The following is a 279922-nucleotide window of genomic DNA, read 5'->3' as shown; positions in this document are numbered from 1 at the left end:
CACTAGATACATCAAGCCCATGAAGAAGGGAAGGAGAAGACAACAAAAAGGTTTATTTTATCTAGCATACAGACATAACCCACCAGAGGTAGGTCGCAAAACTATATTTTTTTCCTCCATATTTTTAAACCTTAATTTTGCACAGTTATTTTAATCAAATGCATTTAGACAAGTATCATATTTCTGCATACTTGTACTAGGGAAACTTTAATGGCTAATATTTATTCTTTACTGCATGGAAGTGCTTGTGCATGGATTATTTCATTAAATCTTCATATCATCTCTGGCAGATAGGTGCTGTTATTATCCCCATTTCACAGAGGAGAAGAGTAACTTGAAAACTTAGAGTAACTACAAAAATTCGTCCTAGTTTGCAATTCCAAATAAACAGAGCCTTTAACCATCTGTTCATGCTACATCAATGTCAGTTATATAAGAGGGAAATAAAGGATCCATAGAACCCTCTGTGAGCACAGAGAATATTTTCATCATGATGTTTGAAATTCCATCCAATTTTTAAGATGAAAAAAGCCCTTGAAATTATTAGGCTTATTATATCTTAGTAACAGAGTGCTTGTATGTTTAATCTTTAACTCTGCAAGTGTGCAAAGAGAAACCAATCTAATAGCATTCATTTTCTGTGATCTAACAACTGGATTTGGTTCTGGTCAATTAAAATGGTCTGCCCAGGACTCTTACCAGGATGGTGACTGATGTCAAGAAAGAGTCCTTATTGAGACCTACTGGCTGCTTTATAAAGAAAACTCACAAGGATCCCATTCCTTAGTGCTGTTTGGACTAGGGGGACACAGTGCCATTGACAACAAGCAGGGTGTTAGAAAAAAAACAAAAAGAAAGGCATGTATTGTTCAATAGAGATCAGCTGCTGAAGAGACACTTATCAGAACCCCTTTGTTCCCAAGACTGGGAGGATCTGCCACAGACTCACCAAACAAGGACAACCACAAGCAGCAATCGCCCAGATGAAAATCACATCAGAAACTACCCAGGAGCCCAAGAGCCCAGGGAAGTAACCCAAGAGCCAAGTAGGAGTGCAGAAAGGACGACTGTCTGAACAGCTCTCCAACCTTGCATGATGCCAGACTCCTGGGACAACAGGGGCTGAAGTTTCGGGCTGCCAAAAGACACAGAACTGTTGCCATTTAATGAGGCCTGAAAAAAAGGACCGCATGGCTGTATTTTTATTGTTTAATGGGTTTTAGCTTGGGTCTGGGCTAAGTGGGCTCCTGTGTTTCTCAGTGACCCAGCCACCCGATGCACTGCATACCCATGGGGACCCTTCCCATCCCAGCAAGTGTGAGAACAAATTTGGTTAATTCTCCTCCAGAGAGATCTTGGCAATCACACAGCAGGTTGTGCCTCCCACACAAAAGCATTTCCTTGTATTCCAGTGACCTTTGCTTCGACCCCTTGCTTCTACCTCTGCTTGCCTTCCTCATACACTGTGTTACATATGACATTGCTTTGTGGGCTTAAGAGACATTCCTTACTATTTGACTAAGGTATGTCACAAAACTGACAGGGACAGTCCTCAAAGAGGCTGAAGGGGTATCCAGCTCCCTGCCAATTCACTTCATCAGTGCATAAAGGAGAACTTCTAACTGGGTGTCTTGGCTTTGAAGCTTATTTAATTTCTCTCTTTTCCCTTTTATAAGAACACAAATTAAACAGAAGGCTAATTTTGCTAGTTTCAAAAGGCAACATTCAATGGTAAATTACCTAAATAAAATGACTTACCTATTCATAGGGACAACTATAGAACTATAGAAAGCATAAAAGCAGTCTGAAAAATACATATGGCATTGTAAGTTAGAAGTTCAACTAAATATTTAGTTTACATTCTCCATTTAAAATTCTGAAAACCAGGGCACCTGGGTGGCTCAGTAGATTGAGCATCCGACTTCAGCTAGGTCATAATCTTGTGGTTTGTGGGTTCAAGCCCCATGTCAGGCTCTATGCTGACAGCTCAGAGCTTGGAGCCTGCTTCAGATTCTGTGTCTCCCCTCTCTCTGTCCCTCCCATGCTCATACTCTGTCTCTCTCTGTCTCTCAATTATAAATAAATGTTAAAAAAAAAAAGTTTTAAATAAATAAATAAATAAAATTCTGAAACCTACCAGGGATAACTAATGTTAGAATTTTAGGTTCTTAATTTGTGTGGTAAGACCAAAGTCCAGAAAATGATGCTTTGTATATTTAACAATCTTGGGCCCCCAAATTTGGAGGTTCTTATAAAGACAGCTCTTTTGTAATGGTTTAGGATTCCATGTGGTTGTGATATTTCCAGAATGAAGGAATAAGTCAATCCTGATGAAATTTTGAAAGATGCCACCATGTCTAAATGTTTCAAAGCCAACACTTCAACTGCTAAATCATTCCCTCTGTTTTAAAGGAGTGATTATTTGATTGGCAATGGGGGTGGAGAGAAAGCCTTCACCAGTAACGCATATGGGCACATCATCTCCATGATTATGTATGAAAGAAGATGAGATCTGGGGAAAACCTCCTGATTCATTCAGACACACAAATCATCCAAAGGAGGGGGTTCCCCTGTTTTCTCTTGAACTCTAGTAGGAAATTTCCCATGCCATAATTGTATTTGTTATAGTGCAATGATCAAAGTCAATAAATTCCTCCATCCATCCCTATTCAGGGAAACCATATGGCATTACTAGGAGAGTCACATGTAAGGCCGGTTTGTCATATACATGATTGAATACCCATGGGGAAAAGGAACACTGGGGAGAGCAAAAGCACTTAAAGACTAAAACCATGAACTCCAAGAGACATGCAGATATGTACTCTACTTCTTAAGATCTAAATTGGCAGGTCTATAAAGAAAACATACTGCAATATGATCATGAAAGAAAGAGGACAGATTCCTGAAAATCTAGGTGATTTCATTCAGCAGCTGTGCGCATAGAGCCATTGAGGTCTTCATCAGAAGTTACTGGTTCTAGGAGGCAGGTACGTCCATTCTGAAGTCTATTGATTACCATACAGTCTCATTATCCAGTGTTCATGGTTATAAGGAGACTGTTTCCATTTAGAGGTAGCATTTTCTTCCCTTTCAGACTGGGTGAGGACTATTAGAAAATTTGGTAATTCCTAGAACTGGTGTGGATACCAAGAAATAGCTACTGTTGGAGTAAGATTTTGGAAATGCCATCTCACTAATATAAAAAAAAATTAATTTGCATTAAAAATAAAATAAAATAAGAATAAAATTTTAATTTGCCTAAATAATGGCCCCACAATTACATGACTAGGAATTTATCTTCCAGAATAGGCACAAGACACAAAAACATATGCCCATGAATATCCATTGTAGCCTTTTTTATTCTAGCATGTCATGAAAGAATTCTGAATATCTAACAGTAGAGAAAGAGTTAAATGAATTTATAGTAATCCATTCAATAGAAGAGTAAGAAGAAAGAAGGTAAGTCTATTTCTGTGTCCAAGATTTTTTTTAAGTCATAGAATATGAGTCCTCATGGAAAGAAAGAGAGAAAGAAAGAAAGAAAGAAAGAAAGAAAGAAAGAAAGAAAGAAAAAGAGAGAAAGAAAGGAAGGAAGGAAGAGAGAGAGGAAAGGAAAAGGAAAAGGAAAACGAAAAGAAAAGAGGGGCACCTGGGTGGTTCAGTTGGTTAAGCGTCTGACTTCAGCTCAGGTCATGATCTCGGGGTTCGTGGGTTCGAGCCCCACACTGGGCTCTGTGCTGACAGCTCAGAGCCTGGAGCCTGCTTCAGATTCTGTGTTTCCCTCTCTCTCTGCCTCTCCCCCACTTGCACTCTCTCTTTCAAAAATAAATAAACATTAAAAAACTTTTTTTAAAGAAAAGAAAAAGGAAGGAAGGAAGGAAGAGGAAGAGGAAGGAAGAAAAGAAAAGAAAGGGAAGGGAAAAGAAAGGAAAGCAAAGCAAAAGGAACTGTTTAGTAATATGCCCCAAGAAGTGGGAATTTCAAGAAAGAACTTTTACTTTTTTATTTTATATCTTTTTATTGTATTTGATATTTTTATTCTTTTAAATAAGCATGTAAACATATAATTTTTTATTTTATTTTTTTTTAATTTTTTTTTAACGTTTATTTATTTTTGAGACAGAGAGAGACAGAGCATGAACAGGGGAGGGGCAGAGAGAGAGGAAGACACAGAGGCTGAAACAGGCTCCAGGCTCTGAGCTGTCAGCACAGAGCCTGGCGCGGGGCTCGAACCCACGGACCATGAGATCATGACCTGAGCCGAAGTCGGACGCTTAACCGACCAAGCCACCCAGGCGCCCCCATATAATTTTTTTAAACTAACTTAGAAAACATCATCTGTAGCTCAAATTTTTCTTTGAAAATGAAACTAATGAAACTTTATTGAGGTACAATTTATATATAATAAAGTGAACAATTCAGAGTGATGGCAAATGTATACAGTCTTGCAACCACCATCATAATCGTGATACAGAATATTTCTATCAGTCCTAAAATTTGCTCCTACCACTTTTCTGCTAATTCCATAAACCTATCCCTAGGTCCTGGAAACCACTAATCTGCTTTCTATCACTAGTTTTGTTTTTTCTCATATTTCATATAACATGCTCATATAACAAAATCATATAAAATGTTGCATCTGGCTTTTTTTTTTACTTAGCCTGATGCTTTTAAGATTCATCTATACTGTTATATGTATAAGTAGTCTGTTTCTTTTTTACTGCTGAGTAATATTTCATTGTGTGGATACACCACAATTTGTAAATCCATTCACCAACTGATAGACACGTGGGTTCATTTTTATTGTTGACTATTACAAATAAAGTTATTTCGAGTATTCAAGTACAAGCCTTTTTGAGGACATGTATTTTCATTTTTGCTTGATAAGTACCCAGGAGTGGAATTACTGTGAAATATGTTGTTTCACTGATTTTCCTCTATCTACCTCTTTTTTTCTTTCATTTGTTTCTGCTTTAGTCTTTATTAGTTCCTTCCTGCACTTACTTTGTGTTTTAATTTTCTCATCTTTTTTTAATTTCTTAAGGTGGAAGCTTAGATTATGGATTTGATAACCTTCTCCCAACTGTAATGGAAATTAATGCTTTACTTCCTACCTAGACATGTCTCTGGAGACAAGGGAAACAAAAGCAAAAGTAAACTACTGGGACCTCATCAAGACAAAAAGCTTCTGCACAGTGAAAGAAATAATCAATAAAACTAAAAGGCAAATGACAGAATGGGAGAAGGTATTTGTAAATGACATATCAGATAAAGAGTTACTATCCAAAATCTATAAAGAATTTATCAAAGGGGTGCCTGGGTGGCTCAGTCGGTTAAGCATCCAACTTCAGCTCAGGTCATGATCTCACGGTCCGTGAGTTCAAGCCCCACATCGGGCTCTGTGCTGACAGCTCAGCTCGGAGCCTGGAGTCTGGAGCCTGCTTCGGATTCTGTGTCTCCCTCTCTCTGCTCCTCCCCTGCTCACACTCTGTCTCTGTCTCTCTCTCTCTCTCTCAAAAAATAAACATTAAAAAAAAGAATTTATCAAACTCAACACCCCAAAAACAAATAATCCAATTAAGAAATAGGCAGAAGACATAGACACTTTTCCAAAGAAGATATCCAGATGGCTAACAGACACATGAAAGGATGCTCAACATCACTCATCATCAGGGAATGCAAATCAAAACCACAAAGAGATACTGCTTCACACCTGTCAGAATGGCCAAAATGAACAACAGTTCATTTTGTAAACAACAGTATGTCAGCAAGGATGTAGATAAAGGAGAACACTTTTACACTGTTGGTGGGAATGCAAACTGGTATAGCCACTCTGGAAAACAATATAAGTTTCCTCCAAAAGTTAAAAATAGAACTACCCTACAAACCAGCAATACACTACTGGGTATTTATTCAAAGGATAAAGTGCTGATTCGAAGGGGCACATGCACCCCCATGTTTATAGCAGCACTGTCAACAATAGCCAAAGTATGGAAAGAGTCCAAATGTCCATCGACTGATGAATGGGTAAAGAAGATGTGGTACACATATATACAATGGAATATTACTCAGTGATCAAAAAGAATGAAATCTTGCCATTTGCAACAATGTGGATAGAACTAGAGTGTATTATGCTACATGAAATAAGTCAATCAGAGAAAGACAAATATATGATTCCACTTATACGTGGAATTTAAGAAACAAAACAGATAAACATAGGAGAAAGGAAGGAAAAAGAAAATAAGATAAAAATAGAGAGGGAGGCAAACCATAGGAGACTCTTAAAACATAGAAAACAAACTGAGGGTGCAGGAGGAGAGGTGGGTGGGGGATGGGTTAAATGGATGATGGGCATTAAAGAGAGCACTTGTTGGGATGAGCGCTGAGTATTATATGTAAGTGATGAATCATTCACTTCTACTCCTGAAATCAATACTACAATATACATCAACTAACATGAATTTTAATTTTAAAAAAAGAATTAGAAATTAATGTTTCAAGTTTCCATTTAAGCACTGCTTTCACTGCATCCCACATGTTTTGGTATACTGTATTCATTCGTGTTCAGTTGAAAATAATTTCTAGTTTTCTTTGTAATTTTTTCCTTGGCCCCTGTTTTTCTTTTTTTAATTGTGGTGGTTAATTTCCAAATTTGAAGATTCCTCAAATAGATATCCTTCTTATATTGATTTCTAATTTAAAGACATTGTGATTAGAGAACACACTTTACATAATTTCAATGTTTTTTTAATTTATTGATATTTGGTTTATGGCCCAAAATATAGTCTACCTTGGTAAATATTCCACATGCACTTGAAAGGAATATTTATTCTGTTATTGTTGAGTGAACTGTTCCATAAATGTCAGGTCAATTTGGCTGATAATGTGTTTAATCTTCCTTTCCTCACTAATTTTTCTATCTATTCTATCAACAAAAAGAACTGCTAAAATCTGCAACTAAAATTGTGAGTTTCTCTCATTCTCCTTTAATTTCTATCATATTCACTTCATATATTTTCAAGTTCTTGTATTACATGAATTAATATTTGGGCTTGTTAAGTACTCTTAATGGATTTACCTCTTTATGCAATGTCCCTATTAATCCCTGGTATATTACTTATTCTGAAATTTACTTTGATATTAATATAGCAACCCCAACTTTATTTTGATGAGTGTCTTCATAGAATATCTTTTTTTTCCTTTTACTTTTATATCATTTGTGTCTTTATATTTAAAGTAAGTTAGATGGCATATAGCTGAGTCTTACTTTTTTAATCCAAGATGAGAACATTTGACTTTTAATCGGAATATTTAGACCTACACTGTACAATATGATAGGCACTAGCCACATGTGACTATTGAGCACTTGAAATATGGTTACTATAAATTGAGATGTGATTTAAGTATAAAATACAAGATTTTGAAGACAGTCTTATCTGAAAACAAAATGGAAAATATCTTAATAATATTTACATGATTATTTATTGAAATGATAATGTTTTAGTTGTTTTCAGCTAACTAACTTATTAAAATTAATTTCACATGTTTTTATTCTTTATGTGATCAATAGAACAATTTAAAATATTTATATGGGTCATATTATAGCATTGTCAGTGAATGCATTTGGGTTTAAATCTACTACATGAATTTTTTTAAGACTATTTTTTAGGTTCACAGCAAATATAAGGGTAAAGTTCAGAGGTTTCCCATATATTCCCTGCCTCCATACACTCATGTATAGCCTCTTCCATTATCAGTATTACTCACGAAAGTGGTACATTTATTCCAGCTGATGAACTTACACTGACACATCAAAATCACCCAAAGACTATAGTTTACCTTATGTTTCATTCTTGGCATTATACATTCTATAGATTTGGACAATAATATAATAACATGTGTCCATCATTATGTATCATAAAGAGTATTTTCACTGCCCTAAAAACCCTCTGTGCTCTGCCTATTCATCACTATTCAACACTACCGCCTGGGAACCACCAATCTTTTTACTGTCTCCATAGTTTTGTTTTTTCCAAAATGTCAAATAGTTGGAATCATATAGTACGTAACCTTTTCAAATTTGTTTTTTTCACTTTGTAATATGCATTTAAGGCTCCTCCATGTCTGTTTATGGCTTGATAGCTCTTCTTTTTAAAGCTGAATAATATACTGTTGTCTGGATGTACCACAGTTTATCCATTTAACCACTGAAGAATACTTTGGTTGCTTCCAAGTTTGGGCAAATATGAATAAAGCCGCTATAAACATCATGTGCAGATTTTTGTGCAGACATACTTTTTCAACTCCTTTGGGTAATTATGAAGAGTGTGATTGCTAGATCATAAGACTATATTTAGTTTGTAAGAGTATGTTTAGTTTTCCAAGAAACCATCAAACTATCTTCCAAAGTGGAGGTACTATTTTCCATTACCATTAGCAACAAATGAGAAGTTCCTGTCGTTACATATCTTTTCCAACATTTGCCGTTTTCAGTGTCATTTTGGTCATTCTAATAGGTGTGTAGTAGCATCTCTTTGTTTTAATTTGCATTTCTCTGATGAAATAAGTTGTGGAACATGTTTTCATATGCTGATTTGCCACCTGTATATCTTCTTTGGTGAGGTGTCTAGGCCATGTGTCTTTTGAGAATATTTTTTCCCAGCCTGTGACTTTTCTCATTTTCTTGACATTGTCACAGAGCAGAAGATTTTAATTTTAATGAAGTCCAACTTATCAGTTATTCCTTTTGTGGATCATGCTTTTGATGTTATATTTAAAAAGGTTTTCTAGATTTTCAATGTTATCTAAGTTTTCTTCTATGTTATATTCTAGGAGTTTTGTAGTTTCTTGTTTTACACATAGGTCTACAATCCATTTTGAGTTCATTTTTGTGAAGGATATAGATTCATTTTTGTACATGTAGATGTCCAATTTTTCCAACACCATTTGCTGCAAAGACTATCTTTGCTCCATTGTATTTCTTTTGCTCCTTTGTTGAAAATCAGTTGACTATATTTATGTGAATCTATCTCTGGGTTCTCTAACCTGAGGCTTTGAGCTATTTGTCTATTCTTTTGCCAATACCTCACTGTCTTGATTACTCTGGTTTTATAGTAAGTCTTGAAGTTGGACAGCATCAGTCCTCCATTGTTCTTTTTCATCAATAGTTTTGGCTATTTTGGGTCTTTTCCTTCTCTGGATAAATTTTAGATTTGTCAATATCCATAGAATAACTTTCTAAGATTTTGATTGGGATTCAATTGAATCTATAGATCAGATTAGGAAGATCTCATATCTTGGCAATATTGAGTCTTCCTATCCATAAGCATGGAATATCTCTCCATTTATTTAGTTTTTCTTTGATTCATTCATTAGTTTTATAGTTTTCCTGATATAGATTTTTTTACATATTTTGTTATTATTTGTAACATATTTGTTACTATTATTTATACCTAAATTTCATTTTGGTGGGTGTTAATGTAAATGCTATTGTGATTTTAATTTCAAAGTTCATTTGTTCATTGCTGGTATTTAGGAAAGTAATTAACTTCTGTATTCTGCAACCTTATTGTAATTGCTTATAGTTTTGAGAGTGTTTTTGTCTATTCTTTTGGATTTTCTACATAGATGACATATAATCTGTGAACAAAGTTTTATTTTTTTCTTTTCCAATTTGTATACATTTTGTTTCTTTTTCTTTCTTTATTGCATTAGGCAGGATACCCAGTACAATATTGAAAGACGTGGTGAAAGGAGATATACTTGCCTTGTACCTGATCTTAGTGAAAAAGCTTCTAGTTTCTCACCACTAAGTATGATGTCAATTGTAGGGGTGCCTGGGTGGCTCAGCCAATTGAGCATCTGACTCTTGATTTTGGCTCAGATCATTGTCTTACGGTTCGTGAGTTTGAGCCCCACATTGGGTTCTGTGCTGACAGCCGGAAGCCTGCTTGGAATTCTCTCTCTCTCTCTCTCTCTCTCTCTCTCTCTCTCTCTCTCTCTTTCTGCCCCTCTCCTGCCTATGCTCTCTCTCTCAAAATAAATCAATAAAACTTAAAAAAAATTAAGTATGATGCCAACTGTAGATTTTTTGCATATATTCTTTATAAAGCTGAGAAAGTTTTCTAGTCCTAGTTTACAAAGAATTTTTATCATGAACGGGCTATTATATTAATATTTCTTTTCTTTTTTGTCCCATCTGTTTTTTATTCTTTTTTTTTCTTTGTCTTTAACTGCTTCCTTTTGGGTTCCCTAAAATTATTTTACTTCATTTTATCTCCACTATTGGCTTAATAACTACACCTCTTTGTTTTACTTTTTTAGTAAAAGTTTAGTAAACTTTTTTAATTTTTCAAACTCCTCTAGAGTTTGGAGTATATATCTTTAATTTATTACAATCGACCTTCAAATAATACTAATTGCTTCTTGCATATTATAAGAACCTTACCACATTATACTTCTGTTTACTTCTTGTTCATTGTACTTTTGTTATACATTTTACTTCTATATGTTACAAATTTCATAATACACTGATATTTTTGCTTTAAACATATCATTATCTTTTTTTAATGTTCATATCCTTTTTTCAGTATAGTTCTACTTCCAGAAATGTATCATAAAGATTTAATAAACATGCATTCAAAGGAGATTCAATGGAACAGTATTTATTAAAGTGAAAATATGACAACTTAAATGATCTATAGGAAGGGAATTATTAAATTACTGTATTTCCCTACAATTGGATATTAGAGAGCTCTTAATTTATATGTTTAAAGACATTTAAGGACACAAAAATGCTCACACCTCCTTTAAGTAAAAAGAAAGCAAAAATCTGAAGATTTTTCTGTCATTGAAACTGTTTATACTTGAACAAGACAGATAGGCACAGAGAGAGAGAAAAGTAGGGAGAGAGAAATACAGAGATAGAATGATGCAAGAATACCATAAAATGCCTATCTATAAGTGGTTAGGTAATTCTATTTGTTTTTTATAATCAATTTTTACTATTTAACTGAAGAAATATTGTTTTTCATTGAAGATGCAAATTATAGGGTATCCAAAAACGCTACTGAATTTTAAATACATTGTGTGTGTGTGTGTTTTCTGTGCAAAGTTTACTTTCTAAATTGTTGTTTGCAGGTTTTTTTTAGTCCTTATAAGCTCTGAGATGGATATTTGCATATCTATCCCAGGAGTCATAAAAGTTCATTACTTTTAAAGATTTTTAAATTTTTTTATGTTTTTACTTTATTTTTGAGAGAGAGACAGAGTGCAAGCAGAAGAGGGACAGAGGGAGAGGAGACACAGAATCCAAAGCAGGCTCTAGGCTCTGAGCTGTCAGCACAGAGCCTGCCATGGGGCTCCAACTCACGGACCCTGAGATCATGACCTGAGCTGAAGTTGGACACTTAACCAACTGAGTCACCCAGGCGCCCCATAAAAATATTTAAATAAAATTAAAATTGTCCTTTTTTTACTTGCATAATGATCATTTCCAGAGCTCTTCATTTTTGTGTGTATGTAGACCTAGATTTCTATATGGTATCATTTTCCTTCTGCCTGAAGAACTTCCTTCAATATTTCTTGTAGTGTATATCTGCTGTTAATTAAATCTTTCAGCTTTCATATGTCTGAAGAAGCCTTTTATTTTACCTTTGTCTTCAAATGATCTTTCCACTGGAGAAAGAATTCTAAGTCGTTTTTTTTTTTTCCTTTCAAAAAAAATTAAGGATATTGCTTCATTGTCTCCTGGTTTGCATTATTTCCAATGGCAAATCATTATCACCCTTATCTTTGTTCTTCTGTATTTAAGAGGTCTTTTTCCCACTGTCTACTTCTAATAATTTCTCTTTATTCTTAGTTTTGAGTAATTTGGTATTATACTCTTTCTTGGTGTGTTTTTCTTCATATTTCTTCTGCTTGCAATTCACTTAACTTCTTGGATCTATGGACTTATAGTTCTCATCAAATTTAGAAATTTTTCAATGATTATTATTTTAAATATTCCTCTACTATCTCTTTTTCTGGGAAGTCCGATTGTACCTATGTTAAATGACTTGATATTGTCTCACACTATGTCCCACGGGTGACTAATGCTTTGTTCACGTTTTAATAGCCATTTTTCTTTCTGTATTTTATTTTGGATAGAATCTATTGCTATGTCTTTGAATTCACTATTCTTTTCTTCTGCAGTGTCTAACATGGTATTGATTATTTTCACTATGCTTTTCATTTCAGATTTTATATTTTTCAACTCTAGAAATTCCACTTCATCTTTTTTAATTGTCTGTTTCCTCTCCTCACTGTGTTCATATTGTTCTTTATCTTTTTAAATGTATATGAGTATATTTATAATTGCTGTTTTACCAGCCTTACCAGCTAAATCTAACTCCTGGGTCATTCCTGAATTTGTCTTTAGTGATTGAATTCTCCTTATAAGACATATTTTTCTGTCACTTTGAAAGTTTGATATGATAGACCTAGTAAATATTATGTTTTTATTTTTTTAATTTTTTTCAATATATGAAATTTATTGTCAAATTGGTTTCCATAGAACACCCAGTGCTCATCCCAAAAGGTGCCCTCCTCAATACCCATCACCCACCCTCCCCTCCCTCCCACCCCCCATCAACCCTCAGTTTGTTCTCAGTTTTTAAGCAGTAGGATTTTGTTATATTCTTTTAATTTTGTGCAGTTTTTTTTAGGACACAGTTTAATTGCTGGTACTCAGTTTGATTTTATCAATGTTTGCTTTAAAAATGTTGGGTGAGTCCGGAGCTATTTAGCTTCTAGCTAATTTTGTCCTTTCCAGGGACCCTATCTAATGTCCCCTGTATTAGGTCTTTCTATTCTGGCTAGTGGGAACCCAAACTACTCCCAGCCTCTCTAAGCTGTAGGGAATGTTCTACCTACTCCCTTATAATACTTGTTTCCCCAGCCTGGAATCACTTTCTTATATGCATGCTTAGTAAAGCATACAGTCAAGGACTTGAGAGAAACCTTCTATTAATTTCTGGAATTCTTTCTCACTCGGTAGCTTCTTCCTTTAGGGTATGTTTCTCTGAAAATTCTAGCTACTTTGGCTTCCCTGGACTGAAAACTCTGTCCTCTTACTTTGGTAAATCATCTAGGCTCTATAAGGGTTCCCTTCAGTGGGTTGCAGCCTGGAAACTCTCCCAAACAGTAAACTGTGAAAATCATACAGTTCTTTTCATCGTTCCCCTTCTCTCAAGAATTACTCCCTTGAGCTGCCCATTGACCATGTCTGAAAACCATTGCTTCATATATTTTCTCTGATTTTGTAGCTATTGAAGGTAGAATGTATAACCAGTTTCTCACTCTAGGATAGTCTATACAAAAATTTGTAACTTAGAAATAATAAGAATACAAAATACAGATAACATCAAAATTATCTGAATACATTTTATTTTTTATGAGAGTTCAAAATCTTAGGTTACCTTCTAGTCATCTTTCTAAGAATCAGTTATATATTACAGATCTGAAGAATGACATTAAAGATATGTAAGGCTCTGAGAGAAACTACTACATCTGTCCTTCACCTCACATCTCACCATTCCTGGATGAAGCCAATATGCACAGACAAATGCTGCGACTCTACTTTCACAATTCTTTGAAGTGCTGGCTATTTTATGCTTGCCTGTCAGATCCAGATTTTGTGCTTCTCTGCTTCTCTCTGCCTTCTGGTTAGGTCTAACCAATAGAAGGCCCTGGCAAGAGATCCAAGAGTGGGAGGAGACAGTGATTCCATCTGCACACATCCTTTTGCAGCCAAGGTTTTTGCAATAGCTGCATTCATCTAGGTATGGCCAGAGCTCCTAGAAGCAATCCCTCTCCCGTGGCTACAAAAGCAACCAGATTCCAATAACACCGCTCCCTCTCCTTGGTTCTCAGGATGAAAATGACTTAGCTTTCTGCCACTGCTAGTTCCTGAATGTATTACCATTCCTGTTTTCATTTTCGTCTTGCCTGTTCACATCTCTATAAATGGTTCTTTTATTAAACTCTCTTTGGCTAATCCTTTAGTGGGTCATTCATTTCCTGCTGGGGTCTCCACAACGTCAGGACATACTATTAATTCTCCACCTCTGAAATCGTAAGTTCTACATTCCAGTCTCTGACTACAACTTCCTATCCTTTCAGTTGTCTACTCCCATGACTTTTAATCTGCTCTTCCTCCAGTCTCATGCCTTATCCTTCCCTCTTCTGCTTCTCCCAATTTTTAAGCCTCTTTCTGTTTTTGTTGTTTTTTTTTTCTTTTTTTTGGGGGGAGGGGGTTGTTGCTTTTTTTTTCTGGCCTCCAATCAAGCCTACATTCAATAGTCCTCCATGTCAATGACTATGATGACATCTCTTTTAATGGTTCTCCCCATTTCTAAGAGTCTGACTCCAGCTTGGTGGTCACGTTTTTTAAAATACTCTGGGTATTTGTTTGCCTATAAAATCAAGAGTTGGATAACACAGTCTTGAAATAGGATAATCATTTCCCATCTGGGTTGGTTTTGAGCATGAAAGGGAGAGGTATTAATTAGTATATCAGGACAGCAAGGTAGTCACAGAGAAACTGGATGTGTGACCATCAACCTACATAGCCTCTTCCAGCTCTAGAATGCTATGCTTATGTTATACACATTAAAATCAGAAAATAGATCTCAGTTTTTTCTAAAGTCATGAACATGCTTATGATACATCTGCTTAGTGAACACAAAAAAAATTCAGAAAAATTTAAGGATAAGAAATCAAAGGTATAGAAGTAATGGCTGTGAAGTGTGAAGGCAGTGCAAGAAAAAGAGATCCACAATCTTTCCAAATCTTGGGCTCAACTGACAGTTGCCCTCAAGGAAAGTCCCTGCTTTTTCTAACAAGCAAACAGGAATCAAATCCACAGAATAATCTACCCATTTGGGCATAAATGGAGAATCTAATGCCCTCTTGCCTTCTTGTCTCTTCTCTTCCAATTTCAGGTTTCATTTTCAAACTCCACAGAAGCTGATGCTCTGCCTTGTGTGCTGCCTCCTATCCCACAACAAAAAGACTCCTCAGACTGAATAGGCATGGTCTCCATGGTAGCTGGGGGTCATAAACTCCTGAGCTGTGGGTCTTGGCACAATTCCATGCATTATCTGCATCCTGGTGCAAATCAGTCCCTTTATCTAATTAGTAGCCTTACAAATAGCCACCTGCCCCAGAGCTTAACCATTAAAGATGCAATATTGGCTGAATAGCTTGAGACAAGGGGCGAAGATAACAGAAAACTGAAAGCTGATCTTAGTGAGGCCCTGTCTCTCCTGGCTACAGACACCTGCAAGCTCTGGCCCACCCACATAGCAGGAGTTCAAAGAAGGCTGAGAACAAATCTCTTCTGTCTTCTTTTCACTGCTCACCTTGAGTGTCTTCTGATCCACTTGCCTCCCAGAAGCTGGGCTTGGTGACCTCTGCCTACAGGACCAGCATGACCGCTTCCGCTCAGGTGCCCAGCTGTTCCCTCTCTCAAGAGCTTCCTACCTGAAACATCTCATCCTGTCTCTTTTCTCTAGAACTTGACCAACTGCTCTAGCCTGCTGTAGTCTACATCCTGATGCTGATATTTCAGAACTATCTCCTGATTGACTTGAAAGATCGGACCCTTTCTAACCTGTTCAAATGTTAAACTTTCTTGTGCTAATGAGACCATACTCCGGACTCATATTATCTGGATGTTTGCCAGATTCGTCTTTTTCTTCTGGTAAAAAAATTCTAAGGACAAAAAACAAAATTCTTTTTATTCAACATTCAGGAAATAGAAGCAAGTATCTTCTTACAGTCAGTCTACAGATAATGATGAATCTAAACTTTTAAAAAGTTGAAACAAATGCATTCTGAAAGTGTACATTGTGGCAAATCTGACTTTTGTACCCTGGGTTGAATTTCAGAACTGATATAAAGTGCTGGGGATAGATGTGTGTAGGATGCCAAAGGAATCTAGCTACAGTTTCACAGTTGATGGTATGGGGCCACTTTTGAGTGTTTCTGTCCACTATGAAAACAAAAGAGGACTCTAATGCAGTACATCAACCATGAGCTTCTGGAATTAAAACAGACTGAAAAATCCCCCAATATTCTCCTTTATTCTGGGGAATATTTGTTCCATATGGGCCGAGCAAATACATGTCTCGTAATTTTATTATCATGTAATGATTTCAAAATTTCTTGCTTTTTATTATTATACTATGTGTTTATGAGAGTATTCATCCAATAGAAACTTTTTAAAGTAGGAAATTATTATCCTTACCATGCTGGCAATGGTCACGTAGGAAAACTACAGAAAAAAAAAAACCCGAGAGGTGGAAATGCTTACTAAGTCTTTTCATCTATCCTTTTGTTAGTGCAAGCTGTGATTTCTTTTGTTTTTCTATCAGAATAGTCATTCCAGTTTGAAACAATATCAAGCAACGAGGTTTCTCATACTTCCTTAGGCACGTTATTCCAAAGGCTAGCAGATCTGACTGATACAGGCTTCTTAATATTCAGCTATAGTCTACTTTCTTGGAGTTTTCCTTATTCTTATTTTGTTAATTTATATTTTTAAATAAAATATCTTCAGGGTCTTTAAACGAAGTCAGTGTTTTAAATCTCTGCAAGCAAAAATGAAGCCAGTCCTACATTCCCTCCCTGCCCACTGTGACTCCCCAGGCCATTTCAGGAACAACCAGATTAAATAGTTGTGCCCTGAACCAAAGCCTTAAGGCCATTATTTAGGTTTCCTTTGAAAAAGAAACTACAAACTCAAAAATAAGAACTATCTTTGTGAAAATTCCCACTTTTCTTCTCCAGTCCTCTTAAGTTAGGTTTGCCAACCAATCACCCCTGTATTCAACACAGCTTGAAATATTTCTTTGTGCATTTATCTCTTTGGCCACTTCTAGTAATTCATATCTGGTGTCAATTGTAAATTTAATTAAACAACAGCATTTGGAAATTAAGGAGGTGATGTCTTCTTGGTACATAATTGCCTGTTCAATGTCTAATTTCTCTCCAGATGTTGAACTTCAGGGATAGCTCATTCCTTAATCATCACTCTGTCCCTGTGAATGGATGCTTATAAGGAGTAAAAAGTATGCAACGACCTCATTATTATTTAGAAACTACAAAGAAGAGTAAAATTAAAGTAAAAGTAAAAGCTAAAATTCTGTGGCTTTTGGGAATTACAAACAAGCATTTATAGTTCCAATAGTCTATTAATAATATAAACCATAGTATCCTCAATGAATGAGATAAAATAGTATTTGGATTTCAAAAAGCAATGGAAAAGATATGTTTGCTGAACCGATGACTCAAAAAAATTAAAGAAAATAAAAATTTCTCAAACAACCATTACATTGAAAGGATATCCAATTCAAAACTCGTTGGGTTACTCAAAGGAAGGTGTGTTCACCTAAAATGTGAAACACATGAGATAATCTGCAATTTCTCACTTATGTGCTCTTTGGGAGGTAGCTTTTGACTTAAAGATAACTTTCCCAGCTTGAAAATTTTATCATTATGATTAATAAATACAGAATAATTTGTTTTTCTCTCCAGACTGTCTTGTCCTCCTTTGCAAATCCCATAGAGGACACAGTAGAGAAGTCAGGAATGCAAAGAGGTCTGTGGTTTGGAAATGGCCCAAGACAAACTGAATTTTCCTAAATATACATTAAGCTGTCAGCAAAGTGCACCATGACCCACAGCTTGAACAGAGAAAACCCCATAGCCCTCCAAAGTCATGGTTCTGTGAGTTGTATTAGGGAAAGGGCAGGGATTATTCACGTGACTAAAATGTCCATCCAAGTCCCAGTAAAACTTCCTCATGAGTGAAAACTGGAATTACTTTCCTTTCTCCATCCCAGACTGAGCAGTATTCCCCTGAGCAGCTCAGATTTAAGATCTCTTGCTGGACTTACACATGTCCACATTTGCTCTGAGACTTGCAATATAGGGTCCTGCCCTCATCCTAAAGGAAGGTCCCAGGAAACTGACATTTAAAATCTGGGAATGCAAGATGGTTGGGACCTGAAGGTAAGCAACTGATCCCAATTCTTCCTGAAACATCACCTTACAGAGACATCCTAGCTGATGGTGTGCGTAGGATCCCTGTCAGAAGTATAGGGACAGGAGAGAAGGGAGAATGGTGACATTCTCATACCTGCTCAAGATTATCCCATCTCTCCTTATTGTTAGGTGACTAACTGGGAAAACAGAAGGTAGGCAAGAACCATGTACCCTCACATGTTTATTGAGTTCTTACAGAGTAAGTCTCTGATGACTATACTGATTCATGTGTATATACCCAAGGAACATGAAACTTAAGACAACATTATTGACACAGAAAATAAAGAACAGATAAGAGCACAGAGTTAAAGAACTTTAATCACCAAGGTTTGTGTTTGCTTAACTAGCTACATGAACATGAGCAACTTAATTAACTTCTCTAAGAACAATTTCCCCATCTTCTAAATGAAGCAGATGAGGCCAAAAGTTCCTACGATTACTTCTAGCTTTACAATTATATGATTCTACGTCCCTAGTAATGAATGTCTATAAATGCTATATGTAAGCCAAGCAGAAAACATATGCTGTAGGATACTCAATAATAGTAAAGAGGGAATCATAAGGAATGTGTGTCATTGAGAGTTTGTTGCTCTTTTCCAGTCATCCTGGAAGAGTTTACAAAAGAATAGAGTATTTTAATGTGCAAAAATGTCTGCTTAGTTAAAAGATTCAAGCTTCCTAAACATGAGATGTAGTCGAGGAAATGAAACTTAAGGATGGAGTAGAAGCATTAATTAAAGCTTACCTAGACAGGTACAAAAATAGAAGTAGCAGGAGGTAGGGAAAATGGACAGAAGTCATAAGAAGCAGAGAGCTACAGAGTTTTAAAGTAGAATGTGAGGATCTAGACATATTTGAGAAGATATGTCATGGTCAAAATGAAGGACAGAAAAGATTATTCAAACCCACCATGATGGATATATAGAGAAGGCCCTTGGTGGTAGCCATATGCAATGATGACGAACAGGGCAGTAAAAATATCTGCCATTTACTGAGCACTTACTAAGTATTAGAACTCTTTGCTAGACAATGTATAAATATCTCGTGTAGTTTCTAGAACTCTCTCCAAAGGATAATTGTAATATTCACCTTATAAATAAGCAAACAAAGGCTCAGGAAAAGTGACTTCCCCAAGGGCAACCCCAGGTCTACCTGCACTGTTTTCAATAATCATTACTGTTTGCCCATGAACAGGAAAGCCCCTCTAAGGACTTTGGGCAAATCTAGGGTTTTGGGAAATCAAAATTATTAAAAAGGAAAAGTACTCAGAAGTAACCATTGATACATCAGATGGAACAATTTCTCCTTGAGCAAAGGGACTGTGTCTGCTTTATCTAGTTGTTCTCTGCACTTAGCCCAGGGCCTGGCACCCTGTGGTAGACACAGAGATGTGTCATTCAGATGCCCCTTCAAGGAAAGACTTGCTGGTCAGTCACTGGGACTGCAGTCATCCTCCAGCTGTTGGCTCCCTTTAGGTTGGCCTCAGCTGTAGACAGTGAATTGCCTCACTTGAAATCATGACCTTTTATGGAAGCTTGCATCTAGTAACCAAGCAACCAAGAGGAGTGATGTTGGAGGATAAAGGCCCGAAGCCAATCTGGGACAATTCTGATGGGCAGTTTTGACTCCAGAGCCTCATGCCAAATGGACAAATTTAGTCACTCTTGCTTTGCAATGTGACTTCTCCCTTGGTTCAATTTTGCTTCCACCTGCTTCTTTTCACAGAGGTTGATCCCTAATAAATATCTTGTACTCCAATCCCATCTCAGCAGCTGCTTCCAGAGAGAACATAACCTGGAACACACCCATTATGTGCTCAATAAATGTCTGACAACTGAATGGATAAATAAAGTGGTATGAGTTAAGGAGCATTTTTAAAGATTTCTCCCCCTTCCTCCACACGAAATGGTCCCATTATCTGGGGTAACTGAGATTCTACAATTAGAAATTATTCCTTTGTCTTAGTGTTTCTGCTCTTGTAAATACTCGTGAGGTAAATAGCATGTTAAACTTATTGTATACTTAGATCATAATGTAAAGAAAGTCCTGAAAGCCCATTCTGAGGTTCTGAGGAAGAAAGGGAGAAAAAGCATGAGAGTATTGATCAAAAATCACTGATGCAAGTGTCCATCAATGAATGGATGGATAAATATATAAATATATATTATATATTACAAATATTTATATTTATATAAATATAAATATATATATTACATCTTCTTTATCCATACACACACATATACATACAATGAATAGTACTCAGCCATGAAAAATATGAGATCTTGCCATTTGCAACAACATGGGTAGACCTAGAGGGTATCAGGCTAAGTAATAAGTCAGACTGAGAAAGACAAACACCATATGATTTCATTTACATGTGGAAACTAAAAAACAAATCAAAGGAATAAACAAACAAAAAACAGAAACAGACCCATAATTATAGAGAACAAACTGATAGTTGCCGGAGGGGAGGGGGATAGGAGATGGGCAAAAATGGGTGAAGGGGAGTGGGAGACACAGGCTTCCAATGATGGAATGAATAAGTCATAGGGATACAAGGGTATATAGTCTATGGTACTGTAATAGTGTTGTATGGTGACAGATTGTAGTTACACTTGTGGTGAGCATAGCAAAAGGTATATACTTGTGGAATCACTACGCTGTGCACCTAAAACTAATGTAACATTGTGTGTCAACTATACTTTAATTAAAAAAAAAAAAAGAGCATCCTGAACTAAGTGCCTAGATGTAATCCTCATTCTACCCCTTCTTAGCTGTGTGTCTTTGAACAAATTACTTAGCCTTTCTGTGCCTCGGTTTTTGTACCTACATAATGGGAATAAAAATGTAACCACCTCAAAGGGTTGTGAGAATTAATGAGTTAAAATGCAATAATATTTTGACTAGGAAATGAGATGAAGTAGATAACTCAACAACTATTAACTACTTCTAGTACTAAGTTCAAAGTTTGCTATTGAGTAGGTCTACCCATACCTAGAAATTAAATAGTAAGTTGGAAAAAATGAAGAGGATAACAAAAAAGTGAAAAAGATAGGATTATACAAGTATGACTAATAATACAGTCATATTTATGTAATATTTTTCTATCACATTCATGTCAAAACCAGCCAGGGACATGGGTTTCTATTATCTCCTGCATGCATTTTCATCACTTGAATTACCACACTGCTTCATAACTACCTGTCCCTGTGTTTATTACGTACTTACTTCATCATTATAAGATACTCAAAGGTAAGCTATTCCATCTTATTCATCCTTATATCCCTTTTGTACCCACCCATTCATTTATTTCTTCATTCATTAGACAAAAATTATGTGCATATCATCAGTGATTATTATGTGCATATCACAGCAATAATAAAATAATATGCAGCATATTGATTACAACAAATTACCCAGTGCGGAGCTCAGACTAACTTTTCAGTAAATAATTGTTGAATTAATGCAATTATGCAAAAGAAAAAAAAGAACCAAAAGGCAAATAAAAGACATTTTCATTGTTCTTTCTGCTCATTTCAAAATGGAAGAGCTGTATGGGACACAAATGGCTGGGATACGGGATACTTATTGTGTCTTCTGCAGCCATTCAGAGGCTGAGCAACGTGAAGCCACCACAGAAGAGCAAGGGAACCACGGAGGTCATGTAAAGTCGAATGTTGTTTTCTTATTCCTGCTACCTTGGTGCTGCTTGCATGTGAATTTTCACTCTCAGATGTTTTTCATCCCGTTAGTAATAGAAAGATACCAGCATACTAGCAAAAGAGAAGCTTAAGCTTTTCTGTGAGTCTCTATTAATTGTTATTATAATTGTCACTATCATCATCATGGCTACAACAGGCAAACATTATCTCCCCATCTTAAGTCACCATTGTGCCATTGTCACTGCTATCATTCTCTAGGCGTACTTCTCCTTTGTATATTATTGTTTGGAGCATTTCTCCAAGACAAAATGAAAGTGGCACATCCACTTCCATATGCAACGATTTGCCAGTTCAACCTCTCCGTGGTCAACTGAAGGAAAATATCCTCTATGATTGAATAGCTGAATAACATGAAGTTGCTTCAAGATACTTTCAATCTCTTATAAATATCATGATCAATACAGGCATCTCACTTCTCCCTTAAAGTCTGTCCTCTAAGTGTGGCCTTAAAATCTGAAGACAGTGCATGTGTTTCTATTCAAAAAATTTCTACAGATTTTACATCAGATTGTCTTATCCAAAGTAGTTTTCTTACATTTCTTACAAGGTAGATAAAGTTGGAAGAAGGGAAAATCACTGTGAAGACTTTGTGGACCCCAATAACTGCTTTTTTCTCCCTGTTGGGATGGTGGCTGATCATGCTTCTTGTCATCTTGTTCATCCTTAAAATCCTGTCCAACTTCCTGAGTCCATTCTCTACCATGACCGTACTACCACTCCCCTCCAATTTCCTATCCACCCAATATTCCTTTTCACCAATGCACATTTTTATTCACCCTCTGACACTGGGTTTTTAAAGGAGAAAAAAACCATTTATTTTTAACTCTGTACTCCAATTTAAAATCTCTTCACTCTTCTGGGGCGCCTGGGTGTCTCAGTCCGTTGAGCGTCCAACTTCGGCTCAGGTCATGATCTCGCAGTTTGTGAGTTCGAGCCCCACATCAGGCTCTGTGCTGATAGCTCAGAGCCTGGAGCCTGCTTTGGATTCTGTGTCTCCCTCTCTCTGCTCCTTCCCTGCTCATGCTCTGTCTCTCTCTGTCTCTCAAAAATGAATAAATGTTAAAAAAAAAAAATTACAAAATCGCTTCACTCTTCTTGTTCTCACCCACTCGCCACATCTCCAACTCACCTCTGACCTCCACACCTCCCCAGCTATTTCATCACTGACTTGGCCTGAATCAGAGGAATGATTCATGGAATCATAAAATTCAGGGTGGAAGAGACCTTAAAGGTCAGCTAATTCAACCACCCAACTAAGTGGAAAAACCAGCTCTCATCTTCATTCTTTCTTCCCTAACTTTCCAAACTCAATTGCAAACAGAACAGTGCTTCTAGTTGTTACAGAACTTCCTGCTTTGTATATCTTTGTAATCAAGGTAAAACCCCTTCTCTCTGGGATTGGTTAGGAAGAGTCCTGTCAATAGTAGAAAATGGATTACAGATGAGGAAACCTGCAATCTTCTGAATATTGAGTTGGCCACTCTTTCAAAAAGTGTTCAAAGGTGCGCATATTTATTTCACTTACTCCATTTATCCCATGAGATAACTGAATATAATTCCCAGGAGATATAAGTAGAGAATTCACCAAAAAATATATATATATAAATGGCCCACAAACGTATTAAAATATAATCAACCTAATTCTTAGTAAGTAAATGTCAATTAAAATTATAATGAGATAATATTTCTCATCTATCATATGGCAAAAATATAAAACAGGCATTCTCATACACTGCTAGTGAGTATGTACAAAACCTTTATGGACAGGGATGTGTGATATCTAACAAATATACATATGTGTCTGCCTTTTGAACAAGCAATGCTACATGTAGGAACCCTGAAAATATACCTCCAAAAATATATCTGTACAATATTATTTAATTATGCATTGCTGTATTATTTATAATTTTTAAATACTGGAAGTAACCTGTATGCACACTTACAGGAGAGCAGTATAAACTCTGGTGCACCCACACAATGGAGTACTATGCAAGAATAAGATCTATGAACCAATCTGGAGTGCTCTCCAAGATGTATTGTTAAAGTAAATATATCTATATGTATATATAGTAAGTTATTTTTGTGTAAGAGAGAAATTTAGAAAATATACAAGTAGTACTCATTTGTGCATAAAGAAACACAAGCAGGATAAAATAGAAAACCAGTTAAGACTGGTGAAAAGAATAAAACAAATGTGGGAAATCATACCACTTTTTATATAATCCTGACCTGTAGAACCATGTGAATGCTTCATATACTCAAGAAATCAAGGATGAAGGGAAAAAAATTAATATGGAATATAAACGGAAACAAACAAATGAACCAAATTGGAGGCAGGAGGGAGATCAAACTCAAGTATCATTAAGTGGAATAGTTGGACTATATCTCTTCAAGCTAAAGTCAAAAAGCGTTAATGATTACTGTTCAATCAGAGGAGGTTTTTTCCTCAGACATAGAAATTAGCAATTCTGAAACAACTTTTTTTTTTAAATGTTTATTTATTTGTTTTGAGAGAGAGAGTCTGGGGGGCGGGGGCGGGCAAAGAGACAGGGAGAGAGAGAGAATCCCAAGCAGGCTCCATGCAGTGAGCATGAAGCCCAACACAGGGCTCAAACCCATGAGCCATGAGATCATGACCTGAGCTGAAACCAAGAGTTGGATGCTTAACTGACTTAGCCACCCAGGCACCCCTGAAACTACTTTCTGTATATTCCAGAATTAAGCAAATGAGTAGATATACAATGTCAATGGGAGTCAGTTTTCTCACTGACAAAGAAGAATTACAAATATGGGTAGGAGAAAGGTCTGAATGATCCCTGTGGCTTTCCCGGCTCTGTTGGTTGACAAGGACTGGAAGCAATAATACCCATTTTCCACTAACAAAACGAAACCGGTTTGGGACAGGGAACATACAACTTGAGCCTAGAATAACTTTTTATGGCAGAAAACAAGAATGATGGGGATATATCAAAACGACAAAGAAACCTTCTTGAAGGACTTCTCACTAATCAAATCTTGGAAATTTGGGCATCAAAATGATAATAAAAGTAACTTATAACCCATTGAATAAAATAAGAATCAAGAGTCCATATAGAAATACATACATACATATGAAGAGTAAACTCTTCTTTATTGTACAAAAGCAACTGGTAAATATGGAAGAAATGGTGAACATGAAAAGACACTGTTTAGCAACTGTCATTGAAATAATTGCTTTAGACAAGGGGCACCTGGGTGGCTCAGTTGGTTAAGCATCCGACTGACTCTTGGTTTCAGCTCAGGTCATGATCTCACAGTTTTTGAGTTTGAGCCCCACATCGGACTCTGTGCTGACAGTGTAGAGCCTGCTTGGGATCATCCCTCTCCCTCTCTCTCTCCTACCCTTCCCTGCTCTCTCTCTTTCAAAATAAATAAACTTTAATTTTTTTTTAAAAGAAATAATTGCTTTAGGGAAGAACCATTAATGAATGGTAAACTAGTACGTACCAATTTGAAGAGTAACCAGATGTCTATATAGTCTCAAAGTTCCTTCTCCCATAAGATATGTATTAATTACATTGAAAGAAAATAGTAACTTTTTAGTGCAGAATGATGCACTAAGGACACAGCATCTCTCCTAAGAAATTCCTGCTAAGAAATGTGTAATGTGAATGTAATCATGAGGAAGCATCAGACAAATTCAAATTGAGAAACATTCTATAATATAGCTGGCTACAAATATCAGTGTCATTTGGGGCACCTGGGTGACTCAGTCAGTTAAGCATCTGACTTTGGTTCAGGTCATGATCTCACAATTCGTGAGCTCAAGCCCTGCATCACACTCTGTACTGTCAGCTCAGAGCCTGAAGCCTGCTTCAGATTCTGTCTCTCCTTCCCTCTCTCCCCCAACCTCACTTGTGCTCTTTCTCAGTCTCTCAAAAATAATATATAAATAAACGTTAAAAATTAAAATAAGTAAATTAATTAATTAATTAAAAAAATATATATATATATATCAGTGTCACAAAATATTAAGCAAGATTGACAAACTATTTCAGGCTAAAGGAGACTAAACAATGCAATGTGAGATCTGGCAGTGTTTTTTGTTGCTGTTGTGTTTGGTTGATTGGTTAGTTGATTGGTTGGTTGGTTGGTCGGTTTCTATAAAGAGAACTACTTGGATAATTTGAAAAATCTATCTGTATATTAAATAATAACTTGTATCAATGTGAGTTTCCAGATTTTTTATGATTATATTTGTTATGTAAAAGAATGTCCTTGATTTTAGGGTGTACACTTGAAATATTTAGGGGTAAGAAGCTTCATATCTGCAACTTTCAATTTTATCTTTTTGAGAATCTTTTAGGTGAAGAGTATCTTTTAAAATCTTCTTGCAACTTTTCTGTAAGTCTGAAAGTATGTTAAAATAAAAACATATAAGAAAAAAACTATTATCCTCATGTGGTTGATCTCCCTATTACTTATTTGGGCATTTATCATATGCTCTTTCCTCTACTTCATTTTGTTTTCCCCTCTATAGGATCTTCCGCCCACTCATCCTGGTGACAAAATTGAAAGTCTGGATGGAGTGGGCAGCCTTAGATTCTCCTAACTCTCAGATGTAAAAAGCATACATATTCCCATTTTTGCTTAATAGCTACCAAATCCATCCTTCACACACAGTGGTAGTTGTTATAAGTACATATGCTGCTCTCATTATGTCATCTACCAGAGGTGGCTACAAGAATATGATGTGAGCCATTTGGACCAATTCCAATCCTCTTCTATAAATCTGTTCTAAAGCAAGAATACTCAGACACCTATAGAGTAGGTCCAAAGAAGACTAGGGGAGACTAAAATAGATACATTTGTATTTTTTTAAGTATCTATACACTTGAAGAAGAGTTTGTGTGTCTTATACTTAAGTTGTGCAAATGTGTGTGGCTCATTCATTCACTCCGTCATTCAGAAGGCCTTATGGAAAAGCTAGTACTTGCCAAGTTTTATGGTACATTGCATAGATTCTAAAGGAGCTATTTCTAAAGGAAATCTATTTCTATAGATTCTAAAGGAAACATTTATCTCTCTCTCTCTCTCTATGAATAGTACTTTCAGGAAAGAACAATGTGACAAGTGCTGTAACTGAATTATACACTATGTATCATGGATACAAAGGACAGCACAACTAACCTCAAAATAGTTGATATAAAATCACAAAAGCAAAAGTCAAAAAGCCATAAAAGACACCTGTGACATCTAACCGCCTTTGCCAGACCAACATCCTAAATCTTGTCTGTGGTATTCCTGACCAGTGAGTGCGAAAAGGGCCATAGTACCATCCCTATGCATTGGAACTGATGCAGTGGCAGGGGCATGGAAAAGGTGGGGCACTGGGACAGGGATAGAGTTGACCAGAGCATCAGATCCCCTAGCCTTCTGTCTCTACACATCCAGAGTGCCTCTACCTCATATCTTTAAAATATAGACTTGCCGAAAAATATTTCACTTGATAAAAAAGATATTGGTGCTGAAAAAAAAATCCAACAGAACATGAATTTTAGCACACAATTTCTCATATTGATTGTGTGGATGAGCGTGTGTTTCCAACTGGAATGTAATACTCTCAATACCTGCCATCTAAGTACACAGAAAGATTGTTCAAAGAGGCTGTGCTAACGGTAGTTGGTTTAAAGGACACTTATTGCTGCAACATAAGAGTGAAAATTAGATACGACTTAAACATCCAGCGAATGGTTAGATAAATGTTACGTGAGCCATATTATGAAAGGATTTTTTACTGAGGTAGATCTATGTGTGCTCATATAGAAGTCTGTTCCAGATATATTGTCAAGTATACATATAATTTTATTACCATTGCAATGCTAACAAAGTATGAATCTCGATTTACAAACTTAGATAGGCAAGAAATGTAACTTTAAAAGTTTATAGTTTAGAGGGAGAGAGAGAGAGAGCACAAGCAGGGAAGGGGCAGAGAGAGAGGGAGACACAGAATCTGTAGCAGGCTCCAGGCTCTGAGCCATCAGTGCAGAGCCTCACGCGGGGCTCAAACTCACCAACCACGAGATCATGACCTGAGCTGAAGTTGGATGCTTAACCAACTGAGCCACCCAAGCACCCCAAGAAATGTAATTCTTAAAAAAATAATGAACTTATTTTCTGTTTTAACCTTACTTTTATGTAGTAATAGAAAATTAATTTCTGATACTGCATTTGAGTCCCAGGAAGGCTTATTTGGGCCAAGCTGTGAGTGAAAAGACATCTCATCACTGGATTTGCCCTCTATCAGTACTTGGGATGCTAGGATCTACTCTTACCCTGTCTGGCCACCCATCTTAGGATCATGCCAATCATTTCTGTGTCTTCCCCTTCCCAAGTCTGGCTCTCCCAGCTACTTCCATACCCTTCCCAAGAGTCATTCCATTCATGCTAGGCTGTAGGAAATTCTGAGAGACTGTGTAAAGTCCAGTGGGTCCTCCAGCACTGCTTGTATGTGTGTGTTGGAGATTATCTAAAGCCACAGGGAAATGGTGGAAAATTCACCGTTACCTTTGCCAGAAAGAGTGATTTATGCCTTTGTTCTTTCCCTAAGCTCCCAATGTGGCTTCATACTCTATCTTGCATGGGCTTTCATTGATGAATCTTTGCTAAACTCCTTAGGCTTAACTTATTGCCCTCAAAAATATTGGGCAGTTACACTGCCTGTCTGCCTCCTCATTACTATAGTAATCGGTTATGTACTCTTATTTGGAGTAAACATGATGAGTATCTCTCCACACTCAACTCCATTCCTACAATCACAGGTAACTATGCTGAAAATCAATAGCAAAAGAAATACTAAGAGACCATCCCCACATCAAGAGACATTCCTATTAGGGAAGTAAACCAAATGTTCTTCCTTGCAGCCAAAGAACTTTACACCAAAATCTGAATTGTACATACACCAACACCAAGCATTTATTAAAAGTTTTTAGTATAATACTTTGGGCCATAATTATTTTGACTATCTGCTTATGATCACCTGATACTGAAATGTAAATAAATGTAAGATGAACTCCTCTTAGATTAAGTTCCATTAATATTATAAGTGTTTTCTAATATTAGTTATTAATGGACAGAATAAATAAAATATTGCATTACCATTAAAAAAATCCAAGGGGTCTAGACACCCCACTGACATCTCTTTTGCTCCTGGGGCCTGGCCACCATCCCTAGCTGAGAGTGTACCTAGAAAGCAGGAACAACCTCTATACCTGCATAAGCATGCTTATGTCCTGTCTCTTCACTGCCAAGTTCACCTGAGCTGGAGAGGCAGGACAGATGACCTTCTTTCTCAGGAACCCACAAGGAAGGCTGTCTCATACAGTTATGTAGTTTGAACACTGGACAAAGATGCTTGGGTGTGAATAGGGCTGAAATCTAGAAAGACAAAACCCTTGGCGTGGGGCCAAGGCTGTTGGAAGAAGGAGGGGCTCTTGTCTTTGTACAAAGGTGTTGTCAGCTGTCTAAGCCACTGCCCCCAGGAAGGATCTGCTCAACAAGGCACCTTATTGTATTTCATTCACCAAAATGTGGCCTTTTTCTAATTTTTCGGAGAGAAGCAGCATAAGTTGCCAGAGGTCCTTTCTTCCTCTCTGAATCTCTCTCTTCTCCCAAGAATTGAAATTCCTTTATCTAGTCTTGGAAGCCTTAAGGCTTCTTCCGACTTATCATATATTTTTCCAAATCTCTTTTTATTCCCTGTGTCTTTCTATTCCCTTAAGGGCTAGAAACTAAAAAATTAGAGACTCAAAAGTTGTTGACTTCCTTTTTTTAATGTATTTTGTTGGGTCATCTTTTCCCTGAGGTGTCAAACACAGAATGCGTGCCAGCTGACAGAATGGGTGAAAGGCCAGGACCACCAGGAAATAAAGTGGAAAGAAAACCCCTCAGTTAATATTTCAAAATGCCATCTGCCATTGTGTGTGCATAGACTAGTTGTGGAAGGCTACACACAGGTCTAAATTGTTAGCAGTAATTCCTCTTGGAAGTGAAATTTGGAGATGAGACTTGTATTTTTCACTGTATACATGTCTGCATTGGAAGTGTTTTTTATGGAAGCTTATGTGACTTTTGCACTTTTTTGAAAGATAAGCTTTTTTAAAACTGGAGGAAAAGTGCTTCTGTGTACTTTTAGTGATGGTGTTCAGAATGACAATTTGTTCTTGCTTCTCGTGAGTGTTTTGCAGTACATCTACCTCCCTATGTCAGAGCTAAAATATTTTTAAGTTCTTGCATGCTGGTTATAATTCTCACATTATTTCAAGTTGCAGAAATGGCAATAGTAACTGACAGAAATAATATGGACTGAAATGTACATAATTTGCATCATTTAATATAATTTACTTCCCAGGTAGAACCACAAAGAGTCCCACACTGGACTGCTGATTTCTCCTTTCCTTTTGCAGATGAGGAAGGGCCAATACTTAACAGATAACAAGAGTAAGTCCCAAAGGGTGGCCCAAAGGAATAGAGCTGAGAGAGCTGGAACCAAACAAAGCTCCAGTTCTCTAGACTCCAGTCCAGTGTTACTTCTATTATAGAACATGTTTTCTCAGTTTGTACTACTTGTCTCCTTCCGTGAAATATAGAGAATGGTGGGGAAAGGTGGATTTACATGAATGAGGTTTAAGCTTCAAGTGCCTGCTTTGCATGGGCCCTTTCTAAGGTCCTAGGAGGGCCGTAGCATTGAGTTCACACGGGCACGTGGTTTTTGTAAAATGTGAAAAGTAATTTTTTTTTTTTAACAGCAATTGGTTAAGGCTCCTGTCTCTTTCCTCTCCAGGCTCCCTTCATACGAGGTGGCACTGGGGAGCCTTGTAGCTTTTGAGGATATGAGTTAAGGAGCAGTTGATTAAGTTGGGGATACACACAACTTCAGCATATTGTCACTTATATGGTTCACAGCTACTTCCATGAAAGCTTTTGCCAGCTGTCCCAATGTAGGGATAGATTCTATGAATACCCTCACTGCCCACTGTGTCAACTCTCCTGGTCTTCTGACACAAAGGTACAGGGCCAGAGGCTGATTCTTACATAGCTCGGCTCTGAAAGTAGGTGTGGTGGAGGTTGAAGTTATGGAGCCAGAAGCTAATCTGTAGAAAATTCTTCCAACATCAAGAACATAAAATTTTAACAGAGGGTTTGGTTCCCATCAAGATCTAATCAAAACAGATGCCTTCTCCTCTCAGGACTATATTTGAGAATGCGCTATATATACAATTATAAAAGCTCCATATTTTTCATAGTTTATGGTAGTTGTGTGAAACAAAATATTTCAGAATTGCTAGGTTTGAAGGGAAGAAAGCTGTAACTATACTTAAAATAGAGCAGGTCTGTAACAGTTCAACAGCATGACAAGAGGTATTCACAATTGACAACAGATGACAGCAGTTTACATGTCATTACTAATAATGATGGTGCTAACATTTTGTAAACAATAAATATTTTTTGAAATATTCAGTCAACACTAGAACAAATTATCTTTCTGTTCTCCCTACAGAACATAAAATTGGTATTTAGTAAGAAAGCATCCAGAAAATTGCTCTTTCTATGGGGTGCCTGAGTGGCTCAGTGGGTTAAGCATCTGACTACAGCTCAGGTCATGATCTCACAGCTTGTCAGTTCAAGCCCTGTGTCTGCTCTGAGCCAGGAGCCTGCTTCTGATTCTGTCTCTTTCTCTTTCTGCCCCTCCCTGACTTGTGCTCTGTCTCTCTCTTTCTCTCTCTCTCTCAAAAATAAATAAACATTAAAAAAAATAAAATCGTTCTTCCTGGACTTTTTTTTAGTTTTATTTATTTAAGTAATCTCTACACCCAGTGTGAGGCTCAAATTCACTTTGATCAAGAGTCAGATGCTCTTCTGACCGAGCCAGCCAGGTGCCCCAATTCTTTCTGGACATTTTGTTTGGTATTTGTAACTCTGTGAGGTTCTATAAATGTATAATTTGTGTGATCTTTTCGTACCTAATTTCATATTCTTTTTTTGGAAGAGAGCCCCTCAAATTATGTATGCTTCAGGAAGCCCTGAAACTCAGATTCACCACTAATGGTGAGTGTAGTTTTAGATTTTCTTCTGATGCTTGCCTCTAGCAGCTTCATTAATCCCTGCGTTTTGCTGACTTCCCATCACACTTCTACTTCTTCTCTCCCTCATCTCTGAAGGTAACATAAGCCTTTCCAAGAATGAATTGTTCTTTGTTTCAATTTCCATAGCAGTCGGTATTTAATCTCTGTCATCATATATATCAGAATCTGCTCTGGATTAATTTATTCATGAAATATAATTTGAGGACCAATTATATGCTGTGTTCTGTGCTGGGTCTCATTACCTCCCTTAGACCAGGCCCTTGCCTAAGCCCCTGTATTTTAGAAGGCCCTCCAGCTACTCCCCTCCAAATGGGCTAATCCAGAACCCTGATCTCCTTTCTATATCACATTTGGGGTACCTGGGACTCCAAAATCCCTAGCTTAAATCCACACAGTCTGCTTCTGTGTGGGCTTCCCCCACTGGTCCTTCCCCCCAAAGGACTGACTTACCTCTGGGGTGCTCACTCCAAGGGCCAAGGAGAAACTGCTATTGCAGTGGGGGAAGAGAATGCACAGAGCTCAGGTATAAAGCTGGCGTGTCCACAGGAGCTGTAATGGGAAAAGAAAGGAGCAAGCTAGTAACCCCATTTGTATTCATGTCCTGGACCTTACAAATGTCAGTTGTGGACCTGCTAAGACCGTAGTTGAGCATCTGTATCTTGTTTTCTATCCCAGTGATTCCTAAACTTTCTCTGTCTCTATAAATTATTTTCAGGGCATAACTAGGACAAAAGAAACGCCTAACAGTTCCACTTATTAAGTAATTAGGTCCAAACAACTTACTAGTAATAATTCACATGGTGTCTGACTGATGTCATATTGTTTCCCGCAAAAATGTAAAGTATCCGGTGAATACACTGTGAATTCCTCACAGACACCTAGGGGACCTCAATGCACAGTTTGAGAATCGTGGTTATATCCACTAGACTATGAGCTTCTTTGGAGAAGTTATATCTGACTCATCATGGCAAACTGTATCTTCCAAAGATGACCACTCCTCAGTCCCACATGCTTTTCTCGAAACTTACCACTCCCTCAATGAGATACAAAGTCTAACTCCCTTTCCCCAGAATTTGGAGGGGCTAGCAATTCATGTGTAATTAACAGAATGCAGCAGCAATGACACTGCGTGACTTGAAGTGCTGGGTCACAAAAGGGGATTAGCTTCTACCTTGTTGGCCAGAACATTTGCTCTGAAGTCATCATGCTGCAAGGAAGCCCAAACCAGCTCAGAGAGACCCATGGATAGACCCTGAAGATACTTGAAGGAAGATAAATAAGTCCTCAGCTGCTCCAGCCACCTGCTCTTCCAGCTCTAACCACTACCTTAGTGCAACCACATGAGATATCCAATGCCATAACTGCCCATCTGAGGCCTTCCTGAATTCCTGTGTCACAGAATCTATGGTCATGATAAAATGACTGCTGTTATTTTCAACCATCAGTTTTGGGTGACTCCTTTGGCAGCAAGGGTAACTAGAAAACTTTTTTTTTTCTTTTTTGCCTTAACAACATAATATTTTGAGTACTTTGGAGGTGCAGTAAATGCTTATCAAATTAAATATAAAGTGAAACATCTCAAAATATTGACTAATCTAAATTTCAATGATGATTTAAAAAAAACAAATTATAGATGTATATGTGGAAAAATATGGGAACTTAGGGTAAATGTACACTGATGCCGGAGAAAACTCCATAGTTTCAGGGTTTGAGTTTTTTTTAGAGTTTTCAAAAATCCTTTAGATGACTCCGTTTCCTTACCTTTTGTTTTTATCCCCCCAAAGGGCAGGGAAAGAATTCTAAACACTCATTTGCAAACTCACTATATCATGAGGTCACCATAGGGGTTGTATATACTGAATTTCCCATTCTAGTTAATTGAGGATTTTAATTAGTCAATTCAGACTAAGCAAGGTACTACTGTAATTGGTGGACCCCAAAGGCAGCCATCTGCTCCCTTTGTGAATATTAATACTATGTCATGTAGGGTCTAGTAAGGAGAAGAATTTGTCCAGTAGGAATTTTCTTAACATTAGCAAAAGGTGAATGCCTCGGAAATTAAATGGAAGAGCTAGGAGAGCAAACAGATTAAAATAAGAAAAAGGAAAAGAAAAAGCCTAGGGAGAAAGGAAACAGTCTAATTATTTGCTCTGTTAAGAGAATCAACTGAGTTTAACCTGAGACATCTGTTTGTGCCTGGTGTTGTTTTTCATTGGAGTGGAGGGAGGTAATTAAAATGCCATGTAGCTGCTTGCCTTGTATGCATTTCTAAGCATAATTCAAACTCTTATGAATCTGCCCTCTCAAAGAAATAGCTGATTATAGAAACAGAACAAAACCTCTTTGATCCCTCTAGTGATACAACTAGGTCATGAGAAGCAGAATTCCAAATATACTCTGTTTTGGATGACTCTTCATGGAAAGTCTGACTTTGGGAGGTTTTGAAATGCACAATGACAGAAACCAAGGCAGAATATAAAGCAAAGGACTTGCTGGCATGAAAAAACACCAACTCTGCAAAGGTTACCTAAATGAATTTTTTGTTAACATGACTATTTTTTTCTAACTTCCTTCAAAATAGGGTTTTTCTAATGAACAGTACCTAAAAGGTATCTGGTGATACTGATAGGTATCAGGGGTGTATAAAGATAGATGAATTGATGGTGCCATGCAAAAAATCCTACAATATCTTGGGTATGCAAGAATAAAAATGTGTACAATACTTAGGAGTTTCTCATAAACTTCAGTCTTATTTTGCTAGTGGCTTTGTTATCTAAAATACATAAGTGTATCTTTGTATTCTAGTCAGAGGAAAACTTTTGTGCCTTTGAAATTAATTGTGCCTCTCTCTAAAAGTAAAAAACTTGGGGTGCCTGGGTGGCCCAGTTGGTTAAGAGTCCAACTTCGGCTCAGGTCCTGATCTCATGGTTTCTGAGTTCAAGCTCGGCTCTGGGCTGACACCTCAGATCCTGGAGCCTGCTTGGGATTCTGTGTCTCCCTCTCTTCTCTTCTCCTCCCCCACTTGTGTTGTGTCTCTTTCTCTCTCTCAAAAATAAACATTAAAAAAAACTTTATGCAAAAAAATCAAATATTTTGCAGAGAATCTAATAATTAAATTTTTTTCCCAGTAAAAGAATATGATCAGGATAAGGCTATATGTCCATTAAAGTTTTCCTCCCCTTTCAAAGAACAGGCAATCATGTACAAACTGGTTTAAAAAACAAAAGCGACATGATGGCTCTTAAAACAGTAAACTCAATGCTAGGACCGGCTTCATGTATAGCTCAGTCAGGGACATGGCTCTTTTTTTCTACAGTTTCCTTGGTTTTGCCCTTCTCCATAATGTCACCTTCAGACTTCCTTCAGGATTCCAAAACAAGTCTTCCAGGAAGGAGGGTTTCACACCTTCTCACTCACATCTCAATATGCTCCCTGATTGAACTTCCCAAGCATCAATCCCAGTTGCCTGGGGACTATGTATATACATACATAAGCCTAGACAAGCAGACGGGAACGTTCTGATTGGTTGGTCTATCCCAATTCAGTGTGGACCCCTGGATGGGAGTCTGCTCAATCTCGCCTCAGCTAATGGCTACTACACACGGATGAGGCGTGGCTCTTCAAAGGAAAATTTGAGTATTGCAATTTAGGAGAGCAAGTAGGAGTAGGTACTGGGAAGATAAATAACGTTCACTCCAGGTAGTTCCTATTAAGTATCACAGTAGCTCCTCTGTTTTCTGGACAAGTAGAACTATGGGCAAGTATAAGATTTTTGTCAGAGAGAATAATCCTTCTATTTTAAACTACATTTTTTTAAATGTAGAAACAATGAGTTTATCAGAAACAAAGAATCAAGTTAGCAAAGATTTCAACCAAGGAAAACAGTTTATGGCAATATATCAGATTCTTTTAGCAAATATTAATGGAGCACTTATGAGTATCAGGTGCTGTGCTAGATTCTGGATACCAAGGCCTCTTTATTATTTTTCTACACTAATTTTACATTGCAAAAAAATGACCTATCCAGCAAACAACAAAACTTTAGTTTGGTTTTCCATCTTAAAAATTAATCAGAGACACATAAATTATAAGAAATCCTAAGAGGTAAAAAAATGACATAAATTTTAAGAAATCCTAAAAGGTAAAAAATGAAACTTTGAAGATAGCTGAAGCACTGTAACTTTGAGAATGAATTGACATTTTTATTAGTCTACTCAGTATCATTGTGACATAAATAGATATCGTTTCTGTTGCCTAAAAAGCATTGTTAAACATTTAAATAAATAATAAGTATGTAATTTCTCTTGGGTTTTAGAAAAAATGCCTTTTTTTCAAAAAAAAATATTCATGACTATTATTGTGAATCACGGTGATGCAAGGGCCCTCCAATTAGGAACAAAGATCATAAAATAAAACAAAAACAAAACAAAATAAAAAGTGTAGACACTAACATAGACATATAAATCATATAAGTCCTATACACTATTGCTATTAACTTTAAAGCTCATTTCTCCACTAAATCATTCTCTACCAGTAAGACACTCTGATGAGGATCTCCCAGATTTCTTATTTACCATTTAATTCCCTACAGAGTCAGACTGAGCCATCCTAACTCAGTTTGACCTCAACCTGAAGTTGCTTCTTCATCATATGACCTCAGAGTGCCACTGCGTATGCAGTATGCAGAATTAACCATAAGAATTAACATCTTTAGTATTCAAGGAGCTCACACCACTCACAGATTTCTAACAAAGAACAGCCTGTATTTTATACACTAGTTGAAAACCTAGCAGAAGTGTATACAGTCCTAGCCAAGCACACAGCTGACCTTGTAACAGCGATGACTGTATGCTGAGCACCCACTTCCCACTTTTCATATTTCCATCCTGCCCCCACACAGACAATCTCTATTCAGGTGATCATTTTTACTAAATACTTCACCTCCCACAAAGCAATAGTATATAAGATTTATATAATTAGTGTTTGTAAGGCACAGTCAGAGCCTTGTCTGAAAGATGGCTTTGAAGAGGAAAGTATCGTTGATACTATGATGTCCTGGATGTCTTATCCTTATCAAGACTGCTTCTGTGAGGAAGAGCTACAGAAATGATAGATGGGACCACTTTTATTCAGCACTGTTACAGGTGGCAAAACACTGCTGCAGGACTCAGGCAAGAATATGTCCCTTTCACTACAAATGCAGGTATGATACTTTATAGACCAGGGATAATGTTAATTCCATCCTGCTAACAGTATGCTTTGTACTGGTAAAGTTCAAGGAGCTTTGCAAGCACCATAATTTAGTGAGGGTGAGATAAAAGCTACATATAGGAAAATTGAGGCATTTTGAAAAATTAACGCATTATCTTTATTCAGCCATTAACCAAGAAGGGTTGACATTCAGTGCTACGAATGCTTTTCCCCATACAGACTATTTTTGTTATTTAGGGAAGGAAGGAAAAGGAAATTGACCTTCATTGAGAATATACAATGGACTATACATAGTGAGAAGGTTTCATGTTATTTATCTTACTTGATCTTTAAAACAACTCAATGATGTATATTTTACAGTTGAGGAAACTAAGTCTTAGAAGAAAAATTAATATGGCTGAGATAACACAGGTTACTAAGTGACAGGACTGAGAACTTAAGCCTAATTCCAAAGCCATTGCTCTTTCCATTACACATACACAGTGGGAGAATAAACACCACCAATCTAATATAGTTGAGCCTTGAACAACAAAGGGGTTAGGGGTGTCACTAATGGAGAATTTACGTATAACTTTTGACTCCCCCAAAACATAACCACTAATAGCTTAATGTTGACCAGAGGCCTTACCAATAACAGTCAATTAACATAAATTTTGTATATGTATACTTTGTTATACCATTGGAATTTGAAAAAAATAGCAAATCATTTGAGTTCACATAATCCTTTTCCTAAAATACATATTCCTACTAAGAGGGCTAAGAGACATCTAACATTCACAGCTTAGAGACAATTCACACTGTTTTCCCATACCTCTATGAGATCGATTATAATAAGGAACTGTCCATTCTTATTAGGAGAATGAAAATGGAAGTAACTAATTTTTTTTAAGTTTTTATTTATTTGAGAGAGAGAGAGAGAGAGAGAGGAGCAGAAGGAGGGAGAGAGTGAGAGAATCCCAAGCAGGTTCCACAGTCAGTTCAGAGCCCGATGTGGGACTCAAACTCATGAACTGTGAGATCAGGACCAGAACTGAAATCAAGAGTCAGATTGTTTAACTGACTGAACCATCCAGGAGCCTCTGGAAGTAACTAATTTTAAAGCATGGGACAGCTTGAGGGAAGGAAATGTTCAAGGATCAAGGTACAATGGTGGGCTTGGGACTTTATGAAGGCACTCAGGACTAGCAACTTGGGGAGATAGGATTCATGGGATGGAAGGTAGAAAGGCACTTGAGAGGATGTTAAGAAGACATTAGAGGATATGGAGGAAATATCTGACAAAATGATTCTAAAGTTCTTCCAGAAGTACAAGTGTTTTTTTTTTCTAAGTAATCTCCACCCGCCATGCGCTTGAATTTGCAAACCCGAGATGATGAGTTGCACCCTCTACCAACTATATAAATAGAAAGGATGAATGGATATACAAAATGTGGTATTACATATAATGGACTACTACTCAGCCATAAGACAGAATGAAATCATAACACATGCTATAACGTGGATGAAAACATGCTAAATGAAATAAGCAGATATAAAAGTACAAATATTATGTTCCACTTCTGTAAAATATCTAGAAAAGGCAAATTCATTGAGAGAGAAAGTAGATTAGAAGTTACCAGGGGCTTCGGGAAGGGGATTATAGGAAGCTATTATTTAATGGGCATGGAGTTTCTGTTTGAGGTGATGAAAAGTTTTAGAAATAGTGGTGATGGTTGCACAATGTCATAAATATAATTAATGCCACTGAATTGTACATGTGAAAACAGTTATAATGGAAGATTTTGTTTTATATTATACATGTTATGCCACAAATAAAAAAAATAGTTAAAAAAAAGGAAGAAAGAATAAGTCATGAAACAAAGAAAAAAAATGAAGAATGAAATTATCCCTTGTCTATTTATTAAAATACATTGTTTTAAATTATAATTCAATTAAAACAGTGAGATCCTGGCACAGGAACAGAGAAACAAGTCAATGGTATCAAATAGGAACTCTATAAGCAGACCCGATTATACACATGGATTTGGTAGGCAATTAAGAAGGAATTTAAGTCACTGAAAAGGTAATGTCTGAGCATCGACGGTTTATTCTGAGACAACTAATAACTCATTTAAAGGATGAACTCCCTCCTGGGGCAGGAATTCTGCCTGCATTGTGCTCCAGTGATTTCCCAAGCAAAAGCATGACACCTGGTACATTACAGGCATGCAGTTAATGTTTGTTGAATGAACTAAATGTAAAAAAATATACCAAAATAAATTCTAGGTTGAATAAAGATTGTTTCTTAATGGGAAAAAATATTAAATATTGATATAAAGTTGAAAAAGTAAAAATCTCTATGCATAAACATCAAAGGTTCATAAATAGGATTTAAAAGAAAATGACAAACTGAAAATATATGAGACAAACATTAAGTGCTTTGGTTTATAATTAGCACCTTTAATAATAAAAAGACAACTACCTCAAAAGAAAAACTGAGTATATTAACAGTCACAAAAAAATTATAAATAGCCAATAAGATTATGAAAAAAATTCTAATATCATTAATAATAAAAAACTAAAAATGATAGATAGTATTTCACCTATCAGGTTGGCAACTATTGAACTATCTAGTGTTGGTGATGATTCAGAAAACTGAGTATTCTTACACGTTGCTGGCAGAGAAATAAATTGGTCCAACTGTTATTAATGGTAATTTGGCAGGAAATATCAAGTGTTTACAAGGTGAATACTGTTTGGTCACCTGAAGCTAGAAATTTAGACCAAAATAATTAAAATGCATACACTTTTTATCTATAAAGTTTTTTTAAATTTCAGCATTGTTCATAATAGAAAAAAATTGTAAACCCATTTAATTGCCCAATAAGAAACAGTTAAGTAAGTTTATGATACATCCATACCAAAACTACTACATTAGGAAAAAAAAAATGATGCTATAGACTATTTAATGAAATGCAGGAAATGTTCACTGTTCTGAGGTTTAAAAAGCAATTTACCAAATAATACTAGGCAAAATCATTTCATATTTTGTAAAGATGAAAAAAGTGGAAGAATAATCATCCTAATCACTAATGGTGATTGTTGACTAAGTTAAATGGCAATTTAAATGTTACTGCTAACTCAGCTTACTAATTTTTTTGCAGTAATCATGTATTGCTACTGTAATATATAAAAAAAAAAAACATGGTTTCAATTTCAATAAAGATACAAAAGGAACAGGAAAGTAGGTCTCCTGTTCTCAGGACCCACAATTAGTTAATTAGCTATAATATCTGTTTCCTGTCATGTGTTCAGCATGTCACTAAGCACTTGATACCCATTATTTTATTTGTTCCTTACCCTTTTATTTAGGTGTCATTAACACCTGAGATCTCAGGTTCAAAAAAAGGAGCGCGCTCAAAGCCATGTAGTTAGTGACAGAGTTGGGAAAGACCTTCCTGCTGTCTGAAGCCAAGTTTATATTCTTAACCACAAATTTTCCTGTTGTGAAGTAGGTAGGCTTTTTGAAGGTAGACCCTCAAAACAAACAAACAAACAAACAAAACACACACACACCCCCCAAACCAAACCAAAAAACAAAAACAAAAAAACCTACCATGTATTACATAGTTGCTATGAGATTTGGCCCAAACAATACATTTATAAATGGTCTTTGGGAAACAAATTTTTCTCAAACTGCATTGCCTCTACCTGTTTGCACTGTCTGTGCCAGATGCATCCTTTTTGGAGGCAATATCCAGTGGGTAGAGCACTGGCCCAGTTTTGGATTTCCTGCGTCAAACCTGACTCTACCACTTAATACTCATAAAACCTTGGGCAGTTATTTAACCTCACTGGGTTTGATTTCTCACCAGTAAAATAAAGATAATGATTGTCCTACCTCAAGGAGTTCTGGTAAGGATTTAATAAATGAATCCACGTAGTGCTTTGTTAGCTAACTGGCACAAAGCAAGCCCTTGATAAATGGCAGCTATTCCAACCATTAATGTATTTTCTGGATAGGAAGTCCACCCCCGCCCCCCCAAATCGCATGTTACACTGCTGTTGAATTACTTAAAGAGCTCACTAGATGATTGATCAATGGATTGGAGATGGATGTAAAGTAATATCTGATGGCAAATCTCAGCACAGCAAGTTTTGCGCTCTGATTCAATAAGAGCCCCACCTTGTTAACCTTTATTCACTAAAAGGAGCTTTGTTTTATTCTTACCTGTAATACAGCGACTAAAAGAAAATCACTATTTTAAGGCTGTCTTGCATTTCCTTCTTAAACATTATTGTTGTTTACTGATTGAATATTCAATATTTAGATGCAAGTTTCTTTTATTTTGACAAGGCCTTTCAGGGAAGAATGTAACAATACAAGTCTAAAAACAGTTAAAGGACACCTCAATTGTAATATCCTTAAATATTTATGGTAGCTTGTAGAAAAGTAACTGTATCCTATTTTTCTCTTTCAGAAGGAAAGTAGCAGGAAGGAATCAGGGCTCAATCTTTCACTGCAAGTATTTAATCTGTATAAATCTGAGTTAGCTAGCAGTGTTCATGTGCCATAGGTTACTCTGAAGTCAATGAAGCTGAAAGTCTCACGTTTAGAAAATTCTCTTAATCCTTAAGAGTATAACCCTATGCTTATTTTAATAATGACATGGCAGATTTTAAAACAAATCTGTAAATATTGATGTGTAAGTCACGGCATAATTCCGTAAATTCTCCACAAAATAGACAGTGAATATGTTCTTTCATCTAAATTGGGTCATTTTAAATAAACCCAAGTAACCTATAGAAAAACTATGAGTTTCCTGAAGGCCAAGTTAACAGTCGTGGCAATGCTCATCCGTGGCATAAAGACTTATGCAGAGAAACAATGAATATCAAAAATTCCACTTAGAAGGACAAATTTTCCTGGAATTTTTCTTCTACTACAATGTTTTTGATTCAAATTAGTGATGACAACTAAAACAAGGAAGAAACTTGATTGGATCAATCTAATGAATTACAGATCTGAACATGTCATTTCTCTTAACCTCCAGTAACTCTCAAATGACTTCAAGACACCCAGCTTGGCAGGCAAGCTTTTCCATGGTTTGGATACAACCTAATTCATTTCCCCAACACAACTCTCTCCCTTCTACCCACCTTTCCTCCATATCCTACACTCCAGCTAAGGATCACCTCTTTTCCTAAGATTCACCTGCTTCTTCAGCTTCCGTGTATCTTTGCAAATGCTGATCCCTCCCCAAGAAAGTGTATTTAAGATTGTAGCTATTCCAGACATCCTTCAAAACTTTGCTCAAATGCCACTTTTTCTCTTATTCCCATGACTGTACCAAGGGATAGATAAGGGATTAGACAATCCTCCTCATAATGTTTGACAGCAATACAAAGACATCCCAATAAACATAATCTCTAAATGAAAATCGTGCTTATTATATAAGTGGAAATTGAAGACAAATATCCTTGGGTCACCCCCACCCTTCCAACATCATTGCTTCCCTCTAATTCTATCCCAAAATTTTGGAACTACCACTCATGAAATCTCCCTTTAAAAACGAATTTTCATTGGGGTGCCTGTGTGACTCAGCTGGTTAAGTTTTCAACCCTGGATTTTGGCTCAGATCATGATCTCATGATCTCACAGTTCTGAAATTGAGCCTGAGTGGGGCTAACATCAGGGAACCTACTTGGTATATTCTTTCTCTCCCCTCCTCTCTCTCTCTGCCCCTCTCCTGCTCATGTGAGTGCTCTCTCTCTCGCCTTCTCTCTCAAAATAAATAAATAAATAAATAAATAAATAAACAAACAAACAAACAAACAAACTGTAAAAAAAGAAAAAAGGAAAAGAAAAATGAATTTTTTGCTTTATGTCCATAGCATGCAGTTTTTCTTTTACTTTGGCCTTAAATAAATCCCATCTTGTGTAACAGTTCTTTGTGTTTAGACTCCTATATTATTTCTCCTGCTATTTCCTGAGAGTGGAAATTAAGTCTTATTCACCAGGTATTACCCACACTGCTTAACAGGGAGTACTGCTCAAAGTAGGTATTCAGTACATCAGTGGCCTGGAAATGAGAACGAATTTAAGACAGGCACAGTCTGAAAAATCAGGCAGGATTAATGAGTGAGTCTTATTACTTTCAAGTATACGAACTAACAATTCTGTCAGTGATCTCTGTTCACAATCTCTTTGGTTTCATTTTTAGATGATTCCCCCGCCCCCACAGTTCTGTTTACTTAGCCCCCACTCTGATGTTCCCAACATATTAGTTCTCAAACTACATTTTTGAATGAGAACAGTATTTCACTGCAAAAATCAAAGTATGGACATTCTTTTCCCAATTCATACAAACACATTAAATCATCGTTGGATTTTTTTCAATTTTAAATTTTGTTCACACCTTTGTTATCACAACTAGAATCATGCAAACAAATATAGTCAGTTTATCAATATTTCATGGGTTCACACAAGCAGAGCATGATTTCTCAGGTGTTTCACCTGAACACCAGAAAAAAATCACTCTCCCAACCTTTTAATATAACAATCTTATTCCCCTTGCACCAAGAGCTTCAAAATACAAAAGTCTGCTTTTCTAAGAGACTTAGAATATACACAAAAAAATACACAATAGAATAGACAAAAGACAAGGTATTTCAGTATCTAAAATAAAATAAACTTGAATACAATGATTGCAATTTTCAGAAATAAAGAAAATAAACTTACAAAATTTGTAAATTGGTTTACAAATGGTGGTTTAATTATACAATGCTGCACTTTCCTGACTTGAATATCTGCTCTATGCCAGATATTACCATAGCCTTTTATTTACTAACAATCAAGTCATGTCCATTTAAAAACTTTTAATTACTTTGTGCTCTTTATATCAATCTGCATATAGACACTCCTATCTACTTGTAGATAGGTATACGTGTTAAGTACCCATAAACAACGTTTGTATGGGTCTTCTATTTCCTATTCATATTTTGACCTGTTTTCAGACATTATGAATGTTCCTGTTGAGACCATTCTAGCAAAATCTTGATAGCGAGCGCTGACAAGTAAATCCTACAACGCTGTGAGTTTTGATTCATGCATGATTCAATGAAGCCCTCGAATTCTCAGATCAAAAGTGCTATGGAAACACCTTTCTTACATATTCAAGATGCACCTTTCTTACATAGTCAAGGCACAGTACACAGCCTCTCTGCATGCTGCAGCTGAGCATGATTGCTCTCTACCAAGCACCGTGACATTTTGTTTCCAAACAGGTTGTGTTGCACCAATGAATGCTAAAGTCCTAAAAGAACTGTTATTTTCTTTAAAGTATTCACTTCCTAGAAATGGAATGAGCTATTACTTGAAACCAAAATCTATCTCTAAAAACTATATCTCCAATTCTTACATTACTACATTGAATTATTTTGAAAGCTAAAGGCAGAAATTTTTTTTTAAACCTCTGTGCTTTGCCTTTCAACCAATAGATACCCAGAATTACTTAAATTCTGGGTAACCAGAATCTGCTAAAACCAATACAGCCCTGTCTTGGGGGGGAAAAAACTTGTTATTTTTCTATGTTTCTCATAAAGTATGCACTTCAATAGGTTTGCAAAGCATGAAGGTCCAAAAATAACCTGTTATTTTTTTTCCACAGAAAATCTAAAATTAGCAAGTTCTTATTTCCAACCTAGGAGAGTTCTCCTCTCCATAAAGTCATCTATCAATTTTTAAATAAGCAGATAAGGGCATAAATATGCACACATCTAATAAAATGTTCTAATAAAAATGTTAAGAAAATATAGGTGTTCATTTGCATTCTAGTGGGAAATAATTTTACTCATATTTTTCCACAGAAATTGATATTTCAGAAACATGTAGAGTTTCTTTCTTTCACTTTCATCAAATAATGCCAACCAACCAGATCCACGAATCTTTGATATATTTTTTTTTCTAAAACTGAAAGCAGAAACTTTACTGTGGAGAATCCAGATTTTTGAAACTCTTTGAGGCAAGGTCCTATTAATGGCAATTATTTACTCTTGAGAGCTTAGTAGATGGCTTATTGGGCTATTAGTAGATAAACTATTGTCTTCATTTTTTGCATAATATGAATGTTATTGTTCATTTTATAATTAATATAATACTTGGAAGAGAATTTTAGACAAAGTATAATTGTTTTAAATAAAATTTCTTAAGTCTGTGAACACAGCAATCATGTAGTTCTTTTAGAATTCAGCTGCTGGATAAAGTTTTTCTTTGTTGAAAAACAGATGTGCTTCCTCTTTTCTGGTTACAAGAATTAGAAAACACTATGTTTCTCTTTCTGACTTGGCTGCCAGGAAGCTCTGGGCTAAACTAAGGTCCCATTAACAGTAAATGCTTTCCTGGTGTTTAAATTCATGGTTGTTTATTTCTAGTTACTTATGCCAATGTATTTAAATTCTATATATATGGAAAGAAGTAGGGAGTTCGTTGGTTTCAAAAAGGATTTCATTTCAAACCATTTATTGTACACCCAGTACGTGTCAGGCCATACTCTAGAGGATGGGCATGCAGTTAGTTAAAAGGTTTCTTCCATGAGAGAAGTGAATATATCCTTACTAACTCTATCCTTAAAGAGGAAAAAAATATCTCGCAGTCAAACCAACTTCAAGAAAACAGAAATTTAAAAGAATTTCCTTGAAAGAAAAGCCTGCCCAACATCAATTTAGCCCTCACAAAGAAGAAGTTGATAAGAGTGGGTGAAGTTATCTTTTGACTGTTGCTTACAGGGATATGGAAAACTAGTTACCTAATTATACAACCTTCTCCTCAAGGGTCTAGCAATAAAACCAGCCTCTATTCCTGGGCATGTTCTAAGAACTAATAACACCATTCCTGAAATAAAAGCTTTTAAATAAATTACCTGTTAATAACAAATCAATTTAAACATTCTAACTTCTAAGAAAGGGGGCTTTGGGTATAAGATTTCCTACCTCAGAGTTTTTGATGTAACAAATAAGTAAGTAGCACCACTTGGGACAAGCCAAGAAATATGATGTACTTTATGTGGCTAGGCAAAAATAATTGTTAGCTAGTAAAGCATTTCCCTTTTATCAATGACTTCAAGGTTGGTGGGCCTAAATTGGCACTTGCTTTCAGCTTTGTTTTACTTTAGTGCCTTCCTAACATGTGTTCTGTCTTACATGACCCTCGGTTGGCCTGCCTTCTGCCAGCCTGATGTTGAGAAAGGTATTAAAATTTACAAGGATCTTGCCCTTGGCCTCCACTCTCAGGGGGCAGCTTTTTCACACACTTTAAAGCATTGCCAGCTCACAATAGCCCTGTAGTCAGGGAGGGCAACCCAACAAAGCTGCCCACAGATGCACGTGCTGGTCACCTGCCCCAGCAATTGCAAATAGACTACCACTTCTCAGCAACCTGTTTATCTTCCCCTTGCAAGAGAAAGCTGTGTAAATAATTATAATACATATTTCAGATAGGGCAAAAAATTAGACTGCTCAATTTGAACTCTGTGCACTTAGGTTTCTCAGACTAACATAAAAGTCTTTACATAACAGAACTGCCTGCAATCTCACTGAGAACTAAATTAAACATTTTTTTAAATGGTGCCATGCCTTGGTGACTTAAGAGAAGCCAAACATTGGAATGGCAGATACTTTTTAAGCAATTGTAAGGAGCACCTCAAAGGATTCAAAGAAGTCACAAATAGCAAAACATGTGACAAGTGATTTTGAAACATTAGAGTGCTCTAATGAACAAAAAAGCAGACCAAGAAGATTTTTTTTTAATTCCCAGGTTCCTTTCCAAAATACTGCCAGGAGAATTTCAGAATTACAGCAAAGCAATCACTTCATTAATTTGTGCAAGAAAACTCAAATTTTGTGGGACAAGATAAAACTAGGTCAATACCACCGAACTTATTAATACAAGTACAAAAATTGTAATTTAAACAGCTGTAAAATTAAATGGGTGGGAGAAGAACTGGGGAAGGGGATCAGGGCCATTGAGTCTGAGGTTTCCAGATCTTGGCTTTCGATGTCTCTCTCATGTCTTTAAGTGAGCTAAATCACATAAGCACAAAACATGAGCTAGATGACCAATTTCGGGAAGACCGCAGATTCTCCCCTCCTCCATTCCCTTTAGGTCCGTCGCTCTGGGCTTTCTCTCCTAATGGCATTTCGTTTCTAGGAAAGTCCTTCATATCTTTGGGTCTCATTATCTCATTGTACAAATCTCTGAAAAGGAAAGAACCGCGGTTTGCTCTGCAATCGGACATCTTTTCTTCTGCCCCGGCTCTTAGTAAGCCTTCAACCAACTTTCGCTGAAAAGCATGTAGCGGAGGGGCGTTGAGGCTTGAAATCCCGCCGCTCTCTCATTCTCTTTTCTTTCTCTCCGCACTGGCCACCCCTCCAGCCCCCGACAATCCACAAACGTTCCTAAGCAAACTGGGGCGTTTTAAAGAGTTTCCTCCTTCTGTTTCCTCCTCTGACCTGAGAGTCACTTTCAGTGGAAGACAGATCAGGCAAGACGCCTAACCAGGAGATAGTCAAATAGGATACTTGAGGGAAATAAAAGACCTGATTGAAAAATCCCATGCTTCCTAATTACTATGAAGTATTTTGCATATAAGTGAGCATATAATGCTTATGACAGTGTTAAAAACACCGAGGTCTTTTGTCTTAAGCATTCTTGTTTATTTAAAAGACTTATACAGCGCTTACCATGTGCCCGCGGTTTTCCAAAAGGTTTTAATATGACTCTCTTTGTAAAAAAAAATAATAATAATAATCGACATTAAATCCGCGTGTGCTTTCCCGTGCTGTATTTTTCTTTATAACACGTTAGAACAGTTAAGTCTTCAAAGGCAAATATGGAAAAACTATATATAAGTAGTTGCTACTTTATTGCAAGCCAACCATTTTCCACTTTGCAATTTTTCACAATTATAGTAATCAAATGCACTAATATAGTGAGAATGAACTCTATTTTTTTTCAGTGACAATCTCAGGTTTTGCCTCTGGCGTTTAGAAGCGCGGGATTACTTGCTCTCGTGGCAAACGTTAATTGCACCTGTAGGCATTTGTTTTTAGAAAGACGTGCAGCCCTCTCTGAAAGTTGTGAAGGTTGAGTTCGCGCCAGGCCTGCTGCTAGCGCGTTCACCTGTGGCCTGAGCGGACAGGTCATTGGCACATCCTCCTTGGATGCGGGGCGGACAACACGCGCGTCGGGCTCAGCCCCGCAGGCCTGCGGGGATCTGGAGCTGAGTGGCGTAGGGGAGGTCCGAGAGCCCGAGGGATGCGGGCCGGCTCAGCTGCGTTCGGCGTGCCCAGCTACTCAGCCACTGCAGACCAGCACAGGCCCAGAGACCCGCGCGGATTGGGCTCCCGCCCTGAGGCCGACGGCCGAATTGAGCGGGGGGGAGTCATCGCCCCCCACCCCCGCGTCCCGGGCGTCCTGAGCTGACCTGGTCCAGCCCACCAGGGCCCGCTCGGCCCCCGCCGACTGTGTGCTTTGCCTGGGGTTAAGTTTCAGAAGTCAGGATGAAACGTTTTGGATTTCTGTTCACACGGTTATTGCAGGCACCGCGGTGGGGACCGCACAAAAGAAACGAGGGCGTGTGGGGAAGGGGTTTTGTGTTTTAATGAGGGCTTAACACGCTGGCTGCACGTCCTTCCCGCTCTCCCCCGCCCAACCCCCGCCCGGGCCCAGTCTTTTCCCGTCTCATCCTTTCCTCTCCTCCTCCCCGCCCCGCGCCGGTCTTGTGTGGGGACAGAATGGAGTGTCAAAGGGACGCCCTAATCAGATCCCTAGAAAATCAGGAATCCGTCCGTGGCGGAGGGTTGTGATGAATGACAGACGCCCCTTTCTCAGAGCCTTTTCTCCACTAAGCACGGAGCTGTCCCGGAGCAAGGAGCCTCCGGCTCGCCCGCGACCAACCCGCCGCCCGCCTCCCGGTACCGCGGCGCCGGGGCGGGCGAGCCGACGCCGCCTCTCGCTCTGGGTCTGCCCAGCTCCTAACCCTCGCCGAGGCACGTCGGCGTAGCCTCTCCAAGCCCCGCAACACAGGGGAAGAGCCGCTTAAAAACATGTTTTCCAAACACTTCTGTCGTTTTTACAACCCACGTTGTCTAATGCACTGAACACAGGACACGAATTCGTCCTTTAGAAAACAAACTGATTTTCCAAGCGCGGTTTTTTCACGTTCGGGATTCTAATGAACTCTGCCGCTGCGACGGCACACACCAAGGGGAGCGGAGAACTGCCATCATCCGGATAATCCAAGCCCGAAAACCTCGAAGTTGAAAAACTACTAAAAGTGTGTCCTGAAATACCTGCACCATTGCTCTAGTCTTTCCCGCCGCCGGAGGAGACACAACTCCGGCTCACGGTCTACTCAGCGGAGTCTACTACCCAAGGCCCCGGTGGCCAAATGGAAATAACTGATTTAGAGCAAAGCGAACGTCACATGGTAGCCGACCTCAGACCCTCCGACAGCCAGCGGTTAAGTACCTGGTCGGGGAAACTCACGTCCTTATCTGTCCACAGCCCAGAGGCCGCGGAAGCAGCCTCGGGAGTTGCCAGGGAGAAAAGCAACTTTCATTTAAGGTTTTCTAAAACCCCAGAGGGCAAATGTGACCGTCAGGGTCAGCCAGTCAGCAGTTTTGGTCCAGACGAGGGACGGCCGAGTGGGGCGGTTCGGTTAAGCCACGGCGCCTCCCAACGTCACTACACGCTCGCTCACACTCAGCCACGCGCTTGGAGTTATTCTTTAAACACAAGACAGAAACTTCACCGTCAGACTGTGGGGGGGCGGGGGTGAGGAGGAGGGCCGAAACCCGAGGTCCGGAGCCCGCCCTTCAGCGGCCTTCTCTCGCCGCGCTCGCGCCCACGTCCGCGTGCTGCCCTAGCGGGAGATATCAACCTCACGCTCAGGCTCGCCGCTGCCTCTCCCGCCCGCGCGCAGCTCCCGGACCCCAGGTGCGCGGCCGCGTTCCCACGCCTCTGCAGAAGCCTCCGCCGCGAGCATTGGCGAGCGCGGCCCCGCCCCTCCGCCCCAACCAATCGCGGGCCACGCCGACCCCGAGGAGGCGGAACGCGGCGGGGCGACCGGGGCCTGCGCGCCGGAGGCGGGCGAGGTGGCCCCGCCCGCGCGGAGGGGCGTGGCCGGCGCCGGTTCTTGCGGCCGAGCTCGGCTGCGGCGTGGGAAAGAGCCGCGAGGAGCCGACCGCGCCGCCGCGGGAGCCGCGCCTGCCCGGGCCCAGAGAGGGAGGGAGGAAGGGAGGAGGCAGGCAAGGAGGGCGCTGCGCCCCGCTCGGCGTCGGTGGCTCGGGCTGGGCTGTGCCCAGCGCCGTCTTCGCCGCGATGAAGCGCCCTTGCGAGGAAACGACCTCCGAGAGCGACATGGACGAGACCATCGACGTGGGGAGCGAGAACAATTACTCGGGGTGAGCGCGGGCTCGACGGGAACTGCCCGGAGCCCGAGGCGTCGGGGAGCTTTGTGCGCGAGCGGCTCCTTGGAAATCCCAAGGCTCCTCTCCGCGGCGTCCTAACATAGCGGGGAAAGTTTTGCCCGGGAAATTTTGAGCGGTGGGCGCTCACGGAGCGTGCGTTGGGGTGGGGCGGGGATGTCGGCTTTCACACCAGGGGTGGGGCGGAGAGGAAAGGGGACGCGACTGAAAGACTGCGCAGGAGTTGGCGAGGGAGCGTCCCAGGCTGTCAGCGTTAGGCAAACGGACCGGCTGGCGACGGGCGACGCCCCCGCCTCTGAAACTGTGGGAGCACTTTAAGGATGGGCCAGGTGAAAAGCAAAACAGATTGAATTTTTTTTTTTTTAATTTTTCAAGAGCCTAAAATGATGACTTGCCTTTTGGAGACATTAAAGTAGTTTGCGATGTTAAGGCTAAGGAGGTTAAGCTTTCCGTTGGCCGTGTGTGAGTGGGTTTACGGGAGAGTGAGTGACGGATCGTTTCGGGCGTAGATCATCTCTTCGACTGCTTGCTGTTAAGTCTGGAAAAGATCGGAGTCGTGATCACAGAAGCCAGACCTCCACTTTCCAGTGACAGAGGGAGATTACCGAGGCATTTTAGTGCCAAGGCGGGTCAAATGATAATTGCTTCTAATTGGCATCCCCACAAGCTCCTTAATTATTTATCTGCAGCTGTCACTCAAAGAGCAAAATTCTTCCTACCTTTGGAATACTGGTTTTCTTTCCACATCGTTATTCTCGTAAGCACAAGCCAAAGCGTGAAATCAGCAACAGCAAAGATATTTACAGGAAGCGTTTGCAAAGTATCTTTTAATTATTTTTAAAGCGTGTGTCGTCTTAAAAAAATGAGATCTGAAAAACAGAAGAAGCCTTGTGAAAGATGAAACCAGTTGAGATGGGGTGGGACTGAGGGAGACAGTTAATTCAGAAATAAGATCCAGAAGTGAGAAGGTGAGGTAATAAGAACCTGGTGTGTGCAACATTTCTAAAGTGAAAGAGCAAATAACAGGAACCTGGAGAATTCGAGAACATAAAGAAGCATAGTATCCACGAATTATGAAGAGAAACATGTACAAACTAGAAAGCATCATAAAAGTTATAAGTGATAATTGATTGAACTTTCAGTATAAAATACCTTTTCATTAGTAAACTCAAGATTGATTGCAGCCCCTATAGAAATTTAAGCTCAGCTTGAAGACGGGGGGATACTCACCTACAGTTTCGTTTTCAAACTAAAACATTTACCTAGTAGTTGATGTAATTTTAATTTCCCTGTCAGTGCCGTATTTAATTTGGAGCATTCTTTTGGAAGATTGGAATACAAAACATTACATTTTTTTTTCTGTTGTGAGATATGTCTAATTGAAGTTTTGAGATAGTAAGATGACTTCTGTTTATTTTGAAGATTGCATCTAGGGACAACAGTTTGACATGTGATGACCTTATATCTGTTTGATAGTGGTGCTAAACATGGCTTTTATTTTAAAATTGCTTTGCTTTGTTTAGTGGGTCTGACGAGGAGGGTGCAGGAAGGATGCTATTAGAGATTAGCTGATTTTCAAGAAACATTCTTGAATGGCACCAGGAAGTACTAATTTCTAACTTCTCATTCTGTCTGCCTGTAATTTTTTCACTGCAAGACTTAAAAGTTGAGGGATGTTTTTGCCAATGGATTTGGTGTCTGGATTACTTGTTAAAAAAAAAAGGCATGGAAAGAGATATAAGGGCTGAAAACAAAGTATGTGAAGAGAAAAGTAAGAATTAAGAATAAAATAATATAGACCTGAGCTGTGCAGTCACTCAATATTTAATGGGTGCTATGAAGTACCCAGAAGAAAAACCATTGTTATGTTAATGCAGCACCTGATGTACTGTTCCTGTTTCACAGGCAAAGTACTAGCTCTGTGATTAGATCGAATTCCCCAACAACAACGTCTCAGATTATGGCAAGAAAGAAAAGGAGAGGGGTATGTGATTTTTTTTTCTTTTTAGTTCATGTGATTCAGACTAATGTATAACAGTGGTGTTCTTCCATTAAGAGTAATTTTATCATTTGTGTATTCATAAATTTTTGTTGTTGTTTTGCTTTCTTTGGGATAGATAATAGAGAAAAGGCGTCGAGATCGGATAAATAACAGTTTATCGGAGTTGAGACGACTGGTGCCAACTGCTTTTGAGAAACAAGTAAGCAACCCTCACCCCTGACCACCCCACCAAAAGACTCAGAAAATCTGATTCTCTCATCTGGGAATGTGGGTTCTTGTTAAAGCTCATTAAAATAATGGTGTATGTGCCCTGATCTGGCACAGAGCAGCTATTTCAATAAAATGCTTTGTTGTGGCAAAACTATTAAAAACATAATCCATCATGAAGTTGAAAAACATTTCCATTCTTCAGCTTATTTTCCCTTAAGGGTAACAGTGTTCATGCTTTCTCTGTTCTTTCTATGAAGACCAGTAGTGGTTTTGTTCCAAACCCAGCTGTATGTCGTACTCTTTAAATACACACACACACACACACACACACACACATATATATATCACAAAATTTCACTTTTTTGTAAACTGCTAAAAAAAAAGAAGCGCTTTTTATTTTAAAAATAATAAAAGTCCAGGAAGTAACATTTCTAGCTCTAGTTCCTGAATGGTAATACTAATAAAATTTATTTACCAAATCACTTGGTTTCATTTTTAATCCCTAGATTAATAGAGTGGTGTTCTATTTGGGGCATCTCTTTGGAAGTTTGATAAAAATAAAACTAGCCAACAATTCCCTCTTTCAGAATTCAAGTATTCCTTTACTAAAAAAAAAAAATTTTTTTTTTTTTTTGGCATACTTAGAAAAGGAGGAAGCCAAATGTTTAAATCTTCCTTTGTTTTCTTGGAAAAGTTTTATATCTCTTGCCACAATGGCTAATGGCACAGATTTCTAAGAGCATCTTTCAAAGAATATGGCATCATACACTGTTGAAAATACTTTCAATTTAATTCAAATAGCATATAAGACAGCAGTTGTTTGTTTATGTCATTTTGTTGTTTACTTCATGAACTACAAACATTATACAGCAAGCCCTACAAAAGCCCTTGGCAATTATCCAGAAACTGCAATTTTGTTATTACTTTCACTGAAACTCCTGTACATCTTGATGGGAAAAGTGAATATTGACAAAAGTGCAAGATGTAACAGGCTCTTGATTATACATTTGTGAGAGAAAAAAAAAGATACCTATATGCTGAAACCGACTTTGGTAAGCTAAATGTAACGTGGAAATTGTAGTTTTGATTAGTAACATTTTCAATGACAATAGGCTGAAAATGAAAACATCAGTAATCACTGTTTTCACTTTGGGTACTGAAATGTCTGCAGTTATTTGGTGAGTATTTTTCCCATCAGTTTGTTAGATTTTTTTTTCTTAAATGTCGACTTAAACCTTAAAAGCTAACCTCAGTTGTTTGGCAGTTAGTTACCATAAACACAGGCTTTCCCATTTGCCAGGCTTGGCTACCAACCCTGGCGAGCTGGCCCTGTTACGGTGTGATTAGAAGAGTGTTCTTTCTAGCGGTTTCAATGACTCTGGCACTCTCACCATGTACAGGGTGCTGATAATTTTCACAAAAAAGTAGAGCATAGGAACTTGAAGAAAACTTCAGTTTCCTTTTGAGAAAGACACATTGATTTAATTATTTAGTTTTTCCAGGAAATTAGAAGCTACCCAGAGTCCTCTGAGGCAGTTCAAGGTGGCACATTTATATTTTGGTTGTTTTCTAGAGGTTGCCTTATTTTGAAAAGTAGAACGTATAAATATATTCCCAAGGCATTTTATTAAGAACTGTTCTAAAGGGTTCAAATAATCTTTAAGCATTTCTGATGCTTACTAGGTAGGAGTAAATTATGCTTTCTTGTTTATGAACTTGGAATTCACAGTGACACCTGCTGGTAATTTTTGGAAAAAAAAAAAACCAAAAAACCTTAAGTCTTCCCTTTTTTGATTTTGGTTCTCCTTACCAGGGGTGTATCTTAAAGGCTTACTAGGACTTTTTATTTTTGAAAAATCTAATTTTCTAAGATCCTATTTCCTTAACCTTCAGAGTTGGATTCAGCTGATCTAGACTGTTGAATGTCCCCCAATATAGGGTAGAGATTGGATACAGGATTTGACATTTTTGCAGTGTAATAGTTTTAGTGGAGTGATCTTTGGAGTATAGTTTAATCATATGATTAAAAAATTATTTGTTATGCCTTTTAGTCTTTAAATGATAAATTGGCAAATATCTGTCATTAGGTATGACATAATAATTATTGTTTGCATGTAAAGCTTGCAAAGAATTCAGATTTTTCTATGAAAAAAATTAAATTTAGACTTTTCTAGTGAGAAGAAAAATTGAAAATCCAGTGTAAAATGTTCCAAGTCAGTTTCCATAGGACTTATAAGACTTCATGATTTGTTTATGCAGGGATCTGCAAAGTTAGAGAAAGCCGAAATACTGCAAATGACAGTAGATCATTTAAAGATGCTTCAGGCAACTGGGGGTAAAGGTAAGTAGGTGACTTCATTTTTACCCCCTTTCCGTCTTTCTCTTTTCATTCCCCTCCCCTAAGATTATAGGAAAGTCATAGTTGAACAGTTCTTTAACAAGCTGAGATAGGAGGTCCCAGATTAAAGCTGTAGAAATCAATGCTAATGGCAGGATTGAACTCGTGGGAAAGAACTTCTGGAACAAAAGAAGCACTTGACCCTGGGCTTGTGTTTGCTTTCATAATACTGTGGGAGTAAAGCTTCATTCACAGCAGCCTGGTCAGAGATTTGTTTGGGATCTCAGAAGCACATGCTGGAATCTGTACAGAAAGACAAAACAAACACACAAACATCCAAACATAAACAGGAGGTTAAAGGCAATCTTTTTCTCTTCTTCTTTCCCTTCCCCCAGACTCCATTAGATCAAGACTGGGACTCAATACAGTACAACTATTTCAAAGGAATTGACTTAAGAATTATTTTCATTGTTTTCAGATTTTGGTTGGTCTTGGGTTTGGACCAGACAGAACATTTGAAGTGTAGGTAGTAATTCTCTGGACTGGAAACTACTAATGGAGCAGTCATTCCTGCAGAGAGCAAACAGGAATAGGTGCCCCTGGCCCAGTGCCCTGGAGAGATATCTTCTGTACTAGAATCATCCAGAGGTCGGGGATGGACCCTCATGTTATATTGAAAATAGACGAGATCCTGAAAGCTGTAATAATTTATTCACATTTTATTATCCTTCTTCTCACATGTTACTGAGACTTGATTTTGCCCTTTTGTATTGTTTTTAGCCTTCAAGCAAGCCTTTGCTATTCACCTTAACCAAGAGTGTTTTTGTTACTCAGTACATTTGACAACTGGGTTGGGAGAGGGTACCACCAGGGGCTAAGTGCTTCCCTCCATCCTGGAGGCTTCTCTGCTCAACATTAGCTTTTTATCACATAGTATCACAGTTTGCCCTAGATCAGAGCAGAGGCAAAGCATTGGAGGGAAGTAGCTATTTACCAATTGGTATAGAAGTACTTCAGTACTTAACTCCAGTATAGCCATACTGCTAAAGCCCTTTATTTATTTATTTTTTAATTTTTTTAAATATTTATTTATTTTTGAGAGAGAGACAGAATGTGAGTAGGTTACGGACAGAGAGAGAGGGAGACACAGAAGCAGAAGCAGGCTCCAGGCTCTGAGCTGTCAGCACAGAGCCTGATGCGGGGCTCGAACTCACAAGCTGTGAGATCATGACCTGAGCCGAAGTCAGATGCTCAACCGACTGAGCCACCCAGGTGCCCCTGAAGCCCTTTAGAACATCAGCCCTGGGGGTGCCTGGATGACTCAGTTGGTTAAGTGTCCAACTCTTGGTTTTGGCTTGGGTCCTGATCTCACAGTACATGGGTTCAAGCCCCACATTGGGCTCCTTACTGATGGTGTGGAAGCTGCCTGGGATTCTCTCTCTCCCTCTCTTTCTGCCCCTCCCCTGTTTGTTCGTTCGTTCTCTCTCTCTCTCTCTCTCTCAAAATAAGTAAACTTAAAAAACAAAACATCAGCACTGGCCTTCACAATTTTTTAGGTGGGAAGTAAACACTTTAAAGAGAAGCCCACCTTCTCTAGAAACCATCCTGAATGGGTATACAATTGTGATTTCTAATCATTAAAATGTAACCCTCAGAATAGGATGTAAAAGTTCTTACATAATAGAGGAGAACTGGATGAAATCGTAGAAGCCAGTGATCCAGCCCAACTTGGCTGCTGCTTGACCTTTAACCCAAGGCAGAAGTGCTCTGCAGTACTGTGAGGCCTACACTAGCACTCTGATCTCTAAAGCACCTCCAGCCCCATGATTTTGTCTCTGCACCTGCTACCTCAGATGTAGAAGACTGGTTGAGTTAGTGATGGTGTAGGAACAGCTTTTTGATTGCTCTGCCTCCCTTGGTGTTGTTCACCATAAGGCCAAGAATTCTTATCAGGGTTTCAAATATTTGGCATGAGCTATACTTCTAAAGAGTAATATTATTCTTATGCCTTATTATAAAAACTAAGTTCCATTCTTGGTTGCTATTCTTGGCTACCTGAACAGTCCTAAAATTCATCCCAGAATAGTTTATGAACAGACATTTCCAAGCAAGCTCCACACAAGTCGCCTGACTGCCAAGTCATTAGAGAGGTCATCCCATAGGAGAAAATGTGGGCCTTAAACAGGAGGGGCGGGCAATGTGATCTCACATCATCAAAGACTCACAACTGCTGTAGGGGCCTCCCAGTGGTGAAGGGCATAGACTCTGCAGTTGGGTTGCCTGGTTTCAAATCCTTGATCTGCCATATATTAGCTCTGTGACCCTAGGTAAACTACTCACCCTCGCTGAGCCCGTTTTCTCATCTGCAAAATGACAGCCATAGTGTGTACCTCACAAGGTTGTTGTGAGTTTATTCACTTAAAGCCGCATAATAGTGATGGCATGAAAGAAGTGGTGTGGAATGGCCCCGTGTGCTTTTATTATTGGCCCAATATCTATTCCCAGGAGACAGCTGTTGGTCGCCATTTCCCTCTGCATTCAGCAACATAATAGGAATTACACAATTGATACTCCTTAATATGCAACAGAGAACTCAGCCACGTATAACAACATACAGCTGGCAAACCACAACTTTCGATCACCTTGTACCCACTCATGAAAATTCTTGGAAGCTCCTGGGGCTCCAATTATGTTGTTCCATTCTTTATAGTCTATCTTGGTATTGAGGTAGCTTCTAGAGAGAATTTAGAGAGGAACCTAAATTTCTAGATCCCTCTGCATTTCTGGACTGTGACTTCTGTTGATTTCCTCCCTCCTTACCTCATGAAAATTAGAAGCCTGCAATGCCCTGCAATGAACCCTGAGGGTCCTCATGTGAAATCTGTCCACGGAGGCGTCGTCTTCAGGAAGAGCTTTCCCTCTTAATCCCAGGGACTTTGTTGCTAACTAAGCTGAAGTTCTGGGATGCTAACTATTTTTGTTGCTGATCTCCCACATTTCATGATATTCTCTTATATCTGCTTTGTGCTGTTATTTTTACTGTTTTCATGGTGTATTTTTTGCCTCAGATGTGTTTTTGGGACTTCCAAATTAATGTTGATATTCTAACTTTATTTAGGACTGTGAATATTGTGAATACTATTTTCCAAATGCTTTGATTACAGAATAAGATGGTTTAATTTTTAGTGGATGATAAAGGAAACAGGTAATACTTTGATCTACAGAAACATGAAAAAGATAATATAAATGCCTTTGACGAAAATAACTTTGTGGTATTTCTCATTTAGATATACCCATATCCCAAAACTGAGTAAATTTTTAATTTGAAAATAGCTAAAAAAAAAAAAAAGTTACAAATGAGAAAGAATCTGAAAAAAGATGCATCTGTACATGTTAGAGGTCACCCATTCAAAGTGGTGACATTTCCCCAATTGTCTGATTATTATTCTATCCTAAATTGGCACTATTAATAAAAATACTTTATTATTTTCTGTCCAGTGTATTATCAGTGGATAAAAAGGGATTCTTCTAAATGTGACCCAGCTCCAGCCATTTTTACAGTAGTGACCTTTGATGTGGGCTGTGCATGCATACACACTGAAAAATTAATGCACATCTTTTTCCTGGGTAGATGCCAGGAAAATGTAAGCTAACCGCTGAAGGAAATATATATTTAAATTTAAGAAAAGCAAAGAGGTATAGTAATCTCATATCAGTAAAGCAGCCTGATATTGCATGATAGAAAAGTAAGATCTTCAAATTAGTAACCAAGATTTTTAAAAAGTCATTTTGTTTTCATCAAATCTTTTGTTACAAACTAATGACAAGATGTTTTCACTTTGAAAAAAAAAAAAAACACTGAGTCAAAAAGCATTGTTGAGTTTATTAAGAGATTCTAGCATATTTTTAAAGAAGGTCTTCAAGCTGCTAAAATACATTTCATATCTCTGTGACAAATGCCAAGAGTGAGGATGTTTCAGATAAACCCTTTAATCTCCACCTCATGTGACAGAGACAAAGAGACTGAAACTCGGTACTTCCGTGCAAAAGTTTACGAGGGAATTTCACTATCCCACCATACAAAAGGAGAGACATCCCCTCCTGGTTTTTTATGGAAGTGTTTGAAACACGGATGTTCTTAATTTTTTTCCCCACCGTAGTATTTGGTTGCAAGAACAACTGTAGTATATAGCATTGCCAGCCTTGTCACACATGTGAATTGCAAAGTGTACTTTCTTCTGCAGAAGTTACAACCATAAGTAACTGGCAACATTTTCAGAAAGGGTCGTCATCCCGCTTGAATCTTCTGCAGCGCCGAGAGGAGCACAGTTGGTGTTTACTCACAGTAATTGTGCCCTTTTCTCTCACTCCCTGCCCTGGCCCCCACTTCACTCAAACCCCCTTCTAGGCTACTTTGACGCACATGCTCTTGCCATGGACTTCATGAGCATTGGATTCCGGGAGTGCTTAACGGAGGTGGCCAGGTATCTGAGCTCCGTGGAGGGCCTGGACTCCTCGGATCCCCTGCGGGTGCGACTGGTCTCTCATCTCAGCACGTGCGCCTCGCAGCGGGAGGCTGCGGCCATGACGTCCTCACTGGCCCACCACCATCACCCCCTGCACCCGCACCACTGGGCGGCGGCCTTCCACCATCTCCCCGCTGCCCTGCTCCAACCCAACGGACTCCACGCCTCCGAGTCAACGCCTTGTCGCCTCTCCACGGCTTCAGAAGTGCCTCCTGCCCACGGCTCCGCCCTGCTCACGGCCACATTTGCCCACGCCGATTCTGCCCTTCGGATGCCGTCAACAGGCAGCGTTGCCCCCTGCGTGCCACCTCTGTCCACCTCTCTCTTGTCCCTCTCGGCCACTGTCCACGCGGCCGCTGCAGCAGCCACCGCAGCGGCGCACAGCTTCCCTCTGTCCTTCGCAGGGGCCTTCCCCATGCTCCCCCCGAACGCAGCTGCAGCAGTGGCAGCCGCCACCGCCATCAGCCCGCCCCTAACGGTGTCAGCCACCTCCAGCCCTCAGCAGACAAGCGGCGGAACAAACAGTAAACCTTACCGACCCTGGGGGACAGAAGTGGGAGCTTTTTAAGTTTGCATTGAACTTTTTGCAATAGTAACTGAATGTCCTTCATTTCAGAGTCAGCTTAAACCTCTGCACCCTGAAAGTAGCCATACAGATGTCTACAGATCCACAAAGGAACAATAAAGCTATTTGAGACACAAACCTCACAAGTGGAAATGTGGTATTATCTTTTCTCTCCTGTTTTGTTTAAGGCAGCTTGGTAACTGACATCAGCAACTTTTGAAAACTTCACACTTGTTTTCATTTAGAAGTTTCCTGGGAAATATATGGACTGTACCATCCAGGAGTGCATCAGTATGTCTGAATTGGGGAAGAAAAAAAAAAAAGCCCTGACTGGATTCTCTTGAAACTAGATGGAAAAAAAATATTTGTGTTTCATAAGTGCCTGAGCTAGTAAAGTTTTCTTGTGAACAGATTAACATTGCACAAGTAAAGAAGATCATAGAGGTTAGGTTAAGACAGGAAAGGGACAGAAGTCTTGTATTAGGCTGCAGACATTTTAATAAAATGCCAGCGAAGAGTACTCTGTTGAAACCAAGAGGCTTTTGTTGGCCAAAAGGATTGCTGAAAATAATTTTCGAGTTGAAAGACCTAGTTTTATCTTAGTTTTCTTTCTTTGTACAGACTTGCCTGCCAAATGGTGACATTTAGCAATGCATTGGTATAAGCAATTATTCCATCAGTGCTCAGATTAACAGCCATTTCTGCCCTGCCTGCAAGCCCCCAGGCACTTTTTTTTCCATGGCTCAAAATTTGGTGCTTCTTTATGTAAAACCATACATAGAGTGCACCTAGAAGCACTTGCCTACCATGTGCCCCCCAGAAGCTATTTGATTCATGGCAACTTGAAAACTCTCCAGTGTGTAAAAGTTTAGGTTAATTTATTGTTTCATTTGGACTGTTTTTACGTATTTATCCTCTTCATTTTGTCCTGATAATGTGTAATACCTATTCTTGTCGCCCTTTGGGAAAAGCTGCATTTCTGGAGGTGACGAGACAGGGAGAGAACATTGGGAAGAGAAAAGCCACGATTTTTAAATGCTCTTTGTCAAGCTCATGATTGCATTTGATCCCAAATCAAGATGAATGTATGCAGTGGGATGTACATAAATTATTTTTTGTTCATGCCTAGACTAGTGCTGCATAACGGTGTTTTTTTTTTTTATTTTTAAGGACAAAATAATCTCTTAATACATTGAAATTGAGCACGTGAGATTTTATGTTTGAAAGGTAAAGACACAGCATGTATTATTACGCACTTCATTTCTCTGCTGTGTGGAGAAAGCAATAAACATGAGAATGTTAAACATTATACAAAATTATACTTTTAAATATTTGTTTTAAAATTATTGTACCTAGTCTTTTTTGCATTACTTTGTAACCTTTTTCTATGCAAAAGTCTAAATATCACTAATTAAATGAAGTCCTTTTTTTGACTATTTCTATGTGGATGAGTTGCTTTGCAGAATGGAAAGTTGACATGAATTTCAAGCAAGGCCTTCCTTCACTAACAATTTAAGCCGTGGCTTTTCTTTTTCTCTTTCAGAGTCATTTAATATAATTCACAGCTTGCCTGAAAATAGTGTTTATCTGAGCTTGTATATCAATTCAGCATAGGCGGGTTTGACATTATTTGGAGACAGGAAGTGATCAGTTTCCTCTGCCTTTTATTCTTAACCGTGGTTCTTAGAAAAGTGCAAATACAAAAGCTCCAAATAATAGTACATTGAACCTGGGATAATAAGCTAGAATGTGTCATACATCTTGTAACTCAAAAACATTTGTAGAGGGTTTTTAAAACATCACCTGTATATGTGATAAGCATATACATGCTTCCTGATGAGAAATCCTCTGTACCTACCTCAATGAAACTTTCTTTTGATGCTATACAAATTGTGCACATATCCCTCCTTCTTCAATAAAGCCTAGAAGAGATTATTTTAGTTCCTGAAGCTATTGGGCCAAACGTAAGAAAAGAATTTTTTAAAAAAGAATGTTTTTATTCATGTCAGTTATGCTATTAAGGGGAAAAGTGTGAGGTTTCTTACATTATTTTAGTTTTGAAAAATTAAGTATATAGTTTTTCTAATTTCTGTCTGTGGGTAAAATATGAGCAAAACCAGATCACTTTGTTCCTCCTGTCTATAAGTTCTGTGATCATTGCATCTTCTATTAGCTCTGATGGAGTTAAGTAACAAATAAGGAAATGGATTTAGTAGTATTTGAAGTTTGCTTTTGAGTCATGATTTGTGGACAATAGGCATAGAAGTAATTCTTATTTTAAGATCTAGCAGCTGATTCTGTGCCTTTTGTAATGTCAGCATTCAAAGGATTTCTTTTCCTTTTTTGGAATGTAAACCATTTTAGAGATCAGGAATTTTTATTTTTAATTTGGATTAAATAGTTTAAGATAAATCCACTTTCTTCCTCCTTTCCTCCCTTTCTCGTCCTTTTTGGTTTTTCCTTACCTTTTTTTCCTTCCCTGTTACATATGGGCTGTTATTTTTCCAATTAATTGATTAAAATATTTGCAAAACAACTTGCAACATAGTTGCTAAGGGGTGTCATAGTTCCTAAAGGTGATTGTTGTCTATAATTTTGGTCATTTGAAGTTAATTGGTCCTTGATAAATGTTTCACATCATTAGCTATTGACATCACATTTTGCTGTGTTAAAAAACAAAATTCAACTAAGTACATTTAAAGATCAAATTGGCTTTATTTAACCACTCATGAAATGGGCAGAATCCCATCTAGCAAATAGAAAGGAGCTCCAAGAAGGTGTACAAAATGAAAGGCTTTTATAGGCAGAAGGGGGCTGCAAAAGGAAGTTTCTAACAAAGAGTGAATTGTTTCAGGCAAGGTCACCTTCCTTTGGGGAAAGGGTGGGGGTCTGTCATGCAGATGGCCTCACTGGTACTGACTGGTTAATTCCAGATTGACTGGTTAAAGGTCACTGCAGTTTGGTTAGATATTAAGTCTTGGTTGCCTATGTGGGTCTCGCACAAGTGACTCCATTTTGAGCCTGATGTTTCTTTTTAACAACTATGTCCCATCTCTGATACAATGTTCTGTGAAAGTGGTGTTCTGCCTTTAAGTGTGGTAGCTTTCATGTTTGCTCACAAAACAGAAAAAAAAAAAATAATAATTTCTATGGCCCAGGAGGAAAATAACTTTTAAAGTTTGATTTGTTAGTGGCTTTTAATTATGTAAAAGTTAATCCCAAAATTAATTCAAGGGATTTTTCATAGGATAAAAGGAAAATGGTGACATTATTAGAAATTTGGTTTTCCCCAAATGTTAAAAGCTGTATGTATGCCCAATGTCAGAAAACGATTAAAGAAAACAATTTAAGTGATACAAACTTTAACACTTCATGAGGCAGTCTCCTTTTGGAGAAGTGCAAAATGGGGCAAAAGGAAGATTTTATAGGATAAAGAATAAAGAACAGGGAAGAGAAAAATGGAAAATATCTGATTGGCAGGGTTACATAATCAACCTTGTTTAGGGTGAGAAGGCCCAGAGTTGGCTTGGCATTGGGGGATTGACTATCTGGATATACCACATCTCTAGTCAAGTGGAACATTTATAGGGACTCAAAAGTTATCTGAAGGCCCATCTGCTCATGTAGCACTTGGGTAGGAGTAGCTCCATTTTGGGCCTAGAAATATAGTTCAACAGTAATTAAAACACACTTTTGTATTTCCCATCAGTGAGCCAGAAGGTATTTATTGAATAACTACTGTGTACCAAGCACTGTCTGTACATGTTAAGTTTCGAATGACATGTGGTAGCACATGCTAATGTGATTCTATAGCCTGACAATTATAGGTGTGACTGTCACTCTAGCTATTCACAAGGACCCTCAAAATAAGGAAGTGCCATGAGAGTGAGACAAGAGGTTTCTGAGAACTAGTTGGAGAGGATTTTTGGTCTCGTTGGGATATTGTACTATTACAAACATGATAATTCATCATAATTTGAATAAATCTGAGGGACTTTTAAAGTAATGTTCAAACATTATGACAGGCAGGGATACTCACCACTATACTAACGAGGAGGACGTTTTGTTCAAACATTAAAAAAGGCCAAATGTTAACTAGATTGATGGCTCTAATGACCCACATGTACATATGATATGTATCATAAATCTTAAGTCTTTTGGGTTATCTTCTTTTTATAATCAACTTGTTCCTTTTCCAATCATTACATCATTAGGTCACATCACAAAGCAATTTCCATAAGTAAGACCATCAATTGCAAGAGACAGTGTTGGTTTAAGATCAGGTTTTTTTTGTTTTGTTTTGTTTTGTTTTCTTAAGTTTACTTATTTTGAGAGCGAAAAAGTAGGAGTGGGACAGAGGCAGAGAGAGAGGGAGGGAGAGAATCCTAAGCAGGCTCTGTGCTAAAACTGAGATCAGGGCTCAATCTCACTAACCATGAGATCATGGCCTGAGCCAAAATGAAGAGTCAGATGCTTACCCAACCAAGGCACCCCTAAGATCGGTTTTTAAGGAAAAGAATCACCACAACAGAACTTTATCCATTGATCATAAGACCTCCCAATTTCTAGAGTGTTAAAAAAAAAAAGGTACATCTTGGATTTGAGGCAATACTACAGTATAATAGTGTACTTAAGTACAAGTTTAAAAATCCATGGCTAGAGATGTACAGAGATTAAAATGTGGCTAGTTTACTTTAAAAATACCCCTGAGTGCCTGAGTGACTCAGTCAGTTGAGCATCCAACTCTTGATTTCGGCTCAGGTCATTATCCAAGGGTCATGGAATTGAGCCCCAAGTCTGGCTCCAAGCTGAGCATGAAGCCTGCTTAAGATTCTCTCTCTCCCTCTGTGCCTCCTCCCTGCTCACACTCTCTCTCTAGAATTAGAACAAAACAAACTGCATCAGGATAGGGTCCTAGTCAAATTAAGAATCTGGATTAACTTTGTAAGCTTTATGATCTAAAGATAGATGTATTTTTAGCTTTTCATGTTTTTATTGCCCAGTGGGACTATTCCCAGTTCTGGTTTTACTGAAGAATGGAGTTTGACTTCCCCTTGTAATTCTTTTAAGATCTAAGCAATAACTGAGGTTGTGAATATTTCAGCAACTAAAACAAAATGCTACAGCAAATATGACATCATAAACTGTGACTATAGCTCATATTCTTTGGAAGGATAAGTCTTTGAACTCAGATGGGAGAATTTAAAAAGAAAAAAAGCCCCTTAGCTTGCATATACAATCTTGTATGAGGGACCAAAGGCATATGAGAAATGGCTCTCTAGGTACCAGGTGGTACTTTCTCCCTCTCTTTTGAAAGGAACAGACAGGAATGGAGTTGGTCAGGGAATTGGGTCCTCTGCTGTAACTGACAGAACCAGGCCAACCTAAGTCACAGATCTAACAAAAACTCGAATACTCACTGCAAATGCTGTTCATTGTTCTCTGTGCTAAGCTCTATGCTAAGTGTGTGAAATCTGTTGTCTCAGTGAAGCCTCATAACTGTCCTATAGAGCACATATATTATTATCTTTGCTTTACATATTAGGATTTGAAAAATAAGTGGTTGATTGCCCAAGGTTGCAACTAGTAGTTTAAGCTATGACTCAACCCAGGCTTGTCTGATTCTTCAGCCCATACCTTTGACCTCTGGGCTATGGCTTTTGACACTGCTTTTTTGGCCTCAGACTAACCAAGAATATTTCAACCTTCCTGGGATCATTTCGGATTATTGATAAGAGTAAATCTGTCTATAGTATTAGCATAAAAGCCTCTACCATCTTATGCTTTTTTTCTTTCTTTTTAATGTTGGTTTATTTTGAGAGAGGGAGAGAGAGGACATGTGCATGCCCGTGAGTGAGGAGTGGGGGAGGGGCAGAACGAGAGTGAGAGAGAGAATCTCAAGCAGGCTCTGCATTGTCAGGGCACAGCTGGACAGGGGACTTGATCTCACCACGGTGAGATTATGACCTGAGTCGAAATCAAGAGTCAGACAATTAACCGACTAAGCCACCCATGCACCCCTATCTTACCCTTTTAATATATGAAAGAATTAAAAAAAGAATAACCCCACTTTATTCCATTGTACAACATAAAAGGAAATAATTTTGGCAGTTTCCTAGTTTTAACTTTCAACTTTCAAGCAGGTCATACCTACCTTACCTTGATTGGTGACCTTAACCCTCAGTAATGTCTACCAAAGAATATCCTATAATCTCATTCAAGGTGATGGCAAAGGTGAAGTAAAATGGTGAAGTATTAAGACAAGGTATCTGGGGTCACCTGGCTAGCTCAGTTGGAAGAACATGCTACTCTTGATCTTGGGGTTGTGAGTTCGAGCCCCACATTGAGGACAGAGATTACTTAAATAAAAATAAATAAAACAAACTTAAAAAAAAAGATATCTGAGAAAATTGAGTTTGAAAAGAAACGTTATACCTCAGTCTTCTACTGGATGTAAAAGATAGGTTTTTGGTGAGGGGGAGAATGCTGGATCATTCTGAATCCTTATACATTCCAGGTCATCATGTCATTAAACAACATTCTTCCTTTGGCCTAGAAAGACTTGCCCAGTAACCTATCCACTGTAACTGTAAATTATTAACAGGAAGGGATTTTGAACTAGCCTAAACCTTTTGGCCTACAGTTAAGCATGTTTTCCATAACAGTTAAGAGTTTATATGGGTACAGTTTTTAAAAAATCTTATAACTAGAGACATTTTTATATGCCTCTAAGTTCTTAGTCTTCTGGGAATTGAATATTCTGTTTCCTTGACCTCAGTTGTCATTCTGTTAGTCTGTGGGAATGAAGAGATTCATGCATATGAAATGGATATGCATGTAATAGAATGCCTTGTAAGCTTTTTTTTTTCTTTTTTTAAGGGACAAAATGAGGTTGAGTATCTTTGGCAAGTTAACTCTAAAGTTTCTTACATTAAGTGTGCATTGTAGTTTTGTGTTTTCACCGCAGTGATAACAAAGTCCCATTTTCTCATGTGGAAGAAAAAGTATTTCTCAAAGAATGGCTATTATTCATAATGTTTTACTTGTATAAGGGAATTTGTAAAATTTAAATTTTAAACCTTAAAATTTAAAACTTAGTTTTAAATTGCTCAAAAACTCATATAAAAGAGCTAAGTATTTTAATTGAGTTAACCCTGCCTATTGTGATTATAAGCTATCAAGCTGAATATTATTTACCATACTGTGAAACTCTGCTTCCAAGATCTTTCATCACCTCTTTTTAAACCCTTTTCCTAATTACAGAGAACATAAATACCTTTTTTTTTTTTCCGCACCAAAACAATCCAACTAGCTCTTTGTGTAGCTGTTTGTGTAGGCTTTCTCCTGGGCCAGCAATGGTTGCCCTCTCCCCTATCCTAGCCAGTCTGCCCCAGTACTCCTGCTTTAAATAGTCTTCTCTTGAGGTCTGGCAAGATGACAGAGATGTGTTTGTTCACAGTCAGGAGGGGAAAACACAGACGCACATAGACCATATTCTACTCTTGTCATAACACATTTCTCTGTCATAGTCACACGCCACCTCCTAAACAGGAACTAAGCAAGGCACCCGTTTTTAAATTTTTGTCTCACAAGCAGCCACTGCTAAATTTATTTTATTGTCCTGACATCTTTCTGTCAGAAAGATAAGCACAGCACTGTACAAATGGCTGGAGATGGTAACATCACCAAACCCACATATAGCCTGGTGACCATCAGGTAAGCTCAGTGGGCAAGATTTGCCTCTGATGAGAAACATCCTTTACCCCTACAGTAAGGAGGCTTGATAGGCCATGTGCCCCCTTTGAAGGTTCAGTAAGAACCCCCACCTTCAAGATACCCATAAGTTCATCACAGCTGACTCTTGAAGCGCAGGCTTAAGGCAAATGTGTTGCACTGAGGGAACAGACATAAACACCAAGTGCCTACTGAGCATGACTATCATCAGAATGGGTCCCAGCAATAAAACGATAAATTATCTGACCAACACTGACCAGTTCTCACAACAGAGAACACAATGCCTTTGATGTGACCATGAAACCTTGAGTATGCCCAAGAGCAGGAGCCACAGACAAAACAACACAGCAGCAATAACTCAATATAAATGCATTTAGCCACTTCTCCAAACAAGGTCCAACAGGCAGCTTCCTTGCTCTGCGTATCAGGAGCTTGAGACTAAAGGAGAAACAAAGTTCACCATTGTTTGTCATCAGGATATGACATAGGAAGAAAAATGACGGAAGCTATTTGTTTGTTTCTTTAAAATGTATAGCTGAGGTGTTAAAATTCTGTAAGCATATCCTTTATGGATACAGCAAAAACATATTAACGAGGAGATGGTTTGCTTAATAGTGCAACTTGACAGCCATATCTAGGATAGTGCATGAGTTAAATGAAGTCTATTAGGCAGTTTTGTTTGTTGTAAGATGTGGGAGCTTATTAAAATTCCTGTACTTCTTCAATGGATCACTTAGAAATAACTTGAAATCCATATATATAATAACAAATTTATCTCTACTTAATATATATGTCATTTTTTTAAATCTCAGTTCTTTAAGGAATATAATAAATAGTATGATGATTAAAAGGACAAATTCTGAAGTTGGATATATCAAGATAGGTCTTCAGATGTATTAGTTGTGTGACTTTGGACAAATTACTGAATCTGTGTAAATTTTGTTTTTTAATTAGTAAAACAGGATTTTAAAACAACATCTATTTCACAAGAATTTTCTGAGAATTAAATGACATAATCTTCATAAGATCTGGTACATAGAACACTTTCAATAAATGGTAGTGTAGCTTATTAAAATTTAGTTTATTGAAAATGTCTTGGGGCGCCTGGGTGGCTCAGTCGGTTAAGCGGCCGACTTTGGCTCAGGTCATGATCTCGGGGTCCGTGAGGTCTAGCCCCGCGTCGGGCTCTGTGCTGACTGCTCAGAGCCTGGAGCCTGCTTCATATTCTGTGTCTCCCTCTCTCTCTGACCCTCCCCTGTTCATGCTCTGTCTCTCCCTGTCTCAAAAATAAATAAACGTTAAAAAAAAAATTTTTAAAAAAAGTCTTAAGATCCAAAATAAGTCTCATTCAGCCCCATTCACACAACTTTATTCAAATACATACCAAGGTAGTTGCCCAACACCTGTTCTTCTTGTATTAAATTATTTGCATGTACATTTTGCTTTATATAAATATATTTGCAGATTTACAAAATTTCAGGGTTAGAAGAACATAACCTAGACCAATGCTTCATTTTGCAGATGAAGAAACCTGAGGCCCAGCCAAATTAGATAACCTTTCCCACAGTCATGTGACCCAGATCTGATTTCGAATACAGAGTTCTTTTTAGGACAACATGACCATAAACATTTTCTTTCATAGCTTTATTTTTATTATTATTATTTTTTTATTTTAGAGAGGGAGAGACAGCACAAGCAGGGGAGAGGGCAGAGGGAAGGAGGAGAGAGAGAGAGGGAGATATATATATATATATATATATATAGAGAGAGAGAGAGAGAGAGAGAGAGAGAGAGAGAGAGAGAATCTTAAGCAGGCTCCACATCAGTGCGTAGCCTGAAGCAGGGCTTGGTCCCACAACCCTGGGATCATGACATGAGCTGAAATCAAGAGTTGCATGCTCAACTGACTGAGTCATCCATGTACCCATCTTTCAAACCTTTCATATTTTAGACATGAAAGGTTTTATTTTGTTATGAATGAGCTGAATGGGTCTATTGGTTTGTTAAGAAATCATGCTTTAATGCTTTCTGTCTTCAAAAACAATGGTTTTTAGACTGATTCAAAATAAATACAATGGAGTCATGTTTCTTTAGAAGAAAAATCTTGAATCTAATGAATATGGCTGAGATTGAAATTATATTACTGTCTTTAAATGGTGTTCTTCACCATCAGAAAGCAAATCACACAGACGTAGGTGAACAGAGCTGTGCCACTATCCAGCACCTAGGGCAGAATGTTTCTTAGACACTGCTAAAGCTACTGGTTTACCAGTGACAGGGCATGGGCTTTAGGCCACTACACCCACTCTCCTCTCTGTAGCTCTCCAGTCCTCTTAATATGAAGACAGAATCCTTAATCTCAGGCTTTAAAGCCATGCAAGATCTGTCTCCTGCCCACTCCTTAGGCCCCTCTCACCTTATTTTACTACCTCTGACTTGCTATCCAGCCACAATGGCTTTCCTTCAGCCCCTGGCATTCTCCTTGCTCTCTCCTGATTCCAGGACTTGAATTTGTTCCTTCTACTCAGAACGTTCTGTTCTCTCCTTTTCACCTAGATAACTCATCATTTTTCAGATCTCAACAGATGGAATACTCTGCTCATATCTCCAACTGCCTTAGTGTAGAATCACATACTTCTTATAGAATCTGTCAGTTGCAATTTAAATTTGTGATTATATAATTATTGCCCGTCTTTACCACCATGCTAAAAGCCAATGGTAGTGACTGGTTTTGCTCATATTAAGTCTCCAGGGCCTCTTTGACATATGTGTATTACAGAAAGAAATCTCAGTAAATATTTGTGGACATTGGTTAAATGAACAAATATATGACTGCCTGACTGAATGGAGAATGAATGAAGACACGTCATAAGCTGGACCTGCTTACTTGTTGTGTTGACTTTATTTGAATTGCTTCCCTCAAACTTTAATCTGATAGCACAGTTTATTGGCAAGTAAAATCAAGCATAATTGATGAAATGAGAATAAAGAAGCTAAAGGAATAAAAATCCTCTGTTGCTCCCTAGGAATACAATAAACTCTAGATTTTAACTATACCAACATTGCCAAGGTGAGTATGGGTTTCTTAGATTAAATACGTCCTAAATGAGATACTTGAGGCTATGGTGCCACCTTGTGGTGTATTTTTGCATTTATCATTTTCAAAATGCCTGGAACTTCCCTACTTAGAAAAGCACCATTACAGACTATAACTACTGAAAGGAGTGAGATTTTCCTCAACTAAATATTACTGGCATGCCATTATCCCAAAAAGTTTGCCCAAACATATCATTCATTCCTTTTTGCTTTTTATTTTAATTAAACATCAAATTGATGGAGGAAAATAGTATAATATATATGTTATAAATAATCAAATGAGAATTAACAACTCTGCACACCCAGGCGAGCATTACCAGTATTTCAAAATACTCCTGCTTATTTCTAGCCAAATCCTTCCTCCATCTTTTCCATGAACCAGGAATGACCACTCTCCTGCTTTTCTTTAGTTTACCATCTGTGTATATACCAGTAAACAATATTTTTAATTTAGCATTTAAAGACTTAATAGAAAATGGAATCATTCTGTATTTCATTTGCTTTTAAAATTAAATCATATTTTTCTTGGCTTCATAATGTTGATAAGAGGAGTTGTAATCCATTTGCTTTCACTACACTGCAGTGTTTCATTTTATGATTATACCACAATATATTTAGTCACTCTACTATTCTTTTTAAAGCTTATTTATTTATTTTGAGAGAAACAGAGACAGTGTGAGCAGGGAAAGGATAGAGAGAGAAAATCCCAAGCAGGCCCCACACTGTCAGTGCAGAGCCCAACACAGGGCTCGAACTCACAAAACCACAGGATCCTGACCCAAAGCCAAGAGTGAGACACTTAACTGACTGAGCCACCCAGGTGCCCTTAGTTCCTTGAGGCACATTTAGGTTGCTTCCAGTTTGAGTCCACTGTGATGGTGCCACAGTAAGCATTCTTCTATATATCTCCTGAGGCACTTGTGAAAGGATTTCCCAGGGATTGTCTTGCTGTGTATGAGAACCTCCAACTTTACTAGATAATACCAAATTGTCTTCCAAAGTCATTTTATTGCACCAATTTACACTTCTGCCATTAGTGTGTAAGAGTGTCTATTACTCTATATCCTTGTCAGCACTCGATATTGTTAGATTTTTTTTTTCATTTTTGCCACTTTGATGGGTGTAAACAGAATCTTTTTTATTTTAATTTTTATTTCCTGATTACAAAAGAAGTTGATACTTTTTAAAACCATTACTAGTCACCTGTGTCTCTTCTGAGACGTGCAAATTCCAGTCTTTTGCTTCATTCTTTCATTTATCCTCATTTGAAATGCTCCTACGTGCCAAGTACTGACGTAGCCCACAGGATGCAAAGATGAATGTGACAAAGACCCTGCCTTCATGGAGCTTTTGGCTTACTATCACTTCAGAGCTTTTGGGCATCACACTAATTACCAAGACCAAAATACAGAAACAATTTTTGAGCAACTAATGATATGATTATCACTTTGCAAGGCAAACTCTGACCTTAAGGAATTTACACAAACACAACTTATACAAAACTGTAGCAAATTATATAAAATAATATATATTATGTTACATATAGTATAGAAATTCAGAGGAAGTAATAAGTTGGGAGAAAAAGCTAATCAAGTAGGTCCATGGTTTAAATTGAAGTTGCTTTCCTTTTATGTAACTAATGTGAAAATACTATTTTTCTCTAGCCTACTTACTAAAGGAAGAAGATGAAAAAACAGGAGTCATTTTTAAAAAGAAATTTTTTTTTAACGTTTATTTGAGACAGAGAGAGACAGAGCATGAACGGGGGAGGGTCAGAGAGAGAGGGAGACACAGAATCTGAAACAGGCTCCAGGCTCTGAGCGGTCAGCACAGAGCCCAACATGGGGGCTCGAACTCATGGACCGCGAGATCATGACCTGAGCTGAAGTCGGACGCTTAACCAACTGAGCCACCCAGGCGCCCCACAAAAGTCATTTTTAAGTCAATAAAATAATTGATCAACATGGAGGTGTGGCAACTATGATTTTTAAATATATAAAAATAATAGTGAAGGAAAAAAACACTCTCATAAATCAACATGCTTAGCCATAAACACAAGTACACTGTGTTTGCTGTTGAACTTATATCTTAACTAAAAGTTTTCCACGTATTTCTCTGGAATCTGGTAATCCCCACACACTACTAGAGTTGATTTTCACTAAATCTGCCATGCAAAGAATTCAAGTATACCTTTAAAAGAGAACCTGAAATATCATATAATTCCTCTTTGCTTCTATGCAACATTCCCCATGAGCCACGCTATTTGTAAAAACTGGTCTAAAGAAGATACCAATGTACCACCAGAAAATTTGTTGTAGTGTGGGGAGTCTTAAAGAATACAGAATTTAGGTTGGGCAAATCAAGTTGGAATCCTGGTTCCCCCACACACTTGTGTTATTTCAACTAAATTACAAAACTTTCTGAGTCTATGTTTCCTAAACTCCAAAGCAAGGATAATTGTGGTAAGAATTGACTCAATTATTATAGATCAGGTGCTTAGTTCAGTGTTCAGAATCTAAAAGAACTCATTAAATTGTGGATATCATTCAGATTGACTCAGTTTAATTCTTTTTCCACTTCTGTCAGTGGAAATACAGAACTGTGGTTCATACAGAAATAGAATTATGAGGGCTTCACATATATATGATTGTTTTCATGTAAAGTCTTAGCAATCTATTTCTTGGTTTAATTGATTAAGTAATCCATTCATTTAGCACCAACCATATACTAAGCACTGTACTAGATGCTGGTGAAAGTCCTGCCCTTCCTTTTCCCCACAACCCTTGGTTCCTCTCAGGCATCCTTACATTTAGTTATGCATCAGCCCAACCCTGGATGATGATTTTGTGTTTAAAATTAAATAATTTGACAAGCCCAGAAAAATATTTTTGGTATGCAGCAAATAACCTTTGCTTTCATCTGTGCAGGTTAAATACTTTCTATTCCTTTACCTTTAAGAAACCTATTCATATGCGGAATATTTCTACAAATGGTCCTTCAGCATTTCCCCCGTTTCTCATAAGGACAGAATTGAGCACAATATTCTGGCTCTACAAAGCAGCAACTTTGTGCTATGTGTAGATAATGTGATACAGTGTTGCTGTGTCTAAATGATGATATTCTTTAGGAAAAGTGTACTTATTTGACTAAAAATAACAATAAAATAGGTGAAACACAATAAGGATGACACCAAGACTAAATAAAATGAAACTCCATTAAAAAACTAACCAACAAGAGAAATATGCTTTATCCTATTAAAGATAACAGTGCAATTTCCAGACTCTTTCTTCTTTGGCTTATTTGAACCTTACTTGTTGTACTGACTCTTCTCTAGACTTCCCTACTTAGTTCTGCTCTAGTGGAAGTCAAGCCTGCAAACTTTGGCTCTTTATGCTGCATTCAATCATCTCCTAGGAAGCATTTCCACTCTTGGGCCTTCAGTTCTCACCTCAGAGCTGAATCTCCTCAAAACCTATCAATATTAGTCAAAAATCTCACTCCCTGTACAGCACAAGTTCACTTGGATGACCTCTTCAGACCAGATCTAAATGTAACAGCGCCTCCTGCTTTGCCGTGCTCCCAACCAGCACCCTTTCCAAATTAATAGGCCGTAATCAAACCTTACTCATATTCTCCTTTGATTTCTTACACAACTGTGATAGGCTGTCTTATTTGCCAGTTCCTGGTGTGCTGGGGGCCAAGGCTCTCCCTGCTCTGCTTCTGGACATTTCTGTTGTAATTATGTACAGAGGCCGTTCCGTGCTTTGCTTCTCCTAGCACAATGTGCTTGCACTCTAGTTTATTTAAGGGGACAGGCACTGCAACAGGAAGTGTACCTTATTTCCCCACTCACCACTCTGCTTACTGTCTTCCTCTTCACCCACCCTCCTCTCTAACCAGGCTTCCCCTGCTTATCTCACAGGACCTCCACCTTGTTCCCTTCCAACTCTCCAGTCCCTATGTGGGTAAGGCATCCTACCAGGGCCCCAGCAGGTGGAACCCAATGTTTACATTCTCCTATGTGCAACCGACCCGCAGGATGCTTTGAGGAGCAGGGAATGAACCTGTTGTACATGGGCTGGAAAAAAAGGCGTATTTTAAATCTGAGATCAAATAGCGTTTAAAAACGAATTCGATTTTTATGATTGAATGACACATCCGCGATAAAAAGCAGTTAAGATCGCAAAACTTTTTTAGTTTGTAGGAAAAAGTAGCATTTCCCTGACCGGGAATCGAACCCGGGCCGCGGCGGTGAGAGCGCCGAATCCTAACCACTAGACCACCAGGGAGCTTGGCATAGTGCGTTACTGAAGTGTATTTGCTGGTTTAAAAATCTCTACGTAAATCTGGCCAGTAGAAAAGGTTGTGATTCTAAGCCCCACCTACTTGGCTCGGGTTTGGAGTCTCAGCTTCCAAAACTGAGGCACAGTTTCTGCGCTCCGAGCCCAGCACCGAGGCAGTCCCTGCGGGAAGAAGCTGGAGCTTCCAACTCCAATCCTCTTCCGAATGCTCTGCTAGAAAAGAGGTCCTGAAATTTCATTCTAATTATGAATGTCTGACTGTGTCGGTGCCTATACACAAGTTAGAGTACTGTAATGTTAGAGAACCTTGTAATTTGCTTTATTATTTTCTTAATCGTCTAGCTGCTCTTTCTAAATCTAACCTCTGTCGCTTTCTGTCTTTCCCTCTCACGCAGATGTTAAGTGCCACTAAACATTGTACTCAATCTAGGTTGTCACTGGCGGAGCGCATTTCACGTTGTCTTGGCGGGTGGGACACCGCACGCGTCCTTGGCACAAGGCACGGGCTCTAAAGCTGTAGGTGCCCAAGGGCCACGTGGCCTCTTAGGAAGCAACTATGTATCTATCCTGATGATGACTACTTACTTGGGAGTCAGGCTAACGAAGCCGAGAGAGCTGCGGGTGCCGTGCCTAGTGAAGAACCAGGGACAGCATCTGCACCCGGATCCACCAAACCTTGCCACCCGCTGTGTTTCCATTATGCTTTGTTTTTTGTTTTTTGTTTTTTGTTTTTCCAGTGTTATTATCTGGGCAATTGCTTCATCTCTCCGCGTTATGCTCGAGACGCGGCCAGGAAATGATGCAATTACCAGAGGAGTAAAGAAACCTTACAGCCCATCCTCGATTCAGAAACCCTCTTGAAATACGAGCAGAAGGCAACAGGATGTAACTCCTCTTTGAAGTGCCAACCGTTGCAGTTGAACAAATGTAACCCAAGAGACCCCGCTCCGTTGCAAGATGGAAGGAGGCTTACGTAAAACATAATAAATTCATAATGAACTTGCTCACAACCCGCGGCGCCACTGTGAGTTCCAGCGGGCATCCACCACCGCAGAATCTGGGTGAGCCTGTGCTTGGATATTGTTTCTTGTCTTCAGCAACTCAGAGGTGGTTTAGATTGTTGATAAAATTTGTCTACACTTGTTTAATAATATGCAAACAGGAAGATAAAAGGATTTTTCAGGTCTGATAAACATGGAAATATCACAACTAATTTTTAAACTTAATTATATTTTAGGACACACACCTCTTTCCTATTATCAAGGACTTCTTAGGAAATCAAGTTCGGTAGGTGGAGCTCTTATCTTGGAAGTGGGGATTACCAGAATTTCGTAGCAAAGGGTATGGTTTTGAATAAAAAGATAAAGCAGATATTATTTTTAGAATAATTTTAAGTTTTAATAGGGTTAGTCACAATATGCTACAACAGGACAAAAAGGTGCAGTGAAAATCACCATCCCTCTCTTTTCCCCAGCCAGTAATTTCTTTTTCCCAGAGATAACCAGCGTTAACAGTTTCTTCTATATTCTTCTAGAAACAGTCTATGCATGCACAAGTGAATGTGTATTTTTTCCCAACTTTTTATCTTGAAAAATTCTAAACCTACAGGAAATTCCAAGTGTAGGAAAAATGAATGCATATATGCCCTTCATCTGCACTTGTGCTCCCCAATTTAGTAAGATGAGCAACGTGTGACTATCATGCATTGAAATGTGTCTAGCACAAACTTCGATGTTCCATAAGTGATGAATGCCTGCTGGTTTTTTAAGCCTTAATATGAAAAACAAAATAATGTAAAATACATCATTAATGATTTTTATGTTGAGGAGTTCCTGGGTAGTTCAGTTGGTTGAGCAACCAATTCTTGATTTAGGATAAGGTCATGATCCCAGGTGGTGGGATCGAGCCCCGCCTGGACTCTGGGCTCTAGGCTGGGCCTGCTTAGGATTATTCTCTCTCTCCCTCTGCCCCTCTCCCCACATTTGTGCATTCATTCTCTCTCTCTCTCTCTCTCTCTCTCTCTCATAAAAAAAAGTAAAAAGAACAATTTTTACATTGATTACATTTTCAATTAAAAATATATTGGATTCATATATTAAAATTTCACTTTATTTTCACTTTTTAACGTATCTACTAGAATATTTAAAATTGTATATGTGCCTTGTATTGTATTTCTATTTTACAGTGCTGATCTAGAGTCACCAGCTGTTAATATTTTGCCATATTTACTTCTCTTGATCTTTTTTTGAAGCATTTTAGGTTAGTTGCAGACATCATAACACTTTACTTTTAAATACTTTATCATCTGTTTCCTAAGAACAAGCAATACAACTATCATACTTAGGAAATTTACTTTTTTAATGTTTATTTATTTACCTTGAGAAAGAGGAAGAGAAAGCAGGGGAGGGGCAGAGAGAAGAGGAGAGAGAGAATCCCAAGCTGGCTCTGTGCTGACAGCCCTTCGTCCTGGGGCTCAGAGCTGAGCCAAAACCAAGAGTCAGATGTTTAACTGACCAAGCCACCCAGGCACCCTGGAAATTTAAATTTAATACAATATTATTATTTATTATACAGTTAATAATCAAATTTTTCAATTGTCATAACAACACTTTATGTATTTTTCTTTTTACCCAGGATGCACTCAAGGATTATACAGTACATTTAGTTGTCACGTTTCTGTATTCTCCTTTTTTTAATCTGGAACAATTCCCCAATTTTTTTTTTTTAACAATATTGACCTTTCTGAATAGTGAAGGACAGTTGTTTCAGAAAGGCCCTCAATTCAGATAAATATTTATTTTGACAAGAACCTTAGGTGATGTGTTCTTCTCAGTGCATTACATCAGAATGTGCATAATGCTGATCTATCACATTATCTTTCATGATCAATGCTGTAGCAGAATAATGGCCCCCATGGGGATGTCCCTATTCTAATCTCCAGAACACATAAATGTGTTACCTCATGTGGCAATAGGGACGTTGCAGATGTGATGAAGTTAAGGGTTTTGAGACACAGGAAATTAATCCTGGATCATCTGAGTAGGCCCAAAATTATTACAAGCGTCCTTATAAATGAAGGAGAGAGGCAGCAGAGTTAGTGTCCTAGCTATGTGATCGGAGGAAAACTCACCCTGCCTTTCCCGGCTTTGAAGAGGGAGGAAGGAGACCCTAAGCTGAGGAATACAGGTCCCCTCGAGCCTCCAGAAAGAAAACAGCTCTGCCAATACCTAGAATGAGACTCAGGTCAGACTTCTGGATCACAGAACTGTACGATAATAAGTTTGTGTTGTTTCAAGCCCTTAAGTTTGTGGATTTTTTTTTTACAGCAACTATAGGAAATATACAGTAACTCTGAGTATTTGGCTAAGGTGTCCACCATACTTTGAGAATGTATGAATCTTCTGTTCCTCAGCAAACTTTCACCTGATGGTTTTAGCATCCACAGACAATCTTTGCTTGAATCAATTACTACCGTGGTGATTGCAAAATAGTGTTATTTTATCATTCTCATGTAAACAACTTCCCATTCTCTCCTTTCTCTTTTTATTCTCTATTTAATTTTTAAATATCAGTTTGGACTCATAGTCTTTTTCTGTTTTTGTGCTTTTATTCAAGGTATTATAATCCATCACTGTCATTTTTCTTAATAATTAAATTGTCCCAAATTTGGCCAGAAGGAGTCCCTTTAAGTTGGCTCCTGTATTCTTTTGACATGTCACCCTAAATTTTTGAGCACTTCTTTATTTTCTGTCACAAGATGGTCCAGGCACACTCTATACTTTATAGACTGACTTAGGGAGAATTAAGATCTTCATGCATGTATCTTTTCTTTTTTAATTTCTTTGTCTTATTTTTACACAAAGAGGAACGTACTCTACATACTTTACATAAGTTTTTTAAAAATACCTTTTGAAGTATATTTCAAAAATTCTTAAAAAAAATTTTTTTTCATGTTTATTTATTCTTGAGAGAGAGAGAGACAGAGACAGAACGTGAGCAGGGGAGGGGCAGACCAAGAGAGGGACATAGAATCTGAAGCAGGCAGAGCATGACACAGGGCTCAAACTCATGAACCGTGAGATCATGACCTGAGCCAAAGTCAGACGCTTAACTGCCTGAGCCACACAGCCCCCCCCCCCCCCACCAAAGATGTCCATTCTTTACATAAAAAGTTATTCATTATTTTTGATAACTAAATAGTATTCCACTGTTTCAATATTTTCTTAAAGCCATTTCATACTGGTCATTTGGATTATTTCCAATCTTTTGCTTTCACCAAAGTACTAAAATGAATGACTTGGCCCAACCTAATTTAGCATTTCGTTTTTATTAATTTTTCCCAAAACAACTCAACTTACAGAGTACCAATTTCTGATTTGAAAATGTTGTTATATATTGGAAGAAAAATCATGGCATCCGATTCAAATTCACTTATAGTTATAATTTATTGACAATTTTAGTTTTCAATTTGATTTCAACCTGACTCAGCTATTCTTCTTAAGTTCATTAATTTATGTATTAAAGAGATATTTATTGACTAATATATGTCAGGGCCTATATTAGTCACCAAAGATATCAAGGTGAACAAAATGGGATTCTTGACCTTGAAGTTTAGTCTGGTGGGGTTCAAGTAAATAAGTAATTACAGTAGAGTAGTGAATAGTAAAACACAGGTATGACTATATTTTAATAAATTTATTTAATATATTAAAAATGCACCATTCATCATGCATACTTTGCTGATGGGAGTGTAAAATGGTACAGTTACCCTGGAAAATAACTTGGCAATTTCTTATAAAACTAAACATGCACTTACCACATGACCCATCACTTGTACTCTTGGGAACTTATCCCAGAAAAATGAAAACTTGTGTTCACACAAAATCTTCCCACAAATGTTTATAGCAGCTTTTTAATAATAGTCCCAAAGTGGAGACAACAGAAAGGTCTTTCAATAGGTGGATGGTTAAACTGTGGTACATCCATAACATGGAATACTTATCAAAAAAAGGAGCCCGCTATTGATCCACATAACACCTTGGATGGTTCCCAAGGGAGTTGGGCTGAGTGGGGAAAAAAAAAAGCCAATCCAAAAGGTTACAGATGGTGTGATTCCTTTTACTTTTTAAAAATTTTATTTATTTACTTTTGAGAGAGAGAGGGGAGTGGGGAGGGATGGAGAGAGGGAGAGGGGGGAGAGAGGGAGAGGGAGAGGGAGAGGGAGAGAGACAGAGACAGAGAGACAGAGAGAGAGAGAGAGAGAGAGAGAAAATGAATCCTAAGCAGGCTCTGTACTGCCAGCGCAGAGCTTGATGCAGGGCTTGAACCTATGAACCATGAGATTATGACCTGAGCCAAAATCAAGAGTTGGATGCTCAAATGACACTAGCCACCCAGGTGCCCCTGGTATGATTCCTTTTATATAGCACTTTTGGAATTATAGAGATGAAAAGGGATTTGTGATTTGCAGGAATTAGAGATGTGGTGGGGAGGAGGATGGATGTGACTTTATAAAGGGGTAGGTTGTGGGAGCTTTGTGGTGCTAGAACAGTCCTGTGTCTTATTGTGGTGAGTAGAATAATCTGTACAGATGATAAAATTGCTTAGAACACACACACACACACACACACACTCACACATGAGTGTATGTAAAACTGATGAAATATAAACTTGAAAGATCATACCAATATCATTTTTCTGGTTTTGATATTGTACTGGAGTTACCCAAATGTTGCCATTGAGGGCAACTGGGGTCAGTGGGGGTGGTTGGAACCTGAGACTTCCCTACACATTTTTTCCAACTTTTTATGAATCTACAATGATTTCCTTTGAAAAAACCCTATTCAGCTTATTGCACTCTAAATTTCTTTCATCTAACAAAGTCAAACAACAACTACCAGTTCAGTTTAGGGATTCATTTCAGAATTTTAAATGATATCTTAGCTACAATGTCTTTGCACCAGCTTATTTGACTAAGTTTTTCAGAAAATGTAAAAAATATGTAATGAATTCTCAAGCAACTGAACAGACTATTTTTAGCAGAAACAAGACAGAGGAAAGTTTCCAAGGGCAGATACTTATTAGTGAATTGTGAATAAAAGAAAAGGGCAAATTTATTGGGCTTAATCTAAGTAATCAACCGTAAGTTCTATGTGCTTACCGGCATCCGGACAGCAATCCATTTCTATATACATCAGTATTTCTTTCTCAATACACTCTGGCAAGCTCCTCCTTTCAAATGACAAGGAGATTTCTACCTCTGCTTTAGATTTTATGACAAGCCGAGAAAAGCACTGAAGCATCCACAAAAGGACCATCCACAAAAGGACCTATTGACATTTTTCTCAAAATTCAAGGTGGTAATCCACGATGATCTGTACCAATGACACCAGCTGTAAAAATGAACCACTGCCTTCAACACTATTAAATCGTGAACTCAATTCTATCTCTCTAGGTCCAGGATAACTACCACAAGCATCCAGAGATGACATTAGTATTTACCTCCTCTGGAACCCCTGGGTTCCAACCAACCTAAGTCAGGTGTGTGAGAGGAGGTGCTTCTGTGCGAGGAAAAGGATAGGTTTAACTACTAAAGAGTGAAACTGCTTGGTGATAGTAGACCGAACTCCTCACCCAATGCACAAATCTCCTCTCCAGGCTCGTATGGAGAAAAATTCCAAAGGAGTTTCAATTCTTTCAGTAGTTGTAAATTCATTGCTTATCCAGGGAGCTTTTCATTTTGGCAAAGTGCTATTTGCTGATATCCTGGAATTCCAGTGCAAGGAAATGTAACCAGTGTAGCATTTAAAAACAGACACACTAGCCATGCTTCTTGATTACAAAATTATCTTTAGATATATATGTAAGAAAAATACGTACACATTTGCAGTAACAGTTTCTATTGTTTGGTAATGTTTCCCAAAGCCCTCCAGGAAGTTGCTTGGGAGAACACCTGATGCCTGACTGCAGGGATCCAGTTGCCCCCCACTGGTCCAATTTCTATCCTGTGCAGCACGAAAGAGGAAGGCTAGTGAAGTGACTCCTCTTTTCTTCTGTTAAGAGCTAAAGCGATCTCTGCTTCTCCATATCTACTCCAAAGTCTCATCATACAGGGTTCTTTATACCAAAAAAAGCAAGATGACAATTCCACCTAAATTGCCCTGCAATGGCCAACAGAGGTAAAAAGGATGGTTTTCATATTTCACAGAGGCCCTCATAGCCATAAAATTAGTGTAGCACTGTAATTTTTCATTAACTCAACATTTACCAAGCACCTACTAGCCAGGTACACGAGGAGTGCCAGGGATACAATGAAAAAAGCAACCAACCAACCAACAAAAACCTTTACTATAGTAATGTATATTATTAAAGTAATAGCTAACTTTTCTTGAAGGTCACATTCTAAGCATCATTCATGGATTACCTCATTCAATCCCTCTGTCCACCTTGTAAAGTTGATACTATTATCATCCACCTTTTACAGATAAAGCAACAGCGGTTAAGTAACATATGCAAGGTCAGCACAGGTAAAGCTATAGTCTGAAGTCACTGCCTGAATTCCTAGAGATTACCATGTTCTTAAGAAGTACACATTCTAATGAGGTTTGATCTTTAGTGTACTAATATTTCCCAAATGATTAAGTATTTCATTTTATCTCTCAATTAAAATTTCACCTTCTATTTATTTATTTATTTATTTATTTATTTATTTATTTATTTTTAAATGTTAATTTATTTTTGAGAGAGAGAGAGAGAGAGAAGGAGGGTGCAGAGAGAGAGGGAGACAGGGTCCCAAGAGGGCTCTGCCCTGACAGCAGAGAGCCCAATGTGGAGCTCAAACTCACAAACCATAAGATCATGACCTGAGCCGAAATCTGACGCTTAATGGACTGAGCCATCTGGGGGCCTTTCACCTTCTATTTAGAGTAGCACTCTCCAGAATAATTTTTTGTAATAATGGAAATATTCTATTCTGTCCAAAAGAGTAGCCAGTACCTGTGTTTGGCTTTTCAGCACTTGAAATGTGGCTAGTTGAATGAAAAAACACATTTTTAATTTAAATTTAAATTTAAATTTAAATGGCCACAGGGCACCTGGGTGGCTCAGTGGGTTAAGCAATAGACTCTTGATTTTGGCTCAGGTCATGATCTCACATTTTGTGAGATCGCAAGCCCCAACTTGGACTCTCAGAGCCTACCTGGGATTCTCTCTCCCTTTCTCTGCCTCTCCCCTCCACCCCCCCCCCCCTTGTGCTTTCCCTTTCACTCTCTCAACATAAATAAATAAACTTAAACAAAAATAAATTGAACTGGTCACATGTGGCCAGTTTTGGACAGCACACATCTAGAGGATAAGGAAATGATTTTATTTCTTCTGGTTTCTCTATAAAGACAGTGCTTAGGCCAATCAATAAATGCTAAGTTAATGAAAAAGAGCTAGTGAAGAATATTTAAGGGGGAATTTTCTCTCCCTCTAAGCTGAGGAGCACAAATCTTTATTATACCAGGACTTCCACTGTGATGTTATAATAAGTATATGATACAGTATGCAGTCCTACAGAAGTTCATAAAGATATGAAAAAAGATACTTAAGTTACCCTCGGTGCTTTTGAAAGGCTGACATTTTATAATTGATGCTTATTACTTTTAAAATATATACTCAGTTATATCTTTGTCTAATAAAAAAAGATCACCAGGTGCCTGGGTGGTTCAATCAGTTAAGCCTCTGACTCTCGGTTTTGGCTCAGATCATGATCTCTCAGTCCGTGAGTTTGAGTCCCACATCAGGCTGTGTGCTGACAGAGCAAAGCCTGCTTGGGATTCTGTCTTCTTTTCTCTCTGCCCCACCCCCCCCCCAAAATAAATAAAAATAAACTTAAAAAAATCACTACTTAGTTTCTTGAGAAAACATGGGAATGTATATAGAGAAAAAAAAAGGAGACTCTGGGTGGCAAAAGGATGGAAAGAGTCAAGAATTTCAGCTCAATGAACATTTCTGCAAATGTCCTTCTACACACTGTGTTCTAAGCAAACTTCATAACTTTTGTTAGCGTGAGCAACTGCTAAATTCTCATTAGGTGACTTCACTCTGCCACTTACACATCACAGACACATGAACATTTCTATAAACATAGCTGGGTTATTCTAAATCTGGGGGCAAAACACCATGACCTTTTGGATATGAACTGGGGCTCTAGGTCAAAGTCCTCTAAGTGGCCAAGTCATGTGTCAGTGTTTCCTGACTCCTAAGCAGTTCAGCTACCACCCTCCTACACATGCTCAAGAAATCTTCCAGATTTTATCGGTTTGTACCGCTATGGAACATGTCTTATCTTTGCCCATTTAAAAAAAAAAATTAACCTTAGATTTCCAAATCACAAAAGCACCGATCAAAGAAGTGTGAGAGTGGCTCAGTTTCTCTGGAAAGCCCCAACAATGTTCTTTTGATTCAATAAAATCAAGTCTTTGTAGTGTAAGTGGAATTTTCCCTTGAACATAATTGGCAAATCACACAATGCCTAAAGATGGAAACAGGAGGCCCCATTTTATACATGTTCAGTGCAGAATTGAGCGATTATGCCGTTTCTCGCAAGATAGTATAACAGGACCTACTTGCAACTGAAATCCAAAAGCCACCACTGTTAAATGCTTGGCTCGGCCTTTGAGGAGAGGCTGATACAGCATCAACAGCATCAACAACCCAGAGGAGGCCACTATCTAGTGGGCCTGTGTGTACGGCCTCTGACACACCAATGTTATCAAGCCAGCTGCAGACTCCGCCGTGAGTTGTATTGTGTGTGTACAAGGGTAATCCTCAAGATCAAATCCTCCTAGTCATCTTGCAGTGCTGGTCATGGGACCACAGAGGAAACAGCTCTCAAGTGGGGATGGGAAGCTCACGGGCACTGCCCCGCTGCTGATGCAAATCCTCCCCCCAACCAAGGCTCTCTCGGGTCTCTGCCAAGTGTCGGCCTGGAGGGCCCAACTGCTACGTCCCGACCGCTGTAATGATTATAATTTGGCAGCATCCGGGATGCAGTACCAGGAACGGGAACGGGAGGGGGAGGAGATGGTGGGCCCCTTTGCGAAACGTAACGCCGGAAAGGACAGAAGGATGAATTAATTGTGGCCAGTAGCCCCCAAGCTGGAAGGAAACTCAAGGTTTTAAGGCCCGGGAGACGCTTTATAACTTCGGCTCTGCTCTCAAAGCTTCACTTGAAGCGCGGTGCCACGGCAGGCCAGCTGTAGGGGATGCGGCCCGGGGCGAGGTAAGAAGACCCTCCCAGGCTCCACCATCCGGCGTCCGGCCTCCAGGGTAGCAGCGACCTGGCTCTCGGAGGCGTCACAATGGGCCGAGGCCTGAGGAGGCCGCGCGCGCAGCAACCCGGGGCGGAGCCGCGCGGCCGGGACTGGGGCTGTGCCGGGGCAGCGGAGGCTGCAGCAACCGGGGGTGGCCGGGGCGCCCAGCCTTCCAGCTCCGAGGTCGCCGTGGCGGGGAGGATGCCGCAGCCCGAGCCGCGGAGCCCGGCCGCCGAGCTTTCTAGCCCCCGCCGCCGCGGAGGGGCGCAGAGCGTGGCGCGGGCCGGGCGGAGCTAGAGGCGGGCGTCTGCACCGCGTCGCGCCACCCGCAGTTCCCCGCCTCCGGCCGGGCCCGCGAGCCTGTCGCGGCCAATGCCCTGACCGCGGGCGCAGCTGCAGGGTTGGCAAGGCGCCGCGCCCGGGAAGAGGCCTGAGGAGTCCTGGCGGCGCCCGAGTCCATCAGCTCCGGACGCCGGTCCCCTGGGGCACGCGCCTCGCCGCTCCTCCCTCCCGTCCCTGCTCCTCCTCGCCGCACGATCCTCCCCCGACCCCTCCTTCCACCCACCCTAGAGGATGCGCTCCCCCGCGCCGAGCAGCAGAGGCCACCGCTCCCAGAAATGCGTGCGCCCGATCCCCTTCTCCCGGACCCGCGGAGCCGGCGCCCCCGCCCTGTAGGTAGGTGGGTGAGGCGGGGACCCGCTCTCGCAAGCCGCCGGCAGCTGATGCTGCCGCTGGGGAGAGGCGGGCAGCCGGGGCCAGGACCCGCCAAACTTGCCTCCTGCCCGGGCTCGGCAGAGCCCTCGGAGGTGTGCTAATGGCGCTGGAGGCAGACCTCGTTAACCTGACAACCTCTTGTGGAGCTCGGAAGGCCGAATGGTGGCGAAGGAGAGCTTGACCCTTCTCCGCTTACCACCCCCCCCCCCCTTCCCCACCCCGGGCCCGGTGGGCTGCGGGCGGGGGTGGGGAGGACCTGTGGGCTCGTGGCTTATTTGGGCGGTGGGGGCTGGGGGGGTACCGTTGTATTTTCAGCAGCTCAGGTGAAAATATGTCACCGTATTTTTTCGGCTGGATGAGCAGATGCGTTCTTCCTGTTTTAGCCAAACGTGTAAGCACGCAAAGCGTTATTTTAGCGGCACGTAGAAGTAGCGGTGGATTTTTGTATATTTCAGAACTGGCTGGCTGGTATATAAAATTGATGGCTCAGTCCCCTACAGTCAACATTTTAGGGCCAGTTAGGGAAGGTTAGATTATTATTCCAGAAGTCAGATTATTCCGGACGTAGATGAGGCTGGGGTATTCTGCTTACTCGAGGAGCTTCCTGCTTTCCTAAAGCGATGTGTTTTAAGAGTGGCAAGTTTGATACAGGTGTCGGGAGTTGAGAATCTGCTGGAAGGATGCACCCGGGCGGCCAGCAGAGGCAGTCTTGGGCGCAGCCTATAGCTTCCAGCTAGGTGTTACGGTTTGTGTTTTGGTTTATGAATTCTTTCTCTTCTCCCAAGTGTGAAGTTCATACATCAGGGCTTTGAGCACGATTCTCTCTTCTCGGGCTGTCCTTTAAAAAAATAATTTTATATTCAGCAAGAAGCTTTAGAGTTTTGGAAAGTAGATCGTTGTGAACTCCAATTTTATATTAACGTGTTAAGTAAGGTTTAGAGCTTTGGAAAATGAGCCGATGTCGGCTCCAGGAGGACAGAGTCTATATCTTGTTCAATTCTGTAATGCAATGCGTCTGATGGATAATGGGAGCTCATGAGTTATTTGTTGAATGAACTGTGTTTTAAGCTTCATCTAAGGACAATTGAGGATTACATGTATTTGTCCTGTGGCTTTTGAAGTTTAACTGGATTTTAAAAATTGCCTCTTTTACAAAGAGTTAAATTAAATTCTCTTAACAGTTTTAAGTATGAATTTTGGCATTCTCAGGACCACATGCTATCCTTCTTTAATTGTGTTATTAAATGAGGTAATTCTCTTCCACTCCTAATATAAGTGCATTTCATTCTAAGCTTGCAGATTTTTTAATGTTGATAATCAGACATATTTCTAATAAACTCTCAAATACAATTTCAAAAATACGTTTCATGTTTAAAAGAAAATTATGTTACTCCAGAGGTAACAGTGATGTGGTTAGTAAATGACATATTAACTCTGGTTGATTTGAGTTGTTGTGGATGATCTAATTATATTTTATTACAGGTAAAGGTAAAAATAAAGCATTTAGAAGTGTCTGTGACTCCTAAGTGTTTCAAAATATATGGTATACCCATTTTCAACTGTATAGGTTTTCCTCAGTATATAAGCATATTGATTTCCAAATTTGTCAAATTTTGGAAATCAGGGATTTTGAAGATCCCATGTCTTGATGCTTTTAAATTTTGTGTTATCTTGGAAAAATCAAGGATAACTGTATCATATTTCATTGGCTATGTTTTTTCACTATGAAATTTCCTGTTTTGACTTTGTTTTTATTTTCCTGTTATATAAGTTTTATGAGTCAGTCAGTATTAACCTCTTTTCAGTAACTTTATTTAACACAATTATCTGGGAGTAGTCCAGTCATTTCTTTTCTTTTTTTTTCCTTTACTTTTTTTGTCATTTAAAAAAATGTTTTTAAGATTTTATTTTTAAGTAATCTCTGTACCCAGCTTGGGGCTGGAATTCACAACCCTGAGATCAAGAGTCGCATGGGCCAAGAGCCAGCCAGGAGCCCTTTTTTTTTTTTTTTTTTTGTCATTTTAATACCTCATCACTATCCTCACTACATACTACCCAAAAAGCTTACTTTCATAAAACTGTGGTAAGCCACAGTTTATTACTATTGCTCTGCAGCCTAGTTGGGCTCTTCCTAGATGGGGAGGAAATCAGATTTCTATGTAAAAGATGGTAAGATTGGGGGAACCAATTGTGAGAGGGAACATATGAAAAATATTATGATTTATTAAAAGGAAGCAAAAATCCTCCCCCAAATAAAGATAATTCTATTTCATATCTTTGTAATCAAGAATATTGAGCAGGTAATTTACATGGCTTTTACTTGTTCACTTTAATTTCTCAAAAGAGCCCTCACCTATGGTTACCTAAATTCTTTTTACTTTGTTGCAGATAATAAACACTTATTTGTTCATTTGACAAATAGAAATTGAGTGCTTAGGCTGTGCTGACACTCTTGGCCTTGAAACCATCAAGTAAGAGCTAGTTTTTAATCTCAGAATGGGAGAGGCATTTTTCTGTGTGTCCTGCATCCAAATGCGCAATGTCTCTGATTGGATGACTCACAGGGCCCTATCTGGTGAACTCCCAACACTCTGCCCCCATATGCACTACTGGAACGCAATTCTAAGACTCAGTATACTCTCTCCTATCTTTCTGTATCTTTCCCAAGATTTTATTGCCAAATTTCTATCCCTTCCTTTCAAAATGTTATTGACTGTCCCCCTTTTTTTTTTAATCACAGTTCTTTTGTATCCCAGTCCATAATTTTTGTAGTTGTTCTTTACATCCAGTGGTATCTACCCAATTTATATATGTTGGAACCAAAATTGTTATGGTTGCAGAAAAAGTATGGAAAAGAAAATTTGTATGACCTTGAATTTCAAATATGGGGAACTGGTGGTTGAAGAATAATTGTTGTCTATTAATGTCCTCTGAACAATGGCATAGAATGCCTTTGTACATACCAGAGAATATCAGTTGTCTGCACAAAAATTTGATCTGAATCTCAACTGGGAGAAATGACGCGTACAGAAGGTTGGCAGAATAAAGGCTATTAAGTCCACATATTCCATTCCAATTCTAGGTGTTAGACCAGCAGTCGAGCCAGATTTTCAGAAATGATGTGGTTTGGTTACCTTGTTTTGCTTCCTTTGCACCCCCACCCCCTCGGTTGTGCTCACGCTGAAGGATTCTGCTAATAACAGCAGTCACAAGAAACCTGCTGTTCTGTTACTTAGGAGTTGCGGTTACCAAGATCATGGTTCCTTTTGCAGCTCTTGTGTGAAGACCCAGGCAAGTTCCATTTAGTGATGAATGCCAAAGAAAAACTTTACTTCCCCTGCACCATTATTATGTCTTTTTTTCATCATGCAAAACTAGGATGACATAATTGATTATATTTCCCTTTTTGATTTGGCAACATACAAATGCAGAATCAAATTTGCAACTCAATTTTAATAACCTTGTAAAAACTTATGACCTAGTATTGATGTTCTGACTTTTCCTTGGTATTGGGCTTCTGTTCTACCTTGTTTCTCTTGATTCTGATTTTTATATAATTATATTTTCCCACTTTATTGAATTTATTATTTAAAGCTGACTCACATCCTTTGTGAAACAAGGCAAAACATAACACACAAAACCAAATGAAAACATTTGCAGAATTGATCTCTGGACACATATGTTTTTGATTAACAACTTAATTCCATTAAATATCATTTGAACAAGAATTGAAAGTTTAGTATATTTGAGCTTATACAGCCAAATGGAAAACAGTGTGCCTTAGCTTAGCAAAACTAAATTCCTCTTATTTATTTATTTATTTATTTATTTATTTATTTATTTATTTATGTTTATTTATTTTTGAGAGACAGAGCATGAGCAGGGGAGGGGCAGAGAGAGAGGAAGACCCAGAATCCAAAGCAGGCTCCAGGCTCTGAGCTGTCAGCACAGAGCCTGACGTGGGGCTCAGACCCACAAACCGTGAGATCATGACCTGAGCCAAAGTCAGTCGCTTAAACTGACTGAGCCACCCAGGCGCCCCAAAATTCCACTTATATATATTTGAGTTTATATAGCCAAATGGAAGACAATGTTCCATAGTTTTGCAAAACTAAATTCCACCTATTTTGTAACTATTAAATTCATGTCCACTTACCACTTATTTAAAATTGGTAAAACCATTCAATTTAAGTCAGTCATTTCTGGAGTATCTGCCTCATGTGTTTTGTTAGGCTGAACAGGAGATTTATTCCTCCTAATTTTTAGAAAGTTATTTTAGCCGAAGAGCTACCCTAAACTAGCTTAACACTCATCATAGTGGACCTCAAATCTGACCTCTTTCACATCAGTAATTTATTTGATTCATCTTTGTTTTAATAAATCAGATTAATAGATTCTTCTAGAGCCTCTTTTATTTACCAAAAATTTAAAAGATCAAGCTGAGTTAATTGACCAAACCTTCTTGATTCTGATATTTCAATAACTACCTGTTAAGTTGGTTGAATTTAACGAGGTAGTTATTTACATTTATATGATGCCAAGTTCAGTTTGATATGTTTGTCACCCAGGTCAACAGATAGATTGGTCCTTCTTAAGGTGCAGTCCAGGAGCCTTTGGGGCAAAAATAATCTGAGTTGAAAAGTGCACTTTGAGGTGCGCTTGGATGTCCCAGACGGTTGAGTGTCTGACTCTTGATTTTGGCTCAGATCATGATTGATACCAGGGTTGTGGGATCAAGTCCTGTGCAGGCTTTGTGCTGAGCGTGGAGCCTGCTCAAGATTCTTTCTCTCTTTCCGTCTGCCCCTCTCCCCCTGCCTCTCTCAAAAACAAACAAAAAAGTACAACTTTTAACCATTAGAGTGGTTTGGAGAGAGATGTGGGCAGATTTTTACATAGAAGCATTTCATTTCAATAACCTATATGTCTTTTTAAAATTTTATTTTAATAGTAGATAATACCTTTAAAAAATTTTTTTAAATGTTTATTTTTGAGAGAGACACAGAGCACAAGCAGAAGAGGGGCAGAGAGAGAGAGGGAGACACAGAATCTGAAGCAGGTTGGGCACAGAGCCCAACGTGGGGCTCAAACTCATGATCTGAGCTGAAGTCGGCTGCTTAACCAATTGAGCCACCCAGGCGCCACCCTTTTTTGATTCAAAAGGTACAGATGGTATATAATAAAAGGACTCTCTCATCCTCTTTCCCTGGTTACCTGCTTCCCCTGTTTACTGGCAACCAATGCTACCGGTTCATTGGGATCCTCCAGTGACATTTTATGCATTTGCAAGCAAATATGAACGTTCAGTCTGCTTGTTTTATCTACTAACCATTTCTCGAATTCCCGTCTCTCCATTCCCACTGCCCTTGTTTGGCTCCTCAGATGCTTTGGACAGTTGCCTGCATTTTACTTTCTGCTACATTTCAACTCTCCACATTTCAGCCAGTCTTCCTTCTACACTTCCCCCTTCAGGGGCACCAGGGTGGTTCAGTTGTCCAAGCATCCAACTTAAGGCCAGGTCATGATCTTGCGGTTTGTGGGTTGGGGCCCCATGTCAGGTTCTGTGCTGACAGCTCAGAGCTTGGAGTCTGCTTCAGATTCTGTCTCCCCTCTCTCTGCCCCTCCCCTGCTTGTGTTCTCTCTCTCTCAAAAATAAATAAATATTTAAAAAAATTAAACGTCTCTCTTCATACTTTCTAAAGGATTCCCATCCTACACAGGAAGGAGTCCACCAGAGATCTTACTGGGCTCTTGGGCTCTGGAGGAATTCATCTTTTACCCCTTGTACCTCCCTGTCATGCATTTGGCCTGCAGTTCTTGACTCCCTCCCTTCCCCCCGTCACCCCAAATTATAGACCTTTATGACAATCCGATGAAAGTTCATGATCTCATCACACACCACACACCATTTTGCCTGCACATCCATCTTTTGGATCCCAAATTAAGAATCTCTACTACCATGTAAAACTGCTTGTCACTTCCTGCATATGCATAGCATATGATTTTTCTTCTCCATGCTGTTCCCTCTGGAACACTCTGTGCTCCCATTTTGCTTAACAAGACACACTCACTTCTGGTGTCATCTCCAGGGGGCATTCTTAGGTGAGATTCCATAAACTCATGAAGACTTCCCCACGTAATGTAGCGTCCCAAATTGGTTTCCATACTGGGAATAGGCATTTCTCATAAATAGCAAAATTGCTTTTCTAGTAGAAATGAACTATGACTTTGGATAGCATGTTATGATCAGTTAAAAAAGAAAAAAGCCCAGGCTGAAGCTTTCATTTAACCATTCATCCCTCTTCTACTCTCCCCTACCCCCAGTAGAATACATGTCTATCATTTTCTCTAGCATCCCTGACTTACTTTACTAATTCTCTCTCAAACATTGTGTTAACAACCTTTTAAGATAACTTTTGTTTATTATGGCCCACATCTGGGAGTGTGTCTTTTGTGCCTCCGCCCTTGGGTTTGCCTCTGTGATTGGTACACAGAGTGGCAAAAACCTCCAGATAGGGTGCCATTAAACATCGACCCTGTCAGATGACACGAATCATCTGGAGAGAGTGGTCCATCCTAAGAAGTGACTCCTAAGCATGTGAAGGAGGTATTTTTAGTTCCAAGCCAAGTAATCAGAGGGTGTCCTGTGTGCTCAGTTTTATTGCAAAGTGCCTGGCACGAGGTAATTTGCTGTTGACTGATTAACAGAGGATTTAGAGAGTAAGAATATAATAGTGTTTGTTCAGCACTGTTCATGTGGAATCCTGGCTGGTGGATGATTCTGATCACTAATCAGGTATGGCTTGTAGAAGAGGAAAAAATCGTGAGATGACTTTGTAGTTATGAGATCCTTCCAGATCTTTCATTTTCTTTCTGCAATTCTCACCTCAGCAAACATCAGATTTACTGATTTGTTTCCTCAGACCGGTTGGTGCTAGGAATTGAGGGTGTCCTGAGGAGTAGTCATGAATATTCTAGCCATCAGATAAAAATAGCCCCTGCTGTATGATATAAAGCACAATTTTAGGCTGTTGGGAGGGCCTGCTCATTCCTTATGATCCCGGTGTTTACATCTGAACCCTCCTCCCTAGGTCTTGGTGATTCCCTTAATACACTGCCTGTCACTGGGTTCCACTGAAACAGTTCATTAGTAGCCCTCTGATCTCTCAAATCATGGCACTTTCCAAAATAGTTTGTTTAATATGCCTTATTTAAAAAATTTTTTTTATCGCTTATTCATTTTGAGAGACAGAGACTGAACACAAGCGGGGGAGGGGCAGAGAGAGAGAGAGAGAGAGAGAGAGAGAGAGAGAGACACAGAATCTGAAGCAGACTCCAGGTTCTGAGCTGTTAGCACAGAGCCAGATATGGGGCTTGAACCCACAAACCGTGAGATCGTGACCTGAGCTGAAGTCAGATGTTTAACCAACTGAGCCACCCAGGCGCCCCATATGTCTTAACTCTTTTAAAAGCATTCTATAAGAAATTGTTTTAGTCCATTCAGACTGCTGTAACAAAATACCATACACTGGGCGACTTGTAAACAGCAACATTTATTGCTCCCAGTTCTAGAGACTGAAAGTCCCAGATCAGGGCGCCAGCTTGGTCGAGCTGTGGTGAAGCTCCTCTTCCAGGTTGCAGACTGCTGACTTCCCATTGTGTTCTCACATGGGAGAAGGTGCGAGGGATCTCTCTGGGACCTCTTTTATGAGGGCACTAATCCCATTGATGAGGGGTCTAGTCTGACCTCATGACCTAACCACTTCCCAAAGGCCCCACCTGATATTATCACCTTGGGCATTAGCTTTCCAACATATGAATTCGGGAGTGGTGGAGACACAATCATTCAGTGTATAGCAGGAATAGGAAATTCACAAATCAGTAGCTACAGATAGCCAAGACATGAAAAAGTATTCAACTTCATTGTATCAAAGAAATGCTGATTATAATTAGATTTTAAAAGTCCATGACAGTGCTGGGAAGATTGAGGTTGGGTCATATTCCTTTTTTCATAGGTGGTGAGAAGGTATGTTGGTATACTTTATTTTATTTATTTTTTAATGTTTATTATTTTATTTTTTGGGAGAGTGTGTGTGGGTGGGTGGGGGAGGAGCAGAGAGAGAGGGGGACAGAGGATCTGAAGCAGCCTCTGTGCTGACAGCAGAGAGCCTGATGTGGGGCTCGAGCTCATGAACTCTGAGACTGTGACCTGAGCTGAAGTCAGATGCTTAACCGACTGAGCCACCCAGGTGCCCCTATGTTGGTATATTTAGATTGACAATAGTTTAGCTAATAGAATTTTTTGGCACCAGTGGTTCTATCCTAAGAGTGCATCCTAAGGAATTCAGGAATGAGGCTTAATTTCAGTGATTACTGTACTGTCTTTGGGCGGCATGTGAAATGGTCGAAGGGTTAAGAGGAGGGGTTCTGGAGCCAGGTGCCCCACTTGGAATCCTATTCCACCCCTTACCGGCCCTGTGAACTTAGGCAAGTTAATTTCTCCTTGATTTTATCATCTATAAAGTGAAGATAATAGTATCTACCTCCCATACTGTATTGAGAATTAGATAAGTTAATATATGTAAAGTACAGTCACAGAGTAAGCAACTCTAAGTGTTAGTTGTTATCAAGGGTGATGATTTGAAAATTTGAGACAAATCCAACAGTGGAGTCATGTTTAAGTGATGGTATACCAAAGACCCTAATTTGATTTTAAAACATACCTGCATAGAAGAAAAGACAGGAAAGTGACAAAATAGTAAAGTTTTTCCCCCCTTGATGGGATCATAGGTAATTTCTGTTTTTCACATTTTTATTATCCATATGTATTACAGTGATACTTGTTAGAAATTATAAAATTGGGGCGCCTGGGTGGCTTGGTCGGTTGGGCGTCCGACCTCGGCTCAGGTCATGATCTCACAGTCTGTGAGTTCGAGCCCCGCGTCGGGCTCTGTGCTGACAGCTCAGAGCCTGGAGCCTGTTTCAGATTCTGTGTCTCCCTGTCTCTCTGCCCCTCCCCTGTTCATGCTCTGTCTCTCTCTGTCTCAAAAATAAATAAATGTTAAAAAAAAAAATTAAAAAAAAAAGAAATTATAAAATTAATGTATCATAGGATTCTTATATTCTCGATGTTTCTTTATCAAATGTATATTCATTTTGACATATTTTACTTTCTCTTCCTCCTTTCAAATCTGCTAATATTTCACTTCCCCAACATTTTCACCCACATGCCATCTGCTTGATATTTTCTTGCACTTAGCTTGCTTGTTTTGTGTATAGATCAGCCCCAAGGCTAGTTCTTCAAGAATAAGTAGACCAAATGAAATGATTGATGACATTTTAGTGGTGGTAGCTTTCTCATGGAAGTTAAAGCCAGAGAATGCAGCTGCCATGATAATGGCTCTGTATCTTCTCTACATTTCAGGCACTCCTCCTTATCTCCTGCTCCCCATCTGAATGAACTCAGCACTCCAGGACCCCTCTCACACACAGGGGTAATTCCTGCCTCTGGGGCTGTTGACTGCCCCCTTTATTGGAGATTTCCTGCACATTTCTTCCTTTAAAGCCAATATTCTGCACCAGGTTGATACTTAATTCCATAAACACTTTCCAGGACATCTTCTCTACCCTGATTATGGTTATTTTGGCACTTAACTATTTGTACCACAAATTAAATATTGGCTTGTTTTATGGCTTAGTTGTTCTTACAGTAAGCTGATAGGGTTGTGTTTTATATTACTCTATGCCCTTCAGTTTTCCAGCACATGGAACACAGGAATGTTGGATGTTGTTGTGGTGACAGTATTCTTAAGAGATGATTTATGAGTTTTGTGTTCCATCTTTCCTCTGTCCAACCTTCTCCTTCCTTTATTTTCAAAATCAGAATGTTACGTCATTTGGTTCTCTCAGTCTTCTAGATATTTACCTGAAAATTTGATAATATGTTTTCATTCCTAAAGCCTAAAAACCAAAGAGCTCAGTTGCAGAGAGCACCATGATTAGCAACGGGTTTATGATTGGGGTCCAGTAACATACAAACTAATCCTAATTGCAAGGACACCTCTGTCATCGTCTCTAAAATATTGCTTGTTTCATCAAGACAATTTAATGAATCTTCCAGAGAATGTGTTTAAAGTTCATAAATATGTTAGATTCTTATAGATCTTGCATTTCCTGGAAAGGACAAAATCCTAGGAAATGTTTTCATATGTCTACCCTTGTACGCTGGACCAGTGGTTTCCCAGCTGGGGTTCATGTGCCCCATGAGGGTAAGGGAAGAAATTGTTAGAATGTCTATATCATCTTTTCATGACTTCTATTTTTGTTACATGTTTTACAATGCATATATTAGTGCAGAAGACATGTTTTTTAGAAGAAAATATATATAGGGGCACCTGGGTGGCTCAATCGGTTGAGCGTCCGACTTCGGCTCAGGTCATGATCTTGTGGTTCGTGGGTTCGAGCCCCACGTCGGGCTCTGTGCTGACAGCTCAGAGCCTGGAGCCTGTTTCAAATTCTGTGTCTCCCTCTCTCTCTGACCCTCCCCCATTCATGCTCTGTCTCTTTCTGTCTCAGAAATAAATAAACGTTAAAAAAAATTAAATAAATAAATAAGTAGAAGTAAATATGTATATATGTATATATATATATATATATATATACATATACATATATATATTAGGATTTTATGTTCAGGTACTTTTATTGACATGGACTATAACTTTTAAAATGGAGGCCACCAGGGCTCCTGGGTGCCTGAGTTGGTTAAGTGTCTGACATGATTTCGGCTCAAGTCATGATCTCATGGTTTGTGGGATGGAGCCCCACATCAAGCTCTGCGCTGACGTTGCAGAGCCTGCTAGGGATTCTCTCTCTTGCCCTCTCTCTCTGCCCCTCTCTCCCACTTGTTCTCTCTCTCTCTCTCAAAATAAATAAGTAAACTTAAAAAAATAAAATGGCGACCACTGATCTGAATAAAAGGCAAGACCTTATTGTTCTATACCCCGAAGTCAGTTTCTATTAGGTATTTAGCCATAACAAATTAAAAATGAACTTGATAAACATAGATCCTATGCTAGCCTAAGCTAGGAGTTGTAATGTGCATGTGCATGTGCTTATGCACATGAAACGTAAGACATGTTCCCTGCCTTTAGAGAGCTTACAGCCTGAGCAGAAGAATGGGGCATGATCAGTGATTAATTAGAAAATGGTACAAGATAGCATAGGTGTGCATGGGAAACCTAACAGCATGAGACTATATTTTATGTTAGACTAAAATTGCTAAAGTATGATAATAGCAGCATAATACACGGTGATGCTGTGTTCTCAGAATATTTCAAAACCCTGTTTATGTTCAGAATATTTTTCTTGGTAATCAGGTCATTTCTCTGTCTACCTATTCAAATAGCTATGCTTAAATTATCTCCTAGGTACAGATGTTAATTGTGGAAGCTTTCTGCTCTAATACTCAAAAAGTCATACCAGTGCTCTCAATTACTGGCTGACATTTCTGTAAATTCCAAGAGAAAGTGGCGGAACAGCCATGGTGGGAAAGCAGTAACATTTTTGATGCGGTGTTCCTGTGGAACAGTGATGGTGTATACAATTTAAAACAAGCGAATTAGTTTCCTAAGGCTGCTCTGACAAGGTAGCACAAACTGGGTAGCTTAAAACAACAGAAATTCATTGTGTTACAGTTCTGGAGGTTAAAATTCTAAAATTGAGGTGTTGGCAGAGCCATGATCTCTCTGAAACTTGAGAGAAATCCTCTGTTGCCTCTTCCGGCTTCTGGTGATTTGCTGGCTGTCCTTGGAATCCTTGGCTTGCAGCTACATCACCGTAATCTGCTCTGTTATCACGTGGTGTTCCTGTGTGACTCTGTCTTCATGTGGCCCTCCTCTTCTAAGGACACCAGTCATACTGGATTAGAGGCCCACCATACTCCAGTATGACCTCATCTTAATTGCATCTGCAAGTACCCTTTTTCCAAATAAAGTCACATTATGTGGTATTGTGGATACAACTTAAACCTTTGGCACGGGGGCGAGGGGGTAACACAGTTCACCTCATAACAAAAAGTAACATCAAAGTCTGTGGGTAAATATACCAAGATGTGCATGAGTTACCCTTGGTGTCAAGTGATGCCTTCTTACAGTTAAACTTCCATAGCCATGCACATTGGTTAAGGGATGAATGACAACTGGACGGAAAGGAAGATTTCTTGGCTATTTGTATTAATTGGCTGCTTCTGTCTCTGGGCTTTGGTATTCCAGGCCTTGGTAGAGTTATTCTTATAGACAGTAGTATGTAATATGTGGCTTTGATCTTCCTGGTAAAAATCCACAAAGTAATTTGTGGATCAGGATATTTCTAAGGATGTATTGGTTTTTTGTTTTTGTTTTTTTTGTGTGTGTGTGATACAGCTGCATAACAGCCTCCAAATCTTAGTGGCTTAGAACCACAATTATTTATTTCATATTCCTAAATCTGTAGATTGACTGCGGTTTGGCTGCTCTTGGTTCAGTTTGACAAGGGTGGGCTGGATTCCAAAGTTAAGGTAGGAGTTCAGGTCAATTCTACATGTTTTTATCCTGGACAGGGCTGAAGAAGCAAAAATTGCTACCTGGAGCATGCTCTACTAGTGGAGAGCAGAAATTTGCCAGGCCTCCTAGTGCCTCAAGTTGAATTAGGTACGCTGTTAATTCTCCACCTGTTGGTCAAACAAGCCACATGGCCAAGGGGGGTGGATGCAGGCTTCGCGCAGTAGTGCAAAGCGCCACAAGGTGGCGTAGCAAAGGGTGTGGGTGTAGATTTCTGGAACCGGGAGGAAGTGTGGAATTGAGAACAATCCAGTGTAGCAAAGGGCCATTTTCTTTTGAATCTTACAAGAACTTTTTTATGAAGCAACTTACTAAACCTTTAAAAGAGAATGTATTTAAGCCACAGACTTGGTTTCTTAATCCAGTCTCTTGGAAAATTGTAGTTGAATATACCGTACATTTTTTTTCCAAGAAGAGGTCATAGTATTTCACAATGCTGATTTAATTTTGTGTTGGGCAGATTTCCTGTTAGACACTTTTCATTATGCCTTCTTCCTGAACCCATATTTGTGTATTTAGCACATTTTAGACTGTACTGACCAAAGCACCACATGACCCTCTCCGTCTTTACATTAGACATTGGAGGAGAATCTGGTAGAATTGCAGTCCTCTTGAACATGCTCTGATAGAGAACATTTTCATTAAGGGTGAAACTGTTTCTGGTTTACATGATTGTTGACCGTGCACCGCTGTTGAAGTATAACCATGAATGGTTGTTTTCAGTGTTGTCCTGCTTCAAGCATCTTCCCTAACAACACTGGCCCATGTGACCTCGTCCTTTTCCTTCCATTAACACCTCTCTGTACATAACACATTTTATTAGACATGAATTTTTATAATACTCATTTTTTTCTAATTTTTTAAAAATTTATGTTAATTTTATCTCCTTGTCTAAAATCAAAGTTTTCTTAGAGCCCATTGAGTCCTTTTTAGATTCATAGGTTTTAGATAAATAGTATGGTGGTAGAAATAAAACAAGTTTTTAGCAAATGCTTACTGAATTGAAGAGACTGAATACGTATGTGTGACAAGGCACTATTTTGGAATAAGTGTAAATTGTCTTTTGCCTCTTGTACTCTCCATTGTAAATAAATATACTGAAAGTACATTAAAAAGAATGATAATTCAATTATTTTTTAGTTTACATTTTACAAGTGTGGGCGTATGCCAGTGTATTTTGAAAATGCATGCAACTGCAGATACTCTCCATAAGAGAACAAAGAAGCACATTGCCTTTTCCTTAGTGAAATGGTTTACCTGGCAAAGGGAACTTTTATGTCTCTTGGTAGTCTCAAAAGACACCCAGATTGAATTGTTGAAAACTAGTGTTTGAAGCCCATAAATTGTATGTTCTTTGTAAAGGCATTCCATTTATGACCTCTTTTATCCGTTAAATTTTATTGGTTTTGTTTGCATCAATTAATTCTAATTCAGATCTATCAAATAGACCCTCCCAATAAATTATCTAAAAGCAACAATAAGAAATCAGTGGTAGTGGTAGTAAATTAGTAGTAACCACTGCTCACTTTTATTTCTGTTCTGAAATGGAAGGACTCGGGGCATGGCATAAGGCCACAAGCCATGCAGTAGTGACAGCATTTGCTGTGAGTACAGGGAGCTGGAGCCGTGATTCACATTGGCACCTATTTTCTTTCTTTCTTTTTTTAATGTTTGTTTATTTTGAGAGAGAGACGGGGGGTGGGGAGGGGCAGAGAGAGAGGGAGCAAGAGAATCCTAAGCAGTCTCCTTGCTGTCAGTGTGGAGCCTGATTCGGGACTCACAAACCATGAGATCATGACCTGAGCGGGGACCAAGAGTCAGACGCTTAACCGACTGAGCCACCCAGGCGCCCCACATTGGCACCTACTTTCTACAAGGCCTTGGGGAACGAACTTCAGTTCTGTACCAGTACAGAGACTCCAGAAGAGAGTGGAGCTTATTCCTTTTGGGACAAGGCCAGAAGAGGTCAGGGGGTGGGGGGGCAAGGGGGGACTCAAAAGGCCAAAGATCCTAGGATTTTAGCATAGGTCTGATAATATTAAAGTGAGTTCCAGAAGTAATCAAGGACAAACTTTTGTTCCCATGTCACCTGTTTTGTTTTTGTTTTTTAAATGCTCTTTCGTGCCTGCCACGTTTAGATTCATTTTAGGGATCATCTAGGGTGATTTTGCAGTGCTGGAGCAATAGGAAGGGGGTGTCCCCAGAAACCACTTATGTGGGTGATGCTGGCATCAGAGTTTTCCCCATTCTTGTGAAAGACAATCATATGCTTGTAGTGGACACTAAATAAATAATGATTGATGGTGAGAAAGAGGAAGTTTTTTCTGTGTATGAGAAGTGAGAATGGCAGAGTAAACTGTGTTCTGTTTTCATTGCCTCTCATAACTTTATACGTGACCTTCTGCCTATTTTTCCCCTCTAATCTGTCTTTGTGCATGTGGAAAACTGTTCAAAACTGAATTCTTATATTATTATGAGTATTAACGGAGGAGTTCATGTAATACATTAAAAACCTCTGGTAAAATTTTTATAGAATCATAATTTTTAGCTCTAAAAAGGACCTACAATTTTAGTCTCTAGAAAAAAAAGGACTTTTATAACAAAATCAATAAAGAAATGTTATTTTAAAAAGGTGAAAATTCCATTTTCTGATTCTGATTCCTTGCTTTTACTGGTTTTTAGTGGAAAAATAATTGGATAGTCAGAGGACTGCATTTCCAAACAACAGAAGAATGGTCGGCTGTTAAATATTTCTGGCATATTCACAGTTATGACATTATTTCAGATCTTAAGACTAAAGAGGTAATTCATTTAGTTTAGTGGATCAAGGGAATATGCTCTCTAGTTAGCTCTTTAAAAATCTCATTCAGTGCAGTAAATATTTATTGAATGCATTGGCATAGTCACTGCAGTGCATTCATTAATGAATAATAATAACTAGCCTGCATACAGTTCAAGATTTACATCCTAAAAGACAATTGGCCAAAAAGTTGGTGTTCACACTCTTGTTCTTTTTAGCGGTGGGTGAATTCAAGAAGAACTAGGCAGTTGATGTGAAAATTCTGTGTGGTGATCTACCCTCGCATTAGAGGCCATTATTAGTGCTTTTGACTTTGGCATCAGGTAAAGCTGATTATTCTGGCTCTCACTCATATGGCTATTTGACCTTGAATAAGTTCTTTAACCCTTCTAAACTTCAGATTCTTTATCTGAAAAGGATTACGAATATTAACTCCTCATATAGTCATAAAGATTAAACGCTGTGTGTAACAGCATTCAGCAAACCCTTGGTGCATGTGGTTAAGGTTCAGTAAACAGTGAACTGTTGCTGATTGCTGTCAGCTTTGTATTCACGAGAGCTGTCTAGCTTGACTTAGTTTACTATGGGATTTTTCTGTTTGGGGCAAATTTGAATATAGCTCTTCAGGTGATGTTGAAGGTAGGTATAATTTTCCTGAATACTTGAATGTTTGGGTTCGCTGAATATAATTTTCTGTTCCCACTGGACACTAGATTCTATAGACACCTTTTGGACCCATTTAATCTGTAAACAGCCCTTTACAGATGAAGAAGCTGAGGGCCAGAGAAATGGAGTAACTTGCCCCCAATTACAGACTTTGGAGATCCTGGAGTCTGAATATTAACCAGGCCTGTCCTGTTTCGGAGGTGCTGTGGCGCCTTAATAACATAGGTCAAAGAGGTCAGATGAAGCACAGAGCGTCTTGAAGACAGATAACTTCTTGTGTGTGGAGTTTATACAATCTCAGCTTTGAAGGAACTTTTGAAATTAAAAAAATTTAGTTAAAAAAGTTTTAAATGTTAGTTTACCCACAGAGTGTGATTTTCTGCTGTAACAGGTAGTTCTCGATGAGTGCCGTATCCCCTGCAGGGCACACTTGGTTCCCCATGGTTATCAGAATGGGGGGCACTACGGGCATTTACTTGGGGGGCGGTAGAGGTGCCAAATGCCCTGTAATGAGTGGGACGGTTCTAGACAACAAGCGGTTGTCCCTTACACTCAGGAATTTTGTATCTTCTGTAGGACCTATGTGAATATTTATTGGGACATTCTAAAGAAAAGAGTTCTAAATTACTATGTTTGCAAATACCCAGTTATTGGGGGTGATTAGGTGGCTCAATCGGTTAAGCATCCCACTTCGGCTCAGGTCATGATCTCATGGTTCCTGGGTTCAACCCTGCATGGGCTCTCTGCTCTCAGCAAGGAGACTGCTTGGGATCCTCTGTCTCCCTCTCTCTCTCTGCCCCCCTCTCTCTCTCTGCCCCTCCCTGACTCGTGCACTTACTCACTCTTTTTCTCTCCCCCCCCTCCAAAATAAGTGAATATTCAGGAAAAAAAAAAGAAAGAAAGAAATACCCAGTTATTATTTATGGCACTAGTTTTTATTTTAATGTTCTATGCATTACACCCCAGCCCCATTATCCACCCCTTCTTATCCCCCTCACCTCTGCTTTTCATTTTCCTATTTTCGTTTGTAATGAAATTGTTTCTGATCCCATTTCTCCTATAGCTAAATTTGCCCTATAGAAGTAGGTGCAAGCATCTGAGTATTTCATTATGTCTTTTAGTGAACTTGTGGCTGAGAATTTACTTACTGAAATACTTGTTATAAGTCACTTTCCTTTGGGCATTTTATTGATTTCATACAATTAACTGTGTACCTAGGTTATATTAGCTATGAACTTCATTTCAGTGTTATAAGGGGCATATTATAAAATACACATTTATTTAGATGAAGGGTGTTGATTTGATAAGATTGAGAGCTGCTGGTCTGCAGCGATCTCTTGAAGCGGTTGTTCACCTTGTGCTTAGTCACGTTTGGAGATTAGGAAGCCAACCTGTCTGGAGGCGGCTCTTTGCATCTGTCTGTGAGACAGTTCTTCCTTATGTTAAGCCAAGACCCCTCTCCCTCCGTATCTTATGCTTGGTCCTAGGTATTCCTATTCCCCTTGAAGATCTATTGGTACAAGCCTAAATCTGAGACCAGATAAGATCTTTCAGATGTTTGAGGTAGCTGTCAAGTTCATCCCAACTCTTTTCAGGCTAAACCTGATGAGCTCCCTTGACTATTAATCTTAAAACTTAGTTTTACATCACTTAACCATCCTGTTTCCTCCACTTTCCTGGTATTTCTCCTATAGTGTAAGACCTAGAGTTAAATGCAGTCATTTTAATATATTCTAATCCTCAAGAAGGGTGGCACAGACCATCATAATCTTTTTTATTCTGGGCTGATTAAGTGGGATTGTTCTGTTTGCTTTGAAGGGAAGGGCAGTAGAATCACACTGCTGGGTGTATGGAGCTTATTATCACCTAAAAGTGCAGATCATATTCACTTGTGCTAATGCTAAACTCTGTCTCTTTCATTCCTTAGTTCTTTACCCATATGTGAAACCTCAGGTTCATATGGGGTAAATTCTACCTTCTTACAGACTGTTGAGGTCTGTCTGAATCCAAATACTATTATCTGAGGTGGTATTTACCCCTCTTCCAAAAGTTTAACGAGGAGGCCCCTATTTTCATCCAAGTCAGTGGTAAATTTACTGATGAGGATGGAGGCTAAGAACAAATACTGCATTAAGCTATTAGCATCCTCCCTCCAGGCTGAAGTTAGAGGTCAGCTCCCTGCTCTGGGCTGGTCAGCACATAGCTCTTGGCACAGTGGTTCAGTGCTTTCCTTTATGGGTCTAATCATAGAAGCATCCACCCATGTCCAGCCCACATTTCTCCATCTTATCGATAAGCGGATCAAAAGAAACTTATCAAATGCCTTTAAGTAGTTACACTGTGTTTACCTCATTTCCTTAATGTATGAGAACAGTATCTGTGTCCAAGAGGGAAATTAGGTCAGTGTAATTTGAATAAGCCATCATTCCTCCCCTCCACTGGATCTGTACTCCAGCCATCCCAGACCACTCAGGATTCCCTGATCATCATACATTCTCTGATGACAGCTTGCACATCCTCAGTCTGCCTAATGAGCCCAACCTCTCTTCTGCATGCATCATTGGGGAAGCTCTTAGCAGAGTTAGTTGCTTTAGTTGCTTCCCCTCCGTGCTCTGCCCATATCAGAGGACTTGCCATTTGTCTTACGAGCCAGTGGGTTTTGGTTGCCTGTTCCACCTGAACTTCCTGGCCCATGAATGCTGTCTTCATCATGTGTCTCCAGTAGGGTACTTGGTCCAAGGTACAGGCTTCAGAAAGGGGTCTGCTCATTTGTTGTTGTTCTGCTGAATCATTGGTTTTCTGTAAATATTCTGTATCCCAGGTTTCACTGCCTCCTGTTCCAAGTCCTGGCTAACCTGCCTGTAGTGATCATTTCTAATGTTTTGCTGGGAATCTATGCAATGGTGTGCAGTGTGTAATTTGCACAATCCCTTTGCTTACTTTTGTTGAAAATTAAAATGTATTTGCCCAACAATTTGTATGTAAGTGTTGGATCACAGGGATCTACTCCCAAAGCCAAGACTACACTGTATGTTAGCTAACTTGACAATAAATTATATGAAAAAAATAAAAAATAAAAAAAATTTGTATCAGTGTCTAAAATAAAAAAATTTAAAAAAAAATGTATTTGTGCACTGTTATGCTGCTGGCACTCTTCACACCTTTGACAATCCCTGACCTTGCCAGTGACTTTTTAGAAATCTCATTTGTACATTCTCTTAGATGGAACGTACAGAATGATCTAGCTAGCCTAGAGATGGGTCTTCATTTAAAGTATCTAGGAGCTTTGATAAAATCTCTCTACTTTGCTCCTTTTATAAACTCTACACACAGCATGAGGCTTGATCTCAGGACCCCAAGATCAAGAGTTGCATGCTGTACTGACTGGCCCAGCCAGGCACCCCTCTCCCTACTTCTCTTCAATGAAACTCACATTTGTTTAATTCTTTATGGCTCTAATTTCAGTTCCCTAGGCAAAGAGTAATGGAATAAGAGCTGATGAGTTCTCCATTTATTTTGCCATCTGTTGGCTTTGTCCCATTTTTCCAAGTAGCAGACCATTGGCCTGTCCTTGATCATCACCTTGATTCAGGCATGACTTTTTTGCTTTGGGTTGCTGTTAGGTTCTGTTTTCTATTGTTTTGGTTTTCTGACACACATTTGTTTACTTGGGGGTGTTATCTCCTTGCTGCTCCCCTTACATGTTTGTGGCACCCTTTTGTACCTATTTCTACGTCTTCCCAGGTTTTTTGTTAAAGAGAGTATTCAAATCTGACCTTGGTTAATGCTGAAATTTGAACATCCTTCCTTTGTTTAGATGTGTAGCTTTGAGAACGACTGAACACCTACTCTATTTCTGTAGAAGTGTAAGCATTTTCTGGAAGGAAGTATCTGCATTAGAAAGGTTCAGTTTAGTCTGTTCCTTAAGTGGCCAACTTAGCGTGACCAAGCCTCAAAGCATGTTCTAGCCAGTATTTCATTTGTATAATAGGAAACATGTTGTTGGGAAAACAGTTTATGGCCATGATAGGTACACTGGTGTTTTTCTAGTCTGGGCTGGTTATACTTGAATGTGCAAGGGGCTGCAAGCTATCAGATGCAAAGTCAGAAAGCCACCCTGGGCTGTGTGGGTCCACACGGGTTTATTGTGCTTAGGGAGTCTCCTGTAGCTCTGTGCTTAAATTCTTTCTGAGTGGTGCCACGGTCTCAAACAGGGAGCACTTTGCTGGTAATACAGTAAATATTCTGTCTTCAACGCAGTTCTTACGAGGTAAGGATTTTGCACATGCCTTTTTTATTTTCATAATGAACTGAATTTAGATTTAAATTGTCTCTGCTGACTTAAGATCAGGAGCAGAAATATTCAGATAGAAGATTCGTCTGTGCTTCCCTCATGAAATTCTTTTTTGGTCTGTAATGTGCCGTAAATGCAGGAGAGTCTTGTAATTCAGTGTTTGGATGAGTCTCGAGTTTATTGATGTGAAGAAGAGTCAACATTAAATGAAAGAAGGGCTTTTAAGAAGCCCATTATAACCACTTATAATGGAAAATGTAGTGCCCATTAGAGATTGATTTAAGGAGCTCTGGTTCCTCAGTGAAGCATGAAGGCTGCTGTATGGTGCTCTGTGCAAATCATTTTTACGGCACCTTTGCTGCTCTCTTCCTGGGTAATCTGTTGGTGTGTCTTGACCTGAAAGGACGGCGTATGTCTTGTTTAAGGAATAGAAAAATACCCAGAAATTTAAAAGAAATCAGAGATTAGTATGTTTTTTATTTATCAAATAGAATATTAAAAAAAGGGAAGCTTTGCAAGTTCTAAACAGACACAGCGGCACCAGATGTCAGTTCTTGGATCATTTAATCTTTCTCTCTTGCGCTTATTTTTGTCAATATTTTAACACTAGAACCAAATATTAGTTTCTGGCTCAGCTTGCAATATAAAAATTTTCCAATTAGATTGTTATGACTTCATTTTTATTCATGAGGAGAAATCTAATAAACAGGGAGCATCACATGTGGCAGCGTGCAGGAGAGGAACTTTAAAATAAACCACCTGGCCCAGAGCAGGTCGGAGAGCTGGGATTCTCATCCTTCCTGGAGTCTGAGAGAGAGAGACTGGCTTGTATCTATACCCCTTGCCCCCAAGTAATTATTAATTGGGGAGGGGGGGGGGCAGGCGGTGGTTCTCGGATTTTTATTTGTTTGCCATATAATTGACCTTGCTCCAATCCTGGATTGATTCCTTGCTTAGCTTTTATGTGGATTTTTTTTCTGCTTGGTTCTGTGTTAGGTATTTAGGGAAGTAAAAGGAAGTTGTGAAACCTGGTGGTTTTTTACTTGAAGGGGCTTTTGGTTTGTTTGTGGCCGAGGAGGCTAAGTGAAGTGGCATCATCACACAGTGAATGACTAAGTGCCTCACGGTGAGTGTTGCGTGGCGAGTGAACTAAGCTCCTAAGGAAGAGAGAGAGCACACGAGAGGTCAGGGAAGGCGTTAGAGCAGAGCTGGGCCTTATGCGGGATCTGGTCACACAGAGGAGTGTAGGCAAGTCACTTGAAGCTGGAGAAAGGATAGGGATTAAGGTACAGAGTTGGAGGCAGGGAGGGGACCCCAGTGGGTTCAGCCCACAGTGTGAGACTGACCTCAGGAGCATTGGACACCACTGTCTTTCCTTTCTCTGCTGTCATCACCCCGCTTCTTGAATGAATGCTCATTCCTTGAGGTATGGCTTCTACTCCCACCACTGAGCTGACACGGTCCTGCTGGAGATCTCAGTGACCCCCTTCCCCAAGGCCCAGGTCCATTTGTTCTAACCTGCGGAATCTGTGCTGAGGCATTGGACGCTGTTGATTCCAGACTGCTTTTTCTCATTTCTCAAGGTTTCTAGCTCCACAGGTTATTGAAAGGCATTGAAGTGTGCGCCAAACTGGCTTTAAGTCCCTGCTCTGCCACAGCTGGTGCTAGGGAAGTTAGTATCTCTCAGCCTCTGTTTAGTGGAAATAAGGATACCAAACTCACAGTATGGTTGTAAGGATTAGAAGAGAGAACGTGCGCCTGATATGTTGAAGTAAGTGACTTGCAGTAGGCAGGCATTAGGATTGCTTCCCTTTTCTTATCTGGTAGCTACTTAGTCCTTACCTGACTGTGTCTTTCTTTTCCTGTACATACCTATGCCCAGCTGATCTCTCTTTCTGGAATGCTGTCTCTCCCTTCCCTTTACCTGTTCAAATTTTCACTGCCCTGCCTTACTTTATTACCTCCATCAAAATGGAACTTTGCGTCTTTTGTATGCTTACTTCTTTGGACAGCTCCAGGTTACTACCTGTTATTCTAGTTATTTGCACACATATCTATTTATTATTGCACACATATTTTTATCTTATTTTCCTTACCGGTTGATAAAGTCCTTGAGGGCAAGGTACATGCCAGGGACATGGAGGTAAGACAGTAGGAGTGGAGAGTGCAGCCCTGTTGTTTCCATTCAGGGCTTTAGGTGTAGCGATGTGTTCGCAGAGTGTTATCATCATCATACTGTTACTTGCTTGCTTGCTGTCGTTCTTTTTTTTTTTTTATTTAACCACAACCATATGCTGATAATTTCTAAATGCATTTTCCCTCACTGCATTCGTGTACTTTAAACGTAATCAAACGTCTGGTGAATGTCTCCAGCTGACTATCCCACAGGCACCTCAAAGGCAACGTGTCCCAAATTGATCTTTTATCTGTTTCCATGCCCCCAGCCCACACCCAGCCAGCCCGCTTCACGTCCATCGTATCATATCTGTGGTGTCACCCTCCACCTGGCCCCTGAAGCACATATTTGGAGGGCATTCTTCATCTTGCCTCTGTCATGTTGTCTATGCTGAATGAGTCACCAGGTCTTGACTCATTTGCCTCCTAAATATTTCTTGAATGCATTCCCCCGTCTTTCTGTGTTGGATTCTGCTGCCTAAGTGTGGGTCCTCCTCTTTGAACTATTGTACCGTCTGTCATTTCTTCCCAACAGATCTATTTCATGCTGTTCTCAACCCTCTCAAGTCCATCCTTACAGCCTGGGTATATCACACTCCCTCATGTAGAATGCTCTGGCAACTTCTTTCATGTACATCAGGGATGAGAAAATTGCTTTTATCTCATGTTGATCAATTCAGTAATGTCTGTAGCGAGCGCAGCACGATTTGCTTCGTGACGTCTGACATAGGAGCAGCAAAGGGTGGGCGGCACACAATTCATAGCTAGGATTAAGATCAAGCTCTTTAGTGTGACATAAAAAGGCCTGCCATGACCCTAATCCTGCCCATGTCTTCATCCTCACCCCACCGTTGCCCTGCTTCACATTTAATCCTGGAGCAGCAGGGAAATATGTGTCCTACTAGGAACAACACAGGAAACCCTTCAAGTAGGAAACCCATACTCATCCTTCAAATCTTGGGGTGCATGGGGAGTGTGTGGAGGGGCCCTGCCTAAGGCTGAGTATTCTTCCTCTGGGCTCTAGGAGCACCTGTGCCACCGCCATAGCCGTCGGTGTCCCATTGACTTGACATCCTAAGCATCTCCCTTGTAAGACAGTAAACTCTGTTAGGGCAAATATCGTGGCTTATGTATCTGTGGCCTCTGATTTTTATTACAGTGCCTTCCATCGAGTATGTATGTGAATTAAGTTGTCATTGAAGGGGCCCCTGGCTGACCTAGTGGAGCATGTGACTTTTGATCTCGGGGCGTGGATTTGAGCCCCACATTGGGTGCAGAGATTACTTAAAAATGAAATCTTAAAGAAAATTGTTCATTGGATTGAAATGAATTAGCAAGTAATTTTGATCGATGAACATTCTTTGCTTTAACTTTGATACCCCTTAGGATGAGGGGACAGATTTTAGGAAATGTTAATGCTTTGCAGAACGTTTAGGTTTGTGAATCAGGCAGTAAGTAGACATTGGAAATTTTGAGCAGGGGAGTGGCATGATGAAAGTGGTGTTTAAGGAAGATTGATCTGGAGACAACCTTTTATTATAGGTTTAAGCCGCTCCTGGGAAGCATAGGTGAGGATAGCAGGGTAGGGAGAGGGAGAGGCAGAGCAAGCATTTAAAGCCATTTTGAAGAATAACTTCCTGAGGCTTTGTACTTTCATTTCCACATTTGCTCAAGTGGGATGTAGTCACTGGCATGTTTCCGAAAATAAAATGGAACACTGATGTTATTTTTAAAGAAAGAACATTCTTGTAAAACACCTAAGTGATCCATTTTTCAAAATTATGTATGAGACATATTCATTATTAATTACTTGTAAAAAATGATTATGAGTTTGTAAATAAAAAAAATAATTAGATTCTGCAGAGGCAGCCTAAAATCTTCAAAAATCAGTGGTTTTCCTTTTAGCACATTTTGAAATAATTGTTGATTATGAGGAAAATACTTCAGTTTATTTTCCTAGCTACCTTTTATTTTAGTTTAACACCTCCATTCTAATTGTGGGTTTTTATTACCCTCCATGAGTATTTGCATTCCGTGTATTACTAACGTGACTGCATTTTATGACTTAAAGTATATCTTCTATTTGTGGTGGGGCCATGTATCTTCACTCTGCTTTCTTCTTCATACTGGCTATTACAAACTTCTTAATTTATAGTCACTTTGTTGTTTTTTTTTTTTATTATAGGGTTATGACTCACTGATTAAAAAGAAGGACTTTTCCAAATACTTTGCATTTTGATTGTATATTATGGATACCAAGGAAGAGAAGAAGGAACGAAAACAAAGTTATTTTGCTCGGTAAGCATTGCTTTGCAAAATTATCAGTACTTTAAGAAAATGTTTGAGGGAAGACTTTGTCCTCAAGTATGACTTGGCATTCTGTGTTTTGTAAGTGTTCATAAACAAAGCAGGCAGCCAACAGAAGTTAAATATGCTTTGTGTCATCCTTTTGCTTACAGTAGAGGAGTAACATTTGGTTCTTGTCTTTCTGCCTTTGACGGTTCTCTCAGGCCACTGTTGCTCAGAGAATCTAGCTGTCATTATGCGCTGAGCTGCACATTGCTCAGAATCCCCATATTTAGCATCCTATATTGAATTTTAGATCCTAAATGCTTAGTTCCTGCTGCTTGGTAGCTTGATTGGTTTAGTAACTGAAAATCTATGACGTCTTGAAAGCTTGTTGCCTTGTTAGGAGTCTGTTACTAAAAAGTATTTTTGTGGGTAGATGGAATGGATGAATTTCCACCATTGGAGTTTGTGTCATTATTAAAGCTGAACTCATCTAACATACAGTCGTTGGTTTGTGAATAGATATAATCTGGTTTTTATGATCAGTTACTCTTTATAGATTTAACCATATATTGGGCAGCTACTCTTCATAATAAAATGAATGATATGTAAAACACCATTTTGACAGAAAGAATGTTTTCAAAGTGAGTCTCACTCAAAGTGAGAACACATAGATTTAAAATTATCATTATGGTTAGGACACCTGGGTAGCTCAGTTGGTTAAGTGTCTGACTTGGGCTCAGGTCATGATCTCGCCGTTTGTGGGTTTGAGCCCCGCATCATGCTCTGTGCTGACAGCTCAGAGCTGGGAGCCTGCTTCAGATTCTGTGTCTCCCTCTCTCTCTGCCCCTCCCCTGCTCACGCTCTGTCTCTCTCTCTCAAAAATAAATAAATAAAAAACTATTTTTTTAATTATCATTATGGTCTCCTAAGTTGAAATATTTTTTAAGAACTGAATTCAGCCTCACCACATCCTCTGTCTGTGCTTGTTAAAGAGGCATTTCTTATTTTCCAAATGTAAGCCTTGGAAACTGAAAAACAGTTTTTTGTTAGGTTTTTAACCCAGAAATTAAGCTAGGTTTTACTTTATTTATTTATTTATTTACTTACTTACTTACGTACTTACTTACTTATTTTAAGAAAGGGCCTCGAACTCACAACCCTGAAATCGAGGGTCACATGCTCTATCGACTGAGCCAGCCAGGCACCCCTAAGCTAGGTTTTAGATTGTTAATAGGAAAATAAAGGCGATGAACATTTAAGGAACTACTATGTGCAAAGTACTTTACTTACTATTTTGTTTTTCTTCACAGGAAACCTAACCTAGGTTTCCCCCTATTTTACCAATGGAGTAACCAAGACTCGGAAAGTATTTTGACCATTTCATGCATCGAAGAGTTACTATTCAAGTATAGCATTGTTCCCAAAAGGTGTACTCCAGTTAGTAATAGTAAAGTATGAATAAGAGTTTTTGGAAGGCAAGAGTTAAATGACTAATTGCAGTGAAATGTTTTCCACTATTAAGACTACAGAGAGTAGCAAGATAGGGGAAGGAAGAAATCAGGTATCTAATGAGTGAAACATTAAAAAGAGGGCACTTAGAATAAATAAGAACTATATAGCAATTTTTAAAAATGTGTTATTTTGAGATAATTGTAGATTCACATATAGTTGTAGGCTATACTACAGAGAGATATCCTGTGCGCTTTATCCAGTTTCTACAATGGTAACACTTTATGTAACTATCCTATGGTATCACAACTAGGAAATTGACATTGATGCACTCCACCAACTTTATTCAGATGTCACCAGGTTTACAAGCATTCATTTGTGTATTTGTGTGTATTTAGTTCATGCAATTTCATCATATGTATAGATTTCTGTGGCCACATCAACGATCAAGATACTGATCAAAAAGATCTCATGTGCTACCCTTCTGTAGCTGTATTCACTTCCTTCCCTATACTTGCTACCCCTGACAACCACTGATCTGTCCTCAGTTGCTGTAATTTGTTGTTTTGAAAATATTATATAAATGGAATCATAATATGTAATGTTTTGAGATTAGATTTTTTTTCGCTTAGTGCAATTCTTATGTTTTATACCCCATTAAGACTGCTATAACAAAGCAGCACAGACGGGTGACTTACAGATAACAGAAATTTATTTCTCAGAGTTCTGGCGGTTGGAAGTCTAAGACCAGGGTTCCAGTTCTACGTCTGGTGAGAGCCCTCTCTATGGTTCATACAAGGCCATCTTCTTGCTCTAACCTCACATGGCAGATGGAGCAAGGAGCCTTCTCATACCTCTTTTATAAGGGCACTAATCCCATCTGTGAAGGCTCTATCCTCATGACTTAATCACCCCCAAAAGGCTCCACCTCCTAACACCATCACGTTTGGCATTAGGTTTGAACATACAAATTTTGGGGGTACACAGACTTTCAGACTTGAGATCTGTCCAAGATGTTGCATGTATCAATAATTTGTTTTTATTGCTGAGTAGTATTCCATGGTATGCATATCTCATAATTTTCTGACTATTCACCCACTGAAGGACATTTGGTTTATTTCCAGTTTGGAGCTATTACCACTAAAGCTGCTGAGATAATTTGTGTGCAAGTTTTTGTGTAAATATAGGTTTTAATTTTTCTGGGTTAAATGCCCAAGAGTGGAATTGCTGGGTCAGATGTGACGTGCATATTTAATTTTGTAAGAAACTGCCATATACTCTTTTCCAGAGTGTCTGTACCACTTTACCTGCCTTCCCATCAGCATTGCATAAATGACCCAGTTTCTCCACAGCCTCATCAGCATTTGGTATTGTCACTCTTTCTTATTTTAACCATTCTGATAGATGTGTAGTGGTATCTCGTGGTTTAATTTGCATTTCTTTAGTGACTGAAGAAGCTGAACATCTTTTTGCGTGCTTATTAGTTATCTATCATCAGTGCAATGTCTTTTCATTTCTTTTGCCTGTTTTCTTATTAAGTTTTGAGAGTTCTTTATGCATTCTAAATACTAGTCCTTTGATGGATGGTTTATAGGTATTTTCTCCCAGTCTATAGCTTTTGTTTTCATCTTAGCAGCCTCTGTTGGAGAGCATCAGTTTTTACTTTTGATGCGATTCAATTTATTAATGTTTCCTTTTATGGATTCAGCTTTTGGTATCAAGTCTAATTCTTTACCCAGTCATAGGTCCTGAAGATTTTCTTTTGTCTTTTTTTTCTTAAAGTTTTATAGTGTTATGTTTTATATTTGTTGGTCATCCATTTTTAAAAATTTATTTATTTTTGAGAGAGAGAAAAAGCAGGGGAGGGGGCAGAGAGAGAGGAGGCAGAGAATCCCAAGCAGGCTTCCCACTCTCAGTGCAGAGTCCAGTGTGGGACTTGAACTGATGAACCGTGAGATCATGACTTGAGCCGAAATCAAGAATCTGACAGTTAATCGACTGAGCCACCCAGGCATCCCCTCAGCCATCCATTTTGAATTAATTTTTATATGGGATATGAGTTTGATTCAAAGTTCTTTTTTTTATTTTTCTGCCTATGGATACCCTATGTAGTGATTTCAAAGCTGTAGTGACTTCTAAGTTTAAATCTAAACTGATTCCAACGATGAGGGTAACTAGTGGCTCACAAGCAATCTGCTCAATGTTAACCACCTCTCATTACAATGCAAGATGAAACCCTTCTGGAAGAACAGCACAGTTTTTTCAGCTCAGAAATGTAAAATTTAATTGTCATGCTTGCCTTGACCTCTTGTGAGAAGTATTCTAACAATGAAAGGAAAACATAGCCAAAAATTAAGTATGACCTTCAGAGCGTAAGGATAACAGGCCAAGAACAAAAAGTCGGGGATGCTATTCTAACAGCACACTAACATGATTAGTTACTAGGAAATGAGAGAGAGAACAAACAAACTGTAGTTTAGTTGTTACAATGCTTTGGTGGCCAAAAATGGTCAAGCTATTAAAGGCAAAAGGCAAACCAAATAGCCCTCCATTATCAGAAAAGAGGCAACCAAAGTTATAAATCTTTTCAAATGCTTTCTGACTGAACTGTGGAATTGCCATAATGTGGAATTCCCAACAGGACCCACTTGAAAGTCAGTTTCTGACAACATAGGGCTGATTTCTCTGGAGCGGTGTGCCTATGGGCAGTCCAGGCAAGATTTCCACAGCAGACTGTAAAGTCAGACCAAGGGTAAGGCTGAATTGATGAACTCACACTACCTTACACAAATCTCTACTAGTGTGCAGAGGTTATCAAAAGGAAGATTTGTCCTTATTTCTACCTATTACCATAATATGTTTCTGAAACCCTAAAAATTTTAAATTTTAAATGTTAAACTCTGTTCCCCTCCCTCATCCCTTTTCCCTTCCATGTAATTAAATAGCCTCTGTTTTCTGTTTTCTTGGTGTACTATTTAACCATATCATTTCATAAACGTTGTATGGTTGTGTTTGGTAAATAATCCTTACTCTACCTCCTTTGTTGATGTACCTCTCCCTCTCTCTGAATTTAGCATCAAAACAAAGTTAAGTTTAACAGACCATATTTTAATAATTTTAGACTGAAATTAGTGATTTGAGGATCACCCATTACTTCCTTTTTTATAATTTATCTTGAAATGTGCCTATTTAACTCTCTAAATGGAAGGGTGAATTAGCATCACTACTAGGTAGATTTATTCTGGATGAGTACCAAGGAGTTTTCAGGATCTCCTGGCCCGGACCCACCTAGTTTTCAGATCTTTGGTGGTGTTTTATACCAGTTGTCTATTCCAGATCGAATGATTCATGAGACCTTTCCCCATGCTTCTGCAAAGAATTTGTGTATACAAAATTGGTATATTATATTTGTGTGTATTAATTCCTTGATACATGACATATCTTGAAAGCAAATGAATTATTAAAGCAAATTATACTCCCTGTGTTATGTGAAGTCATCCTTATTCACTGTGGCCTCTGTTCTCCCTTCCCCTTTGAGTTAGAATGTAGGTATTTTCTTCAATAGTGCCACACAGAACTCTTCCACATTGTCTTTGACATTAGTTAGCTTTTGCAGAATTTAGAACCCATTTATTGATTTTTGTGCAGGTCCTTTTATGTTCTTTGTGTGTTTGAACACTTTTTAAAAACCTAGCTTTCAGGATTGAGGGTTAATTTAGGATATCAACAATCTACTTTCAGTTAACCCGAAGTGGTATTTTGTAGATTTACTTTTCCCCTCTGATAAGGTCTGACAGGCCCTGTGAATTAGCACTGAGCGGTAGAGACCAGTAGACTCTGTGTTGTTCATACAGGTCCCTCTTCCCTAGACTTGCTGGCCTCTTCCCACTCTTTCCTGCTTCTCAGGAGAGGCAGAGATCCTGCTGCCACCCGCTGTCTTCTAACCCACCACCTTCAGAGCCAGTGGTGTGAAGCACGGAGGGGAATGACACTCTTCTTTCTGCCTCACTCTCCCACCCCAAACCCTGAAGGGTGCAGAATGCCGAGCGAGCTCCGACCCCCACTCCTCTGACACCTCTGGCTTCCATCCCCAACCTCTACCCTGGTGGTTCTTCATCCTTGAACCTCTGACCCATCAGCAGAACACCTAGTGTTTGAAAACCAGTCTAGTAAATAACCTTGGCCAAGTTTTCTAAATTTCACCCTGCATTTCTTGTTGTTAAGTGTGGCTAATAATAATCCACTAACAAAATGGCTTTGATAGAAGGAAACTTCCCAGCCTGAACCAAGGAGATGAAGTCCAAAGGAGGAGGACCAGAGTTGAATCAGGTCTGGTCCTTGTCTACCCTGATTGAAGTTTGACCCCTTCTTCTGGGGGGAGGATTTGGAGTCTGATATTGGAACCCACTGGATAGTCTTCTTATTAAATATACATAATAAGTTGTGTGGCTCCTTCTTCCAAACCAAACCAAACCAAGATAGCTGTGAAGATTAAAGTAACATATGCAGAATGCTGGGCACAGTGAGTACTCAGTCACCTCTGACTCCAGCTTCTGTGCTTATCTGCACCTTCATCTTCACCCAGAAATCCTCTTCTTGATACCCCACTCATCCCATGAGCTGCTCTTGTTGTTCAAATTGGGGAGGCAGGAAGAATCATAACGGTCCACAGTGGAATCACACAAACGTACGTTGTTCGCAGCACAGCCAGGTTCTGGAATAGTATAAAGTGGAATTACATAGTCCAAAGGGCTTTGAGAATTCTAAGGCACTCTCTTTATTTCAGAGTAGGAGCCCAAGCCCATGAGGGGAAATTGTCAGTGATCTGCTGGGCTCACAGCAGACCACTTTATGTATATTTACTGGTAATCAGAGCCTCACCACTTGGGTTTGACACACTCTTATGTCTCAGGCGTACGTGCCACAGACACCAACCCCTCAGCCTTTAGAGTGGCCGGCTACCGCAGGACCACATAGGCTGGTCACCTTTCGCCATGAGTAGCATCTTACTCCAGGGTGCAGTGTGAGTGCTGTCCTCTTCTGTGCATGCTTTCCTGTGAAAAAGGTTGGGAAAACTGGTCCACGTTACCTTCACACCAAGCCTCTGATACATAATTTTCATACCCAAATATGATTTGCCTGCTATGGAAATTTAGACTCAGAGAAGTTGAATAAATTTTAGTGAGATTATACAACAGGCAGGTGAGGCAGGATTGGAGCCCAGCTCTGTCCTTCTTCAACCACAGCTTACGCTCTGCAATACTGCCCTTGGCAGTGTGGCAACTTAGTGGTACGTTGGGCCCTGTAGAACACAGGTCAGTTCACAGCATTGTGAATTAATGTGCAGAAGTACATCCTAAGTTCTAAGTGACCTTTTTAAAAACTTTTTAAGAAGTTTGTGTTTATTTATTTTGCGAGAGAGAGAATCTCCAGAGGGCTCTGTATTGTTAGTGAGGAACCCGACACAAGGCTCAGTCTGAAGAACCGCAAGATCGTTGACCTGAGCCAAAATCAAGAGTTGAACACTCGAATGACTGAGCCACCCTCACTGCCCCGAATGACCTTTAAAAAAACAAAACAAAACTTGTTTATGGCTTGAGGACATCCCATACTACATCTTGTCAAGTTTAACATCAGAGAATTAACCAACTAGGGCAGTAGGAAACATGTAGTCTGGATATCCCACCCATGTAAGTCAGGGTTTTACATTGCAGATATCCACGTTACTTGCTAGGTTTGCTCTTATCTAAAAAGAGTAGTTGCCTATAATAGAAATGAATGCAGAAATACATTTGGACAGAAAAACCCAGAAGGCCCTTTTGGGCAAGTAGAGTCTAAGATCCAGTGGTAGGTGTCAGCTGGATGGGTCTGGTTGGTTGATCTGCAGCACTGCTGAGGGTACAGAGAGGGCTCCCCCTCTCTAGCCCCACAAAGGCTGTCTTTGAACTCGAGGAAAGAGCTGCCACTTTGTGGTATGCCTGTGCTAAGAATGAATATACCACATGGGTGGAGTGGTGTGATGTGAACTCTTGCCCTTCCTTTAATTAACAGTCTGTAGATTGTTTTTTCCTGCTGGCCAAGGACCATTAGAGTAGAACCTTAGTGTGTCCAAGATTTGAGGAGAAACTTTCTTATTACCAGTAGTTAGATTCAGATATTCAGTCATAATGCAGGTTTTAATTGAGTTGGTACATGAAAAGCAAATAGAACTGTTTTAAGTGTTGGTAAGTGTTAACTCTGTACTGGCTTAATATTTGGTTAATATTTTATTCTCTCAGTTTCTCTCTGTCTAGTGATCTAATAAAAGTTAATAATAATAACATTTTTTGGCACTTTACAAAGTACCTTCATGTGCATTCTCTCACTTTATCTTCACAATGATCATATGAGTAGATATAAATGCAGATGATGGGTCTGTTGTTTGGGAGGTTAAATACCTTGCCTCAAATCACTTAGCCTTTAAATCGATGATCTGAGCCCCGAATCCCAGTCTACTTTGTCTGTATCACTGATTGTTTTTCTTTATTCCCTATTTCTCAGTTTACATTGCCTTAAGCATTAATTTGTACTTTGAGAGGGGGGATTAGAACATGTTATTAGCATCATGATGTGGTAAGTAGGGAAAATTGTACATGGGTTTGGAAGTGTTTTAGTTGGTTTTACTGGAAACCATATTTGATTTCAGTTTCTAAGAACCATCCAAGATGGCTGTTGCCATTAGTGCCTGTAGTGATCCACAGCACTGCCCAGGAACACTTTCCGTGTGTGACATCTATAGCTCTTGTTTATGTGTTTGCACTCAGTCTCCCCCCAAATGAGCCATCTGGAAGGGTGGGACTCTGCTATAGGTCAGTGCTCCTTCCATGTTACATTGTTAAATAAATAGTGGTTGGCATGTAGCAAGTTTGTTAAGTCTTTTTTGACCAACTGAAAGACTGAGAATATTTAAAACGGCTTTTTTAATGTAGAACCTAAGGGGTTTGTGAGCCTTAATTTTTATAACTATAGATTTTTTAGTATTCAGCAATTTTATTAATCTTAGAGATTAAGAATATTTTTAAACATTTTGTATAAAAGAGCAGCTTGTTCCTTATTTGAAAATATTACTAATTACCAATTAAACTCTTGAATGAGCTGTAATGTTGTTTAAGGCTTATGTTTCCTATTATTTTGATTGACTTCAGATCAAGCAGCTCTTAAGAGAACATTTACATATCGCTTGTCATGCATTAATGGGAAAAATATCCATGGTCAAGTTTGAGCTGCTGATGTTTTTAGGAAATCATTAACTTTTTTCTACAGATTAAAGAAAAGGCTTATGAACATTTAGACATTAACAGATAGAGTCATGCTTTTTTGCTTTGTTTTTAAGGAATAGGCAGTTACTTGATTTAATTCCATGTAGTATACTGCTTTTCAGGCTGTAGGTTACAACCCATCGGGGCATCCTGAAATCAGTTTAGTGGATGAGAACCAGCATTTTTTTTTTAATGGAATGGAAGAGAATAGATTAGTCTGGACTAATGCTAGACTGAATATAAAATATCAGAGTGCATTGTAGGTAGTCAGAATCAATAATATTTTATGAAAATTTTCTTTTAAATATATATAAGTATACATATATCTTGAATCACAGTTTACAATTATTTTTTATCGTGGGCCAAAAGATCTGTGGGATCAAAAGAACTCATTGTTTTAGAAGAGTCTTTGGAGGTTAGTATCCTGAGAGTGAGGTTATTTTTCCTCTTTGAACAACAAATTTCTTTGAAAATTGTTGATCTAATACATATTAGCTAATTATTTAAAGACAGCTGTACATAAAGTACCTGTTATATAAATATATTTCCCCCCAGTGCAGTGTAATGGCTCCCTATAAAACTAATTTCAAGGATCAGTGACAAAAAAGCATGTGTCCTCTTCCTTGAAATCTCAGGCTGATCTGGATTGTCCTAGATTCTGGAGTGAGACCCAGTGAAGCTGTAACCTAACAAAACCACCAAATGGAACTATTTTGATTATGAAGCCTGGGGAACTTTGTTTGTGGGCCTCCGGTAGGTTTCTCCTCTGTAGAACTATTTACTGGCTGTGTGGCCTTGGGTATAGTTTTCTCTAAAATGAGAATAATAACAGTAGTACCTACCTCATGATATTGTTGGAGGACCTACTGAATCAAAATACAAATATAAAGTCTTTAGAATAAGTTCCAGTGAAAAATAAGACCTAATAACATCAGAGCATGCTGTCTTAATGAGGAATATAGGAATAAATGAGAAAAAGAAAGAATTAATACACAGGCTTAAATTTTCAGGGAGTTTATATGTCCCTTGAAACTTGTCCATAAATATGCTGTGGCCACAGCCTTCAGTGAAAGACCCAAGACTCTAGACACAGATAAGACCAAAGTCCTCAAAAAAGTAAATGATTTAAGCTGTCCGTCTCATTTTTTAATGTTGCTGACAGTTGGGGAAGACTTCAACTGAACTAATTTCTGAATTTGTCTGAAATTTGGCACTGTCTCAGCTTGAGACAGTTTGGCACAAGCCTTTGAAAACTTTCGTTATTGCTGGTACAGTGACTCTTCAGTGTGCGAAAATTGAGTTCTGAACCAGAAAATGCTTTTTGCTCGCCGCTCTGGAGCTTCCTAGCTCATGCCTGGACTCCAGTTGTCAGTTATTTTAGTAGGAATTTTTCTTTCTTTTCCCCTGAAACTCGTATCTGAAAATTCCAGCAGTCACCCCTTCTACCCTCATAAATCAAATGCTAAGTATGTATCTTCCCACACATCTTCCCAGATTAGTCTTCCTGAGACACAGTTCAGATGTGTCACTTCTGAATCTCAAATTCGTCTCTCAACTTCGAGACCATATGGCTCATTCCTACCTTTCTGTCTTTACGTCCTACTTTGATTTTCTGTGCATGTCTTACACATTTGTGTAATAAACTTTGCTATCACCATCTTCTCCCTATATGCAGTGACAGCAAACCCATCTGTAATTGTGACACTGTCTCCTTGACGCTTTTCCTATTTCATTTAATTCTTAACCCCTCCACCCACACACCCACACACACACACACACACACACACGTAGATGTGCCCTCCCCTGCCGCTGGACTCAGAGGGCATTGTTAGGCCTCCTAATGCCTTCTGTTGACTTTCTTTGTACAGTCTGTCTTTGAATGTACCCATAACGCTGTCATCTTCTCTACTTTATTTGTTGTTTTTGTCCATTCTTTTTCATTTTTATATTCCTGACAAGGTCTAGCTTTATGCCCTGCATCCAACAGTCATTCACTGTGAATGATAGCTAGCATTTGTTGAACTGTGTAACAGAGACACATTTGTGTATTCATGTAATCTTTTGATTACTCCATGAGGTAGGTCCTGTTATCATTCTAATCACAGATAAAGTTGCTAAGCTTTATTATAGATGTTGTGGAATTTGCCCACAGTCACATAGGACCCAGGTCACATAGGATCCAGGACTCAACCCTGTTGTGCTAGACCTCACAGCCCATACCTATAATCATTATACCATATTCTTTATTAAACTATGTTGAATTGAATTTATAGAATTTTATCAGTTATCCATGGGAGGATAAGTGAGACTGATTTAAAGACTAAATATATTAAAGTACTAAAGTGGAATTTTCTTTTTTCTTTTTGTTTCAAGTTTATTTATTTATTTTAAGAGAGAGGGAGAGCAAGTGGGGGAGGAGCAGAGAGGAGAGAGAATCCCAAGCAGGCTCAGTGCTCTCAGCACAGAGCCTGACATGGGACTCAATCTCAACGAACTGTGAGATCATAACCTAAGCCGAAACCAAGAGTCAAACGCTCAACTGACTGAGCCACCCAGATGCCCTGAACTGTTATTTTTGGGGATTTTCAATGCAAAATTGTTTTTAGGAACTTTGGAACAAACTAGGGAATCTCTGGTCTTTCAAGGGAACTTTGAAAATCTCTACGTACTGACAAAAATGTCACCAATCTCCTGACCTTTCTATTTTTGGGGATGTGGCAAGAAGTCCCCTATTATTTCCTCTCTAGATGCATAGTTAGAGGTCCTAACAAGCTGAGATGCTCTTTGCTTGAGCCCTTTTGTTGTAAAGATGCGTGGTGCTTAAGCCGTGGGTCATGTGTTTATGCGTTTTTACTTCCCTTTTCCTTCATTGACTGGTTTGAGTAAAGTTTGCATAAACAAAATGGTTGATGCCCTATATTTTTTTTAACTCATTTAGTGATATACCAGTGAATTTGTAGCAGCCCTGTCTACTTGTTCTAGCTTTTCCTTTCCCACACTTAAATGAAATTGGTAGCAAAAAGGGTAACAGGCCAAGTTTCAGAAGAGACCAAGCAAGACACATGGTTCACGGTTTGCAGTGTGATCCAGCAGCAAATGAAGCAGACCAGTGTGTCAGTACCATTGAGGATGAATCCAAGTGTCCTTGAAACAAAAAGGGAAGATGAGTTAGTCGGATTGGGAGAACCCTAGGTCTCCTCCCAAAGCAAGGCAGGATTTAGCTTCCATTGAAGCAGAAATTAGTGGAGAGCAAAAAGGTCTTTCCTCGGTGGTTCCGTTACTAGAATGGTGTACCTTATTTCACTTGGAAAAAGAATCAAAGATGACTTTGAGGTGGGGCTAACATGGACTGAAATGAGAAATGTAGCTTGATGGTTGTGAGACAAATTGTTTAGGTGTGAACATAGCATATGAAGAAGATACAGAAGAACAAGAGAACAAGAAAATGGATTACATCTATTATTTTATTTTTAAAGTTTATTTATTTTGAGAGAGAGAGAGAAAGCATGAGCAAGGGGAGGGGCAATCCCAAGCAGACTCCGCACTGTCAGTGCAGGGCCAGATGTGGGGCTTGAACTCATGAACCATAAGATCATGACCTGAGCCGAAGGCAGACGCTTAACCAACTGAGCCACCCAGGCGCCCCTTCTGATATGTCTGACTTTTAAAATGGTATTTATTAGTGTGTATTTATGAAATACTTGACAGACTAGATGACCAAAACATGATCATGTGAACTTAGGAAGCACCTAAGTTACAGACGAGTTATTCATGCTTTAGATATTCTTTTCTATACTACAAACAAAACAAAAACCAAAAAACTGGTTATATTTCTGAATCACTCTACAGCATTTAAAATATAGTTTGCATATGTATTTTCAAGAACACATGTATCATACAAAGTAGGACAGACTTAAAATTGATTCCAATTTCGAATAGGTGGCATGATTTAAATCACTGTCAAGGATGGTTAGAGCTAAGTCATTAATCATTTTATTAATTTTTCCTGTGTCTCTGGGACTATGTTACTGTCAATTATGACATCCATGGTGCATATTCTTCACAATTTAGAGCTAGAAGAGGTTTTGGTTTAGAAGTTGTATAATATATAATTTAAAGCAGATGAATTTTGATATTCCAGATTAATTTTGTTAGCACAGCAGAAAGCTAAATGGTAATTTGGTTATTTCATTTTCAGAGGTAATTGAAGCAGATGCTGGTGAGGTCACTGGGGACTGAGTCATCTCCATTTCAATGGCTCCATCATTTTTTTTTTTAAGTGTGTGTTGTGGGGGATGTTTCCTTTTACTTTGCTAAATCAACTATTTTTACTTGATAATGAGAGAAATTTAATTTTTTTAACCACAGTCCTGAGTGTATATTATCAGGATTTCAGAACATTTTTCCTTTATAAGAGTAAATGTATTTTAAAAGTAAAAACAAGTAACATATACATACTATATATGTCAACATATAACTATTTTTCTTTTATAAGAATATATGGATTTTTTTAAACATAAAAATTAGTTATAAACACACACTTATAATCTAAGCTCAATTTGTGCTGCCTTAACAGGTCACTGAAAACTTAATATTATAAAATTAATTGAGTTATGAACGTATTCTACATAATCTTGACTTTCTTCCTGTTTATTTTTAATGCACAGAAAAACCTTTTTCTAAGTTTGAATAAGTGCTCATTTTGGTTTTTATATTATCTGATGCAAGTAGATACCTAAGATATGTCTCAGTTCTTTGACTTACTCAAATGTGAGACTTTATTAGAGTCATATAATGTTTATCCTTGGGTTTGAAATATATTCTGTGTTATGGGGAGAAACTTGTGCATGGCTTATATTCAGAAAGACCTTATGTGCCTACACGAGTTAAGCCCAGGGGGTAGCGTGGTGAACATAATGAACATAACAAACGTGGGGCTTGTTCTTACAGAGATTACTTTTCACATAGACATTAAATATGGAAATATAAATGCATATGTCATTAGAAATTTCAGAGTTTGCCATGAGGGAAAACAACAGGATGTTCCAAAGAATTTTAAGGGCAGTATCCATTTTAGATAGGAGTGATATTCAAGGAAGACTTCTGGAGAAATAATGATATTTGAGCTGATCTTGGTATGGGCAGGATTTGTCAGATGAAATGTGTGTTTAAGAGAAGGGCTGGGGAAAAACAAATGGAGGGGACTGTTTTAAGTACAGGAAACACTTAGATTCAAAAACCTTAAGTGGGGAGAAGGCATGGCAGATTCCTGGGTCTGCAACAAGGCCAATGTGGCTGGAACAGAGTGCTTTAGGGGAGGATTGCACAAAAAGGGTGGAGAAGTGGGCAAGTCATGTGGGGGGTTGTTGGCCAAGTTTGGGAACTGGGATTAAGCAACTAGAGGAATAGAGATGCTGTTAAATGAAATGGGAAAACTGGGAAAATAACAACTTTGAGTGGGAATCTCAAGAATTTAAGTTTGGATGTGTTAATTTTGAGATGCCTATGAGACATCCAAGTGGAACCAGTAAATGTATAGTTGGGTATGTGTACCTGGAATGAAAACAGAGTGGTCTGGGCTGAGATAGAAATTGAGGAGTTCTTGGCCCCAGCCAGCAGGTGAATGGATGAGATCATATAGGGAAAGAATCTAACATGAAAAGAGAACAGAATTTAGGAATGGGGAACAGAATTGAGGAACTCCAACATTTAGTGGTCTAGTAGGATGAAATCCAAAAGAGACAGAATTACAGCAGCCAGGAGCAAAGAGCAAGAATTTCAAGAAAGGGAGAATGGTCATGAGAGTTGAGAGGTAAATTGAGATGAGGACTGAAAAGTATCCATTAGGTTTGGCCACTTGGACGTCATTGATTGAATGAAAACAGTTTCAGTGCAGTAGTGAGAGAAGCCAGTGTAATATAAATGGGAAGTAAGGGAATGGACATAGAACTTCTAGGCAATTCTTCTGGGGACTTGGCTGGGAAAGGAAGCCAAAAATTAGGATCATGGCAAGAGGGAGATGTGGAGGTCAAGAACAGCAAGTTTATAAAGATGGAGGAGGAAGAGAAGTAAAGCATTTTGTCAGTTAATGGGGATGGTCCATCAGAGGTGGAGGGGGGGGATCCCCAGGCCAGCTTGATGTGTGACCCTTATGTAAAGTCATGAGGACATTAACAAAGCAATAAAGCAGGAGATGAGCCAGACCAGGTTGCCTATACACTGTCCATCCAGGGTCTATAACATGTTGAAAGTTACACTTGTATATATTGGTGGTTCTACCCTCTTCTTTGCTGATTCCTCACTCTATGCCAGGTTTACAAATATGACCTCACTTAATCGCCATAACAACCCATGAGGTGGATGGTGGTATTCTATTTGACAGGAAAGAGAACAGGCTTAGAGTGTTCTAGCAACTCCACAAGGTACACAGCTAATCAGTAATGGAGTCAGGATTTCTTCCTTCTGTGTTTAACTCTTAGGCCTTTATTAACTACTACTTCTATACTGCCTTCCAATAGTATAAAAATAATTAGAATAATTCTATTCTATATTAGAAAATTTCAATTGTATATTCATTTAGAAGTTTGTACAAATTTTGTCATAATTTTTTTAACAGTAATGTGTCCTCTTTTGTAATATATGTCAAAGGGTAGTTGGAGAATTCTTCAGTGTTTAAGGCTTTTTCTTTACTGATATGAATTTAAAAAAGAAACTATAAGTGACTGCGTTTTAAAAGATTGCTGTTTTGTGGGGCACCTGGGTGGCTCAGTCAGTTAAGCATCTTATTCTTGATCTCGTCTCAGGTCATGATTTCACAGTTCATGAATTCGAGCACACATGGGGCTCTGTGCTGGCGGCTCAGAGCCTGCTTGGAATTTTCTCTCCCTCTCTCTCTGCCCCTACCCCACTCATGCTCTCTCTCTCTCTCTCTCTCTCTCTCTCTCTGTCTCTCTCAAAATAAATAAATAAACGTATAAAAAATCCTTAAAAATAAAATATTGGCCTTTTGGGGCACCTGGGTGGCCCAGTCAGTCAAGTGTCCAACTCCTGACATCAGCTCAGGTCGTGATCCCAGGGGTTGTGGGATCAATCCCTGCATCAGGCTCCTCACTGAACATGGAGCCTGCTTAAGATTCTCTCTCTCACAGGGCGCCTGGATGGCTCAGTCGGTTAAGCGGCCGACTTCGGCTCAGGTCATGATCTCACGTTTTGTGAGTTCGAGCCCCATGTTGGGCTCTGTGCTGACAGCTCAGAGCCTGGAGCCTGCTTCAGATTCTGTGTCTCCCTCTCTCTGACCCTCCCCCGTTCATGCTCTGTCTCTCCCTGTCTCAAAAATAAATAAATGTTAAAAAAAAAAATTAAAAAAAAAAGATTCTCTCTCTCCCCTCCCCCCCGCCCTACTTCCCTGCTCACGTGCATGTTCTCTCTCTCTCTAAAATAAAAAATAAATAAATACTGGTGTTTTAATATAACTTTTCTGTTATAGGTGAGCATTAATCGTTCATGTCTATTTTAAATGAAGAATGCTGATCTTAATGCTGTGGGAAATGACATCTGTATAGGAACATGGTGCGCAGTATGTTTGATGAGAACAGCTACTGTTCTGGAGTTGCCTGTTGTAGTATCCTCTTCTCTGCACAGAAAGCAAGCCATTAGCAAATCTTCCTGCATTTTCAAGTAAACATTGTGCAGCGGAGTGGTTATGTCTGCACAGCTCTGATAACAGCTGTTAAATTTCTTTTCCTGCAATCAGAATTCTAACGACGGTCTCCAAGACCTTTTTTGAGTGCAGTGTTTCACAATGACTTAATTTTATAGGCACATCATATGAGGAACTTTAGTCCCTCTCTAGCAGTGGCTGTGGGGTGTAGAGGAACTAGGTAATATAGTCATTAGGTAATGCCCGGGGAGCCTGGAAGAAGTGATGGAGAGATTAGAAAGAAAAGAGCATTTTCTTTAGTAAATGTCAATTCATGTTGGCCTGACATGTCATTTTTCTTCTACTCATCTTCTTGATATGGACATCATTTCTAATTTCAGAAGCATAAAATCTTTTTGCTGAAGGGCTAAGGTCATGGGGGCCACCATGCCAAGGACAGAATCTCCACTGCATCTGACAAATAGGCCTTTTCAAACCTGGATTTGAACTTTTCCAGCAATGGGGGTGTCCCAAGGACTCCCAAGGCTACTCATTTCTTGATTGAAAAGTTTTTGTTAGTAGAAATTTGTTTTCAAATTTTTAGTTAAAATTTATTTTTTCAACTTATTCTACTTATTGTCAATTACTTAGGATCCACACAATAAATAAAATCCTCTTTTTATATATTATCATTGTATATGTTTGAAGGTAACATCATTTTCTTCCTGAACCTTCTCTTTTCCATGCTAAATATTCTAAGTTTTTAAATCTCTCCATCTAAGACAGGTTTTCGATTCTTTACTACCTCAGTTTGGTCTGATTAATGCACTGATAGGAATATTACTTGTTATCCTTTTATTTTTGTTAATATAGCATTATATTGTATTAGTTTGTTGACAACAGTTGTATTCACACTGAGGGAAAAAAGTTTTTTCCCTTGTGAATTAGGGTTTTAATTTTATCTTGTTTGTTTTCCAGCCATTATTCTAATTTTCCAGAAATTTTGAAGGCTGATTTTTTACATCAAACATATTTCCTGTCCTTCCTATCTTGGAACAGATATACAACCTGAACAGCATGCTTTCTGTGTCCTTATCCAAGTGTTTGATGAAAATGCTGAATTGGAAAGCTGTGTGCATTATGGCACATTAGTATCATTGGTGGATTAAATAATTATCTTTAAGTCTTTCAACTTGCTATAAATCAACTTGCATAAGTTCACTTAACTGAATTCTCTGTTTCCATCTTTTAATAAGGTAGTGTCAGACATTTTCAAGGGCCTTAGTGAAATCTTGATATACTGTACCTTGCGTCATGTCCATTGACATGCCAAATCTAGCAATACTGTTAAAAAAAGAGAATTATGTTAGTTTTCACTCATTTTCGTATACCCATGGTGGTTCCCGGCAGTCAACAATTTATCTTCAATTAATCACAGATGATTTGTCTAATATCTGTCAGTTTATTTTTCAGGGAGTCGTTATCAAGCTGCTCAGTGTACTATTTCTAGAATATGTTTTTTTTCTTTTGAAAACCAGAATTTTTTTTCCCAATTCCAGTCTTTCTCTATGATTCTTCAGAGATTACTGGCAATGGTTCCACAACTCAGGGAGTTGTTTCTTATAGGGCTAGAGACTTCATCCAGGATTTCATTTTCTTAGCTATGATGCTTTATCCTTTTTAGTTTTTCACTTAGTCTCTTTGATAGAGCTGCAGCATTGGAGTGGACTAGATCTACTTTCTCTCTCTTCTAAGTTAACTTCATCCAGCGTGCCGTGGCCAATGGCTGTATTGCTTCTTGCAGCCTCATTCTCTCGACATCCCTAAAATTTCCTTGTGAATTTTTCCTTTGCACTGATTACAAACATCGGCTCATTCTGGGCTTCAGATTTCCATTGTTGTTCTTACAGTTTTCTGTCTTTTGCTTGTTGCTTTTGTTTTGCTTGTTGCATTTTGTGCCTCTCTGCCATCTTTTGTACGTGCCCACTGAAAACTTGAGTTCATTGGGACACATTTGTTTCTTGAGATGCTTTCTGCTTTGCCTCTTCAACAGACCCATTTGTGATGGAGTTGACAGAATTTGTTTTAGAAGAACATATCACCCTTGAACCATTTTCCTTTTAGAATCTGCCCGTGAGATCATACTTGTCTGCCCTTTCCTTCAGCAGACATTTGTGGATTCACCCGTGTGTTGGATCTAAAAAACAAAACAAATGAATAAACAAACCAAAAGCAGAATCAGACCTGTAAATACAGAGAACATCTGTATGGTTTGTTATGGTTGGTTGCCAGAGGGGAGGACGGTGAAGGGCAGGGCAAAATGGGTGAAGAGGAGTGGGAGATACTGGCTTCCAGTTATGAAGTGAATAAGTCATGGGAATAAAAGGCACAGCTGGGAAATATAGTCAATGATATTGTAATAACGTGTATGGTGACAGATGGCAGCTACACTGGTGGGGAGGGTAGCATAACATAGAGAAGTTGCATCACTGTGTTGTACTCCTAAAACTAATGTCACATTGTGTGTAACTATATGCACATTAAAACATTAAAAAAAACATATTTGTAGGAATATACGGTCTGGTATAATAACAGGATGCTTATAAAAGAAGTAACAATGGGATAAGTACCGGATAAGGTGACTGCCAAGTGCTAAGAGTATGGAACAGAGAAAGTGACTGTCCAGAAGAGCCTGGGCATCATCATAAAGGAGGTGACATTGTGCTGTCTTCAGATGCCATGAAGACAGAATGAAGGAGGGAAGTTTCACACAGAGGGGAGACTGTGTATGAATGCATGATCACATGAAAATACATGGAATTTACCTGTGACTGGGACACTGAGATAAAGTCCTCATATTCTTTAAGAGCAGCCTATCATTTGGGTCAGTTCTTTCTCACTGTCTGCTGTATACTCCCATATCTTCCCTCTGACTTACAGTCATAATCTTCAACTGGAAGGTAAGGGGAAAATATTGTTGACCCAAATCTATAAGATTTCTACCTAGAACTTCAAAGTCCTAGAGAGTCATTTTCATATTTCTTCTATTGGGGCTCAGTCCCTTGACCAGTAACTGGATCAGTTATTCTTTCTTGACTGGTGGTTTTGATAATCCTTAGGATGTTTTTTGCCACTTTGTTAATTTCTGTGCTAAACCTAATTCTACCAGGGTGAATTTTTGTTGCTTTTATTCCCCCAAACAAGGAGCTGCCTAATACCTAACTCTTTTAACTATGAAAAGGATCAGCAAAATAATTACTAAATTAATTTTATTACTTCCCGGGCAAGCACACACACACCAGTTATTTGGTTGTGCTACCTAAGGACTGAAGTTTGCACCCTGGATAGTAGGAATGAGTTCCATAAGCCCACAAACGATTGGCTCTGGCTGGTCCCATTTTCCATTCCTCAGTAAAGATCCCTCATTTATGGCCCATGAGGGTCAACACAGCAAGGATGCTCAGAGTTCACAACTTCTTATCAGCTTTGGTGGGTAGGCTGCTCTAAATCACAGTCAATTTATAGTGAAACTCAGCACCAAGTTTACTTCCTGGGGAAGTGCTACTGTGAGTGGGAAGTTCTTTGGCAGGTCTTATGAGAGACTGCTAGGATCTCTCAGGTGCCCTTATTTTCCACGGCCTCTGGGGCAGATCTGACATCCGTGGGACGCCGTCGCGTTGTTGTACCCCAGCATGACCCTGATCCTTCTTTCTCCCCGCCACGTGTCCCACCTGCCAGAATTCTGTTACTGGTTTCCGTTCTCTCTGGAGCTTTGGAATAGTTTTCTTTCTTGTGTCTTACCAATTATTTTCCAATTCTGGAAATTCTGTTTAAGGCAACATTTATGTTTTCCAAAATGAAGTTTCTGCTCCAGTCGGTGTTACCATAGAGTCAAACTGTTGGCTGTAGAAATCTGGTGATTTGCTCATTTGAGGTCACAATATTAAGTGATTCTCATTGTTTAACCTCAATGAAGGGAAAATAAGAAATAAAGGGGAAAAAAAGCAGAAACCAGGAAAGATAAATGTGCTTCTAGTGAAGGTCACATACATACACACAAAACAATTTAGTTGATTCGGCAGACAACTAAAATTCTCAGAAGAAATAAGCAGGGCTGGTCTTTTATGTCCATCAGGATGGAGGCAGGAAGTTGCTTTGGGGGCCTTAGTCCCTTCTCCCAGTGCCATTGTGGTCAGCAGTCCCCACATGCCACCCCCAATAAACAAGCAGTCCTGATTTTAAAAAAAAAAAAAAAAAGGTATACTTGCTTAGCAGATGCAGCTTTAAGGCAGGGCCCAGAACTTTCCCTAACCCCTCCAGATCTCAATTCTGTCCCTTACTTCCTCATGGAGAAATTATAGACTGGCCACTAGTTTAAGAAAGGCCTTCTTGCCTCTGTGTCTTCCTTCCTTTTTGTTGGCTCTACAAAATTGTTTCCTCTGAAAAATAATAATGGAACTTTTTAAAAAAATGGCATGTGAAGTTGTCACTATATTTTAAAAATCATACTGCATACAAAAAATGTTTTTGTAGGCAGATAAGCAAGAAATGATAAAAAAAACTTTTAAAATAATGTGTAATTTGATACACAGAGAAGTATTAAAAGAAACATGTGGGTGGCTTATTTTCGTTTTTGTTTTTAGTAAACGCAAATGTTTGACTAACCCTGGACAACTCTCATGAAATACTTATTTCTGTGTTTGAAATTGCCACTAGGTAAAACTAAAGTGACTTAAAAATATAAATAATACTTATTAAATACATGTGGACATAATATAGTCCTCTGCACATATAAGAATATTGTAAGAAATTTTTATTTATTTTTAACTTAAATAAACTTTTTTTTAATATTTGTTTATTTTTAAGAGAGAGCGTGAGTGGGGAAGGAGCAGAGAGAGAGGGAGACACAGAATCCAAAACAGGCTCCAGGCTCTGAGCTGTCAGCACAGAGCCCAACACGGGGCTCAAACCCACAAACTCTGAGATCATGACCTGAGTCGAAGTCGGATGCTTAACTGAGCCACCCAAGGTGCCCCAGAAATTTTATTTAAAATAATGAAGAATTTTATTCTCTGAATAATCAATACTCATAGGATTTAGATTTCTTAGTTGTTTATTTTTATGGAATTTAATGCTAGAAAGTATGTTAAAAACTACTTAAGCTAATTTCTCGGTAGTTACTGAGCCTTCAGAGGTGGTTATTTAACTGGTGTTAGTTAGTGGCTAGTTAGGACATCACTTAAACATTCATTCAGCATGTGTATTTTGCTTCTGGTGTGTATCCTGAATGCTGTGCTAAGCACTGAGTATATAGTGATGTATAACTAAGACAGACACTGTCCCTTCCCTCAGGGAGCTTATATTCTATGGGGAGAGCCAGATATTGAACAGCTAATTACAGTAGTGATGATTCCATTAGACTGTTGATAAGTGCTACAAAGAAAAATTAATGGCAGCATAGAGACTTTCGCAGGAAGACCTGACCAATTCTGAGGATCAGAGAAGAAGCTGATGAGGAAGTAACATTTGACCTGATCTCTGAGGGATGGTAAGAATGAACCAGTTGAAGGGTGATGGGATGCATTTTTGGCAGAGGAAGCTGCATGTATAAAGGCCAGAAGGTAAACTCAATCGGAAATAACACTGGTGGAATGTGGAGATTGAAATGGAGCAGGATCCAGGGTCCAGGTTTCTACTTAAAACAGCTGAGTGGACAGTGGTTTTCCAGTAAGGTACGAGACACCTCAAGGAAACCAGGTTTGGGGAGGCAAATGGCAGGCTTGGTTTGGGTCATCTTAAATTTGGTGTGCCTCTGGGAAGGGTAGGGTTTTGTGGAACAGGTGATTGTATACAAAGGGGAGAAGCTCAGAGCACAGTTTTGGACTGGGAAGTGTAAAGTTGAGAGGCATCAGTTTAAAAATAAAAATGGAAGCCATGACCATGGGTCTTCTAAGAGAATGTGAAGAGAGAACTCCCAACCCTGCCCCATCCCTAATCTTCCCCATCACTATGGGTACATCTACCCCTTGGCTTAAACTGAAAAATATGAGTTGGTTTTAATCTTTCCCTCACCTTCCATGCCTAATTCATTAACAAACTCTGTTGGCTTCACTTCCAGAACATAAGCTAAATTTGTTCACTTCATCTCCTCATCTCCTCTCTCCTGGATAGCTGCTGTAACCTTCAGCTGGTCTCCTAGCTTCTACTCTTGCCCTTTGCAATCCATTCTTCACATAGAAACCAGAGAAAAACTTTTTTTTTTAATTTTTTTTTTAACATTTATTTATTTTTGAAACAGAGAGAGAACATGAACAGGGGAGGGTCAGAGAAAGAGGGAGACACAGAATCTGAAACAGGCTCCAGGCTCTGAGCTGTCAGCACAGAGCCCGACGCGGGGCTCGAACCCAGGGACCGCGAGATCATGACCTGAGCCGAAGTCGGACGCTTAACCGACTGAGCCACCCAGGTGCCCCAAAACTTTTAAAATACACATCAGATCATCTTATCCTCTGGATTAAATGTTTCTTGTGGCCCTTGAAATAAAATCTAAACTCTTCACTTTGGTACAAAGCTTGCACATGTCAGCCCCTGCCTACTCCTCTGATCTTATCAGTGTTCACCTGGGCACCACCTCCCAGTGGTCTTCCTTCTTGAACAGAAACCCAAGGGGATTGAGATGGCACACAAACACCAGGAGGGTGTGGTTTGGTGTCCACAAAGCCAGAAAATGTCTGGTTGGTAGTGTTGATCACAGCTGAAGGGTCAAGTGAGATCAGAGTTGGAAAATGTCCACCAAGGCCTGCTAGCCCCTGCTCGTGGCTCTCTCTATTCCTGCAGCATCCTGTATGGGGCATTTCCTGAAGCCACCTGCTGTGTGACTGCAGCGCCTTGGCGTGAGTGTGTCATTCCGTGCCACCAAGGAGTTTGGAATCCTAACTGGTCAAGGGAACAGCACAGTGAAGCATTGTTCTCATTAAAATAGAAAATAAAGACTAGAGGGACAGACAATAAATGAGGAAGAAAACAGTTTTTACTGATTGCAGGGCTCACCCATTTTTTCATGATTTAAAGCAACAGTAAGCGATAACAATAAATTCAAACTGTAAAAGAGTGTAGTGTAAATAAATGATTTTTAAAGCCTTCTGACCTTTTCTCCTTTTCTGTCCTGCAATTTCCTTTCCCCAGAGGTCACCTGGGTGATACGATCATATCGATCCTGTTATAAATATTCATGCATATATAATTACGTTTCCTCCTCCATGCCCATAGATTCCTATTGTTGCTCTTCAACTTCTTTTGTTTTTACTTAATGTTATATGTAGACGTATTTTTATGATGATTCCATATTTTTTGCTGTGACAGTGTTGCATTGAATTGCATTATGTTTATGTACACAATTTATACACACGCACACACACACACACACACACACACACACTCTTACAGGTTTGTGTACAGTTAATTTTTAGATAGTTATTCCAAATTGCCCTCCAAGAATTATGTCCCAGCTTGCATTTGTACAAATAGTGTTTTTGGTGGGATGTACCATTTTGCTGTAGACACATACTTTTAAAAGGTTGCTACTTTGGGGTTGTCTTGGTCTACATCAGTTTTTCGTTCTTCCTTTCTTCCTTCCCATTTCCTGTCTTTTTATCTTTCCTTATTTTTCTGTCTTCCTTTCTTATTTTTCTTCTTTCCCTCCTTTCTGCTCTTGTTTCCCCTTCCTCCTTTTTCTCCCTTGTTCCCTCTCTTCCTCCTTTTGTTTTTTCCATTCATTCAGTCATCAGTATTTATGAAGAGGCTACTCCACCTAGGACAGCGTGCTTAACAGCCCTAAGCAACTGATTATCATCTTAAAGGAAGGGATAATGGAGTTTAGTGCCTCCCTGCTCAGGCACCTGCTGAGATACTGCAGGCACCGAACTGAATATTCATTTGAGAGCAACAAATATAATAGGAGTATAGACATATCTTATATGAAGAGAGATGGAAGGTACTGGAGATATCTAGCCTAAAGAAGAAGAAAACTTGCTGGGTGGGCATGCTATCTGCTTTCACATCTTGAAAAGGCCCACCTTGAGGAGAAGACAGTTCTCCGATACAAGGGAAGAAGAAATCAGACCTATGGCTGGAAACTTCAGAAGCAGATTCTGGCACCCAGCATAACGAAGAACCTTGTAAATATTATTTAGTGATTTATAAGTAATAATTGTTTTCTCTGTCAGCTAGTGCTCCTTTTGATGCAAGTGGCAACAAAAGCCTGAGAGAGAAGGCGTGGCATTAAGAATGGTAGACTTCTGGGTTTGTACGCTGCATGCTGCCCGTCTCTCAGCTCTTTACTCGTGGGGTGGGTCTGGACCCTCGTTATACAGTGACAGGAAGACTGCCAGCCTCCTATCTTCCTGGGTAGGAAAGGGCAGGAGTGCTTCCTGGTGGCTCATTCAGTTGTCCAGCTCACAGTCACCCTGACTGGACCAAAGTGAAAACACCCCTTTGGGAAAGGGAGCAGGTGGGGAGCGCAGTGGCCAGTGGTCTGCTGCACTTCCTGGTCTGGCTGAACAGGAACAGCAGGTTTTCCCTGCTCTGGCAGTGGGCCAGTTCCCTGGTCCGCCTTGGGGCAGCCACAAGTTCTGCTCAGAGTAGCCTGCTCTTGTCCATTTTCCCCACAACACTGAGGAGGAGCCCGCCTGGGAGCTGGACTTCCCCAGTAGCCCTTTTTCTGGTGGCATAGATTTGGGGACCCAGGGATGACTTTGGCGCTGAGCATTTATAAGTTCTTATGTCTGACAAATTCGGGATTTCTCTGGCAATACAATTCATTTAAAATTTTTACAGGCTTTAATTCTGTTTTCATTGGCCAAACTCCCTCGGCTGGTAACTAGAACCGTGGACTTTGGACGCAGATAGAACTGGCTCAGGAATTTTGGTCTCTCAGCAGTGGGCTGTTAGCCCATCTCCTGAGCCTTCAGAGTAGCACTACCCTCTGGGGCTTTGCTTCCAGGCAGTAAAAACCCGTGGCCTGAGTTGGGGAGGACTATTTGCTTCTGAGGAGCCCTGGACTGTATTCTAGCTGCATCAGTGCGGTCTGGCCACCATCCTGTGTGTCTGGCAGAGGGAATAAGTGGCGGTATTTGGGAGGGGCCTGAAGAAGAGAGCTGCTTACAGATCCTTAGTACAGCAGCGTCCCCTACTTTTTTGCACTAACTTTAGTTTGGGGCAGCTAATTTTGCTTTTCCACCTCCACAAGACTCCTGGTCACCAGGCTTTCAACTGTTGCAAGCCACACAAAAAAAATTTTCTCTTAGCAGAAATATGTTTTCATCCGGCTCTACTTTCAGTGGATAAATTAAAGCCTACGCTTGTCTATTTCTTGTAAAGATCTTACTGAAGACTGAAAGAAATGGACAATTTACTTTAGAATCCTAAAAATTCTCTTAAGTCCTCTAATAGTGCATCCTGATAGACCCACAATGTGGTTTTAAGGTACAAGAGGCATCCATTTTGTTGTCACATGACAAAGCAGGCCAACTTCCCAGCTGTCCTCCATCCCCAGCTCAGCCAGTCCACATTTTGGGGTCCTTCACAACCTTACTTCTTTAATTTTCTTAAATACTTTTTAAAGTTTATTTATTTATTTTGAGAGAGAACATGAGCAAGGGAGGAGCAGAGAGAGAGAGAGAGAGAGAGAGAGAGAGAGAGAGAGAGAGAGAGAAAGAATCCCAAGCAGGCTCCGCACTGTCAGCACAGAGCCAGATGTGGGGCTCAAACCCACAACCTGTGAGATCATGACCTAAGCTGAAATCAAGAGTTGGACGCTTAACCGACTGAGTCACCCGGTGTCCTGAAACAACCTTACTTCTTTTGTAAATTTCCATAACAGGACTCTCTTCCCCCTTTGTTGGGGGCAGGAGGAGAGCATCCCAAGTAACAGAAAACAAATCAAACTAACTTAGGGAAGGAAAGAAGGCATTAGGGGATTGACTGACACACATTAGTTAAAAGTCCAGGTTAAATTTTAGATTTGACTTCAGAAATGCCTGAGTAGTATTATCATGACTCAGTTTCTCTGTATCCTAGCTCTTCCACTCTTTTGTCATCTCGGATTTTCCTTGATGAACACTGCCAACTCAGGATCTCCCTTGTGCAACATCAGGCAAAGCAAGTGTGTTTGCCAGTGGTGCATACAAGATTCACTGCGATTGGACCAGCCTAGGCCAAGTGCTGGTTCTTGGAGTCACTGCCCCTGGGCAGCTGTCCCAGGGGCCTCAGTGCTTTCATTGGCTGGGGTCAAGTATTTCATCCCTGTAGCTGGGGTGGGGCCGTACCTAGATATGCTATTAAAAGGGGGTGGGGCAGAGGAGGGTGTATTTACTGAAAATTGAAACTTGATGTCAAAACAAGGAGAAAAAAAGACTGTAGGGAGGCCAACAAAAGTCTACTACAATGATCTTTAAGGTGATAGACACTGAACTAGACGCTGCAGTTAAAGTTTTTAAAAAGAATGATATATGTGGTGTCTCAGTGAGTTTCTGGTAATATCTTCTGGCCTGTAAATATGGTACTTAATTCCATCATTGGGTAAATGGATGAAATACATTTTAAGGAACTTTCCTACATGAGATTTTATGAATTATGCTTCTTGGAAAACAAAATGGAAAAGACAGTTTGTTCATTAGCTTAGGTAATTATTTTATCTATATAGAATTTTTAATATTGTGACAGCTTTATGTAGAATTCTGAAAACTCAATTCAGTGCTGGAGAACAAACTGAGGGTTACTGGAGGGGGTGTGGGAGGGGGGATGGGCTAAATGGGTAAGGGGCACTAAGGAATCTAGTCCTGAAATCATTGTTGCACTATATGCTAACTAATTTGGATGTAAATTAAAAAAAATAAAAAATAAAATTAAAAAAATACCTCAGTTCAATGCTTTCTTTAACATTGTATGTAATTCCCCTAAAACAATATCTGAATATAGAAGAATTAGTATACTGATGAACAGCACCTTCTGTTTTGGGTGTATGGTAGTCAGTCTCACTAAAGATGTAATTCTTGATATATGCTGAATTTTAGTTTTTGTCCATGGCACTGTGAAATTGTAATGTGTATATGGGTTAAAAATTGAACCTTCCTTTTTATTGATTGGAGCTGCATTGCCTAATCCATACAAACAGAACTGAAACTTTTCTTTATTTGACTTTCTTTTGAACTGTGGCTAATCCCTGCAGAGAGTCTCCACAATCGTTAAAAGCACATTTATTTTTCCCCCATCTTATGCAATATTGTTGTTATTACATTTTGATTTTCTTCAGAAGTCTTCTTTAATCTCTGCCAAAATACAGTCCAGCTGAGTTTTCTTATGGCTTCATGTAGGAACATGGAAATCCACAGGAAATTTGGATGACCCTTTCTCCAATATTATAAGGGTTTAAAAAGTTTTATACTGTGTATGAAAATTAAAAGGAATTCATGAGATCAGAATGCTTAAAGCTATACAAATAAATGCAAATCTATGAGAAATTACCTTGCCTTTTATTAACAATATTTAAAAAAAACCAAAAAAACAACAACACAAGTGCAGTAAAATCCAAGGGTAAGTTTCTTGGTAGAAAACTGCTGTTGGAGAGGGTGACTTGATGACTCAGTTAATGGCATATAATGAACTCTTTTTCACCTCCGTGTGCCGAGTGATGTATTAGGTGCAAAGAAGAGTTAATAAGAAAGTCGAGTTTTCTTTATTTGGGGTTAAGGAGCAGGAGGGAGGAATTGTTAGGCCTTGCCCCTCAAAATATATTATTTGTTGAATTAGTAGATTCGTGTTGGGTGGAGTTTGATTTCTGTCATTGTAAGGGTGTAGAACAACTTCCCTTGAGATGGAGTCCCTTTTAGTCTATGTGACATAGTCAGATTCAGGGGTTTTATCAATTTATGCAATTGAGATAAAACTCAGCCTGTCATTAGCCTGCCTCATCCATTATTCCAGGACTGATGTTTGTTCATTTCCTTGTTTGTTTCTGTATTCATTCATTCCTGCTGCACCTTATCCTAGAAGGATCTGAGATGCCTCATACAAACTACACTTATGTGACCCACATGCAACCAGCTTTGTTTTGGTCCACTCTGAGCATTAAGTCACATTCAAATAAATAAGTACAGTAGACAAAATAATTGAAAATAAATCAAATGTTTACTTTACCTCTCAGGAAACTTCCAAGAGGGAGTAAATGCATTATATATGATGGAACTGTTTTTTTTTTTAATGTTTACTTTTGAGAAAGAGCAGGAGAGGGGCAGAGAGAGAGAGGGAGACACAGAATCCGAAGCAGGATCCAGGCTCTGAACTGTCAGCACAGAGCCGGACACGAGGCTCAAAAAAACAGACCATGAGATCATGACCTGAGCCAAAGTCAGACACTTAACTGACTGAGCCACCCAGGCGCCCCTATAATAATGAAACAAACAAACAAAAAACCTCTTTCCCTATTTCTCTGACCTTTTACATGGCTGTCGGCTATTTCACCAAACTCTTTCCTTCTTGACCCTAAAGTACATGCTATTAGTTGTGTAGTTGACTTAGAACTACTTCCATGGTCAGTGTTACAAAGACACTCCTTTCTGGGGCTCCTCCCTGGCTAATTGGGAAGAATGTGCGACTCTTAATCCTGGGGTGGTAAGTTTGAGCCTCATGCTGGGTGTAGAGATCACTTAAAATAAACGAATGAATGAATGAATGAATGAATGAATGAATACTGGGGCGCCTGGGTGGCTCAGTTGGTTAAGCATCTGACTTTGGCTCAGGTCATGATCTCATGGTTCGTGGGTTTGAGCCCCGCGTCGGGCTCTGTGCTGACGGCTCAGGGCCTGGAGCCTGCTTCGGATTCTGTGTCTCCCTCTCTGTCTGCTCCTCTCTCTCTCTCTCTCTCTCTCAAAATAAATAAACATTATAAATAAATAAATAAATAAATAAATAAATAAATAAATAAATAAATAGGACTCCTTCCCATAGTTCTCCCTACTCATGAGTATAGCACATACTGGTTCCCCAGGTGTCAAAACCCTTCCTCACCCTTAAGTCTAAAATTATGTAGGACCTCACAGCCTACATAAAAGGAACACTAAAAAGATGTGGATGTCTGTTATTAACATTCATAAAGGCAGTTTATTACAGCGAAAGTACTGAGGGAGGGCATGATGCCAGCATATGACTCAGTAAAAGATACTTTGCAGTGGGCCAGCACAGTGTGGTCCAAGACTGCAGCTCTCTGATGATCTGAATTGACCCAAGAATAAAACTTTATGCTGTCTGGAGCAAAACATACAAACGTTGACCTTAGGGACCAAAGCAGTGATGTAAATGAGTGGATAGGTGATCATCACCAGGCTCCGGTGCCAGTTCACTGTAGGGAAGGAAGGCTGGTGCAAGGAGACAGCACATGCCTTTTCCAAGGAGGGAAGCTGCTATTGCTCTGCTCCAGTTTTGCCATGTGGAGCCCCAGAGATGTGCTGTTATGTCTGCTAATTCTTCAAGATGAGCCTGAAATCCAGATTTTTATGTGAAATGTCCCCGTTTTGAATGCTCATCATTTAGCCAGTTGGAGTCTTAAAAAGTGCTTGTGGGCCAAGCAGAACATGCCAACAGGCTGAGTCATCCACTCTGCTCAGAGAAAAGGGTAGCCTGCATGTTTTTTGTACAAGGCTGTCAGTCTCACTTTCATCTTCTCTGATGTGCTTAACATTGGTCCTCAATTGGCACATCAAGATTGGCAAAGTCTAGAGTCTGGCGTTCTCTGATTCTCAACATCAACTAGGTATCCAACTGTTTAATTCAATTCTGACACTAACTTCCCTGAGTTAGTGTCTGACTCCACTGGTTTGAGGTCTCAGTCCCTCAAGACTGCCCTCACTTTGGATGCCATTCATAAGTCCTGAATCCCCAGTCAACCCCTACTTCTGACAAACTTGGCTACAAATTTGGGAGTTCCCATGATCCCTCCTCAGGTTTGACAATTCACTAGGACAACTCACCGAACTCAGGAAAACGCTTTGTTTACATTTACCAGTTTATTAAAAAGGGTATAACATAGAAACTGCCCAATGGAGGAGAATGCATAGAGCAAGGTGTGGGAGTAGATGGTACAGAACTTCTCTGCTCTCTCTAGGCGTGCCAGCCTCCTAGCATCTCAGTGTGTTCACCAAACCAAGCTCTCCAACTCGTCATCGAAAGGTTTTTACAGAAGTTTCATTGTATAGACACGATTGATTACATTATTGGCCTGGGTGTTTGAACTCAATCTCCAGCCCTTCTCCCCTCCCCAGAAGGCTGGAGGTGGGGCTGAAATGTCCACCCTTCTAATCGGGGTGACCAGCCCCTATCCTATCTTAGTTCCCCACACAAACAGAAGGAGTCCTTTATTAACATACAAAAGATACTCTTGGCTCGGAGATTCTAAGTCTTTTAGGAGTTCAGTGCTAGACCAGAGAGGCACAAAGACCAAGCATTTGTTATTACAACACAGGTGTTCTTTTTGGATGATTAAGAGCAGACTGGTATACTTTAGATATGACCACTAGTTGAGCTTTTTGAAAAGCCCAACCAAGACTACCATGTAGTTTAGAAGGTTATCGCCCCAGATTGGCCCTCAGAAAAATGAAACAAGGCCAAGATTTTTCTTTAAAAATCCATTTCGGTTTGCCCTTACATGTTGAATGAATAACCTCAAAGTTCAACACTAATTTTAGAAGGGAAACATTTCAAAGTAGGTATTACTAGTCTTCCACCCCCTGAATCCTATTTTTGAACAATGTCATTTCCCAAGCATATGGACAGTTTACACCAATCAGAAAAAATATTTCAAAGAAATTGAATGGGCATATTGAATGAAAACCAACTAAACTGAAAGCATCTGCCAAAATAAGTTTTCAGATTTTTTACCTGATATACATTATTCTTTCTGAAATTACCTATAATGACAGGAAGTGTTATGAGGCCACCTCTAATTTATAACGTTGAAATAGCATTATCATAAGAGAGTAAGTATATGTGTGTGTCTAAAATTATTCAGAGGCAGTTGAAAATTATTAGAATATATTTTAAAAGTTGGAAGGAGGGTGAGAAGTCGAGTTAGAGCATATTCTAATTTTATGCCACTCAAAATCGTTTTCTTTAACGAGACATTTCTGCTGATCATAAATGTTATGTTTCACTCAGGCTTTTTGGAAGGCATTAGTTTTTATACTAAAATGATTATTTTTAGGACTGTATTTTTTAGTTTTTCTTTTCCTCCATGTTTCTATAGTTTAAGCAGTTAGCAGGGAGTTAGGTTAAAATCTGAGAACAAAACCCCTGTTATCACTGTATTTCTGCTTGGAAAACTTCAAGTAGCTCTGCTTTAATTAATTGCTTGTTTTGCTGAAATAGCTTCAAGAAATCAAAATTTTTCTGTTTTTCTAGAGGAATCGTGTCCTTGAAATATATTGCTGCTATGCTGAAATTTCAGTATGTCGTTGAAATATATCCCAGTGCCATCACTGGGGAGTCTGACCATATGATTTGTTTTGAGTAAAAATATACATGTATTTTTAAAAATATTGACTTAAAAAGATTTCTGGGCACACTAAGAAGCTCCAATAAAAGAAGAAGATATTTGGAAGACTTCTTCAGCTTTGTAGATGATTATAAACAGTGAAAGGCTGATTTCAGTAATGATTGAAGTGATCAGATATGAAAATGGGATTTAACCCTTTAGAAATCCTGCCTGTTAAAATTTTCCTTCCAATATCCCTATCTCTAAGAGGCTGTTTTGAGGTCACCCAGCATAAAATGAAAGCTCATGTCTGTGATATTTACATTGCACCTTGAGGTTTCAGGAGTCTTGAGTAAACTTTTTGGTTTTGCTTTAGAAATCCATGTTTATTAACCACTCATTGCCAGCCGTGAACTTTTCTTATATCTACTAATGACTTGGATGTGGGATATAATGATGGGTTTACAATAATTCATATTACAAATGTGAATTTAGTCAGTGAGGTAGACTTGAGTGATCACCACCAAAGATAGCCAGGGCCTAATGCCTGGATTTGTGAGTGTCACCTTGCATCGCAACAGAGACCTTGAAGATAATGAAAAAGTTAAAGATTTTAAAATAGGAGGATTATCCTGGATTATCTGGGTGGGCTTTGAAATGCAGTCTCAGTGTCCACTTAAGAAAGAGGCAGAGGGAGATTTGACTACAGAGCAGGCAGTGGTGATATTCAGTAAGCCAGCGACTGTGCTGCTGACTTTTGAAGCTGGAGGAAGGGGCCACAAGGAATGTAGCTTCCAGAAGCTGGAAGAGGCAGGGAAAGTGCCTTTGTGGGGAATGCAGTCCTATAGCTGATTTTGGACTTCTGACCTCCAGAGCTGTCAGAATAAATGTGTGTTATTTTAAGCCCCTGAGTTTGTGGTAATTTGTTAGAGCAGACATAGGGAACTAATGCAGCCAGTTAGTTTAACCAAATTAAGTTAAATAAAGCATATATAATACCACTGTAAAGCAAAAGAAATTTAAAAATTTATGCTTTGTCACTTCTTTATTTTGAGAGGGTGTGCATGTGCACGTGTAAGCAGAAGAAGGGCAGAGAGAGAGGGAGAGGTAATCCCAAGCAAGCTCCGAGTGAAGCCCTACATGAGGCGGCTTGACATGGGTCAAACTCATGAACCGTGTAATTATAATCTGAGCTGAAATCAAGTCGACACTTAACCGGCGGAGCCACCCAGGCGCCCCTATATTTTGTCACTTTACATTTCTATTTGCAGGTTTGGGTGCAGTTCTTTGTTGCTGTATTTATCAGCTTATTCTTGATTGATAAGCAGTAAAATCCCTGAGACTTAAATACCATATTTACAGGAGTTTGCTGATTATTCTTCACACCACACAGTTATCACCTGAAGCACGTTCCCATTTCTGCTCCCCTTCCTCAGTTTATAGCCGAGTTATATATTACCGTTGTCAGTGCCACTGGTTTCCCTGTAACTTTTTCAGGCTGTGACTCAGCATCCTGACTCTTAGAAAAAGGAACTAGACTCCCACACGGCAATCTATATATGCAACAAAAGCCTGTCTTGTTTCATAAACACAAGGCAAACATTCTACACAGTAAACATTCATTTTGTGGCAGTGCCATTGTCATCCCGGTACTGAGAGGGGGCGTATAAGGTTTTCTGAATGTCCCTTAAGAACCCACCCTAAGTCTCCTCTGAAAGTGTGACAATTTGCATCCATTCCTGGCACGTGCACTTTGATTAGCAGAGTCCCCGAAGATCTCCTGATCCCATCTTGTTTTAATAGCCCAAAGAAATCCTAGAAAGGGTAACTTTTGTGGTTTGTCCCTGATTGACATTCTATTTATGAATCTTTATTAGAATGCGTTTCTTTTTTGATGCCAAGAAAAATTCCATTATGTGGATATGTGTTCACCTGTAACGATATATCTCTAGTTATTGAACGCAGAGCTGAAGGATCTCTTTTTCTAACTGTATTGGTTTTTCCAACCAGAATATTTCCACTTTAACTGATGAATTTTCTTGGGGGGGGGGAATCTCATTGGCAAAATTAGACAAAGTGAGGAAAAAGAATGTTTATCTCAGAGGGTGGCACTAGAATTAGGTACATCTACATATTTTTCTGGTGATTACCCCTAAGCTTTTTGGTTTTATTTGATCATAATTCTAAGAGAGAACTTTCATTAAGTGAGTGCTTTTGTTTGTTTGTTTGTTTGTTTTTTAACTGTCTTCCCCCTCTGACTTTAAGTTGGATATTATTTGGCATATATCACAGTTGGAAATTTGCAGTGGAAAGTGAAAACTGACCTTCCTTTTATGAAAACACATTCAATTTAATCATCTCAAAAAACCATCTGAGGCCATTCTTTCCCTCTCCCCCTTCCTTCCTTCCTTCCCTCCTTCCCTCCTTCCTTCCTTCCTTCCTTCCTTCCTTCCTTCCTTCCTCCCTCCCTCCCTTCCTCCCTCCCTCCCTTCCTCCCTCCCTCCCTCCCTCCCCCTTTCTTCCTTTCCTTTCCTTTCCTTTCCTTTCCTTTCCTTTCCTTTCCTTTCCTTTCCTTTCCTTTCCCTTTCTTTCTTTTTTCTTTCTTTTCTTTCTTTCTTTCCTTTTATTTATTTTTGAGAGAGAGAGCATGAGCAGGGCAGGGGCAGAGAGAGAGAAAGAGAGAGAGAGAGAATCCCAAGCAGGCTTTGCCCTGTCAGTGTGGAGCCCAACGTAGGGGCTCAAAACCACAAAACTACAAACTGTGAGACCATGACCTGTGACAAAATCAAGAGTAGGACACTTAACCAACTTGAACCACTCAGCCACCCCCATGGACTTCTTTCAATAAATATGTACAGTACTGTAAGTGTATTTTCTCTTCCTTATGATTTTCTTAATAACATTTTCTTTTCTCTATTGTAAGAATACAGTATATAATACATATAACATATAAAATATGTTAATTGACTGTTTATGTTATCAGTAAGGCTTCCAGTCAATAGTAGGCTATTAACAGTTAGGTTTTGGGGGATTCAAAAGTTGTATGTGGATTTTTGGCTGTGTGGGGGTCAGTGGCCCTAACCCTTGTGTTGTCAAGGGTCAACTGTATTTTGGAGGGTGGGCAAAATGGGTGAAAGTGGTACAGACTTCCAGTCATAAAATAAATAAATCCTGGGATGTAATCTACAGTATGGTAACTATAGTTAATAGTACTGCATTGCATATTTGAAAGTTGTTAAGAGAGTACATCTTAAAAGTTCTAATCACAAGAAAAAATTTTGTAATGATGTGACGGATGTTACATTAATGAGGTGACGGATGTTAACTAGACTTATTGTGGTGATCATTTCACAGCATATACTAATATCGAATCATTATGTTGTTTACCTGAAACTAATATGTTTATGTCAATTGTATCTGGAAAAAAAAAGTAGGCAGGGCAGTCCCATTTGGTTTTGGAGGTCAGAACTTGGACCTGACCTGCTTGAATACTTCTAATGATGGGGAACACTACTTTATGAAGCAGCCAGTTCCATTATTGGATTGCTTGGTTAGAAAGTTATACTGAATTAACCTTTATTCCTGTATGGCTTCCTTTTCTTCATTAATTCTCTGGAGTTCACACACCAAATCTCATTCCCTCTTAAGCTGTAACTGAATGAAATGAGACACTAAGGTGTGTGCTCAAAAAAAATAAAACCAAAACAAAACAAAAAAAATTTTTTTAAAGCAAAAAGACAACTATACTGCCCTTATGGTTTTTTTGAACCTTTTTTTTTTTAATATTCTTTTTATGTGAATGGTTCATATACAGTGATTTCACATATCAGTGGTTCTAACTTGGCCTCTGGACTTTCCCAGGATGGAAGCTGCAGTGGAAGGAAAATGTACTCAGGTGTGAGGGAGCACAGAGGAGTGCAGAGTCTTGGGAAGGTTCAGCTTAGATTTAAAAGGATTTTTTATTTTAAATATTTATTTCTTTTTGAGAGACAGAGAGAGACAGAGCACAAGTGGGGTAGGGGCAGAGACAGAAGGAGACACAGAATCCGAAGCAGGCTCCAGGCTCTGAGGTGTCAGCACAGAGCCCGACACGAGGCTTGAACTCACAAACTGAGATCGTGACCTGAGTCGAAGTCGGACGCTTAACCAACTGAGCCACCCAGACGCCCCTAAAAGATTTTTTTAACCTCAAAACTGCTTTAGCACATTTCTTAATCTCAGCTAAATGTAAACTGTAGGAGTCAGACCAAAGCTTGAAAATCATGTCATCAGCCTCTTGCTTTTGTTTTACTTTAGAAGAGTGCTAGAGGGTTTATCATGTTTTCAAAGAAGGTCATAGCAGATTACATGGAGAGCCAAGCCCAGAATTGAAATCTTTCCTTCCTGCAAGCATGTTCTTGGCCCACCAGATTGCCAGGCACTTCTCCCTCAAATAGTTCATAGAATTTCCAAAATCCAGTGAATTTTATTTTAAAGTCAAGATATACATAGGTGCCTTAGCATTGTAGGAGTGGACTGGGGAGGCCCTGAGGTTATTGACTCACATCTGGCTTTGTGAATTCCTGGTTTACCAGTTAACTGTGCCCTGTGACCTTGGGAAATGGCCCTAAGTTTCCATAGCCTTCCTTTTCTTCTGTGTAACAGGGAGATAAGATTGCCTGCCTCGTTGGGCTTTTGTGAGGCTGGGATGATATTTATAAAGTACATAGCATGGTGTCTCGTTCATTAGTCAACTCAGTAGTAGTTTCTGTTAGAAAAACCTCTTTCAAACTTTCTGTAATAATCTTCTTTAAAAAGTAAAACTTGATTTTTAAAATTTGGCAGTATGGGTTAAACTATTCTTATCATAGGGAAGAGACTTCAAAAACTAAATACTTAAAAAATATATTTTTCTGACTATTATACACAGTGTAAAATCCAAAAGGTACAAACAGAACACAATGAAAAGTAATTTTTCTTACTCTCTTTCCCCCCAGCCACTAACTCTTGCCAGAAACTCACTTTACTGTTGTTTTTGTGTGTACCCTTGTTGACATACCCTATGCATATACTAAATTATTATTATTAATTATTATTAATTATTATTACATTATTAAATAATTACATAATTATTATTATTATTAATTATTAATATCTAAATATTAAATGATTTCTATCTTCACTCTTTCCTTAGTCTCTTGCTAATAGGGCTGACTGTTGAATCAATAGTTGTAAGTCAGTACTATCCAACACTTTCTGTGATGATAGAAATGTTCTATATGTTTGTCACTCACTACAGTACCCACTAGTCTGTTAAGCTCTTGAAATGTGGCTCTTGCAACTAAAGAACTGAATTTTAAATTTTTATTTAATTTTAATTGAACTAATAATCACAAGTGGCTGGCTCATAGTTACCATATTGGACAATGCAGTGCTAGATATTTATGTCTATGGCACTTACCACAGAAGCACATGGACCTGGAACTGTGGAATTAGGGAAAGAGTCAGATAGAACTAATTTAATATTAATTAAAGAACTCTATAGTTTAATACACTTTAGTTATTTTTAAAGTTTATTTATTTTGAGAGGGAGAGAGCACTCACAAGAGAGAGAGCAAGGAAGCGAGAGAGTGTAGGGGAGAGAGAGAGAGAGACAGAGAGAGTATCTTAAGCAGGCTCCACACTGTTAGCGCAGAGCCCAAAAAGGGGGCTTGAACACACGAATCACGAAATCATGACCTGAGCTGAAACCAAGAGTCAGACGCTTAACCAACTGAACCACCTGGGTGCCCCTATAGTTTAATACATTTTAAATTATATGTGGCTAATGTATTTTCTTTTCTTTTTTTTTAATTTTTCTTTTAATGTTTATTTTTGGTTTTGAGAGAGAGACAGAGAGAGAGAGAGACAGAACATGAGTGGGGGAGTAGCAGAGAGAGAAGGAGACACAGCATCTGAAACAGGCTCTAGGCTCTGAGCTGTCAGTACAGAGCCCGACAGTGGGGCCTGAACCCATGAACCGTGAGATCACGACCCGAGCCGAATTCAGATGCCTAACTGACTGAGCCACTCAAGAGCCCCTGTATTTTGTTTTTAAATCAAGTGAGATTAATAAGGAGATGTGAGTTTACTTTTGACAACATGCTGCTAATTAAGAAGACTGTGAAATGGCATGTTCGTAGGAAAGCAGATCTCAGCCAAATCAAAATGTATTCAAGTTTGTTCATCCATTCAAGAAATACTTACTGAGCACCTAATGTGTACCATGGAGAGGACCTGGGAGTTTGGCATTTTAACAAAACCTAGACACATCCCTGCCCTTGTGAAGCTTCCACTCTGGTGCCAAAGAAAGCCCTCTCTCATCATTCCATGCCTTTTTGTTTCATTCCACTGGATGTGGGCAAGTGACAGAGGAGCCCTGCAGAGACAAAGCAAGGAACTTGCTCAAAGCCCTGCCTCTGATTGTTGCCAGAACCCTGAGCTTACTTCCTTTAGTAAAGGAAAATGCTTCAGAGGAAAACAGTTTTTTAATCCAGCTACTAAAAATGCTTTCTTTAGCAATATCACCTTGTTTATTTCTTAAGTCTGCTAACTCTGGGTTGGGTGCTAGCAGGGAAAAGTGAGGTGTGCATGTGCCCTACAGGTGCACACAATTTTAATAAAAAAAAAAAGCCAAGAGATTCCAGAATAAGTCCTTTAATATTCCTTTAAGGATAAGGAAGGTACAAAGAAGAGGTCAGGGTCAAGACAGTGGAGCCATACTGCCTCATTCTTCTGCCCTCGGGGAAGGTGTGATTTCTCCAGCTTCTGGATTTGCTGTTATCTCTCCCAAACAGTGGTTGCTTCTTAGTGGTAACATTTCATTTAAGTTTTATTCTTTTTTACCTTTCTGCATTTTTAATATTTTTGAATATGAACAAGTATAATTTTTACAATAAAACAAAGAATAATTATCTTGTCAAAAATAGTCCAGAGAGATGATGAAAACCTGAAATGATTTAGTGGGAGCAGAGATCAAGAAGAGAAGATGAATTTGAGAAGGAAAGATTTAGGAAACAGAATTGACAGGGCTTGGTTTTAGTAGTGGGAGGAGCCTGAGTAGTAAAATTTGTTTTATGTGGGGCACCTGGGTGGCTCAGTCACTTAACCATCTGACTTCAGCTCAGGTCATGATCTCACGGTTTGTGGGTTCAAGCCCTGCGTGCGGCTCTGTGCTGACAGCTCAGAGCCTGGCACCTGCTTCAGATTCTGTGTCTCCCTCTCTGTCTGCCCCTCCCCCACTCACGCTCTGTATCTCTCTCAAAAATAAACATTAAAAAAATTTTGTTTTATGTAATTATGATCTCTTAAAAGAAAAATAAATGCAGCATAACAAAATAAAAGTGGGGTTTTGGACTCATATTCACAGCCATCAAATTTAAATATGTCTCATTGTTTACAGTCATTCATATGCTTAAGATGATTTGCCAAGTGCGGCTCTAGGGTGGCTCAGTGGGTTAGGTATCCAACTCTTGATCTCAGCTCAGGCCATGATCTCTTGGTTCCTGGGGTTGAAGCCCCACAGCAGCTCGGAGCCTGCTTCAGATTCTCTCTCTCTGCCCCTACCCACCTTGCGTGCATGCGCTCTCTCTCAAAATAAATAAATAAGCAAACATTTTTTTTTAGAAACCCCACAAATCTTTAAAAAAATAAAAGATGATTTGCTAAGTATTTTTTTTTTGGTCCACAAAATGAACAACTGTACATTTGGTGTCATTAGAAAAAGCTTCGTTTATGTTCTTGTGTAACCTTTTGTTTTCAGTTTAATTTAGTGATAACAAAACCCTATTGTGAGCATGTCTTACCATGATAGATCTTGACCTGCAAAACAACAGAGAAGGCCTAAACAGGAACGTTGGAAGAGTATTAACTGTACCACAGACATCGGATGGCAGTTTTTCCCTCTTAGGCACGGGGTTAAAAATGTACTTCCATGCTTTGAAGAAAGAATTTACAGTGGGCTTCCCAAACTCACATCCGATTTCCAGTTACAAGATCAGAATGTTCTAACCATGTTGATAAACTCCAGAGAAATAAATTCTCATGAGTACTCTAATCAAAACAAAAGATGTAGCTGATTGTAAAACTGGTGAAGTATTAAATTGTATTCTGTTTTCTGTTAAACAAGTTTGGTATTGCTGTTTCCTAGCATTTTTTCTTTAAACAATTACTTTTGGCTATATGTGTTGACATTAATGGTCTGTGCAGAAAAGGGGCAAATGAATAAAACAGCGTATCCCATTTTGTTATTTCCACGTGTGAAAATCAGTCTCTAATGAGATGTCCCCAAAGAGTGCTGCTGTTCATCAAAACATGTGCCCTAGATCTGAGTGAGTTTAATTATCATGGGGACTGTGAAATGAGGACATTTACATCAACCTAAAGTGGAAAAATCCAGAAGAGGAACAAGCAACATATCTCAGGCTGTGTAGAATTAATTTTTAACACCTCTTTTCTCTCCTCCTGGAAGGAATGATTTTTGGAAGTGTCAGTAAGGTTCATCTCAACCATGTTTTTGAGAAGCCAGTATATCAGAAGAAGATCAGCCCATTCATAGCCAGCTTTTTGGATACAGAGATCAGCTCTTTGCATAGACCTCCCTAAGCAAAGTGCTAATCTCTTCATGATGTCTAGGTTACTGCATACTAATTTCAGCCTCACATATAATAATCTTGATCGAGAGAGAAATTGTTTTATTAGGAACATTATCTGACTCAACATTGTGAAGAACTACTGGCTCCTACCAGAAAAAAAAAATTTAGAATCTGAAGTTAGAAAATAAAAACATGTCTACTGAATAGAACTCCTTTTTATGAATCTCCAGTTTGGTTTTGTCTGTGGTTTGGTTTAACAAGTAAACATAAAAAGATAGCTAAACTAAGAGATGGGGAGTATGTTCATCTATGATTTTTGCCCAGCTGTCCTTTCTCCTAGGCCATATGCTTATTTATTAGCCAGCTAGAGTCTAAGGACATGACTGCTTGCTAAGTGTTCAATGAATTACAGCCTAGTTGAAATATTTTGTTGGAATGTGAGAGTTTATCTCAAAAGCTGAATGTATTATGTATCTTACCATGCTTAGTTCTCATGTCATTATGTGATGATGTGAGGGGATATTTTACTATTTCTGTTTGTTTATTTGTGTTGCATGTTGACACATATTCTCTCAATCGGACCCAATTAAATAGCGAGGCCTCAGTGAGGGACCTCTCCAAACTGTTAAATGGATTTGTTCGATGTCACAAAGCAAAGAAGCATAAAATCTAACCTTAGTCCCTGTATTATTCCTGCGGGTATTTCATTTTTCTCCCAAAACATTTCTTTATCCTTGCCCAACATTGAATTGTATAAATGCTCCAGAGAGCAAAGGAAATAGACATGTATGTGTCAGAGATAGTGACTGTGTGTAAAGAGAAAGGGAGCAAAAAGAGTCCTAATTTAAAATATTTACACTGGAGCAGACTGCCATGTATAGTAGAGGCCAGGACCCTTGTTCTTTATATTCTGGTAAGGTAAAAACATTCTTCAGAAGGCCTGGTAAGTACAGAGTGACACATCAGTTAATTACAGTGATACCTCAGTTGGAAAATATTTTGAGTTATTGGATCTCAGCAAATTATGATAAACTTCATCTCTTACACATCTTTGAGTTAGTAAGGAATTGAAAACATCAAATATGTTAACTAATGTATCAGTCAGCTCTGATATTAGTAATGATAATGATAACTATATATATTGTCATTATGGCATTTTCTGTCTCTGGAAATGCAGCTCTTTCTTCGGTACCACTAGCATCTATGTATAAAGGAAAAGAATTGCTCGGACCTGAGCCAGCTTGCCAAAGTTCTACACTCAGTGTGTGAATCAGTTATAAAGGATTTATTCTTACAAATGTGTTTGCCCATCAGTCCAAAGGTACCATTGAAAACCTGAAACTCTCTCTCTCTATTTATTTTTGTAATTAAAAAAAAAAATTTTAATGTTTATTTATTTTGGGGGGAAAGAGAGAGACAGAGCATGAATTGGGGGAGGGTCAAAGAGAGAGGGAAACACAGAAGCCAAAGCAGGCTCCAGGCTCCAAGCTGTCAGCACAGAGCCCAACACAGGGCTCAGGCCCATGGACCCTGAGATCATGACCTGAGCTGAAGTCGGACGCTCAATCGACTGAGCCACCCAGGGGACCCCGTCTCTCTCTTTTTTTAATGTAACACTTCAAACATGGCAGCTGTATATTTTGATTTAAAAAAATGTTCAACATTTAGAATCTAGTCTTCCCCCAGGCCTGGAGGATTTCCTAATAATTTTCTGAGATGTAAGTACTGAGGATATAAGATTGAGGAAATACTCCAGGACTCCATGTAATAAGAATTTTTAAGTGATTAGAAAAGAAGACAGTAAGAGGAAAATGTGATTAACAGAAATATAAAGTGTTTTCTATATCAGTTAAGTAGTTTTTCAAAGCTCAACAGAATGCAACTAATATAATTTCTCCTAGAAAATCATTTCTTTCTTCAGTGTTTTTCCTTTTTTCCCTCATTCCTAGATTGAAAAAGAAAAAACAGGCCAAACAAAATGCAGAGACAGCCTCAGCTATTGCCACAAGGACCCACACTGGAAAAGAGGATGCGAAAGCAGTCATTTTAGAACAAGACAAATGCAACATTGCTGTGGAAGAGGAATATATTACTGATGAGAAAAAAAAGAGAAAAAATAATCAGTTAAAGGAGATCAGGCGTACAGAACTGAAGAGATATTATAGTACTGGTGAGTATTGGTGGCAATCTGGTAGTATTTTCATTTTATTTCATTATTTTATTTTATTTTTAAAATTTTAATGTTTATTTATTTTTGAAAGAGATGTAGACAGAATGCAAGTGGTTAGGGGCAGGGAGAGAGGGAGACACAGAATCCGAAGCAGCCTCCAGGCTCTGAGCTGTCAGCACAGAGCCCAACAGGGGGCTGGAACTCACGAGCTGTGAGATCATGACCTGAGCCGAAGTTGGACGCTCAACCAACTGAGCCACCCAGGCGCCCCAGTATTTTCATTTTAAAAGTCTGTCATAGTTTTTAAAAGAATATTGATAGGGGCGCCTGGGTGGCTCAGTCCGTTGGGCATTCGACTTCAGCTCAGGTCATATTCTCGTGGTTCATGGTTTGAACCCCACATCTGGCTCTGTGCTGACAGCTCAGAGCCTGGAGCCTGCTTCGGATTCTCTCTCTCTCTCTCTCTCTCTCTCTCTCTCTCTCTCTCTCTCTCTCTCTCCGCCCCTCCCCCGCTCACACTCTGTCTCACTCTCTCTCTCTCAAAAATAAATAAACATTAAAAAAATTGTTTTTTAAATAAAAGAATATTGACATATAACTGATGATTGTCATCATAATAATAACAATAACAGTTTATTGAGAGCTACAAGGTGCCGTTCACCCTTGTTTTATATACATAATCTTGGGTAAAGGATGACAGTGGCATAATGTTGGCGTGTCTCATTTAACTTTGGGTTCCCAGCCTCCAGCACCTAGTGTACCCTAATAAGTATCTATCTAATGGCTGGTCACTTACCTTGTATGGGAAATGCTTTTCTTAAGGTATATGGACATATCCTTAAATGTGTTGCTAGACTGCCTGTACTATGTGGCATCAGCTGGGCAATAGAAAATGGTGGAGACGTGGTCTAGCATCCATCAGTTTAAAAAAAAAAAAAAAAAAAAGACCATGACTTAGTTTTAGTTGAGGGGATATTTTTTTTAAGTAACCTATGCCCAGTGTGGGGCTTGAATTCATGACCCCGAGATCAAGACTTGCATGCTTCACCAGCTGAGCCAAACAGGCACCTTTAGTTAAGGGGAATGTTAAAATGAGTCTGCAATATTATAGAGTTTCTCAGAATATTCATTGCATCTGAAACTGCGTCAACAAAAGTAGCATAGCCAGCGTAATGGAGGTGATAATCCCACTTTAGCGTGATGGAGGTGATAATCCCGCTTTACCGGGATCACCCATCTCACACATGCAGGCCTGGGGTATGTTCTGAAAAGAAAGGGAACTGAGAGCCAAAACTTGATGTGGCATACAGGTTACAGGGTAGGTAAGACTGCTAGGCTAAGAGAGAGAGACGATGGGGTCTCTGAGAACGGGGTGCATTACACTATATGAAATGTGCTCTTGTAGCAGAGACTTCTCCCAAGGGCCCCAAGTTTGGTCACAATTAATGCCAAAGTTTCTGGGAGGCATATCTTGTCTCCATCTTAATATAACTTTCTGGCAGTGCTCATCAAAGATATAAGGGGCTCCCTTTGCAGTGGTAATAAATGTGACTGGGCAGACATTTCTCCAACAGAGACAGATGAGGTATCTGCAGTGCAAAGTATGTGGTTTGTAGCAGGCCACATGTGATTCTATCATGTATTGATTATAATCTCATTATATCATGTATTACATAGCTTAATGGATGCTTTTAATCTCTAGCCATTTAGGATTTTATAAAAAGCACGTCACCTATTGAATAAACTTCTTCGTGACTAGTAGACTTCCCTTTTAAATTTAAAGTGTTGAGTATTATCCCTTATTTCCAAAAAGAGGAAGAGGATTAAGAGAAATTGCATTTCTCATCTTCTTTTACATATGACTCGTGCAAAATGGACACTTGAAAATGTGTGGCTTTAAATAGTTGTGCAGCTTAAATATTATCTTTTTTCACCTTTATTGTAAATGCAGTTGCTTAAGAAGTTTTTTCAAGCAGAGACATTTTGCTTTGTAGGCTTTCCCTGAAAGAGGCTGGTGGATTCCTATTGATTGAGGTTCCTTTTAGTCATGATGTTGTGCTGTGGATGCTGTGCTGGGACAGCTTTTAATGTGCTGCTCTCTGTTGCATGTGTAATCCTTTAAATCTGAAACAGTACCCTTCACGCTGCTCTTTACCTAACCAACTCTCACTTGACCACAAAATCACCTCAGGAAGCCCTACCTGTCCGTGGCCAGCTTAGACTCTCGTTCGGCACTGTTGTCATGGATTTATTTGTCTGATTTCCTATTTATAGGCTATCGTCACTTGGACCCTGTGTCATTAGCTTTGTGTAGTATCTGAGTTACAGGTGCTCTTTAAATTTGCATGGAGTGTATGAATTAATACATAGATGAATGTATACTGTTTCAGTTTGTTTGAGTTCATGAAAATTCTGGAAGGATATACGTGGCAGTGCAATAGTTGGGTCAGAATTATTCTGTGCTTTTATTTGGTAGCAATAAGTAAAGAGATGCAATCATGGCTTTTCATTTTCTCTTAAGAATGGTAATGATAACTGGCTTGGAGGTTTGGGGCATTTCGCTAGGAGAATTCAGTGCTAACAGAAAACCACTAGATGGCCATTGAATTCCAGAGTTCTTTGTCCCTTTTCACATCAGTCTCTAGAAGACAAACACCCATGTTGGCAGGTTTGCTTGATCTCATAGGGCTGACCTGGCATATTCCCTAGACTCCCATCCCTAGATGTTATTCTGTACCACTAGGTGGAGCAGTAGGTCTCAAATCAAGAGTAATCCCATTTCTACTTCTGGTGGCTCTCGCCTGGGGAGAACAGACACTAAAATGGGTTCTTGTCAGCTACACTAAGGATTTGGACTTTTCTGTAATCAGTAGGGAGCTATTGGGGGAACTCCCCAATTGTGTGTTTTAAGATGATAAATCTGAGGCCATTGGGTAGAAATGAGCCTGAAGGCAAGTAATACTGGCTAGAGACTGGGGCAGAGGGGAAAGGGCCCCTTAAGGAGATATTTTGCTCATAGAATCAGCAGTATTTGCTGATCATTCTAGTGTGTGAAGGAGAAAAAGAACAGAGTCCAGAACAGACAAACTGGAAAATTTACGAAGGAAAAAAGAATTCAGTGTGTTTGTGTTTGGAGATGTTTTTGAGGTACCAAGTGGATTTGTCTAGACGGGCCTAGATTTCAGGTGAAAAGCCTGTAATTTGCTACTCACAGGTGTAACATAACCCACACATGTCACAGAAGTTAACAGGGAACATACAGAGTCAACACAAAAAGTTAATGGATGACAAATAATAAACAGAGTCGAAGGACCTATAAACAGTATGTTGATAATCGTTTTCTCTGAGTACAAAAGTTGCAAGAGAGTTTTGTTTTCTTAATTTTTTTTACGTATTACACATTTTATATTTATTTTTAGTGTTAGTAATAAAATATAGAAACTGAATAATATAATAGAGTAAACCCAAGGGCTTTGCAAAAAGAACATTAGACAAATTTGAAGTTCTATAATCAATAAAGAAGGAAAATAGTAACTTTCTGTAGGTATCTCTACATTGCTAACATCTACCTAACAAGGAAGCATATTTTGACAAAATAATGTTTTTATTTGTTAAATTAGATTTATCTATGCCTCATGTGAGCCTTGGGTAACAATTCATTGCTATCCCCTGACAGTTACAAGAATGCAACAGTTAGATTCCTATAAAAGATGTTATGGAAAGATTGAGTCATTGTAGTTGCCCCATTGTAACAAATTGGTGCAAATTCTAAAACTGTTTTGTTTCTCAGAGGGGAGTTGGAGAAGGAAGTGAATTAATTACATTGAGGCAGATGGTATCAGATAAATCTAGATCCAGTACCCAGTGTAGCACATGGCACAGGGTCAACATCCAAAAAAAATACTGCCCCAAAGCTTCTAGAATATATGAAGTCAACTCTTCTGTGCTTGCACTTATATTTGCTGATGCATGTGACTCTTTTTAAACTTGTATTTATTTATGTGAACTCTTAAGGAATTGTTTGATAATCATGCATCTTATTAGATGTGTACATATGTATCTTTTGTCTGGTCCATATTACAGTATCAAAATATATTTGATGGCATGAATTATATCATTAAATTCTTCTATATTAAAGGAATACGTTATTCTTTAGTCTTAGGATAATGCACATCTTTGCTTCTGTGAAAGTGGAGATAGGAATGGGAATATTCAAAGTGGGTAATATCCTCAGTAGGAAAGTTCTGTAACTGAAACACAGGTATGCAGATGTAAAATTTGAAAAAGATGGAGAAATTTTACAAATATGGGAGGCAAGCCTAAATTGGAATAAAGTATATTTTTGTAATTTTGTAGTGTTTTAGCATAAAAGTTTAATTTTTAAAAATACTGCAGTGAAATAGATATTTTAAGAGAATTGAGAAGTTATTTTAGCAAAAAGAAAACACTTAAGTAAGACTGTAGGCACTTTTGTGATTGCATGGTCGAAGATTTATTCAGAGAGAACCTGCAGTGTTGAGAATCAATCTAGCTTTCAATAATAAATCTGTCATGTTTGTATTAATCATTCAAATCATAGTTCTTCCTCCTGAATTAAAAAGAAACTTAATAAGAATAAAATAATGAATGAAACTTTCTACTTTTCCTTTTTAAATGTTTTTGGGTTTTGCTACAACATGAACATTAGCAATTGCTGAATTATTTCCCACAATTCAATCCTGACACATTTCCTGACACAGATTACGTTTTTGTAGACTTTTTCTAACCACATGTATGAATATTTCCTGTATGTCATTTCTCTTTGTTTCATGTAACAAGTTCTGAAAGCCAAAGTTATGTTATTATGAGAAATGAATTTCCAAATATAAAAGTAGGTCCAGCCGCAACATTTAATAGTGTTGCCTTCTATTCCAAGGTAATGATCATTCTGGTAGTTTAGAGCCCAAAGAATCACACAATAAAGGATTAAAATGGACTTTAATGTGGAAAGAGGATGTCAAGAAATAATGTGTGTGTGTGTTTGTTTTTAATCAGGCAGAATATAGAGACTTAAGGGACTTGGGTATAAAATAAATTGATATTATTAGGATGGAAGTAATTAGGCCTGTGCTTCTTGGGCCCATCAGGGAAGTTAGATTAATGTTTAAGTGAAGTCATACCATGAAAACCTAGGTGCACAGGACAAACCTGACAAATGCCCCCAGAGTGCACAAGTTGTTGAGGAAGGAATGTAAATGATGAGAGCAGATGACAGGGGTGAGTCTAACAATCAAAGGTGTTCTTGGCGAAGAATCAAAACAATGGGAAAAGAAGCAGTAATCCAACACAGTGAAAGAAGAATGCTTTCATACCTGACTTTAGAAATCAAAAGAGCTTACCATATTTAGGCAGAATGAGGAAGGAGTATTCAGCATGTAGAGAAACTATGGCAGATGTTCACAGGTCACACATAAATGGTAAAAACAACCTTTATAAAAAATGTTACCTACAAAGGAACAAAGAGAGTCAGGCACAGACTTCACAGCGGTGAACACCAAAGGAATGAAATCTTCATAGTTGTGAAGTAAAAGCTGTTTTTCAAGCTCAAAGACAACAGGACATTCTCAGGCATACTAAATCTGAGAAACATACCATTTATGTCATACCTTTCCTAAACGGAGTTACTGAGTGGGAGAGACTTTTTTTTCCCCCCTGAGGACTCTATCACAATCTAGTCCTCAAGAATGAAAGTCATTTTATGAAAGAATTGGTGGTGAGCATTACAACTAATTAAACATAAAATTGAAAAGATATAACCGTTGCAAATATAGTTAAAAGCATAAATATAAAAACTTAAAAAAATAAAGCATGAATATAAAAAGGTATATTTTTTTCAGCTTTATGAGATAAAATTGACATAACTTTGTATAAATTTAAAGTATACGGAGCGTTGACTTGATGCGTGTGTGTATATATTGCAAGACTATTGCCACTATAGCTTTAGCTAACACCTCCATAGGTCACATAATTACCATTTCGTTTTTGTGGTGAGAACATTTAAGATCCACTCTTAGCAACTTTCAGATACACAATATAGTATTATTAACTATGATCACCAAACTGGAAGTTTGCATTCTTTTGTCAACATTTACCCATTTCCCCCAATCCCCGAGCTCTTAAACCTGACAGTGATCAAGGGACACTCCTTCCTTTTCCTCTCACAACTCCAACACTCCCATTAACGTAGTATATTATAATCAATTCTTGTTGTTGTTGAAGCAAAAAGTATAATCACTGAACCAAGCAGCTGTGTTTTAAAAAAACCTGTTGTACTAGGAGCTAAAGCTGAGTCTAGTCCTATTACAATCTGTTTAATCTACATCTTGTTCCCTAATTGATCTGTAATATCACATTTGTATTAGGAGAAATCTCAATGTAAGAGAAATATCCAACTGTGATTTGGGCTGAGAAAAGGACAATAGATCAGATTACATATGGTCAGTGATTTTTTTCAGCTTAAGTGATTTAGAAAAATCAAATTAGAAGTGTACTGGGGGAGGTGCAAAAGAAAAATGCTCTAATACATTGATAGTGGGAGAGTAATGTGGTCACATCTTTCTGGAAGGCAATAACCATTTTTATCAAGAGACTTACCATTTCCATACTCTTTGGCCCAACAACTGTGTTGTAGAAATTCACCCTAAGGAACCAGTCATGTGCATATTAGAAGATTTAACTACAGTGACTAATATTGCATTGTTTTGTTTATTATTTTGTTACTTTGTTCTTACTTTAAGTTTTTAATTTCAGGTAACTACAGTGTTACATTAGTTTCAGGTGCACAATATAGTAATTTAACACTTCCACATATCACTCTGTGCTCACCTCAAGTGCATTCCTTAATCCCCATCATCTACCTAACCCATTCTCTGGCCCCTCCCCTCTGTTTTTTTTCTCTGCTTGTTTGTTTTGTTTTTTAAATTGCATATATGAGTGAATCATGGTATTTGTGTTTCTCTGTCTGACTTGTCTCTCTTAGCATTATAATCTCGGTCTCCATACATGCCATTGCAAATGGCAAGATTTCATTCTTTTTTATGGCTGAATAATACTCCATTGTGTAAATATACCATGTCTTATTCACTGCATTGCTTTAAATAATGGAAAAATAAAAATAACATAAATGACAGAAAATGGAAGACTATGTGCCATTTAAAAATGATGTAGAAAAAAGATGTGGGAACTTTTCACACACAAAAAATTTTACAGTAGGAAAGCAGGTTGCCAACAGTATATAGAGTACGATTCATTTTTGTGAAAAAAAAATAACTCACCTGTATACATACAGAAAGAGAGATGCAGAACTGCTGGAATTCTGTTCATGAGAATGTAAGCATTGGTTCTTTCTGAATGGGGATAAATGGGTTATTTGTATTTCCTTCTCTTCTTCAACTCTATGTTTTAATGACTGTATAGTTTTGATTCATACAGAATTTTTATATTTCATAATTTCTTCTAAATTTTAAATTTACCCAACTAAGTTTTTGATTCACTTATTGAAAAAACAAAAGCGACCTTGAATTTTTGGATGGTACGAAAGAGAGTAGGAAGGAGAGTAGAAACAGCTGTAGGCACAAGGAAGAGCAGAAAGAGCTTATTTTGGATGAGCGTCTCCTGTAGTTAGATGCTTTATTTCATTATTTAATTGAATACTCATCATGATCTAATGCAGGTGGTAGTAGCCTATTTTATAAATGAAAACACCTAGAACCTGCGTAACTCCCCAAAGGCCCCACCGTGGATCAGCATGAAGCAGGAATTTAAGCCCAGTTCTCTGGCACAGACACCCTAGCAAAGCCATTGTACATCATTCTGCTACCCCGAGTGAACTCTGAGAGAGAAATAAGGCAAAAGTTAAGTAAAATTTTAGTGTCTTCTCCACAGCCAGAGGGGCATTGTTGTTTCTTAGTAAGGAGAAAAAGTTGATTATACGTGGAGTTTCCATTTCCCCTGAGCTATAATGTGAGTGCTGATAAGGTTGAGATTTCTGTCTGGGCTAACTACCTGAGCTCATCATATATGTGTGTCATCTATGTGTGACGTTGAAACACTCTTGGTTTTATGGCTACTATGTCAAAAGCTGACTCAACAACTGAAATAAACTGTTCACTTAGATAGGAGATTAGTTAACTCATTCCACAAATACTTGAGGGCCTGCTCCCTGCTGAGGGCAGCCACTAGGCTCTGAGGTAAAGCATTTAAACAACTCCCCCACCCTTCTTGCTTTCTAGATTTTCCATCAGCATGACTCATTTTAGTCAAGGACTGTATTGCCTGTGACATGCTTGAAGGAAGGAAAATAAGGTCTGCAGGGCATCTCCCTTTGTGTCAAGAGAGGACAAAATCTGGAGTTCATATTTAGTATAGTGAATTCTTCCTCACATGCCTGCCCTCTCCATCCTCAGGAGATGAGGTTCCCCATGACAAGCCTTTTAAAAATTGTATTGTAACAGCTTATAATTCAGGTATTCCATAATATTATAAACATATTAAATATAACATTTAATATTTTCATTGCACTCTTTTTTTTTTTTTATTTTTTTTAACGTTGATTTATTTTTGAGACAGAGAGAGACAGAGCATGAACGGGGGAGGGGCAGAGAGAGAGGGAGACACAGAATCGGAAGCAGGCTCCAGGCTCCGAGCCATCAGCGCTGGGCCCGACGTGGGGCTCGAACTCACGGACCGCGAGATCGTGACCTGAGCTGAAGTCCGCCGCTTAACCGACTGAGCCACCCAGGCGCCCCATTTTCATTGCACTCTTGACAGAGTCAGGCCAACAATGTCAGAAATGTTTTATCACCGATAGGGAACATGTTTCTTTAAACAATTACAAATCCTGTATTTTTATTCAAGGACATTTTCTTAAAACTTTATTTTAGAAAGAGAGAGTGTGTGAGCAGGGGCGAGGGGCAGAAGGAGGGAGAGAGAAAGAGAGAGGGAGAGAGAGAGGATCTCCAGCGCCATGCTCATCACGGAGCTGGACATGGCAGGGCTCGATCCCACAACCCTGGGATCATGACCTGAGCCAAAATCAAGAGTTGGACACTCAGTTGACTGAGCCAACCAGCCACCCTAACTTCAAGAAGAAGTTAATTTCTAACTTAACTTTTTAAACTATTAAATCTTGAATCTGCCTGTACTGATTTGAGAGTGATCTGAATTTTTCTCCAAGTCTTAGCTGGTGTTCATCCAACCTCATTTAATAGTAATTCTTAAGGTTTCCTGAGTCCTTTTTCATGCATTGTGGAGTGCTTTACCTTAATCCAATTGCCTTATGTAATCCTTACAGCAACTCTCTGTGGGAGTCCAGTTGGTATCCCCACTTTATTTTATTTTATTTTATTTTATATTTTTATTTTTATTTACTTATTTTTTTAAAGCAGGCTCCACACCCAACATGGGGCTTGAAGTCAGGATTCTGAAATCAAGAGTCACATGCTCCACTCACTGAGCCAGCCAGGTGCCTCTATATCCCCAATTTACATGCTGGGGAACTGTCTTTGATTAAGTGAAGTTACTTGTACAGTGAGCTAGGGGCAGACCAGGGCTGTCATTGAGTCTGTCTGATACCAAAGCCTCCCCTCTAATGTGAAGCTACATGACATTTATGGGAAAAGCCAGCCTTTTCTTACTGGCTTATACAAGCATTTTATTTTAAAGTTTATTTATTTATGTTGAGGGGAGGGAGGAGAGAGCATGGGAAGGGCAGAGAGAATACAAAGCAGGCTCCCTGCTGTCAGCACAGAGCCTGGTGTGGGGCCCAGTCTCACGGTTTGCAAGATCTTGGCCTGAGCCCAAACCAGGAGTCCCACACTCAACTAATGGGGAAACCCAGGCACCCCTAAAGGCATTTATATATTACATTAAATTACTTCAATATAGTTCTGAATTTTGATATTTCACAATAGTGTTTTGATTGCCATGGTTTTATTATCATTTGTTTCAAAAATACAGTGTTCCTACTGTCATTTTTCTTTTAAAGATAATATTGGATAGTCTTATGATGTATTTATGCTTACAGAAATATGATCAATTCGGCATGTTTCCCTTCAAATTTTTTTTTTTATTTAAATTGCATTTCATTTAAACAGTAATTTGAAGAGAAAGTGAAATTTTTACAAGAATGAGATTTCCAATTTAGGAACATTATATGTAGTTCCCTTTATTCAAGCTTCCGTATACATACTTTAGTTAACCTTTTGAATTTTCTTTATATGTATCTTCCCATTATCTCATTTTAATTATTCCTAGACATTTTCTAGTTTCATACTGTTATGTCTGGGACTTTTCAAAATACCCTTCTGTCACAAATATAAAAGACTATTATATCTGGCCACCTTGCTGAACAATTTTATGATTTCCGGATATTTTCATGATGTTGGTTCTTTAGGTAGACAATTAACTTATCTGCTAATCATGAAGATTTCATTTCTTTCTTTTCAGTATGTAAAACTTTGATCTTTTCCTTTGATTAGAGATTCCAAAACAAAGTTGAGTATAAACCACGATAGTAGGAATTCTTACATTTACACTGGTTAGTGTGTTACTATTTGCTTTCCGTTTCTGATAGAACTCATCTCCGTTGTCTCAGATATACTTTAAGAGAGTTTCGGCTAGCACTTAATTTCTGAAGAGCTCACTGGCCACCAGGCAGCTGCCTGGAGTACGGTCCACAGGTGTTGTCTTGCAGTGCTGTGAAAGGTGGCCTCCAAAGAATGGCAGACTTTCCGTCTTCATCCTTGGGAGCTCCAAAGGGTCTGTCTCTGTGATGTTTGTAGTGTTGCTGCTTTCATCTCCACTACAGAGTTCATTTTTATGACCTTAAGTTCTTGAGGTTTAGACTTGCATCACATTAGGTTAGCCTCTTTTAGCAGAGTGGGAGACATTATGCCCCAAAGCCTTAAAAGCTTTGCTGGAATTGCTCTTAAGCACGTGTCTCCCACAAAACAAAGGGATAAAAGGAATGGGGTGGAGCTCACGCAGTGCCTGCGGGTATTTCTCCCCCGCTGCACACCTCGGAGTCTCTCTTCTAGAAAGCTGGGGTGGAGGCCTCACTGGTGCCTGAGTTCAGGGTGTGTTCAGGTAATGAACAAGCCACTACAGACCAGGAAGTGAACATTCTCACGGGGAAAGTGCTTTTGTTTTACGACTTTTAGGGATCCACTGATTTTTTTCAGATGCAGATTTTTAATATCAAAGAGTAAAAATTCTTCATCATGTTAAGGAAGTTCACTCCTATTCTTAGTTTTCTAACAGTTTTTTTTTTTTCCTTTTAAGAAAAGATAGTGGCTGATTCATTCATCCAAGGCTTCTTTGGCATGTATCAAAGTGATCAGATGTAGTTCTTCTTTTTTAAATAATTTATAATAATCTATCATATTAATTTTCTATGACTCCTGTATTTTGGGAATGAAACCTTTTTGCTTAAGGTTGATAATTCTTTTAATACCCTACTCTATTCAAATTGCTATTAACTTAATGTTGACTGCATTATTATAAATAATACTAGCATTTGCTAAGTGCTTATTCTGTGCTGGGCTCTGAGATGAACACTGTCTTTGTTATCTCATTTAATCTTCTGAACAACATTATGAGATAGTTCTTCATTTTACAAGTAAGGAAATGGAGACACAAAGATTTCAGGTAACTTGGTTAACATCACACAGCTATGAGAAAGTGTCAGCACTGCTAGTTGAACTCAGTTCGTTTTTGACCCCAAAACCAAATTGTAATCAGAAAAAATGTTTGGTGACATAAGGGAGATGACACATGACTTGATTTTATGGTTAATATCGTCAAATACATCAGTTCCATAGCCAAATACATCAGTTCCCAGTTCAAGGAAATGCCTGTCATTGTAAGTAGATTCTGTTTATAAATCAGGGTGGCCCCATGCACCCCAATGTTTATAGCACACTATCAATAGAAGCCAAATATGGAAAGAACCCAAATGTCAATCAGCTGATGAATGGATAAAGAAGACGTGGTGTGTGGAATATTACTTGGTGATCAAAAATCTTGCGATTTGCAACAACATGGATGGAACTAGAGTGTATTATGCTGAACACAATAAGTCAGAGAAAGACAAATACCATATGATTTCACTCATGTGTAGAATTTAGGAAACAAATAGGTGAACATAGGGGAAGGAAAGAAAGAATAAAATAAAAACAGAGAGGAAAGAAAACCATAAGAGACTCTTAAATACAGAGAACAAACTGAGAGTTGCTGGTGGGGAGATGGGTAGGGGAATGGCTAAATGGGTGACGAACCTTAAGGAGGGCACTTGTTGGCATGAGCACTGGGTGTTAAATGTAAGTTATGAATCACTAAACTGTATTCCTGAAACCAATACGACATTATATGTTAACTAACTTGAATTTAAATTTTTTTTAAATCTTTATTTATTTTTGAGACAGAGTGTGCACGCCTGAGTGGGGGAGGGGCAGAGAGAGAGGGAGGCACAGAATCTGAAGCAGGTTCCAGGCTCTGAGCTGTCAGCACAGAGCCTGACTCAGGACTTGACTCACAAACTGTGAGATCAGGACCTTCACCGAAGTCAGATGCTCAGCTGCCCCCCAGGAGCCCCAACTTGAATTTAAATTAGGGGTGCCTGGGTGGCTCAGTCTGTTGGGTGTCCGACTTCAGCTGAGGTCATGATCTCACAGCCTGTGAGTTCGAGCCCCGCGTCGGGCTCTGTGCTGACAGCTCAGAGCCTGGAGCCTGCTTGGATTCTGTGTCTCCCTCTCTCTCTGTACCCTCTCCACCCAGCTCATGCTCTGTCTCTCTCTGTCTCAAAAATAAAATAAAAACATTAAAAAAAATTTTTTTAAATAAATCAGGGTACCTCTTTCTTAGAAAGATCTAGAGAGACATAGACAATTTTTGCCTCTACAAATCCCCCTCATTTGGATGCTGTGGAAAACTCTCGTCCCTCTTTAGACAAGGTGTTGAGTGTCCTTGCTGCCAGCTCATGTAACCCATTCAGTTGGTCTTATGATGGAGACGGAAGGAAGAGAGAGCATTCATTGTTCAAGGAAAGTAAAAAAAGAAGACGTGCACACTGAGTCAGGCCAGTACAGAAGTGGTCCTGATACTTTTCAAATTCTATTTGTGCTTCTTCAGACAATGGATGACAGAAAAAAAGTCCACATACTGTCTTTTCTGTCCTTCCAATATCTGTCATAGAGGTTATGGAATCAAGATCCAAGGAATTCACAGTTGCCTTTTGTTTCTGTTTTCAAGGACAGTAGTGAACAAAGTCTACTGTCCTGACTTCACCCGGTTCCCAATGGTCTGTGACTGCAGCCAGGTTTAAAGGACATCGGTATTGTTTTATTCGTGCTGTTTTTTTCTCAGAACCAGAACATCTAGCCAGTGCTGCATTCCTTCACATCCCCCAGCACACTCACAGCTGAGATCACTCCTTGAATCCACCAAAATTCCCTCTTTGAATCTGAACCTCTTTTCTTATCTTTTCCTATACCTGTTCTGCATCCTCGGTAGGCAGAATGATGCCCCTTACCAAAGATGTCTGTGTCCTAAAATCCAAAACCCACTAAAGTTACGGATGGAATTAAGGTTGCTAATCAGCTGACCTTAGGGGAAACATCCTGCCTTGTCCAGGTGTGGCCAGTATAAGCTCAAGGGTCTTTAAAAGTGAACAAGGGCAGCAGAAGGGGAGGAAGAGCTAGGAAATGGCACGTGAGAGGACTCGGTTGGGTTTTGCTGGAGGAAGGGACCTTGAGCCAAGGAGGGCAGCCTGCTTCTAGGTGTTGGGGGAGGCAAAGAAATCAGTCTTTCCCTGGAATTTGTAGGCACTGTGATTTTAGCCCATTGAGACTCATGTCAGACTTGGAACCTACAAAACTGTAAGATACTAACTTTGTATTTATTTTCATGTTTTTAAATGTTTATTTATTTATTTTGAGAGCAACAGCGAGCATGAGTTGGGGGAGGGACAGAGAGAGGAGAGAGAGAATCCCAAGCAGGCTCTGCCCTATCAGCATAGAGCTGCACATGGAGCTTGATTTCATGAACGGTGAGATCACGACCTGAGCCGAGATCAGGAGTCCGATGCTTAACCGACTGAGCCACCCAGGCGCCCCGTGTTTATTTTTGAGGTGGAGGCACAACATTTGTGATAATTTGTTACAGTAGCAGAAGGAAGCCAATACATCATGCAGTTCTCTTCACTCCAGCATCCTAGGGCCCCTCCCTTACCACTGCCCTGGCCTCACTGCCCTGCTTGGGGCTCCTACACCCCACAGGTGGCTGTTACAGCACAGTATTTGCTTATTCCACCCGTGGTCTGTCACCCTGATGGTTAGACCCCACCCCTGGGTGGACCCTTACTGCTTCTTTCAATGTTTGTATTATTAGAACCCTGGTAGTTTTATTTTTCTTTATTTATTTAGATTCAAGTTAACATATAGTGTAGTATTGGTTTCAGGAGTCGAATTTAGTGGTTCATCACTTGCATATAACACCCAGTGCTCATCCTATCAAGTGCCCTCCTTAATGCCCATCACCCATCTAACCCATCCCTGCACCCACCTCCCCTCCAGAAACCCTCTGTTTATTCTCTGTATTTAAGAGTCTCTAGGGGCTCAGTCAGTTAAGCATCTGACTTTGGCCTAGGTCACTCCTCTTCTTCCCCTTTTACTCGCCACCCCCCATCAGCCACACTTCTTTTCACTCCCCACCTCTAAGCCTTCCTTAGGTTCTGTCCTCAAACCACAGATCTTCTTAAAGTGTATTCCTTCATCAGTTGTAACCTCATCCAAGACTTTACAGACCACCACTGCAAGGGATTCCTTCACATCCAGCCTTCATGCTCCTCCAGGCCCTGGACTTGCTCCTGAACATCAACTTCATTCAGCCCCAGTGCATGGAGCGAGAGGAGTCTTCTGTCTGTACACTCATATCTAGGACATCCTCAGATGCAGGAGCCAAGAGCCTTGTGTTGTGGACGCCTGGGGTGGGAAGGGGGGAGACATGACTTGGGGGCAGGGTACCAGATCCACCTGGGTGGGGGGTCAACACAGGTGTCCCCACATCCAGGGCTTATGAGAAATGAGATGGGCTGTGCCATGTTTCTTTCCTCTAGGGGTCTTGTCAGTTTTGCCACAGTTATTTCCTTATTAGGCTGGAAAAAACTGGCTCTGAAAACTTTTTTCAGAGGCAGGGCAAATAGGTTCAGTTGCTCTGCTCTCAATGGCTCCTGAGGGACATCTGGCCCTGTTTCCCCTCTGGCAGTAGATACTCTTACATCATTTGCTCCAGGTTTTCCTAAGCAGGGGGAGGGTCCAAATTGTATACATATAAGGGTCTGAGGAGGCTGAAGCTGGAAATAAAGGTGTCAGTATCACTGGGAGATAGTTCTACCCTTGGAGATGGTCATGGGTCCCCACCTGAAACGCTGGAGGTGGAACCCCATCCTGAAGCGTGGCAGAGCCGTCCTTGCCCGAGGCAGCTCCCGTCTCTTCTGGGCTCTCTCCAGGGCTAGAAGCCTCTCCAGTGCTTCATGGACTATGTGCTGCAGACTATGTCTAGGTAAGGTATACAGGACTTCACTTATGGAGACACGTAGCTGGCCATCTTTAAAATGTAACGCAAAAGAAAAAAAAAATTAAGAATCCATCTGAAGTTTTACCTTGTGCTATAATGATATCAAGACCATCGAATTAGGTTCTAAGAATTTGCCAGTTCTTTGCTTTTTATATTGACTCAACAGTAAAACCTAGTGTTTGACTTGTGGCTTTGATAGTTTTTTTTTTTTTTTTTAATGTTTTATTTCTGAGAGAGAGACAGAGCATGAGCAGGGGAAGGGGCAGAGAGAGAGAGAGAGAGAGAGAGAGACACAGAATCCGAAGCAGCTCCAGGCTCTGAACTGTCAGCACAGAGCCCTATGCAGGGCTTGAACCCACAAACTGCGAGATCATGACCTGAGCCGAAGTTGGACACTTAACCAACTGAGCCACCCAGGTGCCCCTAGCTTTGATAGGTTTATATGATATTCCTGGTGTGATGTTCTATCAGTGAAAATGTTGCCCATAATCAAGTGTATCAGGTTCATTGACCTATATTGGGAAGTTCATTCAAACATATATACCAGGTATCATTGTAAGGCACAAGATGTTCAAAGATGGTACACATCATGGCCTTTACCTCAAGAATTTCAGAATCTTAGATTCTGGAGGGAAAGCTCCCCCACCCCCTTATTTATAATGTTACTATGTTTGACATTTTTCTGGCCTACCCACGTCTGACAAAGGAGAAGTAATTTTCGTACTAATTCAGGTACACAAGTTAACTTTATCCTGAAAGGCTCAGCTAGCACCTGTTTTTCTTTTGCAAGTGAGCAATATGGAAACTCAGGGTTTGGTGGCTTATAGCAGTGATTCCACTGGGACCAGAAATAATTATGCACAGTTTTCTGGACAGGTGTGGATCAGAAGTTGCCACAGATGGGAGGAGGAAGCTTAGGTTCTAGAAATAGGAAGCACTTACAAAAGGATGTGAAAAGCCTGTTCTGAAAGCAAGATTACCTACAATGACAACTGTTACTGGTGACAAGGAGAAGGGCAGGAGTGTGGGACAGAGAGAGCAGAGCTGACGTGATAGAATACCAGATTGTGAGAGTTGTAAAGTAGTATGATGGGGTTTTTCAACAGGCCATGTAAAATCTCCCTATCTAGAGAATCTAGAGATCTAAAAAACAGTCTCTTCTTCCTGAAGTAGTTTAGATGTGGTCACCTGAAGGTAGGGAGGTCCCTTTTTTTTTTTTTTTTTTAATAGTCTGGAGGGATTTCCAAGGTCTCTTTGGTTCTATGGGTGGATCTGATTGAACATACAGATGACTGGAAAGGGACTCTAGGTACAGCATCTATGACTTTTTTCTGGTTGTTAACATTAAACAATATAAAGGAACGATTTAAAAGGCAGATAAATCCCACGTAAATTAACTATTTTCATGTTTCTGCGTTACCTTCTGAGTTCTCACTCAGTACACCCATATTTGTCATGTGGATGTGATGATACTGTTGATCTAAGAGTGGGGCATGGGATTTTGTAGGACCTCAGGTGTAGAGCGCTGAGCTAATCACACTTCTTAGTTGGTAACATGTCATCACTGGTCAGAGCTGGGCTCCTTGTTATTTATTCATTAATTTCCTTATATCCTCATTCCTCACTCCCATTTCTCTTCCCACTGCATACCATTCTCCTGCATTCAGTGAGTAGGCTTTTATTTGGATGTGGCCTTGAAAAATGTATAGTTGCTCTGTGTGCATCTATTTTAAATTTACCTAATGGTGTTGTTCTGTACATCCCATTCTTTTTCTCTTGACGTAAACATGCTGCAGTGTATAGCTCAGGCTTGTTATTTCTCATTACTGCCTAGAATCCCAGAGCATATCTCCTACATTTTACTTACCCTCCAGCTTTCCCCTGCCACAGATGATGCGGTTATGTACATCCTCAAGCCAAGTGACTTTATGATATATATAAAGTATGTACCTCCTGGGAGAGGAGGCCTGTCGGCTAGATTGCTGAGTCATATGGGCTATATATATTTTATTTGCTGGAATGGCTATACCACTTTACATTCCTTCTAACAGTTCACATCTCTGCCAACACTAGAATTTTCCAGCTTTCTGATTTTTGCCATGCTAATAGATGTAAAATGTTGCATTGTCTTAATTTGCATTTTTCAGATCACATGCAAATTAGAGCATCTTTTCACAGTTAATTCAATTTTATATTTTTCGTCATTTAAATTTTTATTCACTGCAGTATGGCTGTCTGTGTTTTCAGTATGGGGGTTGATTATATTAAGATGCATTTAAATGAGAATTAATTTGAATCATAATGCAGCTGCTAGATTTCTGGGCTGACCAGTTCTGGCCTGTAAAAACAGCAAAGTCTGTGGCCCAACTTATAATATGCTCTCCGGCATTTTGGTCATCCCAAGTTTTCAGTATTATCACTAATATCACACTAACCATATGCTATGATATATGGCAGTTTTCTTCTTTTGAATTTTGCCTTAGGATGAATCCCCTAGGGAAGGATTACGGAACCAAAGAATGAACATTTTTATGACTATTGTTACATATTAACAAGTCACTTTCTAAAAGGGCTGGGAACCCTTGCGCACTGTTGGTGGGAATGTAAATTGGTGCAACCATTATGGAAAACAATATGGAGGTTTCTCAAAAAATTAAAAATAGAAATACCATACGATCTGGTAATTCCACTTCTGAGTATTTACTGAAAGAAATGAAAACACTAAATTGAAAAGATATATTGACTGTTTACAGTAGCCAGGATATAGAAGCAACCTTAGTGTCTATTGATAGATGAATGTGTAAAGAAGATGTGGTATATACATATACATACATATATATATATATATATATACACACACATATACATACATATACATATATATATATGTATATATATATATCGTGGAACATTGCTTGGCTATAAAAAGTAATGAAATCTTGCCATTTGTGACAACATGGATAGACCTAGAAGGTATTATGCTAAGTGAAATAAATCAAAGACAAATACCATATGATTTCACTTAAATGTGGAATTGAAAAAACACATGAATAAACAAAAAAATGGACTCTTAAATACACACAACAAACTGGTGGTTGCCAGAGGGGAGTCCATGAGGGGATGGATGAAAAAGGCGAAGGGGATTAAGAGGTGCAAACTTCCAGTTATAAGATGAATGACAGAGACGAAAAGTATAACAGATGGGGCGCCTGGGTGGCTCAGTCAGTTGAGCATCCAACCTCCACTCATGTCGTGATCTCATGGTCTGTGAGTTCAAGCCCCGCGTCAGGCTTTGTGCTGATGGTTCAGAGCCTGGAGCCTGCTTCAGATTCTGTGTCTCCCTCTCTCTCTGCCCCTCCCCCGCTCATGCTCTGTCTCTCTCTATCAAAAATAAATAAACATTAAAAAAGATTTTTAAATAAAAAAAGTTTACAAAAAGTATAACATAGGGGATGCAATCAATAATAGTGTAATAACATTGAATGGTGAGCATTGAGTAATGTATAAAATTGTCAATTTACTGTGTTATTTTAATTATGCTTTGCTTGAAAAAATAGAAAAAAAAACTAAAAGGGTAGGATTGATTTCCATTGTGCGTCATTTATATCATAACTATACTAGTTTTAACTTCATTGTGTAATATTTATACTTCCTTTAATAACTATAAAATATTTGTTATTTGCACTGTTTATAGTTAACAGAAATCATTTGTTCAGGTGTTCACTGATGAATAGTATTTTTTTTTAAGAGTATGGTCTATTTGTGCCCATAGTCCATTTTCCTAGTAGGGTCTGCTTTATTTTTTTAGTCCGTTTGAAAGTAGTTTTGATATACTCCCGAGTGTCTTATCCTCCATTCCTGAAAATGAAATTATTCATTTACATACATTTTATTCTTCAGATGACAATCAAAACAAAACACATGATAAAAAAGAGAAGAAGATGGTGGTTCAGAAGCCCCACGGTACTATGGAATACACTGTAAGTATGAACAGGAGGTATGAACACTTGTTAAGACCACTGGATTTGCATGATGTTTCTCCCTGACACATCCTCTTAGCTGCATTCCTTTTGTGTGCCCATTAATTAAGGAAGCTTCTTAAGACCTGTTCTAGGTCATTTCTTTTCGCTTTATGTTTTCTCTCTGGGTAATCTCATGTAAACCTATGACTTGAATTATCTTCAATATGCCAATGACAGCTGGTTGTGCTTTCTGAGTTCCATAATCACAGATCACTTTCCTACTCAGCCTATCCACTTAGACCTCCAGGGCTGGTATTTTTTCAAGAAGCAATGGCTCCATAAGCTGTACATTTCTACAAGCCAGAGCTTTGCCCTTGACATCCTCTTCCCATGACTCCTCATGTTCATTCTTACCTTCTGTGACTATCCAGCCAGATCTCTTCATTTCAGTCTCATAGATTCATGTTCCTTTACATAATGTACCTCAGTTTAACACTATTGATTCACTGATGTGATTGTTTTAATGTCTATCTTGTGCCTTAATTCATGTACCCATGGAGAGAGATCCTTTTTTTGGTCACCATTGTATTTCTGGTGCTCACAGGGTATAGGCCTCCATTCTGTTGCGTTAGTAGATGAATAATGCTATGTATGTGTCCCTTACGGCACCTCCGCATATGTGCCATGTGTTCATTTCTCTCCTGCAGCGTGAACTCCTGGGGGCCAGGAGCTGTGTCTATTTATCCCAGGTCTGTTACAAAGTGAGCACTCAGTTATAGATTTGTTTTAATTCACTTTGAAGTAGCATTGTTGAGGAGTGTTCTCTGACTTGTAATAAGAAATTAAATGCTGTTGCCATTACCTGGTTGTGATTTTCTCATGTGCATTTTTTTCCTACTCATTATTCATGTGCTATGCCAGGCTCTGTACAGGCAAGTAGCAAGACCTGATCCTTCCCTGGCATTTCTTTTGGAATGGTAAATTGTTTGCAAGCCTTTCCAGAGTTACACTGAGGAGTCCTGGCACAGGCATTTCATGCTCAGTGCTCAGTGAACGTCTCTAGGCATCTTTCTGTGGGTTATAGGCCTGGTCCTTTCCAGAGGGACTTGGGGGGATTATTTATTTCACTTTACCATGGTCCACAATAGGTTATTGATCCCCATAACACCTAGCACAGTGCCTTACCTGATAGTAGGTACTCAAGAAGTGTTGGATTATTTATCATTAGTAACAATATTAACTCTAAAGCCATGTGTGTATCCAGCAGTATTATGCACAAGCCCCTCCAAAGAAATGACAAGGGGTGTTTTCTAGGAGACGTTTCCCATAGTATATACTAAATGGTGCAGTGAGAGTAAGTATCAACCCCCACATTAACTCTTATAAACAGGTGACCAAATTAGCAATGCAGATATGTCTGCCTGTTTGATTTGTAGGTTATGGGGATTAGTTTTACTTGGCAAGTTATTGTTTGTACTTGTCATTGGAAATAAAAGGTGATTCATAACTTCATGTTTAGAGAACCATGCTAGCACTTAATGGATTGCTTATATTGCTCCAAAGCTGTGGATGTTCGCATTCTGTTTAGTTTCAAACATTTAATGATTCCCATATCCATCCCAGGGTCTGTGATGCTGTATTTATGTCTTGTTGTTATGTAATAATTCCAGATTGTTAAGGTTTTTTCTCTTTCCTGAACTCCCTATGCACAGTATATTTCTATAAGTCTTTTCTTAAAAATACGAAGTAAATTTTTTGATCACTTGCCATGAAGTAAGTGCTGTGAAGCAGAAATTACAATTATCTGTTTGATGGATCAAGAACCTGAAATGCAGAGAAGTTAAGTAAATGACCCAAGGTCACACAGCTAGCAAGTGGCAGGTCTAGAATTCAGATCCAGCAGTCTGGCTGTAGTCTCCATTCTAAGTGTGTCTCATACTGACTCTAAACCCCCAAAACCCCTGGATTTGAATATGTTAGGTAAAACGTCTTTTTTCTTTTTCATTTTTAGTAAGGCTGGTTTTGCCCAAGGTAGAGGTAGGGCCATATATTGCTAATTTTTACATGATTTTTTAAAATACATGTATTTATATATTGACTTGTTCCAGAAATGCTTTGAGGTCATTTTGGTGTAATTTGTAACTATGACCTTGATTAGTCTGAGACTGTTCATCTAGTTGGTGGAGTTTTGATGCTAAGGACAGTGGTGAATTTAATTCTACATCTGTATCTTCAGTAGTCCACGACCTCCTGCAGCCACCTCACATCGCCACCTCGGTCAGGGCTCACCTGGTGGAGCCAATTTTGAATATAGGGACAGTCACCTGTCTTGATCCAAGGCTGTGTATGGGAACTTCTTAGTGACACACACCAGAATGGCCTCCCACTAACAAGTTCTATCCAGTGACCCTAGACAAGAAGTCTGGGATATTGGCCTGACCAGGGGCAGCAGACTTTTTGTGGGTGGAGCTATTTACTGTGAAGTTTCACATCCTCTCATTGCCCTCTTTAGGCCTATAACCCTTTGTTAGAGAAAGAAAGAAATACACACGTGGGGCATGAATCGCAAGTTTCACAGATTTGGAGAATAACACTAATCTGGCTGACTATCAGAAGTTGTCATTTTAATGACTGTGAACAGTTATTGGTAGCTAATCTGAATTTCATAATGATTTACTTGCCTTCCGTCATATTCATTTGTCAAACATTTGAGTATCTTCTGTGTGTTGGGCACTGTGCTGACACTGACGTTATCAGCCATTAACAGGTCACCATGCAGGAGCCTTTAGTGCAGTGAACAGACGGGAAGAAGACAGAACATTGAGAATAGAGGAAGTAGCCCTCTTCTATTGGGTGGGGACTGTGTGTGTGTTTTATTTCTTCTCTTCTTAACAGTTTTTATTGTACATTGTGAACCTCTACTCCGCACAGCTAGGTTGTGCCAAAGTAGATTTAGAAATCTGTTAGTGGACACTGAAATTTGAAGATAAGGGAGCCCAGAAATAAATTGCATGTAAGACTTTGCTTTTCTATGGTTTTATTAAGAATGGAGAATGTATTTACTTTCTTTTTCAGAATATATCTGGAAAGAACTACTTTTCATCCACTCAGATCAGAAATAGATTAATGATGTTTACTAAAAGGGAGGGTTTTGTTTGTTTGTTGTTTTTGCTTTATATTTTGAATCTTGTTTGTTTGATTATTCTAGGCTGGAAGCCAGGACACCCTAAACTCCATAGCCCTGAAGTTTAACATCACTCCCAATAAATTAGTGGAACTGAATAAACTTTTCACACATACTATTGTTCCAGGCCAGGTAATTCTTTACTTGTTGGGTATTACTTTTCAGAAATTTTGCATTTATCTTTTATTGCCATTTTTAATGCTTCACTCTTAGTGTCATGGGATTATCATCGTTGATAATGTGCATTGGTACAGTCTTTCCATTAGATCCAAGAATTCTGAAAGCATTGTAGAACTTAGGAACTTCAGAAATGAATGCCTTGCAGATGATTAACAGCTTACTTAACTATCCTTAGTTTATGTTGTGGATGTCCTGTAGGGCATCAAGAGAAGTTAAATTTGACTTTTTCTTCTGTAGAATATAACTCAAATGTTCTCAGAATGTTTAATTTAGAAGTGCACATTTCAGTTTATTCCACTCCTGGGATACATTATGGCCATCATTTGACTTTAAATTAAGCAAATTTTTTTCATTTTTGTGTTTATATGATACCTGACAAAAGTAGCCAGAGGCAGAGACATTCAGCAGGACTATCAAGAAGAAGCCACACCATTTCTTCCCCAGGTTTTTAAATTAATACTTTATTTATTAAACTGAATGGAATTAGCTAATTGTGTAATTTTGCCACTCTTGGTTAATCTAGCCAATTTTTTTAGTGCCTTCCACATATTTAATGAGATATTCTTTTATTACTACTTTAAAACTACATTTAGCCAATAGATACAAATGACCCAGTCATTGGCAGGTCCTAGCTGAGGCCACGTTTCCATTCCTATCCATAGAACTGTCTGGTTGCCGTGAGCACATTCTGGTTTTAGTGTGGACTGACTTGAGCATTTTTCTGCATCTCTACATTATAGTGACCTTTAATTCTTCCAGAATAGATACTATTACTTTTAAAGACAACTTTATTGAGGTAACAGTGAGATTGTTCTTTGTGTTTTATTCAAGGGCAGCACATGAAGCCAACAGGCCATAAGCTGGCCAGTTTATATTATGGTACTTTTAGTATTTATGTTCTTGTTAAAAGGAGAAATTAGCATATTTCCAGCACCAGGTAATTGAAGGGAGATATGCATTAAAACTTCTCAAAAATTAATGAAAATTTATTTCTAAGAAAACTAACAGTAGATCTCTCCTTTTGGGGATTTCTTATAATCTGAAGTATTACTGCGTATTATCTTACTGACCCATAGCAGAGAACCTAGACGTGTATTTACTAATTCAAGGCTAAAGTCTATAGTCACTAGGGGCTCCTGGGTGGCTCAGTCATTTGAGCATCTGACTTTGGCACAGGTCATGATCTCATGGTTTGTGAGTTCAAGCCCCATGTCGGGCTCACTGCTGTCAGTGCAGAGCCTGCTTCAGATCTTCTGCCCTTCTCTCTTTGTCCCTCCCCTGCTTACACTCTCTCAAAAATAAATAAAACATTAAAAAAAAAACAGAGACTGTAGTCACTAGAATGCAGGAAAATAATTTAGAGCAATTCCTTATTTTTTTTACTATGTCCATAAACAAAATATTGGTACTAGGTTAAGGTCCAGTAACCAATGGACTGTTTTAATATGTCTGTTATAATGGCAAAAATACCAAAGTAGGATCTCTAACACTTTGTTTCTGACTGGCCTTGTAGTAACTGTTTGATGTGGGTGAGTCCCTTCCTTTTTTGGACCTCAGTTTCCTAATCCCTGAAGTTAGGTGTTGGGCCACGTTATCTCTGATGGCTTTTCCAGCATTTGCTATGCAGTCCAGCCCTCATATGACTAAACAGTTGTATGCTGTTGGTTGTCCCAGGACCCAGATAGAATTAGGATTTTGTTGACAAAGATAAGAAATCAAGAAGAGTGAAATCAAGGGGCTTTCAAAAACTGTAGACAACTTTTTGTTTTCAAGGATTTTTAAATACTCTGAGTGGGGTAGGTATTGCTTTCATCTCAGTAGATCTGATCATTCAAGACTATTTTTGTCTGCTCTGGCTCCAAAAAATGTGAGCTTCACTCTTCTAGAGACTGATTTGATGGTCACCGTGAGGTAGGAAAGGAAACTGGTCTGGCTATGTAAGTGACTACATGTAAGAAGTAATTTTCAGAGGCAGTTACCTGAAGCTTTTAAATCTTAAAACTGTAGACTCTTTTGTTGCTTAAAAGACCAAAAACAATAGCAGATAAATGTAAACAACTGAGGCCTAAACAATAGTTTTAGAAGGTCCTGAGTTTGGCTATTAGTTTGGATACTTACATCAAATTTCAGGACATGTACAAAGAATATACTTTTTCAAGTAGTTTATCTTAAGCACACTCAGAAGTTACCTTGCAGATATAGATTTAAGCTGTTTTTATATTCATCGAGCACCTTGGCCACACATGCTTTGAAAAATTTGACAGTTATGCCTGTGTGTTGGAGCAGAATTATTTTCTGCAGTCAGTAGGTAAACCACCCTTACCCCTGCCCGTGTTCCTGGCTCACCTCCATGTTGAGGTAGCACATCTTCTGACTGAGCGTCCCAGCATCCAACTGTCACCTCTACACTGTAATGAACTGTTTAAGCACAGGAATTACCCTTTTGATTGGACATTTAGAACATGCCAGACAATAGAATCTTAACCTGTGTTGCCTAACACTTGTCAAAACTCAGATACAAAAAACTGTTAATGGAGAATTGCTTGGAAGAAATGTTATCCCTTCATTCCTCTTGTCCAGATACATGAGATAAGAGAGCATAGAATTATAGCCCTCTGTAAGGTACATTTGTAGAACTCTACACTTTGGCATTTGCCATTGATCTACATCGCAGATCTAATTAAGAATAGTCCTCCCAAACTGGTTATTGTATTAATTGTCAGTGTGTCATCAAAGACAAGTAGTTCAGACTGGGATACTCTTTATGAGACTTAATGAGAAAATACTTCTACTTATGAGAGACTGGGTTTTGTTTTTTTTAAGTTTATTTATTTTGAGAGAGAGAGAGAGAGAGAGAGATGCAGTGGGGGAGGGGCAGAGAGAGAGAGAGAGAGAGAGAGAGAGAGAGAGAGAATCCCAAGCAGGTTCCTCACTGCCAGCGCAGAGCCCAATGTGGAGCTCAGACCCACAAAGCCACGAGATTGTGACCTGAGCCGAAACCAAGAGTCAGATGCTTAAATGACTGAGCCACCCAGGCACCCCAAGACTGGTTTGTTTTTATCTTATGGAAGTTGAATTCTGCTGACTAATGATGTCTGTCCCTTTGCATTGGTTATTTGGAAACTCAGATCCCGTTTTATGGCCCACCCCTCAAAGAGTGTTTGGTAATTTTGGAGTACATAGTTTCAGTAGTAATTAGTCCTCATGTTATTCTCCTTGATATTGGTTTTCCTACCTTTATCAGAATGTGTCTTTTGTTGTTGTCTCACCTTTTTTCTGGATTGAAGAGAGATTTAAATAACTAAAGTTAAAACAGAGATAGGATGGGAAAGTGTGAACACTTGTTATACAATTAGTGCTGAATTCTGTTTTATAACATTAAAGGACATCATTTAAAAATTTTTTTTAATGTGTATTTATTTTTGAGACAGAGAGAGACAGAGCATGAACAGGGGAGGGTCAGAGAGAGAGGGAGACACAGAATCTGAAACAGGCTCCGGGCTCCAAGCTGTCAGCACAGAGCCCGACGCGGGGCTCGAACTCATGGACCACGAGATCATGACCTGGGCTGAAGTCGGACGCTCAACCGACTGAGCCACCCAGGCAGCCCTAAAGGACATCATTTTAAGACTGTATATGATATATGCCAAAATGTTGCATGTCTCACTGTAAGAGTGTTGAATGATAAGATCATAATAACATTTCAGGCACCAGTACATTTTGCGGAAAGAGGCTATTTTGTACACTGTGGGAGATTTCAATTTTTGTTTTTAGATAAGTTGATGGTGATAGAAATTATTGAGATTATTGATATTACCTTGTACAACTTGTAATGATCTTACGTTAGTACTCAGGGCCTGCTGAGAGTTAGCAAGCGTGAATTTGTTCCATTTCTTCCTGATACAGGTGTTGGGTTTAGAAGCATGCCATGCTACTCTTTCCTTTCTTCCCTGTCCTTAGTGCCCCTCCCTGGAATCTTCTTTCCTCTCTAAATCTTCTATGCTGTTCAAAGCCTCACTTGCACCCACTTGCTTTATAAGACGTGCCCAGAGTACTCACCCACCTTGTTCTCCCCTCTGTGAGCTCCTGCAGTGTCTGTGGGTGTGTTCCATACCTTTTGCACTGAACGCATTCATATTATGAGTAATTGTTTCATGAATTAGTCCAGAAGCCTCCAAGGTACTTACAAGTTTTAGGAAGGCCAACTAGGTCTTTTTTTTTTTTTTTTTTTTAAGAGAACAGACTTTTTTTTTAATGTCTACTTTATTTTTGAGGGAGAGAGAGAGCACGTGAGTTGGGATGGGGCAGAGAGAGAGGGGATCAGAGGATCCGAAGTGGGCTCTGTGCTGACAGCAGTGAGCCCGTTGCGGGGCTTGAACTCAGGAACTGTGAGATCATGACCTGAGCCAAAGTCATACACTTAACCAACTGAGACACCCAGGTGCCCCCCAACCAAGTCTTAGTCATGTACTTAGCATGATTCTGTACAGAAAGTAATGCCCTAAACACTGTCCAGTGTTTGCCTGATCTCGATATTCACTTCACTTGTCTTTCCCATTCTCAGGTCCTTTTCGTGCCAGATGCTAACTTTCCTTCCAGTACCTTAAGATTATCATCATCCAGTCCTGGTGCTACTGTGTCTCCTTCATCATCAGATGCAGAATATGATAAACTGCCTGTATGTATGTCATTCGTGAACTAATATTCATATTTATCAAATAATTTTTTGAGTTGTAGAATTTTATGTGTTGTTTTTCACAGGTTTTCATCTGAAATTTCCCCAAAGGGGGTAGGGTTAAGGATTTGTCTTAGTTGAGAGAATATGTCCTATCAAAAAGAAGCCTATTTCATATTTAAGGTCTCAGAGGGAAAAATGTACACCTTTTATATGTAAAAGTATGCAATTAAACTCTGGATGAGACAGATAGTTGATTTGTACTGCTTTTACTCCTTTTTCTAGAGAAATCGAACCATGAGTCAAATATGAATTATTTCATTTAGGTTATTTTCTAAAAACATTTGATGAGCCATTTTTATGAGTTCATACATACACCCTTACTGTTGTTGTTGTTTAAATCTTAGTTTGATTTGGATACTTAATTGTATTTGTGATAATTCTTGGAGAATGAAGCATATTTGGCTCTTTTTCATGTTCAAGGTAAATAGAAACAGGTTCCTTATAGGAAACTTATGTGGCTTGATTTATAGAAATAATCTGTTTAAAAAGGGCTTCCATTTGATTTTGGGAATTTTGCTTTCTTAAAGGATGCTGACTTAGCAAGAAAGGCCTTAAAACCCATTGAAAGAGTCTTATCATCCACTTCTGAAGAAGATGAGCCAGGCGTGGTAAAATTTCTAAAAATGAATTGTCGATACTTCACTGATGGAAAGGTATATGGCAGTGTAATTTGTTTCCTTTTCTTGAACTCCATGGTTCTAACTTAGGTTTCAAATTACTGAAGATAGGAGACATTAAAATATCTTTCCCAAAGTTTCAGCTTAAGATTTCATAAGTGTCCATTTGTTTTCCCCTGTTGGATCCCTAGCATTTTATATATTAGGAGAAATACGATTCTTTGTGATCTAGGACTTACCATTTTATCTTTCAATTCTTGGCTTATAAATTGCTAGGGAGACAATATAGTATATGCTTAACAGTAAAGACTGGAGTTAGTGAATTTAAAATCCAACTCTGCTGGGGCGCCTGGGTGGCTCCTTCAGTTAAGCATCCTACTTTGGCTCAGGTCATGATCTTGCCCTTCATGAGTTTGAGCCCCTTGTCCGGGCTCTGTGCTGACAGCTCAGAGCCTGGAGCCTGCTTCAGATTCTGTGTCTCCCTTTCTCTCTGTCCCTCCCCCACTTGCATTCTCTCTCTCTCTCTCTCTCTCTCTCTCTCTCTCTTTCTCTCTTTCTCTCTTTCTCTCTCTCTCTCTTTCTTTCAAAGATAAATAAACATTAAAAAAATTAAAAAATAAAATCCAACTCTGCTATCTGCTTGCTCTGAGACTATAGGCAGGGTATTTAAGTTGCCAAAGCTTCCATTTTCCTCACCTATGAAATAGGAACTATAATAAAATTGCCTCTGTAGGGGGTGGTAATTAAAAGGGATAATTGATGTAAAGACCTTAGTACCTAACTTCGGAAATGTTCAATTCTCAACCCATTTGCTGCTGGAGATGCTGGTATTAAAAATAATGTCTGCTGTGTTGTGTATTTAGTTTTTTGGTGGTTGGTGTGATTTACAAAGAACAAATCCAACTTTCAGTGAGCCTCTGAAGAAGGGGTTATGTTGATGTAAAGTCAGTTCCTGTGTGCAGAGTAGAGACTTCATGCCAGGTTCCAAATGGTAGGAAAATACACTATTGATAGGCATTTTAACTTTTGCAACCAAGAATAAGTGATGCCTGAAATGCAAAATGTTTCACAAAGATGATCAGTTAACTCACAAAGAGGACCAAGGTAAATAATCTACCTATGGGGAGTCCTCTGTGTCCTGCTGTCTCTGGTAGATAATATCCCTGTTGCCATCTATAAAACAGTAAACTGACCAAGGTACGGACAAAAGTTCCCACCAAATTACTGTTTGTTTACTATTAGCCTCCATAGTTTAGCTATGTTCATCTCTGGCTGCAAAATATTTCATATTCCTATTTGTGTCGAATTTTGCTGGCACAAATAGAATGTGACCTTTCTAAACATTTGAGAGAAAAATACTAGGACTCTAATTTGCACCATGGCTCTGAGACAGATGCCGTGTACCATGTACGGTACCATATACTGGTTGGACACATAGTGAACATGTGCTGAGTAGATTGTAAAACACCCAGTTCTCAATTGGGAAAGCACTTGGGACAGCCCTCCCATTTTACAGGGGACTGGGGAGTGCGAGGCATAGTGTGCAGCCCAAGATCCCACCACAATGGTACTATGGCAGCAGCTGCTCCAGAACCAGGCTCGGTTGACTGCTTTAGTGAGGCAGCTCTGTTTTCTCTGCCTCGCCACACAGTACCCAACTTTGCATTTCTTCAGCCTGTTGTTCTCCTGCTCTTAAAGGGGGTGTGATGGGATACCATGGTACGCCAGAGTCAACAGAATGTTAACACGAGTCCATTAAAGCTGCTGTGGTTGGATTTCTGCCCATGGTGATTCTGTCCTGTCCCTTTCTCCTGTAGGGTGTGGTCGGAGGCGTCATGATTGTTACTCCAAACAACATCATGTTTGACCCTCACAAGTCTGATCCCCTGGTCATTGAAAATGGTTGTGAGGAGTATGGCCTCATTTGCCCCATGGAAGAGGTGGTTTCCATTGCCCTCTACAACGACATTTCCCACATGAAGATCAAAGATGCCTTGCCATCGTAAGAGATATTTCTTTGTTTACCAAAAACAAACAGAATTCCGGTGTTTGGAGAATTAAATGCAATTAAAAAGTGAGGGAGTTGGCAGCAGTGGGAGATTGTATAGAGGTGAATTTGAAGGTGGAAGATTTGTGCAGTAAATTTTTTAAAGAATAGAGAAAGGAGAGGGAATGGAGATAAAGGGAAAAGCTGTACATATAAAAATGAAAGGAGAAAAGCAAAAAAGCCAACACATAAAAATGGCATTTCTTGGCTTATTTTTCTGAAAAGCAGGGCATGTTCTTAATGAATCAATGAAATAAGAAATAGTTTCTCCGAAAGAATTTTAGTCTGGTTCCCAGTAAGAGAATAGTATTTTTCTTTAGTTTAGTTGAATTTTGTTCTCATTCAAATTCTAGGGTAGGCAGGCTTCCTTACTCAGGTGTTCCCTAAATCCTGCAGAGAGAGCTCTGAGTGGAGAGTGCTGAGGCCGCTGCGGCCGTAGCCGGACCACCCTAAGTGGTATGAAGACGGAGCAATACTGATCTGTTTGTTTCTGAAACGTAGATGAATATTGTCTTAGTCTTGATTATTTTTGCCTTATAAAACTGAGTTTTGTTTTGTTTTGTTTTTGTTTTGTAAAAGAGAGAAAAGGAAGCTTCCCATGAAGAAAGAGAAAGAGGGTTAAGAAAGCTCAGGGTATCAATTCATTTAAGGGATAACATGATTCCTACTGTCACTTTGTCAATGTTTCTGTTTCGCTAGATCTCCTAGTAGTAAAATTCTTCAGAAACCTCCATGATAGGAAGGTAGAGGGAAAGCGGTGGGTCCTAATTGTGCAAAGAGAAACTAGCCCTTGGGACTTATGAAAAGAAGGGCAGGCAGCTAGAGAACTAACCCACACACATCGTCCTTAGGAATTTATACCAGCAGGTCTCCCTGGACTCTCAGAGTCCTTGGCATCAGACCCACTTGGCCCTTACTCAGCTCCAAGCCACTGAAGCCAGCGCAGAGCATGGGCACTGAGGTAGTTTCTAAATTCTGCCCAAAGTATCCAAGTGAGAAGTAGGAGGCAGTGTTGCAGGCCAGGCAGTTCTGCGTGATGGATTCATTCTGGAGCCACACCGCCTGGGTTGTCCTGGTTCAGCCACTGACAGCCCCATGACCTGCATGAGTTGCTGAGTCCCAAGCCTCAGTTTTCTTATCTGTTAAATGGAATGAAGAGTGTCCTTCAGCTTATAAGTCTGTTTTAAGAACTCAGTGTATTGATATACTAAAACTCTTAGAAAATAGCCTGATACCTTTTAAGTATAGCTGTTATATGAACCTTTAATTCATATCTGAAACTCTGTTCATTGTTCTGGGGAATCTTGTCCATGCAGTTGAGGCTTCTAGTTCATCTTAGTGCATGCCTCTTGAGTGACAAGGATGTGAAGATGAGTGGGTCATGGCCTCTGCCCTTGAGGAGCTTATAGTCTACAGGGTGCAAAAGACAGATGGAGAAATGTGGTAACGAAATGGCACCATATAGAACTGCACATGGCATTCCATGAAAACCCTTGTGAGGGAGTGTCCCGCTACCTTGGGATCTTAGATGGAGGCAGAGAGGAGGACATGAGGAGCTAGTTTTAGAAATAAGGAATGAACATTAGGTTCTCTGTGACAAGAAGAAAGAAGATAAGTAAAGAAATAGTTAAGTTTAGAAGTGAATGACCAGGCAAATGGGGGCATTTCTTGCCCAATGATGGTTTCTAATGGGATAATACTATTGTACATCTTCAGCTTAGGATGTTAAGTATTCTTTTTAATATTAGGAAAGGAAGGTATGTCTTTACAGAATGATTTCTCTCATTGTGAGATTTTTAATGATCTGGGATACGAAGTTAATGCTATAGCTGGAGGGAAAGAGAAGAATTAAGAATTGGCTCCTACTATGTTCAGTTTCTTTCAGTATTATTCACTGATTCTCACCTTGAACGCAAGTACGTGAAGACTTTTCAGTCTAGTGAACAATATGTGCACCAATGGGCAAAATAGAATGTGTGAGTGAAATTGGTGTGACATAAAATTCGTATCGACTTCAGAACTCCATCAATTGTTTAAAAGTTAGAAATATCTTAAAATGTCATTGTTACCAAAAATTGTATGATAAAGCATGTATAAATTCTGTAACTGCAATGTGCAAATAGTTTTTAAAAGTGTGTGTGTGTGTGTGTGTGTGTGTGTGTGTGTGTGTGTGAGTGTGAGTGAAATCTCCCCACCCTCTACTTCAGGCTTTGTATTTTTTGTGTAGGACATTTTGTAGCCGCAGAGAATAGGAAGGGAACAACTGAAGGGATTATTGATCAACATTAGGTGTCTCGCTGAGTCTGGAAAACATTAACAGTAGAGACAGTTGACACCACTGTATACTTTGCCCCAGCAGCTACGGTGCCAAAAAAACAAGTTAATCCCCACTTGGATTAGGTAGATGAACAAGAAGGGAGGGGTAGACAAGGTAAAGTAAGAGGCTGAGCAGAATGTAGTCACATCTATTCATGGGGGTCAAGCTAGATCAGGAAGAGATGAGAAAGGGTCTTGGGTGTTCATGGAAGAAAGTTTTGCTTATTAACCGAGTATGTGAAGAACTGGGTTTCTTTGTTGCAAGACTTCTTATAACCTCTAATATGCCAAATTAAATTTGGGGTCCTAAAATGGAAATTATGACACGTTACACTACTTATCTGACTCTAGGACTGAAGCATCTTTAATGTCTCCTGGGATGCTAGTGTTGGGCAGAACATTTTTGTGCATGCAGGTTCCTGCAGAACAAACACATTGTCAAAATCGTCCTTTAGCATATGGCATTTAGCGGCTCAATGAATGCTTATTGAATTGAAATGAATTATGAATTAAAGAAGTTTTTTTAAAGCATTTATGAAAGCCTATCAATTATGGAGGCTTTTATTTGTATTAGAAAAAGCATGGATGTTCCATGTGTGTGATTTATGAAATAACTTTGGGGAGATAGTCTTATAACTTGAGAACTTCCTGGTACTCTGTTGGTTTATGGCCATAATTATTTCAAAGCCAGAAAAATAGATAGAGTATTGATGAATCATGGGGATCTACCCCCAAAACCAAGAGCACACTGTATGCACGGTATGTTAGCCAATTTGACAGTGAATTTAAAAAAATAAAGTATTACCTAAATATGATCTAGCCTTTTTAGAAATTATTTCTGAAATCTAACAATGTTATTTTTTAGGAGGGTTTTATATATCTGTGTTTAACCCAGTGTTAATACTAAGGTAAGTGAAAATAGAGGTTACTCAAAATTATTCCAGTCATAGCTTAAAAATTATGTTTCTTGACCATTTATTTTCAACTTGGGAGAACATATTTAATCAATATTTTTGTGTCATTCAAACCTGGGTAGAAAAGCGTCTGTTGTTAAGGGACAGTATGTTTCAGATGATAAACCAGTGTCCATCACCATAAAGTAAAATGATATTGTTATGAGTAAAGAAATTAAGAATTTTAAACTTAGGATCATAAGTAAGAGCTTATTTGGTTTACTTTTCTATAAATTTTTAAAGTGTAAAATGGAGCAGGTACTATAAGCTTCTTGCATCTCCCTCAGGAAGAGAAGGATGTCTGTTATTGGAAACATCAGATCCTTTGTCATGAAACTCAGAATTAGGGTTTGGGGCTGGTAATTTCTACAACAGTTAAATGAGTAGCTACTCAGTCAATGAACCATTAAGAATTAATGTAGTTGGTTTATATGCTATCTTATAAAAAGGAAAAGCTTTGCATAGTTAAGGAATTTAAGTCATTGTACTAAAACATTTCCTTTGTCCTTTCCTTCATGAATATCAGAAATATTATTTCATCATTAAAAATCTGGTGGGCGACATCTCCATGTTCATAAATGACCTCAAAAATCATTCATGTCCTTCTAGTAGGATATGCGACTCTCACGGTCCTTTGTTTTACCCCTTCTTATAGTTTATTTGTTTCATTTTGAAGTCAATTTCTTGATTTCATTTCCTTATTCTGAAATCATTTACACATAAATTTAAGTTGTGGTATATTTATGTTTTAGTTTTTGCCTTTCCTCCATTTTGTTTTTGGTTTTGTTTTTAACATTCCATGTGCACCCACCATTTTTCCCCCGACAGTGACCTACCTCAGGATCTTTGTCCTCTGTACAGGCCTGGAGAATGGGAAGACCTGGCTTCAGAAAAAGATATCAACCCATTCAGTAAGTTCAAATCTCTCAACAAGGAAAAACGGCAGCAGAATGGAGAGAGAACCATCACTTCAGATTCCAAATCAACAAGACCTCTGGAGAAGTCAACAGAATACACACACATAAAACCCTCAGATAGCTCTGTGTCAGGAAAACTAAAGACCCTGGAATCTTCCACAGAGGCAACCAGTGGATCTACCACAATGACTAGGGTCAGCAAGGAACCTTCTGACACTTGTGCTGCATTTGAATCTATAGCCAAAGAAAATTCCCTTTTAGGGGAAGATGATGACTTTGTTGACTTGGAAGAACTTTCTTCTCAAACTGATAGTGGAATGGACAAAAGAGACACCTCAAAGGAGTGCCTTACTCTTGATCCAGAAGAGCTAAGGAAGGCTAAGTCACAAATAATCAGTTCTACTACAAAAATGCAGGTGCAGTCAGCCCTGAGCTTTTCCGGAACAGATAGTGATGCTGAGCTGAAGGGGGCCCTAGATTTAGAAACCTGTGAGAAGCAAGATATAATGCCAGAGGTGGACAAGCAGTCTGGTTCCCCAGAAAGCCAGGTGGAAAACACACTGAACATACATGAAGATCTAGATAAAGTTAAACTCATTGAATATTACCTTAATAAGAACAAAGAAGGGTCGCAGTTCTCTGAAAACTTGCAGAAGGCAGAACTAAGTGATGGCAAAAGTATTGAGCCAGTGGGAATAGATATCACCCTTAGTAGTTCTCTTCCCCAGGTAGGTGGTCCCCCAACTGAGGACAGTAAGGAGCCAGATAAAACCTGGATGAAAGAGAGAGTGTCCCTCCCACTGCAACTGGCGTCTTCCACAGAAGAAAATATGAATAAAGAGTCTCTAGACATCTCTTCAGAATCTACTCTGGACAACAGCTGCCAAGGCGCACAAATGGATAATAAGTCCGAAATTCAGTTGTGGCTGTTAAAGAGAATTCAGGTACCCATTGAAGGTAAGCCATTTTTATTTAAAGTATCTTTATATTCTGTTGTATAGTTGGCTTTCTGAAACTTGCAAATGCAAGCAAAATTAGAATAATTATTTGAGAACTTTTTCTGGATAGAGCTTATCTGTACTTATACATTAATTGAGAAAAAACTTAGCATCAGTATAATAGTATCTATTTTGGACCTTGAACTGTGACCTAGATTTCTAGTTCAAAAGTAGTTTGCTTTAAAAAAAAAAAAAATTCAAGTAACTTTCCTTTTTACCTTGAATTTCCAAATATAAAGGGTTTGAAATTTTTTTATAAATTTTTGAGTTTATTTATTTTTGTCGGGGGGAGGGGCAGAGCGAGAGGGAGAATCCCAAGCAGGTTCCACACTGTCGGTGGAGAGCCCAATGCGGGCCTCAAACTCTCAAACTGCCAGCTGAGCCGAAATCAAGAGTTGGACGCTTAGCCGACAGCCACCCAGGTGACCCAGGGGTTTGAAGTGTTTTTGAAGATCTTTCAATTCTAAACTAAATTGCCTTCTGGTGTAAGTGGGTCCTCAGTACCCTTCATGGCTATATATTCTTGTGAATTGTCATGTTGTGTTGGTTTTTATGGATATTCCCAGTAGGTAGCATCTTATATGATATAGACCAACCTGAAACATCCAACGCTTTTTCCTTTTGTGTTAAAGAAGGTCTGAAAAATGTGATTAGTTCTAATTTAGTGGGGTTTTTTTTTCCCTATGTTTTGATTTTCTATCACTAAGAGGGGATCAGGCACTCTTCTTTGTAATTTGAAGGGTTTGACTTTCACTAATACTGTCAGTATTGAGGAAGTTTTTTTCATATGTGATTCAGATATACTTCCTTCAAAAGAAGAGAAAAGCAAGACCCCACCCATGTTTCTGTGCATTAAAGTAGGAAAACCAATGAGAAAATCCTTTGCCACTCACACTGCAGCCATGGTCCAGCAGTATGGCAAACGAAGAAAGCAGCCAGAGTACTGGTTTGCTGTTCCTCGGGAGAGGTAAGTGTGGGCTCAAATGGAAAATGTTGGTCCATTAGATTCTAACTGTGTCTTGATTTTTTTTTTTAATCTTAAAGTAGTTAACCTTATTCTTGAATAAGAGATTTCTCCTGATTGCATATGTTAGAATTTCTAGAAGGATATTTTTTGAATAGTTTTCTGCTAGTGAGTGGTTTCAATTCAGCAAATTTGAGGTCATCATAAGTACTGTGTGCTGAAACACTTTTATAACTTTCTACCCAGTTGAATTTTAAATGAAGGAAGATTTAGGTATTCTTGAGTGCTGCTAATTAGAAGTGCAATTCTGTTAAGAATATAAGGATACCGTGGAGCAGATCTAAACCTAAGGACAGTAGAGAGGCATGGTTGTAGTTCTTAAAGTGCTTATTATTCTAGGGAACTAAAGCTTGCTCTGGCCTTAAGGAGAGCGTATTTGTGACACAGCAGCATGAGAAGTGTGATGTGAGGTCCCTTGGGTGGGTTCAAGGAGCTGACTGTACACCTCTAGAGAGATTGGTATTTTTAAATTGCTAAAGGAGATATTTTACCGGTTATGTGACAGTCTAGGCCAACAGAAATAGTGGCATTGAAATTTTTTGGCAGTCCATCACTAAGGACATCTTTATAATAAAAATAATTAGGAGATAGTATCTTTGGAAAAAATTGTTTTCCTTTTGTATATGTGGTAGAATAAAAATGTCTTTACAAAGGTCTTCCAGTCAGTTTTTTAAAATTGTAAAACTCGGGGCACCTAGGTGCTCAGGCGGTTGGTTTAAGCGCCCGACTTTGGCTCAGGTCATGATCTCACAGTCTGTGAGTTCAAGCCCCATGTTCGGCTCTGTGCTGACAGCTCAGAGCCTAGAGCCTGCTTTGGATTCTGTGTCTCCCTCTGTCTCTGCCCATCCCCTGCTTTCTGTCTGTCTCTCTCTCTCTCTCTCTCTCAAAAATAAACATTAAAAAAAATTTTTTTAAATAAAATAAAATAAAATTGTAAAACTCACACATTTTTCCTGTTCCTACCTAGTCATTAACATTATCACCTGGGCAGACCTCTTGGCTAACACACCTGCCTTAAGCTTCCTTAAGCATGGATTGTTAATAAAGGAAAATAAAATTCCAAGCAAGGGCACACCTTCTGGTTGATCAGTATCCAGAATAATCCTCATCAAGGGAGTTGTCCTGTTTTAATAAATTATAGTTTAACATGAAAAATAGTTAATAGGATTTTAATTAATGAATTTGCCAATATCTGTTTCTTGTCTTAGACACAAACCCATGCTAACATGGACATTCAACGTAATTTTATGTTTATGTATTATACTTTTCTACCTATGCTTGCACCCCCTAGAGTGTTTCACTGAAACTTTCAGAATGTTAGGGAGATGAAAAGAAAATTATCGTCTTTTATTATTTAAAAATGTTTCAGGGCACCTGGGTGGTTCAGTCGGTTAAGTGTCTGACTTGGGCTCAGGTCATGATCTCACGGTTTGTGGGTTCAAGCCCCACGTTGGACTCTGTGTTGACAACGTGGAGCCTGGAGCCTGCTTCAGATTCTGTCTTCCTCTCTCTCTGCCTCTCCCCAGCTTGCACTCTGTCTCTCTCTGTCTGAAAAATAAATAAATGTTATTTTTTTTTTAATGTTTCAATAGAAGCAATGTAATTTCTAAAGGCCTGTTAAAATTAAAGTTCTAAAATCAAATTTCACACTTGACTGTACCTTAGAGATTTAGGCCAACTCCTGACTGTATAGATGAGGAAAGCAAGGCACTGAAGCTTGCAGCCACATTTTTGGTGCTGTGGACCTTCAGGGTCTACCAGAAAAATTGCCAGTTATACATATCACTTTTTCTTTGAAAATGTACTGTTTCTAACATAAGGAAATTTGGATGTTTTTCCTATTTTATCTTTAATGAAACTGTACCAAGGACTCTTCTAGAATAGGTATAGCAGGCCCACACATGTAGTTCTTATATTACTGTCATTTTTTTAATCCAGAAGAAATCTGTAATGCTGAAATACTTTGACCTCTTACACAGGTGGGTTTTGTGGGCTTTTTAGAGTAGGGTCCTTCTTAAATTCCATTATGTTGTATTTTATAGTGTCTGTGACGTACTTGTCTTTGGCTAACCTGATACACTTAATGTTCTTTCTTGAACTAATTATTCATTAACCAAACATTTTCTGGGAGGCGTTATATCTCACTGTGTTAATGATGGATTTCTTTGTATAGATGTTAGGAAATTTTTGTTTTAATTGTTCTTTTATGTGTTTCCCTATCTACCTACCCTATAGGGAGCCACATTTTAGTTTAAGTCTAGGAAAGACAGAGCAGTTCTATAGTTAATACCCACCTAAAACTCCAAGTGCACATAAGAAATAAGAAAAAGCCATGTTTGTTTTAGACTTCAGGATCATCAGAGTCCTTAAGGAGCTAAGACGTGGCATGCAATGCTTCCCTCTCTCTGATGATAACTTCTGCATTCCCTTGTTACATCAAGCTGGGCATTTCTATGTGCTTTTTTATTTAATAGACTCTTTCATGTGTTGGAGTTTCAACAGCAGTTTTCTCATGGGAGGTCTCTTTGACTCCTCCAGCATCCGAAGCTCCTTGTCACAGGAGGTTAATAATTTTGATATTGACGTAGCTTCACAAACGTTTCACTCCTCTTTATTGTTCCTGATACTTCTAAAACACGTTTGTTTTTTCCCCTTTTGTTATTATTACTAGGAAATAACTCTACCAAAATAGTCCCTTCTTTGTTTACAATGTGTTCTATGGCTTCCATAATGCCATCACCAAATGAATAATCTACCAAGTAAGAAAATGGGGAGGGCGGGAGGCAGGGGAAGCAGGGATGGGAAAGCTACATATAGTCTGTATTTATCTTTGTTTGGGATGGGTTTTCTTGGAATCCTTGTTACTAAATTTTAGATACAAACTATCTAATAATAATTTTATTTTAATAATAACTTTATTTAACTTGGCAGAAATTGTCAGAAGATCTAGGACCCCTGGGGACCCAGGAAAGCTGGTACTTTCTTCTTGCACTCCTGAATGCTGCTTCTAGAGACGTGCACATTCACTGAAGGTTAAAGTGCATGTCACATTTTACCTTACCTCCCTGTCTCCACTGCAGCTTGCAGAATCACCTACTTCTCTTGAATTGGCTGCAGATGACAGTAGTGTGCTTGGGAAAGTTGCAATGTCCAGAACCTGGGGCATCCAGGCTTTTCCTACTCTTACTCTCGGTGCTAATTTAAACTTGAGGACAGTGGAGAGTTTCACCTTGTATAAATCGTCTACTACAGTATTTCTCAACCTTGGCCCTCCTGACATTTGGAGCTGCTTGATTATTTAAGGGGATGTGCTTTGCATTATAGGATGTTTAGCAGCATCCGTGGCCTCTACCCGTGAGATGCCAGTAGTACTTCCCCAGCTGTGACAACCAAAAGTGTCTCCTGACATTGCCTGAGGGAAGAAATTGCCCGAAGGACAAAATAACCTCACACTGAGAACCACTGGTCAAGTGTTAGACTATCAGACCAATCCTATGTGCCATTCTGAAAGTGATTATGAACCATAATAGCCAAATAATTTAGGGATTCGATTACTTAAAACTTGATTATACGCCATTGTATTCACAGTAATTTAGTCATCTGCATGTACTTTGTTTCCTTTACTCAACCCTAATTCTTTTTTGCAGAGATTTCATCAAAAAATTTTAACTTTGTTATTAATCTATTGTTTCATATCTATAACAACAACACTTTTTTTTTTCTAAAGAAATAATTTATCTGGAGGGAATTCCTACGTTGATAGAATACTACAAACATTAAGGTTGATGGTATTGACAAACATTTCTTTTTTTGCCCCTTTACTTTGCACAAGCCTGTGCTAAAAGGTGTCTGAAGTATAGGAAGTCTCATGCCCTGCCCTTAGAGAGGTATGGAGTTGGGCTGCCCTGCTCTGGCCAGTGAGATAATGAGTCACACAATCAGGCAGTGATGAATGAGAATCCCTAGGAATACTGTGCCTGAGCATGAGATATACTTTATCCATTTGAAACGTAGTTTCTTAGTTTGAAAAATGGGTCATTTGTGAGCATTAAGCAGTTAAGTATTGTTTGAACAAACACTTACTGAATGCATAGGACCTGGCAGGTATTGGTCTAGTTCTAGGTAAATAAGACCAGGAGTGTACCTTGAGAAGCTTGTGAAAAGCTCTTGAAACAGTTCCTAGAATTTTTAGAGACTTGATATGATTGTATTCCATAGATTTGGATACTGTTCTAGGTAAAAAATATAATGGTCTTTTTTTCTCTTAATACTAAGAGATTATTTCCTTTTTTAGAAAGAACCAATAATTCCTGTTCAGGTTGAAACTTGTTTTTTCTTCCCAGTTGCTTATGGTCTCAGTCTCTGAAGTGTATTATAATAATTGATTTCATATAATCCAACTTTTAAAATACGATGGAAATGGAATCAAATAACAGGAATTGTGCACAATTTGTGAAGTCATGCATAAATGTTAAACCCAAGCTGAATTAATTGGTTAGTGTGATTCATGTAATAAGTAAGCTAATAGGAGAAAAGGAGAGAGCCTGTGGGTATTTAAAAATTTTTTTAAACTTGAAAACAATTGTGCTAAGGTAATCTTAGCAACATTTGAACATACAGATAAGTTTGGGGAAGCAGAATCTATTTTGCAGTCTGCTTTTTTCCCACTTAATATGTACATTTTCTACATGAGATACTATATTATATTAAAAATATAGTTAGCACCCCTCTATTACCTTCCCAGGATGATTTAATCATGCTCCTGCTTTGGATATTAGGTTGTTCCAAATTTTTTGCCATTATAAGCAGTGCTACATTAAACATCTTCATAAAGTCTTTCAGGTACTCTTACCAAGTCAAAGTCTATGTCTAGGGCACATGAGAGTGTATGACCACTTATACACCAACAGCATGAGAGTACCCTTTTCCCCACATGATGGGAAATCTGAGTCATAGGATTCTTTATTTCTGTCAGTTTGGTAAGGAGGAAAATGCAGCTTTAAAACTGTTTTAAAGTTGAGTGGGTGCTTGTTATTTGACATTCGTTTGATATAAAGTAAGGTCAGTAGTGGCTTGAGGCTGTTTATTTTAGGTGACTCCTTTAATAGTAAAAATTTACTTATACCTTGATATGCAAATACATATTTAATAATTATTCTAAAATACCATATTCTCTAATCAGCCTCTAATTAAGGTCATCAAGCACTTCGATTTATATGATAGTTGTATTTTGTGCCTGTCCACATTTAGAATAAACTCCTCATGTATAAGTTAAGTCGATTCTGTTTTAGAAAGCGTGATACTTTCTTCTATAAAGAGTAACTGATGTTCCCAAGCACTTCATAAAAGCTCAGTTTTGTAATCCTTTCAGAATTAAAGTGCATAATGCACCCATGAGCACACTTTCATTTTCCCCAGTTGTGAGAGGGCTGTGAGGGCAGGCAGTGTACTCAGTCCGTGCCCTCCTTGACTCTTTCCCAGCACGGGACTCTGGATGGTCCTGTGCATGGGTGATTTCACTTAAAACTCATGAGAGTTTTGTGAGGCATGTAGTGTTATTCCTCATTTTACAAATGAGGAAAGTGGGACATAACAGGTTTTCAACATCTTGCTCAAACTGGCAAATATCAAATCTGTGATTCATACTCAAATCCATTTGATTTCAGTCCCATTCTTATAACCGGACACTGCAGCAGGCAGCTGAGACTGCATTAATTATGTCCTTTATTTTGGTTGACAATTCACTGAAACACAAATGGGAAATACCACAAACATTCAAAGTCCTGTCTTGACTAGTGAGGTGATGAAAATTTGCAGCATCCCCAAATTTGTTCATATCCTCGGACCTTGCCGAAGTGCCCTCCATCTGAGGAGATGTGTCTTAGTAATTACGAGGAGAGGAAGTGACTGATATTTTATGGATGATACTCCACAGGTGCTCATTAATTGAATTGAGGTGATCTCGTCAGAACATTGAATAGAAGTGAAGAGCTTGACTAAAATGTCCCTTCTCTAATGTTAAAGAGTATAACTTGCAGTGGGTTAAGGTGCAGGCTGCTTCTAGTATTGGCTCATTATTAGAATGAACTTTCATGTGCTACAGTGGCTATCTGGCCCCAAACAAACAAAACCCTACAATATTCCTTCCTTTGAAGCTAGTATCACAAGATCCAGTTACCTTATTTTACATGAATCTTATTGTGAACACAGTGCCTTATACTTAAACTACAGTTTCCCGTTCTCTATTACAGTTCCCTTGAGAATCTATTTTGTTACCTTATAGTCAAAATGATCTCCTCAGAAGGTATTTTGATCTTGTCACATGGCCACAAAAAATATCCTAAGCCTTCAGAATTAAAGTCCAAACCCCCATGTCATTTTATTTGTTTGTTTGTTTTACTTTAAGTTTATTTATTTATTTTTGGAGAGATAGAGACAGTGTGAATGGGGGACAGGCAGAGAGAGAGGGAGACAGAGAATCCCAAGCAGGCTCTCCATGAGAGGCTCTGCCCCAAGATGGGGCTTGGACCCATGAAACCATGAGATCATGATTTGAGCCTAAACCAAGACTCAGATGCTTAGCTAACTGAGCCACCCACATGCCCTAAAACCCCTTGTTTGCTTTTTAAAGCTTTTTATAGACTGGCCTACCTTCCCGACTTTTTCTTCATTTGCCTGAATCTGTGGCTTACTGAGATTGGTCACTGTATGGGTTTTGCCTGCTAGGCCTAGGACCTTTCTAGCTTGGCACCTTTTAAAAATACTGTATTCCTGGGGCGGCTGGCTGGGTGGTTCAGTCAGTTGAGAGTCCCACACTTGATTTCGGTTCACTTGATTCCAAGGTTCTGGGCCCAAGCCCTGCATCAGCAAGCCTGCTTAGGATTCTCTCTTTCTCTCCCTCTGCCCCTCCCCCATTCACTTGTGTTCTCTCTCTCTCTCTCTCTCTCTCTCTCTCTCTCTCTCTCTCAAATTAAAAAAAAAAAAAATGTTGTATTCCTAAACTTGGGTAGTTCTTCTCTCTTCTCTACCTTTGCAGATCCTTTGTTTCTCAAAACAGTACCCCCCACAATGATTTCTCCTTAAACTGGCAGTAACCATCTTTTTCTCTGTCTACACTTGACCGGTGAATAACCCACAGGCACAGAGGCACTGGGGGAAGGAATGGAAGTTTAACACCTTTTCCTCTTATGGGAGCAATCTCCTATAAGTTTCTAACTTCAGAAATATTGAGGACTAAAGCCAGTGAAGGAATGTGTTCTGTGTCATAGAGATGAAACTATATAGAGTTAACAAGGAATTCATGGCTTAAATCAATGGGTACCAAACTTAGCTTTGTAATAAAGCCATCTGGAAGCCTTTAAACAAACAGACCTAGGTCCTTCCCTGAACATCCTGCAGCTTTGGATTTAGAATGGAATGCTAGAATCGCTAGGCATCCTCTGTACGTATTGTGACAAACAAAGGAAGATAATTGTGTTCTTATTTTGCTTCAATGTTCTACAGCTTTTGATACCATTGACCATCATCCATTTCTTTGACACCCTCTTTCGTTCTATCATTTCTTCCCAGTCTTTCTCCTTTGTTTCTTCATTAAATGTTACCCCTTAAAAGACCTTCTGTTGGAAACCAACTTGACAATAAATCTCATATATTAAAAAAAAAAAAAAAAAAGACCTTCTGTGTTTCTCATTATATATACAATTGCCTGCACCTAATTAATTCTGTCTTATATACCAATCATGTCCAGCTATCTTCAGTCTAGAACTTTCTACTGGGCCCCCAAAACATATATACCTAATAGTTTTCAATATTCGGATCATCCATGGATCAGAAAAATTCAAGGAAGATCGTGCCCTAAACTGGGTTTCTTATTTCCACCATTGTCCCTGTCACTTTCCCTACAACTCCTGCTTCCTATTTTCTCCATCACGGTAACTGATACCACCACCCACCCAGTCCCCAAAGCTAGAATGTGGACATAATCTTGCTTCTCAGTCATCTTCCCACACTGGTCTGCACTACCTCCAGCTTATTCTATCCATTTGATATCACTAGGATCTCTTCCTCCCTTGCTGACTCTTCTGTGGACAACTGATGATGTTTCGATTGTAGGAAATGTGAACCAGACTTATTGGCTGGCTTGCTTGGGATATCCAGCTTCCCCTCCCCACCCCCAGCCCCATTACTCTCCCACCTTAAATGCATGTTTTAGTTCAAATGTCTCCTCTAAGAAATGTTCCCTGTCTAGTTAAGGTGTAGTGTACCCCCACCTCTGTCACAGCATTTAACTACATAGCATTCTACAGATGTGGAGTACTTGGGGCTTTTGGCACTGTGTCTTTAATATTGTGTCCTAAAAACAGCATAGGATCTAGTATGTAACATACTTCTAAGTGTTAATTGGATGGATGCATGAATAAATTAGCCTATAGTCTCATAGATAAAGATATTTAAATACCTTATTCCTTAAAACTAAAATAATGCATAGACTTTATATAATATTTAGAAAACTACAAAAAAGCAAAAAGGAAGAAAAAGCTTGTAATTTGTTACACCAAGCCAACTACAGTTTATTTTTATTTTTGTAGACTTTTGACCTTTTTTCTGTATATGAATTAATATAATGATAGTATGTGTGTATCTATATATGATAATTGGATGTGTATGTGTGTGTAAATGGTATTATGTAAACTGCTTTTACTTACATGTATCTTTCTTTGCCACTAAATATGGAGTGTGCATTTAGTAAGCATGCATTACTTTTCCAATAAGAGGTAAAATCATAAAAATGAGAATTGATTCTCCTCTTAAACTAGATTTACAACAGAAAGATTTCCAAATCCTAAGGACCCTCATGAAGACTAAGCAAAATCCTCTCAAGAGCATTTTCCTTGGAGAAAAAAGGATGAATTAAAGGAATCAAACACTAACCCAGTTTTCTAGTATGAAATCTTTAACCATAGTTAGTGCTGAATTTTCTGACCAAAAGTCCTCTTGCTTTTAACAGGTTCAAGGTTAAATTGAAATATTTGATGACTGTCGGTGCCAGTAAGATTATGATGTTAAATAATCTCACTAGAGCAGCTTAGGCCCTACTTAGCCCAAACAGGTATATTTCAGAATACAAGCCCTGTAATTTTCAGGTATAACATGCAATTGTGTCATTCTATATTCTTGTTGTGATGTTTAAAGATAAAAGTGTTATTACTAAAAAAAAATTCTCTAAAGCTATCCCTAAAGAAATTATCTTTCTCTCTTTGTATTTAACACAAGTTTAAGTTCTGGAAAACTGCTAAACAAATGTAAGTTATAGAATCATTAGTCACTTATGTCAATGTTCTTTTCTTTTAATGCCTTCAAATGTTTTGAAGTGATGTTGCTTCCTCCCATTCTTTTCCTGGTCACTTTACCTTTTGCTTTTATTAACTTATAGTTCTAAAATTCATCATCACCTTCTAGAAGCACTATTAGTCAGCCACCCTTCAGTAATTTCAGTAACCAGCTTTGGCAAAAGCGTCAAGTTAATCAGTGACTGCATAGCCAGACCTAAGTTCATGCAAACATAACCCCCTTTGTAGGAGCTCTTCGCTGGGGTGGCTGTGTTTTCTGACGCAGGAGTGAACACCAGCACTTTGGAGTGTAGATCGTGGACTGTTTCCGCTGCAGAATAGTTCATGCCAATGGGTGCTGCACACACTGTTTGGGAGTAAGTATGTAGGAAGTAATTATTGCAAGCTGAAAGGCCTGCAGGAGCCAGGGGGAGGAATGGTGGGAGGGAAGCTTGGGGGGCTAGTGTTAGTCACCAGCTCTAGGGACCAGCTGTTGCGTACCTGTGTGCCTTTGTACCTCCAGCGGAATGCTGCTGTGTGGGAATGTGAGCCTTGGGTTGCTTGGCCTTCCCATCTTTTTCAAAAGAAGTTGAATATGTGTGTCAAATTTCCCCAATTTTTGAGTATTAGCCATTGTTTTAAATTAAAAAGTACAGATGCTGAGTCCAAGGTATGGGCCACCATCCTGAGGCCTCCAGTGTTGATATTAATATAAACTTTTAATTTTTTCTTTTTTATTTTTTGAGAGAGAGAGAGGATGGAAGTGTGGGGCAGGGAGCAAGGGAGGGAGGAAAGAATCCCACAAAGTACAGAGAGAGAGAGAAGCGGGGCTCACCCGAAGTGGAGTTCGTGCTCACCTGATGTGGGACTCAAACTCATGAATTATGAGATCATGACCTGAGCTGAAGTCAGATGCTTAACAACTAAGCCACCAGGCACCCAATTTCTTCTTATTTTTAAGTGATCCTTTTTATAACTGTAATTGTTCCGATCAATGATTCTCAGAAGAACTTTCGTATTATTTTTGGTGAACTAGGACAATATAGCATATTTAGTTGGTATTTTGTAAATAAATTTTCTTGTTATGAATACACTAAGACCTTTAAGAATGAGCATTACACCAGGGCAGTACTAACCATTGGTTTCATTTGGAATTGTAGAATATTGAATCTGAAAGGGACCTTACAGGGCAAGGAGAATGACCTTTTTCATATAAGGACCTTGGGTCAGGCCATTGAGGTAGGTTTTCAGGGGTGGTAGTTTCTTAGTACACAACCTCTGTGATCCGCAGTGCTTTGCGTTCTTGGGCTTCCCTGGCTGTATTCAGAATGGGGCCTGGGGAAGTTTTAGATTGAAGTGCACTGGACTATCTTTAATTTATAATCAACAATACAAGTGAATGAGAGGACTGCATACATGTATATTTCCTTACTCTCTGGGTCACATTCTTATTCTCTTCTTCCCTTTCCTTGTCTTACTATTTCCCATTCTCTGTGCCATAACATATGTTTCTAATGCATAGCTAGTAAATTGTTTGATGGTTCCTGCTTATAATTTTTAAATCAGGTGGTTGAGGGATTATATCTTGCTGTGTATTTCTTTTCCTACTGGTGAGTGGCCCTTGATAAGACAAGAATGCCTTAACTGCTTCTAGGTCATTTTGGTCAAGTTTGTTGGTCTATGTGGTAGCAAGATTTTAGATAATCACATGGAAGGGACTTTGTAAAAGGTCTGTCTGAAAGTAGATAGAACTTCCTTGTACATTTAATGTTTCAGACACCTATTATGAGAAGCTAGGTTTTCTTATCTTCATTTTAGAAGCTCAGAGAGATTAGGGAACTTTCCCAAAGCCTCCAGCTAGTAACAAATGGAACCAGTTCGGGAGTTCAGGTCTTTCTTTACCTTAGACGTGTGCTTTTTTACTTTACCTCATAACTATGTTCAAATAAATAAATAAATAAGGGAAAAAAAGGTAACAGTAACTGAAATCCCACCATAGCTAATTTTAAGAAATACATCGTAATTGTACCTAAAGCCCATATACCTAAAGTATGAATGGTAATATTTTGTTCTAAGCATCAATTCAGATTTTTTTTTTTTTAATACAATTTATTGTCAAGTTGGCTAACATACAGTGTATATAGTGTGCTCTTGGCTTTGGGGGTAGATTCCCATGATTCATCGCTTACATACAACACCCAATGTTCATCTCAACAAGTGCCTTCCTCAGTGCCCATCACCCATTTCCCCCTCTCCTCCACACCCCCATCAACCCTCAGTTTGTTCTCTGTATTTAAGAGTCTCTTATGTGTTTGCCTGCCTCTATGTTTGAAACTACTTTTTTCCCTTCCCTTCTCCCATGGTCTTCTGTTAAGTTTCTCAAGTTCCACATACATCAACTCAGATTTTTCATCATGTTTTATATCCCTCAACCCTCTAGTTTTGTCAGTTACGGAGTTTTAAGGAAACAACAGTGAGACTAACCGTAAAGGAAATGGTGAAGCATATTGCTTGAGACCATGAACTGACCTAAGGTTGATCCCAGATCTACCCATAACAAACTGTGTGGTGTTGGTCAAGTTAATCTGTTTAAGCATCTCTTTCTTCTTATGTTAAACAGAAATGATAATTATCCTGGCTACCTTATGGGGTTATTATGAGGGAAAAAATGAACTTGTCAATGCACTTAAAGTTATTTATGCCACTACCCTTACTATTACTTCTCTTAATGCTTTGCTGCCTCTGAGGTAAGGCTGCTGCCTTCCAAGAACTTATATCATTTACCTTCTTTGAATTTCTTTTTCACAGATGACATGTAACTTGAATATGATGGCTTCTTTGGAGTGAATCCGTAAAGGAGCGTTGTGGTGATGATAAGGATCTTTGAAGTTTATGAAGAAATGTAACTAAGCTCCAATTTGTAACTAGACAGAAAACCTACACAAAGCCTGAGTACCAGGTTTTGGTGTATTAGCTGCTGCTGGATGAGTTGGCGCTGGTTTTGTGCCTGGAGGACAATGTGGGCAAGCTTCTCCTGTGTCTGCTGCCATGTCTGGGCTCTGGTCTTGATCTCTTGGCTGGATCACTAATGTAGTCTTCTCAACAGATCCTTTGTTTCTAGTCCCATCTTTTCCTGACCTTCTCTACTTGGCTCCACAGTGGTCTTTGTAAACTATAGATCTGGCCAGGCCACTTCCTACTAAAGCCCTGGCTGTTGCCTCCACAGTGTCCACAGTGATTCTTTCTCAAGCTTCAGTCACTCACACATTCCTTCACCAAGATTCCCATGTCTGCATACCATCTGTCCTACTGTTTACTTAATAGTTGTCTTCAGAAAACTTTTGTCAGTTATGTTTTTACTTAGCCTTTTCCTGAGCAGTAATATCTGTGAAATCAGAAATTTAATGTGCCAGCTGTATTTACTACTAGTATTCTTTAAGTAAAACTGTAGCTATTAAAATATGTTCCTCTGTGTACCATCTGAAGTCACTGGAGCTGCTCCTAATACACTTTGGAGAACAGTAGCCTCAGGGTAAAATCCAAGCAGTTTATCTTGTGCTCAGCACTTTCTGTGACCCACCCAGTTACCCAGCCCCTCTGGCTTTTTCATTCTCCTTTCCGGCCATTCCATTGAGCAAAGACTCCCTCTTGCTCTTTCATTCCACCCCTCAGGAATTCCTGCTCTGCACCTCCCTGCTCAGATGCCAACTGTCTTCTGTCCCTGTGATGTTGGAACTGTTTGGATTTTTTGTTTGCTCCTTTAACCTGAGTCCTCTAGGGCAGAGCCTGGGTCTCCTGCATCTCCATGGCCCTGTCCTCATTACAAAATCCTCAATTAGAAGTCATCCACGACCTGACTACATTGCCCTTCTTTCTATTGTGTCCACTTTGCCCTCCTTCTAGCATCACCCTGCTCTTAAATGCCATGTCCTTTTGCACATGTTCCCTGCAGTAGAATGCCATTTCCCCTCCCTCAGCAGTCAGAATAATGATGGCCCCTGGCCTCTGATCCCAGCCTGAGAGGATTCTTCTCTAGGCTTACCCTTGTCATCAGTCTTTTTTAAAAAATAAGAATAATAAAGGAAAGAGGCAGCAGCATAAGAATGGATGTTAGAGCAAAGGTACAAGAGCCTCTTGCTGGAGGAAAGAGCACATTTTGGAGATTGGCACAAAACAAAGTTCTCAGGCACCCCCAAGGAGTTTGAATTTGTCCTTAAACCTACAGGGAGACTTTGGAAGGATTTTATGCAGCTGGGTGAAAGTGATCAGATTTGCATTTTGTAAGATCACTTCTGCCTTCCTGTCGTTTCTTCCTGGCTTCCTTCCAGGACTACTTCTCTTGCTTCCCCCTTAAATATTTGGCTCTGTAGGATCTAGCACTTGACCTCATCCCCTGCTCACGTATGTTACCACGCCCACTGCTACCTGATACTGGCCAGTGTGGACGTAATTACTGGTAATTGTATTGCCTTGACCAGAGGTATCCTTAGGCAGCCAAGGCCAGGGAAGTTCAGTGACTCATCAGAAACCACAGGTAAGTTCCTGAGTGGGTTTCAAAAAAAACCGTCAACAGGCTTTGAGAAGTCAAGACAAACGATGACTGTTGAAATTGACAGTAGATCACTTTTGAAAAAATCAGCTTCACTGAAGTAGGGAGGGAGTCAACAAGGTTAAAAACTCTGCCTCCATCCAGAGAGTATCTGAGGCAGGTTTAACAAAGGGCATATGCTAAAATGTTAATAAAATCAGAATAGAAGAATTCCAGAATGAAAAGAAGTTGGAAGATATGCTAACCCAAATGCTAACAATATGCTCTGAAGGGAAGATTGCATACAGGAAGGGAGTTTTAGGGAGAAGCAAAATCCAGAGGCTTTTATATTGATGGATGGGGAAATGCAAGTAGGTTTGTGGATTAAGATGAAGGAAATGAAGGCATGGAGAGGTAGGGTGGAAGTAATGGAGGAAGTTCACCAAGCATCAGGACTGTCGAAAGTACAGACGAGAGGGTTAAAATGGGTAAAAGAGAAGTTCCTTCTTCTGAAGAGAAAGATGCTAAGAGGGAAGGTGGAGGGGAGTGCATTATTGGGATGGTATAATGGAGAGTCCTCTGTTCAGAGAGGAAGGCAGGTAGGAGAGCAAGGTAGAGGGCTTGCAAAAGCAGAGGTCTGGCATAGCTACTGCTTAGAGAGTAAAGGAAATGAGTTAGGGGTCAGTAGGGAGCCCCATGAGGGAGGGAGGGTTTTCTTAGCCAAGGTTAGGTGCCTTTGATTTGTAGTGAATCCATTAAGCACAAATAAGAAAACCCAGCAACATCCGTCGTCCCAAGAGAGGAGTCAGCAAGGTGATTGTTTCTGTGAGAAGGTGTTTGGAAGGGCAGGTGCAGTAGGAGGATCAAAGCTGAACTTCTAGGGCATGCCAGTGAGGATGAAATGGAAAGATTGGCCTGAAGTATGTGAATCCAGGAGGGGCTGATGGGGAGAGAGGAAGAGTGGGGGTCAAGGTGAAAGCAGAGCTGGAACGGAAAGGAGGAGGAGTGGGTGAAGGGGAGGTCTGCAAAGGGACAAGGAGGGAATTTCCAGAACTTTGAGGCCTGTCTTCAGAGGTCAGGGTTGACTTCTGAGAACTAATGACCAGGAAAACCCAGTTAGCCAAAAAGAACCATTCCAAGAATTAGGTTAAATAAACTTACAGTCACTCTAATATAGAAGGAAAAAAGATGAGGTCGTATCCTCTTCCTTGCCCCCCCTCCCCCAATTAAGTTGTAAAAAATAAACAAAGGGTAGAGAATTGAGCAGAAGTAGGACTAGAAAGAGGGACATTGATTCCTTCCATTTGGTCTCCAGAGGCCGAAGAATTAAGTAATCAGATTGGTTCCAAATGAACTTTAATGTTCTCTTGTGGCACAGGCCATTTTAGTTCTTCATTCCTTTTGCTTTTCCTTCAGAAGCATAGTATGAGGGCCATGTCCATGTGAGAAAATGAGTTTTTATGTGAGAGGCTGTTGTTGAGGGAAATTAGGGTGTCCTGGTGCCCTGAACATATCTGAGAGAAGGGACATGAACATTTTCCATTAGGATGCCCCATTTGCGGAACGTACTTTTGAGGTTTCTCATCTCATCTTACCTGAGGCTTCCCAAGGTTGGAGTGACTTTGTTGGTGGCAGAGATAGAGCCTACCCCCTGAAACCAGAAGGAGGCTATTCAGGGCTTCTCTCTTGTCCATTTCAGCCAGTGGAGAAGCATTCCTAGAAGCACGGCTGAGGTGAGGCGGCTGTTCTGTGATGTTGCCCAAGCATGGAACAGAGTCTTGGCAGTGCTGTGAGCCTATTGACAGAAGGTATAGGAGGAAGAAGAGCTAGAGGGCAGCATGTGCCCTAAGGGCCACCTAAGGCACCTCACTAATATTACTTAAGCTTCATTAATGAAACCCAAAGCCAAGGAAGTAGTTGACCTATACTATGAGACATCTGTGGACAGGTACAGAAATGTACTGTCTTCCTTGCAGTAGAGAATTCATAAAAGAAGAGGCAGTTAGCTTAGACTAGCTGGAACATTTCCAGAGAGGGTGTGTTTGAGCACATTATTGAATGTGCTAAGCCTCAATTTCCTGATCTTTAGGTTGGGCATGGTAATACTTGGCCTCTTAGAGCTGCTGGACAATGTAACGTCCTTGAGAGAGGGAATCACATCTTTTTAGGTCACTGATTATGTCATCACTATTGCTTAAAACATAAGCTCACTTCTCTGTTTAATATTAAAAATTTTTATTACTCTGGCCCTCTTTTCTGTGATACTTTAAGAATACCCCTTCCCTCCTTTCTAGATCCTGTTTTCTATGGTAAGTCCAAAATGCTTCACCCAGTGTAAAGGGCTGCTCTGGCTGCTCTTTGACACACTACAGGCTGTTCCAGAATAGGACACTCACTCTGGCAACAAACAAATCCAGAGGCTTGATTCACCACTCACTGGAAACCCAGCAGTCCCAAGGGAAGAGGTTTGGGAGAAGAGGCCCTTTAATCAGGTCATCCCAGATTCCTGCCCCAGACTGAGATATTTATTGTAGAGAGAATGGCACTGGCAGGCAAGAATGCTTTATGCCAACATTGACCTTGTCCCCACCCCTACACCTTGTTATAGCTTCTGAGAAACTTACACATATGACATAAGTAGCCATTTCCTTCCCTGGTATGCCCAGTGTGGCAGGTAATTTGGTCTAAGTTTTACCATCAGCACACTCTGCCCAAATTGACCTATTCCCGAAATAATCATGGCATTCATAAGGATCCCAGGTTATCAGTCTAAACCATTCCCTCCACTACCTTGAAGAGTTTCTTTTCAAGAGGCGTGGGTGGGGAAAAGGATATTGCCTTTTTCTATGGGTTTACCTCTATTTGGAACACCTTAATTAATCAGAGATGCTTTAATCTGAACTTCAAAAGGGAGGGTATTAGGCACAGGATTCCTCCTTCCCAGGAAATCTTTTGGACTTTATACAAATCTTCCCTCTCTCTCACCTTCTAACCCATCCCCCTCCAAGTGGATTGTAAGAAAAAGTTGTCTTCATCAAGTACGGAATGTCCAATTATACCTTCCTCCAGAATAATAAATCCTACTCACCCTCACATCTACATAATTAAAACGACCGCTCAAAGGGTCTCCTCAAGCAACTTAATGTCTTCGTCACCAAAAAGGGAATTGACTGGCAATTTCTAGGATAGGATCTCTCATTAAAATCTTTATTGGCCCACAGTTTGCACAATTTATATTTTCTTATTATGTCTAAGAAGGAATGAAATATGGCTGGGGGGTGGGGGGGGGTGCGCCTGGATGCTCAGTTGGTTAAGCGTCTGACTTCGGCTTGGGTCACAATCTTGCAGTTCGTGTGTTTGAGCCCTGTGTCTGGCTCTGTGCTGACAGCTCAGAGCCTGGAGCCTGCTTCAGGTTCTGTGGCTCCCTCTCTCTCTGCCCTTCCCCCATTCGTGCTCACTCTCTCTCTGTCTCTGTCTCTCTCTCAAATGTAATTTTTTAAAAAGAAAGAATGAAATCTTAATTCCAAATCTGCACCTCCCTCCTCATTCCCTTGCAGTCTTGCACAGGGATATGTGTCAGCATGAGCTTTTATCGTGCTTCTTCCGTGTCCATACTTACACAGTGACTTTCCCTATGAGGGTCAAATATTGGAGAACAAATGAGCAGTCCTTCATGGAAAGTAGGTCCAAAAAGTGACAAAAATGTGTCTGGTGTCAGAACCAGGAAGTTAACTGGGAAGCAATTTAGAAATCAGTGTGGAATAAGGGGAGGGCTTTCTAGTATGATTGAAAGAACCCTAATTGTCACCTCAGAAGATCTAGCCCTGGCTGTGATGCTGATGGTGGACTTCAGAGCCCCCATTCTCTCATATTTAAGGAGAGTTAGCTGAATTAAATAAAACCAATATCCCCATCAGTTCTAATATTCCTGAAGGTAATCTCTATGAGGGCAATACTGGGAGTTGAAGGAAGCAGTGCCCTCTGGCCAGAGACCACCAGAAACCTACTGAAATTGAATGAGTTGGGTTGATTCATTGCTGTGAGAGTGAATGCACACCATGGGACTGTGGGCCATCTCAGAAAGAGGGTGCTAGAAAGGAGGGCAGGATTTAGATTTGTGTTAGGTGATTCAGGGGAGGACTTACGGGAGTGGACATTTGGTCTAGATTAGATGCTATCAGGAAGCAGAGGTCATTCTATGATTGGGTATCTTACAAGTCTTATCTAAGAGGAAAGAAGGAAGGAAGGAGTAGACTAAAGAGCTCAATGCTATAATTAGTAAAGCAGCAGAGTCACTCATATCACCCAGATTGGAGGGCTGTTGGTCATTTTTGTGGCTGGACAATGTTCATGTTTTTAGTTTGTGTTCAGATATGAGACCTCAGAGGGGTCTTGTTTTTGTTGTGATTCATCATGGACAAAGAGTGGTCTTGTCAGATGTTGATGTTTTGTGAAATTGTTTATGTTCAACAGGAGAATATGAGGACCTCGCTGTGAGTGCCACGCCAGCTTTTAACAACACTTGGGCCTGGCTGATAGGCCCAGGCTAGCTGGCAGGTATCAGGGACTGCTTTTTCCTTTCTCACAGGAAAACTAGTGAACAAATAATTAGGAAATCCTTTTATTCATTGTAGATATGAGCATAGTAAATATCTTCCTTTCCAAGAGTTAGAGTGAAGCATATTTGTGTCTCTATTACAAAATATAGTTGAGATGGACTATATATGTGTATATATATATATATATATATATATATATATAATATATTTAAGACTATAATATATTTAATATATATTTATATTTACTTATATAAAAATATATTTATGTTTAATATATATTTATATATGTTATATTTAATGAATATATTTATATATTTTATATATTAATATATAAAATATATGTAATATAATATGATATATAATAATATATATTATATCATATATTATAATATATAATAATATAATATATGATATAATATTTATATATTTATATTTATATATTTAATATATATTTAACACTATAAGTGTTAGGAAACTGAAGGAGTTATCATTGTATACTCATCAAATTTTCTGGGGTGGTGATTAATATTTTCTAAGTTAATTTTTCATTGGAGAATGTATACTGCATGGTATAAATGCTTTTGAATGCTGCTATTCAAAAGAGAGAGAGAGAGAGAGAGAGAGAGAGTGTGTGTGTGTGTGTGTGTGTGTGTGTGTGTGTATTGCTGATGGGAAGACAAACAATGATATCATTCCTCAAAAGGGCAATATCGTTTTTACATAGCAAGTTTAGAAGGGAATTGCTCCTCTGACAACACAGTCCCACTTCTGGGACTATATCCTACAACTATACCTGTACACGTGTGAAGTGACTCACATGTGAAGTTATTCGTCACAGCATTATTTGTAACAACACAGTCTTGGAAACCACCCAAGCGTCCATCTATAGAGGATGATTATATAAGCGCTGGCTAATCCACAGAGTAAAGTACTGTGTGGCTATAAAAGAAAGAATGAGGAAGCCATCTATATATTGATGTGGAAAGATACTAGGATGTATTGTTAAATAAAGACACAAGACAGAGAATAGTGCAATCTTTTGTAGAAATGGAAGACAAAAAGAATATATATTTATATTTATATCTATATAACATTACAAAAATATACAGGAAATGAATAAAGTGGTCACCTATAAAGGAAAAGGGTGAGCACAGAATTTGGTGGACAGCGATGTGGGTGAGAAGGAAACTTCTCATTATTTGCTTTTTAAAATACAGTTTTGATGCTAGAATCAGGAAAATGTCCTGCCTATTCCAAAAATTAACTTAAAGATCCATATGATATAAAATATGTTTTTCTCCCATGCCATTCCATTCTCCAGAGGTAACCATTTCGATCAGTTTCCTATATACCCTTTCAGAATAGTCCATTGTACTAACTAACTAGTCCAGGAGCTCCAGAGAAACAGAACCAAAAAGATATGTATATATAAATACATATAGAGAGAAGGATTTGTTTGAAGGAATTGGTTTACGTGGTTGTGGGAGTTAGCAAGTCTGAAATCTACAAGGGGAGGCTGATAGGCTGGAGACCCAGGGAGAACTTGGATTGTAGTCTCACATCTGAAGGCTATTTAGAGACAGAATTCCTTCTTATTCAGGGGTCCTCAGTCTTTTTCTCTTAAGGCCTTCAACTGATTGCATGAGGCCCACTCACATTATGGAGGGTAATCTGCTTTCCTGAAAGTCTGCTGATTTAAATGTTAATCACTTCTAAAAAACACCTTCACAGCAACATCTACACCAGTGTTTGACCAAAAAATGGCCAAGTTGATGTCATATACAATTAACCATCACATCAATGTACAATTATATCTATATCTGTTTTTTTTAAAAGAATAGAAATGATAGTATATCATGGACATGGATGCACACCTTGTCTTGGATGCCAACTCTCCATGCAGAGTAGGAGAAATCTCAAAGGAAATATGCTCTTAAAGTATATGAAAATTGATAATCCTGTATTATGACAGGAAGGATATGATTAATGTAAAAAGGAAAACAACAGCTTTGAAACCACTTTGGTAGTGGTTCATGTTTACATTCTATGAAAGTTTCCACAAATTGAAAAGGAAAATACTGACTTCACAGCCACAAAGAGCTAATTCATGAAAGAAAAGCTATAGCCAGGAAGAAAACATTTGAAACTTGTTCAGTGCATCAACACTCAGAGAAATGCCGAGTGCATAAGGTAAAACTTAAATATGTATTAAATTCTTTTTCTAGAAAAAGCATAAGCAAGATTGTTATGGAACTTTAATGCAAACTAAACTGCTGGTGTCAAGAGTAAACTAGTGAGCCTTTCAAAAGCCACCTGGCAGGATGAATCACAAGATATAAAATCATGCCCTTTGACTCAGTAATCCTGTTTCTGGGAACTCACCTTGAGGAAATAATGCAAAAGATGGTGAAAGGCATAGAGCCTGAGGATGTTCACTGTAATGTGAACTTGGGAAGAAGCTAAATATCCTGACAACACAGGAATTCAGATTATTTATGACTTAGTACTTTCATGAAATTAGCCAATATGAATCCGTACAAAGACTAGCAACATGGCAAATGTGCGTGATTTAATGTTATGTATAGCAAACAATTATATTTTGGTCCTGATGTGACAATGAAAACTATATGCATATGGACAAGAGCAGATAGGAGTATAGAAAGCTAAAAACCTTTTGCTGCATTGGGATTTCAGAATTGTGGGGGTCATTTCTTTTTTGTTTTAGTTCTCTTAATATTTGTCTTAGTCAATTTGTGCTGCTATACCAGAATGCCATAAGACTGGGTGGCTTATAAATGACAGAAAGGTATTCCTCACAGTTCTAAAGGCCGGGAAGTCTAAGATCAAGGTGCTGGCGGATTTGTCTGGTGAAGGCCCACTTCCTTGTTCATAGACAATTATCCTTTCACTGTGTCACATGGTGAAAAGAGGCCTCTTTTTATAAGGGCACTAATCCCAATCATGAGGGCTCATGACCTAAGCACTTCTCAAAAGTCCTATATCTAAATACCATCACATTTGGGGTTAAGCTTCAACATATGAATTTGGGGGGGATACAAACATTCAAGCTATAGCGATGTTGTTATAATATTTTTACATAATCACAACTTTTTAAAAATTAGCAATAAGTTAATATTGCCCCAGACAGTAGGCTTACATTGAAATTCCCATTTTGTAATTAGAAAAGACTTTAAGAATCATCTGATCATAACTGTCACTCTCTCCACCCACTGTGATGGATGTGGGAGTAGAATCAAAGGTTAGAGAGCCTGTGATTCTCATACCTGGGGGGATATTGCAGGTGCTGGGATCAGAGTTCTTATTCTCTGCTTGGGAATTAGCCATCTCTCTATTGATTTAGTTTGGTAAGATGCTACAGTACCTCCAGGTGTTAAATATGTGTAAGAGAACAGAGAAATAGGAAGCCAGCCACATTTCTGTGTCAATAAATCAGGTCTCTTTCTAATATTAAAACAACAATTAGTATTATTTACTTTGTAGCTATTAAAGGTGTTTTGTTAAAATGATAACAGTGCTTCAGTTACATAAAAACCCACTGAAGTATTGTTTATCTTTTCCAGTTAAATGTTCAGATCAGTTGTTTTTTTTTTCCCATTGAATACAAGTGTCCAATAAATGAAGACTCGACAAGAAGAAAATATTTGGTGTAAAGATTCCATTATGTGTTTCAATTTTACGTCCCCTCTCTTGATCTTTTCCTCAGATTGAGACAGGTTCTCAGTGTCTGTGGGCTTCTACTTTCACTAGTTGACTTATTTTCCAAATTTGGAATGCGCTCGTAGAGGTCATCTTCACAGTGCGAAAGTTCCCAATTTGCCAAGCAGGAAAAGCATGGTTGCAAGTGCCCAACTTCCTACTTCTGCCTGCCAGGAAAGTAGATTTGGTGTTAACTCCTATGACGAATGTATTTTTCAGGGTGGATCATTTGTACACGTTCTTTGTTCAGTGGTCTCCTGACGTCTATGGGAAAGATGCCAAAGAGCAAGGCTTTGTGGTCGTGGAAAAGGAAGAACTGAATATGATCGACAACTTCTTCAGTGAGCCAACCACCAAGAGCTGGGAGGTGAGCACTCAAGAGGGGCTAGACTGTTGTGGCCATTAAATTACACTATGCAATCAAAATTTTCTTGTGTCCAGATACCAAGAACTTCTTGGCTGGCAAGAAGTTAGATTTCCTATGCACTTTTGAAGTTATAGAGGGAAATAACTTTATTCCTCTGTTTGAGCCAGATGTATGTGTCACATAAATACCACCACTATTACCGCTGCCAGGCCATTTCACTTTCCTTTTTAAAAACTGCTAATGGGTCCCCTTTATGTACAGGATGAAATTCAGGCTCCTTAATGTGGTCTGAAAAGCCCTTCATAATTTTTTTGAGCACTTACCAAGCCCTTCTCAATAGCACAATGGATGAGAGAAGCAGAAGTTAGCATCAAGGCGTACAGATGAATCATTATAATATAATGAGATAATTGCCATTATAGGGGAAGTGCCAAGTGCTGTAGGAGCATGGGGCCAGGCACCTGAATGGAGCCAGGGGGATCAGTTAAAGCTGCCCAGAAGGAGTGATCTGAACAAACATCAGAAAGGGGAGTTCAGGCAGTTGGGGTAGAATGGGACATGGGCCATGTTCTGGCCAGAGAGGAAAATCTGTGCAGAGGAATGACAGAGGGAGAAACAGGATGTGGGACATTTGATAAACTAACAGGTTCAGTGTGGCTGAACCATAGGGTGCAAAGCTGAAGGAGGGGCAAGAAATGAAGCAGGAAAAGAAAGTAAGGACACATCACAAAGGACCTATGGATCATGTCTATCTTCCTAAAGACAGTGGGAAGGCACTGAACTGTTTTGAGTCTGGAGAAGTGTACACACATATGCATTTCAGAGAGCTCTCTCTTTCTGGCAGACGTTCAAGAGATTGGAGGAGTTGGACAACACTTGAGGCTCAGAGACCCATTAGGAGGCCCGTGCAGGATCAATGTCGAGAGATAATGGTTGCTGCAAGAGTGGCAGTGGGGGTGGAGAAAATTGAGTGCTTGAAGGATAATTAGAAACTGGAATACACAGTATTTTGTGAGTAATTAATTATATGTGGAAAGTAAGGAATATATGGAGATCGAACTCTTTGTTTTTAGAGTGGGAACTGAAGGGGCAGTGGCACCTGCCCTTTGCTGAGATAGGAGCATAGCAAGAGTATTAGATTTAGTAGAAAATGCTCTGCATTCTGGTTTTAATCTAAATTTGAGGTGTCTGTGGAATGTTCGAGAGACAGAATAAAAGGAGAAATATCTAAAGACATGATTTGGCAATCAGTGGCAAAGTTGAAGTTATGAGTATAGATGAGGTCATCCTAGGAGAGTATTTACAGTGGAAAGGGAACAGGGCTCAAACTAGAACCCTTAGGGATACCTGCATTTAAAGGGGCCAAAGGCAGTAGAGACCACAAAGGCAGCCAGGGAAGAAGGTAGAAAACAAGGAAAGTCATGTCTTAGAGACCAAGGGAAGAGAATGTTTCGAGAGGGGAGTCATGGTCAAAATGACTTATGCTGCAGAAAAGTCAGAAGATAAGAACTGAGGTATGTCTCTTGGACTTAAAACCAAGGAAGTAGTTGGTGACTTTGACAAGAGCAGTCTCATTAAAGTGGTAAGCTCAAAATTTAGATTCCAGTGGTTCAAAGAATGAGTGGGAGATAAGTAAGTTGAACTAGTAAAGGTGGGAAAACAATTCAAATTTGGTTCTGGAGAATAAAAATGACGTGGTGAACTGGACGAATAAGTGAGGTTGGGAAGGTTTTCCCTCTTGTGAGAGAGACTTTAACCTTTTGGATGAGGTCATTAGGAACCCCAGGGTAGAAGGTCAGAAGATAAGGGAATGAGGAAGGAACTCATCAGGAGAGCAGATCTCTGAGAATTGGCAGAGAAGTGGGGATAGGGATAGGATTGGTTTTAGACAAGTGGGTGGGCAGTAGAAAAGAATAGGTTGTGTGCAAATAAAATGCCGATTGAGTGGTGGTAAATTGTGGCATTTTTCATCCGATGGTTTCTTTGCAGTGGAAGTAAGGGGATCTCCCGAAGTGAAGGAGGAGTTAGAGAAATATGGAGAAGGTATGAAATAGCCTCAAGACTAGGATAAATGTGAAGGATTGTCATGGGGTAGCTGTCTGGTATGGAGAGCCCTGTTGGGTCTGCCATGTTTATAGTGGCCCCAGGCTACAGAGAGGGGTGATTTTCTCCAGGAATCCCAGCCCGGTTTTAGATTCATCAAGTGCACAGTCGGATCCTTCCAAGGTTGGAACCTTGCCAGATTGGGACGAGCAAGGGTAATGAGCCTGCCCCTTAGGTCTGATGCCTTCTGGAATGCCAGGTTCTCTCATATGTGTGCTTGTACTCACTTCCTGTCTCACTGCCTGATAGCTCTGTAGCATATTATCCCCAAATTTATTTGCTTGTTATGCCTCCCCATAGTTCACAAAGCTTCTTAGTTGAAACTACTGTTTGAAGCCATTTAAGCCTTTCAGGCTCTTTCTTCCTTGGCTTTTTGTATGAATTCTGATTTGTTTTTTTCTTTTCTTTTTTTGCTCCTGTCTCTGGCCAGTCTTTCCAAGTCAACTTTGCTGGTCCCTTTTCTCATGCTGTCTCTGGGAGTTTTGTCTTTGGCCCTCTTCTCATCTGTTACATCTTCCTTGGATGAGCTCATCAACTCTTGTAGCTTATGCTGCCTACTCCCACATCTGCCTACACCACATACCTCTTTCTCCCAAGCTGCTACTCTAGAGTTCATAGCCATCCCCCAGGCACAGCTGCAAGTACCCATGAGGCAGAGGTGGTGTGATACTGATATTCTGGCCAAGGCACCCAAGAATATCAAGTTCTGTCCTCACCTAATCAGCTCTAAGAGGCCCCCATAAGATATGTGCACAAAGGAAGCAAAGCCAGGAAATGTACATTTTCTTTTTTATTTTTAAGTTTATTTTTGAGAGAGACAGCACAAGTGGGGGATGGGCAGAAAGAAAGGGAGAGAGAGAGAGACACTCCTAAGCGGGCTCTGAACTGTCAGTGCAGAGCCTGACGTGGGGCTCAAACTCTCAAAATTGTGAGATCGTGACCTGAGCCTAAACCAAGAGTAGGATGCTCAACTGACTGAGCCACCCAGGCACCCCTGAAGTGTTCATTTTCTTACTGAGACTGTGGCCTCTTGCTCCAATATGGAGTTCCAGAGAGAAGGTTAGATAACATGGTGGGGGGGGGGGGTGGGGTCGGGGGAAAGGCAGTTAATCCTTGCCTGATGAGGCCTGAATATCCTGAGTGGGAGCAGCCCCCTTTGAAGGACTGTTCTGCCTCTCTCCACTAATCCCATCCTTGAATCTCAGCTCTTGCTAACCCCAGTGGGAGGAGAGAGAGGCCGCATCAGTACCAGTACCAGAGGGAAAGGAGCTAAAGAGGTATACAGGGAGAGAAAGGTCTGCTTCAAGATCTAGTGTGGGCCTGGGCAGTCTGCCCCAGGCCTTCTCAGACTGAGCCACTGAGGAGAATGAAAGAGAGGGCAAATCCCTCTAAGAAACTACTCTAGATCTGTGGTGGAAGAGGAGGAAAAGAAGAAGGGATGGAGAAGGAGGAAGAACTTGGTTGGCCTATTCCAAGCTCCTCGTGCTTATGCTAATACTTGTGCTCATAACTGGAGAGAGAAGTGGCTAGACTGGTCAGGCTGCCTTATCCCTGTTTTCTGGCCACATGGGAGAGAGAGTCCAAAAGTGCAATGAGCAGCAGAATGCTTGCCACACTCCCTTGCATGCAGGAGCAGGCCCCACGTACTAGCATTACCGTCAAGCCAAGCCACTGCAACAGCATTGCTGCTCCTTTGGGAAGGGGGACCGGAGGGGGACTGTCACTCCCCCGGACGCTAGCAGGTGTCTGATCCTCGGCATGTCCAAAACAACTCATCATGCCCCCAAACTTGCTTCTTCTCACGTATTCCTGTCTCAATTGGTGGTGGTCCAAGCTAGAAACCTAGATATCATCCTAGATTCTTTTCCTTCATCATATCTAGTCAGAGTTTTATTGATTGTGATTTTATATGGTACAGAGACCTCTGCTTCCCTCCATCAAACGTGCCCCAGTCAGCCTGTCTGCATCCTTCACTTGGACTCCCAAGGGCACCTCCAGACCCAACCCAACCACCAGTCTGTTCTCCCATACACAGACTCTTTAAGTAAGCTTTATGTCCTAATTTTATATAAGTAACACCTGCTTATTGTAGGAAATTTGGAAACTACAGAAAAGTACAATGCAGAACATTTAAAAATATGTGACCACCCTTAACAGTTTTGTGCATTTTGTTCAATTCCCTTTTTTTCTCATTTATTTTAGGATGTTTTCTTAGGGGTTTGGGGGTAGGGAGTCTTTTTAGTTTTGCAAAGGGCAATCATGTTTTATGTATAGTTCTGCATCTGGTTTTCCCACCTAACATCTTGTGGGAATTGTGTCATCTTAAAGATTTTTAAGCCTCATTTTAATGGTTGCATGACATTTAAAATCTCAATTATAATTTTTTTAACAATTCCCCACTTTTAGGAATCATTGTGTTGGTTCAAGTTTTTCACAAGGGTGAAATGATCTGCAACCCTTACTGTTCCCTTAGTTTCCTAGGAGTGACATTAGTTGATAGAAGAGTATTAAAGGATCCTATTTTTTTTTTATATATATATGGCAACTTGACAGCAATGTGAGGAATACCCCTCTCACTGTGTTTATTCCAGCAGCAAGGATTATTACTGTTATTCCCCCCAAAATTCTGCTAATTTGGAAGCATAAAAATGATATATTTTAATTTTTATTTCCTTGGTTGAGGAAAGAATAGATGAAAAACACGTGTGTGTGTGTGTGTGTGTGTGTGTGTGATTCCCACTCATTTCCTTTGCTCATTTTTCTAGAAGAATCTTAATACTGAGCTCTTTATGATTAAATGATACTAATTTTTTGTCTCCTCTTTTTTTAATATTGATTTATTTTTGAGAGAGAGCAAGAGCAAGGGAGGGGCAGAGAGGGGGAGACAGATGTTCTGAAGTAGGCTCTGTGCTGACAACAGCAAGCCAGATGCAGGGCTCAAACTCACAAACTGCAAAATCATGACCTGAGCTGAAGTCAGTCACTCAACGGACTGAGTTGCCCAGGTGCCCCTCTCCTCTATTTTTTCTTGAGAAAGAGATAGCACATGTGTGCAGAAGCATGTGTGTGAGCAGGGGAAGGGCTGGGGTTTTTTTTGTTTTTGTTTTTGTTTTTGTTTTTGTTTCCCCCTATAGTGTTTAGGTATGGGTGGCCCTGTAGTATCAATTTAAACCCCACTCAGTCTGTAGTTGATTTATTGATACATGATAGGTAATATTTTTAATAGGTAATTTTTTCCAACACTACTTAATGGTTTCTGATGTTTCCTTCATCATATTTAAAGGTCTCATATATGTTCTGCGCTATCTACTTAACTTATTTGTATAACACATATGATCATATACTCCCATGCTTCAAACACTCAGGGACTCTCCATTGCCTACGGTTATCATTACCCACCTGGCCAATCATCAGACCAACACTTGGTGATTTGTTTTCCTTTAACTGACTCTTAGACCTTTACCACTGGAGACAGAAATTTAGTAGGTCTGGGAGAGGATTGTCAGAATCTGTGTTTTTTAAAGCTCCTAGATTTTGAAGAAGAGCCAGGTTTTAGACACAGTGGCCCCTAGGATAAGTTCTCAGCTTCTTCGTGGCATTAAGATTCTTGGTTTTCTCCACTTCCGTCCTTCCCCAGTTTCATCTCTACTTCTCTTCCTTTCTATTCCCAAGCCATAGTGAACCTAGAACAAACATACCTGTTTTCCTTCTGTACCCTCCACCCCGACATCTCTCCACACTGCACCCTCTGCTCTCAAACTGAAGCCCCATCCGCTCTGTGAATAAGCCATCTCCCAAGGCTCTAGGTGCCCCCACCTTTGAGTTGCTACTATTAGCATTTGTATTACATGGAGTGGCATTCATATTATTTATAAATGTCTCTCTGCTGTCTCTTCACCCTCTCGAGACTGTGGACTGCTTTGTGTCCCCAAGCCTGGCCAAGTACCTGACACTTGCCATCATCGAGAGAGAGACCAGTAAATGCTAGCTGTTGTGAAGTGCCGGGAACTGAAGAGAGTGCCAGTGCTGTCTCACTGGCACAAAATCCAAGTGATTCTGCCCCAATTTGTGTCCCGGTTCTTGCACTGAAAATCAGTTCCAGCTGACCTGGGTCTGGTCATGGAGTTATCTGCCAGAATTCTCATGAGAACACACCCCAGCTTGAGCTGTACAATAGCAGTCTGATGTGCTCAGCAGTACCCAGAAACAAAAGCCATTTTGGATCTGGAAGAGTCACAGAACGATCACTGAAAATTGATGCAGTGGTCATCTACATGTTTTCCCAACCCCCTGCCATCTGATCTGGGAAGTAGAGGAGAACTCATCATGCTTATTAGTCATTAAGATGAGTACTCTAAAAGGTAAGGAGGTAAATGTTCCTTTGTCAGCTCTTTTGAAACACTGGATGTAAAGTAGCCTTCTTCTCAGCCTCATATAAACCAGGACGTTCTCCCATTCTTTTAAGGTCCGCATATCCGACAAACATAATGTGTCATTGAGCTGAAATGCCCTTGTTGTAAGTGCAATATACCTACCTTGGGTAAAGGCTCCTTTGAGATTCAAACCTATGTCAGGAACATACATAAAGTTTAAAAATGGAAATTTAGCTTTAGAGAAGGTGCTGGGAAAAAACTCTGAAGAGGCAGGACTAGAAGAGCTAGCTTAGCCAGAGGACTATTAGGAAGAAAAGTATAAGAAGAAAAGGGGAAAAAAAGAAACAAAACAACAATGGAGTTTTGTTGCAGTTAGGAAACTACCGTTTCAAAGGTGAAAGTGTCATTTTACAGCCTCACAGCAATGCCTGACAGGAAGTGTGTGTTTGCTCTAAATCCTAATTTGGGTGTGTTCCTGTAGAAATGTTGAGCCCTCTCCTAAGGGAAACAGAAACTCAATCATGCAGGAAACTAGATACTGCAAAAACAGTTGTAGCTCAGTGTGGCTGTAAGCAACAGTGGTGTGAAGGCAGAGAAAAGCTGTTCCTCGTTAGAAAGCAAGCAGACGGTTCAACCCCCGTCAGGATGCGAGACCGAAGGTTGCCCTTGGACATTCAGATTTTCTATTGTGCCAGACCGGACCAAGAGCCTTTTGTGAAGGTATGCTGGAGTCCCTGGGAGCTAATAAGATGTCCGTGAATCCTCAGAGATCTGCAACTCAGTATGTTTTCAGATGCCCTTCTAACGAGAAAGGATTGTGCTGACATTTCAGCAGAATGTTTGGGAGATGGATATGATGTGGTTTGCCCCTTCAAAAGCCCCTATTTTATTCTTTTTCATTCCATAGCCCTCTTTGTACCTGCGTTAAATGTGGAGTTCACAAAAAAGGTGCGCTTTATTTAATACATTTAAAATGCTGGGTTTGTGATTCTTTGACAGTGTTTTTATTTTTGTTTTTGTTTTTTAAGTAAATCTCCCATGAGAAGATAGTAAAATTTGTTAGCTAATTTCCTTACCTATAAATCTAGTTCAGATAGTGGCAGGTAACTATCACTGTGCATATTGGAAATGGAGTAGTGCATTATCTGACAACTTTGACTAAATGTAACTTAAATGTTGTTTCTCTATGATGCAAAAGTGACTAAATTTAGTACCCAGGTATTCTGCTGAACTAATCACCCTATCTGTATCATTCAATTTCAAAATAATTTAGTGATTTATCCAGGAGGGGCAAAAAATAGATTAAAAAATTTATTTTAAGTTTATTTTGAGAGAGAAAGAGAGAGAGACCACAAGCGCAAGGAGGGGAGGGAGCAGAGAGAGAGAATCCCAAGCAGGCTCTGCCCTGTCAGTCAGCACAGGAGCCCCTGAGATCATGACCTGAGCCAAAATCAAGAGTCAGATGCTTAACAGACTGAGCCACCCAGGCACCCCCCCAAAATAGATTTTAAATTGAAATGGACTTTGGTTGTTCATAAGCAAGTTACAGTGAAATAATAAACGTGTATAAAATCATGTTTCTCAGTTTTGAAGGAAAAAATATTTTGATAGTTTCTAAATCATACATAAAGAATTGTAACCTAATTATAATTTAGACTAAATTTAGCTTTGTGTCTCTTTGTATTGTTGCTTCTAGTGGATGTTACCATTTGTTATTTCTTCAGCGTTTGTTGCTATGTGCCATAGCCTTGAGAGAAAACAATCGTAGGAGTCTTGATTTAAAAACTATCTTTATCTGGTCGCTTGGGTGGCTCAGTCAGTTAAGTGTCCGACTTCAGCTCAGGTCATGATCTCACAGTCTGTGGGTTTGAGCCCGGAATTGGGCTCTGTGCTGACAGCTCAGAGCCTGGAGCCTGCTTTGGATTCTGTGTCTCCCTCTCTCTCTGCCCCTCCCCTGCTCATGCTCTGTCTCTCTCTGTCTCAAAAATAAATTAAAAAAAAATTTTTAAAAAACTAATCTTACTTACCAATTATCCTGTTTATAGAAGACTTACAGAATGATTCCTGATTTGTCCCTTAACAATTCAAATTTAGATGCAGGGTATGTCACCTGTAGAGTTATGCATAATGATGCACCCTCAATGAGCACTTGGCAGCCGTAGTAAAGGTGGAAACCCTATGACTTTAATTTGTACGTATTAAGTACCTCAGCTGAACTGTGTTAAATTCTGCATTTGTTCAGAAATTGAAGTTGAAATTAGCCCTTTTCCCAGAGTCCTGGTTCAGTTTATGTCTTACTGCTAAAACTCCACCTGTCCTGGGCAGCCGTGTACCTGAGGCCGTTTTTAGCAGGCAACGGAAAAGCAAGCATATCAGGGTTTGGGGGCTTTGTCTTCTCCGTTTCAGATCATCACCGTTGAGGAGGCAAAGCGCAGGAAGAGCACCTGCAGCTACTATGAAGAGGACGATGAAGTGGCCCTACCAGTCCTGCAGCCCCATAGCGCGCTCCTGGAGAACATGCACATCGAGCAGGTGGGCGCTCCCCTGGGACATAGGGCGGGGCTTCCAGGCCTGAAAAAGGCATTTTCCATCCCTGACTGCATTTGCTCCTCTCACTGGGGGTGAAGGAAGGGCCAGGTTTTAAAGAAAGAACACCAGCAGCCCAACCAATGTCCGTGTCCTTTCTCCCGCTTCAGAAGGTTACGTTAGCACTCCGGGTCACCTTGGTGGGAGTCTGGAGACTTGGCCAGAAACTACATCCATCTCCTAAACCTGAATGAAAAGCCACTTCACGTCTTCAAAACAGTTTTTAAATTGTCCTACCACAGTCCTGTGCATATTCCTAACACTCGCAAGAGGATTTAAATTTACCCTGGCGATTACTGCAGAGTTCTAATGGTTTTTCAACTTTTTGGGTTCAATTAAAGTCATATAGCAAATACGCTTCCATAGCTTTATGAAAACTACCTACCACTAGGAGTAATTTTCCTTTTTTTCTGTAATTTTCCTTGTTCACTTTATAGTTTCTGAAAATCTCTTCAGTTCTTATGAAATACTATCGTGTGCTGCGTTTGAACTTGAGTAAGGAAGCTCTTGCACTTCTCCCACTAGCCAACTCAGAAATCTGCATTTCGGAGACATTAAAGAATCGAGTTCAATCTCTCAATTTGCAGATGAGCCTGTGAAGGCTCAGGAAAGCTGGGAGACTTGAGCAAGCAGTTATGGAGATGGAGTTCATGCTGATATTAGAACTGATGTTAAGCATTCTGAAAACTTCCTTACTTCATAGCCTCCTTTGTCAGTAGTTTTGAAGAGATATGCATTATTGGTATTTATGGCAGCCCAGTTCAAGCTAAATGTTAATGTAGGTGAAAGATACAAGCAAGATGACGACAGACTGCATTTATTTGACTACTAGCATAAAACACCTATGTTTTCTTGTTCTCACTTCTGTGAGAAGCTGCCAATATCAGTAGTAGTTCTGAGCCTATGAGCATTTAGAAAGAACCATCGGAGAACCATGAACTGTTTGCTGAAGGTCAGGTTGAAGTGTAAAAGGGAGAGCTCGTGTCTAATTCATATCAAGCTGGGTGCTGTATCTTCAAATGCATAGTTGCATAGTGACCCCTCATTCATGGCCCTGAAAGGGAATGTGTGCTCTGGCTGGCATCCCTACCAAGGTCAACACCATCAAGCAGTGATTCTCGCTTCTCTTTCTTGGTTTATAGTGACAAATATTTGCCAGAGTAAAGAGGAACAACATGTTAGTAAGTGTGATTTTGAGTTTGAGCCTCAGGTTCTTGCTTTGTGCTGTAAGCTTATGAGGGATTTGTGGGCAAACTGTATATTTACATCTCCATCTTTGGATTTGCAGCTGGCCCGACGCCTTCCAGCAAGGGTACAAGGGTATCCATGGAGACTTGCATATAGCACATTAGAGCATGGGACCAGTTTGAAAACTCTTTATCGGAAGTCAGCATCGCTAGATAGTCCTGTCCTGTTGGTCATCAAAGATATGGATAATCAGGTGAGGCTTGTTCTTTCATAGAAAAACAAAAATAATTTATTTATTTTGAGAGACGGGGGAAGGGACAGAGAGAGAGGGAAGGGCAGAGAGAGAGAGAATCTTAAGCAGGCTCTGCACTGCCAGTGAGGCTCAAACTCATGAACTTTGAGGTCATGACCTGAGCCAGATTCAAGAGCCAGATGCCCAACCAACTGAGCCACCTAGGCAGCCCTCATAGAAAACATTTGTTTTGATGAAGATTTTCAAACTTACACAACAGGAGAGAGACCAGTACAAGAATTCCCCATCAGCCAGATTTACACTTAGCATGATTTTGCCCCATATGCTTCATCTGTCTTTCTTTGTTGGTTTATCTTCACTGAAGTATTTTGAAGTACATCCCAATTATTATGTCATTTCACCCCTACATACTTCAGAATGCATCTCAAAAAGGAAAATGAAGCGTATCTCCAAATACAGTCATATTCTACAGAATTTTTTTTTCCTGTGCTCACCATACAGTAGGAAGCAATGTTGATATTCCACAGCCTAAAGCCTGAAAAGTTGGAGAAAAGTCAAGTCTGGAAAGGGAGATAGTTACAGAAAGCTCTCGTGCCATATCAGAACTCTTTCCAGGAGCTGAGGTAGTACCCACAAACCGTGCCGGCACGGTTGCTGAGACGGAGAGCCATTCAGAGCCAGGGTGTGTTCGACCTGAGGGGCCCAATTGTTATGAAATAGCAAAGAATGCTCTGTACCATTGCTCATTGCCCTTTCACCTGTGCTGTAGTGGGTCTTGGAGGCAGAGGAGAATTCTAGATATTACCCCCATGTACCTTCACTAGTGCTTCTGTCAGTCAGCTTGGGGTATGAGTGGAATGTTTATAGGTTTCTTTCATATACTACCTAGTCAGGCATTTGCTCCACAAAAGGAAGACGTCTCATCTGCTATTTATTCACTTTGGTCTGGTCTGTGTTATATCAAGATGAAATTCCTTTACATTTGTAAGATATAGATGTCATTCTTTTCTCTTTCTGTCATGGAAGCAGGTTTTATTCAACAGTCTTTCATTTATTCATATGTTCAGAAAATGTATGAGTGCCTGTTACATATGGGGCACTATTAAGCCCTGGGGAGCTTGCTGTGAAGCTATATAATTGGCATCATTTTAGGGGAATAGATCTTTGCTATCATAATTTGTCTTGGGAGAAATTAGTGGAGACATGGGAGTACTGAAGGCACTGTCTTTCTCAACTGTGATCTTTTCTGGGACTTTATTGCTGTGTTACTATAGATAAAGAAGTATGGGGAGAAGTTTATTATCATGGTTACTGTTATTCTTTCTTGATTGATGATACTTTATTTACTCATGATCCAGCTGGGTACAGTCAAGGTAAAAAATTAATAACAAAAGTTGGGGCACCTGGGTGGCTCAGTCCATTAAGTGTCAGACTTTAGCTCAGGTCATGACCTTGTGGTTTGTGGGTTAGAGCCCCATGTAAGGCTCTGTGCTGGTGGTGCAGAGCCTGCTTGGGATTCTCTCTCTCTCTCTCTCTCTCTTTCTCTCTCTCTCTCTGCCTCTCTGTGCCTCTCCCCTGCTTGTGTAATCTCTCTCTCTCTCAATAAATAAATAAACTTTAAAAAATTTAAAAAGTAATAATAACAAAGTACGTGTAAAATGGAATTACTCAGGGATTCAGTGAAATGTTTGAGATGTTGGATGCTATGTTTTAGATGAGATATGGCTAGATGGCTTTAGACCACACACAAACCCTCACCATAAGTATAGATTAGTTCTCGTACTAGTTTACCAAAAGATACCACATTTGTTGGGGAAGGTGTTGGCAACACAGAGCAGGTGTGCAGCACAATTCCATCAAGCTTCCTGTCAGCAGGCATGTAAAGGAGGCCTGTACCTGAAGGCTCCTCTATTCATCAGGAGATGTAGTCTTACTGAATCTGGTACCCTGGAGGCTCTTGTGTTTGAAAACACCTGGATACCAACTCTGCTTTCCACACCCCATTCACCCCCAAGGCAAGAATGTGGCTTTGCTGTGTTTGAGGACATGATAGAACAACACCTGTAAATCTGTCTGGGAATGAATTATGGAAAATTCTAATACAAAAGAATTACATATGCAGAATGGTAGCAGTAAGGAGCTCTGCAGAATCCGTCGTCAGTGAAACAGCCGTAACTGGTAGAAATTATAAAAACAATAATCACTGAAAGTCTCTGAAAATTGTCCTAAGGGCATACAGCAAGTGAAGAAACATTTATTTAAGAAAATCTAATAAATCACTAGTACTAGTGAGATTCTGTGGCATCTGAAGCACAACCTGCTTCCTTCCCTGCAGCCCTCAGTTCAGACTGATGGAAGCTCCTGTGTGGACAAGAAGATGGGGTTCCCACTTCCCCCAGCTCCCATGCAAGGGCTATGATATACTTTCTAGGGGCAGGTCCCCAGCACTTCTTATAACCTACCCAAGATCGGTGTTTCAGAGGCTAAATTCCAGGCAAGTATGGCTTAGAGGTAGAGGATTCTTTTCTTCTACCCAACCTCTATTCATAGGGGAGATGCTCTACCTTAGGCATAGGAGAAAATAGCAGTATAAAGCCCTTGCCTCAGCTCTTAGAGCAGACATTCCATGCCAGCTGAGGCAAGCCAAGACCAGTGGCTGCTGCTTCACCCACCAGAATCCCTGGCTCCTAGCTCTAGGAGAAAAGGCAGATCATAAGACACAGAGCTCTGCTAACCTCCTCCAATGGACACACCCAAGTTAGAATTGTAGAACAGTTCTCTCTGAAAAAGACCTGAACACTAGCAGAACAGATCTTCTATAACACAGGACAGAAAAAAAAAGAAAAAAAAAGACAAAAAGAAGCCACATCAAGATGGGTAGAAGGGGCAGAAAAGCAGTCTCGACAGGAACCCACCCCACCCCCTTAGCGACCCACAAGAGGGAGAGAGATCCCAAAACATGCAGCCTCTTTCTGAGAATCTAGGGGTTCAGGTCCCACATTAGACACACTGGTCCATGGGACCTGCACCAGAGAGGCAGACCCCCAAAATAACTGTCTTTGAAAACCTGAGGCTAATTTTCAGGAGAGTACAAGGGCTGTAGGAAAGGGAAATTCCATCATTGAGGGGCCACACACAGACTCATTTGCTTTGAGTCTCAACACAGGGCAGTAGCTTGAGAAGCACCTGGACCACATGTGAGGAAGATCTGTTGACTAGTTATAGAAAGTATACCAGAGGGGCAGGAGTCTGATGGAGATCTCTCTGTGGATACAGGCACTGGAGGGTGCCATTTTTTTACACTACTTCCTTGCTACCCTAGTGCTGGTGGGTGGTGTTTTTGGTGCTGTCATTTTCCCTTGCTAGTGCTACAGGCTTACCCTGTGTTCCCCTGTAACCCCACCCCACCAGGCTGGCCCAGTGCTCATCCAGCTCAGCCTCTACCCTGCCACACCAGGCACTTAGGCTAGCTCTAGCCCTGTGCTCATCCACCACAGACTCTCCCCAGCCCTGCACTCATCCACTTGTCCACTGTAGCCCTCGTCAGATCCCTTGCACATGGTCACCCCAGCCTGTGCTTATCTGCCACAACCACTGTCCTGCTAGACACAGTCGGCAAACTTGCCCTGGCCTGGCCCCTGTCCATGGCAGAGATCCCCTCAGCCCTTGCCCCACCAGATGTGAAAAGCAGCCTACCTCTGGCCTCCTCCAGACCTGGCGGTACTTACAAAAGCAGGTATGAGGTTAAAAGACAAAAAAGTAAAGATAGCAAACTAAGTAGTGTGTGTGTGTGTGTGTGTGTGTGTGTGTGGAGAGAGAGAGAGAGAGAGAGAGAGAGAGAGAGAGAGAAAATCAATAAGAAAACACTGACCTTAAATGACACATTAAACCAGATGAACTTTGAATAGATATATACAGAACATCCCATCCAAAACCAGCAGAATACACATTCTACTCATGTGTACATAGAACATTCTCTAGGAAAGATCACATGTTAGGCCACAAAACAAGTCTCAGTAAATTCAGTAATACTAAAATTATATCAAGCATCTTCTCTGTACACAGTGGTATGAAACTAAAAATCAATTACTGAATTACCAATAGGCCATTGAAAAAATGAAAGAAGAAATTTTAAACATACATACAGAAAAATGAAAACAGAAATATCACATACCAGAATCTACGAGATGCAGCAAAAGCAGTTCTAAAAGAGAAGGTACATGGCAATATAGGCCTGTCTGAAGAAACAAGAAAAATCTCAAGTAATTTAACTTTACACCTAAAGAAACTAGGGGGGGTGGGGGTGGGAAGAACAAGCCCAAAATTAGTAGAAGGAATGAAACAATAAAGATCAGAGAGGAAATAAATAAAATAAAAAATTTTTTTCATAAGAAATAGAAAAGATCAGTGAAACTAGGAACTGGTTCTTTGCAAAGATAAAACAAATTTGGCAAACTTTTAGCTAGATTCACCAGAAAAAAAGAGGGCCCAAATAAAATCAGAAACAATAGAGAAGTTAACAACTGATATCACAGAAATATAAAGAATTATAAGAGACTACTATGAACAGTTATATACCAGGAAATTGAACACCCTAGAAGAAATGGACAAGTTCTTGGAAACATACAATCTTCCAAGACTGAATCATGAAGAAATAGAAAATCTAAACAGCCTGATTATTAGTAAGGAGATTGAATCAGTAATCAAAAACTTCCCAACAAACAAAAGTCCAGGACCAGATGGCTGCACTGGTAAATTTTATCAGACATTCAAAGCAGATTTAATACGTATTCTTCTCAAACTCTTCCAAAAAATTGAAGAGGATGTAACACTTCCAAACTCAATTATTTTATTTTTATTTTACATTATATTTTATATTTTAGTTCATTTTTTAATATTTTATATTTTTGTTATTTTATATTTTTTATTCTTAAATTCTAATTAGTTAACATATAGTACAATGTTGGTTTCAATTCCAAACTCATTTTATGAGGCCAGCATTAGCCTGATATCCAATACCAGACAAAAGAGAAAAAAAAGAAAATTACAGGCCATTATCATTAATGAACATAGATGTAAAAATCCTCAAAAAAAAATGTAGCAAACCAAATTCAACAATACATTAAAAAACTTATACACCATGATCAAATGGGATTTATTCCAGGAATGCAAGGATGGTTCAATATTTGCAAATCAATCAATGTGATATGCCACATTAACAAAGTGTAAGTTAAAAATCATAATGATCATCTGAATAGGTACAGAAAAAGCATTTGATAAAATTCAACATCCATTTATGATACTCTCAACAAAATAAGTGTAGAGGGAATGTACCTCAACATAATAAAGTCCATATAACAAATCCACAGCTAACATACTCACTGGTGAAAAGCTGAAAGCTTTTCCTCTAAGGTCACAGACAAGGATGCCCACTCTCTCCACTTTTATTGAACATATTATTGGAATTCCTGGCCAGAGCACTTAGACAAGAAAAAGAAATAAAAGGCATCCAAATTGGAAAGGAAGAAGTAAAACAGTCACTATTTGCTGATGATATGATACTTTATATAGAAAACTCTGAAGACTCCACCAAAAACCTGTTAGAACTGCTAATAATTCAGTAAAGTTCCAGGATACAAAATCAATCTACAGAAATCAATGGCATTCCTATGCACTAATAATGAATTATCAGAAAAATTAAGAAAACAGTCCTTTTTACAATTATATCAAAAACAGTAAAATAACTAAGAATAAATTTAACCAAGGAGGTGAAAGACCTGTCCACAGAGAACCATAAGACTCTGGTGAAGGAAATTGAACAAGACATAAATGGAAAATATGAGTTCAAAGAATCAATAGTGTTAAAATGTCCATACTACCCAGAGTTTATACAGATTCAATGCAATCCCTGTCAAAATTCCAGTGGTATTTTTCACAGAACTAGAAAAAATAATTTTAAAAAATTGTATGAAACTACAAAAGATCCCAAATAGCCAAAGTGATCTTGAGGAAGTAGAACAAAACTGGAAGTATTACACTCCCTGACTCAAACTATATTACAAAGCTTTAGTAGTTAAAACAGCATGGCATTAGCATAAAAACAGACACACAGATCAATGCAACATATATCCGCACATATATGGATGATTTATGACAAAGGGGCTTAGAACATACAGCGGAGAAATGACAATGTTTTCCGTAAATGATGCCAGGAAAACTGGACAGCCACATGCAAAAGAATGAAATTGGACCACTGTCTTACATCATGTACAAAAATTAATTCAAAATGGATTAAAGTTTTGGACACAATAACTGAAACCATAAGTTTCATGGAAGAAAACATAGTAGGTAAACTCTGTGACATCTATTTTAGTGATGTTTTTGTGAATCTTAATCCAAAGACCAAGGAAACAAAAGCTAAAGTAAACAAATGGGACATCGAACTGAAAAGCTTCTGCACTGCAAAGGATAGGGAACCTACTAAATGGGAGAAGATATTTGCAAATCACATATCTAACACAGGATTAATATCCAAAATATATAAAGAACCCATACAACTTTACCAAAAAAATCAAACAATTTGTTAAAAAAAATAGGTGGAGGATCTGCACAGACATTTTTCTAATGAAGAGTTACAAATGGCCAACAGGCCCATGAAAAGATGTTCCAACATCATTAATTATTAAGCAAATGAAAATCAAAACTACAATGAGATATCATCTCACACTGGTTGGGATGGTTACATCAAAACCACAAGAAATAAGTGTTGGTGGGGATGTGGAGAAAAGGGAACCCTCACACACTGTTGGTAAGAATGTAAATTGGTGCAGCCACTATGAAAAACAGTATGGAGATCCTTCAAAATGTTAAGAGTAGAATTACCATGCTATCCAACTATTCCTCTACTGGGTATTTACTCAAAGAAAATAAAAACATTAATTCAAAAAAATATATGCATCCCAGTGTTCATAGCAGCACTATTTACAGTAAGTAGCTAAGATACGGAAACAACCTAAATGTCTCTCTATGAATGCATGGATAAAGAAGATGTGGCATATATACACATGGGTGGATATGCATACTGGAATACTACTAAACCATAAAATTGATTGAAATCTTGTCATTTGTGACAACATGGATGGATCCTGAGGGTATTATGTTAAATGAAATAAATCAGGAAAAAGAAACAGTATGATTTCACTCACGTGGAGTCTAAAACTACAAAAAAATAAATAAAAACAAAAACTTAGACCCAACAGATTGATGGTTAAAGGGAAAGGGCAGCAGGTTGTATGCAAAGTGGAAAGAAGGGGTCAAAAGTATGGTTGATGGGTGGTAACTGGATCTATGGAGATGGTCACTTTGTAATGAATACAGATGTCAAATTATAATGTACATCTGAAGCTCACGTAATATTACATTATCAACTTAATCTCAATAAAAAAAATTTTAACTCTTTATGAATATGTAAAAAGAAAGGATGGGGAGGGTACACAGAGTTTTGAAGCTTTCCCAAAGGAACTGACTTTATTTAGAAGAGTATGGAGAAGTTCAAGCCAAAGGATACTCTAGAAAATGATGAAAATTTTGGTGGTAAACAATTAAGAGGAGGTTGGCATCTGCATGAAGACAACAAGCCAAACTGAAGACCATCTAGTCTACCAGAGAGAACCAGGAAAAGAGACCACTAATGAGGGCCTTCCTGGAGTCAGGGTAAACTTCATAAACTGTTCAAAGAAACCCCTGCAAAGGGGCTCAGTTTTAGTCAAATTAGACTGTGGAGAAATATACGCCATAAGGCATTGTGGAAAATAGAGCGATCATCAGGCAATTGATAAAGTCTGATTTATACTAGCTTAATGCCAGTGAGGTGCAGAAATGTTACTCCCTTATTGCTCAATTAAATTTCTCAATTTTTGTGGTAATTTTGTTATATATATTACACTGATATATATTAAAAACCCAAAAATAAATTGTTATGATTATTACTTTATATAAATTTTTCTACTAAAGAAGCTGAGAGGGGGCGCCTGGGTGGCTCCATCGGTTAGGCGTCCGTCCGACTTCGGCTCAAGTCATTATCTCGCAGTTTGTGAGTTCGAGCCCCACGTTGGGCTCTGTGCCGACAGCTCAGAGCCTGGAGTCTGCTTTGGATTCTGTGTCTCCCCATCTCTCGGCCCTTCCCCGGCTCATGCTCTGTCTCTCTCTGTCTCTCAATAATAAATAAATGTTAAAAAAAAAATTTTTTTTAAAAGCTGAGAGAAGAAAGGAGAGCAAATATACATTTATAAATTTTGTTATGTTAACCTTGTTTTTTTTTTTTTTTTTACCACTTTTGGTTGTCTTAATTTTTTCCCCAAGGATTCCTTTGTTCCATTATTGCCAAATGTATTACATTTTTAATGGTTTAGACCCAACAATATCATTATATACATATTAATACAATTCCTTTCTAAATAAATTAATAGAAAAAAGAAAATAGACATTTTCTTATATAGCCACAATGCTATATACCTAACAAAACAGTAATTCCTTAGTATCATCCAATCTCTGGTCCTTAAGTAGGTTTCCATGATTGCTAAGAAATGTTAGCTAAGAAAAAAATATAATTAGAATCCTGAGAAGGTGAGTGGGTAAGGTGGCTTTTCCTATTCATTGATCAGAAAAGGAATAACTTTCTTCCACTTCTGGCCATTGCCCTTCTTGTCCTATTTTAAGCCCATGCTTTTAAAAAAAAAGATGCCTATCACAGCTATACTTTAGTTCTTTCACTGAAATATCACCAGAAGAAGGGAAGTGGATTTTTGATGTTTTTGTTACTGTTTTGTTTGTTCTTAGCAGCTCTAGGGAAAGGTTTGGTAGTAGGGAGTATGAAGAACATTGGTTAGAAAGAGTTTCTAGACTTCTACCCTGTCTAATTTTTAGTATTTCAAGTTGCCAGGAACTACGTGTAATTGGTAAAGAAGAGATTTCACAATGACTGTAATCCAATTATAATAATTTGAAAAGTTATAAGACATTTTTCAGATAACCCCCATTTATTATTTTTTTTAATTTACTTATTTAACTTCAAGTTACTTCACATACAATGTAGTATTGGTATTAGGAGTAAAACCTAGTGATTCATCACTTACAGAGTGCCCTCCTTAATGGCCATCACCCATTTAGCACATTCCCCCTCCCAGTTCCCCTCCAGCAACCCTCAGTTTGTTCTCTATATTTAAGAGTCTCTTAGGTTGGCGTCCCTCTCTGTTTTTATCTTATTTTTCCTTCCCTTCCTCTATGTTCATCTGTTTTGTTTCTTAAATTTGTTTTAAATTTAATGAGTGAAATCCTATGATATTTGTCTTTCTCTGATTGATTTTACTTAGCATTCTTCACAGAGCTAGAACAAACAATCCTAAAATTTTTATGGAACCAGAAAAGACCCCAAATAGCCACAGTAATGTTGAAAAAGAAAACCAGACCTGGAGGCATCACAATTCCGTACTTCAAGCTGTATTACAAAGCTGTAATCATCAAGACAATATGGTATTGGCACAAAAACAGACACATAGATCAGTGGAATAGAATAGAGAACCGAAATGGACCCACAAATGTATCGCTGACTAATCTTTGACAAAGCAGGAAAGAGTATCCAATGGCAAAAAAGACAGTTTCTTCAGCAAATGCTGGGAAAATGACAGTAACATGCAGAAGAATGAAACTGGACCACTTCCTTAAACCATACACAAAAATAAGCTCAAAATGGGTGAAAGATCTACGTGTGAGACAGGAAACCATGAAAATACTAGAAGAAAAAATGGACAGCAACCTCTTTGACCTTGGCTGCAGCAGCTTTTTACTGGGCATGCCTCTGGAGGCAATGGAAATAAAAGCAAAAATGAACTGTTTATCTCCTCAAGATAAAAAGCTTCTGCACAGTGAAGGAAACAATCAACAAAACTAAAAGACAACCAGAGGAATGGGAGAAGATACTTGCAAATGACATATCAGATACAGGGTTAATATCCAAAATCTATAAAGAACTTACCAAACTCAACACCCAAAAAGTAAATAATCCAGTGAGGAAACAGGCAGAAGACATGAATGGACACTTTTCCAAAGAAGACATCCAGATGGCTAACAGACACATGAAAAGATGCTAAACATCATTCATCATCAGAGAAATACAGATCAAAACCACAGTGAGATACCACCTCACACCTTTCAGAATGGCTCAAATTAGCAACTCAGGAAACAACAGATATTGGTGAGGATGCAGAGAAAGGGGAGCACTTTGGCACTGTTGGTGGGAATGCAAACTGGTGCAGCCACTTTGGAAAACAGTATGGAGATTCCTCAAAAAACTAAAAGTAGAACTACCCAGCAATTACTCTACTAGGTATTTATCCAAAGGATACAAAAGTGCTGATTTGAAGGGGCACATATGTACCCCAATATTTATAGCAACATTATCAACAATAGCCAAATTACAGAAAGAGCCCAAATCTCCATCGACTGATAAATGGATAAAGAAGATGTGGTCTGTGGGGCCCCTGGGTGGCTCAGTCAGTTAAGCATCGGACTTTGACTCAGGTCATAATCTCACCATTTGTGAGTTCGAGCCTCGCATCAGGCTCTGTGCTCACAGCTTGGAGCCTGGAGTCTGCTTCAGATTCTGTATGTCTCCCTCTCTCTCTGTGCGCCCCCCCCCCCGCCCCCGCTCATGCTCTGTCTCTATCAAAAACAAACACTTAAAAAATTTTTTAAAAGATGTGGTATATATATGCAATGGAATATTATTACTTGGCAATCAAAAAAGAATGAAATCTTGCCATTTGCAACAACATGGATGGAACTAGAGTGCATTGTGCTAAGATAGCCTCCATTTGAAGCAGTGATTCCCAAGTGGGTTTTGAAGTAGAAGGTATATCAGAATCACTTAGGGACATTTTCAAAATATAATGTTCACTCTTGCCAGCTCTCACCCTTGCAAGCACTGCTCAGGATGTGAGGAGGATAGGAAGCTGGGACAGTGGGCCCACATAATCCTGAAAACACTGCTTATTCAAACCCTCAGTTAGGAAAAATGGACAAATTATTGGTTCAAATACATCTAAATCACCCCTAAAGCCCACTGTATTATGGAATTATTTTTTCTTAAAAGGCATTTCAGCTGAGAGATATTAGATCACTTATGTTAAGGATACAGTTTTAATAAGCATATTGAGAACTAATTTTTATAAATCAAAAGAGAAGACATTTATTATTTCTGGGTAAATATCTGGCCTTGAATCCACTTATAAAACACTTAAGACACATGATTTTGTTCTTTCAACCACTCATTTCAGTGTGCAAGGTGCTTGTTGTTGTGTAATGTTCCTAGTATGTCATCCATATTCACTAAAGGAAATTTGACCCCATAGTAGACTTTGGAAGTCCTTTAAAATTGGAATAATCGTTGGCCTTTGTCAAATAAGTTTCCCTTGAGCCACTTGAGTTTCAATTAGAATTAGGGATATTTTATTTATCTGCTTGTTGGGGGTGAGGTTTTTATTTAAGAACTCAAATTTAGTAATGGTCTTTGCTGAAAGAGGGTTAATGATATCTTAGAGCAGGATTATGTTAAAATATTTCAGAACGCCACTCTTTGGGACGTTTAGGTTTGAAAGTAGATAATGTTTCTGTTTTCTTTTGACAGATTTTTGGAGCATATGCAACTCATCCTTTCAAGTTCAGTGACCACTATTACGGCACAGGCGAAACTTTTCTCTACACATTTAGCCCCAATTTCAAGGTATGTAAATGAGAGAAATACCTAAATTCCTAATGTCCCGGTGTCAGGAGTCTGGATGGGGTTGGAGGTGGGGGACTATCATGGGAGCAGCAGCTGTCCCATAACCTCATTTGGACTCGCTCTAGCCTGGGTCAGCTTTTCATGGTTGTAGCACACAAAGTGCTTTTAGGGCCCCTCATTGGGCCTTGGAAACTGCTCTTGTGCATGTTCTGGGACCCAGGGAGGGATAGCAAGTCAGAGCCAACATGTGCTTGAGAGGTCTTTCCTCTCATAACCCCTTTTAAGCTCTCATCCTGGTGTAGGAAAGATCTGCCAATTAGGAACTTCCTCAGCTAACGGGCAGCTTCCTTCTCTACAGAGGTATTATCCTAATAATTCCCTCTTCACGGATTCTCCAGATTGAAATGTCTGTTCTCTGTCTTGTGTTTCTATCCTAAGGTCTTTAAGTGGAGCGGAGAAAACTCATACTTTATTAACGGAGACATAAGTTCTTTGGAACTTGGTGGTGGAGGGTAAGGTTTTTGTTGTTGTTATTTATTTACCACCTGACCTGTGAGAGTCTGTTTTGACCCAGATAACCAAAACCTTGTGTCGGTGATTTTAGCTAGGCCATGTGCTTAGAGTAATTAGGACAGTGGCCTAACATAGGATGCTAAGAATCAGAGATGAAATGATTTATGTGTCTAAATGATGCACTACTATCACTTGTCTTTTGGGAAAGATGGGTCATTTAAATGAAATAAAGGAAATGTAGACTTTGTTTTACAAGCAGTTTAGGGTTTTGTCTGTCTATAGCATAAAGGAAAGATGAGGCAAGGGAGGGTAGAAGGTATGCCACGTGAGATTGAAATGTTTTCACCTTTTTTGTATTTTTGATCTTTTCAGGGGACGATTTGGTTTATGGCTAGATGCTGATTTATACCATGGACGAAGCAACTCCTGCAGCACTTTCAATAATGATATTCTTTCCAAAAAGGAAGACTTCATAGTTCAAGACCTCGAGGTATGGACATTCGAGTGAAATTCAGACTGCCTTAAAATACCACATTAAAAAGATTGGGTTCCGTCAGCCCTCCTAAAGCTGGCTGGAAGACCTAGCCACAGCCCAGACTGCTTCATCCCACCATAATGCTTTCTTTCTGCCATCATCTCAGAGCATGGTCACATTGCAGAGAGTTTCTGAAAGGTCCATGTGGAGGGCAGACAACAAAGAAAGAATTTTGAAGTCCGGATTGTTGAAAGACTTTATGCTCCCACTTCCTTCAAATCCATGCAGTGAGGAATCAAAATATTTATAGATGTATGAGTTGAATGCTATTTTTATTTTTGGTAACTGTGAAAAAAAAAGATACTGTGGAAATATATACATGCCTTGTGTATTTATCAACATAATTTTCATTACCAAAATGTACAGCATACTATTGTTTGCCATGGAAAAGCTTAGTTTCACTTAGAAAAATTGGAAGTGCTCAGCACTGAAAGGGAATATATGATTTTTTTAATTGTCTTATTTATTATTTCTAGAATATTGTCTAAAATGTGTTGGCAGTTTTTCTTTTAATGTGTCAAATCTTGAAATAAAGAAATGTATACATTTTGTGCTGTTTTGGCAACAAACCCATTTGATTTATATAGTTTTATATTGAATTTTCTTTTGCCCTGATTGTTTAGGGTGATAGGTCTTAAGCAGCATATTCTGAATTTTTAAAAACTCATTACCAATGTTTATTGATTTGACTATTGTAGGCCATCTTTCCATTTAGCCATTAAAAAGATACATTTTTACTTACTCTGAACATAATTGTTGTAAAGAAGAAGCCATTTCTCACAGTTGTAAATTGATATTTACAGAAATGGATACCTTTCTGAATCTAGACTTAGAACAAACCCTGCTTTGAACAGAAAGTGTTTTGCTTCTTATAATATCATGTGTGTTAATAACAAAAACTTTATTTTCATAGTGTTTTGTGCATAATTTCCCCCAAGTTCTTAAATTAATGAACAGGCCTCTGTTTTCAAAGAGACTGAATGTTTTCATTTCTGCATATTTTATACCAAATGAAAAATGTCAAATTAGCCCAATTGTCTTGGTTTCTAGACTCTTTCATTTGAGAAAAAGCAATGCAAAGAAATGCATTCATACAAAAATTGGAATAAAAAGTAAAAACTATTTCTAACATTAACCCATTTTCACATCATAAAATATTCTTTGTTAAAAATGCTAATAAAGCCTTGGTAAAAACTAAACAATATTACTGATTGCCAAACTTTTATGAAAGCCAAAGACTGCTAATGGAAAAAAATTCTAAATAATAGACAAAGCTGAGAAGTGGTCTGTCATAAATTACACCTCCTGTGATCTTTGAAAGGGAACATAAATAACAAGTAGTATTTATATACCTGCATTTAAAAAAATGAAACCATCTTTAGAATGTAGCCTTAAGCTGGCATAATATTTCCTAATTTTGATTATTCTCTTATTAGAATATTTACAAAAGAGAACAAATGCCAAGTGGCCTCCTGTCAGATCAGCAATTATTTTACCCTACTCACATTCCATGCAAGTTGAAATGAATTCTATTAAATCTTAAATATATAGCCTGGTGTGCTTTCACCCAGGTTCTCTTATTGACAACTCTTGATTAACAACATATTGACAGTTTAACCTTAATCTGCTCGTTAAATGGTGTGTTGGTGTGAGATATCAGGAATGTCTCATGATGATCAAGTTTACCATTTATGCCATTTGCAACCATATGCTATTAATGAACAAAATGGTCTTTTTGCATATAGTTCACTCCTACCTAGTTTAGTCCATGATATTATACTTGTGAGAGCATATCCAGATGCTGTGTTCTCTATTTAAAACAGTATTGTCCAATCAGAAATGTGTGGCCCTTCATTTATGGATATTGAGTATATGTAATGCAGTGCTAGCCCAATATTTTCAATAAAGGAATTTATGCATCCAGTGTGATTTTCTTTCCCGAGGATTCATTCAACAGGTATTTATTGGATGCTAGAAGTTTTACTTGTGTGAGAGGATGATGAAATATGCAAGATTAAACAAGGTCCAGTATTCATGTTTTACTGCTGCCTTGGAAAGTCCCTTTTTGTTCCCAGTAGCCACCCTCTTACTTTCTCATCAGCTCATGAAAACCCACAGTTACTAGAGATAACTCTTGGCTCTACCTACCAGTTTCTCTGTTCTTAATCCTTCTAGCTGTTCTTTGAATAGTTCTTTTTAACATCTCTCTTAACCTACTTCCTAATATCAATGAAGGATCTTACCCTCCGATCAATTATTTTTGATCCCAGCTATCCTGTCTCTGCCCCCTAGGTCCTACAGATGAAGATGTCAGTCTTCATTGCTTCTCAATTTCTCAGTTCATGAATCTACATCAAAAGACTAGGGTGCAAGGGGGCAAACTAATGTCTCACTAGGCTCTGTTGAAAATGGTTTAGATCTATGCCCATGCTACAAGTCACCAGGGACATCCTGAATGAGTGTGAGACGTATTATTGCCCTTTATTTTATGTCCTTTTCTTTATTTCCTTTTAAAGTTTTAAAGCCTTGTGAAACAAGACTAACAAAATAACACTTTGCTTTTGAGGAAGGCATTAAGAGTCTCTTAAACAAGAAAGGGAAGCTAAGATTCATGTTCTTTTTAAGATGCCTAACTTATTTTTACAAATATAAGCATACAAAGAAAGAAAAGGAGGTCTAAGCCAAAGGGAGTTCCAGAAATTCTAGGTCAGTTACACTTACCCCTTATGCAAATATCAAAAGTTCCTCTGACCACTTCCTTCTGCCCAATTGGGTCACACAGTTTTTCTCAGAGGAAACCCTAACCTCAGAGCATCACATCCTCTGCTCCCACCTCCTTGCCTAGGACTATTATCCATAGTGATTCCCTAACAAAAGTGTCTTTACTGAGAAAATTAGTCTTTACAATTCACACCAAAATCTAAGGTCTTACTACTCTCCTTTCTAATTCAAATTTCTAGTGGTTCAGAATAAAAACTAGATAGGGTCTCCTTGGCGTGGTCAATCAAACCACCAAAATGGTGTTTCTTGATAAAATATCTTTGAGGATCTATTGTTTATTTTCTAGATCAGTGCTGCTCAATAGAACATCCTACAGTGAGGTAAATTTTTCACTGTCCTTTATGGTAGCCACTAGCTACCATTAATAGTGTTGAACACTTGAAATGGGACTTGGGTAACTGAGGAGCTGAATTTTTAATTTTAGTTCATTTAAATTTAGCCATATGTGGTCAGCAGCTGCCATTTTGAACAGCACAGTTCTAGATGAAGATTTGACACAGCCTAATTGTATTTCATCAGCAATTCATCAGCAATCAACTCAGATTATTATTTCCTCACCAGAAGAGAACTTTTAGTTCTGAGTCCTTTCATTTATGCTATTATCTACATGTGTGGCACCACCTAAAATAACAGTGTGTGTCTTACTGTTTAGGTGAGCAACCAGGGAGCTGAGTTCCCTGAATCCTTCCACACTGAAAACTTGAATCTCTATAGGATTACTGAAAACCTCTCCCAGGCCTTGTTTCAAATCAAGATTTTCTGCCATGGCCATCAACATGTGTTTTGTTCCTACACTGGACATTCTACTGCTAATGGTAGTCCTGTAGGATGCCATATCCCTCACCAGGCACCCATCCACAATGCATGATGAACCACAGGAAGGAAAAACAAGTTATTCCTTACACAGAATTGTGCATCCAGTTTCAGAATCATCAAAGAATAATGAACTGCCAAGAGTGCCTCAATTAGGAATGCAAGATGGTACAGCTACTCTGGAAAACACTATGGACTTTCCTCAAAAAAACTAAAAATAGAACTACCCTACGACCTAGCAATTGCACTACTAGGCATTTATCCATGGGATACAGGTGTGCTGTTTCAAAGGGATACATGCACCCCCATGTTTACAGCAGCACTGTCAATAGCCAAAGTATGGAAAGAGCCCACATGTCCATCGATGGATGAATGGATAAAGAAGATGTGTTGTGTGTGTATGCGCACACACACACACACAATGGAGTATTACTCGGCAATTAAAAAGAATGAAATCTTGCCATTTGCAACTACGTGGATGGAATTGGGAGGGTATTATGCTAAGTGAAATTAGAGAAAGACAAAAATCATATGACTTCACTCATATGAGGACTTTAAGAGACAAAACAGATGAACATAACGGAAGGGAAACAAAAATATAAAAACAGGGAGAGGGACAAAACAGAAGAAACTCATAAATATGGAGAACAAACTGAGGGTTACTGGAGGGGTTGTGGGGGGGGTGGGCTAAATGGGTAAAGGGCACTAAGGAATCTACTCCTGAAATCATTGTTGCACTATATGCTAATTTGGATGTAAATTTTTAAAAATCAAAAATTAAAAATAAAATAAAAATTAAAAAATCCATTGTTACAGAAAAAAATTTAAAAGAATAATAAAATGGCTGGTGGAAAAAAAAAGTGCCTCAAATAAGTTCTATTTGGTGACCAATCTTCTTTACTAAGCTTGCCAGCTGGGATGCCCGCTAGCAACATGCACACCCAGAGAACCTTGCATGTGGAGAAAATTTTCACTATCAACATGTTAGAAGGGTGATCAAAAAGCATTAAAGACCATTAGATGATCTTATTGTCCTATTTATTCGTCAACAAGAAAGGGCCCATCATTTGATCAACCACTCCACTTCTAGGGTTACAAAAAGGAACCCTGATTTAGCTTCTTAGTAACCCTTGAGGAAAACGCTAAACAAGAAACACCAACAAGAAACACATTCACATTCAATAAACTTGGATGACATGGCATGTTTTCTCATGTCTTGGCAGCTAAAAAAAATAATCCTCCTTACCTTGACATACTTTGAAAACAATGGAATTAAGCCAATGAGTTCAGCCTTTATTCCCTACAGCAATCCTTATTGGCTTAACCTCAATCTCCACTAGCTGATGGATCAACAGCATTTTACCTAACAGCTGACTCAGATCAGCCCTTTCATCTTTGAAGACTCCAGTTAACAGTAAGGATATTTCTACAGAGATATTCTGTGTTGAGGTATTGTGTCAACCTTTAGAGTTGTTAAAAGGCCCCATTATTACTCCATACCCAGCAAGGCCTCATCTTGTCCTCTTGCAGCATCTTGTTTCTCTATTAGGTTCTCCAAAGGGTCAGAACAGTGGATAGGTTTGACCTGGGGTGCCACAGGGAGAGTTCACCGTATAAGGCATAGGTCCCATTATCAGATCATCCAGGTAGAACTCAAAGCTTCTAAGGACTTCAAAAGGAGCAGGCATAGTGCCTAAGGCATGGATTCCGGAGCCAAACATTCTGGGTTTGAATCTCAGCTCTAGAGCTTACTATTTATGTGAACTTCGTTAAGTAATTTAACTTTCATGTGCCTCATTTTCTTTAAGTGAGAATAATAATAATGACCACCCATGATTGTAGACCACTGTGATGATTAGAATGCTCAAAATAGTGCTCAGCATAAAGTAATCATTACTAAATAATAAAGGAATTCTTCCTTCAAATGGAGAGAAAAAAAACTAATGATATGAGTTGCAAAGGAAAATTCATTTTCTAAGAGAGCAACTTACTTATGAAAACTATTTTCAGACACATTGAAATGGCTCCTATTTGCTCTTTAGATATTTTTACTAAGGTTTTGTTTCCTTTTTTTATTACAAAAGTAATACATGTTCATGATAAAGTTTTCAAACAGTATAGAAGGCAATTCAGTAAAAGGCAGACATATCTCCCTTGCATTCCCAGAGGTAAAAAACATCAAACTTCCTTGTGTTTCCTTCTGGATCACTTCTGTGCACATATTTATATCTTCTTCACATTAACAGAAGCATAGTGTACATACTGTTCTTCAGTTGTCTTTCAAATTTAACAGTATACTGTGAACATTTTGTATCAGTATATGCACTTCATTCTTCATTGCATGGGTCTGTCATTTTTAAACAGTTTGTCATTGATAGAATTTTTTTGGCTATTACAAATAATTCTGAGTAAGATCCTTCTATATAGTGTATATAGTGCCTTTATGAATGATATGTTTTAGATAATTTTTAGCAATGAGTCAGTTATACTACACTTTTTGTTTAAAAAGATACTATTAATTACTCCTTCATAAAAGTTACACTAACTTGTTTATGCCAACTATATATGAGTATGCCAGTTACCTCACACTCTCACCAACACTGATTATGTTCCTCTTTTTAATCTTTGCTAAAATGTTATCTTTTTTTTCACATCAATGATGTTGAACATCTTCCCACATCTATTGGCTATTTTTGTGTTTTTCCTGAATGTTGTCCAAGTCCTTTGCATTTTTTTCTATTAAGTTTTCATCATCTTACTGATTTGTAAGCATTCTTTGCATAGTCACAAAATCAGCCATACACACACACACACACACACACACACACACACTATATATATACACGCATATATATATACATATATATACATATATATATACACATAATATTTTGTTCAGAGGGAGCCTGGGTGGCTCAGTTGGTTAAGCGTCTGACTCTTGATTTCAGCTCAAGTCATGGTCTCACGGTTTGTGGGATTGAGCCCTGAGTTGGGCTCTGTGTTGCCAGTGCAGACAAAGCCTGCTTAGGATTCTCTCTCTCCCTCTCTCTTTACCCTTCCCCTGCTCGTGTGCTTGCTCGGTCTCTCAGAATAAATAAATAAATGTTAAAAAATATATTTCATTCAGGTTATATTTTTAATATACATGAAGAGTTTCTTAATTATAATTGCTTTGTAGTCATATTTATTAATCACTTTCATTATAACTTCTGGGCCCTAATTTATTAGATCAAATTTATTTAGCATGATATCCACTCCTCACGTAAACATCTTCCAAAAGTATGTATCAACACAATCCTTCACCTTATCTAAAATTATCCTCTTGCTTATGCTATGCTAAATTACACACCCCTCTCATACTTCAGAATATTTAGAAATAACCTCCTCGAAGATAAATTCCACTTTGCACTAGCCAGTAATCATCCTGTTAATGCATGTCAATGTCTTCAGGAAAGGTTTTGGGACAAGAACTGAATGTTCATCTTATTCCCCCAGTGAGTTAGCTAGAGCTGAGCAGTGTTGATGAACAACTTCCTGGATCTCCAAACCGTGTCACAATGCCTTGTTAAGGAACAACTGATGTGATAACAGTAATAACAGTGCTAAGGGAAGAATGAGGAGGACAGGTAACATTTACTGATCATGACTCACCTTCCATTTTTATATGTGTTATCTTATTTGATCCTCAAAATGAAGACAGTATAATTATTACCTCTGTTTTAAAGATGAAGAAACTGATTCTTCAGGAGAAGAAATCTTGCTTGAAGTCACAGAACTCTTGAGGGTTATAGCCAGGATATGTTTAGTTATGACTGACCCCAGAGCTGAGCTCTTAACCATAGCAGTACACTGACATTGTATAGTCTCTGCAATATCTCTACTACCTGGTTACCCACACTCTGCTTCACCACCTGAGGCACCAAAATCCACAGTCCTCTACTCTAGACAGAAAGCTCCTTAATGGCTGGGAGCTCTTCTTATGGCCAATCAGGTCTTATCTATCCTTATAACCCCAATGTTTGGCAGGGTGCATGGTACCCTGGAGGCATTCAATAAATGTTTGTCAAGTTTAACTGAAGTGCATTACTGAAGGAAGTGAGCCCCAGAGAAGTTAATGGATTTGCCCAACATTCCACAACTAAGCATCAGAGTTGGGACTGAACCACAGGTTTTGGATTCCTGGCTCTCTTCCCCCTCCTCCACCCCATACAATATTCAATCACAAACTTCCAAGCATGTGTCTTAAGATTGTGGTGCAGGAAAGAATAATCCTTCCTCTAGCTCCTCAGGTACTTTCCTTTAGGTCTTAGGGTATAAGTGAGAGAAGACGGGAAGAGATTTTGGGGGCGTGGTGGTCGTGATGGTGGTGGCATGTGTGGTTGCCCTTGGGAGAAGAATTCCTTCATTTGTAGATCTCTTAGTTATTGGCATTCTGAAAAATGTAGGCTGTAGGGAAATTCCAGGGCCTCAGGGATTTAGGACACTGGCTGGGGGTTACATTTCGTTTCCAAAAGCAAATCCTAGAAAATGGTTCTGAAGACCATTTAAATGAAGAGGAAACTATTCATTGAGTTTGCACTTAGGTTATGGGATTGAGAGAAGAGTGCTAAGTCAAATGATACAGTGGATTCTCTAGTCTAACTTATTATGTTTATTTAGGAAGATTTATCAGGCAAATACAAAAACAACGAAGAAGGACATTTTATAAGAGCATCTTTCATAAAGTAGATAATGTGGGTATGGGCAAGGTAATACAGTGTCTGATACTATGTAAGCATGTAGTAAATGTTAACTAGATCCTGCAACCTCCACTTATTAGCTGGTTTCTTATCTGTAACTGTTTCCTCTGTGCCTCAGTTTCCTTATCTGTCAAATGAGAGCAATAGTACCTTCCTCAAAGAGATATTATGAGAATTAAATAGATTAATATATTTAAAGTGTTATTATAATACATACATTTACTTGTTTTTTCTTTACCCTTCAACGGTGTTTCTAAGATTCGTTCATGTTGTTACTGCAGCTATATTTTACTGTGTGTGTGTGTTAAATATTCCTCTGGTGAATATACCACTATTTATCCATTATTTATCCATTCTCCTGTCAGTGGATAGGGTTATTTGCAGCTTTGTGCTTTTTGTTATGTTTGGTCGACAAAATGTGAAAGACTCTCAATGGATGGAGGTGCTGGTCCCTGGGGTATGTGAATATTGGGTTTACAAAACCCCACAATGTTTCACAAAGCAATTGTATCATTTACATGCCCACCATAAGAATACCTAGTCCAACATCTGATATTGTTAAATTTCTTCATTTTTGCCATTTTCAAGGGTGTGCAAGGTTATTTCATTGTAGTTCTAATTTGCATTTCCCTACTAATGAGGATGAACATCTTCTAATATGTTTCTTGGTCATCCATGTTTTCTCTCTTGTGAGATGCCTATTTATGCCTTCTGCCTGTTTCTTCTAGTCTGTCTTCTGGGAAGTGCTCACATGAAATCCTTGCTATTCCTGCCTTACAAATAATAAACATTAGTCAGCCTGCTAATCCTATCTACTTCTGATGAGGAGGACAAATAATTAATATGATGTAATCAGAGGTTCTCAGGCCCTACAAAGGTATTGTCTCAAAAGTCTCCCTGAAGCAGGCAGTATCTAGGGAAGGAGTGAAAAAAGAGGATGTTTGTTGGATTACATTTTGCTTTGCAGATTTGGGCATGTATTGGTACTTATTAATCTGGTTACGTGATTTTTTTTTAAGAAACATCATAAAGCAGTTTATTAAACATTTATTGAGTACTTATGAGATAGGTACTATTCTAAGCATGTTACATATATTCTCAATTAATATTCACAATAATTTATGATGGTCAGGAGGTAAGATACTACTATTTCCCAATTGAAGAAATGGAAGCCCTGAAAAATTAATGACTTGTCCAAGGTAGAATTATTACATGGTGGAAAAAGTCTTCAAATGATAGAAACAGGCTTCCCCAGCCCATGCCTTTAACCACTCAGATAACCAGAGAAGAGAGCGAGTTGGTTGGGAGTATAGCAAAGATGGAGGGAGGGCACGGTGGGTACCCAGAAGCCACAGTCGGAGAACTTATGGGCCTTTGGGATCTATGCTGGGCAAGGATGAAAGTGAAGATGGGAGGGCAACTCAAAGAATTGAAGAAAGATCAAGAACAGAAATTACTAAGAAGTCAGGAAAGTGTCAAAGTTGCAGAGGTGTGAAGGGTCACTAGAGTTCTGGTTTTCAGAGCATGTGAGTAAACATAAAATTAGGATTTTGCCACAGGAATGAGTTGGGTTAAAGAGGAATGGAGGCAAAGGGCAATGGAATCCAGGTGCTTAAGGAGCTGTGAATCATGGGCATGAAGGCTGTCTGAGATTACAGTGGGAGTCTGGCAGCATTTGTGTGGGCCAGGTGCTGAAGCTTTCAGTGAATCTGGGGGAGTGACCTTGAGCTGGTGGATGATGATGATTACACTTCATGCTACAGCACGAGACTCAGAAGGGGGCATAAAGTGGGGAGTTTCATACAGGTAAGAATGGAATCACCTGGAACTGACAGCTAGAAGCTAGGAGAATATCAACACTGCATCCACATACCTCTCAGCATGTTGAAAGGCAGGGGAAAAAGCAGTTTTTGTTTGTCAGGGCTCAAGGGAAGTGATGTCTTTGGGGGAAAAGCCAGGTTTCACTTGAGGCAAGAAAGTGAAGGTATGGCTCTATGAGGATGTTGAGGCTGTAGAGAGTGCTTACGATGAAACTGTGGCTTCTGCAGTGGAAAGAGTTTCAAAGAGGTCAGCGGTGGAAAGAAGCTGGGGGAAAGAAGCATAGAAAATTTATGTACGAGTAAAGAGTTTGAGGGTAAGTAATAAGAACAGGAATGAATGGTGTAGATGAGTTATTTGGCCTTGAAGTTATAAAGAAATGCAAGTGTGGATCTGACTAAAAATTGACACTAACTTCAAGATGGTGGGGTGTGCTAATTTACATAGTAGCTGTCTTCTGTCCATTGGGGGCAACAGAAAGTACCTCTGGTCCTACTGAAGGGGTGGAGGATAGCCCCCTCTATCAACCACCAATTAAATTGATCCTGAGTAGGTTGGTTCATCTTCCTGGGTCCCATTTTATCCACTTCTAAACTAGGGACAATAATATCTACCTCTCTGCATTGTCAGAGAATCAAATTAATGTACATACAAGAAAGTGCTTTAGAAAATTATAAAATGCCAAAGGTAAGTTAGTACTACTGATTAGGGTGTTGGTTATATCAAACTTTGTTTATGCTGAATTCTTTATCAAAAATACAAAGTCCAAGTGTAACCTTGTTCCTGATAAAGTAAGAATTACTTTCAACAATTTGTTTGAAGACGTGGCTTTCAGGAAAGCACTATGGGGGAAAAAAAAGCAGAAATGTTTGCATTACACCTCTACACAAATAAACAAAATAATTCATCAGGGGAATGGCTGGAATCAAAGTTGTTGTAAGAAGGGATTTTTTTTTTCTTTTGTCATCCTTTCCACTACAAATGACTTACACAGTTTCCATTTAAGAACAACAATTCAGGACTTTCCTTCAAGCACTTTAGCAAAGCTCAAACAGCCACAAGTTGGGACTCTGGGCCACTTGCCAATATTTATTCAAAGAGAGTTTTAAGTAAGGCAGCCCAGTAACCAGAAACTGGAAATTTCTCTCCTTTCCCACAGATAAGCACTCCTCCCTCCCCTTCCTTTGCCTGACATGTCACTCATTCCAACAGATGGAGGCCAGTTCACATCTAATATTTAGTACCAGGCAATAGCCATTTTAGCCTGAAATATTTCCTTTTAATACTGCTTTTCTTAGGGAAGGAGAAATGTGTTCATGCTTGTTTTCCTCTTACCTTCAGAAAAATCAAATTTTCTTAGGGCACCTGGGTGGCTCAGTCAGTTGAGAGTCTGATTTTGGCTCAGTCATGATCTTGTGGGTCCTGGGTTCAAGCCCCGCATCAGGCTTTGCACTGACAGCATGGAGCCTGCTTTGGATTCTCTGTGTCCCTCTCTCTGCCCCTCAGTCACTCACACTCATGCTCTCTCTAGCTTTCAAAAATAAATATTTTTTAAAAATTAAAAGAAAAGAAAAATCAAATATTCTTGAGACACTGGTGAAATAGCAAAAAGTTATCTCCATTTACAAAATAGAAGCCAGGGAAGGTCTTTGTATTTATGTTTAGGAAATTTCTATTTAGGATGTGGAGAAGGGTGTCTACTGTGGAGACACAGTGTGAGATTAAGATAAATCCACCCACACACTTTCCCTATCTCACTGAAAAGGGAAGAGACACACTATACTGTATCCGACGTATAGTTGTACCAGTTCTATAGTCCATCTCTGCCAAAAATACGAAAATTTGCCTGAAAATGTCCTGTACTTTCTGATATCGGGGTTGAGCAACTCAAAAATTTATGGAATGAGATGTTTATTTATTAAACAGAATGATTAAAGGGAATGAAGTTCATCTGGAATCCTGAATTTTAAAAAAATCTGTAAGGATATTTTCCTTGTGGTAAATGTAATATATTTTCATTGTTGAAGATGTAAAAAATACACATAAACAAAATCAAGGAAAAACATCAAACCATAACTTATCCATCCAGAGATCACAGTGCAAATATATTGGTATATATCCTTTTCGCATTTTCTTACAAATCCATATGTCTATATAACAGGGACTCATACTAGACGTAACATCGTGTAACCTGAGCATATGCATGTGTCAAAGTACTGTGGTGCAGAGCACAGGTTCCCATCAAGCTGCTTGAGTTGGGGTCTCACCTCTGTCATTGATTAATGGGATGACACTGGGCAAGTTTCTTAATCATTCTGCCTATGGGATTGGAGGTTTTGAGCAGAGGAGTCACAGAATCTAGAAGTGGAAGGATCAGAGTGCCATCAGCCGAGGTCAGAGGTCTGTGAATAAGAGGTTTATAGTAGGGTTATCAGCAGGAGTTCAATCTATTGGACACCCAAATGGAAATACCAAGTATGCAGTTGGATTGTGATGTGAAGAAAAGGATGAATAAAGTTAGAAATGTGGGAGTCATGGCATATAGATGTTTCAAGCTTTGAGACTGGATAAGATCAAGGAAGTGAATGCAGATAGAGAAGAAGAGCAAGGAGTAAAATCTGGGGCACTCCAAGACCAGGGGTTTAGAGAAGATGTACAAGGAAAGAAACTTTTAAATGTAATAAAGGTGGAGTTAATTGATCGGGAAAGGGTGGTGGGTTGATGTAGCTTCCTCAGATGGTGAGGAATGGAGACACCTGAGTAGATGCACTTAAATGATGTGTATTTGAGTTGGCAACAGCCACTCTGCTCCTGTCCTCAGAACTCCAGCATCTCTGCTTCTCTGATCTTTACCAGTGTAGCTATGTCTTTGGCATTCTTTCAGTACCTTCTTTTTTCTTCCTGTGAATAATTTGTTCACATTTGCTCCCTTTACTTCATTTACTACCATTCTCTCTTAAACCCACTAGAATGAGGCTTCTTCCCCAACCCCAGCAGTAAAACTGCTTTTCTCAGCTTTACAACAACTTCCACTCAACTGCCAGTCCTCTTTGTATCCTATCAGCAGGCTTTGACAGAGCTCATCACCCCCTCTTATCCGAGATCATCTTTGCTTTACCTCCAGCACACCACTTACTCCAGGGCCACTCTTTCTCAGTCATGGTTGATTATTTCTCACTTTTCTGATTTCTAAATTGCCAGAGTGCCCCTGGCTCAGTCCTCTGAACTTTACTTATACTTACTCCTTTGGTGATCTCTTCTAACTTCAGGAATGTAAATATTACATGCTAAAGATTCTAAAATTCATATATGCAGCCTGGATTTCTCTCCTGACCTTCAGATTCATACATCCAACTACCTAGTGACATTGCCACTTAAATGTCAAATAGGCATCTGCAGTGTACTGTATTATTATCTGAAATATTTTTTGCCTTCTGCTTTTTACAGTCCTAGGATTATACTTAATCTTGATGTCAGAGTTGGCCAGGTGACTTACTTTGATCAATGACATATGAGTAGAAGTGACTTGTGCCAGCCTGAGAAGAAGCCTTAAGGGCCATGATGTGGCTCCACTGTGCTCTTTCTTCCCTCTGTTCTAAAATCAGAACCATCTCTGCTCCTTCAGGCTGGGTCATGGGATGAAGTCAACACAGCCAGAGTCAACATGCAGCAGACACACAGGTGAGCAAGAAATAAACTTTTTTGTTTTAAGGCACTAAGATTTTTGGAGTTGTTTACTGCAACAAACTTACTCTAAAGAGCCTGATATAGCAACTCAAATTCATATACCCAGAACTGAATTCCAAGGCTTCCTTGCTCCCAAACCTGCTCTTGCAGAGTTCTCCATTTCATTAAATATCAGCTTCGACCTTCCAGTTCTTGGACTAAGAACCTGGGAGTTGTCCTTGATTACACTTGGTATCTATACTCCACATGCAGATCCTGAAGATACTTCAATGCACTAAAAACAGACAAAAATGATAAAAATTCCTGAGAATTTTTGAGATTACATTCAAAGAGGATGAAACAGACAATAATAATATATAATAATATTAAATATTTAAATATTTAAATATAAATATCTAGAAGGTAATGGGCAGGATGGAAATGACAGAAAAAGGGAAAGGGAGAATTAGGGGGTGAGAATGAGGGGTAGGTTGCCAAGGTGGTCAGAATTGACTTCATTAGGGAAGAAACATTTGAGCAAAGACTTGAAAAAGGTGAGAGGAGAAATCTGCACTGCCAGTAGTAGAAAGGAGTGTGTTCTGGGCAGAGGGACAACCATTGTGCCTAGATGTGGGTGCATGCCTGGCTGGCATAAGTAACAACAAGGAGTCCAGTGTGGCTGGAGTAGAGTAAGCAATGGAAATGGTGGTGGTAGCTGATGTCAGAATGTGAGGAGGTGGGCAGGTGGCTTATTATGTTGAGACTTATGGGTCCTCATAAGTAAGTACTTTGGCTTTTACTCTCAGTGGGATATAGAACCATTGAAGGATGTGGAACAGAGGAGTGACACGATCTGTTTCACATTTTAAAAGAGTCACTCTGGCTGTTGTGTTAAGACTACACAGTAAAAGGGGCAGGAAGAAGGTTCGAAGTAGGGAGACCATATAGGTTATTGAATAATTTACATAAGAGGTGATTGTAGCTCAGCCAAGGTTGACAGTAGTGATGACATCAGATTCTGGATGTACTTTAAATTTCCTGATGGATTGGATATGGAGTTAAAGGGAAGCATCAGATATGATCTCAAAATTTTTGTCCTCAGTAGATGGCAGAATGGAGTTTTCCCTCAAGTAAGATGGTAGCAGATTTGGGAAGGAAGGAGCTTTCCCCATAGCCTAGTTTCAGACGTGTTTATAATATATGTTATACATGTGCATAAGGTAGTTGAATAGGCAGTTGGCTACCCAAGTCTGGAGTTGAGGGAAGAGGTCTGTACTAGAGATTTAAATTTGGGAGTCACTGGCATACATGTGTTCACAACCACAGACGCGAGATTACCAAGGGGGTGAGCGTAGCCAAAAAGAAGAACCTTAGTAAATATGTACAGCTTTTTGTATGTCAGGGGGAGAGAAAGGAGGGGAGGGGAAAATGGGGGAGAGGAAACGATGTTACACAAGTCTAATTCAGTTTCTATGTTAAATAGGAGCACTGAACCTTCTATATTTAAATGCAAGTAAACCATATGATCCCTTACCATCACTACCTATTTATTGGTAATGACTTTTAACATTTATTGAGAGTTTTGTGCCAGGCTTCCAGGCTTTAGTTCTCAAAATAATGTTTGCATTAAACATTATTATTATCCTCATTTTATAGATGAAGAAAGCCTTGACACAGAAAGATAAATAACTTAGCCTACATCTTCACAGATGGTAAGTTGTAGAATTTTCTGACTCCAGAGCATGATTGAAGCAAGGCTGCTACTAGCCCATATGGTGCCCTTGTGAAATCAGAAAACACTCCATTTCCACAAGTAAAATGTAGTTATTGTCACAAAACCCAAATGGCTGATTCCCAGGGGGGCTAACCAGAGCACCAACTGGTAGCAGCTCTGTGTGCACACAACTGCCTATGCTTTTGCGTGATCCCACACCAAGACTCCAGACAAGTTTTAAATAGTTTGTGTTGCTTCTCCCACTTCCATGGCAGACACCTCTATCAAGCTCAAAGTTGGAGAATGGGAAGGGAGTCTTCAAAATTGCCAGGTAGGGGAGGGATCAATCACAGGTGTCACTAAGACAGGACAGGTGCACCTTGTGCAGGTATGTGCCAGTGTGCAGGTGAATGGTCTCCTGAGTGTGTGTGTGGTCATATGCACCCAATGTGGGTTTAAAAAAAATTTTTTTTTAATGTTTTTATTTATTTTTGAAGGAGAGAGAGAGAGACAGAGTACGAGTTGGGGAAGGAGCAGACGGAGAGGGAGACACAGAATTTGAAGCAGGCTCCAGTCTAAGCTGTCAGCACAGAGGCCTATGCGGGGCTCGAACCCACAAACTGTGAGATCATGACCTGAGCCGAAGCCAGATGCTCAACCGACTGAGCCACCCAGGCGCCCCCCAATGTGGGTTTTTGTAGGAGCCAGCTCTCCACTGCTCTGGAACTCTTAGGCCTGCCTGTGATTTTAGAGGATATTTATCTATGATGCAAATTAACACATTTGCATTTATGGTACGCTTGTACAGTGTGCAATCTGAACACTTCCATGCAGCAACCTTATTCCTAGACACTTTTATTCATCAGACAATTGTTAAGTGTCTACCTACAAGCAAAGGGCTATAGGAGGCACTATAGTAGATTCAGACACTTTTTATCAAGGAACATAATTTCTAGTAAGAAAAAAGATATCTACATAAATAGTATACAATACAAAGTGTTTAGTTCTACAAGAGAAGTATTGAAAAACTGCTATGTGAATTCACAAGAGGAAGTACTTATTTTCAGTTTGGTTAATTAAAAAAAAAATGTCATGAAGGAGGTAATGTAGCAGGATTCTCGCACAGGCAGTCGTGACACTAAGGCTTTTCTTTCCAGGAAGCAACTTTATTCCTGCCAGCACCACTCAGTTGGGTTTGTACCCAAAGAACTGAGCCCCGAATACCATGTGGCATAGCTTTTTATATATTTTTTACTTCTTGGTTTCCCGTATATGGTAACACACAAACATGCAGCCTGATTAAGTGGTCTCATGTTACAAGGTTGTGAGGCATGCTGTCACGTAGGCATATATATAGCCAGGTTGCCTTGAGGGTTTTTTTTTTTTTCTTCCCTTAGGGAGGGGACCACAGTAGCTACCACAGCAGCATTTGAGGAAGGGATTGGAAAGGGGATGTGCAGAGATGGAAACAGATGTGCAGAGATGGAAACAGATGGAAAGGGGATGTGCAGAGATTATTTCAGAGGGAAAAGTGTGGATAAAAACAAAGTGATGTGAAAGTGTGTATCAAAGTGTATATTACAGTGCATGAAAATAGTGGATACTTAAGTAAGGCAAAGTAGTGCATCGATTCTGAACTTTGCCTTGGACTCCCGAGAGAGGCTAGGAAGCTATTATAGTGGTCCCCCAAACCATTGGAAAACTGCAAAAGGAATGAAAAATATCTTGAACACATGTGTACAACTACTTAAAAATATATAATTTTTTTTTAAGTTTACTTATTTTTGAGAGAGAGAGAGAGTGAGCAGGAGAAAAGCAGAGAGAGAGAGAGAGGGGGAGAGAGAATCCCAAGCAGGCTCTGTAGAGCCCCATGGGGGTCTTGAAGCCACCAACCGTGATTTTCTGACGTGAGCTGAAATCAAGATTCAGAGGCTTAACTGACTGAGCCACCCAGGTACCCCTAAATGTCTTCAAATAATACAGCAGAAATCATTCAAAAACGACTGCATTCACAATAGGGCTTTGTTATTACGTATTTTCTAAGCCAACAAATAACAAGGTTACTATAACAAGCTAGTCTAAGAAATTTTTCAGTGTGAATAAAGGAGTTCTGTGTTCAAAAGGTTGGTGGGGGCACCTGGGTGGCTCAGTTGGTTCAGCATCCAGCTTCAGATCAGGTCATGGTCTCTCCGATCGTGAATTCAAGCCCCACGTCAGGCTCTGTGCTGACAGCTCAGAGTCAGGAGACTGCTTCGGATTCTGTATCTCCCTCTCTCTCTCCGCCCCTTCCCAGCTCACTCTCTTTCTCTCTCAAAAATAAATAAACATTAAAAAATTAAAAATAAATTCTGGTGGATTCCTGAGTTAGACCAACTTTTATCTTAGTGGTCTAAATCAACCTTGTTTAACAATTAGAGAAATATATGGCACATTTTGGACGTTCAGTAAATGCCAAGTATTACAAAATGAAAAGCTTAGGTCAAATCAGAGTCCACCCTGAGTATCAAATTAACAAATTGGGGCTTTTTTGGGGGGGGGGCGCGATAATTACTGAGTAACAGGAGAATGGAGGAGGGAAACTAATTAGAGGGTTACTGTAGCATGAAAGCATGAAGCAGGAGCAATGAATTTCTGGACTATTACAGACTATAAACTACAAGACTCCACATTTACCTGTGTATTGAGGAATGTGAAATAAAAGCCGCTATTTTGATCTAGCTGGTGCTGTAAACAACAAAAAAGTAGACAGAGATATGAAGTTCAGTTTTGGATATTCTGAGCTTCAGCAAACCATCGTGGCTGAAAATGCACACACGAAAGAAAAGATCAAACATAATCTATGTTGAAAAGCAAGCTCTAGAAATTGTGCTCATTCGTTTAAAACGTACGAAATTTTTAACACTTTTTTCTTTCTCTCTCTCTCTGTTTTTTTTTTTTTTTTTTCTTTTTTTCTTCAAAATAAAGCGAACTTCCACCTTCGGAAAAGAAAGTCCAACGTACCCACCAAGTTCCTTTTGGCCAGACATGAGGGCGCGCAGGTGACGTCATCGCGACGGTGCGCGCTCCTGCGTCTCGAAGGACGTGTTGCGTCTTTACCAATGAGACGCAGGGGGCGGGGCGACTCCCGTAGCCCAACGGCTCTTCCCGCTAGCACCCAAGTGCGTACTCGCACGCCCCCTCGTGTTTCCTGGCTTTGAGGACCATCCCTTCGTCGCCCTTTGTCTATCGTCATCCTGGATCAGCGCGTGCGCCCAACTCCCTGCCTTTCTCTGCGCCAGGCGAAGGGCGACGCCTCCAGGTAAAACTGAGGAGGTGCAGGAGGCGGACTCTGCGCAGGGCCAGTGGTGCCCGAGCCGTCATAGCTCTTGGCCACCCGGAGCGGGTGCGATGGCGGAGGATCAGAGGTGCGACAGCGTGGGGTCCGAGCCTTGCTCTGAGGCAGCGGCGACTGCGGAACCTAAGGTGTCTTCATCGAAGACCGCCGAAGTTGTCTCAAGACCGTCGAAGCCCGAGGACTACAGTAGCAAGTGCGTCTTCTGCCGGATCGCGGGGCGGCAGGAACCGGGCACCGAGCTCCTGGACTGTGAGGTGGGCTGCGAAGCGGACGGGGCGTGGGTGCGGGAGCCCCGGGTCCGAGGCCTCGCGTGGCGGACCGTGGTGCGGTCGTGTCAGGCTCCCGGGAAGGAGGGAGGCCTCGCAGGTGTAGACCGGGATTGGGGAGGCTGGGTGTCGTGGTGTTAATGACGGACTTGCTTCTTTCGGAGTGGGGACTGTCTCCACCAGTATCCTTGCTGTGCCGAAGGGAGGACATTGTAGTGATAAAGCCGAACACTTCGGCTTCTGTCTGCTGATACCAGCTATTTGGCAGAAAATAGCATTTGTGATCTGTTTTTAATTGAGGGATTCCTCCGCCGTGTCCCCCACCGCCTGCCTTTCTAGACACTGCTTTTAAATTCTGCGCAGTCTGCTACTGCTACTGAGGAGCAAACTGGTGGAAAAGAGACAATGGTAATTGGGGAAAGCTTCTTTGTGAGACTGGAATTAGGCTGGGGGCGGCGGGGAGCGGGGCAGAGGTCGAACTATTTCTTGGCGCAGATTTCCACTGCAGGGTACAGTTCCTACAGGTGTCGACATGTGGAATGTATGCAGATTTTCAGAGCACTAAGATTTTGCTCAGATGCTTGCACACAGATACCTGCTACATGTTTTCTTCTACCGGTTCTACTTGCCTTTAAAGAAGCAACCTTTGGAGAGGATCAGCTCCAGAGATTCTGGTATCTTTTTAGTAATCATTAATGCATTCGTTAAAAGTGAACTGGAATCTGTTCTAAGCACCTAGTGTCGGAGATTCACTGGCGAATAGGATAAAGGATAGTCAGTGTTCAGCTCTTGTAATCTAAAGGGTGGCATGAATACGGAGGAGACAACTGATGACAGTGCTCTAGTTTTAGACAAGATGGTCAGTTGTGTCAACCCAGGGTTGGGTCTGGCTCTGTGGGTGTTACGGAAGGGCAGTGGAACAAACGTAAGAAATTATGGCTGGACAGAGGGCTGAAGTGATGGACCTTGACATCTGTGCTGAATGGGGGAAGGAGTGAAGACAGGCAGCAGCTGACTGGGGGGAAGACCCAGTAGTCAGTTGTCTGCCAAGTAGGCCTCTTGAGCTGATCCATAGAGTCAGCAGGGACCACCAAGCTCTCTTCCTTCATTCACTCCTTATTTTACTAAATTTAAAATTAGGCTAGCAAGAGGTAAAGTGAGGTTCTTAACTTCACAGAATTCAGTATTTCGTAGATTCCCAGAGACTGCTTTTAAATTTTGCACACTCCAGCACCGATGTTGAGGAAAACTAGGAGATAATAGATACTAGTAGTGTAAAAAGTTTGTCTACAAATAGTTGGGAGGGGGGGGGGAGTGGGATGGCCCAAACTTGTATCACAGGTTTTGTTGTTGTTGTTTTTCTTGGCCAAAGGTCAGGGTTTTTTCTTTGTGAAGAACATTTTCAGAGAAAATTATGTGAAAAGCCTGGGGAATTTTTATAGAGGAAATTAGACAAATAAACACTTTTTACTTTTATACCCTATCTAGGGGGCACACGATGAATATAGACATTAGTCCATGCAATACAGAACATAAGCAAGATGCACATGCTTGTACAATAGTGCCTCAAAAAGGTGCAGATCTTTTTACAATTGAATCTAGAATGATTTGATATATCAGAGCTCATTAAATGTTAAAGATTTATGTTTTTAAAAAGAGAACCTAATCTTTAGCCTATGTATTTTGTATTATACACATTATATTCCTATATTAATTCATATATGTTTATTTTTAGAAATAAATATTTAGAAACTACTGGGTTTATATAAAGTAGAGTAGATTTATAATTAAGTACAGAGGAGAACATTGATTTGGAATCATTGGAGGTACTAGCATAATGTGTGGGTCAGTCTGGGAAACCTTTCTGGCAAAAGCTAGAGAAGGTTCCTCACTCCATAAGCATCCATATAGTGTTTTCTTGTTGTATACTGAAGAGACTAAACAAATACTAGACCACACATTCTCAGTGGGGGAGATATCACTTCTGAGGGGATAAAAGTTGGTTTTGGGGCGCGGTATCTTACTCTTTTTGTATGAGGCAAAGATAAACATAGTGGACACAAACAGAAAAAGCGTAATCTGTGGTATTAAACTATCATGACAGTGGAATCAGGAAAAAAAAGTCTTAAGAATGTCTTTTGAGGGGTGACAGTGAAGAAATGGTTGAGAAACACAAGGCTAGATGTTTATTTTCACCTTGCTTGAGACCACACTGAGGAAATACTAGTTTAACTTTGATGTCCTCCCCCTTCTTAAATCAAACCTCAGATGGCAGGGTACTGAAATGTTCCTTCAAATGTTATTTCTTCTTAATTTGCTTTAGATATTAGGGGTCAGTTGCAGAAATAAAAACTAGTTATTTAAAGCAGAAATGGATTTAATATAGGGAATTAGTTGCTAAAAAAGTCGTTGCAAGAGCTGAAGGAACAAGATCTAGAAAAGCCTTCAAGAATGACATCCAGAACAGCATTTGCAGAACTGGAGCCCTGAGGAGCCATTTCCTGTGCCACAGTCAGGAAGGTGACTGCCATTGGAGCTGAGACTTCAGGAAGAGGTCTCTTGAGGTGTGACCCAGAGGTGAGGAAGCAGTGTGACTGCCACTGTTGAGCGGTGTCTCCAGTGAGAGCACTGTTGGCAGTTTGGGCTGGATTCTGCTTCGTTGTGCACGGCTGTTCCGCCTCTTGCAGGATGTTTTGCATTTCTGACCTCCGAACAACGAAGGCCAGTAGCACCTATGTATTTCTACTCTTCTTTGAGCAACAACACAGTGGCAGAGCTCTACTGCACCTGCTAGCTCCACACCGGTAGGCCATGGCGACAAAACAAGGGGTGTCTCCTGTGTGTCTCTTGACTCCCAGGAAACTGTTGACTAGACATTGGAATGGGAGGGGAAAGGAAGAAAAAGGAAACTGGGTAGTCCTACAGCTGACCAGTTCACCGGCTGGAACTAGCTGAAGCAACAGAAAGATGGCTTTGCTTCAGGTTAGCTCGTCAAAGCACCTAGGTCTGAAGTACATCTAATTGGCAAGAGCTGAGTTCCATCTGGGGATTTTGGCTTTTTAAAATTTCTGAAGTGCTAAAGACACAGAAGTATTTGCAGTGGAGGTTGAGTACCTACCTACCCTGTTCACCGTAGTTTATTTGTTGTATGTAAGTGGATGCTTAGCCTACATTGCTTAGATTCAGTGGTATAATGAGGTCAAGAGAGACTAGCTGTTTGTCTAATCTGTGCATTCTCAAAAGTGTTAAAAATTGATGTTTTTGCCTGGGGCAGGGGCAAAAAGCTTATTATTTATATATATGAAATACAAGCATAGCATATAGGATATAAATGGATGTCCGAATGGCTGTGGTTCTAAAATATCAGAGGAGGGGAGCAATTAGGAAAAAAAAAAATCTATAAAGTTTCCTTAGGGGGATGATAATGAAAAAAGGCTGAGAAACATTGTTAAAATCAAACAGTGGCCAAAATTCCAACTTAAGGTGTTTTGCAAGGACAGACTGAAAGATCATGGAAAGTCCATCTCTTATTGGAAAAGTGTGTAAAAATTATAATTACATCATTTAAAAAATTTTTTTAAATGCTTATTTATTTTTGAGAGACAGCAAGCAGGGTAGGGGCAGAGAGAGAGTGGACAGAAGATCCAAAGTGGGCTCTGCACTGACAGCAGCAAGCCCGATGTGAGGATCAGTTTCAAGAACCACGAGATCACGATCTGAGCTAAAGTCAGACACTCAACCACCTGAGCCACTCAAGTGCCCCAACACCATTTTCTTTTCTTTTCTTTTCTTTTCTTTTCTTTTCTTTTCTTTTCTTTTCTTTTCTTTTCTCTTCTCTTCTCTTTTCTCTTCTCTTCTCTTCTCTTCTCTTCTCTTCTCTTCTTTTCTTTTCTTTTCTTTTCTCTTTTCTTTCTTCTTTCTTTCTTTCCAGGATTAGAGGAGGGAGCATTGATAGCTTTATCTTTGTATTTAAGCTTCTGTCATTTATTCACATTTATTTATTAAACAGTTTTTCAGGCTTACTATGTGTTATTCACTTGAAGTTCAAGGATAAACATGGCATGTCCTATACTTGACAAGCTCGCTGTGATCTGCAATGAAAGCATAAAGGAAAACTTCTCACTTAGTGGTTGTCAGTAATGGAGAATCAAAATTCTGTTTTAGAGTTACTTGAAATATCTTTCTTTGTGTAGTTGTGTTATCAACATGGCATACAGTTAGGATTATTTGTTTCTGTTTGTTTTCAGTTTTTAGGGATTACCTTTTTTTTCTATTTAAGTCCAAAAAGTATGTTAAATATTCATGTTTTAAAGTCAAAATTGTAAAGAAAAGTACATTCGGAAAAATGTAGCATCCATTCTCTTGTCATCTTTACCCTGTTGCTCTTCCTTCACAAGAAACTAAAAAACATATTTTTGGTTTATCCTTCTTCCATTGTGAGAATATGTATGTGTATGTTTAATTTTGTATTCTTCTTTCTTACACGAGAGATGGCCTAACAATTCTCCTGCTTCTTGCTTTATTTATTTATTTATTTATTTATTTAACTTAGAAGTATATTTCAGGGACTCCTGGTGGCTTAGTCGGTTGAGCTTCTGATTCATGATTTCTACTCAGGTCACAATGCCAGGATCATGGGATTGAGCCCTGCGTTGGGCTGCATACTGAGTGCGGAGCCTGCTTAAGATTCTCTCTCTCCTTTTGTCCCTACCCTGCGCATGCATGCTGTCTCTCTCTCTCTCTCTCTCTCTCTCTCTCAAAAAAAAAATATTTTTCAGCAATCATTTCATAAGTATATAAAGATCCTCATTCCCTTTTATAGCTATATATTACTTTATTGTATGTATTTACTATAATTTATTCAACCAGTCTCCTAGTTGAATTATGGACCCTTGGGTTATTTTCTTCTTTTTTTCCCTTTCTTTCTTTCTTTCTTTCTTTCTTTCTTTCTTTCTTTCTTTCTTTCTTTCCTTCCTTCCTTCCTTCCTCCTTCCTTCCTTCCTTCCTTCCTTCCTTCCTTCCTTCCTTCCTTCCTTCCTTCTCTCTCTCTCTCTTTCTTTCTTTCTTTCTTTCTTTCTTTTTCTATCACAAATCATGCTGTAAAGGATAGCTTTGTACATGCATCATTTCATACTTTTTTGTCATTGTATCTTTGTAATAGGAGAAAGTTTTTCTTAAAATGAAGAGTCTAAAAGGAGCACCTGGGTGGCTCAGCTGGTTAAGCGCCTGACTCTTGATTTTATTAGCTCAGGTCATGATCTCATGGTTTGTGAGTTTGGGCCCCACATCCGGCTCTGCAGTGACAGGGCAGAGCCTGCTTGGGATTCTCTCTCTCTCCCTCTCTCTCTGTCCTTCCCCTGTTTGTGCTGTCTCTCAAAAAAAAAAAAAAGTCTAAATAATGGCTGGTTCAGTAGTAGCAGTGGGAGAGAGGGTAACATCAGAGGGCCAATTTCAATATTTTAGAAAGCTTGATGGAAATCTAATTCAATCATTGATTGCATAGGCTAAGTTTACTACAGGATCTTAAAAGTAACCATTTCCCCCTCCTCCCCATCCTCATCTTATAGACAAATTACACTTAAAAAAATTTTTTTTAATGTTTATTTAGTTTTGAGACAGGAGAGCATGAGCAGGGGAGGGGCAGAGAGAGAGGGAGACACAGAATCCAAAGCAGGCTCCAGGCTCTGAGCTGTTAGTACAGAGCCTGATGCAGGGCTCGAAACTCACAAGCTGTGAGATCATGACCTGAGCTGAAGTTGGACACTTAACCAACTAAGTCATCCATGTGCCCCGACAAGTTACTCTTTAAAAAAAAAAAAAAAAAAAAGATTTTATTTAAATTCCAGTTAGTTAGCATACAGTGTAATATTAATTTCAGGTATGCAATATAGTGATTCAGCACTTCCATATATCACCCGGTGCTCATCACAGCTAGTGCCCTCCTTAATCTCCATCACCTATTTAACCCATCCTCTCACCCACCTCCTCTCTGGTAACCATCAGTTTGATCTCTATAGTTAATGTGTTCCTTGGTTTGCCTCTCTCTTCCTTTTACCCCTTTACTCATTTGTTTTGTTCTTAAATTCCACATATGAGTGAAAGGATATGGTATTTGTCTTTCTCTGACTTATTTTGCTTAGCATAATACTTTCTAGCTCTATCCACGTCATTGCAAATGGCAAGATTTGGCTGAGTAATATTCTATTATATATATAATATATATATCATACACACACACACGCCCTATGTCTTCTTTATCCATTTATCAGTCAGTGGACCGTTGGGCTGTTTCTGTAATTTGGCTATTGTAGATAATGCTGCTATAGACATTGGGGTGCTCTTGCACTGTTGGTGGGAATGTAAACTGGTGCAGCCACTCTGAAAAGCAGTATGGAGTTTCCTCAAAAAGTTAAAAAGAGAAAGAACTACCCTGTGATCCAGCAATTGTACTACTAGGTATTTATCCAAAGAATACAAAAATGCTAATTCAAAGGGATACATAGACAAGTTACTCTTAAAAGCTGGATAATATTCAAGATTTTCATGTTGTTGTGCCTATTTGTTTTTGCAAATCTGGGTTGAAGGTACATTAAGTGAGGACAGCAACAAAGTCAATAATTAAACATTATTAGTATTATTATTTAAATGTTTATTTTTGAAAGAGAGAGAGATTGTGAGCAGGGGTGTGTCAGAGAGAGAGGGAGACAGAGAACCCCAAGCAGGTTCCATGCTATCAGTGCAGAGCCCAACACAGGGCTCGAACTGATGAACTGTGAGGTTATGACCTGAGCCAAAATCAAGAGTCAGACGCTTAACCAACTCAGCCACCCAGGCACCCCAAACACTGTTTTAATAAAATGATGTTGTGGGCATTTTATAGAAATTTTGAGACAGGAAAGGGACACATAATACCCTGTTTTTGCTGCCTTCCATTTCAATCATGGCGCTCCTGAGGACTAAAGTAGACAAGTCTCATTTTCTGAAGTGTGGTCTTATCAAAAGTTGACTTGTCAGTCCCCTGAACCTTAGGTGATGAGCAGTATGGCTCCTGATAAGGAAGTTCATGGTATCATATGTACAATGGACTGTCACCATTGTTCTCATTGAAACCAAGATTACTGGTAAGGATATGAGGCCCTCATTAAATTGAATTTTTGATCTTGAAATAGAGAACTAGTGAGCAACAGTGTATTCTGGGAATTTTTCTGAGGGAAACTTGTTGATATACTGATTTATAGTGATTTTAATTTTGACTTAAAAAAATTACTGAAATGTAGTTGACACACAATGACAATTTCAGCTGTACAAAATAATAATTCAATAATTCTATACATTACCCAGTGCTCACCATGGTAAGTGTAGTCACCATATAACATTATTATATTATTGAGTATATTCCCTATGCTGTACTTTTCATCTCCATAACTTATTTTATAACTGGAACTTTGTACCTCTTAATTTCCTTCACCTATTTTGCCCCCCCCCCCTTTCTTCTAGCAACCACCAATTTGTTCTTAGCATAAGAACGCCCTCTGGGTGCATCCATGTTGTCAAAAATGTCCTTTTTTAAATATCTGAATGTATTGTGTGTATACATCATCTTCTTCATTGATTCATCTATTGATGGATTCCTGGGTTGCCTGCATATCTTAGCTGTTGTAAATAATGCTCTACTAAACACAGAGGTGCATATATGTTTTTGAATTAGTGTTTTCATTTTCTTTTGGTAAATACACAGTAGTGGAACTGGTGGACCATATGATATTTCTGTTTTTAATGTTTTGAGGAAACTCCATGCTGTTTTCCACAGTAATTGCGCTAATTTACCTTCCGATATAATGGATCGGACACTTAGTACAATATACTGGAGTTTGTTTTAGCATTTCAAAGGTTTTTTAATGTTGCAAATATAGTAAAAATGTATTTATATACAGTTTATGGAAAAATGTTTAAAAAGGTAATCTCTGTAGATGCTAGATGATTTTCTTGTTATAATTGAGGAATATATATTTTGTAAAAAATTGTACAAGTGAAAAAGAATTTATCAATCTCGCTATGTTTCTGTAGTCAAACTTTAGAAGTACATATTAAGAGTGAAAGACCCTTAGGTAGGTAGAGATGGAGAAATATCTAATGAAAATAAAACTCTATCATTGTTGGTAATGAAGTTTTAATTAACTTCATTGATAATTTTTTTCCTGAAATTAGCTTTATATAAATCTTCTCATTTTCTGGAATAAATGAGCATGTCATGAAGGGCAGTAAGGCTTGTCTTTGTGGACTAAATGCATATTCACAAAATTGCCCAGGTGGGCTTAGTTGTAACGTAAGTACTATTTCCCTATCAGACTGAGATTTATGGTATTCAAGACATGCCAGAACAGCATTAGGAAGTTCTTAAAAAAAAAAAAAAATCCACTAACAAACGATATGTTTTCTCCTTCAGAATGAAGACCTAGTTTGCTTCAAAGATATCAAACCAGCAGCACCTCATCATTATCTTGTGGTGCCAAAGAAGCATATTGGAAACTGCAGAGAGCTAAAGAAAGATCACATAGAACTGGGTAAGAGGACAGTAGTGTTCTTCTTAGTTATATCGTTTTCAGTTGGCATCAGTGATGGCCGTGACAGTTAAAAGAGAACAAGTCTGGCAGGTATTATGAAAAAGGAGCATTATGACTCTTGAAATTTCCACTTTGAAAATTTTCAAATATATACAAAAATAAAGAACATAATGTAGTCTCCATATATTCATCACCCAAGCTCAACATTTATTAACTCGTGGCCAATCTTTTTCATCTGTTAACCTTCTCCCACTGGATTTGAAATTCCAGACATCATATTATTTAATCTTTAAGATCTCTAAAAGATAATGCCTCTTTATGTTTTTTTAAGTGATGGCTTTTCTCAACTCTGGAAATGGAAGATGCTATTTAAAAAATAACAAGCAAATAAGTTGTGATATGGCCTAGAAGCTCATATTGCCTGGGAGTGAGACCATATTGGTACCTCCCTTGTAAGCTTCTGGTGTAGATGACACCAAAATTTAGTTATGAAGTTTAGCAATGAATTTTTCACTTCTGAAAAGAAGATTTTGAATCTTGTCCTTGTAGGATTATCCTGTATTTTCCTACTCATGATTTCTGTGAGTTACCAGTTATCATTTACTAAGACATTTCTAAGTTCACTTCATATATGTTTTGATAGCCTTTGCCAACAGGGTCTGGGATTAGTTTGGTCAGTAAATTAAGTAGCCGATAAAATAGATAAATTGGGTCAGATTATTTTGGTGTTTTTTTTGTTTGTTTTTTAATTTTTTTAAATGTTTATTTATTTTTGAGAAAGAGAGAGAGAGAGAGAGAGAGAAAGCAGGGGAGGGGCAGCAGAGAGAGAAAGAGAGATACAGAATCTGAAGCAGGCTCCAGGCTCTGAGCTGTCAGCACAGAGCCTGATGTGAGTCTTGAACTCATGAACTACAAGATCATGACTTGAGCTGAAGTCAGATGCTCAACTGACTGAGTCACTAGGCACCCCTGGGCCAGATTTTTTTTGAAGGTGAATAAGAAATATCTTTGAGGGAAAACTTTGATGTGTACTTCATTAGTGTTTAGACTACTGAATTACCCGTTTTTAAATTGTTTCTTCTCCATATTGCCAAATGCCTTAGTCATCTTAAGTTCTATGAGTATATTTCATACTCATTCCAGCAGGTAAAGGCCAATATATATGCAATATTTAGTATCAAGCAACAGCTACCATGCCTTAAGTATTTCCTTTTTATACTGTTTTTAAGGAGTGAAAAATATGTTCATGCTTGGTTTTCTTTTTCTAATATTTCTTCTATTTTATTGAAAGTTGTTATAATTGTTGCAAATAAAATGTTACCAGTTTTGAAGCAGCATGGTAGGTGTTTGAGGTTTCATTACACTGTTCTTTCTGATTTTGTTTATATTTTAATAGTTTCATAATAAAAGTTTAAAAGTTCTTTCAGGGTGCTAGGTTGCTCAGTCTGTTAAGCATCCCACTCTGGATTTCAGCTGAGGTCATGATCTTGTGGTTTGTGAGATCGAGCTCCATGCTGGCAGTGTGGAGCCTGCTTGGGATTAGGTCCCTCCCCCTCTCTCTGGCTCTCCCCAGCTTGCTCTCTGTCTCGCTCAAAGTAAATAAACTTAAAAAAAAAAAAAGGTCTTGCAATTAATATTTTTATACAGTTTATAAAGTTGGGAAAATAATAAGCATATGGAAGAGTTCAATAACACTGTCATAAGCACTGTGATTATAACTGATATTTATAGAACTCCACTTAACTATAGAATACACAATTTGTTGAGACCACATGTTCACCAAGGTAGGCCATATTCTGGGCAGTAAACTAAGTCTAAATACATTTCAAATGATTGAAATCTTATAACATCTGTTCTCAGATGACAATGGAATTAAAGTAGAAAAATAATAAAATCTAGAATAGCACTAAGTATTTTTAAATTAACATACTTTTAAATAATTTCTAAATAAATAGGTCAAAGAAAACAATATTGAATTGATTGGTAACAAAAATCCAACATACCAAGATTTGTGGAATTTGCCAAAACAATGCCTACAGGGAAATTTATAGCTGTCTGTGTTTATGTTAGAAAATGAGGTTTAAAACCAATAGCCTAAGTTTCTGCCTTAGGATGCTAGAAAGGTGAATCAGTCAAAATCAAGTATAAAGAAAGACAGAGGACGTAACAGTGAAATGGAAAGGAGACAATAGGTTTTACTCCATGTATTTTGAGTTTGATTTTAAGTGAATACATAATTATGATTGTCATGCCTTCTCAATGAATTGAGCCTTTTTATCATTGTAAAATGTCCCTGTTGATCTCTGGGAATACTTCTTGAGTCTATTTTGTATGATATCGATTTAGCTACTTTAACTTTCTTATTGTTCACATTGGGTATCTTTTTCTATACTTTCAACCAATTGAATATTAATATTTAAAGACTTGAAGATAGCAATAGACTTGGGTCTTGCTTATTTATAATTATATTTTAAATTTAATGTGAAAATCTGACTTTTAATTGTTTAGTTCATAAATGTTTAATGTAACTATTGATACAGTTCAGTTTAGGTCTACTGTCTTGCCATTTGTTTTCTGTTTGTCCCATTTTTTAAAAAATGTATTTATTTTGAAAGAGAGAGAGCATGAGCTGGGGAGGGGCAGAGAGAGAGAGAGAATTCCAAGCAGGCTCCACACTCAGCATGGAGCCTGCCACGGGCTGGATCCCATGACTATGAGATCATGACCTGAGTCAAAATCAAGAGTTGAACCCTTAACCAACAGAGCCACCCAGGTGCTTTATGCCCCATTTTTTGTTATTGCACTGTTTCTTTCCTTCCTTCTTGTGGTTGATCAGATATATATATATATATATTTTTTTTTATAATTCCACTGTAATTTATCTCGTGCCTTTTCATGTATTCCTCTTCATATTAAAAAAATTGTTGCTCTAGAGAGATTAAAATATACATTGTGTAATTATCACAGTCTACTTAGACTTCACATTGTAGCAATTCATGAAAAATGTAACTCTGCAACACTTTGTGTTATTGTTGTCATATATATTACATCTACACACTTTATAATATGGTACTGTTAAAAGCATTGCTTTAAAGCAATTAAAAGAAAAAAAAACATTCTTTACCCCCATGTCTAGGACCTTGGGAATATTTTAAAAGAAAACAAGATACAATCTTGCTTGAAGTAATGAGCTTTTTTGGATGATATGCTACTGTCATCCTCCTGGCTCAAGCCTGACTTAGAGAAGAAAAATTAGCAATAATTTTATAATCCTCTTTATGATAACCATCTTCTGTAGATTCTCATTTCTTCCTCTTCTAAATACTTGACTACACCATTCAGAAATAAAAGGGGTCTAAAGCTTGGCATTGTGCTTTGGACATTGCAGGTTACCAAATTTTTTCTCATGGGAAGCATATTTCCATCCAAAGGCCATAAAGGACCAAGATAATAAATACAGTAAGGCAGAGAGAGTTTGGCAGCCAAAACAATTATACAAACATTTAACTAGTCAAAGGTGGCCTGACACAAAGTGCTATCATATCTCTAATTTTGACTGAAAGACAAATTCAAAGTTTTCCCGTGTGTCTTTTCTTAATTCAAGTATTTTTTTTTATTACTTGGTCTCCTTATGATTTTAATTAGACTTCAGTAGGATCAGATGTCCTAAGTAGTCACTTGATAGTACCCCTTAACAGCTGTTCAAAGTCAACCTATACATGACGCTTTGTGATAGGTTGAACCTTCATTTCAGTGCTGATGGGCAAACTTCTCAGTAACGTAAAACTATTAAACAGGTGGTTTAAATGTTTACCCATTTGATACAACTTTTGACTGGGACCCTAAAAATTAATATTAATTACAACTTAGTAATGTCTCCTGCTGTGTAATGTCATTTCTTTTCTGTTTTATAGTTGAGAACATGGTAACTGTTGGAAAAAGCATTCTTGAAAGGAATAATTTCACTGACTTCAAAAATGCGAGGTATGTGTACTTGCAGATAGAAACCAATATATGCAGTTGTTTTTTCTGAAATATTGTTTCTTCATGGGAAATGAGAGCAGAGGTGGCAGACAGCCTGGTTTAAATGCAGTTTTCCTGAGAGTGAAGCATTCATTGTTCAGTGGTAGTGTAAATTTAATAAATAAGTCTTCCTGTCATGTCTCAAGATTTTCTAATGATTGCCACTCATAGTTTAGACAGACAAGTATATTTAAGCAGTGCATAGGTAAAATAGTTGAGTCTACCTTTCTTTGTTCAAGATGTGTTTTTCTATAAAATTGTGTGTAAATTGAATTTCTTTAGAAAATATTTTATATGATTTAAAAATGTATTATTATACTTGTCGTGTGAAACTACTTGAATTTTTCCCCTGCTGAACTGAACTCTGGCATTCGCCAAAGTTTGAGCAAAAAGCATGTAATAAAAATATTCAACTTGGCAATTATTTTAATTAATCTAAATAGTGGGTTTTTTCCTTTTTAAAAGACTTGTGACTGCCTAGTGTGACCAGAGGAGTAGCAAGGCAGGTGTAGCAGAGATCACGTCTAACATCAGAACTGGAAGTGAAAGAGATCTGAATTCTGATGTTATCTGTGCTACTTGCTGAGTACTGTGCTTGTACTGGCTGTGCTACCTGAAGACATTTAACCTCTCCAAGATAACATCTGCTCTGCCTACCTATGGGCTCAAATAAGATGGCGTGTGAGAAAACGCTCTGAAATCTGTTAAGCACCATTTAAGAGTGATAATGACAAGGAACAGATAGTATTTGAGACCCTTTGGCCAAAAGCAGCACATTGCCTTTCCAGTCACAGGAGTGTGTACTAGAAGAATGAACGGCACCATGAGAGTCAAGAGCCCTGAGTCTCAAGCCTGTCTCTACCACTTCCTTACTTGGGGACCTTGGGAAGTCTCCCACTTTCTGGATTTTGGCTTCCCCATCTTTGAAATGAAAGGGTTGAATGAACCCTTGAGTCTCTTCTACCTTTTAGATTAGTTGATTCTATATTATATGAGCTCCTGTTTCATGGAGGGAAGACCCAGTCTCCTTTTCTCAGTAATGGTGGAAGCTTTTCAGTCTGTCTTGTGTATCTGACTCCACATTGTCAGCTATACTGTTGCTGCAGCATAGCCCTTCTCCCATGCCTTCCTCCTACACTCCACTCACTGGAGTTTTTTTGTTTGTTTGTTTGTTTGTTTTTTAATGGAGACTCACAAATATTTGAGCAGGCAAATATTCCTAGGCTTGGATTATTCTTACAGGTATGCCTTGCTCCACTCAGAATTGCTAAGTGGACTTACAAAACTGTGAACTTATTTTTAAGAGGTAGAATCACATTTCTTAGTAGAAATTTGTTAGTAGTCCAAGGAATTCTCTTATGACTGTTTTATAAAGCAGATAAATTGTGAATAATTAGGTTATCTTCATTATTAAGAAACTTGAGTGATGATAAAATTTTTAAAATAATGGTATAATTAATCTCATTACTGAAATATTCGTTGGTAAGGAAATCACTATTAAAGGAGAAAGCACACCATCTACTGGCTGTGTCCTGGAATAAAGGAACCCTTCTACTTGAGTGTCCTGTAATTTTTTTTTTTTTTTTAAAGATTCATTGCAGAGCCATATCTTAGGAAAATTAAAGGTTAAAATGTTAAGGACCAAGGTGATAAAACATAATGCCAAATTGGAATTCATCAAGGTTTTACTGAGGCATAGTATGCCTTTAAGCCCTTCCTTGATGAAGAGTTTGTTACTATGAACTTCATGAAAAGAGGAGGAATTGTGAATACTTTTAAGTATAGAAAGAAGGCAGTAAAAGATACTTGAGTGGTAACCTGTTTGGGATGTCCTTAATGTTTATGTGTTTTATTGTAAAAAAACATAGTTTTAAACTATTGTAGAACTGATTTGCCAAGTATCTCTTACCTTTCTGTTTTAGAATGGGTTTCCATATGCCGCCTTTTTGTTCCATTTCCCACTTGCACCTTCATGTTCTGGCACCTGTCGATCAACTTGGCTTCTTATCAAAATTGGTTTATAAAGTGAATTCCTATTGGTTTATCACAGTAAGTGTTACTATTGTAGTAGCTGCATACAAAAGTATTTAAAATACTTGTCCTTTTTGTTGTAGATCTTCTTTTCTTGGCAACACTAGGCACTTACAGCTCTCATAGACCTGATCATCTCTTTTAACATACTGCTTGAATGTATGCAAAATAATATTTTTATTTTGAGGGATTTTCCAGGTTATCGTATCTGTAGGAAGAGAAGCTATGGCTAAGTCTCTCCATTGCAGGCAGTGGGTATGATATAAAAGAACCATGGCATTAATAGTTTAGAATCCAGGGTCCAATCTGGATTGAAATTGTGGCTCCATTAGTTATTTGAGGTACTATGTGCAAGTCACATAAACTTTTTAAGGCCCAAGTTCTTTATCTGTTACCTACCGATAAGGAATACTGCCTACCTGTAGAGTTGATAAGTGGATTGATAAAGTAATTTGTATGTAAAGCACTTAAAACTACCTTGCAAATAGTGCTAGTAAATATTACCTGCTGCCTTTGTTATCATCATCAATATTATTATAGAAATGAATTTTTGTAATTTTCTAGTTTAGAAAAGGACTGCAGTAGTAGCATCACCTGTCAGATCTGAGGTTGAAGCTTTGAGCCTAAAAAAATGCAGAATTCTGTTTTGCTAGTGCAAAAGTAGAATAGAATTCAGCTGATTATAGGCCTGTTGCTGGACAGTCAAGCCTTAGTTGATAAGTGACTGTCCTTCCAAGGCCACTTGACTAAGTAATATACCAGTTGCTATTGTGTCCGTGATGTTAAGGTGACCTGTAGTTGCCATATACAAATTATCACTGAATTACAAATAAAATAATTACTGTTAGTTAATGCATATTATTATTATAGCCATGGTACACAAGAAATTAAAAAGCATGATTTCTAGAAACTTCATATTTCAAACTTATCCCTCTAATTAACTTGTCCAGATAATTAATTTAAAAATAATTTAAGATACATATGTGTGTGTGTGTGTGTGTGTGTGTGTGTGTGTGTATGTGTGTGTGTATGTGTTCAAAATTTAAAAAGTGGATGTTTGACAGGGCAGTTGGTGTGGTCTCTTTAAAAAAATCAGTGTGATTAAAAAAGGAATGTTTTTCCTTATTTGTATTTTTGATTTTCTACACTATCCATGCTTTTATAATAAAAAACTCATTAAAATATATTCTTGTAGGGTTTTTAAGTATACTTCCTTACATGACTTTTTAGTTAGAAAAAAATGAATGAACATTGTAAGTTATAGGATCTGTTAATGGTTCATCCTGTGAATCAGAACTCTTCTTAAATCTGTCAGTATGTATTATGAGACTTTGAAGAAAATTAAGAGAAAGATATTAAGGTTTATTTCAAAATCTCTTATATGATGTTTCAGATATATAAGATGTTTGAGAAAAGTATTTGAAATAATAATTAGAAGACTTTGGTTTACTTTTTTTTTAGAGTGGTTTTAGGCTCACAGCAAGATTGAATGGAAAGTACATTGAGTTCCAATATAACCTCTGCCCCCCATACTATAGACATCCTATATACCACAGTGATACATTTGTTATAACCAATGAAATTACAGTGATACATCATTATCACCCACAGTTCGTGATTTACATTAGGGTTCATTCTTGGTAGTGTATATTTTATGGGTTTGGACAAAAGTGTAATGACATGTATCCCCCATTATAGTATAATGGAGAATAGTTTCACTGCCTTAAAAAATCCTCTGTGTAGCCACTGATCTTTTTAATGTCTCCACAGTTTTAAGCCTTTTGTAGAATGTCTTATGGCTGGAAAAATACAGTATGTAGCCTTTTCAAATTGGCCTCTTTTACTTAGTATTATGCATTTAAGATTCTTGCACACCTAGTTTACTTTTTAAAATGTCAGTATTATATTTATTTTCCCTTTCTTATTGAAGCTTTTTAACAAATATGCAATGTGGATAAAAATCTGCCTACTTATATACAATATTGAATCCTTTTACTATAGTTTATAAAACTATTGAGAAAATTTTTAAGATATTTTTAGGAACAGAATATGTCATATCCACCTCTTCTGCTGTGACTTATTATAATAGGGATGCCAGTAGAATTATTTCATGTAGGCTGTAATAATTAGAATTTAAAAATATGTTATGTTTTCAAAATTACAGGCTGATTGTTTGATTGAAAAACTAAGAACATGAAAATGTCAACAGTGGAAGATTTTCCTAATCTTGGCTCAACATAAACTAATATTTTGGTCCCTTTGAAGTCTAATTACCATTGTAAGGTTTGTTGGGTTTTATGAGAGGCTATTACTGGGTAGCCTTAAATCTTTTTTGAATGTTTCTTGAGATCTGTGATACAGTTACATGGATACTTTGTCACTAACTTCTTTGTTTTAATGGTTACATGTCTAAGGTATAAGATACTGTAGATAATATCCCATTAAAACAAGTTCTGTTAATCAGGGAGGGCTCTATTTTCTTTTTTAAAAGTTCAAATGTTTTCATTTTTCCAGTAGTCAATTATAATCATGATTTATTTATGAAGAATAAACTGATACAGAAAGTACTTTGTCGACTTTGTTGGAGCCTTTATTATTATAAAGGGGGGAAAAGTAACCATTTCTTGACAGTTCTGTAATTTTACACACGAAATTTAAAAACAAATAGTACCATACTACATAGTGAGCTCTGTTCTTGTTGCTGGAAAGAATTGTATATGTATTCCGTTTTACTCAGATTTCGGGTGCTGGTTTTCACTTCTGAAAGCCTAATGTTTTTGTAATAAATTGAAAGCTATATAATATACATAAAATAATTACTAATGGTGAATTTACAAGAACAATCAACTTGGTTATCCAAGAGAAGTCGTTGTAATGGAATTTTACCTATAAGAGCATAAATGGGGAAGAAATACAAAGTGGTTATAATAATGTTATTAAAACTGTACAGAAACTGTTGTTTTATGGTTTGTTTATTGTACCAAAGGAAAAGTAGCATTCAAAAGTGGTTATGCTTAGCTTTTATCGTGAAGAAATCCTGATTAGAAAGTAGTGATAGATAAGCTTAGGTGAGAAAATTTATTTTAATAGCACAGAGTTAGCATTATTGATCTATCATTTCATGAGACCTATATCTTTAGAAATTGTGCTGATCTACACTAACAATAGTGAATGTGAATGAAGAGTAGGTACTGAAAGCTTATCCTACATTGTGCCAGCATATAATAATACCATGTGCATGAATATAAATGAACACAAGGATTAAAGTTTTGATGTTAGAAACAGGCTGTGATGATTAGTTTTCTTTCTTATTTTTGGCATGATATTAAACGTAGTTTTATGTAATGAAATAATTATTATAATTTTTAGTTACAACATCTGGCCTATTTAGTTACAGCATCTGAAATAAATATTCATTTATTCATTTAACAAACATTTGTTGAGCATTTAGCATTTACCAGACACTGCCAGGATCAGGAAATAGAGAAGTGAGAGAGGACAGTCTTTCTTCAAATGCTAATCCGAAGACAAAACCAGTGATCGTAGTGTAGTGTGTTAAGTGCTATAAAGTTCTCAGAAGAGGCTGTGGAAAGGAATACAATTTTGAGAGCAGGTTGTCAGTAGAACTGAATATTTAAGACTCAGTGTTAGGCGGTAGACAGCGAGAGTTCAGTTAGGCCAAGAGTCCCACATGTACTTTTCTTGAGTTCTGCTTCTGTTATTATTTATTTTATAATTGAAATGAATGTTCACATTCCATTTTATTCACTGAAAGTGGAAGTAGGGGTTATAGGCTCTCAAAATTAGATTTCCAGGGTTTCCAGGACAGCTTTGCTAAGTAGCTCTCTGAGCACCTACACGGATAAGCAGTTGCAAGTTTGCAGAAATCAAATATGACCACTTTCAGAAAAGGAATTTTCTGCATGTACAACATGTTATACTATGTGAGTTTGCAATGGTATAATTGACAGTATGATGATAATAACATGTAAGGTATTTAAGGAATTCTCAAATGCCTTATGGACTCTTCAAAAATATGATTAGCCAACTGATTTAATTTATACGTGTTTATACCCTCTCATAGTTGTTTTCCTTCTTTGTTGGAAAACCATTGATCCTCATATTCTTAGCAGCATTTGTCTTTTACTTGCAAAGATTAATAAGGTTACTACAGTTAAAATTCACTGAGCCTTTTCAGTAAAATATTTGATAACTTAGTAGCTATCCATAACATTAGCTCAGCACAAAACTAATTCATAACTTGTTTTTAAAATGTTTAAAGTACTATCTAGAACATTATTTATGCATGTTATGATTTTACTTGTTTGTAATTGCAGAATTGTAAAATTATTAGTGACCTGTTTCAAACTGTTCTTACTTATATAAAAGAAGGCTAAATAAATATGGAAAAATACTATGTCAAGTTTTGCCTCTGGAGTTTTTAATGTATGTGGGTTTTTTTAGTGATTTTATTTTTTTACAGCAGTTGTAGGTTCACAGCAAAACTGAACAGAAGGTACAGAGATTTCCCATATAGCTTCCCCCCCACACATATGCATAGCCTCTCCCATTATTAACATTCCCCATCAGAATGGTACATTTGTTGCAATTGATGAACCTACACTGACACATATAATTACCCAAAGTCCATTGTTTAGCTTAGGGTTCACTCTTGGTGTGGTACATTCTAGGAGTTTGGGCAAATATATAATGACATATATCTATCATTATAGTATCATGCAGAGTATGTTCACTTTCCTAAAATTCCTCTGTGCTCTGTCTATTCATCCCTACCTCCACCAACCTCTGGAAAGCAGTAATGTTTTTACTGTCTGTGTAGTTTTGCCTTTTCCAGAATGTCATATAGTTGTAATCACACAGTATATAGCCTTTTCATATTGGCTTCTTTCACTTAGTGATATGCATTTAAGGTTCTTCCCTGTCTTTTCATGGTGTGATAGCATATCTCCTTTTAGCACTGAATAGTATTCCAGTGTCTGGATGTACTACAGTTTATCCATTCACCTACTGAAGGATATCTTGGTTGCTTCCTAGGTTTGCCAGTTATGAATAAAGCTGCTGTAAACACCTGTATGCAGGTTTTTGTGTGGACATAAGTTTTCAGTGCCTTTGGGTAAATACCAGGGAACATGATTATTGGGTTGTATGATAAGCATATGTTTAGTTCTATAAAAAACTGCCAAACTGTCTCCCAAAGTGACCATACCATTTTGCATGTCCCACCAGCAATGAATGAGCTTTTTGCTTCACATCCTTGCCAGAATTTTACATTGTCAGTGTTTGGGATTTGGCCATTCTACTAAGTGTGCAGTGGTATCTCATTGTTTTAATTTCCTTTTCTCTGATGACATATGATATGGAGCATGTTTTCATATGCTCATTTGCCATCTGTGTATCTTCTTTGTAGAGATGTCTGGGTTGGCCCGTTTTTAATTTTTTTTTAATGATTATTTATTTTTGAGAGAGAGGACAGAGTGTGAGTGGGGGAAGGGCAGAGAGAGAGGGAGACACAGAATCCGAAGCAGGCTCCAGGCTCTGAACTGTCAGCACAGAGCCTGACGCAGGGCTTGAACTCAAGAACTGTGAGATCATGACCTGAGCCGAAGTCAGCCGCTTAACCAACTGAGCCACCCAGGTGCCCCTGGGTTGGCCCGATTTTAAATTGAGTTGTTTTTTTATTGTTGAATTTTAAGAACCCTTTGTATATTTCGAATAAAAGTCTTTTATCAGGTGTGCCTTTTTGTAAATATATTCTCCCAGCCAATGGTTTGTCTTCTCATTTTCTTGACATTGTCTTTTCATGGAGCAATTTTTAATTATAATGAAGTCCAGCTTATCAGTTATTTCTTTAATGGATCATGACTTTGGTGTTGTATCTTGCCATATCTGAGGTCATCTAGGTTTTCTCTTATATCTTAGGAGTTTTATAGTTTTGCATTTTACATTTAGGCCTGTGATCAATTTTGAGTTAATTTTTGTGAGGGTTGTAAGGTATGTGTCTAGATTCATTTTTTTGTATGTGGATATGCAGTTGTTCCAGCACCATATGTTGAAAAGACTATCTTTACTCCATTTTATTGCCTTCGTTGCTTTGTCAAAGATTAGTTGATTATAGGTATATGGGTCTATTGCTAAGCAATCTGTTCTGTTCCATTGATCTGGTTGTTTTCACCAATTCCACGGTCTTTATTACTAGAAGCATCATAGTAAGTGTTGAAGTCGGGTTGAGTAAATTCTCCAACCTCATTTTTCTCTTTCAACCTTGTGTTGGTTATTCTGGGTCTTTTTCCTTTCCATATAAACTTTAGAATCTGTCAGAATCCACAAAATAACTTGCTGTGATTTTGATTGCGATTGCATTCCAAATCCAATTGATTTTACGGATCAATTTGGAAAGAATGGACATCCTAACAATATGGAATATTGAGCCTACCTATGAACATGGGCTATCATTTATTGAGTTCTTTGATTTTTTTCATCAGAGTTTTGTAGTCTTCCTTGTTAGGATCTTATACATATTTTGTTAGGTTTATTCCTAAGTACTTCATTTTTGGGAGTGCTAATGTCAATGGTAATGTGTTTTTAATTTCAACTGTCACTTGACTTTTGCGTATTAACTTATCCTGCAACCTCACTATTTATTTGCTTATTGGGTTCAGTAGTTTTTTTTTTTTATTGTTTTGGATCTTCTACCTAGATGATCATTTGATCTGTGAACAAAAATAGTTTTATGTCTTCCCAATCTGTATACCTTCTATTTTCTTTTGTTGTCTTATTGTACTAGCTAAATCCTACATTATGATGCTGAAAAGGAATGGTAAGAGGGGACATCCTTGCCTTGTACCTAATTTTAGTGGGCAAACTTTGATTTTATGACTTTAAGTATGATGTTGGCTGTAGGTTTTTTTTTTTTTTTAAAGAAATTCTTTATCAAAGTTGAGGAAGTTCCTCTCTAGTCCTAGTTCAGTGAAAGTTTTTATCATAATAGGTGTTGGGCATTGTCAAATGCCTTTTCTCTATTGATACGATCATGTGATTTTTTTTTTTAGTTTGTTGATGTGATGGATTACATTAGTTGATTTTTGAATGTTGCACCAACCTTGATACTTGGGGTAAGTCCCAACGAGTCATCTGAAATTTTTAAAATAGTACTAAAAACAGAAGTTGAAATAAAAGATGTATAATAGATTGATCCTAATATATGAAAGATCCACTGACAGAGTTGTAGACATACCTCTTCTAAGAATCCGAGGTCAAGAGCACAGTCTTTATTATTGCTATGCTCATACATTTCTAGATTTTGATATCAAAAGACCATCTACAAAAGTTGATACCCATACTTTCATTAAGTGCCCACTACTCCAATTCACTAAAATGAAGCTGATACCTGTTGATTATCTGCTTGTGAATCAGCTTTTATTATAGCAATATAAATAAAAAAAAAAAACCCTGTATTTCTGATTCAGTTTAAATAACCTTATTGAAAAGTCTACCTTTAATTGAGAAGAATCAGATTCCTGGGGGCACCTGGGTGGCTCAGTTGGTTAAGTGTCCAACTTTGGCTCAGGTCGTGATCTCATGGTTCATGAGTTCAGGCCCCGCATTGGGCTCTGCACTGACAGCACAGAGCCTGCATTGGATCCTCTGTCTCCCTCTGTCTCTGCCCTACCCCAGCTCTCAAAAATAAAAAATTCATTAATTAATTTAAAAAATAAGAATCAGATTCTTGTATGATTATTTCAAATCACATAGGTGGGGATGAATCCACAATCAAAACCAATCCCTAAGTCAATTTTTCTTTTAGGTAAATGTATTACATTTTTTACTGATATAAAACAGGCACCTTAAGCTTATTTCCCTCTACCCTGCCCATTCCCCTCCATCGTTCCCATCTTTGTTAATGGCAACTGCAATCTTACAGCTGCTCAGGCCAAAAATCTTGCAGTTATCCTTGACTCCTGTTTTTCATACTTCATATCCGACCCATTCACAAACCTTAGCAGTATTCTCCAAATATATTCAGAATTTGACCACTTCCCACCACTCATACTTCTGTCATCTTGGCCAAGTTCTCATCATCTATTGTCTGGATTATTGCAGTTGGCCTCTGCACTATCTCCCTGCTTTTGTCCATGTCCACCCTCCAGTGTATTCTCAACATATTTGTACATTCAGTGTACAGAACATGTATGCCTGAATATTCTCTCAGCCCATTGGTCCCAAACAATTTGCCCTCAGACATGATGTTACCTTGAGGGGCCTGAAACAAAAATCAACTCATTCCTCTCAGTGTCCAGTGTCTGTCTGCCTTTTCATCCATCCTCTCTTGCTCTGAACATTTCTAGAATCACTTGACTGGGCTCCATGCCCCCAGTGGCTTCCTTTCTAGCACAGTCTCCATCAGAGTTCTTTCTACATTATGACCTGATTATGCAATTTTCCTGCTTATGAAAACCTCACTGTGTTCCCTCAGAATTATTCATCAGCATTTTCAGCTTCATCTCCTGCACTTGTATCCCATATGCCAACCATTTTTGCTATTCCAACTAAACTGAGCACACCCTTGGAAATCTGTTTACTTTTCATAACTGGGTTATTGCCTCTTGGAAGTCTTCCCTAATACTCCAATCCACAACCACGGTATTGGTTCTTCAGCTCTAATCCATGATATTTTTTCTTAGCATGAACCTTACACAGTCTAACTGGGGAATAATAGGATATCTCTTGCCACTGGATTTTGAGCTTTTTTTGAGCTGGGGAATCTAATTTTTTATCTTATGCCCCCATTGCCTTAGCTCAATGACTGATTTATATTACTGGTCAATAAATGTTTTATTTTAATCTCTGAGTCCCTTAAAATGTTACCACAACAAACCAAAATCTAATTGAGTACTATGATAACTTTCATTTCAACTACTTTCAATCTAAAAATCAAGAGTATAACCTAGATGTCAGCTGGATATCCCTGGCCTTATGTTCTTAATGGCAGTATGCACAACCACTATAATTTAGGTGTAAAACCTCTTTGAGTTTCTGAAGAATTAACCCACACCAAGCATTTCAAGCATTTAATAACCAAATTTGGCAGGGCAATGGTAAAGTGTCATCTAGTTCCTGCCATCTTGCTGAATTTTCCTCTACTTCTCCCCTTGCCTTTAGAACATATTTCTCTTTTTTTAATCATTATTTTTGAGAGAGACAGAGAGAGAGAACAGGGGAGGGAAGAGAGAGAGGAAGACACAGAATTCAAAGCAGACTCCAGGCTCTGAGCTGTCAGCACAGAGCCCGATCCGGGGCTCGAACTCACAGACTGAAAAATCATGACCTGAGCTCAAGTCGGATACTTAACCAACTGAGCCACCCAGGCGCTCCTAGAACATATTTCTCTTCTCTTTACATTAGAATTTTTAAAATTCTCTCTGAAGCCTTTGTTCTAGCCAACATTCATTGCCCACAGGAAATCACCTAAGTAGGCTATTCTAGATATTTTCTCAGCTAAGGAGATTCTCTTGAGATTCTCAATCAAGTTGCTAAGAGAGGAATACTTTCTTCTTGTTACACCTTCTCAGAAAAATATTTGCAGCATTTTGCCAATTTATCACATAAGTTCTCTCCCCAAGCAGGCGTATGCAGTACTGGGACTCAAAGCCTGTCTATCCATACTCTTCTTTCCCAGGCAAGGATTCTCAAACTTCAGTGTGCACCAGACCACCTGGTGGGACTGTTTGAAACAGAATGCTGGATCCTTCCCCCAAGTTTCTGATTCAGCAAATTTGAGGGTAGGCAGGACTTTGCATTTCTAAGTGGTTCTCAAGTAATGAAGTTGCTGGTGGTTGCCATCAAATTAACTGAGGAGTTTTTAAAA

General features: G+C 38.9%; 3 protein-coding genes, 1 long non-coding RNA gene, 1 other non-coding gene and 1 pseudogene across 16 annotated transcripts; 4 read left to right on the top strand and 2 right to left on the bottom strand.

Moving 5' to 3' along the window:
- The first annotated feature begins 28333 nt into the window (after positions 1-28333).
- Positions 28334-28737, top strand: LOC106986139 (phosphatidylinositol N-acetylglucosaminyltransferase subunit P-like; annotated as a pseudogene).
- Positions 28738-50312: 21575 nt separating this feature from the next.
- On the top strand, positions 50313-61692 carry HEY2 (hes related family bHLH transcription factor with YRPW motif 2). Of its 2 annotated transcripts, none has more exons than XM_027056966.2 (5): positions 50313-50587; positions 52517-52595; positions 52729-52812; positions 55083-55164; positions 59570-61692. In XM_027056966.2, the coding sequence occupies exons 1-5, from the start codon at positions 50505-50507 to the stop codon at positions 60253-60255; spliced, it is 1014 nt and encodes a 337-aa protein (XP_026912767.1). In that variant the 5' UTR covers positions 50313-50504; the 3' UTR covers positions 60256-61692. The 2 variants fall into 2 exon arrangements, with proteins under 2 accessions (XP_026912767.1, XP_026912768.1); XM_027056967.2 differs by lacking the exon at positions 50313-50587 and adding an exon at positions 50812-50940.
- Positions 61693-75299: 13607 nt separating this feature from the next.
- On the bottom strand, positions 75300-75371 carry TRNAE-CUC (transfer RNA glutamic acid (anticodon CUC)). The gene has a single exon. It is a non-coding gene; the product is annotated as a tRNA-Glu (tRNA).
- Positions 75372-76201: 830 nt separating this feature from the next.
- Positions 76202-238211, top strand: NCOA7 (nuclear receptor coactivator 7). 9 transcript variants are annotated; one of them, XM_027056961.2, is made up of 16 exons: positions 76202-76444; positions 111112-111224; positions 153689-153909; positions 173422-173501; positions 176692-176799; positions 181412-181525; positions 182113-182238; positions 184020-184204; positions 188347-189392; positions 190232-190400; positions 212810-212957; positions 221840-221965; positions 223308-223460; positions 235144-235239; positions 235678-235751; positions 236125-238211. In XM_027056961.2, exons 2-16 carry the CDS (start codon positions 111175-111177, stop codon positions 236258-236260), a joined length of 2832 nt encoding a protein of 943 aa, XP_026912762.1. In that variant the 5' UTR covers positions 76202-76444; positions 111112-111174; the 3' UTR covers positions 236261-238211. The 9 variants fall into 9 exon arrangements, with proteins under 9 accessions (XP_026912762.1, XP_014939807.1, XP_026912765.1 ...); XM_015084321.3 differs by lacking the exon at positions 76202-76444 and adding an exon at positions 85304-85650; XM_027056963.2 differs by lacking the exon at positions 76202-76444 and adding an exon at positions 86217-86356 and having other exon boundaries at positions 188380-189392.
- On the bottom strand, positions 237078-255040 carry LOC128315527 (uncharacterized). 3 transcript variants are annotated; one of them, XR_008298350.1, is made up of 4 exons: positions 254823-255040; positions 254492-254542; positions 249935-250399; positions 237078-248840 (listed from the first exon to the last, which is right to left on the bottom strand). It is a non-coding gene; the product is annotated as an uncharacterized LOC128315527 (long non-coding RNA). The 3 variants fall into 3 exon arrangements; XR_008298349.1 differs by having other exon boundaries at positions 237078-250064; positions 250228-250399; positions 254823-255003; XR_008298348.1 differs by having other exon boundaries at positions 237078-247280; positions 248706-250399; positions 254823-254978.
- Positions 255041-255204: 164 nt separating this feature from the next.
- HINT3 (histidine triad nucleotide binding protein 3) lies at positions 255205-274459 on the top strand. The gene is made up of 5 exons (XM_015084324.3): positions 255205-255406; positions 263865-263982; positions 267897-267966; positions 269928-270054; positions 272201-274459. The coding sequence occupies exons 1-5, from the start codon at positions 255206-255208 to the stop codon at positions 272231-272233; spliced, it is 549 nt and encodes a 182-aa protein (XP_014939810.1). The 5' UTR covers position 255205; the 3' UTR covers positions 272234-274459.
- The last annotated feature ends 5463 nt before the right edge of the window (positions 274460-279922 follow it).

The sequence above is a fragment of the Acinonyx jubatus genome, chromosome B2, assembly GCF_027475565.1.
Source record: "Acinonyx jubatus isolate Ajub_Pintada_27869175 chromosome B2, VMU_Ajub_asm_v1.0, whole genome shotgun sequence".
Lineage (NCBI taxonomy): Eukaryota > Metazoa > Chordata > Mammalia > Carnivora > Felidae > Acinonyx > Acinonyx jubatus.
Note: the sequence above shows the minus strand (reverse complement) of the source record. Positions and strands in the feature narration are given on the sequence as shown.

Excerpts from the sequence above, each read along its gene's own strand:
- HEY2 (XM_027056966.2), top strand. The coding sequence starts at position 50,505 with ATGAAGCGCCCTTGCGAGGAAACGACCTCCGAGAGCGACATGGACGAG. Across the intron at positions 50,588-52,516 it reads AGCGAGAACAATTACTCGGG|GCAAAGTACTAGCTCTGTGA; the intron begins GTGAGCGCGGGC and ends CCTGTTTCACAG. Across the intron at positions 52,596-52,728 it reads CAAGAAAGAAAAGGAGAGGG|ATAATAGAGAAAAGGCGTCG; the intron begins GTATGTGATTTT and ends TCTTTGGGATAG.
- NCOA7 (XM_027056961.2), top strand. The coding sequence starts at position 111,175 with ATGGATACCAAGGAAGAGAAGAAGGAACGAAAACAAAGTTATTTTGCT. Across the intron at positions 176,800-181,411 it reads ATACTATTGTTCCAGGCCAG|GTCCTTTTCGTGCCAGATGC; the intron begins GTAATTCTTTAC and ends TCCCATTCTCAG. Across the intron at positions 190,401-212,809 it reads TTTGCTGTTCCTCGGGAGAG|GGTGGATCATTTGTACACGT; the intron begins GTAAGTGTGGGC and ends TGTATTTTTCAG.
- HINT3 (XM_015084324.3), top strand. The coding sequence starts at position 255,206 with ATGGCGGAGGATCAGAGGTGCGACAGCGTGGGGTCCGAGCCTTGCTCT. Across the intron at positions 263,983-267,896 it reads GAAAGATCACATAGAACTGG|TTGAGAACATGGTAACTGTT; the intron begins GTAAGAGGACAG and ends TCTGTTTTATAG. Across the intron at positions 270,055-272,200 it reads ATTCCTATTGGTTTATCACA|GCTGATTGTTTGATTGAAAA; the intron begins GTAAGTGTTACT and ends TCAAAATTACAG.